At 39.6% G+C, this 288,358-nt stretch overlaps 2 protein-coding genes and 1 long non-coding RNA gene across 9 annotated transcripts; 2 read left to right on the top strand and 1 right to left on the bottom strand.

The window, feature by feature from the left end:
- Positions 1–53,411: 53,411 nt before the first annotated feature.
- CNKSR2 (connector enhancer of kinase suppressor of Ras 2) lies at positions 53,412–266,602 on the top strand. 7 transcript variants are annotated; one of them, XM_086767242.1, is made up of 22 exons: positions 53,412–53,860; positions 90,139–90,302; positions 102,193–102,395; positions 115,803–115,890; positions 131,384–131,425; positions 142,346–142,465; positions 148,470–148,529; positions 153,220–153,288; positions 169,342–169,488; positions 179,597–179,730; positions 183,638–183,849; positions 187,431–187,520; positions 189,141–189,355; positions 210,742–210,790; positions 211,641–211,813; positions 213,258–213,331; positions 216,712–216,783; positions 222,849–222,916; positions 228,069–228,169; positions 229,352–229,889; positions 263,084–263,280; positions 266,380–266,602. In XM_086767242.1, the coding sequence occupies exons 1-22, from the start codon at positions 53,797–53,799 to the stop codon at positions 266,593–266,595; spliced, it is 3,096 nt and encodes a 1,031-aa protein (XP_086623368.1). In that variant the 5' UTR covers positions 53,412–53,796; the 3' UTR covers positions 266,596–266,602. The 7 variants fall into 7 exon arrangements, with proteins under 7 accessions (XP_086623368.1, XP_086623377.1, XP_086623394.1 ...); XM_086767251.1 differs by lacking the exon at positions 153,220–153,288; XM_086767268.1 differs by lacking the exon at positions 169,342–169,488.
- Positions 266,603–268,828: 2,226 nt separating this feature from the next.
- Positions 268,829–272,519, bottom strand: KLHL34 (kelch like family member 34). The gene has a single exon (XM_010116255.2). The coding sequence runs from the start codon at positions 271,881–271,883 to the stop codon at positions 270,096–270,098; it is 1,788 nt and encodes a 595-aa protein (XP_010114557.2). The 5' UTR covers positions 271,884–272,519; the 3' UTR covers positions 268,829–270,095.
- Positions 272,520–272,922: 403 nt separating this feature from the next.
- Positions 272,923–278,793, top strand: LOC147602283 (uncharacterized). The gene is made up of 3 exons (XR_015261146.1): positions 272,923–273,333; positions 276,976–277,114; positions 278,610–278,793. It is a non-coding gene; the product is annotated as an uncharacterized LOC147602283 (long non-coding RNA).
- Positions 278,794–288,358: the final 9,565 nt, after the last annotated feature.

Raw genomic sequence — 288,358 nt, 5'->3', positions numbered from 1 at the left:
CTGCTTCTCAGCCAAGCCAATCATATGACAGAGTTTCATTACAGGTAAGATCTCATCCTGTGACAAAATTTCTCACAGTCTCTTTTTGTACTTGTGGGCTTCAGTGCGTGTGGTGATTGCATCCTGAACACATCGCAAGCTGAAAGGTGTTTGCTCCATCCCAGCCCACCCGTTGCACACCAGTGTCCCCCTGGAGTGAGGTGGCCCAGGAGGGATGGCGTGTTGAGCAGGACACCGGGCACTGAAGCCCAGCAATTTAAACACGACCTACCCCTGTTTCCTTCAGCTGGTAGAGGAAACCTCTTCACAAATCAGAGGCTGCTTTCTTTAGCCGGTTCCCATGGATGGGAGCCAGTCATCAATGCACAGGGTCTGTTTTGGTCTTGGTTTATTGTGTGGGGTGTTTAAATTTAAGCACTGAGAGATTTATCATGAGCTGAAATCTTCATTTTCAGAGCTGCTACAGAATGAGTTGTAAAAGCAGCCCTTGAAGAGAGTTTATAATTGTACTGCATAGTTTTGAGCTCAACTTTTAATTCAGTATGCAAACAAACTTATTAAAGAGGATATCCAAAGAGGAAAAAGCATAACTTTATTTTAATTTTCATTGCCTTGACATTTGCAGCTCAAACACTTTCCATAGTGTGTCATGAAAAATTATAACTGTGTGTATAGACTTCAAAGCAAAATATATGCTTTCATTTAGCCCTGATCCCAATTAGCTGGTCTGTATCGCCAGGTAAATTGTAGGTGTTTGGTGCACATTCGGTCACTCATTCCTTTGGGGCTTTTGAGAAGGTAAGAAAGAATGTCTTTTAAAATCTCTTTCAAAATCTGACATCTTATACTTGTCTTACACTTGTTTCACTACTCATTTACAATGAAATTCAAAAGGAAAATTCAGAAAGTTTCTGTGATGCAGTGGATTATTAACTGGAGAATGCTTTTACCAGGAGGAACAAGAAGGGGAGAAATCAAATGGATTACTACTCACGTGTATGCAAAAGTTAAAAATCAGAAGACTGCAATATAAACCTTGTAACTGGACACTTTATTAAAACTGCCTTAAATAAAAAAAAAAAACAAAACAAAAAAAGGCAACGTTTTCTCTAAGTGCTAAAATCTGATTAACAGGGGAAACACAGTGATGGCAATTTGTGTTAAAAGGGATTCAAGTATTCTTGATAATTATACTGCTGTAATAGCGGGAGGCTGGAGTATTTAGTCTTCCAGTGCTGCTGTAAACATAGATGGAACAGATGACAAGACATAATGGAAGAAGGGAGAGAGAAAAAAGGGAAAAGTGGGGGTTAAATACATAAAAATGGACATATGGCTAAAACTGATTGCATCAATAGTTTCAGCTCACCTCACGCTGAATTCTTTAGTCTTTCATTTCCTGCTTTATGAAAGAAAGGGAAATAATGAGAATGCAATGAATAATGCATATTCATATGTCAGCCTGAGAGTACAGACTAGCACTTTTGCTAATTTGTAATTTAATAATATTCTGTGGAATGAACAATGAAATTCTCTTACTCAGGAGTCTGGCTCTGAGTCACTGTGCGAGATGCAAGCTCACAAGTCAGCTTTATTTTCGATTTTGAGGAAAGTCCTTCTGTTCCCAGACGTTAGATGCTCTAGTACTCAGCAATTAAGAACACTGCTGAGCTTTCACAGAAGTCACTTCCTGGTTATTTCTTGGCTTTTGTTGGCAGATTTGTTCATGCAGAGGAGTTCTTGATGGGAATCTACGATAAACTGTCCGTTTAAGAGAGCTTATAATGAACAAATGGAAAATGTGCAGGTAAATAGCAGCATTAATAAGAGGTAAGCCTGTTATGCAAATAAGTTTTAATTTGAAAGTTTTCATTTCTTTCAAAATTTATTAAAATTTCAGAACCATTTTTAAAATTTAATTTTCTATTTTTTCTCTCAGTGAAATACCTGGAGTGACAGTGGATTTTTTTTTTCTTTTAATTTGGTTTTATTCTCTCTTTCTCCAGTGTGAGACAAAGTAAGAAAAAAAATAGTGTAAGAGAATTTAATCACAATTTAAAATGAAAACATGAAATACTTTTTCAAATTCTAATGCTGAAGATCTTCAATATAAAAGAAAACAACCCACATTCTCCAGCAAAACATGTTGTCAAGATGTAGTTCTTTAACGAATTCTTCATCCTGGCAAAATCAGTGAGCTCTAATCAGTCTCCACAATCCAGAATACAAAGTGTCAGGCTATTCTGATTAAACAGTTGTGTTGGGAAGACTTACAGAAGTGGCAACAATCTATGCAAATACTTATAGTTAAAGAAGAATCAGGTAAGGAGCTGGGGGGATGGGACCTTGGGATGTTTGTAATCCACCTCAGAGCTGTCTTCTAACATGGATTCCTGTGCTTACTTCTTGAGGCCTCGAATACAGAAAAATGTGTGAGGATCATAAAAGTGATCAGCTGGAGAGCATGGCCTGAAGTGCTTTGTGCCTCTCTTTGATCCCATACCCAATATAGATTGGTTAGACTCAAGGTCTGGCGCCTCGATTTTCAGAGAAGAACATCCAGGATAAAATCTTCAGCTAGCGAAAATCATCACATCTCTACTGATTTGTTTTGATTCGTGTCTGCAAAGGATATGGCTCTTAAGTTTTTGGAAAGCAGTTAAAGAACATAGTATCAATAATTTGTATTGACAGGCTTTTAAATGACAATACTCAAAGCAAGAGCACATGTGGTTACCACAAAACAGTTGTCTTCAATATCTTGGTGCTAACAGGAAATTGTGTTATTGCAAATGTACAGGCTTTTTGTAATACATCACACAATTCCTGGGGGAGCTCCATTCCTGAACCTTCCATAATATATCACACAATTCATGGGGGCATCTCAACCTAATATAATTTTCTCAGTCCACAAAGGATTATTTTCTGGATCCCAAGATTTCAGTCTCTAGACAGATGCGCTCTCTTTTTATCTGCAAAAATACTACCTATGATTTGGAAGCTGCTGTTCAGTTTCCAAAAAATCCATACTGATATCTGGCAAGAGCCATGCCAAGCTTTCCTGCCTCTTGGCCTCATGAAAGGATCCTTGGCCCCAAAGCTTCCTTCCATTTTTCCACCAGTATGAGCTACATATTACATAGCTTCCTACAATTGCCACCACTTCGCATGTATTTTCAGGTCCAAGGCGTGCCCTGGAAGGAAAAATTATGCTTTCCCATCCCAAAAAACTCCCTTTCCATTCCTTTATTGAAGGCTTCTGACTGAGCTGGCCGGAGCGGTACCCAAGGAGCCATTCAAACACAGGGACTGAGAGGGCAGGTCATCACCCTGCCTCACGGAGGAACATCCCCAGGCTCTCCTTTGTTCCCTCTGTGCTGAAAATGCTTCCCTGGAAAGAAGAGGGCATTGGGGGTTAATGTTTGAGGAATGCAGGACCGGGATTAATGGTTGCGGCAATTAGTTACTCAGGGGAGCTGCATGTGCACACCAATTTTCCTGAGGCTCGACACAACTGGTACTTAGGCATAATGAGGAATTTTATTTACCTGAAAATTCACCTCTTACCCAAGTAGGACTCCAAACTTCAATAAGCTTAGTCACATGTGTAAGGACTTGAAGCTTCTAACCCTAAAGCAGTAAAATCAACTGCATTTACAAGACCTTACTTTGAAATATAAGCCTGAAATGTAATAGAAATAAACCAAGTAGAGCACAACCTCACTTTGAGCTGGAGAGAAGTCAAAACCCCCTAATCCCTCACTCCCGACCTCATTGCTGTGTAATGGTCGGTCCCTCATGACGTGGGTAATCTGCTACAAATGCTGATCTCGCAACATGTACAAAGAGCGTTTCTGAAACATTAACACATATAAAACTTATAATATCCCTTTTACGCCTCCTTCATGCAAAAGTAAACTGTATTTAAAGGCATTATACATGCTTGCTATGTAATTACATTAATCAGAGAGAGCTGCTTCTCTGCGTTCCCCTGCTGTTGCCATGGCAGCATCCCCATGTTTGCAAAGTGCAGGGCGCCCGTTCTTAATTATACTTATAAAGCAGCTACATTTCAAAGGAATACAATAAATACAAAGTTAAAGTGAGGATGCTGCGCAGAAGTGATATGAACAAACACATTTTCATCACGTCTCCATCTCGTGCACGCTTCACACATGTTATTAGAGCGTCCTGCTTGATTCCCAGCTTCCTTTTGTGCATTTACGGAAAACTCCAGATTTTTGACTGCCAGAAAACGCAATGTATGTTGTGGGCCCATGAGCTACCTCTGCTTCTAACCTGTAAGCTGATCGTTATGAAACCAAAGCAGTTTAGAGAGATCTTTTGATCTGCACTTATCTGGCAACTGGGAATGTCTTCTTATTCTCCACTAACCAACGTAAATGCCACCACTTTCTGTTCCTGCTGGTGCCCAGTGAGCTGCCCCCCTGCTGCAGTCACCTGTCTCAGTGCCACTGTGTCAGTTTTGGTGACAGAGTGAAGGCCTTGCCACAATCAGTCTGAGATGCCAATGTGATGTTGATCAAGCAGAACATATTTCCTACAGCACGCGTGAACTGCCGGCTACGTGCAGCGCACGCCACCAGCACAGCCCTCGCTTGCCTGTGGATGACTAACATGGAAATTGCAGTCAACATGGAAATTTTTACCCCTATAAAGAAATAAGGGATTCCCTCATTCTGAAATTAATGTTCTCCCTGAAGTTGAACAGAGCTTATACAGATGCTGGATTGCAGAAATGAATTATGTATTTTCTGGGGGTGGAATGTCATGCAATTTTAGAGCTATTGAAGCCACAAAGATCCATCGAGAGAGAAGTAATTAGAATATTTCAGAGCCCCAGATTTACATTTCTTAAGCTTGTGAGCAAAATGAAATTGGCTGCCTCCAATTTACATGTCTGTAATCACCCCATGAAAAACCTGTCAGATCTCAGCTTTTGGATCTGAAACCTCTAGGGGAGAACCAGGTGTTCTGGCAAATGATGGTCTTGCTGTGGTGTCACTTGCACACAGCTGATTCTGAAATAAATCTGTGCTGAGGTGTAGGGGGCACTGTGTTACTGCAGGTATATGAGCAGTGGTGGTAAAAACCATTGGATCTAACTTAAAAGGCAGAAGCCCTATTTTCCAGCTTGTTTAGTTTTATTCAAAGTTTCTTTTCTCGTGTGTATTTATTTTTCACCTTGTTCATGGGAAATTGTGCTGCTTTCACCTGGATGTATGCACTCAGCCGTAGAAAAGGGAAGCAATTCTGCCTTCTCAGTGAACCATGCCCTGACTTAATTATCTGGGTAAATTACACAGCCTGGACATGGCTGGCATATAAGGACAGGTGGGCAGTGATACTTCTTTTATTTTAAAAGGGAACATCATTCCACAATTTGGCCTGTGAGCTGTAGCCAGATACTGTATTCTCTATTTGTCCTGTCCATATTGCTGCCATGACTCCCTTAAAATTGCAGTGACTTCTAGACACGCTTTCAGTCTCATCTGCCAAGATGGGTTGCAGAAGTCTTTGGGTTGCCCTGGCTGGAGCTGTGGAAGCCATAAGATCATTGCAAGGCACAAGTTATTGTTTCTTGCACCACATGCTGATTCTCAGCACTGGGCTCTGCAGATGCATTTGCTTCACTTACTCTGCCAAGAGAATAAGAATAAGGGATTTTCTTTTGCTCTACCTTGCACAGGCTCACATTTCCAGAGCTTTTGCTCTGTGATAGTCTGCCCACAGAGCTGGAAGCAGAAACTACATTATTAAGATTGATTTATCTCTATAAATATTTGAGAATATACACACATAAATATATGTGTATATATGAATGTATATGTATGTACATGTGTATGTGAAGCCTGACCCGCTACCACCCTTATGCAGAGCACAGATATTATGTAATTCTTCCAGCCGGGAACAGAGAAGCAGGGATATGACTAAGCAACAGAGCGTGACTTATGAATAACAAATTGTGCATATTCCCAAAGATATGTCTCTAGCTGATCTCCAAGGAAAGAAATCTGCAAAATGAACACATTTGAGAAATCTCCTCTCTCCTGGAGAACTATGAGGAGATACTGGAGGACAATGAGCTAACAGAAAAGTAGACAGAATGTATTCCATATAGTTACATTGTTCCTTGTAGATTAGTCACTTGTCTTTGACAGTGGCTTCACGTGTTGATTCAGATTAGTAATATGTGGGTCAAGAGTTTTCACCCACTGCACAAGAACGAGTGCAGAGCGATTGAACTCCAATCTGCAGCTGAAGGCAGAAAGCAAACCCCACACAGGCACTGGAGGGCAGATTGAGGTAGATTACAAATCAGCAGAGTGGGATCTAGGAAATTCACTCTCCTCCTTCTACTTGACCAGAAACCTGCATACAGACACCTACAGCTTTGTCACCTTATGGTGTTAAAAACTCTCTCGCCTTGCCTCTTTGTGTTGTTAGTACCTCCTGTATGAACTGGCATCTGAAGTGGCCACTGAAGATACCAATATGCACAGCAAGGGCCCTGTAAAGTGGCAGCATCAGCAAGGCAGGCACTTCTAAAATCTTTGAGCCAGATCCTTGTCTAGAAGAAGTCGGCAGAGCTCCAGTGCCGCCAGCAAAGCAGTGCCAACTGACTCCTGCTGGGGCTCTCAGCCTCAGATTTCTGTAAGGAAAAAAAAATCTAATTGATGATAAAATGAGAGAGGAGGAGAAAAAGCTTTTAAATGCCTGAAAGATGATTTGGAGACAGAAAAGGAAGGGCCAGGGGCAAAGAAACAAGGGCGCGTTTGAAATTATTCAATAAGCAAATGGGGGAAAAGATGAAAGAAATATCACAGATAATGAGAGGAGGACGATTATTTTCTATCTCCTCTCTGAATCCACAGTTTCTCAAAGCAATCATGGCTTTCCCATGGAGACAACATGACCGCCTGATCCAAGGAGCTGCGATTTAGATAAGACATCTGCTTGCAATAGCATCCTCTCAGCCCTGGGATCCTTGTTTGGCCTAAAGTGATTATACAACGTCGTTATCTGCTGAATTTCTAAAATGCTCCCCTTGGAGCGGTTGTGCCTACACAAGCACAGCAGGACAAAAGGGAGTGGTGAGCTCCAGCTCTCCTGTGCTGGTCAGACAAAGCTGGGTCCGTACAAAGGGCTCTGCAGTTCACCACCAGCCTGCCTCGGTAAGGGGCAGCACCTGGGGAAGGATGTCATGAAAGGCTGGCTCCAGAGTACAGTGTCTCTTCGGACAGAGCTCTTGAAGTCATGTTCTTCTGAAAAGCACATCGAGGCTGAGCCTTTCTTCTGCCAATCTTTTCAGACCCTCATCAGTAGTGCTGCTCTTTATTTCCACTCAGATCAGCCCCCTCATCCGTACTGACTCACACTGCCACTCCCCTCGGTTGTTCCCCAGGACAATGCCGTGTGATCTCATTTAGGCTTGCTAACAAGGTCTCATTCTTTATCTTTTCCCATTGCCTTTTGCTCTCTCCTTCCCTTTTCTTTTAATCCTAAGGTTTGCTTCAGTCTGCCCATTTTATAGTTCGCTATGATCGTTACTCTTCATGCAGGGGGAGAACCCCTTGGTATGCATGGGCTTTTGCTTCCTGGGGGCAGGAATTTGGATCCCTGAGTCACAGAGAGCTCAGCATAGTTCAAGGCACCGTCCAGCCCAGTCCAATATGTTGCTGATCTGGACAGTGAGGGAAGGGTAACTGCTGCTGCTGATTTTGTGACTGATTGCAATCTGGGCTGGACAGGTTTTCACCAAACTAATTGGCTGGCTGTAACAGATGATAATAGTTTTTAGGATGTGGATAAAACTTTGATCTTCTTGATAAGCCTGAATGTAAAAAAAAAACTCTAATAAACTACCACAAGGAAATAAAATTAACACCTGTCATTTGCCCAGGAATTGTTCAAAGAAATACTAAGGCTAAAGTATTTGAGGTCCACCATCGATGAGGAAGAGATGCATGTTTGGGCAGGCTACTGAAATCTTTAGTTCCAAAAGAGCTACTACCTAATTTGGACGGACTTCAAATACCTGGAAGATGAGCTCTGCGTGTATTTAGGGTCCAATTATCTAAAGAATTCAAATGACTGCACACTATAAATCTTTCCTCAATTATATTTGTGTCAGAACTGATGATATGGCAGCAGCATAGAGATGACAATTTGGACAAGTCTCCTTTTTTTATGCCTCATTTTGTACCTTAGATCAACTCTCCAAGCTTCCCTGCAGCTGTCAGCTCTGGTGAGATTTATTCACTGGCAATAAAGATTCCAGGCATTCCTGGGAAATCGCCTAACATTGAATTGTTCCCGTCTTCCCGTTAACCCCCATCCATGCCCATGCCCTCTCTTCCCAGCTCCATTTCTCTGCAACTTCGCCCTTCCTTAGGCAGGCTAGTGACTCCTCTTTCCTTCTATCAAACATTTCTGAACGTGGCCACTCTGAGAGTCAGCAGAGGTGAGGATGTGCCATAGCAGAGGCAGCAGTGTTTGTTCCTTGGGATCGATTTATTTCTCTCAAGGCATAATTGTACTAGGTAGCAGACAGCACAGATAATAGAGCTAAGACTAAGCATAGCTAATACCAACTGAACAAGCTCCAGAAGTAGCACAACAGCATTAGCCCAGCTCTGCTCACAAGAAATAAACCTTAAGCACTGAGCTGGCTCCTCTGTGCAGCTCTGTATCATATTGATCAACTTCAGGGGCTCCAAATACACCTCTCCTGCATGGTATAGGGAAGCGCTTCCCACCTGGGGAGGGATTTTGAGTAGTTCATCGTATTCTGAACTGAGAAATGGGAGGGAATTTCTATGCAGCCCTACATGGGAGCTCTACTAAAGAAACACAGGCTGCAGCACTCCAGTTTCTTTCCTATGTGGATTTTATTTCCTCTTGCTTCCGTCCAACATCTAAGTGTATATGAAGATAGACTCTCACAATCTAGTGCCTCTTTGGTGACTGTTAATAAAAAAAAAAAAAAAAAAGAGGTCATCATCAAACACTCCAATTAGCTGCTACTGTAGCAAACAGTCCCATTTATTGCAATCTATGTCAATGAGTTTTAGCAAGGACAGTTGGCCTTTTGGCAACTAACAAGAGTTGTAGCTTTGCTTCTATTGAATTTTGCCTTTTTGGTGAAAGAAAAAGAAATACTTTCTAGATCTTGTACATTCCAGTGAATGCACTAAGATTTTGTGACCTTTCTGTGCATAAGCATTCTTGTTTAACCTACGTCTTACAGTTTGAAGAGCCATTTTAATGAAGAACTACACATGTGAATATTTTTCTTCAGTTTCATGAAGAGCAAGCACTATAACACATTGCTAGTTTTAAGGAAGGCTGTACAACTTAAGATGTTTGCTTTCTTAGAGTAAACAAGCACTTCTGGTTCTGCTGTTTAGTTTTGTCCCAAAGTATTAGCAGTCATTCCCAGCATGATATTTGCACAGAACGAATGCAAACTCTCAGCAGCTCAAGTGATTTTTATGGTCCAGTGAGTAACAAGATATTAGTCACTACAAGGTCTTTTGACCTCATTCACTTTTACCTTCTTTTCTGCTAATAAATATATTCTTCTGGTTATGAACTGTCTACTTTTTATGCAAGAAAAGTCATCTTCCTGGGAAAAAAAAATCTGCCAAATGCAAGTCTCTTTCAGATTGTTACCTCGGAAGTTCAGACAAATTAATGGTGTATTAACTTGGACACAAAGTTTTCAAAGCAACAAGCATCAACCCTAAAGTCGTTCTTTTGCCCTTTCAGCAGGTACAAGAATATGGAAGCAAGGGCTTTTTATGCACTGGCTACAGGACGTACTTGAACTCCTGCATCCTTAATCCCCAGATTGGGGATCTCCAGGCTGTTTATAGGAATCACCTCAGATCTTTTCCAGCTGAGCAACAAAGAGGGCCATCTGGCCCAGACAATGCTGGGTATTGGAGGAACCGCACAACAGTTTTGTAATATGAACCAAGCATAAAGAGACACAGGTTGAAAATTCCTCAGAGCTGGCACAAGGGAAGACCTTTTCACTGGCGACACCATGTTAAACAGGCTCCTTGCATAACTTAACTTCTCCCAGGACCTTTGCTGGAGCAAGGGCCCAATCTGGAAGCAGCTTCCTGCCATGTTAGCAGATGAGCAGATGTGAGGGAGCCAAAAGACCAGAGAAAAATGGATGCTTATGGGAAAATCACAGAAAGGGAGTTCAGCACCACTGAAGGATGTAGATGGCTGTTAACAAGTTCATAGACTCTGCTGGAGAGACATAATTATAACATGACTGCACACAAACAGGGAACTCAGATCAAGACCTCGGCAACTGAAAAGCAAGTTTTTATAGTGTGAATTACCAACAGACATCTAATGTTGTTTGTGAAAGCAGGTTCATTGCCCTCTTTGGACAACACCATGTCTTGTCACAAGAAGAGGCTGGGATGAGATACCTTACTGCCTGAGTTGCCGTATTATCCTTGCTGAGACCATATGTGGCTCTGGGCTGCTACTCAGCATGAACTCAGCCAGCAAAATCTTCTTCAGAACCAGCAGAAAAATGCCTGAAAATTCTCAGCAACAAAAGCTCAGCTCTGCAGCCTCTGCAATACAACAGGATATTGTTGAGGGCTTCTAACTCTGCGCTGGAAGAAAAATGTTGGCCAACGGGTAGTGCCCAATCTGCCAATTTCACAGTCAGCTGCTATCTATGGATAGTATAAGCTGCTCTCCTGCTGCAGTAATAGTACATTCTAATAAAATGGTAAGCTTTGCCACTGAAACACACCTTTCTGTATTTATATGTGTTTACTAGGAACTGTGAGATTTAATTAGATATGGTGCAAGCATTTTATCTTACCAGCTTTTCTGACAGAGATCTGTGATGTCTAACTTCATTGGGTGCAGATGCCCTTCCTAGAGGATCTCTGTTCTGTCCTAGCTGTTAACTCTGTCACTTCTCTGGTTTTTGATATGTGCCTGTTTAGTTGCATATGGGGATTTTGCAACAATGACTGTTTGGATAGTTTTTAGTGTAGGCTATATCAGAACCCAATGTATTCTGAAACCTTCTTGTGTACGTATGGCAAAAGAGTCCCTGCCAAAAGCAGCTAATGGAGGAGACAAGAACTTTTATTTGAGTGCAAGTTTAATAGTGTTTCAGGGACTAATGCAGACAGGTTACATGGAATTGCTATCTGCAGTGCTCCTCAAAGAGGAGATAGGGAAGTTTTCAGAATTGTCTGGAGATTAAAGATACTCCATTTTAATGCCTGGAAAGAGCCCAGTTTCTTAAGGGTTGTTCACTTTCGATTTCTGAGAATACAGACTTACAAAGATGTTCAAAATGGGTCCCAACGAGCAGAACAATCCAAGCACCAACTCCTCTTTTGTCAGTTTGAACTATGTATGTTATCCTGCTATTGTATCTTACCCACTTGGAGACTTTTTCTCACTCCTGCTGCTAAATAGACTGCAGCAAGCATTTCTTACTCTTCTTTTATTTAATCGAATCCATCATTTTCCAAAAGAAAGAGATTTAATCTAACCAAGTGCTTAAGTTTGTGCATACTTGTGAACACATAAGTAATTCTGTTGAAGTCAAGGAAGAGTAGCACATACTTAAAGTCAATACAGAGTGAAATATTTTGCTAGATCAAGCCTCACAAGAGCTGCTGATGAGATAGGCTAGGAGATGGCTGGTATTGCTCAGACACATCCTACCACTGCCTGTGCAGTAGGAAGGTGCAGCCAGAGCTGCTGTTGCTGTGGCAGTTGTCTGTGAATGGAGATGAAGCATGCAAAGTTAGGGCAACAAGGCATTTGTGTCAATATGGAGACTGATTTGGAGGATGGAATAACCTTAAAGATGCCTAGCTTTAACACATGGAAAGTCATGCTTATTTGCACCTTAGACTGGCTCCATGGGAGGGATAACACACATCAGGACAGATGCTGTGACACCACCCTTATCCAGAAACCAGGAATCCCTCTGTGGCACCTTTGTTCCCTCCACAGTGCAGGGCAGGGCAAGTGCGTCCAGAGGGCTCACTGCTAAGATGCTGAGGGTCTTGGCACCTAAAATAGGGTTCAGAAGACACTGGAGACACCAGAATTTACAAAATTACATGCTTCAGTGACTACATCCTTTATGGATGGATCCAGCCCTGATGTAACTGGCTTTGGTTTTTTGCTACAAATCCAGTTGTGTGTTTCAGTCCTCACCTGGACTAACTGCTGCCAAAATAAGGCAATAATTCAATCTTTGTGTCAAGTCTCTCACTGCTGAGCCCACCAAGAGAGGGTGGCAGCGGTGATTTTTGTAGTTTGTGCTGTGCTAGTTGGAGTTGCATTTGCCATCTGACAGGTAGAAACTGTTTTTGCCTGTGTTGAACCTGAGTCAGTTTAAAGAGATGACTGATTCATAACAGCTTCTATTGTCCACTACCCTGTCCTCTTAGATACCCAGTCACCTCAGAACTATGTAGTTAATCACTTTTCCTCTCCCCAAACAGCTCAGATATACACACTTTCTAAGCAGTAGTATCACTTACTAAATGACGCAAAACCCCCACCCTTAATGGGCGATAGCCTAGAAAAAAAACACCGTACTGATAGCAGTTTGCTGAAACCGTTCTTTACTTTTTGTTGTGAAAGGTGCTGTCTAGGGAGTCTGGCATGCCTCACTGAAGACCCGGAGGAGGGAGAGCTTCCTTGCCAGGCCTGGGACTGCTGAGGGGCCCTGGGAACGTGCTGCTGATGTGTGGGTGTAGCAGTCCCCAGACTGGTGGTAAAGCATTATGATTTTAGTCGCTGGCAAAGGGGAGGGCAAACAAACAAGAAGAAACTCAAAGAGAAACATCAAACCACTGTAAGCAACCTGAATTATGCAGGAATCATACAGGGAAGACCAAGAGATTTGGAGAGGAAAATTACTGAAAAATGTATAGCAACATCTGTCTTGTGTCTGTATCAGACTTGAGGCAGAGCTGGGAAACCTGTTTGGTGACATGCCAGGAGAAAAAAAAAAAAAAATTCTCTACCCCTCAAAGAAAAAAAAATACATAAAAATGCCACTTGCTCTTCCTCTTGTTTTGCTGCAGTAATGCTTTCAGACTTTGCCTATATATTTTTGCAGGTCTTAAAAATTCAAAGGAGGCAGCCCCACCAGCACTGCTGATTCAGCTGGACCGGGAGCTGAGACAGCCAGCACGTAGTTGCCAAGGAGCAGGCAGCCTGGTACCGAAAAGAGGGAAGCTGCTCTCCTGTCACTGTGAAATATTTCCGACACGGGGCGAGCAGCAAAGCCCCGTGCTGAAACAGTGGTCGGTGAGCATGGGAACAGATGGGACGTACTGTGAGTGCCAGAAACTGCGTGGCTGCAGGGATGCTGCCATCCCAGCTCCGAGGTCGGCAGAGCTCGGGTAGAAAAGGTCCCTGTTCGGTCCAGTCGTTGCAGCTCTGAGCAGAGTAATCGCTCTGGGAGAGCAGAGAGGTAGCGCCTACTCTGCCTCTCCCAATTTTTTCCTGTAAAATTCCTGAAGGAAAGGCTGTAGCACTGCCTCCTCCTCAACTGGTTCTGCTTTTCTTTTTAGCAACAAACCACCCATAAGCTGAAGTGTGACATTTAGCCCCCTGAAGGGAGCTATGTCAGGCCCTCAAAGAAAACGTGTGGGGCATATGGGCATCCCAGGGGCACCTTTGCACTGTGCTCAGTACCTTCTGTAAAGATGCCAGGAAGCAAAACACTGTCCAGGTTACATTATTGGAGACAGATACAAAGTAAAATACATAAGCTAACAGTCTAGTTGTCCAGGACAGTGTCATTACCATCAATCAATTATGCTTTTTAAAAGATACTTTATAAGGGGCAAGATTGAACATCTTTTGAGTATTTTAACAAAAATGTGAGATTTGGTGTCCTTCCTTATTTTTTCAACCTTTTGCTGTTTTTTTAAGTAAATTTTATAAATCTCCTTCCATTTTTCTGCCTGAAGTACATTAGTTTCTATGGAAACATCATAGTCATTTATGTGCATGGTGTTTTCTGACATCCATATGTGGAGCATAAAGACAAGTTATGTCACTGTTGTGAAATGCAGGCATTTATGTGATGCTTAACACGGCTCTATCTGCAAGAGAGAGGATACCTTTAAACTGTTGTATAATAGATGCAAAAGTCCAGATACAGGGAGGCAGCAATAAGCTGAGCTGTGGAAATTAACACACTCAATACAGTGATAGCCACAATGACGAAAAATGAGGGATTCACTTAATATTTTGAATTTGCATATTTAGTGCAAATATGCCTGTCTTCACTGTGTAGAGTGACACTGGAACATCAGTGAATTCATTATCACTGGGAGTCTAATGATGTAACTCATCCTTCCTGTGACAACGTCCAATACTGCTGAAGGAAAGATAAAGAAAACTATCATGCTGTTTCTTCCTTCATGAGAAAGAGAAAATTGTATTGTGACACAATGTGTAAATAATAAAATCAAAGCCATTGGCTCTCTGAAGTATCTCATTCAGGAACATAAACCAAGCTTCCAGCGAGCGACACTTGTTTCTTATGTTTTAATCAGGCTTTTATGAATCTACACTTCATATCTTCTGAAGGGTTTGTGAAATCCTCCCTATTTGAAGTACGTTTTGAAAAGCAGTGCTATGGCAGTCTAGGATACTTAGAGAATAAAATTATTACTGCACCTTGGGCATGCTATAGAGCTGGAGTGCACCCACACAAATTCTTTGCCTGGTATGCGTGAACATTGCAGTTTAGGAGGTAGCACTCTTCTCACAGAAATTACCATAATGTTGCTTCTTACACACCCTTTACTTTTGATTCTTAATATTCAGAACTGTAATTTGACAATTTGTTATCCTTTCTACCATTAATTTCCTCTATCAAGACAGTGAAATCAGCTCCTGTGAACATACCTCTGCAATGCAAATTAAACTGCAGTCGGAATATCAACCTCCGATGTACAAATCGGGTGGTGTTACACATATTACCACAATACTGACAACCAGCAAAAAGCTGTAGTGATACGACAGCCACGATGAATTAAACCCAGCAAGCAACTGAAACCAGGCAGTGTTATTTGCTAAGAAGATATAACAATATCAGTAATGTTATCACTTATTATGGACAACATACACACACAAAAAAATACTTTCTCACACTCCTCCAGTTGACATACGGGATTCTGTGTACTCTTTCTTTTTGAAAAATATGTAGATTTCAAACGTATTTAATGAAACTTGCCTCACAGGAAGAAGTCGTATTTTCTCTAGAACACCTTTAGGAGTGACATAAATTTCTCTGCTACCCACATTCCCCTGTCAGACCACCTTCAAGTGCCCTTCTAGTGGATTTAGTAAGGGTTGCCAACTCCGGCAGGAGCTTGAGATGAGGAGAGACAACTGTCCTGATGGCGCATTTCAGGACAGCTCAGCGGCTCCCGGGGCATTAGCCCCCTCCCCAGCGGAGCAGAGCAGAGGTCCTGTTTAGCCACATTAGAGGATATTGGCAGGGTTGTCCTCACAGATGGTTTGACACCATCAGAACCACTTGAATTGAAAGGAAATTTTGCCATACAGTAACACCTTTTTTGTAGTCTGTGGCTCCGGAGGACTTTTTGCCACGGCTGGATTTGGCATGCTTTAATCCCCGAATTCTCAGCATAAGACCAAGGAAGCCCACTGTACAGGCAGGCCCTTGTTATTTCAGGTCAAATGAATGGAAAAGAAGAATCTACTGGCATGGTGGCAAATGAATTCAAACAGCTGGAAAATATGGGATCATGGCACTAACAGGAAAAAGACTGTTGTTATTTTTCCCCAGCTCTTGACTTCATTAGGAAACCAATGATCTCCAAGATAAGGTAGGCCGAGCTGGTTCTGGTAGGCAAGTATTGAGCTGAAGGAGCATTTTCACCTGATGCAGTCTAGCATTGCCAGCTAGCCTTGGTTCTCATGCACATGAGAGCACCAGCACATGAGCTGTGGCAGCACAGGAGGCCAAGAATAGCCCAGTCTGGCTCGTGATGGAGGCAAGCACACAAGCCACTGGGAAGAACAGTTCTGCAAATCCCTGCAAAAGTGTTGATGAGTTTAGATTGTCCTCTCTTTGCCTTGAATCTGCCCATTAGGCCAGCCCTCAGTGACAAGTCAGACTTAACATCGCTTTTCTGTGAGCTGTGTCTGGTTCCCTGGGGTTTGCCATCAAGTGAAGGCTGCTGGGGCTGTGACTTGCCATAGCTGCAAGGAAGAATGTGGTGAAGAAACCTTTGTTTTGTGTCTATATTGCCTGACAATGCATCTACAATGGGATGATCCCAACTCTGAATTCATTTTAGGTTGAGAAGCTATTTTTGAAGGGAAATGGTAAAATACCTGTCCTGACAGAGGGAAATCTGTCCTTGAAGTATGGGACTGGCAGTACTATGGGATAAAGCTATTGCTGAGTGTAGGATTTATTTTGGCAATGCTTGGTACATTAAGCCCTGTATCACAGCTTCAACTTTTTTTCTTTCTTTCTCTTGTCCTTCTAAGGAGAGCTGTCTGTCATCAGCAGGAATGTCAGATGGGTCAACTGGGAAGCAAACAGTCTGGTAAAAGAGGAGAGAGACATGTGGAGTGAGGGGAAATGCTGAATATTTATCTCGGCGTTGGCTCTGGGAATGATTCCAGACTACACAGCACTGTGTCAGTGATGGAAACAGCAGACCCACCGACCATCACTCTGAGCTGCTCCTCACAGGATTGCCTTCCGTGTTCAGCCCAGCAAACTGATAGCTTAGAAATTTCCTTGGAAAGGGTGGGGGTTTTTCAAAACAATTTCTGAACGATATTTATAAAATGCCACAGCTAACATTATCAGGTGTTCCCCAATATCCTCGTGGGAGGAGGGAGGTGTGAATCTGTGTAGGTAACATAGTGGGTTACCCCTCAAGATGCTGCTGTTAACACTCAGTGCTTATGGCTGTTGAAAATGAACCCTGTCTCTGTCAGGGCTGAGGAAAGTTGATCCTATTTAGCTGATGTTTATTCAACTATCTGTAAATGGGTCCTTTTCACTTTATTGTCCTTTAAAGACAGCTATGAATTTCTCCTCTCTTAGACCTTTCTTCTGTCACTTGTGGCTGTGACATATGAAAGTGCTCAATGCAAAATCAATAGCAACAGCAAATTCCCCAGCGGACTTCAGGGAGTCTCGTGTGTTTTAAAGTCAGATCTCTGCCTGAGAAAGCTACTTTGACTGGTGACTTCACTCTCTTTCATCCTGGGAGGAGTGAAAGGAGCTGAGGACTAAATGGGCCATTTTATTTGTTAGTACCACAATTGGAGCAGAGGCTTTCCCTTGAAGGACAGCTTCCTAGTGTCAGGCTTCGCTCCCAGTGCTGAGGTGTTTCTTCAGGGGCAAATGGTCTTCCACAAGACTGGGACTTTTCCCACACTATCTCTCAGGCCCTCTTATTCCCACTATCCCCCAGGGTCAGAGCTGCTGTCACAAATTTTGGCATAGCTGGGGATTGATACACTCATTAACGGATTTGAAAACTGAAGCCAAGGCATCTTCCTGGTGCTGGATGCCAGCCGAAACTGGAGCCAGGTTGGGGAGCTCCGAGCAGCCATGGCACGAGGAGAGTGGCCAGTCAGGCTCCCAGCTGGAGGCAGCCTGTGGGTCGGTTTTGGCTTCAGCAAGTTACTGTGTGCCAGCACAGAGGAGACAAATGCCATGGCCAAGCCCTTGTCAAGATTAGCAGCAAAGAGGAGATTCAAGAAGGCATTTTTGCCAACTCGTTCAACCTTATCACCCACTCTGAGGGGATCCAGAACCCAGAGCCCTGCACCAGTTGGCCAAGCGAGGATCCAATGCCCTTAGCAGAAACTGGAAAGAAAGCTTTGGTCTTTAAAGACATCTGTTTCTGACCAGCATCACCTGAATCTTGTCTGGGCTCAGCTTCAGCCAATCGCTCTTTTGTCATTTTAATAGGTTTAGCGGCATCAGATGGTATCTCTGTATCTCTATGTCTATTTGTCTCTGTATCTATATAATCACTAGATTATTTTTATATGTATATATAGATACATATATATGATCACCATCATCCCTAAGCACTACAGCATGTTGTCATTTCCTAAGGGGTTCCTGTAGTTTTGATGAGAACACAGGATACTTTGAATATTTTTAGGATGTCAACTCTGAGTATAGCTGTTTTTCACTGGCTTTTCTGCCCAAAAGCATCCGTTCCAGAGGGTACAGCTCAAATGTTTTTCTGAATTTTGCAGGTGTGCTAGAAGCAATCTCAGACAGAGACAGCATAGGACAGGATAAAATTGAAGCAATGATCTTCCTTTCTCACTCCTTTTATATTATGTTAATATTCAACAATAATTTATCGACAAGCTTGCACAGACTGACATTTTCTTAGAAATGTGATTGTTTCACAGTACCCTTTCAGAGTAGGGAATGATCATCATCAGCCAGCAGCTGGGGAGCAGTACTCCAGAGAAGGTGAGTGGCATCCCTGTCACACAGGAAGAAGCTGCAGACAGCAGTAGTGGAAAGTCATGCCCCAACCATCACAAACTCCTTTTTCTTCCAAACACATGAGGTTTACATGGTGATTTTTTGACAGGCGCCCCAGCTAGTGTGAAAGTAGATGGGCATAAATGAGAAACTCCCTTGCCTACCTGTGCTTCTTGCAACAGAGCCTCTCCAAGAAGAGTCCTTACCAGCTTGCGCAGCAAAAAGGGGAAAAGAGGTAAGAACAATCCAGCACCCAGAAATCTCCAGCTGCAAATGACATTTTGTATTGAGTCAGCCAAATAACGTTAACAGGAATTCAACTACGAGATGGGCTACCTTACTAAAATAGAAGGTAGAATTTTGGCAATAGAAATAATATTTATGCAAACAGTTATTTATTGCTTTCAAAAGGTAGCAATTTAATTTTTTTTCTGTGTTGGACAACTCTATTTTGTTTTTTTAAGAGTGTAAAATATTATGAAAGCATCAATTTTGGGGGCTTTGTGGAATATGGGAATTGTCATCAACTTGTCAGCATGAATCTGAACACTTTTCTCGATAAATTTGAAAAATCAAAGAGACTGGACTTCACCACCACATGCTATGGGAACAGGATGACTGATTTCTAGTCTTCAGTTGGCTTTATTGTCAACTATTTTTATTTTCCATCTTGTGAATAAAGGTTTCTCGAGAATAAAGGTTTCAGTCTATGTGACTAGAATTTCCTCTAGTCATAACAGATGTAACATCCCAGCATCTCTATTAGAGAGTCAATAAGCAATACTCAAAGATACCTAACACACACAAGCCACCTAAAGAGAAAACAGCATCTAAGTCAGTATTTTCCTCAAAATAGCCTTGACTTTTCTCCAGTTCTCTTTCACCACACTTCAAATAAAAAATACCAGCTTTTAAGACTACTCTGTATGCCACAATCTCTGCATAGGAGTTGGATCCTAGTTTCTTATAAGTAGCAGGAGGCTCCCCTCACGACCCTCCTCACTTATATACTGAGCATGATGTCAGATGGGATGGAATTAGCCCTTCAGCTAATTTGGTTAAATTAACCCCAGCTGTTAGCTAATTAGTTAATTATCCCAGCCATAGGGGCTACCAGCTTCAGTTCTCCACCCAGCTCAGGTGAATATTAACTCTATCCTAGCCAGAACGAAGACAAGCCTCCAGCATGAGCCTCTTCCAAGTGAGAAGTTATGTTTCCACAGTGTTCTCTAAGTGCCATCCACTTACTCTTTCACATATCAGTGCCTGTTGTAATACTGAATTATCTGAATGTCTGCTTATGGTTTGTTGGTTAGAAATCAGTTTATTACTGTGAACAGATATATTCATACAGCCTGGCCTATGCTTATTATCCTCCTGAAGTCCCTCAGTAGCTGCAACTTCTCCCTTCCCCGCTTCAAGGAAACAAGTCAGGGCACGAGGGCTACACATGTTGCCTTTCCACTAGCCCATGGCAGCCAAGTTATCCACTGGTAACTTCCTCCCTGCCCCACTTTCTCCAGGGCATATCTTCTGGCTCACTGCTGCTTTTTGGTCTCCAGCTTGGAAAAACAACTCCTCACGGAGCTGAGCGCAAGGCATGGATTCTGCACAGCTCTCATCTAAGCTACTAGGTCTGAGCAATTTTAGGGAAGCTCCTTACCAAGATGTTGTGTTCCTTGCTTGCGTGGTGACCTTATGTCCATCCTACTCTGAATTTATGCTAACACCAAAGCAAATATCCATACAACCATACAGTGCTCATTAATATAGTGAAGATTCATTTCAGATTATAAATCATGTGTGCTATGCTAGGAGACAAATTCCAAATATGGAGCATGTACCCAGTTACTAGGCATAGAAATCATGGAAATCATAGAATGCTTTGGGTTGGAAAGGACCTTAAAGATCACCTAGTTCCAAGCCCCTACCTTGGGCAGGGACACCTTCCACTAGACCAGGTCACTCAAAGCCCCCTCCAACCTGGCCTTGAACTCTTCCAGGGATGGGGCATCTGCAGCTTCTCTGGGCAACCTGTTCCAGTGTTCCACCACCCTCATAACCCTATAAACTTGTTTTACCACAGGAAGCACCCTAATAAGACAATAGAGAACGATACAGACAGAAGGGCAACATCATGAAAATGATACATTTATATGGGAAAACAAATGTCGTGCATCACACGATGAAAACCTGGAATAACTCCATTTAACAGAGTACTGTTCAGACAAACACAGTGGTTCAGGTACTCAAGGTATTTAAAACACAAAAATTTTCTCAAGACCCTATTCTAATGCCTGTACACATCAAACTTGAGCAAGACAGTCCAGGCAGGCAGGTGAGAACCAGGACTGAGGGGGATACAGTGCTTTGTTGTGGAAGTGTATGAACATGCAGCTAAAACTTAGCACCTTACTCCATGTAACATTTCTTTTAAAGACCATCTTGTTTGCCAGTGCAGCTGGGCCAGTGTGACGGACAGTAGAATGAGGTGAGCATATTTAACAAATGAGCAAAGTCTTATAAAGATGCATTACTGCAAAGAGACTTTAAATGGAGGAAATCCTTCCTTCAACTACAACAGATCCTTGCACTCCATCTTCGTTCTGATGCAGACCCCCACTGGTACCAGTAGGTGTAGGATCAGGCCCTCCCAATACTTTTTTAGCAGCCACCCGCTCATCTTCACAACATCGCATCAAAGTCAGATAACGTGCGTGATGCAGTGGTCTCCAGCTGTAAAATATGCCTGGGCAGTGTCTTTCTGCAGGTGGAGGGCAGACACAGCCATTGGGCTGTCCTCTGGACCAGCCAGGCTGCAGCAGAATCTGCAAAGTCCTCCAGGACCCCAAATCGAGGAAGAGTGGTGCCGTGGGATGCACACAGGCCCAGGAGCAATTTAGTGCAATTGTTTGTCCGCTGCAATAACGTGCATGAGGAAGCATAAAGTAATATATCCTGCTAGGGAGACTTTGTTAGGTAGAGTAGAAGTAATTATGTGCTCTGAAATTAGTCCAGAAAACTTAGCTTAATTGCATTTGCCATGAATTGCATGTGAAGTGCATGGTATTTCAAATACCTGACTATTTAAAATGTCTTGAGATTCGTGCTGACCAGAACTGGCGAGAAACTTAATTTTACCTTTTTACTGATTCCTGCATTATCGTTGTTGTTCTTAACTGCTTGCAGTTAAAAAACACCTGAAGATTAGCATTTTATTATATAAATGTACATGGTCTATTGCTCCAAGGGCCTGTAGTCACCAAATACAGAGCATCCCTTTGTCTCTGGTGGTAGAAGACTGGGTACTGGGGCAGCCACAAGGCTGCCGATGCCTCGGTGTCTTCTGGCTGCAAAGCACCTTACATTTACCTGTAGGATGGGATCCACCTCATCCAACACTGGCTGGCTGTGTCAGCCGGACACCGAGCCCAAGCCTGTCTCTGCAGACAATGAAGAAAGAGGGATGTTTGGAGGGCAATTTAACTCATCTGTCTCAAAATGCTATTTCCAGATGAAAAGTGACTCTCCAAAGGACAATTTATTTCCCTGATGACCACAAAAGGAGTCTAAGGGGCTACCCATCCACCCTCTGTGCCATCAGAAGGACTAAGAAAACCTGCAGGCCATCAGAGAATGGTCTGCTGGTAAAGAAAATAATTAGATTTCTCACTTAGAATCAAGCCGAGATCTTAAAAACTTGATTCACACATGAAGCCAGAGCCTATATTCAGCCAATAACTTTTGGAGCCTTGATTAAAATGCAGTAAAATTGCAGGACAGGGACTGAAAGATAGTATTTTGTAATGTTAAAGAGACATATTAGAGGCTATGGAAATGTTGGCTTAGTCTGGTAATGTAATTTTCTATATGCGGAGCAATTACATAAATGGATCCTTTTGTACCTTACACCTGCTGAGAGATATAAATGCACCTGTGTGGAACTGGGGTTGTCTGTCATTTTGTTCATGTCCTTTGGTTTCCTGGTATCTTGTAGTCATTACCTTGATAATATGCCCCATTGGACCCATATCATGCTCTGCACTGAACAAAATCATATTCATTGTATTTACATAGAATAATCAGCATATAACATTTCTGTCTGAATAAATAAATAACAGATGCACGCAGAGCGCACAGTTTTGATGAATGGGACCCTAAAGAGTGATGTTTCTGACTCTAAAACTTCAATTGTAGTTTTCTTTGTTTTCCATAGCTGAAACTGTACGTGTTAAGTGTTTCAAAAAGGACACCCTCATAAGAGGATACACCTCCTCCAGAGATTCCCTGAGTAAGCTCTGACACACACATTTGCACAGTACTGCACATGTATGTCTGAAGAATCAGAGATGTTCCCTGTGTCCAGACTAGCAAACAAACTACTGAAAAATGTGTCCTGTTAATCTTTGGCAGATCACCATTAATCTTCCTCCCACTGTTTTTGAATACTCTGTCCTTCTGATTCCTCTGTACCTTGTTGTTAATTATTTGACCAAGCAAAGGTAATTCTGTCTGGTCATCACAGCTACCTCTTCATACTTCAAAGAAAAGCCTACATATTCTTCTGGAAAATTATTTTCCACTATTTCATAGAGTGCTTTATTTTTCTTTAATGAGTGGGTGAACAGAACGTTCTGTACCAGCATGTAAAAGCCATAGACTGCAGAGGTTTGCTTGCTGTTTTAGCAAAGAATAAAAGTGTTTATCAAGCAGTTTGTTTTTCACATTTTCCTGAGTTAAAAATACAGATTGTCAAGCTCTAGTTTCAGGATTGGTAGATTAAAAGCTAGCCTTTACATTTTTTTTCTTTATAAGAGTGTACAGAAATAGTGCAAGGCCACATCTAAAAATTTCTAAAACACAAAACTTCCTTAAAAGTGCTAGTTCTTGTTTCTTGCAAAGATCTGATATTATTTTTACTTCTGAGACAGAATACCTATGGACGTTTAAGAAATGGAAACTGTGTGTGATGTTTGAGAGAATGCATTCCTTCTGCATAGCAGTCAGTGACAGGGAAACAAATTGCAAATATGCCTAGAGCTCCTGAATTACCTCCTGGGTTACACACAGAAAAAATGCTGTGAGATGAAGTACCAGTGTCTTACATTATGAGTAAGTATCAGAACATAAAGCATGTGGTCTATTCTTAAAAACGGTGGCAGCAATCCAGCAGTACAGCTATGCATGTGCTCAAAGTTATATATTCAAATATTTCTCATGATTTACAACAAGTGGATGTTTCAGTGTTTTTCCAGATCGGGGCCATAACCTCTGCTCATTCCCATTGCAAGAGAGTTGCTATCCCTCCCTGTCCTGTGCTTCCATGCAAGAATCTGTGCCAGGTGTTGCACATTCATGTCTTTCAAGTTCTGAAGATGAGAGGTTAACCAAAATTAAATTGTGCAAATTGAGTCAGATAGGAAGGAGAGAAAATTGTTATTTGAAGCTGGCAGACAATGTGACTGCACTTTGGGAATGAAATGCGAGTTTAAATAGGAAGCAGCAAGAGGAGATAAGAGAACACAGGTGTGTTGTGTGTTACCTAGCAATGAGAGCCCTCTGTGATATGAGAATAGAGAATTCATTTGCAAAGGGCAAAAATATCTAGATAGGCACATACTGAACAGTAGCAAAAAAAAAAATTAATAACTTCTCATCACAAATAATCCTGAAGTTCCTTGTACATTTAACTGGTGAAAACTGGACATCTCCAAATTGGAATCTGGCCATGACAGAATAGTTTTATATAAGTCTATGCAAAATAACAGTACATCTTTGGAAAGATAGAAGCTGGGGGTGAAATCCAGATTCTGCTGAAAATGGATCTTTCAGCACTGCCTTTCTCTGGGCCAAAACCTCTCCTTGGGTTTAATGTTACACTTGAAGGACTGTGGCTGTAGCTGAGCAGCAGCCCCTGGAGCTGCGGGAGCACACCGAGCAGCAGGGGAAGCGGAGCAGATCCGCACAGCTGGGGCTACAGCGTCACCATTCGCAAACACATCCTCAGTGTGGGAGAGCCCATCCTGGGTAAGACTACCCTAAATGAGCTTCTTTTGTCTCCTGGGTGGATGCATCCCTGGTACTCCAGATGTGCTGTGCTTGGGGCAGCAGTGTAGAGTTTGTTTTGCTGGTTTCTAATTCCTCTGGTAGTCTCCTCCCAGAAGGATATCAAAGAGAATTACATGTGGAGACTCTGGGGAAGGGACCATATCAGGATAATAAAACAGAAATGCTGTGTTGCATTATTCCCAAATTTATCAACAATAAGTTCCCTTTGGCTTCTTTGGGGCATCTGGGGAGGGACAACAACAGACTGACTTTGGAGATTCCATTACCACAAGTGGAATGGTTCATTAATCATACCATGGAGTCTTTTTTAGCAAATCTGAGACATGTAAAGTGGTACTGAAAAGGTCATGCTGTTTAATGTAGGATAAATAAATGTGATCTTATTTTAGAAAGAGTCGATCATATTTCAGTGTTGTTTAGCCAAAGACTGTGTCAAATGCCAGCATCCTTAGTAAGCAGGTTTGTTTATTGTTTTATATATCTCACAGAGAGTAGAGAAAGACTTTGCTTGGAAGAAAAGTACTGGTAATGTGTCAAAATATTATTAAAGTCTTTCTCAGATTTACCAGGTTTTCTTATTCCAAGTGACTGAGTTCATAAAAACCAAAGCAAAGAAATCAGTAAGAAGGAGCTTGATGTGACGACATTTAAGTCAGAAGAAAAACACCTGAAGTGCAGAAGCAGCAATACAGCTTGGCAATAAGGTACATACATATTTATTTACAGAGATCCATTATGATATATATTATGATATTATACAGTGAGTTGAAATGTGGGTAACAGGTAACCAAAAAGGGAGAATTTATTAATAAATTTATAAATTCATTCCTTATTCTCTTTCAAAAATTTAACTGTATGACTGAATATTTAAGGTGGAATATTCAAGGCGCATATGGTACAAACTTTCTAACAAGGTTTTAAAATACTTTGTTCAGAATGCCCAACCTAATTATCAGACTGGTCAGCTCATTATACCAGCTACAAATTGCTTTTGGTAGTAAGTTGCCAAACTAAACAACTCCAGAAAACCAGAACAGATGCTTTCTGGGATAAACAATCTGGGTCATTTTTGTAATTACATATTTGCATGAGAACCAAATCACTCTGTAGAACACAATATTTTTTGGACAGTGTTCTTTGTTAGTCATTAAGCCAAGAGTCCTGAGTGGCTCTGATGATGGGCTTGTTGGCCTTCCTATTCTACAATATTCACTTAAGTGGACTCCTTAATTATTCAGTTAACCTGTAAAAGATAAAAAGGGCAAACAAAATGTGGTTAGCCTGTATGTAACATGAATAATGGGGATTATTTTTAAGAAGCTAGGAAGCTTAATACTCACCTCAACAGGCTGGAAAATGCTCATCTAAAAATTTTATGAGAACTGGTTTCTCTCAAAATCCACCAAAGGAAAGTAAATAATTCATGTGAAAAATTAAACTGTCCAACAAACAAAAGAACATTAAAGAAAGACTCTACTACTTTGACTATTTTTCCTTCCACAAGCATATGTATAACACAGGTAACCACAAATCTCCCAGATCTGCTATACTTAAATTAGCCTGTAAATTCCACGGTAAGAAACCAGGGCATCTTGTACTAGCCAGCAGTAAATTTACTTTCCCATAAATTATCTCTGATATTCTGCTATCTAATGGATAGGGGCAGGAAGACGGCGGAGAGAGAAGAAAATGAAGATAGGCAAAGAGAAAACATATAGCTGGGGGAGGTAGGATAAACGTCTAAACCTAGTGAGGCTTGATATTCACATGAGTTTCTCCTTGTTGATTGCAATCTAAGAAAATGTTTTCCAAATGTTAAAATTTAGGGTCATTTCTACAGCAATGTATTATATAATTGCTAGAAGGCTGTAATGTTCTTCTGCTTTCTGTCAAAAACGTGTTATGTGCTTTGCCCCCATGAGACATGCTCAGATGTTTATTCTGTATTGAAATGCTTGCTTTCATCTTTAGTCAATACAACATTAAAAAATACACTCAAATGTTGCAGGTGTTTAGTTTGAGCCAGTTTTCAAAAAGGCCAATATTCAGAAAGTGGTAAGCATATGCACTGTTTCATCTGAAAATACTGGGAGAAGTGAATACTCAAAAATTTGGCCATTTCTAGAAAAGTAAGTTTCCTGAAGTGAACACTTATATACAAAAACATTAAACAGTTCATTCTGTAGAAGTTATAACAACTCCGGAGTTCAAAGAAATAAAATATTTTAAATTCTATATATTAGACTTAAGAAAAATTTCAAAATTAAAAGACATTTAGAGTCATTGCTTCATTCTATGAATCCCTCTCTCATTTTTTATTTGTCTCACACTCCTTGCCCTTCCTGTCCCTGGAGTAAGTGAAAAAATCAAAATTAGAAGAGGAAGAGGAGGAGAAGGAGGAAGGCTTTTCCTCACTTCTTATTAGAAAAAAGTTAACTTCCATTTTAGGGTTTTAGCATATGCTTGTTGTTAGTGATAGAAAAAGAAAATATTTAAAGATTTTAAATGTTGGTTTTATGTACGCAAAGAGTTCTGCCTTTCATTCACATTTCAAGCTGGGGAGGGGAGGTGAGGAGAATGAGGGAACAGAAGTATTTGCCATTATTTCAACATCAAAATGTCAAACATTATAAAAATATTTTCCTGTTTTTTTCTAGAAGTGATATTTCCGCACAGAACGCTGATAGCAAAATCTTTTTGAAATATTCTCATTTAAGATGCTGACCTTTCAGATAACACTTTTAACAAGTTTAAAGGTGTTAGCATTCATGTGTAACATTCACTGAATTACTGCGCTTCAGGATTACATTCACCGAAGTTTCGGGGACTTGAAATGAGATTACAATGCAAGTTAAATACTTAAGAGCAGTAGCGTGGTCCTGAAGCTCCCAGACAGCTGCTGCCCAACCACTGCTGGACCTTTTCCCCGGCAGCCTTTCGGCGAGCATTGCTCTGTCCCTGCCTGGGGACCTACACAGGCTTAAACCACTTCAGGTTGGTTTAGCTCGTGGCTCCTGCCTCCAGGGAGATCCACGTCACCCTGTATTTCTGGTAAAAAAAAAAGTCTGAAGTTGGATGTACCCTGGGGGCTTGGGTTTGTAGTGATTTATGGTGGGGATTTAAACAGGGCTTGCACTGAAGGGGAAGTCAGGCTTGCCCTAAGGTGAGCACTGAAGCAGTCACGCCGGAAAGCCCTTCCCTTTCTCCTACCTGAGCTTCATGGGAAGCAAAAATCCCCCACCCCAAACATGTCAGTAGTTAGACTCCACCCCCACCTAACCTAGAGACCTCTGCATGCTCAAGGTGAGCATCTTCAGCAGCGAAAGAAATGGGCTCTGTGCCCCGACGACCCGAAATGCAGGCTATCTCCATGGGAGCCTGTGAGCTCCCGTTGGGCTCTCCCTAGCTGATTCAGCACCTTGCTTCAAAGAAATCCCATGCATCCTTCTGTGCCACAGCACAGTCAGGCTGTGAACCCCATCCAGACGGATGCGTGAGGCTGTCCTGCAGACTGGCTCTTCAGTGAGCGACAGTTGCAGCAGGATGGCCCTGCAGTTAATTTGATCTCTTTTAATAAAGCAGCTCCAGTCATCTTTCCTCTTTCTGTTTATTATTTAATCTGTCAGACTCAGTGGCAGAAGCAGGGTCTGCTAGGAAAGGAGTCTCTGTCGGATTGCTTCTGTCAATTTAGTCCTAAAACAAATTTAAATAAGATTTTTAATGATGTAAAAGTCCTCTCTTAGACATACGCTAAAAAATATGAAGAACTGCCTCCGCCACACACACAGATCAGAGTGGGAAGTATTTTATGAGCTCAGTCAGTTTTAGGTCTGTGTGAAATTATAGCTTTATTCTTGGTGAACTGAGCAGCATAAATAACCAGACTAATTATTCGGGGAGAAGTCTGACGGTGCAAGAGAAAGAAGCCTGAGAAAAGAAAAGCCATGAAAATATGGGGTATGCCTTTTTAACATCTTCTGTACCTACAGTATCTAGAATATAGAAATAAATATAGCTGTGGTGCATCAGGCAAAAAATCTTCGAAGAAGCTTTCTGCATGAAAAAATTGGAAGGTTAGTGAACATATATTTCAGTCTTAATTCCTGCCCTTAAAGAAATGAAGTCCTTCCAACATCTATCCTCAACATCTTTCCATAAGTTTGATATAAACTTCCTCCCTTCATCTAGACTTCAGAGAACATTGCAGAACTTTCTTCTAACTTCTCTAGTGCTAAAAAAATTCATTTCCAAGATGCGCTGGAAATCAATTTCTTCCATAGATTTCCTTTTCACCTGCTGTCTTTGGTATACTGAGATAGCAACGCTCTTCAACAGCAAGATTTGAACTCTGTGCCTGCACATCCCTGCAACACGGCATTGTTGGTACCAGTATCTGGCCATGGGTTTTGTGCTGGGCTTGCCAGACTTCAAGTCTGAAGCCTGTCCAGCTTGCTCGCTCTGACCTGCCTGCAGCTTCACTGTAACTTGCTTTAGCTGTAACTACAGTTTTTCTTCTGACCAGGTGTCTATGGCTAATTTGTTTTACTTTCCTCATCATTGTACAGTACCACTGCAGTTTTGTGACTGCACAGTAGCGATGCAATAGGAGAAATATTGCCTCGGTGGGATAGCAGAGGCTCCGGGAGTTGCAGATGTCGGGTGCGGCATAGGGTAGTCCCGGCACCGGGTGAAGGAGATGAGGCACGGGTTTGGCACTGGAGACCCCACAGCTATAAACAACTCACCAGTGCCAGCAAAAGAAACATAGACTGGGAGCTGGACAAAGAAGAACAAAGAAACGGTATCTAGTGTTTGTAAAAGTCTCTGTACTTAGCAAATTCGGATCTCATGTGGAGCTCAGGCCAATTAAGAAAGAGCAAAGATGTAAAAGCATGTTAGCTAACAAGTAAAAATGAACCCAAATAGATCCTAGAGTGAGGAAGAAGGAACTGTCAATGTGAAAATCGGATCCCTCCTGGTGAAGGACTACAAATGCCAGCAATGCCCCATAACTCCCCCAACTCCAATTCCCGCACAAAAGCAGCAGCCGGGGAAGGGGAGCATGACACCAGGAGAAGGGGTGTGTATTATTATTACTACCACAATTGAAACTTTTTCTGCATAGACATATTCTTTCCTTTTCTGTAATAATTTTATCTGGAGTAATAATGATTCTTGGATTAGACTGCTAAAGTTTCAATTATACTGTCAATAAATTCCTGTCTTTATATACAAGTTGTATCCTCCATGAAACAAGACATTAAGCATAACATCTAGCTTCACTAACTTTAAGTTGAGCTGTAAAAATGCTACTCATTAGCAAGACAGTTAGTTTAATAAGAAAAAAAATGAACACTCTCGCAACTTTTGACCTAAAACTCAAGTTTCATCTGCATTTCACAAAACTGAAAGGAAATAGAAATTTTCAGACCGTGTAAGCTGGGTTTACTTTTTGATTGCATGGAAAAAGTGGAGCCCTGATTTCAGGCTCTGGTTCTGGGACACACAGCTTCCTCGAAAACCTACAGTCTGGAAGGACAATAACACTTACCCTAACGGGAAAATCCTGCTTCCTCTGAAGTCAGTAGGAATTTCGCCACTCACTCATCCAAGGAAATTTCACCCCAAACCAAGCCCTTCACCCAAAAAAAGACCTGAAAGTCTTTCACTGCTGGAAGTGAAAGCATTGACACAGGCCACAAAAGTATTATGGTAACACACTGTCCTGGTTTCAGCGGGGATGGAGTTAATTTTCTTCTCAGTAGCCGGTGTGTTTTGGATTTCATGTGTGAAGAATGTTGATAAAAACACTCTGATGATACAAGTTGTTGTTAATGAGACCAAGGACACTGAGTGGCTTTCCAAGTCTCGTTAATGTGCAGATGCAGGAAGCTGGGTGAAAGACAGACAGAGTAATTGATCCAAACTGGCCAAAGAGAGTATCCCATGCCATAAATGTCATGCTCAGCATATAAGCGGGGGTTGCCCATGGGAGGAGGCATTCTTTTCTGGCATCCATTCCATTCGGGTATCCTTTGGGGCACCCTTGGCACCCTTTTCTCTCTTGCTTGCTGGCATTGCTCCCTCTACCTTGCTAGCTTGCTCTTCCCACTTTGCTTGCTGCTCGGTGTCATTTCCGTGACTGCTGTTCAGGACAGGCTGCGTCGGTCATTTGGACATCGGGTGGTGAGAAATTATATATTGTTCATTTTGTATATTTTGTATATATTAATATCCTTATATTCTGTTAGCTTTGTAGTTTTTAGTATTTTTAGTAAACTGTTTTTATCTCAACCCATGAGTTTTCCTTTCTTCCCAATTTCTTTCCCCCGTCCTGCTGGGTAGGGGGAGAGTGAGCGAGAAACTGTGTGGTGATCTGGGCTAAACCACCACATACACAGTAAGCCGGAGCAGTTGTCTGTGGGATTTTCCAGCTGTGGTATGGAGATGCATATGAGCACATTAGATCAGCTGATGCTATAAAGCGTGTGTCCTCATTTTGGCTGGGATGTAGCTAATTTTTTTTTCCCAGTAACTGTTGTCTTTTGGATTTAGTATTAATTTGGTATGTGAAGAATGTTGGTAATACTCTGGTGTTATTAGTTGTTGCTAAAGAGACCAGGGACTTTTTCCAGCTTCCCAAGTTTTCCTAATGTGCAGGTGCAGGAAGCTGGGAGGGGTATAGCCAGTACAGTTGACCCAAAATGGCCACAGGAAATATTCCATGCCATAGACATCATGCTCAGTATATAAGTAGGGATTGGCTGTTGGGCAGCTCTCTTGCTCTTTCTATCACTGCCCGGGATCGTTCTGGGATCACTTTTGATTTCGTTCCATGATTGCTGCTTGTACAAGGCTGTATTGGTTGTCAGGTTGCTGGGTTGTTTGAAATTGTGCATTGTTCATTTTGTATATTTTATTATTCCTATACTTTGTTATTATTATAATCTTCCTTTGCTATCCTAGTAAATTGTCTTCTCAACTCACAAGTTTTCCTTTTTTTCCCTATCCTCTCCTCCATCTCGCTGGGGACGGGGAGGGTGAGCAGGCAGCTGTGTGGCATTCAGTTGCTGACTGGGTTTAAAGCACAACAGTCCTTTGTGTCATGGTTAAACCATGACAGCACATTATAAACAGAAAAACAAACAAAAAAGCCAAAACAACAAACCAAACAAAAAACCCAACCAAGCAACAAAACAAACAGCGAGAGGAATGTATCACACGCAACTGTGATGAAGGAAAGTTAGTTTTTATGCTCCGAAATAACATTATTCGAGTTATGACTAACTGGAATGCATGGAAGAGAACGTATGGATAGCTGTACCACAGCAGAAAAAAATCTACTAGGTAGGTATGTACACTTACACATCTCTCATTCATTTCCTTTAGATTGTGTGATATGCAGGACTAACTTCTAATTAAGCTTCAGGTTAAAACGTGTATGTATGAGTACACATATATTGTATATATATACACATATTGTGTCCAGCTCTGGAGCCCCAAATATAAGAAGGACATGGACCTGCTGGAGCAAGTCCAGGGGAGGATCCATGAAGAGTGAGTCCATGAAGATGATCAGAGGGCTGGAGCACCTTCCCTATGAGAACAGGCTGAGAGAGTTGGGCCTGTTCAGCCTGGAGAAGAGGAGGCTCCAGAGAGACCTTATAGCGGTCTTCCAGTACCTAAAGGGGGCCTACAGGGAAGACGAAGACAAACTCTTCAGCAGGGTATGTTGCAATAGGACAACGGATAACAATCTCAAAATAGAGGGAGATAGATTCATACTGGATATAAGGAAAAAATTTTTTACAATGAGAGTGGTAGAACACTCTCAGGTAGAACAGGTTGCCCAGAGAGGTGGTGGATGACCCATCCCTGGAAACATTGAAGGCCAGGCTGGATGAGGCTCTGAGCAACCTGATCTGGTTGGAGATGTTCCTGCTTCTTGCAGGGAGGTTGGACTAGATGACCTTTAAACGTCCCTTGCAACCCAAGCCATTCTATGATTCTATGAGGACACTTAATTGTTGACCATAAACACAATCTTTTAGTTCCCATAGAAAATATATGGGGAAGGTTGCTGACTTATTTCAGTCAAGTTACATCATGTAAAGATCTAAGTTTATAAACCAAGAATGAAGGGAATATGGATGATGTCCTCAAACTAGGTACACTGTATCCACCCAGGGAAAGTTCTCAGGTTGTTCTGGGGATAACTGGTGATTTTGATGCCCAAAGTATGCGGCTCCATGCAGTGCTGTCCTCACTTCTGCTCAAGCACACACATGCCCAGCATTACTTTTGTTGCTTTGTCACATTAGCTTTTAGGTTTTTGTGTTTATGCACATAAAGTATGGACTCCATCTACTCAAGCTTAGATTTTCTGAGAAATTAAATATCTGGGTCTGAATTATTCACTTTTGGATCATTTCACAGACTGCTGAAAGGCACAGTTATTTCCAGAGGGCAATTCCTCTTCCTCTGAGATAGATCTTTAAGATAAATCATCCTCTAGAAATGCCTGCTCAACTGGGCTTTGAAGGTGATCAGTTCAGACTGAGAGGTCTAAAAGTTTGCTTACTTGAGGCTAAGCAAGATGCAACCCTCTCAGAGTCTGTAGTGGAGGCCCACAACATTTGTCAGTTCTTGCCTGTATCTAATCAGGGTGCTGTAAAACAATATCATGTGCTGTGTACAACTGTACAGATGGGTGTGATTGGACTGTTGGGCATTCCATATCTATTAAGTTTTGAATTTTATAGACCGATCACTGAAGTCAGATAATGATTTGGGAAACTAAGACTTTTTTTTTTCACAGAAGACTCATGTTCTGAATGATTTTTCATTACAAACTTTCAATTTTCTGTGAAAATTTTCAAATTTTAAAAAGCATTTGTGTGATAATTATAAGAAATTAAATTCTAAACAAGGTATATGATATGTTAGAGCCATTTCACACATAATATTAAAAAACCCCTCTAGCATCTGAGCCTTTCAGTGGAAAACAGATCTCTATGATCAATTAGAATTTTAAATCACTATATTGATTTCCATTGAATTATTTTTAAATTGCCTTTTAGTTTTCAAATGAACATATGAATGCCTTCATAATTTTTAAAAATCTAATTAGTTGTACTATGATAAGCATAGAAGGGACATAAACTTTGCAAATGGTCATTCTAATAACATTTTATTAGCATGTTTTTAACACTCATTCATTTTTGAATTTACTATGGAGTCCGTTGCATCAGCCATGGGATGATGCCCATCACTAAGCTAAATGTATTAAAACCATCTTTAAATGCAACAGTGAGCTTAACACAGTGGCAATACATCAGCATCTCTGATTGGGAAGCTCATTTTAATGGAGCAGTTCAGGACAGGGAAGCAGAGCTCAGAAGTAACCTCAGGCCTGCTGCTTCCCTGCCAGATGGAAAATCTCAGAGGTGACACGTTTGGTCCCCGGAGGGAAGGATGCCGGCCCCTTTGACAGCCCATCCACTTCACACCGACTGCATCCGCCTTGGAGGAGATTACAGCTCTGGCTCTCCCGTCAGAGGAGAGGTTGTTGCAGCAGTAAATGGAGGAAGAGATATCAGGGTCATCTTTGTGCACAATGGGAATGCAACGAGCAGCCTTAGGAGCTGCTGAACGCCAGGTCTGTCCAGCAGCCAGGCAGAGCGGGTGATCCCAGCAGGTACAGGCGTACACGTATATACAACACACACAGCACGCATACATACGAACACGGACAAACAGGCAGCCCAGCCTGGACTGAAATGCTCAGCACTCGCGCAAATGCAAAGAGCACCAATGACCTCATCCTGGTCCCCTCTCTGGCTGACGAAAGCCCCTCAGGGGAAAAGTTCTACACATAGGGATCTTTCTAGTACTCGGATATACACAAACACACAGGCACACAAAGACACACGTATGCACTATGGATCCCTTCAGTAATGGGCCCTAGATATCCAGTGCACCCAGCAGCTGGTCCCCCCATTGGCTCATGCCCAGACACACACACACACATGCAAACTGATCTTTCTGGTAGCTGGTCCAGATTTAGAACTTAGCAGTAGTCAACTCCCAACACCTCACTGTCTCTCCAGTAACCAACTCGGACTCCCTGGCCTCTGCAGTAGCCAACACACAGACCCTCTGGTCTCTCCAGTATCCAACTCAGACCCATGGCTGCTCCTGTACTTGGCTCCCAAGTCTTTGGCTGACCCATCGGCTAGTCCATCTTGATGTTTACTAGCACTCACACAGTGAGACACGCAACCTCACGTCCTCTACTTGCAGTGGCACAGGCACATGGTTCCACATGGTCCTGCTCCAGACGCTAGGTCTCTGATCCCCCATACATACACTTGCACACAGAATAGAGTGCCCATCACCCAGAAAAATGGTCAGAAATTGAGTTTAATAAAGAGAAAGGCCAGACTGCACTAATCACCCTTGTTGACTTCCAACTGGCCCCATTTATTCCTTTTCTCTCTACTTTCCCATGTTTGTTCCTCCTCAAACCACGACCCCTCCCTTTCCCACTTTTGGATCCTCCCATGAACATCCCATAGGTCATGCACAATCCCCAAACGTTCTTCCTCTGCATCCCACAATGAGTGCTATCCCACCACAGGTAGTGCCCCCTCAGCCTGCACAAAGCTCTGGGGAGCCTCTCCCTTGTCCCATGGTGAGGGATGTCCACTGGACCATGGGGTCAGTTATCTCTTGTGACGGCCTGTGGAGGAGTGGGGACTAGGGCCCCTTTCTCTGGTGAGGTTACTGCCCCCACCTCATGCCTGTCTGTGTGCCTCTGTGTTCCTTCGTGCGTGGGGAGACAAGCCTTTAATCACATAAGCCCATAAACACATACCAAATGAATTCCAAATAAATGAAACCACTGGGAGCAACTCTCCAAACAAGCAGAAAGCATTGACACATTGCCATGGTACCTGCTTCACTAAGCTGGGAGACACTGGATTAATAGAGACGCATACACTAGAGTAAGGATGGTGGAGAAGCTCTTTCCCCTCTTTTTCCTCATTTATTTCTTCTTATTATTTCCTCAGTTGTAATTCTGCTTCTGCATTTCCAAAATCTGCATTTTTTTCCTTCCTTGCTATTGCTGGCCTTTCAAACCAATGTACCCAAGGCTAGCTCTTGGACTTCAATTTGACCATATACTGACACTGCAAATTCAAGTGCACCTTGGGATCACAGTTTCTCTTGGTATCCAGTCATGTCTACAAAATGACTTGACAGTAGCGGGAAGCTAGCAATTTAAAAAGGTGCAACGCCTGCTACCAAACCCAAAGTTTACATCTGGAAGTAGACACAAGCATTTGTGGGTTTCTTTACCACAAAGCATCTCTGGTCTGATCCCTGGGCTGCAAATTTACCTGTAGCTGGAGGGCATCAGTCATGCCACTGGACCCTCTCTTCTTGGGTATTTTTATCCAAAAGAAATCCAGGTTTCATGCTCAAAGACTCATCTCCAATAAGAATCAGAGCACTGTAAGCTAGGACAACAAGGAGACCCACTTGAACACTGCACTCTTGCTATGGACATAAATGTGGTTGTAGATGTACCTTTAATCAGAAGAAATTAAAATAGAAGATGGTCTCTAATTTTAAACAGAAAAAAAACCTAGTGAGAGAGCATGGCATTTGGTACACAGGAGCACATTTAATGCATTCCTAATGTTAGAGTTAGTTCAAATAAAATATAAAATATCTGTAGTGTATGTGGCCTACCCCAATTCAAAAGGACTCTCTCTGCAGTGAGCACACCGACACACCGCACTACTGTTGTCCCAAATCTGGGTCCCTCACCTGGTGTGCAAAGATCCAATCAACACACAGGGTGGAGGTATTTTCTTTTATTACATATGTGCTCAGGCATGGGTGTCTGCCCCAAGACAGCACACACCAAGTCTTCAAATTTACCGTTATTTATACACAAAATATTAACATATTCAGCTTTCTAAGGGAAATCACCAAGGGAGGTGATTCTGTCTCTCTGCTCTTGTGAGACCCCACCTGGAGTACTGTGTCCAGTTCTGGAGTCCCCAACATAAGAAGGATGTGAACTTGTTGGAGCGAATCCAAAGGAGGCCATGAGAATGATCAGAGGGCTGGATCATCTCTCCTATGAGCACAGGCTGAGAGAATTGGGGCTGTTCAGCCTGGAGAAGAGAAGGCTCCAGGAAGACCTTATAGTGGACTTCCAGTACCTAATGGAGTCTAAAGGAAAGATGGGGAGAAACTCTTCAACAGGGCCTGTTGTGACAGGAGGAGGGGTAATGGTTTTAAAATAGAGGAAGGTAGATTCAGATTAGACATTCGGAAAAAATGTTTTACAATGAGGGTGGTGGAACACTGGAACAGGCTGCCCAGAGGGGTGGTGGATGCCCCATCCCTGGAAACATTCAAGGCCAGGTTGGACTGGGCTCTGAGCAACCTGATCTGGTTGGAGATGTCCCTGTTCCTTGCAGCAGGGTTGAACTAGATGACCTTTAAAGCTCCCTTCCAACTCAAACTATTCTATGATTCTATGATTCTAATACATATTCATTGTTATTTTCTTAAATGATTGGTCAGAGTCTCTCTACCTAGCATGTAAATTAGTACACATGCTTAGTTCTGTTATTCCACCTACTTCTTTTGAGTTGGTGGTATGATTTGGGTAGAAGGTCTCTGAGTCAGTGGTCGCGGTACCTCCTGCCAGAATTACTTTTCCCCTAGTTTCTTCAGTAGTTTGACAAACCTAAGCAGTTCTTCACGGGTTGCTGATGGAGCTAGCATTTTATCATTTACGCTTTTTGCTTTTAGACAGGTACCTCCTGCATATCAGGAAATGGCACATTGTTTTAAACCTTAGTTCCCAAACTTCCATAGATCTAGTAAGTTTAACTTTAACTTTTAGTATTTCAACACTGCTAACAGACATACCCTGTATAATGCAGAGGCAGCCAAGTCTGGTCCATTCGAGTATGAGACTGGACTAATACAGATGATTAAAGGACAGAACCTCAAAATGACCTGGGGGGTTAGGTTATTTGATAGCATAGATGTACCGGATGAAGTTAGTACATTTTGAGAAAAAAATTACTTATTCACCCACATACAAAATCTCATTTCTGTTGAAGAGCTTGTCCAAGTATAGTCCCTTTTCTTTTTCTTTTTCACTTTAAAATAGAAGTATTTAATCTTGTATATTTATTAAGCAACTGTTACAGCAGTTTTAGTGCAATTATGGTTAGTGATGGATTCCATATTAGTTTATAAACAAGGAATGGTATTTGTAAAAGTAGCATACTTTAGACTACCTGAACTAACTGAAAAATCGTAGACCATGCCTGCTATGAAGGCATGCAGGAAAGTTAATCAAGTAAAGGTGGAATGTAAATATGCCTAAACTGCAGGTTGATAAACGCCATATGGGTGCTCTTATGCAGGAATAAAATGGCTTTCATTTTCTGTAGTTTAATTCTGTTTAAATTGCTGCAAACTCCAGCCTCTTTATTCTGAGTGAAAACACATGTCCAAGGAGTTTAACATGCTTGAACTTAGGCCTGTTAACTTCACCACTTGATTATCCATAACTTTCCCAAGTCTCCCCACCCAAACTTGCCATTAAAACAAGTTATTAGTCCTACTTACAAGCGAAGTGTCTAAGCAAGCGTAACAGAGTACTCCATGCCAGCTGCACATCAGCCATGTGGGGCTCTTCTAATGGGTGCTTTCTCCCATGTTTGCATGTGTTTTAAGAAGTTACACTCCCAAAGACAGAAAGGGATCTAACTGAAAGAGTTCAAAGAAATCTGGCCCCTTTCTGTGCACTTTTTCTGAATTTGTCCCAAGGGCACCGGACCCACTTCTTTCTCTTGCAGGAAAAAGATGCAAGAATGGCAATGTATATCAAAAAAGACTGTGGCAGACTAAAGCTGATGTTGAGCATTAGTAAGAGTGCTGCTTTCTGGCCCTCACCTCTACCGAATTCCTCAAGAAGACAAGCTACAACTTCTTTTGCATTTTACCTACAAAATGACCTTCAACATTCAGAGGATAAATACTTCTTGGTACACTGCTTATGATTTAATTTTAATGTTTAGCATTGTGTCATATTTCTTACTATTTAAAAATATGGCAAGTAATAAAGAGAGGGGGAAAAAAAAAAAGGAACAGCAATAAACACAAACTGACTCATAGCCGAGGTACCAGCCTATTGCCCAAACTGTCTGGCATGCGTTTGATGTACAGGATGATGAGAAAAATCTCGTAACAGCTATTTCATTTGTGTACTCCTAAATAGGGCAAGAATATTCAGGGGATGTGCATCATCGCTAAATAATTCACTCATTGCAGGTCTTGTTCTACGGAGCACAAAGGTAATACTGCCTTGATCTATTTTGGTGCGGACTGACATCAGCCGTGGTTCCCCACTTGCGGCAGGAGTGCCGCTGGCATCGCACAAACCACTTCCAGCCTTGTAGACAGGCAGCCTCCCTCTTCCTATATGGATGCTCAGTTGAATTGTTGAGGAACCTCCTGCTCCAAGGCTGTTACTAGCTGTTTATGCAGGCATCCACCCCATGGCTCAGCTCAGGCAATTACCGCCTGCGTGCCCTGACAGATCCCAGCCGTCACCACTGCTCACCCTACTTGCAGACACTTGTGTTTTGAGAGATCGAGGTGTTGGGAGGGTGGGCGGTAGGGCTGATGCCCCAGTGTGAGCGTACATGGTAGGAGAGGAGGCGGACACCAGGGCCAGAGTCAATATTCGGTGTCACCATCAGTGATGCCTGCCCAATCTGGATGTGAGCAGTCCTACCATACAGCAATGATTTCAGAGTGCCTTTCCATGAATGCTTAGAAAATAATGTACAGGTGAATGATAAAATCTATACCTCTATATGACTCTGCTATACAGCTCGATATTTTCACTGTCTTTAAGAAAGTTTTACATTTGCTGTGTAACCTAGAGGGGAAAAAAAATTCAAATCTGTTTCCTTAGGATGGAAAAGTCTAAACTCCATGGATACTGTTGCTATAATACATCTTCATGACTCAGTAGCTGGACTCTAGGCTCCCTACAGAAACAGATCTTTGATGAGAAAATCTGACTTTTTTGGAAACTCTAGAATTATATTAAGAAAATTATAGAATATTAGAATTACACCAGGAAAAGCACAGAGTGGCTTCACTTTTCCTAAATAATCCCCTAGGTTTCGTTATTAAACATTATATCTCATAGTAAGTTTAGATTATTTAATATGAACACATAAAACATCCTAAACTGTGCCAAGATGTTGTGGGTGACCTCAAATTCAACCTCTAAGGAAATACAAATATGCAGGGAACTTACACAAAATAGGAAGCACCCACTTTCTGAACATTTTATAATCAAAAGGCTGGCAAAGGCAAAAATGTAAAAAAAGAGGAGGGGAGCCGGGACAGAACATGAAGAGTTAAAAAATACTAGTAGTGATACCAAATAGTTGGAAAAAGTAATGACCTGTGAGTGTTGAGAATTGTTGCTTCTCTTACTTCTTCATTTTTAGATTTATTTGCACTTATGAGAATCTGGAAAACTTATAAAAGCTAAGATTATTTGAAAACATACTTGCTGCATACTCTAACTGATATATTGATTGAACGCATACACTTAATTTGTGACAGAATCAAAATTTCTGGGGGGCACTACGTGACCACATCTGCATTTCACCCTGAGTAGATGCAACTGCATGCACCTCCCTCCCGACTCCTGGTTCCCCTTCCGCCAGAGAGACGTTGATGGGGTGTAAGGGGGCTGCTCAGCAGATGCTTGCTCCTGCATCCCTCGTTGCAGGAGGCTTTCTGCCCTGAGCACGCCGGCAGGCAGCAGCCTTGCCCCCTCACTTGCCCTCTCTGTCCACCAGTAAGCCAGGGCATCCTCCTGGGGATATCAGCATTTTGTTAGGGTTCTCACTGTACCAAATCCTGTGAGATAAAAATCTCTGGAGTGTTGTGGGACACTCTTCTGGGAATGTCTCTGAGTTACTTGCATTCTTTCTGAAATGTCCAAAAGGGAAAACAGCCTTGCGGTTATGAGGCTGGGAGCCAGGACTTTGGGGCTGCCAGCTCTGTGTACCCCACAGGTTGCTTAGCCTTTGTGTGCTGTGTTTTCCACCTCTGCAAGAAGAGGATTATAAATATTTCAGAGGAACATAATACATTTTCTTGTATTAATACTTGTACTGCCTGAGACCCCTGAAATGAGAGATGCTATATAAATATGAAGGCAATAACAGGTGTCAAGCACCAGGACAGAGTGGAAAAGCTTTTAAAGGCTAATCCCAAATATGCACAAGTGTGTGCACGCAGGAAAATAAAATCTCAGCTTGTTCAAGACTTCAACATACTCCTTGACAGTTGGTGGGATTTAACAGAGTTACCCATATGAATACCATGAAGCAATAAAGACTCGAAACACTTAATTGAGTCTGCCTGCTCCGTTCTGTGGCAGAAACATAAACTACATGCTCTCTGCATTCAAATGTCATGTTAAAAAATCTGCTGCATAAATTTGGATACTTACTTATGGAAAAATACTTCTGGAGTACAGGAATGTTAATTCACTGGTTGAACCTTCCCCAAGATAGCATTTTAAAAAAATTACCCTTCCTCCAGTACCAACTTCCTATTGAATATGTGATTGACAGATGCTAATTTAATGAATTTTTTAGCTCTTGTAAACTCCTATGAGTGTCTTGAATTGTGTGCAAATGTACACAATCCTTTGTGACAGCTGGACATAATTTTCTCTGACACTTTAAGCTCCTCTAAGTAGACACTTGACTACAAATTGTAACACACTTGACTTTTCATATATAAAGAGTAACTAGCTTGAGATATTTTGAAGTTTTATTGTTGTGGTTTTGTTTAGTGAGGGGGAGCCTAAGGTGGTAGCTTCTGTAGGAAACTGCTAGAAGTTGCTCCCCTTTGTTCAGTGGACTCGGCCGGGCCTAGGGCGGACCCGCTGCTGGCCAAGACTGAGCCGATTGGTAGCAGAATGTTCTGTGATAACGCCTCTGCGATAACATATTTAAGAAGGGGAAAACAGAAAAGAAAAAAAAAAAAAAAGAGAAGAGCAGATGTGAAGAAGCTGAGTGGGGGCAGAGGCGCAGAGGGGGAGGCACGGGCCTCGTGGGCCTTGCAGGTCTCACCCTCTGGCCTCTAGCCAGGCTGCCGGCTGAGCCCGACAGCCCAGCCCGGCTGCAAGAAGTGGAGAGGAGATGAGCTGGATGATGTGAAGAGATTCTGAGAGGCGTCTGCCAGCCTGTTGTGAAGAACTTTTCTTGTGAGAGGAACGGCTGCAGATGCCAAGGTCAGTGAAGAAGCAGGGGGAGGAGTAATGCAGCTCCTGGCAGAGATTCCCCTGCAGCCTGTGGTGATGACCATGGTGGAGCAGGTTGTCCCCCTGCAGCCCATGGAGGTCCATGGAGGAGCAGAGATCCACTTGGAGCCTGTGAAGGACCCCACACCGGGGGAGGTGGATGCCTGAAGGAGGCTGTGGCCGGTGGAGGGCCCGCTGGGACAGCCGTTCTGGAGAGACTGCACTCTGTGGAAGAGATGACCCACGCTGGAGCAGTTTCAGGAAGGACTGTGGCATATGGGTGGGACCCCACAATGGAGCAGGGGAGGAATGTGAGGAGTTCTTCCCCTGACGATGAAGCAGTGGCGTAAAACATCGCGTGAGGAACTGACCGCAACCCCCATTCTCTCTTCCCCCCTGTGCTGCTTGGGGGGGAAGGTAGTTGAGATAATGTTAAGCTCAGGAAGAGGGAGGGGTGAGGGAAGGTTATCTCATCCTCTGTCTCATTATCCTGCTAGTTTTAGTAATAAATGAATAGTTTTCCCCAAGTCGAGTCTGTTTTGCCTGTAACGGCAACTTTAAGGATTTTCTCCCTGTCCTTATCTCAAACCTCGAGCCGTTTTTTCTTATATTATCTCTCCCTATTCTCTCAGAGGATGGGGGGAGTGAAAGAGAGACTGCGTAGTCTGGTCCCGATCGGGGCTGAACTACGACATTTATTCAAAGTGTGAGCAGTGCACATACTGCATCAATATCAGTGGAAAATTAATCTTTGAAAAAAATCAGTGTTTTCTCATCATAAATGCTCTCTTTCCTCGTTTTACTCTCTGAAAAGAAAATAAGATAATAATAAGTAACATTATGGCTATACCACTGTATTTGCACAGTGTTTTGATATATGTTTTTCTGTTGCAGCTATTACTTTAGAAAGAGCTGATGTGACTGACAAGAGTCTTCTGACGCATTATGACGAAACAAATTGGCTTTTAGGAGAGAAAGAGCAGAACAATTTATCCTAGTACTATATATCTTTTTCTGGGCAGAAAGGTCATGATGACAAAGTAACAAAATTGAAAAATGATACAACTTTCAAAAATATGAAAAAAATCCATTGCTCTTCTCTTTGACAAGCTTGTGACAAAGATGAGACTAAAACAAACCTCTAGATACTCGATATTAATAGGCAGTGATGAATGATGAGGTTCCTGCTCTCTCCTCACGTTGCAAGGGTGCTCTGGGGAAAGCAACGTTACCGAAGTCAGTACACTAAATTCCATCTTCCATACACTTCATACTCACTTGCTCAGTGCTTTGAAGATAATGGAGTTATTCTGGAGTTAATTGGGTTTAACTCAGAGGAAATTTGGACCCACTAGAATGAGCACTAATATAAAAGGCTTTGGAAGCAGGTCTGCATTGCTGGTCAGAGAGATTAACAGCATGGAGGAAAAGGACCTCTTAGAAAGAAAGGAGGACAGGAGGGTGATGCAGAGGAAACTTGCCCACTTTTTTGAATTGGCAGCTGTATCACAAGCTGTGATGGGAAGGCACTCAGCACCGCTCTCCACTGGTTCCAATCAAATATCTCCTCGGTTCTTCATCAAAAAAGTGATGTGTATGAGGTAGGATGAACAAAAGAGAACTAAGTGGTTAGCACAGGTCTGAGCAGATGTGGGATAACGGTTACAGAGATCAGAATTAGTCGTATTTGACGCCTTGAATTTGTACATGCAATTGCACTAAAAAAATAGATCCAGAAAATACATTTTATTGCATGTTCTTTAAACATCGCTCTCCAAGTTAAAAGATGACATCAATTCTAGCTTCTCACAGTATCATTGGTTCAGTTGGTTGAAGCAATTTTTATGATCTCAAACCAAGAACGATGCCATGAGCTATACCCTAAATTCCTTCCATGGCTACTGTGTGTATTTGCATAGTAATTACATTTACAGCACAGTATGCAAGCCCATATAAAGTGCCCCAAATAAAATTCATCCCTAAGACTTTTATATCCTTCAAATACATGCATATTAACCAGCAAGGTTTTATCTTTCACATACTGACTCATTTCCTTCTTCAGCAAATGATCGCTGTGTTGATCGCTGTGTTGAAACTCGATTGAGTTTCTCCATGATTATTGGCAGCTATAAGAAAGATTTCTTACACTAACAATAAGACAGGTGCCATGGAAATTGGGATACATTCATGTCACTTTATACATTCGTGAAGAATTTAGCCTATAATTACTGGAGATGGTGATGGTAATTTTCTGTAGAGCATAGAAGGACATGTCAGATGTAAAACCTGCTCAACATTTTCCCCTGTTGAGCTGTTATTTTTTCTCTCCTGGAATGAAAGGGAAAAATGGGTGATTGGTAATTTTTCAAATACATCACATTGAGTTCATCTTAGAGTCATTGCTAGCACTGCCAGCAGGGAGTACATTTCCTCTTGATATGAACTACGGACAAAGACCATACTTCTGATTGTGTAAGGCATAATGCATGCTCTTGGTTTGCAAATACTACTGCTGGCTGCCTAAGTTCTTTCACCAAAACAAAGATGCATCATGTTCACTCAGACCATGATGATGATTCACGTCATCCTAAATTTATCTCTGAAGGCTGGAAAAGCACTTGAACCTCCTTCTCTACAGACTTTGCCTGTGAAGTTATAGAGGCAGCTTTCCTCTTCTGTTTGACACCCAAGTATAACTGCTAGCATGCTACAGCCGCAGGCTGGGTCTAAGTACCTGCAGTGTGAAGGTGGCACATAGTGAGTGGATACAAAACAAGGGGGTTTTAGTGGGCAAGCAAGGATTACAAAGGCTTTTGTCCCTCCTAGTATCACCAGCTGGCACAGTGTGTCACCCATGTCAAATGAACAGATCTGGTCAGATGGCCTTGGAGCTTTTGTAGGTAGACTGCACATGGTCCTGAAATGTTATCTTTAGGCAAGGGTTTCAGGGAGGGTTTTTAGCTATGGAATCATCATGGACTTTTCATTGCTATTGGATTTTCCAGTAGTTAAGATTGGTAGAAAAGTATTTTTCATCTGGGGATGGTAGGAGACCCAGTCCTTGGCTACCATATGCCAACTTGGTTCCAGAATGGACAGATGCAATCCAGTCAACTTAGAAATAACCTCAGCTCTTGAGAGGAAAAGGTAAAATTCAGGGTAGTTCAAGAGACAGCAGCTGATCCGCAAAGAAAGGGAAAGTGTACAAATAAATCATTGTGGTGCCTCCAGACTCTGACCTGACCTTCAGCAGTCCCAACAGACTCATTCCAGACTCTTTTTGCAAGATGACTTATTTCTAAAAAGCCATATGACCACATTTGCACAATAGGAATTCACATCAGTGTCATGCATTATGCAAGCTCTGACACAGATGCATGCACAGATGCAAGGCAGGTCTTAAATCTGATGCCGTTCCAGTTGGGGATGCAACCATGTACCGTGTAGCAGCGCAAACACTAGTATGCACCTATGCCACATACTTGCAACTGAAAAGCTATTTGAACAAATCTGGATGTGCTAGTGCAAAGCTCTCCAGTGCTGTTCAATACCATGAGAGGAAATTTCTCTCTGGGACTCCCTCCTCTGAGAGACTGGAAGAGCCACAGATATTGATGCCCTCTGGCTAAAATGCAGGACTCCTTTCAATCATTGCTTTCCCACTGTAATAACTTTAATAATTAAACTAGATGAATTATGTGCCTTCTCCTCCTGCCCATGTTGAGCAAGAAGAGAACCAAAGATCGATATTAATTAGATTATGTAGTAGACTCATTTAATTCTCTAAAATGCTCAGAATACTACAGAGAAGAGCACAATGGGAATGCCTTGGAAGATTAGATTAGATAGGTGTGAAACCTGGCTGTCACTGGGATTTATAGAGTTTTTAAAACAGAGATGGTTAGATGACTATGAAGGGAGTTTGTGGCTTGCATTTTTGCTGAGCAATTATTCAAACAGCAACTGAGAGCTTTGTCAAAGTTTCTGGTATGTGACTATTTCCTGACTTCCCAGCGCTCATCTTTGCCAACTACAGAAACGAAAGCTTCAGGAGATCACAGGGTTGGGGCAGCACTCGTGATTATGTTTTTCATGTTGAAAAACTACTAAACCATGTTTTTCAGAACATGGTTTAGTAGGCATGGTGGTGTTAGGTTGACAGTTGGACTTGATGATCTTGGAAGTATTTTCCAACTTTAAAGATTCTATGATTCTATGAATAACATTAGACTGTCTAGGTAGGAGGATGGCCAGCTTTCAGGTGGGACTTTGAGGCTGTGAAGTTAGAGTGAGCTAACAAATGGGAGAAAATTTTTTAATCTGTAGTGTGGTATTTACTATTTGGCCTTATTCTCCTACTTTGTCAAGGACTGGTTTTGGGGGGTGCCTTGTGGGAAAGTAAGCTGTTGTGATCCTTCCAGTTGATTATAAACCGTTCCCTTGAGACCATGCTTAGATCACCTCCTCAGGTCACCTCCAGGATGCCCCTGGGCTCTCCTTTGGGATTTATGACACCTCCAGGACACCCTCAAGTGTTGGTTCCCAAAGAACAGGGATTGGGTGACCAGCTGGAGACTGTCAAGGCCCCTGTCCAGCCCTGGCTTCACCTTTGTGGGGAACAGGTGCTCCCTGCTCTGGTCTGACACTGCCACTCAAGTCAGAGCACAGCAGAGCATGAACCTAGATCTGGTTCATGTGTGGTATGAATGTAGGCTCCGTCCTTAGGTCCCCAGCAGTAAATCAATCAAGGCCTTGGAATATTCCCAGGCATGAGAACGCTTGTGCTACCAAACTGCTCAAATGTTCCCCAGCACAGCTTTGGGCTACGCCAGCAAACACCTCCCAGACAAGTCCCAAAGGTTGTTTGGGTGTTAGCACAGCCGGGAACCATTTAAAATAAGCAGCCTACATGTAGCCGCTTAGCTTTGGAGGTGAAGGCTATTTAATGCTACAGACATGAGCCGTTCTGCAGTACCTGAGGCCAGTGCTAGAGAATGAGCCAGGCACGTTTAACTCAGCAGAGTTCAATTTGTTACCTCTAGTCCACCAAGGAACAAGAAAAATAAAAATGAAAAAGCTTTTGTTTAGCACTTGATCTTGCTATGTTTTGTGAGAAACTTTCTTGCTTCTCTGATTAATTAAAGTTATTTTGACTCTTTCCCTGTGGCTGAATTCCTGCTGAGTCATTTTCAGTGTTTGAAACCCACCTTCTTCAATTTACTTGCCTTCTTAAAATCCTTTTCCTCTAAAACCTGTCCATGTTTTGGATCTCTTGGCTTTGATGATAATATACTTACATTTTCTCCTTTCTTCCCCTCTCAATTTCAATACTTTTCCTTATCTTCTCACTTCACTGCTTTCTCCCTCTTTTTAACCCTCCCCACCCTTAATTCCAACTGTACCTCCAGATTGATCCATACATACATTTCCTTTCATTTCCCCTTACTCTCCTTGGTTTTCCCAATGCCTTGTAATATTTTCTTCTGATATTGTATTGCTTCCTGTATTCTCTGTTGTTCCACTTTACTCCTTTTTATGCCACCTTTTCACCTTGATCCATCATTTCTTTCTGTACTGATTCTTTTCCTTCATTATTACTGTTCTTGAACACAAGAGCAGTTCCTTGCAAAAATACTTCTCATGTTTCCCTTTCATAAAACAATATTCCTTTGCCGTGTCCGTGTTTCTTGTGCTTTAACCAGGTCTAGCTGTAAACAGCAAAACAAGAAGAACATTAATGACATGGTGGCATAGAAAAGTCCAAACTATGGCACTGCTGTGATATCTGGACACTTTACGTATTTAATTTAGTCTAACATGTACTCTGGTTAATAATGATCAGCAGGCGTCCTTTGATTTGACCATCAGCCTCCCTAGTCTCCCTGTGATTCCAATGTGACACCATACGGACGGACCTTTAGGTCTACGTACAGTCCCAGTACAGCTCGAGGGAGAATGTGGGCACTGGGAAGGGGGACGCAAAGGAGCAGGATCTTCGGTCACTAATTTCTCAAGCTGTAAACACGATGCTTCATGTAAATGTGTGAAATCTCAAATAACTTCTAGCCACAGTAATATCAGAGTACATCAGGGCATATGTAACTGTAACACAGATAATACTGCTTTATACCAGGAATATTTGAAAATATGTGTCTTTTTTCCTTTTCCCATGAAATATTCTTGAAAGTAGTAAATGCTTCTTAAGGCCGGAAAATTCGTGACCATTTCCATAACAATAGCTTCTCGAGAAAGTTGTCAGACCTGAGAAATAAAGCAAAGCTGCCAGGTTTTCCTGATCATTAGGAGCCAAATTGCTCCTGCCCACTTCATCCACAAAAGTTGGCTGATACGAAGTCTTGTGGCACTGGAAGATTTATACTCTCTTCAATTCATTCGGAATAAATGCCATCTACGCGGGATGGAGCCTGCACAGCGCGAACAAGGAACACGCTACATTTACGAGGCCATGTCTGACTTTGAAGACATATGGTAACGCTTCCTGAAGTCAGAAATAAAATGTAATACTTGTAATATGGCATGTTAATACTTTCTGTACTCCACCAAATTACCAGGGAGACAGATTGTGCTTTTCTGAGTATACTGACTAATGTCCCTTCTCATTATGATTTTGCCCTTTTTATATTACCATATCATTATTTTTTTTCTTTCGTGCACCAGTGTGCAATTTAGATGACTATACTCATCGGCAATTCTAGAATGTTGTTTTATTTTCAGGATTGCTTAGAAAATTATCAGATATTTATTATTCTTTCGCTAATACAAATTCATCAGTAAAAATACATACCTCGAGGGAAGCCACCTATTGCGTTTAGCCAAGCCACCCAACGATTCTGAAAGTAATAAAATAGCATTTATAACCAGGAATAAACTGTGACATTTCTTTCTAATGAGATTTCTGAGCTGACTCTTGTTGGCAGCCATTTTACATTTGTGATGCTAATAATGAGTGGGAATCTGATGTTAATAATTAGTAGCAGTTTTCTTTTATAATTTTTTTCCTAATAATTTTAGCACAGAAGCACACTTCCCTTGGATTTCTTATTGTTTCAAGCGGGGCATTTATGTTGTGGTAGCATAAATGCAGCCTTAGCCTAGCTGAACAAACAAACAGCCTCCTCAAGCTCGTGCCTAAAAAAAGAAAACGTAATACCACCTATGTGTATTTATTTTCACAAAGGAACAGAAAACTGTTCTTTTGAGATGGCAGCTCCTCCCACACCTCCAACCTGGCTAACACTCCTGAAAAGCCTTCTGCATCTGCAGGGACACGTCCACTGCACCTCCACTGCCGCCTCGCACCTTCCCCACAGCAGCATCGCACTGAGCTGAAGCTGCACCCAGAGCCTCGGCCGGGAGCAGCCGTGGGATGCAGGAAGAGAAGAGACCTTTGCATTGCCAGGGATTCCTGTTCTTTTCGGTGATGGAATGAACCAGCCGCTTGACTCCATATGGGAGGAAATGAGAAATGGATACAATTTGGTGCGGAGAAGAGATACGATCAGAGGAAAGATATAACCCCTCACTGTGGGAAAGGCTGAGTGAAATTCTTTGGCGGGCGTCAATGTAGGAAGACACATCAGATGGTCCGGGTGGTCCCTCCTGATCTTAAAAATCTATTAAGCCTTTGCACTTCCCCACAAACCTGGGGAACTGGGAGGTCTCAGCAGGCAATTAGTTGAGTCCACTGTTCAAGAAAGGCAGTGGAACTCAAATTGTGTACGGAGTGGTTTCTTTCTTTATTTTAAATGAAGAAACCTAATTAAAATGTTAGGAATTTCCTGGGGAAATTCTCAGCCTGTTCATTTTTTAAGAGCCTTTGTATTACAAAAGGTGTTTGAAGTCCTTGAATTTTTACCCTTTAGCCACCTTTAATCTAATTTCTAATACCATAATAGCCTTAATTGAGTTCTGAATACTCTAAATTATTAAGCATCTTTGGGGGATTATGATTTGTATTTCTGATTATACAAAAACAATATCAGTAGCACAACCGCCCCCCACCTCTATTTATTTCAAATTAAACCATTGGGAATGCAAAGCATATACATTAAGGGCAAGATATTTAGCTTTGAAATACCATTTTAAAACACTTCTGCTTTCAGGCTGGTTGAGGGAGATGAGCGGTGAGAAATGAGGAAACAGTGAGGTCTCAGTGTAGCTCCCAAATTCATTGGGTGTCATCATCTTTTTGGCCTCTTTGTCGGATGGGTAGAGGCTGCGGGTCACGCAGCCCGGAACGGCACAGGCAGGAGGGACACCTGCTCCTCTCAGCCCAGATGGACCTCCTCCCCACACCAGGGCCTTCACACCTCCCCGCTGCTCCAATGCCAGGGACAAGTGGTCAGGGCAGTGCATCCCTCTGAGTTGGCTTGGGTCTCCAACTCCGTCTAAGGATATTATTAGACATACTTTAACTATTTAGTGGTATTATTTACAATTTGTATTGGTGTAGCAGCTAGGGTGGCCAGTTGAACTCTAGGGAGTTTTGGATTTGAAAAGGTACCAGGATAAAAAGGCAACAGCTTCTCCTGTGAGCTTGCAGGCTGATGTGCTGATCCAGGAGGTGCACATGCCCAAACTTATCTGCTGGGGCTGTCCATCCATGTCCATGGATGTTTGGAGAATGGATATTTAAGTAGGTATATATTCTACACTGCTGGGTTCAGGCTTGTACTTCAGTTGTAATCTCATCCCTGTTCTTTTTATTTTTCTCTCAATAATGAATTTTATTGTGTACTTACTTTACATTTACGACCTAATAAATGGAGACTTACCTAACAAGGACATGTATGTTTAGATACATATTTTTTAAACACAGTATTTTTAATGCACTGTATGGATCAGAGTAATTATAAAAGATGAGTTAGGGCATAATTCTGCAGCTCGGCATCTGTGCAGAAGCCTGTCCCATACGCTTTACATAAAAGGCCTGACTCATGCAGGTGTGACAGCAAGATGAGGGCCACTAAACTGGAAGATGAAAACAGCCAACAGACTTTGGTTAAGGCATTTTGACTGAGACAATTTAGTTTAAGAAGGTCAGCATGAAAAGTCATTCAGCTCTCCTTTTGACTTCTTACCCTAGAAAGAGAGAACAATAATAAAATCAGGCAGCAATAAATTTAGAGCAAATTAAAAAAAAAATACTTCTATGTAGCACATGTCCTGACTATAGAACTCATTTCTGTAATAGGTCACCAAGTTAAATATCATGGCTGGATAATTTTATCATCACTCATAGCAAGCTAAATCCTCCCTGCCATAGCCAAGCCAAAGCTCTTCAGTGAGACTGAAAGGAGAATATATACCGGAGTAAAATAGTGGGATTTACCCCAGTATTTATGAGATGGCTACGCTCTATGAGAAGAACAATAAAGAAAATGGGATCCCATGCTCCACACATCATCTGTTGACTGAAGTGGGGAAGTAAGCTCCCTTTTACCATTCTGTAATTTGCTAAAACCACTATGAAGGGGCTTTAAAAGTAATAGATATCGAGCACTGGGACAGTGCTGGGTCACAGATGCTTTATGGAAAAACTTGTTCTAGCTGCAAATTACCCTGGCGAGCCATAGGGATCCCAGTGCCTTCTGTAATTATGAACTCTAGGACTTCATACAAATATACTGAGAACTTACTTGCCCTCTCCTCACCCGTGAAGAACTTTCCAGCACAATGAGAATTACACAATGGTGTTACAAATTACATGCCAGGTCTCAGTCTGATCTTGGGTATTTACTTCCGAAGCTTTCAAACGACTGGTTTCTAATTAAAATTATGACACGCTCTTTCAACAACAATAACCCAGTATGCAAGGATCCTGCATACCTTTCAAACCTTTCATGAGGAAAAGAAGTCAGCCTTAACTTGCAAGTGAGGTTTATTGTTTCAGTGGCTTCAGGTAACGCAGCCTCTTCAGAGGCAGACTGCTTCGTCAGTGCGCTGGCAGGAATGTGACACAGGAGACACACCTCCAGAGACAAACTTGGGGAAAGTTATGGTGTGAAAGCCCCAGTTTTCAGTAAATAGAAGTTTCTTCTTGAGGATAAGTACAACCTTTAAAGTGAGGGGCAAGGCTAGCTAATGTTGTCAGGGAGACTCTTCTTGGGTCTCCAACAAGAGGTGTCACCAACCCTGGAACTGCCGTACTGGCCCTCATGGCCAGTGCTTCAACTCCATGTACCGAAATGGGAGAGCCTTTGTGCCAGCCCGTGCCGTGCAAAAGGGATTCCTTTGTCATTGCCGCTTCGGGGCTGAGGGAATCCTCTTTTTTTTTTTTTTTTTCCTCACGTACAGGCAGATATTAAATGTCACGGCCAGCAGCTGGTGTTCAGCAGCCGACGCCGTCAGAGGGAACGCATCTCCATGGCCCTCTCTTCAGCCTCAGCTTTGGCGGGAGAAGCGAGGCGAATGCCAGCGCAGGCAGAGTTGTGACCGGCCAGCTCACCAGCGGGAAAACACCCTGTGGCGGTGTTTATTTATCCTCCGGTGTTTATCCTCTGCCTGCAGCTCCAATGGGGGGGCGGGAGGGGGAGGGGAGGAGGGGGGAGAGGGAGGGGGGGCTCGCCACCTCCTCGAAGCAGAGGCTCCTAGGAAGGGCGCCTGAAAAGCACCCACGGCCGTCACGGGAGGAATCGCTCGGCGCGTGGGAGGGACTCCTCCGAAGAGGCACTGTGGCAGAGGGGCTGTGGGAACGGACCCCTTGGGGGACAACACAGCCGGGGAGGGGCGGGGGGGTGTGACACAGAGCCAGGAGAAGACGGAACAGCTCCCGCGGTGATGCTCCCCGGTAGGGACGGGGGATTTTTCCACCCGCAGCCCGGCCCCGGGTGGTGCAACTCAGGGGGCAGCGCGAGCAGGGTCGGTTGCCCAGTGCCCATCCCAATTCTGCCGGTCCGCCGCACTCCGTTTTGCCCCGTTACCGCACCCTCGGGGCGACACTGTCCATCACAGCCATCTTACAGTCGGGCTTTCCTCAAAAAAAAAAAAAACAAAAAAAACCCAAAAAAACCCCCCAAAACCCCAAAAACCTTTCCTGCCCACGCAGCGATGCTTTTTTTTCAAGGAAAAAAAAAAAACCCAGCCCCAAACAGCAGCTCGGTGCCGCTGGCCGCCCTCCCCCGCAGCCCCCCCCAGCCCCCGCCCCCGGCTCGGCGGGAGCAGGTGCTCGGCGCTGCCCCCCCACCCCCCCGGCCCAGCGGCACCTTGCGAGTCATCCCGGCCTCCCCCTCCCCCCCATCCCGTTCCCCCGCCCCGGGCGGCCGTCGGGTGCCGCTTCCCATTTCGCTGGGAGATATTTCGGGTGGCGGGAGGCGCCTCGTCATTTCCGCCGGGAGAAAAAGGCACCGGCGCGGGAGCCGCAGCCGCGGAGAGGAGCGGAGCCGCCGGGCACCGCCGAACTGACCCACCCTCCCCATTCACACCCCTCTCCTCGCTCGCCGCTCCGGGGACCGACCCCTCGCCGGGGCCGGGAGCCGCCGCCGCTGCCCGCGGGTTCGCGGGGGCGGGAGGCGTCGGAGCGTGCGGCCGCCTCCTCCCCCTTCCTCCTCCTCCTCCTCCTCCTCCTCCCCGCCGAGCCGGCAACATGAACTGAAATCTCCAGAGAGGCACAGAGGCGGCGAGCGAGCGGAACGGAGCGGAGGGAAGAGGGGGTTCAGCGGCTCTCTCCTCCTCCTCCTCATCCTCCTCCTGCCGCCCCACACGGCCGAGCCCCGCGCTCGCAGAGGGCGGAGGCCGCCCGAGCCCCGCGCCCCCCAGCCCCCCCATGGCCCTCATCATGGAGCCCGTCAGTAAGTGGTCGCCCAGCCAAGTCGTCGACTGGATGAAAGGTGAGGAGCGGCGCCGGGGCTGCGCGGTGCCCCTCTCCCATCACCCCCTCCCCCGCCGCCAACCCCATCCCCGCAGGTGCGGGGAGCTCCGCGGCTTCCCCCGCGGCGGGGTCCCGCCTCCCCGCACCGCCGGCTCCCCCCACGTTTCGGCTGAGGGGGTGGGAAGGGAGGAGGAAGGCCGTCGGGGCCACGCTGCCGGGGCGAGGGAGCGGCGCGGAGGCTGGGGACCCCGGGGCTACGCTTCCCGCTCCGCCCCCGGGCGCGGAACGGGGGATGGTCGGTGACCCCCGGCCGCTCATAGAGCCGAGTGGGAGGGACAGGGAAGGCTGTGTCCAGGGGATCCCGGGATGCTACCGGGCGATGGGGCTGCCGCACCCCCCCGCCCCAGCAGCAAGGGGATGCGAGGAGCGGGGCCGGCCGCGCCCGGCGGATGCGGTGCGAAACGATTCTTGAAATAAAAAGTTGGATCTAACGGCTGGGGCCGGGGGAGGGGTGGGCAAGACGGGAGGGGTCCACCGGTCGTGGGGTCGGTGGGTCCGTCCGCGCCCTCGGGAGCGTCGGGGCTGCCGCGCCCCCCCCTCCCCCGCCCCGCCCCCGCCGCCGTGAAAGCGCCTGAGCGGGCGCCAGCCCCCTCCTCCGGCCGGGCCGAGGGCACCCACGCGTGGAGGGGTCGCGGTCCCCGTCCCCCGGGGCGACATTTAAAGATCCGTCGTTCACAGTAACCGGGAGGAGTCGGCTGGGCTGACCTGGGTTTGTGCTGCTGCTCTGCCTCTCCCGGTCCCTCACCTGTCCTGCCCCGAAATAAAGCCTGAAGAATAAAATTTGCACTTTCTGGAAACGCTCTTCTGTTATTCGGCGTGCACCGATATGGCTTTAATACTGTCATTTAGAAAGGTCTTTTTGTGGTGTGGGTTTTTTTTTTTTTTTGTTATTACCTTTAACTTAGCCTGCAGCTGTGTTTTGAATAAATTACCATCGAGTGTTATGTATCTTTTTATAAAGATAGAATGACCGGATGGGTACAACTTTTGAACAACTGCTACATTGTGGGAGTTCTTTATAACATGCTGCGTGCTACTAATGTGACAGTTTCATCATCCTTAAAATTTCAGGCATATAGCATATGTTTTCAGTTATTCAATCCTGGCATTTATAGCTGTTGAGTTCTAATTACATTCAGTAACATACGTAGGTTTGGTGTTTCTGAAGCATTCTCAATCCATGGAATAACAAGAATTAAAAAACAATAATGTGATACTTCAGATCTTAAGATATTAGTAAATATGATTAAAAAACTTGAAGGAGCTGCAGATGATCAGTATTAAAAGCAAACCTTTCAACTTCAAAGTGTTTTATTGCAGCTATTTAGCTTCCAACATTTTTACTTCTCAAAAAAAAAAAAATTGTGTAGGAGTTTTTTCAAATCAATGTCTGAGATACCTCCCTCATATTTTGGGAATGCAGAAAAAATAATGAATTTGCAGATACTGCGTTTTAAAAACACTTCAAAAATGTAATACTTTTCATAAATGACAGGTGAAGTACATTGCATACTCTGCTTCTGTGTTGCATCAGTTATTTAAAAATCAGTTATTTAAAAACAGCAGGCTGACTAAATGATAACAGTAAAGATTGTGAGGCTGGATAAAGGTTTGTGGTTAGAAACCAGTGACTAACACACAGAGCTGCAGATCTGTTTTTAAAATTAATTATGTGAACTTTACCAAAAAAAGGCGGTTACTGCAATCGTGCCTACTTTATGGATTGTGAAGCTTGCTTTTTAGTGTTTAACCTGTTTATTTTGGTGTGGCTGCTCAACTGTTTCTCTGGAGTTCTTTCATTTCTACTGAGCAAACACATAGATGTTGCTTGAAGCTTTCATGTCTTCATTTTGTAGTCTGAATTGCAGATGAACCTTCATTTAGAGAGAGGTGCAAAGAGATGAAGCACATGCCTTTGACTGGCACTGTTAGAGGAAAACCACCTGGGTAGCCCCTCTAGTTTCAGAAGTTGAGCCTGGAAATGAGTAAGACCAGCAGCCGTGGGCAGGCCTGGTCCTAGCTGATGGGTCACAGCTTGCAGAGTTTGGAGGAAGGACAGTGGTGGATAAGGGCAAGTAGTCTTGGCTGCCACAGCTTCGTTTTCCTCACCTATCATTTGTCGTGTTGCAAACATCATTATTGAAATCTGGGTGACAATATGTTCTTCTACTGCTTTAAACGCCCTGTCTCCAAGAAATTACATTTCTGAAAGTCTCTATGTTTTAAGAGGTACCCAGGACAGTTCAATGAGTAAAACATGAAAGTGTCTTTGGAGTGACTGCATCAGCGGTCTTTGCATTAGTGGCAGTCAGGTCTGGTTTGCATAAGTTACATTGAAGTTCAAGACGCAAGAATGTTTTGCTGACTTACTGGGGTTATTTTACAGAATTATAGATGCTGAACTGGGTTTTAACCTCTTCCTTTAAGTAAGTGCCCTGCTATGTAATATGCCTGCTTAGAGGAGCTCTGTTCTTCAAAATAGATTTCAATGTTCAAAGCAAAACCTTTCCTCAAAAAGGAAAAAACCACTGTTTAACATTGTTTACAGTTATCTGAAAGTAAGGGGAAATGAAACACTTTAGATTTTATTGCTCTCAGTGTTTTTGTGATGGTCTTGCTGGTATGACCTGAACGTTTGCAATAAAAAGCCCTGTCTGGAATTCTTTATTTAGGCAAAAGAGCCATTGCCTCAGTGGCATTTTGTTCAGGGCAGTGATAAAGCATCGGGCCAAATATTAAAGATCTGAGAAATGAAGACAGGGAAAGTATTCCCACTTGAAAGTGTTGCATAAAAGTGCCGAGCTCCGGGCTGGATGGCTGGATAGGGAGCAGGCTCGAGACTGTGGGTATTGACAGCATAAATACAATCTCTCCAGTGTCCTCTTGTTTTTTAACTCCTTGCTATACACGGTTAATCTATGGATGCTTTGATGGCCTGTGGACTCTAACACTGCTGAGATAGAGAGTTGTACCTGGAATTGGTTGTGCAGACAGGCGACTACTTAAGTTTCGACCTATAAAAATATGTGCATTGAGAAGTTGTGAATCAAAGTACCAGTTAAAACTTTGCAAATAAAAAGGACAAAAGGAGCAGAGCCCGTGTCAGTATATGAGTTTTTGTACGGTTTAAAATGAACCCACCAGCAGAAGATTAACCGTCATAGAGCTGGAAAAAGAGCAGATGGATTAGCTCATCTCTCCCACAGGATGTCATATTGTATGTGGAGGATAAAATGAATATTTAAATTGATTCAAACTCTGTATTATTTTGCTTTTCATCTATTTAGAACTAATTTTAAAGACCCTGCATGGATCAGTGAGCTGAAACTGTGTCAATCACCTCCTCTGCCTTCCCTTTGGAGGATGTGTGTGGATTCCACTGCCGCGTGGCAAGACGTTGACACGTTGCATAGGCGAGTGCCGTTGAGCGTCATGGCTTTCACTGGCTCAGGAAGGGAACATGTCAGATGTGTTTTAGATTTCTGAGGTGCTGAGAAAACTCAAAAGACACGCAATTATTTTCCAAACGTCAGGATGTTTTTAACTGGGTCTTGTAATTTAACTTCTTTTGCCTGAGGTTGTTTATAATGGTTGTAGTTTGATGAGGACTTGCTGCTTTTGACAATATTCTAGTTTTAATTCAGTACCAAGCTCTCAATGGCAGAATCTGTTCAAAAAGGCAATCCACCTGGAAAAATCGATATTACTTTATCTATCAAAGCTTAAATATTTATTTTTTGTTTGCTGAATGACTGCTCATAGAGCTTTTACTAAGCTTGTACAGCTTAAACTGTTGTAATGGTAGTCATGCTCAAGAAACTGACATCTGAGTTGCCCTAAGGCTTCCTGTGCTAAGGAATGGGGGCTTGTTACCTCTCTGAAGTCTGCTCTGCCAGCCTTTAGAAGGATGTGAATATTTAGAAGGACTAGGGGAAAAGAAGGAGAAACAGGAATGGGCTGGCAAAATGAAAGCAGAGTTCCAAAGTTCCACATTTGGATGATTTAATATTACAAGGATTTAAGAACTGAGTTTCTGTCTGCTCTTCACGTACAGAGGTTTATGTCCATTTTCAGTAGTGTGTGTGTTTGCATGGAGCCGTCGTGGGCTGCAGATGACTGTGCTCCCCTTGGTATAAATGGGAATTATGTGTTACTCATCAAGAATATGCAAGAGTTTGGGAATGCTCTGAAATGAAAGACTCTAACAGTTAATAATGATTAAAAAAAAAAAAGTTGCTGTGGGGATCCTTTTACTGCTGTTCCTACACGTGCAAAGCCCCAGAACTTCCAACACCCAGGTCCTACTGTGTTTTCTGAACCATCAGGTAGCAGCAGGGAAGGTCATCGGTGAAGGCGCAAACCCTCTCGCAGCGCTGGGTTCTAGAAAATGGCTTTAGGCTTTACAGACGGTAAGGATGACTCCTATATTCAGGGTCTCTACCAGAACTACATGAAAAGCTCATTTTTTTTGCCTTGGCTTTCTCTGAAGAAGCCTATGTTCTGGACAGGCTTTAGAAGAGTGCTTTTTCTGGAGCGTAGGCTGGACTAGAGTGCCATACAGGCCTGTGGGCCTTTATGGTGGAGAGGGGGTGTGCTTGCACATATGAACCTGCCTCATTTCGATCTTTCAATTTTGTCCATCTTCTAGGTTTTCAATGGTTTATCGAATTAAGGGTGCTTTCTTATGCTACTTCCGTTCATATTACTTTTGGTAGCACCCCTAACAAATGTGAGCATTAGAAATAATATGGAAAAGGATGACTTGTCTTAGGGAGACAAAAGCTGGATTTTTAAGGGTATGAAAAATGCTTGCATTCTGAAACTTTAGTTCCTTGTGAAGCTTGTGCAGATGACTGATGGGCTGCAGAATAGTCATCAACTTGAATAGTCATTGCTAAGTGCCATATGTGGAATAGATCAGGTGTTTTACAATTTGTCAGCATTAAAACTTTTGGGTTTTTCTCCCAAGAAAAGCAAACTGAAACTTTGCAGTATTGGAGGGTACATATAGTACTCCATTAGCTTTGAAGTGATGCTGTTAAATGGAGTTATGACTTTTACTGTAATGCCTAGCAAGAAAAGCTGTAGAAAAACATGAAATAGTGCCATAGTTGGAGCACAATTAGGATGAACTCCTGAACTTTTTGATTTATAGATAGTTACTCCATTTGTGAGAAAGTAATAAGAATCTTAGTAAGACAAGTTGGGGGTCATTTTGGAGAGGGGAGTTTGTACAAAGACTAACAGTCAAGAGTCAAACTGCGCTATTCTAAACTTTAGTTTTAAGGACTCCAGCTTTAAACCTGTCCTAAAAGCAGGGCTGGAAGATCTCTCTCTTCAGCTTGTTTATTTTTCCAGTGGATCTCTCACTTTTTGCTTGTCCTTCTGACATGGGGAGTTTTAGCAGTATCAGTGGCCACCACATCAGTCACAGCGATGTGTTTTAGAGCATCTTGGTTTGTGATTAGAAGACCTCTCCTGCCATTGTTTATCAGCAGAAAATGAAACTGCAATTGCAACTGGGATGTGACAAAGCCTAACAGCCCCAGTGTTGCCATAGCAAAGGCAATGTTACATAAGCAGCCACTCTGCAAATAATTCATGCAGCCAAATTTTAGGCATAACATGAGAATTCATTTCTAAATTAATGATCTTTTCGAGAAGGAGCTTTCCTGGATGAGGTCATCTCACTCGCTACCAAAATTAATGTGCTAGTTGTGAAGCTCTTTTAACACTGCCCGTTTACACCTTTATTTTGTTTGAACATATTGTTCTGTTTCTGAAACATCTGTTAGTTTAAATATGGCCTCACAATATGTTTTCTCAAGTGGTTTTTTTTTTTTTTTGCAACAGTTCAGCAAGCTCTACATTCTGATCTTATTCAGATTTATTTGCACACTGCAGTATTAAACGAAGCAATTTACAAATGCCTTTTCTGGTTAGCGGGTGTCAAGAATTTTGTAAGGCAGCGATATAAACCAGATCACTTTTCAGATGAGAGTTTTGAAATGTGTATACAAACGTATTTTTAGAATCTTTGCAAGTAGTTGTTTTTTAGCGCTCCAACAATAATAAAACAGGCAGTTTTATCTTGTAAAACCCAAATTGGCAAATGGTCTAACCTGTCTGGCTGATCCTGAAAAGTGTAGATAAGCATTTAATCTCAGTAAAGTTGCTGTAGCATTTGATTGTACTGTATTTCTCAGAGTCAAGTAGTAATACTTGTTACCAATTTCGAGAGGAATAGGGAAAAGCCGTTTCCTGAGAAAATTCTTCATGTATAGGCTTCTATTCAGAGGTATGCAACCAGGAGAAAGAGAAAGCAAGGAAGCCCGAGGAACGAGCTATGTAGATGCTGGGTTTTTGTGTTGTGAGTGTTTTTGGTTCTTTTTTTTTTTTTTTTTTTTTTTTTTCCCCAAGAGCTTACCATTGCCTCATTAAATGATGGGATAATTATATCAATGATCACCTGTAGCAAGCACTTACCTTTAGCAGGATAACTTTGCTTTAGATTTCTAGATCCAAATAAAACAAAACTGTTACACTTGCTGCTTAAATAAAGCATTTGCTTAATGAAACCTTTAAACCTTCAGTTTAGAAGCTGAATAATTATCAAGACAAATGCTGTAGGGTAAGGGTTCCCAAATACTTTACTAAAAAAAAAAATCCAGTTCTGGAAGGACTGTGTTTCTTCATTTGTCTCTTCCAGCTTTTCAAACACACCCACTTTTTCTGAAAAGGTGAAGCAGAGAGAGATGAGTTGTATTGTTCAAGAAGAAAAATTTTGGGGGCCCACTATTAGCCCCGTATTATAGTCAAAATGCTGAGGAAAGCAACTGCCACATGAACCTACTTGCAGCCCTGTGCAAGGAGATTAATTTCTTCTTGAGGACAGTTGGGCCTAGCAGGACATTTGCTCTTCAATTTAAAATAGCTGACTGTCCAAGAGCAAGCATCTGCTGCTCCTCATAATGCTCCTTTCCTGCAACTGGAGGTTGTAGGGCTGGAAGAGACAAGTCCATCGGTCTGGTGCACTGAAGATCTGGAATGCTACATGAGCATCCACTCATACGCATGTTTCACTCTCACCGTATACGGGGGTTAGCAGGTGTCTGGTAGGTGGAAACTAATTTTTCCTTGAGGTTTTCAGTGCAGGCAATTCAGCATATCAAGTCATTTTAAAGCACTGGAGGCTCTGTTTATCTGCCAAATAATAATATCTTTGAGAAAATAGCAGTGAGTGTGATCTTGTAGGGTGCTTGGCATTTCCAGTTTATCCTTTAAGTAGAAATTTAGGGCACTTGGTACCTCAGATAAATTGCCTACAACAGTAATTTCGAAGTGTTTGGCCTTACATGATTAACATCTGCTACAGTACCATATGGCGGGAGTTTCCAAGTAAACTGTTAATTAATATATGAGTGTACCAAAGTAAGCCGTAATTAAACTATATTAATCTGAAGTGTATTATTTTAATATAGTGGGATGCAAAGTGCTCTGCTTTTGTATTATACCTTTTCTGTGGTGTGAAGAAGAAGGCAAAAAGTTGATGAGAATTAACTGAGCCTTTAAATTAAGGGTTCAAGTAGCTTTTTTAAATAAACAGTTTAAGACTCGCATCAGCATCAAACATCTATTGATTTAAGTGGAACAGTGTCTCTGTTTGGTAATGCTGAATTTTTGATTGTGAGTGCTGTGGAGACTTCTCTGCTAGGATTTTACTGGTGTCTGCCGTGGGTGGTCAGTGGATGTCCAGCTGAGCTGCGCAAGCACATGAGCCATTTTCACATAACTTCTGATATTGCTGATGGGGGCATGCCTGCGTCTAGTACCACCAGTGGAATGGAATCTTCCCGTGTGAGCTGGCCAAAATGGTCTGGAGGAGTGTTGAGGTGGATGTACATGAGTGGTGGTGATGCTGGGACCTCCTCCTTGACCCTCTTGTATTTCGAGGGATGAGCATTCCCGTGAATACTGCTGAGCAGCTGCTAGGTCGCCAATAAAGGGCTCTTCCCTCACACAGAGGATGATCATTGGCTGTGTGGAAGTTTATAATATTGGTTTTTTTTTGTTAAAGTGCAGAAATTATTTTTAGTTTGGCCTCATCCACCAGTTACCAGTAGCTACAGCTATAAATGACCTATTTTAAAATAGATTCTTCTTCCTTGGCCTCTCTTCCTTTTCTCTTTCCGTTCTCTCCTGATAATCTTCGTGTCAGTAAGAAGGTGAAGAAAACCTTAGTCTGCATAGTGAGGCCAGGTAAATATAGGTGGGACATGCCAGTGCTGTCTGAGTAATTCACTAGATGGCATTCTTCCCTCTGAGTCAACGCTGAAACTGTTCATGGGAATGACAAGAGACCTCAGTGTTTTTGGTGAGACGTGAACCTGTAGTCTTGGCCAGATGTGGTTGTTGAAGGCTCGCTGGCGTTCTTTGTAATAGCGAGAAAGTTAACTCTAGCACCCTGATTAAATTCCATGTTAATAATTAAAATCTTTGTAACTAAACTCCTCTCATTTATATCCCTGACTGAGATGTGCCTTCCTTACTTTCTTTAATTGCTTTATAGTTTTGTTGGTTGCTTTCATACAGTTGATATTTTGAATTACAAGGTGCAGTGCCGTTCCTGTCCTCATTTTGTTTCAGATTTTCAAAAAATAGTCCTTGAGGGACCTGTTAAATGCAAAGGAGGAGCTGCTCTGTGAAAAAATAACTTACTTTGTGTTGTGTAGCATCAACTATTGTGAATTTTCACTTGTCCTGCTTTGTGTACACGCTTTTAAACACCAAACAAATAACCATTTTCTTCTTGTCTTTTTCTGATTAAAGTGTGACTGAAGTATGAAGTGAAATATTCAAAAAGTACCTTGTTGAGTGTCCAGCACTGGTTGACTTCTGGTTGGCTTGTTTATTGCCTTTTTAATGGTCATGAACAAAGCCATGTGCCCTTTGTCTCCATTTCTCTTCAGAGGTCAAGCACAGCTCTTTTTGGTAGACTTTGTTTTATTACTGCTAATAGGAAAAAACTGTGCATCTGTTAGTGTGTTTTTATTTTTGTAGTCTGCTTCTACTTGTTTCTAAAACTTTCTGTAAGGGCACATTGATGAAGTGGTCATAATTGCTTTTCAGAGGGGTGTTTATTGCCCTTTTGAAATATTGCGGTCTTTGAATATTTTCAAATAAAACTAACCATATGCTAGTTTAACCTAGAGTGGGGAGGCTTCTTGTTTCTTAAATTTCTCTGTATGTTTTTTAGTATAGTCTTAAGTGTTGTGCCCCCAAGTCCTCTTGAAAATACCTGTGATCAGTAATTTTGTTGTTGGGTACTGGACTCAAAATCAGATGTAGTTATCATTACTTTAGCTGTTTAAGTTTTAAACCATGTGGATCTTAGCTGTTTAATGTAGTCTGTAGTCAAAAGCCTATTTCTGGAGCCCTGATAATTGAGTCCAAGAGCACAGTGTAGTGTGAATGATTTGTCATGCTCTGCATGTGGATTTGAGAGAGAGGGAGGTTCAGCCTGGAAGTGTTATCATTGCACATAAGGAATTTCTATATAAGTGTCAATCTGAATGTTTGAAGGAAGGAGGATAGTTCATCATTAGAAAAATAAGAAAGTTACGTACACGACAGGACTCCCTGAGAGCAACTAAACTGATTTTTTTTTTTTTTTTTTTTTTTTTTCAGAAGGACTGGATGTTTCATAACCTTCAAAGGATTGTTTTAAATGTCTACTTTAGCAAATTACATTACTGGCATAGCATTTGAATGCCTGCGTGAGTTGTGATGAAGCTGCCCTTAGCAACTACAGAAAGTAAAATGGTGCATATGCAATCATGAAACTTCAGCATTCCTAAGATTAGTGTGTTTCCTTGTGTGGTTTTTTTTTGTTTTGGTTTTTTTTTTTTTCCTTTTGAATAAAGGACTTGATGTTTCTGGTAACCACCTTGGCTTGAATAAGGCAGCTGAAGAGTCATGGCAAAGCTAATGAAGGAGTGCGAGCCATTTCCCTGATGGAAATGTCACTGTTCGAAAATACTTACCGGCTTACCAACCCAAGGTCTTGGGAAAAACAAAACACTTGGGGCAAGACAAAAACAAATCACTTTTCTATGAAAATATACCCCATGTACTATGTAGTATTCACTAGATGAATGAAAGATGAAATTTGTTGTGGAAGGCTAATGTTTTCAAAGTTTATATACTAGGACCTCAGTGGTTCTTTGCTTGTTCTGTCTTGGTCAATAAACCTCTTTTCTGTAACATATTTGGACACCATCTAGTGTCTCTCTTCTATCCTAACCATTGTCCCTCATCTCACTGTAAGCCACACTGGACTATTCAATTATGAACTGGAGATAACTAATGCTAATGAGATATGAATGAGTAAACCTGAACAGACTGGACAATGGTGTTGTCCACCTGTTCCTGCCTCCAACGGTGTTATCAGATCATAGGGTGTTATCCATCTTTCTGAAACCATGGCTTTCCGAAGCAGGGTGCAGTGGTGTAGGTTGCTGGCTGGGCATCCGGATGCCAGAGATTGTGGAACGGGGGCTTAAGTTTGCAGGACACCGTGACCTGAATGATTTCACCTCTGCAGATCTGCACAGACTCCTGTTTAGAGGAGTGAGTGCTGTCTGTGTAACAGAATGAGATGTGATGCGTTCCTTAAAAAAAAAAACACAACCCCAAATTAACCAAAAATTTGTTTTCTACCTGAAAAGAAGATAAAGCTGAATAAAAACTTTGCTGCCTAGTCCCTTGGTAAACAAAAAAAAAAAATATTTAAAAGACCCTTATTTTAGAAAATGTTTGTTTTTCAGTTGATAATACATTGCAGGCTGCAGTAAGAATGTTGACATTTGAGATCCAAAGGAAAAATGAACGTGCTCATAGCACCTCAGTTGCATATATATGAAATTAATTCAACTAGCAGGCAGAATTAAATAGCATCTAGGAATTGTAGTGTTGTCCTGTCATTTCATTAGGTTTTCTCACTTTGTATATGTTCAGTAATGTGATCTACCTCATACAAGGTAATTGACTGCTATTTATCCTAAGAATTAAAACTGTAAATCTTAAACTGTACCATCTTGTTTAGTGCTCTCAAATACTGTAAGGAGTTTCCTGCAGAGTACTGTTTTGATAAATCTTACTAAATGAAAATTCATCTCAAGACCTCTGAATGAAAAGATTGATGTGTATCAGGATTTAGTTTCAATTGATGATAAAACTGTTTCTAAAATTACAGATCTATCTAATTTACTTTTCTTTTGATAGAATCTTTAAAAGCTCTATGGCAGTTTACAAAGTTGTAGCTCAAAGTTTTTGAGTTCAAAGCATCTCAGTAATGTCAAATGTTACGACTTTACTCCCTAGAAAGAAAATGGCTTCCAGATTAGCGTAATTTATAAATAAGCGAATAGATAGATAGCTTCCTAGTGGCATGATTAGGTACTTAAATCTCAAGAGGTCATTTGTTTATGTTTACTGCTTACTATTTTAGATTTTTTGTGTCACTGTGGAACAGCACTAAATGGCAAATTGTAAATAGCTTAATGGTAAAAATCAACCATCAGTGTTGAGAAAAAACAAATCTGTGTAGCTCCTCTAGAAGAACACATCCTTCTTGCATGTAATCAAGCACCATAAGAACAATTGACTTGAGTGAACTTCTGATGAGTTCTTAAATGTGCTCACTTTAAAGTTATTATCGTATGACAGATGGGAGGTAAACTAGCTAGGAGTTCAGAGAGGTCGGATAAGGGCAGCTATAAAGAGTTGTCTGCTTGTGTTTTTTTACCCTTTTTTTCCCCTCTTCCCTTAATGACTTTTTGCTGTGGCATATGTGACTTTATTTAAGTTTGCTCCATGTGCTCTAATCCAATTGCTTTGTTTAGTCAAATTAATGTGGGTTTTTTTTTGTTTTGTTTTGAATTTTAGCTTTTGTTTTTAGCATTAAATGTGCATATTTAATTAGGACATGTTATTAAAGATTAGATTCTCACAATGGGATATGTGCCAGCTCTTGAAATGAAGTCATGCTTGTCAGGAGATAGTAAATAATAAGCTTAGTAAGGTTTAAAAGATGTGTCTTGCAAAACATTAGCCCCTGTAATGAGTGCAAAGTGGCAACAGCACATAAATATCAATTGTTTTTCTCCAGTGGATCTGTTTGAATATGAGTTTTCTTAATTTGAATTAAATTTTCTTTTGGTGGTTTAGTGAAACGAGCAAGAAGGGATGTTTGTCTTTTGAGAAACCACAGTTGCCCATCCCAGAACAATTACTTGTTTTGAACTAAAGAGGAGCAATCCGACATTCATACAATAATCTCTGTTCCCAAAACCATGTTAAAAATAAGAAACTGCTGTCCAACGAATCCTCATTTAGCTGCAAGGGGGAGTCTTGGATTCCCAGCTTTGCGTTCAGGACTTTGTCTATATTTTGGTCTTCGTTTTATCTGGAATCTTTTAAAAATCCTGGGAACAAGGGCTTGGAGCATAAGGTTCCCTGTGCTCTTAAATACCTTGAGCATCCTGGCTGGTGTGTGTGTGCATGTGGCTGGTGTGCCCAGGGTGGCATTGGCAAGAACAAGATTTGGAGACAAGGATGTGTCTGTATTCATCCTAATTTGATCAGACAAAACTGTCTGCAGTCATGTCCTGAAAAATTAAGAGCACCTTTTGATGACTGTGGTCTTAAATTCAGGCATCTAATTTCTGTATTTGAGTGCATGAGTCTCTCCGTGGGTCTGGGCAGAGTAACTCCTCTGCTAATAATCTGTGCTGTGGGTTTTTCATCGATGTTTCTGATGTGTCCCCTGGCCCCTGCAGGAGAAGAGGGAGCTGACATAGCCCTGCTTTGGGGTGTACCTCTTGCCTCCAGAAAGGGGGAAGTGGGAACATAATGTTGGGATAGATGTGTATGATGTGGAAAGCACAGTAATTTAAGTGGAGAAGAGAAAAAAGGGATGCTATGCATACAGACATATTTTCAGTCACTTTTGGTTTACGTTCAATTCCTTTTGCTTATTTGAAGTTGTATCCGTAGCATTTTTGAAACTGTGTGTATAAAATATGTGCTTGACTCAGGAGCCACGTGGTATGAGATGTTACCCTGGGAAAAAGAAATTGCCTTTGCTAACGAGCAGGTATTTCACTTAGACTAGTAAAAGAAAAACAAAACCAAACAAGTAAGGAAGAAAATTCCCCTTAGGTAATACTGGGATGGATACTGAGTAACCAAAACCTGTAGTATCTGGTGCCGAAACTAAATAGCCATTAGGCAAAGTAACAGCATATCGCTGTGGGTACCATGCTGCTGGAAGCACCACTTTTTGCTAAAATGCAAAACTTCTGCATTTGGTACTGGAAGGCTTTAAAAAATCTTAGATTTCATTTTGTAAAAAACTCTTATCCCACGTGTCTGAACAAAATTACAGGGAATGGTTCTTTATGCCGCTGATTTTTCCTACCCTCCCATATTGCTGGACTCTCTGTATTGCTTACATTCCTTGGGAGTTACCAGTATTTCAGCGGCAGGTGAAGAGGCTGCTCATCACCCGCTCTGTCCCAAGTCCTCTGGCTCCTCCTCATTACAGAGGAGGGAGGAGGTTAAATGGCTTGTGTTGTCTTTTACTTGAAGTGCACTGAAGCATTTCTAACTGACTGGCTGCTTTTTTTTTTTTTTTTTTTTTAATGAAAGAAATTTGTCTTGTAACAGCTTTATATGCCCAGCTAATTAAACCCACTCCATTATATTACTCTCCATGTATCCTGTTTGGTAGGCAGAAATTGTTTGCTCTTTGACAGATTCATTTCTTGTTGATGTTGGTTTTGTAGGATGCTCCTGTCTTGGACTTGTATAACTTAGAAATAATAAGGCATTAAGGCATTTTATATACTGGAAAATATAAAGATTTGTTCATCATTAATACAGGAAGCATTTTCAGTCTTGTTTAGCATCATAAGATAGAGTTTGTTCTGTGCGTGTAAATGCCTCAGCTTTATAGCAAGATTGAGTTGAGGGACAATTAGGTTGATACATGGGAATGTGTTTTAAATAAATCATTACAACACACGGTATGCCTTTGCTAGCAACCTTTTTAAGAGCTATCAGGCAGAAAGAATGCCTTTTTTTCTAGGCTCTTGCTGTTGGTTGATGCCCTTCAGATTATATGAAGCTTTCTGTATTTTTTCCAGTGGTCTCCTCATTGCAGTGCCTTGATTTCTTCCATGCAGATCTGAGTGTGCACAGGTGGGACTTGAAGGCTGCCATCCCACCTGTCACTCCTGATTTGAGAGCTGGAGGTCTGAGGAACTTCACCCAGCTGGGAAGCCAGCTTGGCTGTTGAGATGGAGCCACCTTCTAAACAAATCGTGCATACTCTGCTTTTCCTCCTATCTTTTTCTCATGCCAAAAGCTGTGGGGTGGACTGAGGATGAGCAATCCAATTAAGTTTTGTCCCAGCTGTCAAGCAGTCCCTTAACAAATCTTTGGTGTTCATGTTGGGTGCAGATTCTGCAGCACATTACAAAGGGAAAAATTAATTATTATGGGCTTAAAATTTCACAAATGAGGTTTCTATTCAGTATGTTGTTGCAGAGCCTGTTGACTCATCAAGTTGGTTTCTTTTTGCAAATACAAGAGTCTTGAAAATGAAGATCAACCACTCCCACCTTCCCAAAAGGAAGGGATAGAGAGGGGCTGGTGTGGGCACCTTTCTTCATCCCTAAGTGGAGAGTCATGCACCAAGGACATTACAGCCCAAGTGACACGACAGAAAAGGTGAAGTGAACGATTGCATAGGTTATTTGGAGGGATAGATCTGGTAACCAAACAACAATTGTGCTCACTTCTGGCTGAGCAGTAGAAGCCATCACAGTTTGCCATCTGGTTCAGCATTATTGTCACTGAATGTAGGAGGGGAGAGCGTATGTGTAATTCATAACGCAGTATTTTGGGAGAGGCTTGGTGCCAGAAACCAATCAGATGGGTGCCTCTTGTCCTAGCCTCTGAAAAATGTAGGCCCTGTATAACCTAGTTTGTCATATGTGAAAGGAGAGAGGCAATGTATGAATAGAAGGAGAAAGAAGAGTACTGCAAGTTTTTTTTTTTGTTTGTTTCATACAGATTATCTGATTAAATGATTTTGAGCAGGAGGAAGCCCTTCGGTGTAAAATTCCTGCCTGCTATAAACCGTAGATCTGCTTTGATCTTGCACAGTGCTTATCACTGTTACAATGATAAGTGAGACTCTATGCAACAAGCTTGTGCTGATGAGAAATAAACAAAACCACCATCAGAACCTGTTTCTGAGACTCCTTGAAGCTGTATGAGAAATAGCAGAGCTTTGGCAAAATACTGATATAGGGTGTTGCTGTGGATATGTGCTGGAGCTGCATCCTGTTTCTTACAAGGGCGGGAGGGGCTTCACTAGGTATTGCTGAGTAGGTTACCAGTTATGAGTCAGGTCACAATAGGACTTAAAGGATTTTTAAAAGTGCTTTACAGATAAGACTACTAGATCATTTAGTGAGTCTATGTAGTACATTCATGTGTTAAAACAAGCTCAAAATCTCAGTTGAGGTCCTGAAGAGTGAGTACTCATTATTAACGCTGACATTCTCGTAAGCTCTAGCTTTTATTTGCATCAGTATTTGTGATGGCTTTTAAAGGAACATTTTCATGGATATTTATGGACTTTCTCACGGAAAATTTGAAATGAGATCATCTTACAGTTTGAGGCTAAGCCATTTCTGTTTCTGAGTTTGCATAAAAAATTGGTGATATTAAAATATCAAGACTGGTAGGAAAAGAAGCGTAACATAGAAATTATAGAAAACCAAAGTAACTAATTTAATGTGTCTTGAATAAAGTGTGCACTGTTGTTTTTTTTTTCTGTTTTATTTCATAATGGTAAAATATTATGACAAATGCTTATGGCATTTACCATATGCCAAGGCGGATCACAGGGAAGAGCAGGTGGAGATGCTTTTATACTTTTGGTAGAGGAACTGAAAAAAAAAAAAAAAAAGATTTTCCCTAGCTCTCGCTTCGCCTGTTTCTCATGCAGTTACTGGTGTGGGCTCCGAGCTCCTGATGTACCGGCACCAGGGTCACTGCTGGCGGTTCTGCGGCCATGCCGAGGTGGCACTGGTGCGGAGCTGCTGAATGACGGAGCAGGCATCACCTCTTGACGTAGTCCTGCACCTCCCTGCACCATTCGTGGATTATTAATGCGCTCACCGGGAGTGAAACTACCTGGCACGTGAGACAGGCCTGCGTCCAAAGAAAGTGCGCAGTGAACTCTCACGGCTAACAAAGAAACCTCTTTTAGGTTGGTTAATCTGTAGAAGGCAAAAGGGGATTTAATATTTTTAATCAGAGTTTAATCAAAGTTCAACTTTCTGAAGTTGATCGCTGCCCTTGTACAAAAGTGTGGACTGTGTGGAGCAGAGGGAAATCAGCAAAGCCTCCTTAGTAGGTGGGCGTGAGCTGAGACATCTGTGAAGTCCTCTGAGAAAGTCCTATAGAAAGTAACTCTGTGTAACCAGTGCTTAAGCTACCAGGTCTGACATGTTCTGATTCTGACTCAAGCAAAACAAAAAAAGTCAGGTTTATTCATCGCTCGACAGTGTAGCGAGAAGCTTTGCAACAATTGACGTTTTTGTCATGTTTTGGACACTCATTAGCACTTCTGATTAGCTATTAAAGGACATGAAACGTTTAATCACCATGTCTTTTCTTGTTAGCAGTAGTCACTAGTGCAATGCTTTTTAAAAAATAATTGTAAGTAAGTGAAAAAATTGTACTTTAACAATTTTACTTGAGATGCAGCAGTTTCAAGTGTTGAGATTACTGACCTAAGCAAACTACATTTTCTTCTACCTGAAATAATGTTTTTAAACTCTTGAAATCTTGAAATAGTAATAAAATAATTTTAAATGTCATACAGAAGCCTGGAAGATCCTCTTACTGCCTCTAAATATTTGGGCATTTTTAGCGTTTGGTGCAAAGGTGAATACTTTTACTCATGACTGAAACTAATGATTTCTCATTTTCTAAAGGTCTGCTATTTAATGAAATATTATAAGCGTGATATAACATTGATTCTGTCACAGTGACACATGCATCAAATTGCTTTTTTCTTCTCTAATACTAGTTAGCTATTTAAAAAGCTGCTTCGAATAGACTTCTGACTAACTTTAAAAAAGCTCTGTCAATTTTAAAGTAAAGGAAAATTTATAAGCCTCAGAAATCCTCAAATACTGAAATGCAGTCTTTTATTATGTTTTCAGCCTGATATTCATAGGAATAAAACAGTTAATTCCTTCAGGTGTCCATAAGTGTAGGACCTTTTTCTTAAATAAAGATCTATTCCTCTGCACAAAATTGGCATTTAAAAAAATAATTTTCACGTAACTTTGTATTCTAAAAATATAAAATGTGATAAGATTAAAAGCAAACACTCATTTTTGATAGCATATTCCAGGGAACTCTGGAGGGAATGCCATGGAAAATCAGTGACAGTTTGCTAATCAACTCCTGTCCTTCCCTTTGCTATTCTAAATGGCCAAGGCCTGCCCCAAGCTGTGGTGGGAGAAGTCTTCGTGATGAATTCATGCTGTGAGGAATTCTGCCAGCTTTGCTAATCACGAGTGCGCAGGCAGCTCTGTCCCCATGGCAATGCTCTGACGATACGTGGAGAGGTGGCACATGGCATCCTGTCCCGCAGGGAGAGGAGGAGGCATGCTCAAATGTTGAGTGGGAGCAACAAGATGAGGGGCCATGACTTCTCATAGCTTCTTCCCCAGCCTTGTGGGGAGTGGGTCATTGGCTGTCCATCTGTCCGTCTGGGGGAGCTCTGAGCAGAGGTCGGATGGGTCTTGGTATAGGTAGAGGGGTAGCTGGACCTAAGTCTTTCCAAACTGGAATGGATGCAGTGAGGGGCCCACACTGCCAGGAGTGGGTGGGGAGGAATACCGGTGGATTTGTATGTGGGAATTAGGGATGAGAGAGAGATGACTTTTGCGGTTTATGGGTGGCTGTTGTTCCCACTTGCATTGATGAGCTGGGACCGGGCTGAGACACACTTCTTTCTCCTCACTTCAGCCACTCGTGGAGAAAGACAGTGGGCCACAGCAGGTGATGACTGCTGCAGTCAAAGGTCTTGGGAAGAACTGAGATGCAGGAAAATAGACTTGTTTCCTCAAATGGTGAAGGGTAAAGTTTTCTTTCAGAAGTAACTGTGAAAACCTGACCAAGAAAAACAATACCATGTAATGTTTTTCCTGCATGCCAATGGGGTAGATTTTCCTATTGGCATTTAGAGGATGCTGAGTGATGAGGCTTGAGTTTGCAGAAGAAAATCTTCTACCTCTCTCTGGAGCTTAGCTTCTTTCATACAGAGAGGTGAAAAAATAACCTCTCTGCAGGCCTGGCTGAAGTGTAACCTTGATGGTAAACAGTGGGGAAGGTGAAATTGAAGAGTAAGATGCAAACAGAAAAAGGTCTGTTATTGCTAGAACTAAATATATTTTTGTGGGCTTGACAGTACAGAAAGTATTTCTTTAAAAAAGGGAAGAGGATTGTATATACTTCACAGTTTGTTGAATCCTAAAAATATGTTTATCCTTGGCAAAGAGTCTTAAGGTTTCAGAAACCATACGATGTTACAAGCACCTCATAAGGAGATATCTGGGACCTGGCTTCTTGAGATTTCACTGCAGGGTTTGAGCAGAGGGTTGGGTTTTGAGGTTCTGCGCAGAGATCAACTCCTTGAAATTTGATCACTAGCATGTTCAAAACACTTGATGATTTGGTGTGTTTTTTTTTCATAATACATAGCATGGGAAATTGTTGACCAAATTCAGAGAAAATGGGAATCGTGTTACACTACCAATATTGAAGCATTTCTTGATAAAAAACAAAAACTAAGGAAGAAATCAGTAGGCCTTATTGTTGTATAAAACTGTATTAGAATTAATTTTGGAATATGTTCTATACATTACACTGGCTAATACTATGTGTTTCATGGGAAAGCTTTTTCTTTATCTCCAAATACTAAAGTTTTTGAGATCTTCACAATATTCTAAGGTAATTACATTAATTTCTGAGAGAGACTGTAAAGGACATTCTTAGGTCTGACATTTGTACATGAGTAACTCGGCAACTTTCTACTGGAACTAAAGCTTTGTCACCTAACAAGATGTGTAAGCTCACACTTACATAAAGCACCAGTGTGATCTGCTCTAGTTTTGGTACGAGTATTCACATGCTCGAACTTAAAATCACTGATGATCTCAGAAATGAGGCTCATATTTGAGAGCTCCAGTGTAGCTGAGGTACAAATACCTCAGAAACCTTACTCTGGGAATTTTCTGATTTTGACTTTTTTTTTTAGTTCTGCAGCATTAATATTGCATTCGTGCTAGCAGCTAGCATTCAATTTGCATGTAGTTAGTCGTTAGTTACTTTACTGAGAGTGGTATGTTTTTGGGTTGCCAGTAGCTGTGAAAATAATGTAATAGTGAATAGTCCTGCAAAAGTACTTGTGTACTGACACTGTTCCTTTGTTTTATCTGGGATGAAAGGTTTACTTTCTGCAAAGCTAAAAAAAGCAGGTGTTGATTTTTATGTCTGTACCGTCAGAAAATATTGCTAGTTGTTCTCATCCAAGGCATTTTTAAAACATTACTTTCTCATTGCTTTCGTTTAATTGCTTTTAATTGTTTTAAAAGGTTTGGGCATTCACGGGACATTCTTTTCCTCAATATGGGAATAGGGCTTTTTGAGATGATTTAGAAAGTACTGTTACTACCAGCTGTCTTAGATATAAATTTAAACTTGCTAGTTTACTTAGTAAAATTCTTTCAAAACTCAAACATGTTAGGATCTAATCATTTAAGTGGGGCTGATAAAGCCTCTAACCCACTGCGTCCAAATTAGCCTTCCTTATCCTATGTGCAGAAAAGAGGGGAGAGACATTTTGGGATGGAGTTCAATAGCATCAGGCCAAACATTGAAAGATTGTTTGCACAGCTGTGTCTAAGCAGTGACCAAACTGTTAAATAACCTAGCGGGGGGAAAATGAATAGAAACTCCTGTTGGCCAGGGGACTGAGTTTCCTGGACACTGCTCAGGGTGTTATGAAGTCATTGCACATGCTGGGTCAAGGCTTTTACCCGTATTTTCCTCTTGCCCTTGGGAATAGTTCATACTTTGCTTTTTCATAATAATATAATTGGCTTAAAGCGTCTGAACAACATTCTGTATTGACGAATGATGCACTGTGGTGTGCTTACCTATAACTTCAATTAGGGAGCCATTCCCTGCCAGTGAACTGATTCAACTGATGTGAGAGGAGACGGTGCCTGTAGATCTGTCTTGCTTCCTTGCAAATTGTAGATTATGAAACTGGACTACTGAGCAATAATTTAATCAGTGGCATCAGAAGAGCATTAAGCTCCATTAAATGTTGGGTCACCATCAATGTCAGACGAGTATTAAATTATGGCTTGCAACTTAGCAATATTCATCCAAAAGGCAGTGCTTAGGTTCTTGGCAAGCGTATAACGGTTCATTATGGAACAGATGCTTCAGAGCTTAACATATGACTGAAGTGTCAAGTTGTGTCAGAGAAGATGGGCCAAACACTCATGGGGTGCTCAGACTTTGTGAGACACATGTTAGGGAATTGCTCCCTACCTGAATGATGCGGGTTAAAAGTGTTTCGTTAATAGGATCTCCTGTTAAATGCTTGGAAGTCAAAGCACTGCTCTGTCTGACAAAGACTGGCTTGTAATGTGAACAGGTTATAATAAAATTCTCTCTGCGAATGGCGGAGATGCAGTTCTCCTGATAAAGAGGGAGGATCTCTGCAAGCTGCTCAGAGTTTGAATTTTTATGTAGAAGAAACGTAATTTTCTTTCTGGTTCTGGCACACCGTAATATTGCCAGCCTGATATTTGGGGGATGACTTTGATACCTCTGTTGCTGGTCACAGGTTTTCCAAGTACCAGCAGTAAGGTGCAACTAGTAATGCTCTTTCTGGGTGGCTTCACTGATGTTAGCAGCAGCTCTCATGCAGCAGCTGAATCACTGTGGCCCTTGTCAGTCTGCTGTACGGCTCCTGCCACTTAGGAAAGCGGCGTGCTGCAGGGAATGCTGACCTTCGAGTTGTTCGGGGAGAGAGAGGAGGATGAAAAACAGATGCTAGAATAAAATGGTTTTCCCATTCCTGTTTAGGTGCAAAGTGAATAAGGAGGAGATAAAGAAGAGAAGGAGTGGATTGGACTGGTAGAGTAACAGATGTGCTGAGGAAAATTTTTGCTGGTGCTGCTGGGAATTTAATAAATGAGAGTGACATCGGTATAGGTCAAGCTTACCTGGTCTTTATGCAGCCTCTAGTTTGGTGGTAAGATGGGTTCTCCAAGGGGAATCCTAATGGGATTTCCCTGCTAATCTGCTGAAGATGGTGGTTAGCTTTCTCGTAAAAAATCTTGCCCATGATTAAGATTTTCTTATCTGATTGTAACCACAAGTTGGCCACATAGTCTTACAGCCACACTGTCATGGCAGGGTGTTTTAAGCCATGTTACAGGTTTTCATTTATTAAGGATTGGATCACTGGTGCTCAGATGTTGCCAACTAAATTCTTGCTGCTGGGCAGAAACTATAGTACTTCTGTTTCGTGGTAGTGGGCTGCAGATGGGAATGCTGCAGTTTCAGCTGAAGGAGCCTAGGACAGCTGGGCAGAAGACGATGGTCTTCAGGGAGAAGTCCTGTCGTCTGGCTGCAGGATAGGCTGACTGAGGTGATGGGCCAGTGTGTAGCAAAATCACTCCAGTCAAAAGTCTCCAGAAGCTCCTTCTGCCCATAATTTTCACCCCCAAATTTGGTGTTCATTTGCTTGTTAAAAAGTACTGTTCCAGAAATCTCCATGTCCTATATTGTTATTTTGTGTTATTTTTCTTTTAAAAAAATATACCAACAACTTCCTGAAATTTTAATACTAAACTATCAGTGTTAAAGCTTCAGAATTGTTTTCCATTTTCCACTTTTCTCCCTGTTATAATTGTGAAACTGGCCATTATGCAGAGAACCAGCTCCAAACAGGACTCTAGCAGAGCAGAACTTGTGAGAATGACAATTGCGCCTTATCTTTATAGGCATTAGAATTGCCATTTCCTATCTACCAGTGCTTAACTTCATGTCTGCTTTATTGTTAAAAGCCCTGTTATTTCTGAAATAGTTCAAGTTAGCAAAAAGATTCTGAAAGAACTGGAGAGTGTTAAGGTATTACTGTTTCTTAACAGAAGGCTGAAATAATACATAAGCACTGGGATGCATGTGATACAGTGCAAGATCAGAATACAGCTGATAAATACGTGTTTAACAGACTGGTTGGCATTTGCAAATGATAGTGGAAATGATGCTCTTGATACCTTAGAGCAGGTACTTGGAAATAAAGATGTCTTTCTGTCATCTTGGAAGTAAAGATGTTTTTCTGTCTCCATCTTTTAGAAAAACGCACTCTTTAAGTCTCACTCTGTTTCAGAAAGTTTATTTTTAATGAGACCAAAGGAGATTGTGGCAGGTAACAAGGACAGTCTTTTTCTTCAGTCTTTAGCGACAAGGAGGAATGCATGCAAGGTCATCCAGAATTATTATGATCAAAAGAGTAATTATTATTAATTCATTAACAAGTCTTCTTAAACTCTGCAGAATTAAAATTCAGATATTTTCTTGTACTTTTTGGATTTATTTTTTTTCCGGCTTTTGATTAGGTCTGGATGACCTAATAGTAGAAATACTTAATATTTTCTAATGCTAAGCTAACTGAAATACTTAATATTGTTATACTGATACACCATCTCCATCACTTTTCAATATAAAGTAAAAAATGCCTAAATGGGCATGAGACAATGGAGCAAGACCAAGAAGTATATTGCAGTTGACTATATACAGCTAGCACAGAAAGTATTAAACAGCATTTACCTCCTGGTAATGTCTTGTGGAAATAGGTAGGAATATCCATAATTGGGACACTTTATCTCACACTGACTAATAGAAGTATTTAGTTCTACCAGCCAGGGATATTGTGGAATAAAGGATGAAGATCACACAAAGGGCTCAAAACTAGTTCAGTGGTAAAACTTTGTATGTATTTTTTTTTTCCTTTTTTTTTTTCTGATAAGCTATGGCAACAATATACTAGAGCTTGTGGAACTGCAGCCTTGGTTAAATCTCGGCTCTGGTTTAATTTGCCATGCCTTCCACCTGACTTGGGGCAATGCTGTTTGTAAGTGAGCGTCTTCCACCTCCCTACTGACAATTCTCCATGTTGCCTGCAACAGTGGCAACGTGTGGGAATATCAGGTTTTTCTTTGGGCTTCCCAGCATTAGTCCTCCTAATTGGTTAAGTAAACGTGTGTATATGGGTGCATTATAAAACGTTAGTAGCACTATCCTGCAGCATTTTGCACAAACGTGTATAGTGTGTAATACTAATATTTAATGAAATTCCTCATCCTCTCTTTGGAAAAGAGCTTCAGGGACAGGTTTCATACCGTTAATTTAGTGCTATGCAGTTAATAGTTAAAGCAATTTGTTACTAATTTTGTGTGACGCGTGCACACATTACTTTCCATGTGAATGTTCATTTCTCTTTCCTGAGGATATAACATTGACAAGACTTGAAAGAGACTAATATGTCGCTGTAGATTAATTCAGTCTTTGAAGGGTCTAATTCCTAGTTACTGCTTTTTGCTCATATGGATAAATTGTATGAGGAAGTGATTATGCAAAATGAGAAACTAGCTAAAGTGTAACTTAGGTTGTCACTTCAGCAGATTTTAAAATTTTTTTAAATGTATTTACAACTTATGCAAAGCTGACAACATTATTTTAAAAAGTATATTGCCAAAGAAAAGAAAAAAAATAACACATGTATTTTGCCATGATCCAGTTGTGTGGGTTGCACTCCCACTTTACAGGCTTACGGTTCATATTGTAGATTTTACATGATGGAATGTGTTCTTCTTTTTTAACGAGCAAGAGGGAGAGTGGCGAAGAGCAGACATGTGAAGTTGTCCTTGCTCTTATGTAAAGCTCTCTACTTTGAATATAATTTGAAGCAGATTGTCTTAGCCAAGAAGCTTAAAACTGATTTTTTTTTTTTTGACTTCTTAACATACACTGGATCTGTGCATATCAGAATATAATAAAGCTGTATTTGTAGGACTGTTGGTAAAGTTATTTGATCATATTCTGTCCAATTATGGGTGATATCATTAGGATCCTCTCTTAATTATGAAATCCTTCCTGAGAAGAAGCAGGTGTAGCTGGTGAATGCTGGATGATTTTGCTGGTATTAGAAGCAAAATCAAATGTAGAGGAAGGAAGAATAATTTGGAGCATGGATGGAAGTCATTGTAGAAGCATTTCCAACCAAGCCTAGCATCTTGTCCACTGTTGCTCCAGAGAGAGGTTAAATGTAAGCATAGCAAAACTGAGGAATTGCTTGTGTTGCAAAATGAGTTGCATGGCTTTTAACCATGCCGCGGGGCTGCATGAAATCCACAGACCCCGTGTCATGGCATCACTAAATAAATCTTGAAGTCTTATCTGACCCATTAACAGATTTCTCCAGTGCTGGGAGACAGTGTAAAGTACTGAGGTAAAGGAAAGCTTTGACAACTGTTGTATTATTTATTCGGGAACATGATGTTCCAGCTTGCTCTGAAAGGATACCTTCTGACATAATAAATTCTTGGCATCAAAGCTGGTTGGTTTTTTTTGGTGGTGTTTTTTTTTTTGGGTGAAAAACTATAATAAAGACTGTGGCACAGCTTATTTGACTATTTTGCGTAATAGCATAAATTAGCCCATGTGAGGGAGGGAGAAGAGGAGGACCCTTCTTGTGACAGCAACAGTGTGTTTAATGTGGCTGCTGTGGAGCTCGCTGTGAAAATGCAAACATGGGAAGGCATTTGAAAGAACAACCAGTACTTATTTACTTACTTGGTTAATGTCAGGGGTGTGCTTGGCTTACATAAACATCTTCTGACTGTTTTACATATTGTGCTTGGTTTTTCCCTTTAATATATGATTCATTTGTATTTTGCAGAGGGGTGGGATAGGTACTGAGATATCGTATGTGAAGTGATGGAAGTGATGAATATTAGAAGCACAGCTTTCCCTTTCTTCTTCAAGACACTCCTACATATATCAAAGTATTTCACTAGTGATTTTAAGTTACAGATGTTTCTTTGTCATGTGGAGGGGGTTGTACAGCTTTTTCTGCCCACAACTCTAAAACCGTCCCAAATCTCACACTATGCCGAATTGTGTGAACTTATGCTAAAGAGAGCTTCAAGCTTGGGAATTGCATGGGCGTTGAAAGAAGGAAGAATGAACGGGAGGGAGTTCACTCAGAGTTTGAAAAAACTTTCCCTCCTGCCTGCCTGCTGTAGGCTTGGACATTTGATGGCTTTGCACTTCCTGTAGTCACACATGCTAGTGTGAAGCACAGCTGCAAATAATCATGGGAGACAGTGAAACGCTATGGAAAATGAAGACTTTCGTATCTTAAGTCCGGTGGGAGTGTTTCAGCCTTACAGTCCTTTCTAAACTGTCGAAGAAGCCACAATACCACACATATTTAGACAAACCCTCCCACCCTTAGGGTATATGGTGGTTGTGTTTCAATGCTTACAGTCATATTTGGGAATTTGGTAGCTCATCATTGTTGCACGGTGCAAAACTGTTCAGAGGGCAGGTGCTCCACGTGAGTGCAGTTGCAGTCAGTCGGAGATGCGTAGCCTTAGCTCCAGGACTGGGACTGATGGAGGGCTGGTTTGCTTTGGGTGGACTGCGCCCTCGCTATCCCTTTGCAGCTCTGGCACTGTTTTTTTGGTGGTGTGCTTGAACCTGATGGTACTCACTTCAGCCTCTTTGAATATCATTAGTGCTCACTGCTTACTTGAGAGATGTGTTGGAGAAGTAATAAAATCACGTGCTGTTGTTAGATGGACAGTTGTTCTCCCCATGTAAACCAGTGGTATAGCCTTTTTGCTTGCAGATGCCAGAATATTGTATGTTTGATGATCAGCTGAGTTTTAATCTTGTATATTTAGCGATAAACTACCAATTAGTAATAAAGTTACTCCTTATAGTCTGCTGTATAGTGGCAAGTTCTTAGGAAACATGAAATCCCTACAGTGGCAGTGATGCAGACAGATATTGTACAAGGAATCAATCATTTTAGAGGAGAAAAATGGTAGCGTTTGAAATTTTAAAAAATTATCTGATTAAACACAAATCAAATAGATGTTAGTTAATGGTATTTAGAACTCTAATTTTGTAATGTTGATTGAAAAATGCCTGTATGCTAAGGTAGCTGCAATATATTCTAGTTTACATGTGATAATTGGAGCAGAAATGTAGTACTTTGAGGAAGAAGTTAGACACTGATTGGACCCAGGAAAACTTCCCTCTCCTGAGGTACTCTGCAAACTGGAGTACACGTGAAAAATGGGAAGGAGAATGATTGTGAGAGTGTGAAAATGGCAAAGCAAAACAGAGTAGAAATAAAAATAGCTGTTGCGGGTTTTGCCTTTATTAGCTAGCCAGCCTGATTTTCACGGAGAAGAAGTTGATCAAATGTCTTGGATCTGGGCCATGTCTCCTTGTATATTACTTTGTACAGATCCTGGCATCACAGGGCCCTGAATAAGACTAGGCTGGCTGGATTCTTGTGTATCACAAAAATACATTATTTCATGTAAAGTGATAATGACACTTTCTCCTCTTGCTTTTTGCAAAGCTTTGATGGTACATTCCATGTCCTCAAAGCTGCTTCAAAAGTCATGAGGGCATAGATTTAAGTAGGAAAAAAAAATAAGACAATAATGGCATTTCATCTTTGACATTTTAGGGGAGTATTTAATTCAGTATTTATAGTCCTATTATCTTGATAATATGTGGACACCTTATTGGAGAACTTCTGGTTTTGGTAGAATATGATATTTAAACGAACACCGCCCCACCTCCATTAGCCTATCTGGTCTTTGTTCAGAATGCATGTAGGATTCCTTGGGGAGGGGGGTGAAAAAAAGGAAAAAAAAAGTAAAGAAAAATATCATTACAGTTCAGATATTTCTAGTTTATCTCTAGAAGCCTCCCAAATTGTGCTGAACTTCTAACCCTGAGCTTAAAATCTGTCATTTTATACATTGACTTATGAGAGTGAATGCACATTTTCTCATCCCATCCCCATTGCGGCTGCCCTAGGCCCCTGCAGTTGGGTGTAGTAGTGTTTATCAGGAGTAAATGGATGCATTCCTTTGATTAACTTCATTTGAGGGATTCCTGATATTTAATGATGCTGTGGGTTGTTTGGCTCCTCTCCCTTCCACTAGCAAAGAGATTTCCGCTGCTATTATCAGCCACACTAACTTTTCAGCACGCTTCAGCATTTCTCATGTGCAAAGACCACAGCTGTATTTGAACAATGTGGTCATTGTAGTCCAACAATAAGCGTCCTAAATATAACAATAATTATAACCTCTTATGTTCAGAACAATATTGATAATCAGAGATAGTAATCCCTGAATTTTGTAGAAGTAGAGCTTGACACTGGTCGTTGCAGTGTTATCCACTTTTAAAGATTTCAGATGCTTTGCAGAACTTGTATGTGCCTGTGTAAAGATTTGGCTTTGCTATACAGATGGACATAATGGAAACAAAAAGCACTCAGAGAAATATGAATGATTACATTTATCAGCAGCTAACAAGAACACATTGGATATTTTTCTTGTAATTAACGAGTCTAACTTGCCATAATAAGCCCTCATATAAGTAGTCTAACAGCAAGGACTGATTTTATTGAAAATGTGTCCTATTAGACACTGCACCCAGTTTGATCTTGTATATCTTTAAATCATGCTTGTAGCTAGACTATGTGTATCCTTTCTGTCTCTCTGTCTCCTTTTTAAAATTTCATTTTCTTCTTTTCAAGAAAACCCTTTTAAAATTTGGTCAGTGTGAAACTCTTTGTAAAGGAGAGGCGTTGATAAGCCCTGTATAATCCACTTAATCTTGATGTTTCTCCAATTGTACGGGCAACAAAATTGCCGTTTATTGCCAACGTGGTCATACAATTCATATATCTAGGTCTTGTGAGAGTTCACGATCATGAAAAGAGAGTGTATTTGTAGGCACTGAAACAGCAGACATGTCAGAGTTACATTCCTCAAACAGGATTTGATTTTTTTTATTACAGAATTCGTAGTGACTTGAGACAGCACTTCTTTCACCTCAGACATCTGTTTCAACCCACTGCTGTTGCAAGTACGCTCTTCGACCCCTAGGTTCTCACCTGGCATAATGTCATCTCCTCATTCTCTGGTGGCTTTTCCTTTGACCAACCGCAAACCCCTCTCCTGGCAAGGACCTTAAAAAATATGCTTCTATTTCAGTTCCTCATTTTGTGCATCTCTTCAGGAGCCCAGTGTGGCACCTTCCTTATTTACCTCACTGCAGTACCTGGTACCTCTGGTCTAGTAGCCAGGGTCTCAGCATTTATAATACCTTCAGGAGGAGCTGGATTTGGATTATGTTGCCGCTTCTCATGTTCACGTATTTTGTCTTTTGAATATGCTTTTCTGGATGTACTAGTTAGTATATAGCCAGTGGATATCAAGTGGTTTGGCGTCTGTATTGTGTTTCTCTTTCATTGTTTAAAAATGTAGGTTTTAGTTAGTAGTACATCTCAGCTAATGTTTTAACTATGAACAGTTGAAGGTTCCTAGGAAAAAAGTACATCTACCATAAACTGCACATGGAAAACATGTAGTTGTGTACTATATTCTATGAATACAGATGTTACACCACAAGAAAGAATCATTTGGATCATCTCAGTCATTTTTAATGTTCGCTTTTATTGCTTTTGGAATTTTCTTTGATTCAGAAAGGGGGAGAGGGAGTGAGAGAGAGAGAGAGAGAGAATAATTCTATAGAATGAAGGACAAAATGTTACGTAGTTAGAGGGCTTTTGCCTGAAATTGCAGATAATCAGTGTACAAAGGGATTGTCCTGCTCTTTTGCAAATACTGCTGTAATCCATGCATTTGGCAATTCTTTTTTTCATTAATCCTGTACCCATTCATAAGTCCAGGGTCTGCAATTAATTTTTTTTCCACCGGTTTTAAATATATTGTAATGTTTTCCCAATCTGTAATTAAAGCTACTTCTGGTGTTTCTTTTGCCATCCTACCTGCGGTGCTCCTCTGGGATGGGGCCATCCTGTCTACAGTAGGCATTTGCCATCTTCTGCACTTAAAACATTCTGTTCTTTGCACCGTCTTTTGGCACTGATAACTGTGACATCTGTTCATCACATGTGAAGCCCAGGAGGTGCTGAAGACCCCGAAGCAGTGAGCATCCCTTACGTGAGCATTTCTTACGTGGGCAGGGGAGAACTGTCTTTGCCTCTCCGGTGGGGAAGTGGCTGGCTTGGCTTGCTCCCGGTTTCTGTGGTGACATTCAGGCTGAGGGACATGGAGAGTTTCCAAATGCCCATCTCCCACGTACAGATTGTGGGGAAACCTGCCTTTCCTAGTCTCTCCTCTTGCGCTCCAGTTCTCCTAGGGAGGACATGTGAGTGTCTACCTCAAATAGGAGCTGATGTGGCGAGGAGAATTGCTCGCTCTGGGCTGCCCGCAGTGTCTGTAGCCAGGAGCAGCTCTCTGGTTGAGGTTGAAGAGAGGGAGAAGTTTTGTTGGTTGTCTTGCTCTTTGAGATGAACAAAGCTTGGATTTTTGTATAATTAAAGTGAATAGGTTAGTAGCCTACCAGCTCTGGATTAATAAAGCCTGGGTAAAAATGCATCAGTCATAGCACAGTGTTTTAACTGATCAGGAGCTGAGTTGAGCATTTATGTGCAGTTTCAAAGGTGGTCCGTCTGTAAGAACAGTTGGCTTAAATTTAATGCATACTTAGTGGTGAGCAGGGGGAAAAAAAACATATTTTTTTTCTTAGCATTTAATGTTTTAGTAGTCCCTTACTTCATGCTGGTTTAGATAAAAAAATTGCAAATCAGTTTACAATCTGAAAAGGCATTGGATAGTGCTACATAAATGCCCAGCTTATATTAAACTCTAGTTTAGATTTTTTAAAATTACTTGTTAAATTCTGTGTTACAGTCCATTGCTTGAATTTGTATTTGTTAAGGTGTAAAACTGATGGAGTTCAGGTAGGGCATACTCTTTCTGTTCAGATTCTGATATTTAAAGAAAAAGGAAAACCTCAAACCTGTAATTTGTTTTTTGAGAAAGCTATGTGTCTTTTGCTCCCATGCAAAATTATTCCATGTATGGTCTGTATGATATTGCTTTTAAGTAAATGCTGGGTTTACAGAACCAGGACTTGCTGAGGGAGGTTGTCAGTTTGCATCCTCATTCTGATTTACCAGGGGAGCATAAAAATACACTCCCTTGTCAAAGTTTCGGGTATGATAGTTAACCCTGTAGTGTTCATCATCTTTCCCTGAACCCCAAACTGAAAAGAAGACTCATAAGGACACGAGCTCTATTATTTTCACTGTAGTTTTTCAGTCTTAAGGAAATACTATTTTGCCACCAATTTAGGGAAGAACGTTCTACCAAGTTGCCACTATTTTTAGAACTGTATTTTCTCATGTAGCTGAACAGCTTTTTTTTTTTTTTTTTTTTTTTTTACAAATTTTAGTTCAGATCTAGCCATAGAAAAAGTCTGTTTTAATACTTTTTAGTCTCTTTGAGGTGAGAGGAAAGACTGAACTGCTTGCAGAGGAGGAGCAGACGGTGGAATCAGAACCTCAGGATATATTTGATGGAGAGGGGCATACCACAGATGTGCATACACTGTTCTGACACTGAATTACAGGGTGATTTGTCTGTTTGCTTGTTTCAAAAGATAACCTGTTACACACATCAAAATAAGACAGTATCTCCAGAGAGATCATGAAGTGTGCAGTTGTGTTATTAGTTAGGAGATTGCAAGCGTGGAAGATTTCCCTGGAGAGTAGTGCTGCATCTTGCAATCTTATTCCAGAAAATCATACGAGTTAAAAAAATGAAATTAAATATTTCTTGATCAGTTTCTGCTGTACCGTTGTAATAAAAGGAATTAATTGCATAGAAATCTGCCCATTTTTGCATCTGTGAGCCATTAAAAATTTTTGATGATTTGATGAACTCTCACTTGGCCCACACGAGGTAGAACTCAGTGACGGAGTAGGGGAAAAAACCCAGCTCCCACATGTTCTACTTGCAAGAAAAACTTTTCTAGAGAAATATTTTTAAATATTAAAACCACTGACTCTTCTGAGAAGTTTATTTTAGAGGAGCTTTCTTTACTTTTGCTATTGTTTTTATTTGTTTACTCCCACAGATGAGGTAGAGCTTGCTTTAAACTTAATGAAAAGAGTTACTCCTTTTCTCTTTAATGCACAGAACGGTCCATCTGTGTACGTAACACCTCAGGGGTATGCCAGCTGGCAAGGATGTGCAATGTATTAATTTAACATCTTAAGTGCTCTTCTAGGCCCCAATCAAACCACCTAGGTAGTGAGTATATAGTGAGATCTGGACAGTATTGCCGGACTCCATGGTTGATAAGCTCAGTGGGAAAGCGTGTGGGGCAGGAGAGTGCTTCTTGAGTAGTTAGCATCCTTGGAGGTCTGTGTTACTTCTGGAGCACAAGACGAGGAATCTTTCAAGAAAAAAAAAGAAATAAAAAGTTACATTATGTAGTGTTTTCTTCAAAGAGTATGTCTAAAAGGAAGAGGAGTACCATCATACAGTTTTGCTTGGAACTCTTTTATTATTGGAACATCTGTGCCTTTACATATACCCAAAAAATCTTGGAGTTATTTTGAGTGAGGAGCAGAGTTGTTGAGCATGGGACTGTTACTTGTGTATTGACATCACAAAACCTGTTTGATATACTATAGGGCCTTATGCATCCAGAATAGATTAATGAACCTGATTTGTGGACAGAGACCACTGTTCTTCATGTATCTAGGACAGTTAGATGCTTGGCAACCTTAATTGCACCCATGGCCAGGAACAGGGAACAGTATATCAAATTGAGTTATTTACTGGGATTCCTGTGGTAGGTGTGTTGTGTGACATCCTCTGATATGAGGGCATCTGGAGGTAGAAATGGAGCAGACCTTGACAGCTAGAAATATTTCTTACTATATTGAAGTTGAGTGGATGTTGGACTTGCAGCAATATCGTAAAAGACAGTGCTCTTAAGAAAGCTGTGCTCTCCCCCTTAGCTTCCAGGATGTTTCCATGGACCCCAGGCACCTGATGTTTTTTTGGTACATCTTGTCCTGTCCCAAGTTAAATGGCATTATCAGCCAGGAACGCTGGTTCCCTGCAGCTCCCCTCCTGTTTCTCTGAACGCAGCAGTGGCTTGCTGGCTGCTTGCTGGCAAACAGGGCTGTCTGCTGTGGCTCTGGGGACAAAAGGTGTGGGTGAGGAATGCTATGGACCTTTTTGTATTATTATTATTTCCTATCCGTGCACAGTTTTGTTTACAAAAAGAATTGCTACTCTTTAATTAAGAAATATAATGACAGAAATAAATTGCTTTAAAAGTATGTTCTGTTTAGGGAATGAGAGGAAGTAATTGTGGCAAGCTATTCTGAAAATGTCACGCAATCTACGGTTAAATTATTTTGTTCCTTCCTGGCTGTAGTTTTTATGAAATTGGTGAGTCAAGCAATTGTCAGTATTATTTTTGTTGTCCTAAATTTTTTCTTACCCTGTATGAACTACATGCATCCGTCTAGATTACGTCTGAATGACAAAAATACATGGATAGCAGGAGGAGGAAGAGTAATGGCTTTATTTAGAATTAACTGTCAGTAAGTGTTTGTTAAGTGCATCTGTCATGTCTTACTCTGGTTTTATGTTGCTGGTCTCTTAGCTGGGAATTCATTTTTTGATACCTTATGACGCTGAACATGTTAATGTTATTATTCTCATTCAGCAGTCTATGTAAGCAGTATGAGACTTGAGTTCAGGAATAGCAGAAGTACTTAATGCCTTCTTTTTTAGTCCTTTAGCAAAAGGACATCTGTGGCCTATTTTTAATACATTTTTAGACAAAATGTTTTATGTATTGTCAAGAATATTTGATTTCTTTAAAAAATAAGTGCCATTATACATATGCTTGTAAAACAGTTCATGCAATTTATATATCAGATGGAAAACCTGGACTAAGAACGGCTTTGGGAAAAAATATGTACAAATATGGATAAATGAAGACTCACATTAGATAATTCAATATAATGGAACCTTGTGAGTGTGTGAACAGGTAAAGTGGATTCCAGAAGATTTGAGAAAAATTATATCCTTTTGCAACCTAAATTTAAGCGTCTAAATGAGTTCTGATAGCACTGGAACTTGGTAAATGGCCTTACTTTCAGGTGTCAGGCAGAGAAGAAGATCTGATTTTTATTGCTGCTTGTCTGTTTGCTAATAATGATGAGCATTGCCTAGAATGTAAGAGAGAGATGGCAGCATTTGGATGCATTCAGGGCTCCCATTGAAATGTTTTGGGAATGTGCAGGACTTGTGCTCTTTGACATATTCTGAAGCAATGATGTCTAAGAAAGAGAGAAATTAAGATCTTCCCCTTGTACATCACACTGACACATGCATGTATTGTGTTGTTTTCCAGTGAAACATTACTTTTGATTAACAAGCAGTTCTAAGGCCAAAGGCAGAGTATTCATTATTTAAGTACAAAGGGAAAAAATATAAAAAATACAGCAGGGCATCCCACAAAGCAGCAGGCTGTATTGTTTTGACTTTAGTAAGTGTTCCTTTCTCCTTTTCCATATATATGTGTGGCAACCAAGTCATTCTATGGATCAGTCTTGGTGCTTCTGATAATTCAATTTCCTTTGCTGTAGGGGAATGAAACCTAGCAGAACAAAAGCTTTAGTAGATCATTACTCTAACTGAAAGTTTAACCATTTGTGTTTTCTTTGTTGGAGAATTAGGGAACAATTTTTAGCTCCTCACAAGCCAGTCAAGCACATCTGAGAATCAGGCTATGTGGCAAGATGCGATACGTGATCAGCCCAGGACCACCATTTTTGTTCTCTGTTAATATGTTGTAATTAAGTGTATGACTGATTTGAGCAACTCTTTGATTAGAAAGGGAAATAAATGGAAGGCATAGCTCCAAATGCTTGATTAACCAAGACCTTTAAGTGGCTTTGTTTCAGAGGCAGGAAATCAGGCAACAGGCTCTGGAAGGATGTGGTGGAGGCTGCTGGAATTGTGTCTTGGGCCTGAAGTACAGTGTGTTTGTGTGTGGTTTAGTTTTGGTGTGTGAATTCTAGACTTTAAAGCTATGTGAAGATTGCACTGGTGTGTTGTAGTAGAGACAGAGCGTGGGTGATGCTTGCCCAAGCGCTGAGCCAGGAATGGCAGGCTGGCCTGGCACTGGGGCATCCCTGCCTTCAGTACCAACATGTTCCTCCTGTGAGTCTCTGGAGGTGTGGCTACACCCTAAAAGAGGTGAATAAGAACCAAAAATGCAACAAAACCGGTTTCAGAGAAGCTTTATGCTATAAGTGGGGGCTCTTATGAGATAGCTGGGGCTCAACAGTCAGATCAATCTTTTTTCCTCTGTGTATTTTCAGATTTTTCAGACATCTTGATTAGCAAGTAAAAATACTCTCACTTCCTTGTAAACTAACGAGCAGATGTCTTTTCAATAGTAGGGATTGTTTGAAGACAATCAGAAAGGTGGTATCTCTCAAGAAGCAGCTAAATTAATGCATTCGGGTTTTGTCAAATCCTGCTACTTGGTAGCAGTCATGGTGATCCATCAGAAGGTATTCAGACACAAATTTTAGATGGACCACCAAATACCCAAGAGTCTTCCTTATCCCCCTTACAATAGGGATGCACACGCTGCAGAGCTTGCCTGTACTGGTCTGGCCCTCTTAGGCAAAGATTGATAGGGAAGAGATGCATGATGGATTACCTCAAGTTCTGCAGTGCTTTTTGCTTTAGGCAAAAATGTGTCGTCAGCTACATGTCATTAGACTGATAATCAAACTAAATAGCTAGAATAGAGGTGGCTTCCAAAGCTGGACCTGATCCTGTACAACCCTGCACTCATCCATGTCCTGAGCAAATGTGTCGCATGCACTTCTAGGATCTTTTTTAGCCCGGCGGGTCTGTTTCCAGTCCTTGATTACTCTGTTCTGGGGAGCACACCCAGATCTTGATTTTAGTGGGTTTTCATGCTCAGTAAGCATTTATGTGCCATGAGTGACTCCATAGAGCTTCTGAACAGAGGTAGATTGAGCTGGATCTGCTGCTGCAATTGGGGCCCAGTTTACGCATTCATAGTGCTACTGCCTGCCTTGTTCTCTAGAGCTCTTTGCAGCTTGTTTTAGGAGTTGGCATAATCTGTGAAGTGTCAGGGAGCTCAGCAAGTTACAAATGGTGTTGGAGTAGGAGAGGTGCTATGATGTGGCACTGCCGTTTTGTCTGTTGCTTCCTGGGGCACTGTAGTCAAGTGTTGTGTGAAGAGATGGGTTCCTAGCTTAAGGCATCTCCAGCAGCCCCTCCTCGTCATGCAACCTACCATGGCAGAGGTATGCTGTGAGGGAGGTTAAGAGGCACTGGTAGCTAATCGCTCCTGGATGTATGTCATTAAGCATATTCATGCTCCCATTATTCCCTTAGAATTTGTCTCTGGCACAAATGCTTTCCCTTGTTTCAATCTCTTACAGTGCTGTAATAACTAACAGCATCTGTTGGTATGCTGCACTCCGAGCAGGGGTAAGTCTTTCTCCCTTCCCTTGTTCCCTCTCCTCTCTGCTTGCAGATGTAATAGAGGCATTGCTAACATACTTGTTATTAGTGACTGTCAGTTATGCATTCATAGTAGAGTATACTGCAGGAATTCAGAGCTCTGTTTGAGGTTCAGGAATGGCTGGTATTGTCCACAGGTGGAAAAGCCATAGCTGCTATACCTCTCCAAATCTTAAGATTTCTGGGTAGCCTAAAATTATTAGTGATGTTGGAATATTTATCTTAAAGATACAGCAAGTATCCTCCATTGGCTTGATTTTTGCTTCCAGCTGTGCAACAGCACAAAATGTTGCTAACTTTTGTCTTCCCTTCTTCCATCCTGTTTCCGCAGGTCTGGATGACTGCCTGCAGCAATACATAAAGAACTTTGAGAGAGAGAAGATTAGTGGTGACCAGCTACTACGTATTACCCATCAAGAACTGGAAGATCTTGGAGTCACACGAATTGGCCATCAGGAGCTTATCTTGGAAGCAGTAGACTTGCTCTGCGCACTGGTAAACTTCTTGGGGCAAAAAGGAGGGGATTGAACAGTGTTTGCATATTCCCAGTTTGTGTGTGCAAATTTCTAGTCCTAAAGACTACCTGAGTAGTACAAGGAACTCTTGACATGTATGAACAATTTAGTATTTTAAACCAGAGGCCAGATAAACAAGCAATATCTACTGATAGGATGGTGCTTGTTAAATAAATTAGTGTTGGAGATTTAAGGCTTGCATATCTGTCATTGTAGAGAAAAGCTTAACTGATATCACAAAAAGGCTAGACTGAGTTTGGTTTGGCATGTAAAACAGGTGTATATATGTGAATGCAGTAATTGAGTGCCAGTTGCCCTTTATAAACAAAACGTTCTGATGTTAACCCTGTCATTTTTCCTGGATCCTTTCATGCAAATTATGTTTTAGATGATTATTCAAGCTTGCTGAAACATAGCTGCAGTATTTCACAGTAGGAAGGATTAAATACTGAAATAATTATCTTATGTGTAAATAATACATACATCTTTGGAGTATACAGAGGGGTTTTGGTAATGGTCTTTTTGCTCAGGTCTCATCATGCAAAACTGGGATTATCCCCTCGGTGAGGGGTGTGGTGCTGACTTCACCATTTTTACGAACTTTTTGTGTATGCCTGTAAAGATTAGTGATGGATTGGACACACTGTCTGCATTCTCCACTGTGGGAAGGATTCTGAACAGCTCTGCTAAGATATACTTGACTGCCTGAAGTGGTGTTTTGTGGATTTTTAAATGCGTACTACTTTTCCAAGCCTCAAAAGCAGCTTTAAGAAAGCTGAATCCCAGTAGAGACAATCAAAGATGGTAGGCTGAAAGGCTCTTCAAGAAGGGTGTGTGGATTCTCAATACGTAGCAGCTTTTCTGACTATCCTGTTGTTGCATCTTTAGGAGATAGATGTGAGGGACAGTGAAGAGGAGAAAGTGAAGAAGAACAAAAAATGCAAAAGGAAAAGAGGAAGACATTTGGTTTTAAACACGTTTTAGATTCTCCTCTTTAGTGCAGTATTTCTAATAATGCTGCAGAGTGGCTCAGTGCAATAAGTTAACTCATCTATTTGTTTTGTAAATAGTGAAAAGGATGCAATCCTGAAAAAAAAATTGCTACTGATATACAAGGGAACATAAAGAGAGTTATTCACAAAGTACTCTTTTTGTCAGACAGTGCGAAAGGAAACAAGAAAGTAAATAATAAACTGAAACAAAATCTAACTTAGGGTGAACACGAATGACCGTTCTTCCCAGGCACACAGGGAGACAGACTGTAGCTTTTTCAAAAATAACCTATTTTCACTGAAAGAACATTGTTTATTAGCTGATTTTTTTTTTTCCTGGATATGTAATTACAGATGTTATCTTTAGACAAGCAAACACAACTTGTCTTTGTAGCTCCCTTATCTTAGGCACAAGTGTGTGGAACGAAGTTGAATATAAAATAAGGAATTTGTAGCAAAAGCTAACACTGCATCTTTAATTCATGCATCAAATATCTACCTTCCTGGTCCTTGTTTTGCATATATTGTTGTCTGCTTTTCAGAGTTTGTCTGAAAGAAAACTTAATCACTGAAACACAATAGCATGCATTCAGATCACAACTTCTAATTTAAGCTGAGGATTTTCCAGTCTCACAGTTGGCTCCTGGTGGCTCCTCAGGGATGCAAAATGTGATTGTTATATTGATTTTAGTGGAGTTAATTTGAACTTATTGTTCACCAATCAGATAAACCTCTTAGGAAATTTAATTCAGAGGCAATACTTTTGGCTATACTGGTCCTATACTTACAGGCTTTCCTTTTTTTATTGCATCAGTAAGTATCTCTCCTGGTTAGTGCTTGCCCATTCTTCCGAGTAGCCTCTAATGTTGACTGTATTGTTAGGAGAACTTCAAGCCTATGACTCTCCAACACAGGATAACTGCTAGTGCAGATAGTCACTGTGCAAGGTTTTTTAAAATGAAAATTATCTGATTATTTTTTCTGTTTCGTTGGAGTTTGACAGAAGTTTCATGATAGAATTTGACATGAGTTACAAGTGTATGATCCAAATGATTTAAGATCTGTTTGGAGGCTGGAGATGATGGTTAGCATAATGGGGTAGGAATAGTAATGTTAATTTTACCTTGCAAGCGTAATCTCTGATTGATTTTAAACTAATCATAAAAATAAAAGGATTGTAACTTCTGATTCTCCTCCCCATTTTCTCCCAGGTAGTGAGTGACCACCTAAACAGTTTTTGGCATTGAGGACAATTGAGGGGGACAGAACCACCTCCCACTGTTCATTCCTGCTCCCACTCTGTATGGGAGAGTTTCCATGGCAGAGTTGCCACCAATGAGGAAAGCTTCTGCAATGCTGATAGCTGATGTATTTTAGAAGCTGCTTTCTTCCTGTCCTTCTTCCCAATTTTTTTTTTTTTTTGGGTAAACTGCTACTTGCGGTTTCTGCTCTGTCAGCTGTGGATATGGCAAATGGCAAACCAGCTGCTTGTGTTGCATGCCTGTAGGTCAACAATGGGGCAACATTTTCTTCCTGGAGCAGAGTGGAGAGCCTGAACAAGTATGTTTGGCTGGCATGGGAACCTAACCCAGGCAGAGGCTATTGAACATCACTAAACAGACAAACTACTTGCTGCAGTAGTAGTTAGGAACCAGTTATGATTGATAGCACTATTCAAAGGATGCTCTTTATTGACTTTTGACAGAAGGTGGGTGGGTGGCTGTGGTCTCTCACAGTATTCCCCTCCTGTCATAAGCACTTGAAACAAACGGATCCTTCAGCGTTCGTTAGCTAATCAGAGAGCAAATGGTGGCCTGTGCTATCCGTCTTAGTAGAGTCTCTCTTGGCTGCCAGCCTGCCATACTGTGCTCTTGACAGGAAAGCAAGCATCCTGGGGGTGAGATTCACAAGTTTTCTTTTCCTGTGGTGCTTCAAAGAAGGAGGAATAAAGATTTTGCCCAGCTGCTACTGCTGTTATAGGTCATGCTTGCTGATAATGGTGGGGGCGTACATAACGCATACCAGCACTGAAGCTGAACGTGCTCCAGGAGAGAGCGGGCAATGTAACTAATGTGGTTTGTTTCTTCACTCTCTTCTTCAGTCTGTGAAGGTACGAGCACATTCAGTAGATTATCTTGCTTCGGTGTGGTCTTGTGTTTTATAAAATCTGTATGTCAGAAAGGGCAAGATAAATGAAACATTCTCTGTGCTTAAAAGAAAGAAATAGTCTGTGATGCTGTTTCATTGTTGTGTGATTTTTTGATCAGTCCCTGAGAAACCACCATATGGAGATAACAACTGTAGAGTTGTTCTGTTTCCAGCAAGGCACGTCTCTTGTCCTTCCCTTTCTGTTCAAACTGGGACATGAAACAGAGATAAAAATGGTGGCACCAACAGGTAGATTCCTCCTTGAAGTGGATATGCATGTTTATTCATACCGACAGAATCTCAAAAAATAAGTGACATCTCAAAACTGGTTGAAAAATGGTGAACTAAGAAACTGCATGTCCTGCTCTAGAGGTATGGGAGAGACTGTACTGAGTTAAGTACCATGGTACTTTTTCTCCAGGCTACATACACTTGTTCATCAGTTATAAAAATTACCACCCAGATCCAGCCTCAACACTATCCTTTTCCGTACATGTATGGCAGTGAAAGTGTAAGCAATCTCATCAATAAACAAACAATAGTGTAGCAGACATTCATCCACACATAAGATGTGATGAGCCTTGTTTCTCTGATGGTTGCTTTAAGAACTGGATGTGTATGAACAATACCAACCGAAAGTAAATTGAGGAAAGACGGAGGTGATGCTTATGAAAAGACAAAATACATACCGAAAAGCAGATTACTTAAATAATGCACTTCAGGTCTGGAGTGCATCTGGAGATTTTGTAGCTCCTAAAATATCTAACTGTGCTGCAAAAGGCGAAGAAAGGCCCAGAATTCTTTTTCCATCATCTTTTTGTCAGGAGATAGTGTTTCATTTATCAAAACTTGGTATGACCATATTTTGCTGAGTGTCCATGGACTCTAAATTTTATATCTCCTCAGTATCATATTTTTCCCAGAGAATGCTACCCTTTGCCTCGCTGTTGGGAGAATACAAAGACTGCAGACTGCACAGCCAAAGATTTCTTCTTTCATCTTTAAGAAAATGATCTAGTTTGCCTGACATATCATCACAATGCCTTGATGCATGAGGATTTATTTTTTGCTTTACTTCTCCAAAATATCATGTACATTTTGTTCAAATGAAGATTAAATCAGTTTCATTTGATTTTGAATTTGAATTTGATTTTCAAGTATTTTTTAAAAGGAGACCTTGAAGTAGGAAATATTTTGTTCTGGGAAGATAAGAATTTTCAGAAAACTTCACAAATAACTTTTAGATGCTTTAAAGTTTTCCTTAAACAAAGAACTTAGTAAAATCCCTGTGAATTTGTAAACTACTTCTTCAGGGAATCTGTATTTCTGTAGAATAGAATTTGGTTAAAAACCAAAACAAAACAGTTCTTGCTTTGTACAACATACTGGTTTAATGCTAGTAACTTAAATCTGCTGTGCCTGCACAGGAATTTATTATACACTGTATATTTGAATCTGTAAAGCTAGAAGATTGCAGCAGATGAAATAGCATTATTGTTTGGCAGAGAAAACATTGGTGTGCACTAACAGCGTGAAATTACTTATCATTTACCACTAACACAAAACATTTATATGCAAATGAATGTAAAAAATAGATCTACTTTACCCATGAATGATTTGATTCCTCTTAAGAATTATGCCTTTTATCTTCATTTCATCTTCTTGCCATTTCTTACACAGAAATTCCTTCCTTTGCTCTTATCACTAGTCAGATCTTAAAACTATTTTTGTCAGTAATAGAGAATATTAGACTTAATCACTGTAGTGCTAAATGAGGAAGGGTTCATTTCAGAATGGAGATTTGTGTGTACTGAAGTTGGCATTTATTGTTAATATTCTGCATGCTCTTAACAGAAAAATGACTTACCCATTTTACTATTGCCCTTTCCAAGTTAAAGTTCTGCCTATATATATCATCTGCCTTCCTGTCTTCAGCTAATGCAACTCCAGAGAAGGAAATCCTGAAGTCCATCACGAGATCAATAAAGCTGAGGAGATAAAGGGTTTCTGATAGCTCATATAGATCGTGTTGAACATGTTTGTTGCTGTTGTTAGTAGATCTTTTATACAGAACTGCAGTAAACCCTGTGGTATGCCAAAGACAGTAAATGCCTATATGCAATGGGTGAATGTCCTTCCTCCTATCTGCCTCAAGAATCACTTACGGATCCTAGATACTTTTCTTAGTTACTTTTTCTTTAGACTGTTTGGAGTTTAGGATAAGTGCAAAATATATGCCCTGGTTCATACAATCATTGCATGATTTGGTTTGGGAGGGACATGTAAAGATCATCTACTCCAACTCTGCAGTTAAAAGCAGACTGGGTAAAAAGTGGTGTTAACAATGTAAAATGTTTTAAAGAGGTAGGGTATTCATAACAATCTACTTATTGCCTTTTTTTTTTAAAAAAAAAACCTGTTGATTAGCTCGTTAAGAATTTGTGAAATGCATGTAACTGAATTGAGTGGTAGTTTGAAGTCTAGAGAAATAAGAGCACTTGGCTCGCTAGGGACAAAATGACATAAGAAAGCAGAAAAACAAAAAAAAATAATAAGCACTTGGTCTTGCAGAATCTGCTGATTGAATAAGAGTAAGAAGAATAGTTATATAATTGCTCTATTAGTGCTACAAAGCATAACCAGGTCTTGGCTTTTTGATGTGTTGCTTGATTGTGCTGTGGGAAAAGAATAGCATTTTTCAGGAAAGGGGATGATGACGATGATTATGAATCTTTTGTGGGTTCTGTAGGGCTAGAAGTATCATGCACCTGAGTTTTTTCTGACTGCAAACATTTAGGACAGATATTTATTCTGTTTGAAATAATTTGCCTTTTAATCAGTATATGTTTAATAATTGCATTAAATGGTAAGTGTCATTTGACCTATCTGGCTTTTTCTCCTTATCTACTTACTCTGATTCTGTGTTTATGAAACAGATGTGTAAGGATTACGTCTTGCGCACTTCTAAATTACCCCATATGTCAGTGCTATTTGAAGGAGAGATAACCCTTAGTGTTGGCATTTCATGACGCTGGAAGAAGGGTTGTTAGAAATATATATCGTAGGCAGATCTGGTGAGGTATGAAGTTACATAAGGCACCTTCCATATGACAAGCTGTGCTCTCAGTTGCTCGCAAGTTTGGGCTGGTAAGCTATCTGTCTCATACTTTATGGGATGCATTCAGCTAAGTGTATTGAAGAAAGAAGTTTGGATGCATTTTGTTAGTTTTTAAAAACAAGTTTGGCAATAAAGGTTGGAATTTTTCCTGGCGAATTTTTGGCCGCCCCAAATTTTGAGGGATGGTGTTGAAATGGCTGCCATGTGCTGTAGTATCCATGTGTTCTTGTTTTGATTATTCATTTTAAAACTTCCCCAGGCTTCCTGAGAACTGAGGACTCCATGAACTTTATAGTTTTCAAGTTGCTTGTTTAAAAGCAATAAATATTACATGCAGAAATGATGCTCAAGAATTAAATGTGAAATAAGAAAGCACTGAGAAATACAGAGGAGCAGAATTAAGCTTGCCTGAGGTTACCTTAAGTCCATTTCTTAGCAGTCATATGCTATTCTTACCTAAGACTCCTGTGTTCAGTTTGTGAATAAGTGGAAAAAGACTTTTTTAAAAGTTGCCTTTGAGAGAAAACTTATGATTTCATCCTTATTGTCAATCCTTATTATCCATGTTACTGAGATCTATCAGGTGTAACAGAGAAGATACATTTCTTTAGACATAATTTATTATACATTGCACATTATTTATTACACAGTACAGTGATCTAGACTATAATATTTGTCTTTTCAAAATGCTGCCATTTTTTAACTTGTTTAAAAAATAATGTTTGTGTGTGTGGCAACAAATATTTGCCAAAGAAAAATAAACCTTTGCCTTCTGTAATTTATACAGTTATGGTTGCCTTCTGCAGAGGGGCAGCAGAAATTAATCGATGTAAGCACTGCTATCTGCTCTGCCTGCCGGGAAAAACTGGTTTTATTTTCCTTTTGCCCCCAGGCACCAGTGTTACAGTAGTGTCTTTGGTTCCCATCTTGTGTCCCTTCAGTAAGAGTTAGCACTGGTTGCTGCATGCCTTCTGCTCCACATGGTTTCCAGCAGCTTTCTGGGCTGAAAGAGAAGAAATGGTTATTTAGGGAGATAGACAGAGGGGCCATATGCTCATTTATCTATCTTGAGTTATTTCTATGAGTCAAAAGATGTCCTTGAACTTAATGTGGCCTTTGTGCTTGGGGATGTATGGACATTTGTGGTTACATAAAAGTTGTGATCAAGACATCTGTTCTAAGGGATTTCTGGATTTGTTAATGGGACTGTGGCTATGTCTATATTGCATATTGCGGTGTGTTTAGATCTGGACTTCTTTTGGTATCTCAGCTTGGCTTTTTACTTAGCTGAGATGTCTTTGCCCTTGCAACAGACAACATAAAAACACCCTAAACTAAGTGTCTCAGCAGCTTCTAGATGCCCTGTATGAGCCAGCAGAGATAGTTAGGGACACTTCACTTTTTAGCCTGTGCTGGCAGTGTGAGGTTCACTTCCCTGCCAGCAAGGGTTAAGTGAATTTAACACAGGAAAGAGGTGAAATGAGCTCTGATATTTTATTTTATTTTATTTTCAAATGAGGGGTGGGGGTGGGCACAACTAATAAGCACTGATCAAGCTAATTAAAAAAAAAAATTAACTTTACTTCCAAAGTTTGGTTCCTGAACTCTGTTTCTACCCTGTGGTGCTGCTGGCAAGGATGAGCTGGCAGAGGAACTAGCCTGGCTCCTCTCACCAAAAAAAAAAAAAGCCAAAACTCGTCAGCATGATTAGAGCTGCTGCTTGTCAGTGTGTGACGAAAAGAGCTACAATTCATCACTCACACTGTCATGTGAAGCTACAGAAGAGTAATTAGCAGGTAAAATGTCTATTAATAGCTCCCACCACCTTTAGTTCGAACACCTGCTGACAAGCTATTACTCTGTGTAGTTTAGCTTCATCAAGTTCTTGTTTTGTGATTGCCAGAAGAGTCTCCATTAGAGCCTTTTCTGTTGAGGCGGGGTGTCTCTGAAGAGACTCTTGCTCTGTGGCCTCTCGTTGAGAAAGTGGATGTGTAGACTTACTTTGCTTCTCGTAATCTCTACAAGCATGCAGAGGTTTCTTTGTGGTTCTTTCAGTAACTGTAAATTTATTTCGGCTAATGAAAGCATAACTTGTATTAGTGCTGGCTAAATGCAAAGTAGGAGAAGACAAAGAATTGTCTCCTTTGCCTGCAATTATCTTATGTTGCTTGAAAATAAAATCAGTGCATTTCTAAGAAAACCATATTGTTAATAGTATATTATCACAGATAAAGTATGATTAAACTTGGCAGTTATTATATAAGCAAGCTTTTTTCCAATACTAGAACATGCAAATCTTTGTTAATTTTTAATGTGGGCCAAAAATATTAGTGATAAACAAAGTGGGGATTTTGTTAGCTTGGTTGCAGTTTTAGGATCCTGCTACTTGAAGGCTTCAATAAACACAGCTGTCCAAAAATATATTCTGCCTGAAATTTATCTCTATTTTTCATCCGTGGCTTTATCTGTCTCATATTGCAGGTGGAGACACCGAAATTGGTACCTTTCCTCATTTAAGACTGAACTTCTTATGTAGCTTAGGTGTTACATTTTGTCCTTCAGTTTTTTATGTTAAAGAACACATATACATTTGATGAATATGTGTGAAAATAGACTTTGTATCTGTTAACATAGTCTCTTCCTTTCCACATATCTGATGGTGAAAATAGACATCTGAAAAAGAGTGTGGCTGTAGGTGGCCATCCCTTGAAATGTTAACAAGAGGCCACTAAACTTTGATAGGAGTTGATTTTCTAAAGAAGTATATACATAAATGCAATTTTCTTGTCATGGAATCAATTTCTGAGTATTGTTTTGCTTGGCTCACAGTGTTCAATATTGCAAGTTTTCTTTTTGCTGGTGCTCTACTTTCTGGTGGGACTGGAGGCCTGCATGTTGCCTGTCAGGGTTCCCCCTGTGGTGGGCATGGCACACCAGCACCAGCTGGTACCTAACACCCGCCTTACTAGGCTGATGAGGTTCAGACAAGGTGACAAAACAGGGGATGGAGAAAGAGAGGGAGGTGAAATAATTTGGAGTTGTCGAGGAGGAGCACTGGGATCTGGTCTGGGCCTCAGCATGGTCTCCCTCAGCCATGGGCCCTGCATGCGGCCTGGCTGGGGAGGTGAGCAGATGCTCAGGCCCGGCCGGCTACTTCCCTGCACCCACCCCACCATAGCTGACCTCACGTGGTTTGAAGGTGAGCACGGTATTCAGATAATCGCACTCAGATTCTTAGGAACAGCACCTGGAATTAAGAAGTTCAACAGTCCAGTGTGTCAGGAAGAGGGAAACCCTGTGAGGAGCCCTGTGGCCAGCCTGTGGTTTGTGGTCGTTCCCCCTGTGTTTGGGGGAGGTGAGCGCCATGTTGCGTGGGTATCATGGGGCTCTCTTGTGGTGGGGTTTTTGTTTGGCAGATCTGTAACACATTTTGTGTGACATATCTTTCATCCAAAATATCTTTCATTTGTTTCTTCCCCCATTAATTTTTGCCAAAATGAACTAGATGGTCAAGAAGCAGGATGAAATAAGAACAAACCTGGTATTTTTTTCCAACTTACTTTTTACCCAGTCCTCAGTCTCCATCATGCTCTTTCAGCCACAGCAACCACAGAAAACCATAGCAAAACCAGATTTATTTTTATCTGATGTTTATCTCTTTAATAAGTTATTAGTTATGAGCTGTTTAGCTGCATAATAAAGTATGTTTTACTTTTCCATGCCAATTTATTGTTTTCATCTTGTAATTTTTTATTTATAACCTAACTCTATCTATTGTATAATTGCTATTGAATATTTGCATGGTGGAAAAGTCACTGCCCAAACATGTAATTTGTCTAATTGGGAACAGAATGTGGTGGCGGAGGAGCCTGTGCAAAAACTGTGCAGTTGAGAAACATGCTCGCAAAGCCTTCTTTGCCCAAAATATGGATATTCACAGAAGTTACAGTAGCCATTTTTAAAGCACAACGTTAGTGTGTGGTCACTTCCCCCTTAACTCGCGTCCCAAAGTGCATCCTCTGCTGCGGAAGATGGCTGTCATTATAGCTGCTCCCTCATGAAGTGTGTTTGGTTTACAAGCATGAAGAGGGGCTGGCTGGGAGACAGCAGACAAACTGTGTCCTAAAGTCTCTCCTTTCCATGATGATCTCCCATTTGCTTGGGAGTGGATGTTGTGGAAGGGCTGGAGGCTCACTGAGGCTAGCTTCAGAGTAATCTTCCTGCAGTCCCTGTGTAATTAAAGAGGAGATTAAGTTCATTTAGTAGATGGTTTGGATTAGGAGCATGACAACTGCTGTAAATAATCACACACACCCCCACCCCTTACCTCCCCCCATTTCCTATAGAAAAAAAGACTAAGGTAAATAAGCTTCAGCAGTCTTAAATTAGTATTGGCAAATGTAACCTTTCTCCCATCCCTTCTCCTTGTGGACTGGTTAGCATGGGGACCAGAACAGGGGGTCTGGCAAGAGAGCTGGTGAGGACAGGGGGTGTTGTTAGGAGGTAGATTTTTCTGTGTGCAGCTGAGGGGCTTTCTGCATCCTACTTCATAATTTGTGGTAGGAAATGGTCCACCTTCGATAGTAAGTAACTCTTTCCATCCTCAATTGAACAAATTGTGAGCATCCAATGTTATAACCCTGTGATGTGGTTAAGGCAAGGAGCGCCTTCAGAAATCTCATCTTTCTTTTACGGGAATAATAAGCTCAAGTCTATGTGATTGCTTATTCTTTTACAAAAGCAAAATAAGATCTCTTTAGAAATAACTCTAGTATTCTTTGCATTTGTGAGGAAAGCAAATCCATTATAGAAATAACAAATCACTGATGTTACTATACTATATTGTAAATGAACGTTAAATAAGGGCATTCTCTAGTGCTGTTTCAGAAACATTTGTATATTTGAAGGATTTTCAAGTACTATTTGTTAGTATTTTTGCATAATTATTTCTGTCTGTACTGCACAGTTGAGGAATGTAGCTTAAATTTAAAGAATTGACTCTTAAATAGAAGAGAAGTTTACACCTTGACTTTAAAAGGGCAACATAGACATTGAGCCCAGGAGCCCTGTATTCTCTGGTCTGTGATTCTGGTGGTCCTTTACTGCTAACAAGAATGAAAATAAGGTAATGAATGCCCTTCCTTCACTGAAACCAACAAAATCTATTTTGTGTCACACTGTGTCCATACTGTGTAATTCTACGAGCTGGAAGCCCTCTTGTCTAATGTGATCTTAGGAATCAGTGTGAGTACTGACACAAGGGACTGATCCCTAACTATCAGATGTACTGAGAGAACCGTCTGGTCTACTGGAGTGATTCACTGCTTTGAAAATCAATCTTCCAGACTAGTTTTTTCTTAATTTTGTTTTTCTCAGCGCACTTAAAACCAGCTAAAAGATCACTCACAATTTTGCTCTTCTTTTGTTCTATTTTTATGCACTTGAGAAACAGAACATGCCATACATTTAAAAACTAATGAGTGGGTGTATTTCTACCTTAATTATTAGGAATGGTTAAGTTTTGAAGCCGAAGAGCAGTCTTGTTATTCTCCGTACTTCATGTTCAGCTGAAAAGCTAACTTTCTTTTCTTTGTCTTTTCTTTTCACTGCAGAACTATGGTTTGGAAACAGAAAATCTAAAAACCCTTTCTCACAAACTGAATGCATCTGCCAAAAATCTGCAGAACTTCATCACTGGGAGGAGGAGGAGTGGTCACTATGATGGAAGGACCAGCCGCAAATTACCGAATGATTTTCTGACATCGGTAGTGGATCTGATTGGAGCAGCTAAAAGTCTACTGGCTTGGTTGGACAGGTAAAGTCTCCCAAATGTGTAACAGGTAACCAGATCATGCACACACACAAACCCCAGCTTCTTTGCAAAATGTAATGTAGACATTGAAAGGGAAGCAGAATTCATTTACAAATTCTGAGAGGATGTTTGTAGCAATTTTTTCTTGTTAAGACAGCACACAATTCAGATAGCATTGCAGTACAATACTTCTGAATGCACTGCAATACTACACATATCTGGAAATACAATATAGCAATGAGGTTACATCATTAGGTTATATGTATTTTGTTATTAATATAGAATATATTAATAGAATATATATTCTACCTGCATAACTTATATTCTTTGCTCTGATAGTACAAAATTCACAAAACTGTGATAATATTTTTCATTATATAGATGTCAATATATACTTCCTCTCTATGTGTGTCTAAACATGCATGTTGCATTTTGTTTTTTTTAATGGCAGTGAAATACTTCTGAAACTGTAGATGCAATTAGAACTGTCTGATACTTTTACCTCTATTACCTAGGAAGTATGTGGGACCAAGACTTAAGTGCTCTCCTTTACTGTATCTGTAGTGGCATTTTTCTAATGATAACAAGAGTAATACACAGTATTTCAGATGATCATTGAAACTCATGAAGCGCTTAAAAGTCTATCTATATGTCTTTATAAAATGCATCACACTGCATTTTTATCAGCAAAAATAAAATGCTTATCTTGATTTAAGGGTATATCTTATTTTGTATCCAGCAGCTGAAGTTTTGTTCAGAGTATAATCTTTGCGTAATTCTTAAAATCCAATAGAATTATTTGGACCATGAGTTTAGTTGTGTTTAATTTTCCTGTGGAAAACTGGCTTCTGTCCCATAAATTATTTCAATATGAAAGGTTTAGGTGAGGCACAAATCTTTTCCATTTCTTAAGCTGAACTGCAAACTCTTTCTTCTATTCAATAGACTGCAACCACCACTGCTGCTTCTTTTCTCCTTCCTTTCTAGCTTTTCTCCAAGTTTCAGAACTAGAGTACCTAAAGCTGCACTCCTAAGTTTCTATTTAGATGTTTAACATTAGATGCACAGAGAAGCAATACGATCTCATGGAAAGAGTTTAGTATTGAGACTTGAAAGATTGGAAATATATTTTTAGCTCTGCCTCTAGCCTGTTTTGTTACTTGAAAGACCTGTAGGCTTCACTTTTTCTCCCTGCAAATCACTTTTGGCAGAGAACAGTGTATCATTCCAGGCTTTAAAAAAACAGGAACAGTAGAAAACCATGTTCATTTGCATAGACAGATCAGTGTTTGCCACTTCTTTCTATTGCAAAATAACCTTGATTTTTTTCTCATTGAAATTGTGGCGACTGGATAAAGACCCTTAGTTACAATGTTGAGGGTTTTTTTTTTTTCTTTTTCTTTTTCTTTTTTTTTTTTTTTTTTTTTTTTTTTTCTTCATAAAATAGTCTGGTATTAAAAAGTAAATTTTCACATGTATATACATTTAGCACATTGAAAAACAATGTGGTTTTGGCATCTTGATATGAATTTAGTAGTTGAACTTTAGGAAGAAAGCCCTTGTTGATCCTAGGAAATATCTGCATCTCAGCACTAATGTGTCACTGTAGTACTGTGAACTGTGCCCAAATTGTGCACTTTTAGTATTAAAAGACAAATCCAGTCTGTAAAATTTGTTTGTAGCTCAGAAGTGTGATGATAATTACCTCTTAGTAAAATCATGTTTATAAAGGCAGCTATACTGTATTTGTCAGAGATAATTCTGTTAGCAGGCTTTAGTGTGGTGGGGGAAGATCTCTGAACTGATTTCTAAAAAGCTGCGTATCAATTCTACTCCCAGTAAAATGCAAAATTACTTTTGCATTTATCTGAAATTATAGCTGATCAGACCCAGGAGTTCCAAGAAGTTAAAAACGGGCAGCCATGGTGGTAGCTCGCTTTTAGCAATGCTATCTTTAGTGTCCAAATAAGGCTTCCTAGAAGTTGTATTTTAATTTAATTCAGATTTCTGGAAAAGTCCTTTTGAAGATGTGCATAGCTTAAACACCTGGTTCTAGTAAATGTTTTCTGTAACATTTTAAGACTTGTCTGATTTATGAGCATGTGGGTATTTCGGTTAGATTTGCTCTTCCTTTGTGAAGCCCCCAAATTAGGATGAAGGCAGGCCAATGATTGCATTTTTCTCAGAAAGTGGGAACATCTGGAGATCAATAGGATTCTGCTTATTATATTCCTTCGAAGAAGCTATTGGGTCCACTAGGGGGAGATAGAAAGATTTTTAAAATAAAGTATTTGAAGTCAGGAACATGGATTTCATTTTATTCTGCACAGCTGTTAGTGTTAAATCTGGGCCCTAAATCTTTGTTTTTAGATTGATTTCTAACACCAGTCCCATCTCTGTGGTGCGAGAGAGGGGAGAGCAAACAATTAGGAGGAATAAAGTGACTATTAGGGTTATCTACCCCATTGAAAGATCCATACTAGGCTGTCCCTATGCAGTGTTTTTCAGATCACATCTGGAAAAAGCAACTAGCAGCAGCTCCAACTTGCATGGAAATGCAATGATGCGTTTTTTACGTGTAAGGAATGGTGATGACTCCATACAACTTGTGCTTCACTTGCTCCTCTTGCGAACTCCCTTTTTACGATGTTTCTGTAAGACACTTACAATCTATAAGGACCTTGTTAGTCCAGGCACAATTATCAAATGGAGTGCAAGAGTTGTGGTTTTGCTGCATTATTTTCACTGTGGCTCTTGTAGTGCCCCTGTGTAGGGCCAATCCAGGGATGCTTTGTTCCACGTCTCTGCCTGGAGCAGTCCTACTTCCAGATGTATGTCAGAGACTGAGTTTTAATGAAAATTAGGGTAGCATTTATTGCCAAGCTTTAAGAGTCTTCTGGTTTAGTTTCATTTAAGAACTGGAAAACTTAGTAGAGTATTCTAGCTATTTTCAAAAGACCTTGGCTGTTGATTCTGAGGACCATGAAATAGCTCTTCAATAATGTCCTGTAAATCCTGTCATCACACTAATAGATTGTCCTTAAATTTTTAGACTAATTTTAACTTCCTGTTACTTTCTCAGCCCGCAACATGTATCTTCTCTTCCAGAAGGCTTAAAAAAAAGTTTTTAGAATGTTTTATTTTATACTCTTTCCCTAATCTTCACATTTTCCCAAGCCAATTTGCTGATGAGATTGGCGCTTTCTTGAAAAGCGATGAGTCTTTTGTGAAAGTATGATGCATTTCCATCTGATAATTAACTTGGCTATTAGGCTGACAGAAAACCACACTTTAGGCTATCACAACAAACTACTTATCTGATATCCAAAGCAACTTGGCATCAAAATGTCTCCAGTGATACTTCTGAGGAATTAGAGAATAATATATACAGTCATCCAGGTGTTCTAGACTTCCAGTTAGATCATTAGTGTTATTTTCAGTCTTTATTCCTGTAATTCATGAAAATTGTATCCTTTGGAATAGTAATCTAAGCCATCTTTCTGAATCCTCCTTCTCTGATGTGTCAGGTTCCTGGAAATTCTCCTGCCTTTTACAGGGCTGACACACTCCATCCTGGGGAGGAAACCTTGGTGCCTTTTGCGCAATGTCTCTCCTTTGCTAAGATTATGTGTAACGGTTCTGATAAATGTATTTCTCAATGTTTCTTTTCAGTTACAGTGAAAACACACACAACCTTGCCTTCAAATTTTGGGCAAATCATTTTATGCAAATTTACTGTTTGTTAGCAAAGCAGGAGGGAGATAAAATACTGTTAAGCAGCACTCTGGTCAAGCAAGGAAAACTCTCTGCTTTATACTTCTGACCACAAAGTATGCTACAGTCTGGAAGCCAAGTGGCAAATACAATGAGTACAGATCTCCATCTTTTTTTTTTTTTTTTTTTTATACAGTGTTTGAAAATGTAAAATAGATAGTCAAAGATCTAGGACAACTGAAATGCTGACAATCAAAAAATGTAGTTGAAGATAAACTGAATAGTTAAAGAAAACCGTTAGAGTAAATGATGAAAAAACACAATTGAAAAATGTGTGCAGCTGATCTAAAAATAAAAATTGAGATAAATTTTATGTCCCTCAAGCTAAACATAAGGTATAACAGAGAGAATTTTTTTAAATGTAGGATTACTATTATGAGTTCACAACTGTGGATCTGCAACATGAATGCATTGCAATTTTGAGGCATAAAGCTATCTCTAACCTTATAAAAGTATTTTTTTTTTCTGTACAATAGTATGTCCAGTAGTATCTGCACATTTAATTGAAATTGAAAGTAGACATTTATTTCTGTTAATCCTAGGTAAGATTTTGTTCTTACAGCACGCATTAACAGTCCACCTGTGAACCACTTTGTTAAAAGTATTAATTTGTGTCTGGATATGTTGGTGTTCACTGCCTCTGTGTGATTTCTGAATTAAATACACATCATCCATCCATGGCTTTCTTGCTCTAAAAGCACCTTGAACTCACAGAGGATTTTGAAGATGAAACTACACTTTTCATCCTTAGCAAAATTATGTTAGGATTTTACCATGTTACTTGTGTCTTCAGTGACACCAGTGAACACTTCCCAGTTTTTCTCTAGAGGCAAATATGAACTGAAAAGCAATGATATTATAGGCATCTCAGAAAATTCTTCTGAGCTCCAAGTTTAGAGCATTGAGCAGTACATATCACTTTCTCTTTGGTTAAAACACAGCCAGCTCTTGTACTGTACTCACATCTCATTCCTTTTCTACTAATTTGCTACTACCTTTTGGCTGTACTACTGAAATTGTGATGAGTCCTGAGTGAAGGGTGCTCAGATTCATCCAACACCTTTTCTCCCAGAACTTAGCAAACCATCTGACAGACAGACAGAAGGTTGCATTTTTATCAGAAGCTGGCACAACATTGAGTGTTGAGTTTGTCTCCTGAGGAGTCAGAGGCTGCTGCAAAGTGAAGGCAGCCTTGGGAGCAAAAGCATCTTTTAAGCACACCATTTCCCCCCCTTCAAGTCCCACTGTACATCATACGTTTTTCTTTCATGAGACAGCTATATTTAACCAGTAGAGCTCATTACTATAGTCTTAACTGGAAAGAACTGTAATGTTCTGTGTGGAAGCGGAAGGATCCTGAGGGAACCTGAGCTGGGGTGACATTTACTAAATGCAGCAGGCAGCTGCATGAGTTCTGTCTGTTCCCATCTTGTCTCCTTGCTCTGCCAGCACACAGCTTGTTTGCATCCCTTGCTTCTGTGGTGCCATCTTCCATGTTGGTCTTGGTTTGTTTGATACGTTGTCTTCATTCACCTCCACCATACTTCTATCTTCCTTGCCAACCAAGCAGTCTGGAAATCTGTATTTCCTGCTGACTGCACTAAGCAAGAAAAATTTCTTAGCTATGCTGCTGGGCTTCCTGCTCCTTCCTACTCTATGTAGTGCTTGAGCCACATTATCTGATGTAATGACTTCTCATACCACATAACTTGTGCAGCATCAAGAAGAATGTTTTGGATCTGTATAAAATATAAACGTGGACTTAGAGACTAGTGGTGACAAAGGGATGGTTTTTCTTCGGGCTTTAATTGATTATCCATTAAAGACACAACAAAGATAATGCAGTAGTTTATTTTTCAGTTGAGAATTTAAGAAAATATAATCACTTTCCCATGAGTTAACTACTACAACATTTTGCGTCAGTTGTGTCACAGATTTTAATGGTCCTGAATTCAGATTTGTCAGGGAATGCTGGATTTTTTTAGTGTACTGTTTGACTCATCCATCTGTGTGGGCAGTGATTCAAGATGTCTTTCACAGCAGCTCTCCTGTATCCCTTGTTTTTCACCCTAGCACTATCCCCCTTTTGGAAATAAAAAACTTAAACTACTACTGTAGATTACATTGACGTCTAAGTAGTAGGAACAAAGAGGTCTTGTGGAGATAGATTTTTGTATTCCAGACTTTCAGTCTTGTGCCCAGAGAAAAGGTAGCAGGCTGACAAATGTGCACCAGTCTGACTAATTTACCACTGCTGTCTGGATACATGATACATGAACAAAATGGAACAAGGAGATGAACAAAAAGCCCAACTGTAAATAGAATTTGTTGGTCATATAAAAGATAAGGGTCAAATTGCTGACAATAGTAACAAAATGTGAAATTTCAGAATAAAAGGTCTAGGTCTGCTTTTAGCACCATTCACTCAGTGATGGGGTGTAATCCTTTGACTTCTAATCCCAGGTGGGCAGCTCATTTTGGCATGGGCTTAAATGTGCTAATATTCTGCCATATATATATTTATCTATACACACACACTTACATGTCGTAGTTCAGCCCTGATCGGGACCAGACTACGCAGTCTCTCTCTCACTCCCCCCACCCTCCGAGAGAATATGGGGAGATGATATAAGAAAAACGGCTCGAGGCTTGAGATAAGGACAGGGAGAAATCCTTAAAGTTACCGTTACAGACAAAACAGACTCGACTTGGGGAAAACTATTCATTTATTACTAAAACTAGCAGGATAATGAGACAGAGGATGAGATAACCTTCCCTCACCCCTCCCTCTTCCTGAGCTTAACATTATCTCTACTACCTTCCCCCCCGAGCGGCACAGGGGGGAAGAGGGAATGGGGGTTGCGGTCAGTTCCTCACGCGATGTTTTACGCCGCTGCTTCATCATCAGGAGAAGAACTCCTCACATTCCTCCCCTGCTCCTTTGTGGGGTCCCACCGATATGCCACAGTCCTTCCTGAAACTGCTCCAGCGTGGGTCATCTCTTCCACAGAGTGCAGTCTCTCCAGAATGGCTGTCCCAGCGGGCCCTCCACAGGCCACAGCCTCCTTCAGGCATCCACCTCCCCCGGTGTGGGATCCTTCACAGGCTCCAAGTGGATCTCTGCTCCTCCATGGACCTCCATGGGCTGCAGGGGGACAACCTGCTCCACCATGGTCGTCACCACAGGCTGCAGGGGAATCTTGGCCAGGAGCCGCATTACTCCTCCCCCTCCTTCTGAACTGACCTTGGCGTCTGCAGCCGTTCCTCTCACAAGAAAAGTTCTTCATGACAGGCTGGCAGACGCCTCTCAGAATCTCTTCACATCATCCAGTGCATCTCCTCTCCACTTCTTGCAGCCGTGCCGGGCTGAGTCAGGCCCAGTCGGCAGCCTGGTGAGAGGCCAGAGGGTGAGGCCGGCAAGGCCCATGAGGCCTGCACCTCCCCCTCTGCCCCCACTCAGCTTCTTCACATCTTCTCTTCTCTCTTTTTTTTTTTTTTTTTTTTTCCTGTTTTCCCCTTCTTAAATATGTTATCGCAGAGGCGTTATCACGGGACATTCTGCTACCAATCGGCTCTGCCTTGGCCAGCAGCGGGTCTGCCCTAGGCCCGGCCGAGTCCACTGAACAAAGGGGAGCAACTTCTAGCAGTTTCCTACAGAAGCTGCCACCTTAGGCTCCCCCTCACTAAACAAAACCACAACAATAGATCTTATTAAGTAAGGCTAAAATATGTGCCTACAGTTAAGGACATGGAAGTCTGGACAGCAGAACAGTACCTCCAAGCCTCACTGTGGGCTGTGTAAACTTTTTTGGGTGATTTTCCATTGCCTACAGAGAATTGCAGCCTGCAGTGATGTAAACACTCTTGTTTGTATATGAGCAATTCTAGGTGTTCAGCTTCAGGGCACCCTTTAAGCCTGCTTTGTATGAAAGCACTGTGGTAGCAGAACACATTACCCACTCAAAAATGAATCTCCCTCTTTTCACCATGGTGACATACACAATGCATGCATTTTCTTCCAGTGTAGGTAAAAGGTGTTCAGCTGGATTTCTTTATGTCATTGTTTTCAGTGCATGAGCCTTGGTGATGTTTATGGTGTGACTGTTTTGTAGTTTTAAGTAAAGAGGAGCATTCATTGGGAAAATTATCCTTGAATGTTTGCAAGCCAATAACTTCTTAGTTACAAAAAAAAATGTTACTGGTTTAGCGTCTCCTTTATAAGAGACTTCATACAGTCCTATTAGCTGTGCTTGGTTATTGCTTGTCCTGACAGGGTAGATCTGGTTTGCACACAAGATGGTGGAGGGAAACAAATGAAAACTCAAACAAAAAGAAACTGCGATTCTTTACTCCCCACACAAATAATGCACTTTCTGTTAATTGGCTTTCAGTCTTAAATCTGTGAATCTTATGTTTCCTTTATGCATTTCCCTTTATGCTTGTTTGAATGGTATGCCATACTTGTCAGGAAGTGCTGCCTGAGAATGCCATGGTACTTAACTATATTGTGCTACTGGAACAGCTGTAAATGTTTAACAGAGCACTCATGTAAAAAATTCCTTTATCCCCTGTGAATTTTACTGCATTCCTCCCTGATTCTACATAAAGCAGTTCCATTAGAAATACAAATAAAATGTTTGTTTCATGAAACCCTAGAACTATGAATCTTAGACGGATTTGGCACAAATACATATGCAACAATATTGTACATTCAGATTTTTATTTGAGCTTAATGTGTTACCTTTTAAGACTGAGTTATATTACTGATTTGGTTACCTCTCTCTTTAAAAGATTTTGGACTAGTATGTTAAATCAAACTGCTGAGGATGTTTTCCCTTGTTGGGATGCTAAAATAAGTATCATATTGGTTTTAAACCCCTTACAATGTCTATTGTTATAAAATAGCTCAGTACTATAACTAATGTTGAAACTTTTATTTTGAGGCCATGCTTTTACTAACAACAGTCTGATTTGTCCAAATAGCAACTTTTAAAAGTGAAATAGTTGTTTCTATATATGATTTTCCCCTAACCAAATGTTATATGAAGAAGACAAATGAGGCTAAAGCATCATATAAGGCTGAAAATGTTGATAATGCAGAAATACCAAGTGTATGCATCTCCTTCTCCATATACATTTTTTTTTTTAATTGTTTAGGAAGGATTTTCCTTCATATGCAATCAGTAATTGTTAGTATCAACAGCTGTTGAATCTTATTATTTCTTAATTCTGTGAGGGAATTAGCTGTGCTATATTGATGTAGCTGGCCTTTTACCAGTCCTTCAGGGTGGCTTAATTAATTAGTGGTAGATAATATAATTTTATTTCATTCTGAAAGATGCTGATAGTGCTAAAGATTTTATTTAGGTCTCAGTTTGTGAAAGTATATACATATGTGCATGTGTGTTACAGCCTGCATTCATGTTTCAGAGTTGTTTTATTACTTCTCTCAAGCACTGATTTGAAAATCATTAAAAGAACCAGTAGCTCTGTCATGCCTGGTGTTAGGGGAACTTTATTTCCTATAGATTAGGGTCTTGAAGTTGATTGACTTTAATGTAAAAAAAAAAGTAAGCACCAACTGTAAGTTACCCCCCCCCCCCCCCCCCCCGTAAATGAGGTATTTAGAAGCTCTTCTCTCTGGAATCTATGGTGTCTAATAAGGTGCAGGCTCACAATGTGGGTCTGTACAGTGGAAAAATTAAGAGGCTCCCACTTTTCCAGCTGCATGTATCATCATAAAACATGTATGAACTTAAATTATCCTTGAAACATGTTACCTGAGGAGTCTCAAACCTTTGTGAAAGTGGTTTGAAAATGGCTAATGGCTTCGGATGTTGGAAAGAAGAAGGCGTGAGAAAAGGCAAGAACAGCGACAAAAACACCCTGCACAAAATAGGGTGTGCAGAAGCATTGGTGTGATTGCATAAATGTCCTTTCTTTGAGATATCGAGTGTAGAAGGGGTAGACAAAGAATGGAAAGGAGAAACCAGCAGAGATCTGGAAGTTTAAATTAATGGAAAGGGCATGTAGTCAGGTAGGTGCTCTGTGGAGCTCCAAAGGTGTTTTATGCAGGTGTTGCAAAGGAAGAGAATCACAAAGAGGTTTTGAAGGGAGAACAAATGAATTACAAGAGAAAATGAGTAAAAAAGGTTCCACGAATAAGGGAAAATTTGTGGAAAAAGGTCTTGGAAATTACTGAGAGAGGAGTAAGACAATGGGACATTTTGGTCAGTGTCACAGCAGGGAGTGGGGCAACATAAGGCCCACGTTAGTTGTTTGACGTAAAGAGCACTGAATTCAACAGGACACATGTTGAAAACGACAGTTCTCAGGGATTTTGCTTTACTGGAACCGTAGGAGGTACCCGAGACTTTAAGGTCCAAGGGTCTGTGAAAAATATGACTTTGAAAGAAAAAGTAGAAATTAGAAGTTGATAGAAATGGCTCAGCCAAGCCAAGGAAATAATTTTTATAAAGTAGAAAGAAGTGATCTAATTAAACAAGGAAATCTTTTTACTTGGTGTGTTTCTGATGCCTTGAGAAGGAAAATGTTTTAGCAGCCAGTTGAAAAGTTATAGTCTATGTAGATTTATTTGCATTTATACATATTGTTTCACATGTTGCAAGTCAATACTATTATTCTGCATTAAAATTACAATCAGTGGATATATTATCATGGGAGAGGTATTTTTTTTTTGTCAGATTGGTGTTTCACACTTTGTCTTTTCTGAAATCCAATCAGTGATCCTACAATGAAGTTTCTGTTTATATTTTGATTGAAACTACTGGCATGTTGTTATACTAAGTCTTGCTGAACTTCGACTATTGAAACTGAGGCTTGGGATGTAATACTAAAATACATTTTCTTTGATAGTAAATATTTAAAGAGGCTTTTGTCCTTACCACTTTCCCAGCTGCTTGTACAGTGTAGTTGTGTGTGCAGATTGCCTCCAGGGAAGTGCTCTGAATGGGAGATGGGGGAAACGGAATTTCAATTTTACTGGTCCAATTTGCAGCAGTACTGCAGAGAGGCATTGGCAGAAACTGATTAGAGGGAGTTGGTTTGTAAGCTACAGACAGCTATAGAGGAGGCAGCTTGAGGACCTCTTACATTTTCTGCAAGAGCGAAGTCCATATAACATTGACCTGTCTCCTTATCCTTCCAAGTCATGAAGCACTTTTCAAAACATTACGTATTAGTTACTGATTTTAGCAGTCTTTTCCCTCTTACTGGCACCCTTGCCACTTGCTTCACATGCTGTTTTCCGTAAATCTTCACTGTGTAAACTTTAGTGTAAAAAAAATGAGTAAAGTCTCAGTCTCTTTGCCTGTTCTTTAATGCCAACAAAGTTTATTTGGGGCCTTTCTAACGGTCTTCACTAAGAGCAATGATGGTAAAAATGTCATTATTTTCCTCATCAACCATGAAACCAAACTACATTGTAAAAGTATGAGGGAAGATGATGCAGTATTAGAAGCCAAAGCCTACCATGCAATTTTGTTTAGAGAAATGCTGGAGGCTTTGAAATGTCAAATAGATTACAGTTGTGTAATTTTAGGATCAAATTGTATTAACATCCATACTTAAAGTAAAATAATACCATTTGTTGGCTTGATTCCATTCATCTTAAATAAAAGTGAGTTCATAAATGAACATGAGCTTTTAAAATCAAGGTTTCAGGTAGATTTAAGAACCTCAACAGTTACAGTTTTGAAAGGAAAAATATCAGCGTTTTTGTACATTTTGGCTAATGTACTTTTTAAAACACCATTATTGTGTTCAGTTTCATTTTATCCTTTAATACGCTCACATGTCACCTCAACTTCAGTAAAGATCTGTTTGTGTGTCTGTGGGCAAGCCTGCTGTAATGTGTACCTACTGTACAGCTGCCCTATACTGCATAAAACTTGGACTTTGAGTTGTGATTGTACATCTGTGGCAAATAGCTTTTGTAAGGCACCTTTTGGAACTTAACCACATGCTGTCTACTAAGTCCTCACTCTCTTGTTGCTTTTATGTTTCTTCAACTCTGCCTAGCTTCCAATTTCTGTAATTTTGTTTTAAAAAGAATGTACTGGTTTTCTCCCTAGAAAATACGAGCAGAAAGTATACGTTGCTGTATGATGTATTACATCAAGTTAAAGCTGCTAGAATTGAGTATGCACCTCCAAAGGTCATTCTGTCTTATGAACCATCAGGGCTGGATTGGGAGCCCTGGAAAAGAAAGAGGCCATTAGAAGAAGCAGGCAGAGATAGGGGAGTTCACATGAGTTTATTAGTGGACAGTTCCAAATCTGCCTACACTAGAAGGTCAGTAATTCTGCATATGGAAAAGAAATTCAGACACCTATTAAGAACCAGTGGAACTATGTAGTTATCATCTGGGCATGCTTGTAGTGGAAACTTGACTTAAATGAGGAAGACGTAACATCAGCCAGCTCTGTAAAACTCTTAAAGCTATACAAGGAATATATATGCTCTAAGAAGTGATAAAAGAAGGCAGTTGGGGAAGGGACTACTCACCCAGCTTAATTTAAAGGCAACCACACTTAAAGTATTGTTTGGAGATCTTGGCACATTGCATAATCTATTGTTAATTTATTCAGACATTACAGTCCTTATGGTTCTTTGGCACCTTTTTTTTTGTTTTAAATGTTTGAAGCATTATATTAGGGAGAAATGCCATCTTTAAAATACTAATAATGCTCATGAAAACCATATTTGCAAAACTGATTAAGTCAAAATCTTGAATCCTCTTGGAGAAAAAAAAAAATACTAGTCCTGTCTAGTGTTTGGCTGTTCCTTGAATATAGAAAATAGATCAAGTTGAGTTTATAGTTTAACACAAACTTGTACGGAGATCAGATGACTGCCAGCCTCACTGACGAAATACATTTTAGCAGTGCTGCTAGAAAGCAAGCAGGCTTTTAGGTGGGCAAATATTGTAAACATTCTAACATTAAGTTTTAAAGTATAGGATACATGTAGGTGACATCTCAAAATGCTGGATTACACTTTTCATTTCACTATGCACTTCTGATTGTAGTACAGTGTGGGAGGATGTTAGGTTGTGCCTTGAGTTTAGCCTTTGCAGCTGCTTCTGAGCATTGATGCATGTCTGGCTCTAAATTATATCCTTCCCTTTCGATAAAGATTTTACTTCTTCTGAGTCCCTCCAGTACTTTTACCAGATAGTAGATTGGATCCTAAGTATCCCAGGGAATCAGCCAAATATTTTCTAATCTGATGCACATCTGGACACCATTCATATTACAGGTGGAAGTGATGCCTCAAGTTGTCTTTACGAGAGTGTTCCCAAACAAATACGGAAGGCAAGGTGGGCTTTTTCTAGGGGAGTAAAGGCAGTCCAGAAGTAAACTGGAAGCCTGTAAGAAATAATACTTTTATAAATGGAATTTCTTAAAGAGGAACTTAAAAAATGGAAAACCAAGGAGAGATGAACATTTTCAATGGATAGATATCCTGTATTTTACAGTTTTAGTAGTACATTTTGGGTATTCTGTGTGATTTTAGTATCTGTAGAAACAATGTGTATTAAGCACTTCGTGCACCAGTGAAACAAGTGGATATATGCTAGTGCAATTCAACATTTTTTCTCTTATTTTTTTTTAGATCACCTTTTGCTGCTGTCACAGATTACTCAGTAACAAGAAATAATGTCATACAGCTCTGTCTGGAACTAACAACAATAGTACAACAGGTATGAGACCTTATGCTTAGCAATTTATTTTTTTTCTAAATTGTAAATAGCCATTACCTCCTTCACACAGTTTTGTGTTACTCTGTCTATATCATTGTCTAACAAAAATAATGGAATACTAGTACTTAGTAAATACTTTATAAAAATTCTTGTTTTATAGTACTAGTTTGGGTTGTCCTGTGTATTTGCCTCTGCATATCTCGGTAGCAAGATACATCTTGGGTTCTCTAGTCTAATATCATCACTATAGATTTACAAAATCTACTTGATAATTTGCATATTTATTTTCTTCTATTTTGTCTTTAATTTTTAATTAACTATCTGGTTCAAAAGATCTTTTTGTATTGGACTTTAGTCATCTACTCTTTCGTACAATTTATATCATCTAGATACCTGTTAAAATGACACATGTCCCCATGAGGCTAGAATATTTTGAATACATTTTTGTACATCCTGCCTTCAGGAAATCCAGAAGTAGGTACTGAGAAGCACTTGCTTAACGGGCTTCATTTGGGAGTGCAATCTAGACAACCTTCCCCACCCTTCTGTGGTTTTTCTGTGTGTGGTTTAGGTCTTTCCCTATCTTTGCCTGTTGTTTTGCTGAAACCGAGAAGTCTCTTTTGCTGCGAGTTCAAATTAATTTTGATACTAAATTATTTTAAAATAGCCTAGGAAGTTAAAGTAGTTCTACTCACCTGAGCATCATTTACCCTGATGCATGAATTTCTGAAACCAGTCTGCTGCTGCTGACTGTGAAGGGCCTGGTACCATCTTATACCATCAGTTGACCGTGCAGTGTGGCAGTGCCCGTCATGCACAGGGAAAAGGGTCCAGTTCAGCAACAGCAGAAAGAAGGGACTACTGCTGCCAAGCAGAAGTTCAAGGGAGTTTTTGCACTAGAGAAGGTGAAGTGGAGAAACGGGGAGAGAGTGGGCTAGGTAGGAGCACTGAGGAGACTTCTTCTGGTTTTCAGAAGCATCACTCCAGACTGAGCAAAGCTAAACTTCTCCTATGGCCTTTTGGCCTGACTTTATATGATAATATTCTCCCTTTTATCAAAGAAATGTGTTTTTCTCTGACACTTTCATAAATGTGTGCAACACTGGTGATTAGTTGAGTTTCCCTTGACCTGAGTTGGAGAAGAGTGGTATTGTTAGTCTCGTGTGCTGTAGCTTGGGAAATGAATTTCTCACTGTTCTATGTTATTATTTTTATAATATAATAATAGTTTTCCCTCAATTATGTGTGGCGTTTTTGATCTGGAAATGGAGCATGGGCTGCTTGCCCCCCACAAGGGCCCCCCCCCTTGGAGGGCCAAGGGATGCCCTGCCAATCCCATCCTTCAGCCACCCCATGCTCCCCACCAGGCTTCCCAATGTCACCCTGCCGCAAACTGGGACAGGGATGCCAGTGATGGTGGCTGTGGAAGAAAAGTCCAGGCCTTTGTTTTCTCGGCTGCCTTTGGCATTACAAGTGTGTTTTATCTGTTGTCTTGTGGCTTGTTGTGCCCTTATTGAGTTGTGAGAGGAGGCCAGTATTCTGAGAAAAGGAGGCACAGAGGAAATACCTTCCCCTTGGCTAAACTGCTCGTTTTCCACAGAAGTAGCTGTGCATCACTGTCTAGTTTTTTAATTGAGGGGAAGAGCCACCTGGTCCGTTTTCATGTGTCCCCTGTTAGTGAGAAAGTGGGTAGAATATAAACCACTGCAGTATTTCCCAGGAATTAGCTCAGTGTCAGTTAATTTTCTTATAAATTCATCCCTATCCGTGATACTGCTGATTCACTATGGTGTAGGTAAATATTTCCCTATGTAAATTTTTCAGTGGGAATGAAAGCAAATGTTACTATTTAATACCTTTGAAGAGCAGTGATTTTTATCTTCTCCAAAACTGACATGATCCCCTAATCAGGAAGCAGTTCAATACATGAATCCATACTTTGAAGTCAAAAGGAGCATTTGTGTGCCTAAATTTAAGCATGCTCTGAAATGGAATTGGAGTGTAGTCAGAAGAATGATAATGAAAAATTCCATTACTAGTCCCAAACACATGTGGTTTGATCTCTACTTAAAACAAATGCATTCCAACCTAGCATTTTGAAATGTCTTCGCTGAGCTTTTCATTTATATGATCACTGAACACATGGAGAATCCTCATTGTGCTTTCTTAAGGCTGTAAATTTAATGTTTCAATATCACCTTATCAGATGTTTTTTCTGTCTCAGAATCCATTTTCTTTTGTATGCGAAGTACTTTACAGTACTTCACTAACTTGCAATAATTAATAATTTAATTAAAAATATTTTTTTTTGTTTGTGAAAAACCTACAGAAGGCAATGTTAGCGTTGTTCTTGTAACAGTAGCTAACAACAGATTTTTATAAAGCTTAATTGTTTATTAAAAAATGCAGTCTGTATATTTTCTTTACACCTTTGATTTTTTTTAAGACATTCATACAATTTAAAATTAGAACTCCAGTATTCACCTCACTAACTAAGTGCCAGCAGAACTGAAAACTGTATTTTTGTTGTTGTTTAAGGTACAGCCAGCATTCAGATTAATTAACCAAAAATTATTCTTTTGTCAAGGTGGAGGAAAAAAGCTAAAATTAAGCTGGCTTGCCTGAATTATTTTGCACTTTTTGAGGCTAATTGTTATATCTATGTTTCTTCATAGAGCTAAGTGTTGTTGGGTTTCCCCACACTCCTCTTAGCAGTGCTAAATGGATAATGAAGAAAAAAAAAGGCAGAATTAAGACTCTCTCTTATAAGTATGAAGTCTAGAAAATCTATTGAGATTAACCTTTAAATAATTAGAAAAGTTAACGTTGCAATACCTACTTAGAGACAGACTTTATAATAAAATGCAGAATGGCACATGCTTGTTTTAACCATTTCATTTTCTACGTATGCAGCATATTGCCCAGGACCTGATTAACAGGCCAGTGTGCAGTGGATATTTGCCAGTGGAAGCAGGTCCCTCAGAGCACTGCAAGTTATTGTTGGAACCTGCTTTGCATTGCCACTAATCATGTGCTTCTATGCAGCTGTTTTATTTTGGCTTAGGGATTTTTTTTCTCCCCCTTAGGACTTCAGGGTATTGTTTCCTAGGCACTTCCTGCAGATTTTCACTCTTAATACCGCCCGCCTTGCTCATGGCTTATTTAATTGAGGGCTTGCATTCTTCTTTCATTTTTATAATCAACTCTTCCCTTGCAGCAGAACACTGCAGGAAAAAAAAGGATTTAAATAACAAACAAATTCATGAGACTATCATGATTTTTGCTACCTTTCCCTTGCACTCTCTGCCTTTCTCACCTACACCTATCTGCCGCCCCGTAGGAATTAGAGGCTGAGTGTTATCTGTACTCTCTGTTTACACTGCAGCAAGTAAAAAAGGCCTATTCTTTCTCGATGGTATAAAATAGGTGTTAAAGTGATTTGGGTGTACACGTTGAGGGAGATGTTTTGGGCTGTGCTTTTTTCCCTTTTGAATCATTCATGAATTTAGATTTGTGTTGGCAGAATTGTTCCAGTTACAAATGCGTATAAGGACGAACATGAGTGACTCCTTGTCTTTATGATGTTCATGAAAGTCTTGCTATTGACTTAGTTAGGGTGTTCAGCTTCAGAGAGTGCCAGGAACTGGTCCTTTTAAGTGTGCTTGTTTTGTTTTAGAAAGGTAGCAGTAGCTACAATGATAACTGTAAAGAATAGAAGATTTATTGCTTTCTTAGGCAATTTGTAGGCAGCTTTTATTATCACTCTCAATGCTGCTATTCCTCAGGAACCCATTAAGGTTTTGCTAAAGAAGATTTCTTCTTTAGAGTTAAAATCCTGGAAATCTTGGAAATATCTGAAAAGTTTAATTTTATATTGACTTTGTAAGTTATCAGATATCTAAAGAAAAGTTTACTGCTGAACATCCTAGTTCTTACTGTTACTGTTCAGTACTGATCATTAGTAGCACTCGTCACGTGTTTTTTACTTTTCTTAATTAGCTTTCACAATGATTTGCTGTGTCTATTTAATTTTAAAACCACTGATGTTTATCTCGCAACTTTAACGTCTTATGGGATTTGCTTGGCAGGATCCTTCAGTAGAGGCATAGCTGTAGGCCTGTAAATATTCCTTTATAAAAGCTTCACTGCAGTTACTTCTCTACGTAAACACCTTTTTGAAGAGAGACTGTGGTAGAAGCGATTCTGTGTAACAGGGATGGAAATGGAGAACAGTCACTTGGCTGACATGGACCTAGCTTGTGCTGTTGTCAGAGAACATACTTCTGAGATTACCTGTCTCATAGCAACATTTGGAGGTATACTCAGATTTTGGATGACATGGAGTGAGAGCCTGAGTGATGCAATTTGCGAGGTGGCAGCCAGGATGGAAGATAGCTAGGAAAGATCAAGACAACCATCCATAAATGCTCCATCGCAGGCACCTGGGATTTTGAGCTAAATGCCCTAATACAGAACACATACAGAAGTGCCCTGTGCGCTGCTTCAGCTGAGTCAGTTGGAGCTTATTCCCCATTTGAAGGTGTCTGAGACTTGACAAAGTGAGTGTCCGTGCCCTGACAAACTCACTTCCCATGCTAGAGGGGTAGTCTTTCTTGGGCTTCTAGCCATTGCTGTCTTTCAGATAAAAGATACTGAAAAGGATCATTAATGCACCATTTTTGTATGCATTTTTTTAATACTCAAATGGCTGTAACTTACATGACTAATATTTCAAATATTAAGACACACTGAGAAACTAAATGCAGGCTTGTTTTACACTTTAAACGATAAGAAAGGAATTTACTTTCCTAGCCCCCTGCCCCTACTCAGAATCCAAATATTATTATATAAAAGTTCTATTAGCTTTGTTAGAACAATATCAAATAGGTGAATAGAGAAGAATAATTAATATCCTTAGTACTATTGTTACAAAGTTTCTCTCATATAATCTTTTCTATCACAATTCTTCATTTTTGTTTTTGAGTCCTTGTTATTAAGGACTTTAAGGACTTGTTAAATATAGCTTAAAAATTTTGAATTTTAGGTCATACCAGGTAACTAATTATGTCAGGTATCTTTAGCTAATAAACTAGCTTTAATAATTTAGTGGTGTGACTGTTTGATTGATTCCTTATTAAAGCTGCTTTGTGCTTCCAGATTGTTGGGATTTTCAAAGCAACGTGTTTGATGCAAACACTTACGTATTAAATTTAAATACAAAACTTCAAAATTTTCATGGTTATTCCTTCCACCTCAACGTTGTTATCAAATGCTTGCAGGAAAGTCTTTCTTAGCCTACTCTGGCAATAATCCCCTCCCTCCTCCCTTTTTTAGTAAAAATATTTCATGATGAGGAGACCACATTCTTGGGATTTAAAAAGTAATATAATAATAATAATATATATGCATAGTACACTGTTTATGCAGAATGCCTAATTTCTAGTAAGTGTACAATTAGAAGGGTAAGTGTACAAGTGGGTAGCTAAATAGATGTGGTGAAAAGTTAAAAACAGAACAAAAAAGCCCCCCTTGAAAACAATACCCAGGCAGTATCTGCCTGTAGTACATGGAATCCAAATAGTATTCATATGAGAGTGTTAGAACTCATTGCAAGTAATGCTGGCAGAAATTTAGACTCACCTTGTATCCTTCAAGTGCTGCTCTTATGCAAGATTTTCTATTGCATAAGGTTCAAAGCAGTGCTCAGATGTGGTGGTGTTTCAGGATACGTATTATCCTGTGCAGTTGTTTTCTTCACATTTAGAAGTCAATGTATAATGTATAAGGTAAAATAGAATTTAAAAGATTGTCGGAAAAATGAAACTGTTTTTTGTTTACAAGAAGCTATATCAAAGTAATTTCAATTTATGCTCTTTAGCAATGTTTTTTTCCTGGTAGAGTAGCTTATTTCTCTATAGCACTTATATGGAAAATTTCAGATGTAATTTAATGTAATGTTAAAAATACCTAAAGTGCTTAACATTCATGCCTTTTTCTGATTATGGTAGTTTATTTCTACTATTCTATTATACTTTTTTTTTTTTCCCCCCACCTTGAAATGGCTTACTTGTAGATATATTGTTGTCTTTTGATTTAAGTTTTGAAATCTTTTTTGAAGTGGAATTAGGCACGGAGTAACTTAAGGGTTAAAACATCACTAATAGTCTATAGGGATATGAACCACTACTAGAAATAATTTGGTGCTTCATTAATTGTCATTGAGATATATGCTCTAAAGAGGGTTTTTTCCTAAAGCTGTGTAGTCTACGATGTGGCATTTTCAAAGTACCTTATGAAGCCACTGCATGCTTTAATAAAAACCTACTCTGTAAAGTCCTGTGAACTTGCTAGCTGTGTTTTCTTTTCTATTCTTAGGTAGAGTAGTTTCTTTTCCTCATGGATGGAAGAAGAAAACCAAATCAAACCAAACCAAACAAAAGCAAACAAACAAAACCAAAACCCTCCAAAAGAGGGTTGATGTTGGCTTGTTTGTGGGGTTTTTTTTTTTTGTTTTTTTTTTTTTTTTTTTTTGTTCGTTGCTTTTCTTCCACATTAATGACTGACAGTCTCTGAACATGGGGAAAAATGAAACACAAAACAGAATAATTTGTGGAAAAAAGAGTCGTCTTTTTGATTGGGTGTATGCTGGTAAACTAATGCAGCCGTTAAATTTTTCCAAGAAAATGAGCCTGAATAGGTCGAGGAGATGGTGAAAGAGTCAGGGACTGTTGAGTTAATTCATGCAGTCGTGGAAGCACTTGCACAAAGTAGCAGAAAGTTGGTAGAAACTGAGAGAAAGTGTAGACAGAAGGGAAAAAATGTGTTTTAGTGTCTCATATGTTTCCTTTAAATAAAAGCTTTTTTCTTAGTCTGATTGTTGTGGGCACTGTGTCAGTGCATGTTGAGTGTATCACAGTTTCTATTTGAATAGAGGCAGACAGAGGATATGCCATGCTTCCTGTGTGATTCTTTATAAATGCTAAATTTAATCATTAATAATGATAGATAAAGATTATGTTGGCTATATCAGTAGAAGTGAAGACTGAGACTGCATTATTTTTTACTTTGGAAACTGATTTCCCTTTCCAGGGACAGTATAGTCTCTGTAACAAGGTGCAGTGAAGCAAGATTTCACTTCAGTATAGTGAATTACAGAAACTATGTGTTGCCAGGTAGCTAGTAGAAGCCTTGGTTGTGAAAAAGTGTAGGGTCAATTTTTATTTCAGGAATATAATATGAAGTACGTGTGTGTCTGCTTAAATCCATTAAAAATACATCAAGAATTTCAGATGATCCAATATGAAACAATCAAGTTACAGCTGAGCCTGAAATGCAATCTACCTAAATATCATTACTTTTTCTCAAGTTTGATTAATTTTATTTCCTCTGTTGGCAGAATAACCACCTAGGCACTATATGAAACATAAAACATTTTACTGCAATTGTGTTTTATAAACCAGAATGCTTTTTCATTACTGTACTAGAATAGAAGCAGAACTGAAAAATTAAGAAGTTATTGACCTCTAAATGGTCTTGGAAGTGGCATTGAAAGCTTAAGAACTACACAACGCATCATGCTATGAACTCTATTTTGCATGTCAGTAATAAAAGATTTAGTTTTGAATGCATGACACTTATTCCTCTGAATTAGAGGTGTGGAAAAAAGGGTGTTTTGACTTTGCTTTTTCTTCTTTGGATGGAACATTTTTGCCTCATTTCCAACCTCTCATCCATTGATAGTTTCATTGGATTTTATTTTTACCTACTGAGAATGTCGCTGCATAGAGAAATCACCCGAAGAGCTGAAATTCAATTTAGACCACGTAAGCACTTGCATTCTGGCAGGATATATGAGCAAATATCAATGTGATTTTAGTTGGTGCTAAAATTCTTGCTATGGTTTCTGACCTAATGGTATACCAGCTCATTTTAGAAACGACATAGAAGGAAGAAGTGTTACTCTCTATATGCAAATTAAGAACTCGTATGTGACCATATCCCAAAAGAAAAAAAAGACGATGCCTTTTGCAGAAAGGAGGATAGAAATAATTGGAAATGGAAAATTACTTTAGAAAGATAGAAGAAAAGAGCTTCATGTACACATTGCAGCTCTCTTAATCCAGCGAGCAATTTTTCCCAGTAGTTGCTTGATTTGTGGGCGATTTATAGAAGTTGTGTTAAATTTTTACACAAAGTATTCTGTTTCCATGGTGATAGGTGCCACTCCATGCAGATTGTTTAAATAAAATTAAGGCAATTCTTTGTACTCAGTAAGCTGGGTAATTGCTGTTAGTTTGTACACAAGGGTTATGAACTTAGAGAACTGCAGGTTCATTAAATATTCAGGGAAAGGCCCTAGACTTTTAGAAGCGTTTGTGTAGGTTGCATAGGAAGTGTCCTTTTGTGTAGCATTTATTTAATAGCTCGCTTGATATTCTTCACAATGGAGATTTTTATCTTCTTCCTGTAGTATCTCAAATGGTGTATGCTCACCATTCTGTTTTCTCCCATCTCTGTCAGTTCTTATGCATGTTTCCAATGGGGGAGGACAGAATGGGTTGCTGCAGATACAGATGGGTTCTGGCTTCAGTGTTGAGGGACAGGGAATAATAAAAGAGTGAGGATGCTGTGGACCCAGTGGCAAGAAACTGCAGGGACTGAATAATTGTAGCATAGGTGGGAAAGAAAGCAAGTATTTCTGAACAGCAGTGAGAAGAAAATAGACAGGACTTGTGTGGGATGCGAAGAGGAGTTGAAAATGGCACCCAGGTTGTGAGCTTGTGGGACATAAGGTGGTGGAGTTGTTGACAGAGATAGGGAAAGAAGAGGGAAGCTGGGAGGGTTTGGGAAGAAACGTGATTTCAGCTTTTCAGCATACTGTGTTAAGGCTGGTGGCAAATACCCAGAAGGAGATTCTGAACTGTGAATGTGAACAGAAGGGACGAGAGATCTGTGACTCATACACACAGAGATGATAATTAAAGCAGCATGATTTTAGGAGGCTGCTGAGCAATAGGGAAGAGAATGAAGAAAAGGGGAAAGTTGAGGATAGAGCTCCCTGGGACTGTAACAGTTGGAAGGAGGAGGAACAGCCATGATAGGAGACTCTTTTGGAGCAGCTCTGTGGGAAGAATGTCAGGGAAAGCAAGTATTTTAGGATGTCCATTTAGAAATACTTTATAGGTTTTTACAATGGCTGTGTAATTTTAAACGTTAATTTTGTATGGCAGCAGCCAAGGATTACCTATGCAAGCACTGGGTTGTTGCATAGCTTAAGAGGAGCTTGTATTAAGAGAAGCATTTTAGGTAGTGAGGCAGGAAAAAGGTATTTCTTCTTCCCCTCTCTCTGTTCATTTGTAATTGTCAGTGTCCTCAAGGCCCACAGCTTTTGTATAAAAAGTCCTGCTAGACCTGTTAAAATCTAAGATGTGGTAAAGAACCTCAGGAAACCTCTGCCTGTGTCACGATCTTAATTTTTTGCCCATTGCCAGAGGAGAACATTACCTGCTTGCCAGCTTCTGTAGCTTTGAGGGTATTTAAGAGGTTTTTTTGTTTCTTGTTTTTGTGAAGGAGGGCTGGACAGAGCTGTATATCTGCCAATTTGTATTTTATTGTTCCTGTAATTACCCAGACATACCTGTAAATCCCAGTCTAAGGAGAGTTCCCTAATATCCTTCAGTTTTCTAATCATCATGTTCTATAGAACACAGCATTTTGCTGTAGCCTATATTATATCGATCAGGTTTATAGTTTCAAAGCTATCATTGTTTAATCCTGCCGTCAGCTGCATTAGATATATTTTCCATGCATTTTCTAAGTAGTGAAAGGCTAAATTAACTCAACTTGTCTTACCCTTGTAACTGTTTGGAAATTATGTACCACTGCCTTGGTCCAAGAAAAGCAATGAAGGGTATTATGAAAGCTACAGAACTTCTGCCTTTTTCATATGTTGGTAAAGCTTTTGACTTTGTCATCATTGTTGGTGAGAACTTTTGTGAGAATCTTCAGTGACGACACCAACAATCCTCAGTCTTTTGGCTCTTTTGCCATAGTTGAAGTGGGCAGAATTCAAAGCAAATGAGCCTTTCTAGAGCCAGTGGCATAAATTCCCTTGAGCTAGTGACACTTGAACAGGCTCAGAGTGGGCTCCTTGAAGCCAGAACAGCTTATTTTTTTTTATGATGTGGTGCAGAGGGTGAAGGAACTGTGAGTTATGATCTGAGCATTCTCAAGTTAATTAGTTTTTATTGTTGCTAAGTAGCAAGACTGACAGACCATCCATTTGACATATACTGGTATTAAAGGATTCAGTTGTAGTTTTAATCAATTTGAGAAGCAAAGGGATTTAAAGGATGACTTGGCTTAACTCCAACCAATGGCTGTGTTGCTCAAGAGAGATTTTATGCCAAAGGTTTGGCAGTGCATGAGAATCTGAACCCTCTTTTAGCAATCATGTAATTCATTATTTTTGTTACAAATAGAGAACTGGAATTACATAGTTTAGAACATTTTGCATGTCTTCAAAATAATGGTGACAGCACTTCTATCAGACATCTGTTTTTAAGCAGTACTTAAAATTTAGCTGTTGCCATCTTAAAAGTAGACATGGAAGAAATTTGGGATTGCTCATGGAAGATACCTTTCCCAGGCGATTTCACTAGCACTTTTAAAATTACGTTCCTGACCTTGCCTACATTTTATCAGTGAAATACTGGTAAAAACAGTGCAATATACACAAACACACACATGTAAATTGCCTTCTTCTAAATTCAGTTGGAATGCACATTTAAACAAATGAAAAAAAAAAAACAGTGAAGAAGCTCACCAGAAGCAGCTTGACAGCTACCTGGAGACACTGTAGCTGTCTCATGGCAAGCTTTTCTTGTTCTTCATGAGTTACTCCAGTTGACTCCACCTCTGTAGCACCACACAACTACTTTTGAGCAATGCTGCTATCATATGAATTCACAAAGGACATTTTTGGGCTAACATGTTATCTTAGAATCAGGAGATTTGGGGTTTGGTTTTGGCAGTCGTGTAATCTGCTTCTGTATCAGTTCCGCCCAGGAAATTTCCTTGCCTTGGAGGAAAAAACAAATTAGGATGACTAAATATACATGAGCAAGAAAATACAGTGAAAGAAGTCCATGCCTTCTCTTGAGCACTCTGACCTAAGGATTACTAGAAATGCTGAAATGTTGCTGATTTGTTACCGAAAGAACTAATAAACGTATTTCTACAATTCTCCCTTTTCTGTAGGGAGTATCTACTATATATATAGTATATACATGCTATTTGTACATACATACCATATACTATACATAGTATATACATACTATTTTTGTATATATTTTATTTTCTGAAATTAAGTCATGGAGTTGACAGGAACTTAAGAGTGCCAAGAAAAGTGCAGTGCAGCAGCTGCTGCTGTGGCAAACCCACAAATAATAATAGTAGTAATAATAATAGTAGTAGTAGTAGTAATAGTTTCAAGATTATTACCTGCAAGAACCCGGAGAGGAGAAGTGTTTGACAGGTAATTGCAATAAGTAATTTGACTGGTTGTCGACTCGGACTTGGAAACCAGATCATATGTATGCCAGAAAAAAAAAGTGTTTCCTGCTAAATATTATCCCATAGTTATAGTACTGGAGAACTGTGTGAAAATGCTGTCCCTGTGAGATATATGAGCAGTAGGATGAGTTCGCAGGTCTTCTAGATCTCAGTACTTCACATTTTGAGGTGGGATTTAATCAACTTGGGTGCAAAGAAACAGACTAAAGAGTAAGAAAAGTGCTGATGTAATTAGGTGACCCCATTCCTCACTGCTGTGACATAATAAGACAAATGCTTAGAAAGAGGGCAATATTAGTGAGGGAGAAGAAAATAAAATGGAAGAATAAAGCATCAGAAACATTGCTTTTGAAAAATAAAATCCACAAATATTTCTATTTTGTTTTTTACCTCATGTGTGATTTTTTTCTAGCGATGTCTGGGGCAGAGTGGAGTGAGATGTGTACATTTGGCGGCGCTATCGCCAGTCAGTGCTGTCTAATTCAGCGGGTTTAGTTTAAGTGTCTTTAGCAATTATTACTTATGACATTATGATTGGATCGTTCTGCATAAAGCTTGTCGTTTTTGTAGAAATAATGTGGAATTATGGTTATGAAGGTCAGGAGTTCTGGAAGAAGTATAAATGATGCCTCTCAGTTGCAGTGTAGCATAGGTCTTGCTAGTTGTAAAAACAGATTTTAAAACTATACTAGAATTGAAAGTGCAGAATAACCCTCTACCTGATTGTTGTGGTTTGTTCTTGCTCTTCTTGTCTTCCTCCCCTACTACATTTTTTTTCTTTTCCTTCCAGTGTTGTATCTCATATTTCCCTTTTTCTAGGATCTTAGCCTAGTTCATCTGCCTCCATAAAGATCACTTTTGCCATTGTTGATGCATAAGGCAGAGCTGGAAAGACTGGCCATGAAAATCTGGTATTAGTAATTAAGTTGTTCCATCATATTCCCCTTTTATTTCTCTTTCTTTGCAGATAGTACTGTCCCATTTTCCTCTTCAAAACTGCTAATGCCTAATATTTGACTACATTTACAGGAAGTGTAAATTAACACTGAACTGTTTTTGTTGCTTTATTAGCAACCTGCATAATTAATTTTTAAGAAAATAATGCACATTTAGAAGATAACCTTATGCTGTTTCAGCTGAAGTTCTGTTTGATTGGTTAGATGAAGATCATATAGCCTAGCTTTAGTTATAATTTGTCAGTGAATGTCTATGTGAAGTTCAGAGGATAAACAGGTAAAAGTAAAATATCTGGTCCTTGCTGTATCTGTGTCTTTCAGTTCAGGGGTAATCACAAGATTGTTTCACTGAGTGAACAGCAAGTTGTTAGCTTGGTAGGAGTAAAGCTTGGTTGCAAATTTTTTGTGTGTTCTTGCTTTTCTAAAGTAGAAAAAAAAGTTGATGTTAAACTTGTATATGATCTATTTCTTGCTTTAATTGCAATGTTTTGATACTGTGGTTAAACAGATATTTAAGCTCTTTCAGGAGTAAGATATGGTCTTACAGAATAGGTATGGAAGAAAGAGATGTTCTCCAGCTGTGGGTGGTATGCTATTAAGAATGCAAATTAATTTCTAATTGCATAGTTAGCAACTCTTTATAGTTCTAAAGTGCTTGAAGCCCTTTTAGCTGAAATGAAATGGGTATGAAAAAGCAATGATTGTAAATGGTACAGGCTCCCAGTAATAAGCATTTAGCTTGTCATTCTACCTAAGGGATGTTTGAAGAGGCTAGGCACAGTTATCCTTAGCTTTTGCTTAAAGACAAAGCACAAAGCAGTGGAGTGACTTAAAAATTCTAAGGGGAAGTAAACTGTTCACTATAAAAGAAAGTGACGTGTAGGTTTTGCTCTTGGGAACATTCAGAAGCCATTTCAGCCTTCATCTCTGGGGATGGCTGCAGGAAGTTAAAATGAGCTTGCTACGATGCAGGGATCAGCTTGGTGACCTTTTCTACGTTTCTTTGAATCCTAGACTTCAGGGCTGCTCTGGGCTATGCCGGCATGGATCTTTGCATTCCTGCACATTTCTCTGAGTTCATGCTTGAATTATGTTTAGCTGGATGTCATTCATGTATGGATAAAGTATATTTTGGATTTGTCTTTTTTTTTTTTTTTTTTACTTAAGCATTGCATTTGCTCTCCTCTAGTTTTTCTGTATTTTATGGTTTACTGAACTGTTAGTTTTTCTCTTCCCTGAATATGAAGACATAGCATCAACAATCAGCTGTCCACTGTGTGATGAACTCATTTAGCAATTTCTTTTCCCAGACCCAGGATTTGTATGGAATTGTGTGTTGAGGACAGAATTTAAGGGTGAGGCCACCTGCCCCTAGACATTCACTGCATGCATGAGAAGTTTTCCACTTGCTTTACGGTCTTTTGTATATTGAGTGATATGTTTTTTATATGTATATACACACTCTTGGATGGTCAGAAATAAGCATATTTCTTTAACTTCCTTCATTATAGTGTAGAAGAGTTTCACTTCAAGGATGTAGCAGTGTTTCTCTGTTATTCACTGGTTTCTTGGTTGTAGTAAACCCCTACAGCATTCAGGAACCCAGAGTCCTTCTTGCCTTTGAGACTTCTCAAACAGTATCCTCTTTAAGTTGAATGTTTAAACATGTAGTAAACTCTTCCTATTACCAATGAAATAATTATGTCTGCTTAAAAGCACTTGCTTTTTTTTTTTTTCCTTCAATATAAAAGTTGCAATCCCTTCCTGCTATTTTTGCAAAATGATTCATGAGAAACCATGCAGAACATAGATGTATCCAGATTTAAAATGTTACATGCCCTCCCACACCTAACAATGAAATGTGTGTTTTGCTACTAAGATTGCAAATACTTCATTGATGTCTGCATATAATTAAACGTGTTAGATTTTCTTTCCGGCCGTACTTACTGCCAAATGTTTCCTGAATGCCAACAGCTGTTATTAGGAAATTACTCCCTGGTCAACCTGCTGCTTCTGCATAAGTTGCTTTGTATAAAGCTTAAGAACACACTGGCTTTTCTTACCTGAGTAACCCTAGAAGCATTTCATGGATTAAAAGTTCATTTTTTAAAAAAACAGTTGCATGTAACAAAATTGTTTTTTCTAACTGTATAAACTGATTTTAAAATGAGACTTAAAACCTGAAAACTTAGTCACAAATTTCATGTGGGTTATCAGGTAGAATATAAAGCTTCTGTTCGAAACAGAGCTTGAACCATTAAGCTACAGCATCTGATGAACTTGCTCTTTCACCAATGGTTGTTGCATTCCATGTGCTCCCTGCCTTACTAATTCCATTTCTCTATATCCAACTGAGATTTTGGCCTGTCAGAAAAACTTTCACAGCCCCCAGCCTCCCATCTGTTAGTCTTACTTAGGGAAACTGCCTCACATACTGCATAAGGTGTAGTGTGCACGCAGTCCCCAGCAGGCTGTATGTAATATGGTCCGACTCAAGTTTCCTGTGCATTTTGTATTCCATGTTTGTCTTCCTTCCCGTTGCATGGAGTGTTATAAACAACCAGTGGTTCCCTTTCTTTCCTCTTCCTTCTCCCAGGGTGTTTCTTCTCTTCTTTGGCAAGGTGTGCAAACATGTCAGTTTAGCTCAGCTCAGCAGGGATTGTTCAGCTTAGGTTTTTTTTCTTAGTTATTTAAGACTAATGCTGGTACCTCTGTTTTTCAGTGTTAGCGCTAGAAGTCATTTTTGTCCATGGTCAGGGACTGCTAGTGAACAGATATAAACGTTTACCAGTATTTCCTTTCTGTGGTGGCTTCACACTTTGGTTACATTCTGTTTGAGACTTTGAGATATTTTGTTTCGTCCTAAAGACTTTTCCATTTGGTTTAATTATTTTTAAGGATAAATCTAGGAAGGGTGAATGACTGGATCAATTTAACCTGCCTTTTCCGCTTTACTTTTTCAGGATTGCACAGTATATGAAACAGAAAATAAAATTCTTCATGTGGTGAGTAGTGTTTGGCTTTCTATTAGTAAATATATTTGTATAGATTACATAGAATTATAGATCTGTGTGTTTTGTGCTTTTTCTATGCAGTGCCAGTGTGATAACGAACGAATCTGGATATGACTAAGTGAATGTAGGGAACTACTTGTGAATAGGGAATGATGTTATGGAAGCTGATCTTGGCATATGAGAAGCCAGCAACTTTTCAAGGGCTTGTGTTTGTCTGGCTCAGGCCCATCTACTGTTTATAAACCATGGTCAGAGGAATGATTTTGAAAAATGGCTTTTTTTTTTTTTTTTTCCCCAGGAGAGCTGGTTGCTAGGCTTCTATGAAATTATGTATATTTATCTTAGTGATATAGCTTCGTTTATACAGTTTTATTCCTCACAGGAGCATGGAACTAGCCTAGTGATAGGAAAATTAATGCAATTCTTTCCTTTTGAATTCTCACCATAAATATGATGGTCTGTTCCCAGAATCTGTAGTAGTACTAATAACAAATAAAGCAGATGAAAGTCATCAGGGCATCAGAACACAGGATGAGTTTGAAAGGCTGGTACTTTGGTGGATGGAGAGTCGAAAGCTTGAGGAAACTTTGTCTGAAAACTGTCCCTAAGTTTTAGATATTAAATTGTGTATCATGTTGTTACTGTAATTTAGTGAGTATTAAGTTAACTCAGAGCTTGTTTCTAAACGTTAGATATGAAAATATTCTTCCTAAGGGTGAGTAGAGAGTTGCTTTAATTTATTCTCTATATTTCACATTTAGGTAGGTTTTGATATCTTACTTTTCTTATTACTACAGCTTAAGCAAGAAAATACTGTGTTTCTTTATTTTAAAAGGTGAGCTTCCCAGTAAATTTTGCTATACTTCCCCCCCCCCCCCCCCAGTGCTCCCATATCAAATGCTTGGCAAGCTGAATTCTATGAGCTTTTGATGCTTTGATTTCACAGTGATATGGAATAAAAAGTTTCACTGACATTTTTCCCCTGTGAAACACAAAGAATTAGCAATTTTAGTGAGGCTGACATCGTAATCTTTGCTAGGCTGATCTCTGCAAGTATTTAAGTAACAAGGTTTTTAATTGCATAATCTTGGCAGAAGTTGAAGTGCTGTAAGTTTGAAACCATTATACGTAGCCTGATTTTTCGATACATGCTTGTCTTCTGCTGTAAGAGCCAAGAGTTCTGACATCTGCTATATATAGTATATATCTTTTACAAATTAGCAAAAAGGATTATAAAGGGAGCTGGCAGTGTTTAGAGCTCATGAAGCATCAGTTAATGTAGTCTTCAAGAGACAATTTGGAGGAAACTGAGAGGGATTCATTTAACATATGTGAGTGCACAAATTTGAGACAGGTTTTAAAAGTTATATTATCTTACATCATTCAGACTCACACAAGCTTATTTTTTTAATCCACAGTAACTTCAATGTGGTGGCAGGTGGACATATGTATTACTATGGAGAGCTTAATTAGCTTCTACGATTAGTGCCCAAGCTTGCAAGGAAACATGAACAGAGAGTTGAATGTTTTCCTGAAGCTTAGGATTAAAAATGACTGCATGTATTACATGTAACATGACCATGTTGCATTTTACCTGATGGATGAGATTTCATGGGACGAAAGCTGACCAAAAGCAATCAAGGAAGGAGATAAATCTGTATTGAATAAGTAAAACATGGAATTTAAAATACTATTTTGAATTTGAAAGGGAGTATTTTACAAGTTCAGCTGAAAAGGTTGATGATAGAATTGGAATTGAAAGCAGTCATAGTTCCCTGTAACCCCTCTCCTTGGAAGACAGTGAAAGGTGTTGTGGCTTTAGCCCACTAGACAATCTGAGGAGGGGCAGTCTAACAGATAGATTAAAAAAAAAAGAGAGGAAAAGCCTACTGATGTCAAGATCTTGAGAGAGTGCATGGTATTTTTATGCCAGTGTCAAAGAAGAGAGGATATTAGATATCTTATGAGATAACAACATTTGACTGCACGAGTACAAACTAGATTAAATATGTTCTAGAGAGGGATTAAGAATTTCAGTCTCCTGTTATAGACTGTGCATCCAATAAATTTAGAGGTGGAAGTTAAAAAGAAGGTTCTCTGATTTTGGCAAAGGCATAGAGAGTCTTGAATGAGAAATACTGGGAGAACTGGGAATGACTTGGAGGAGAGAACATGTACACACATACGGTATAGACAGAAAGTAGATGCTCTCTTCTTAAATTCAAAGACCAAGCCATTGCAAGTTCATTTTCTGAGTACATTTCCCATACGCAAACTGTGCAAACTCTGGAGGGAACAGAAGTGATGTCTGGCCAGCATCACATCCCGCTACCTTTGAATGATCAGATAACAACATATAGCTGTGTTCACTGGGATGACTTAGAGAGGAAACTGAATTCAAAACTGTGGACTCATCCCGTGTGATTTCACATGCCATGTTCTCTTCATGACACAAGGAAAGAGGATTCCTCACAAAAGTGAGAAACAATGACTTACAGCTAATTAGCAATTAATGCAATTAGCCTAAGGAAATCTTTGTTGCAAGATATTTTTCCCACTGAGAACTGAAGTAAAATTTTAAGAGATCCTTCTTACCTAAGTAAAAAAGAACTACAGCTACAGAAATGCAAATAAATTAAGTGGCAGTTATGTACTCTTATTCTTTAGGACACCAATAAACTTACCACCTTAGGAGCAGATCATTGGATCGGAGTAGTTGATTTTTGTCCATGTTACTTATTGGTGGTCCAGTGCTTTACTTCAGGTCAAACCTATATTCTGGATTGAACATCTCCATTGTTCACATGACTCAAAATGTTGTTTTGGACTCATGTACTGTGGTTCAGGGGCTGGAGCTCTGTAAGCACACATCTCCTGTGGGTTTGCTGCCCCATTCCCCCTGGACGGAGCCTACTTTGTACCAAATCAGGGCAAGAGGATGTGTGGGCACAGGCAGGGAATGTGAGACCACTCTGCTGCTGTTGAAGTGCATGCATGGGTACCTCCAAAGTTAACCCATCACTGAGTCTTCATGTTTTCCTCTAAAGCATGGTAGAGTAGGCAACATCCTTCACCAAAGGCAAGATCCTCAATTAAATAACCGATTGATTTGCTTTAATTAGGTAGGGCCAAGAAATAGTGAATGTGCTCATATTCTAATGGTACTAATTTATTTTGAAAAGCAAATTAATGCCCTCTTTCTTTCAGGGATGGCAGTGTGGCTGTTCATGTGGAGAGACTGCTGAATCGCCTTGTCCGTAGATAACACATTTTAATGCCAGTAAACTTATTCTGATGTTAGCTTTTAAAATATCACTAACAAATGTAATAAATTATATTCTATGGGGACAGAACAGTATAGATTCGGTTTATGTTCGAGAAAGAAATATTTTTGTTTACTCCAAGCAATTTGAGTTTCAAATATATAAAAGCATTTTGATTGTCACTCACAATATTAGGTTAAGTAGTAAACTAATCTTTGTTATTCAGCTAAAAACATAAAATGTATCTAAGGGAAAAAGGTCTTGTGGAAAACTGATGAAGTTTTAAGAAGAAATTACCTGCTTCAACTTTTTTATTTCTTCTAAACGGAGTTGCAAAGTGGGAAGCTGGGAAGCATTGTCTCTTCTATAATTTTGTGCCCTAGAATTGCACATGTGTTGAAACAATAATTTTAAAGATTACTATATTTCTTAAAGTTGTTTTGCTATGAATTTGTTCACAGAAAACACAGAAAACACTTGGTTTCTGTGGAATAAGCAGCATAAAACCACACAGGAATAATGTGTTGGGTTTTGCTCATTAAAATGTTGATACTTCTAAAATAATAATGAATGCAGAGAAATGCTTCATATTTCAGCCACTTCATTTCTCGTTGTGTTTTCTCCAGGTTACCTTTTGCTCAGTGAGCGTTGCAATAAATAAATAATTAAATGATAATAATTTTAATAATTTATTAACATAAACAGAAAGTAAATATAACCAGAAAATAATACCAACAGAAGTAGATGGCAATAGAAAATATTAACTTGAGAAGAACAGTTTTAAAATACAGTGGGCCTAAATATGAAAGGATAAGCCATAGGTGTGGTGTTTGCTTCAAAATTGGAAATTAGTATGCCCTTGCTAGTTTATGTTTAGAATCTTCATATTGATTTAACTTGAGATGATAAAATGTATGGAAAACTGCTCAGCTTAAAAGGCTATCAGTTCTGCTTATTTAGGGTGTTATATGTTAATAATTGCAAAAGTTTGAATGGAGGTTTAAAATCTTTGAAGAATAATTCATTGATTCCATCCAGCTGTTCAAGGCTGCATAAGATGGAAATATCTAGTTCAGATTAATCCATGTGATGCAGTGGAGTATTAAATAGTGAGAGCAAAGCAAGAAGGACTAATTATAGAAAGTAGAAGCCAGGCTCCAGTCAGATTAATAATAAGTTTTAAATGAATTTTCTTTTTAGTTTAATTCTATAAAAAATCAGAATGTTTTTCTAAGGAATTTCACTTTCTTAAAATTATGTTGCTTTTCCTCCAAAAACAAATAATGTTTTATTGAGTTGAAAAACTGTAGAAAGTAGAACCGCAGAGTGAAATTAATATTCAGAAGTTTTTGAAAAACAAATGAACTGTTTAAATTAAAAAAGAGCTACTAATCTGAAAAAGAAAAGAACAAGTAATGGAATTGTTCAGAATGTTCTCTTTTCACTAAGAGCCTTGCAGAAACCACAGTGACGATAATTCTCTCCTGCCCATTGTATCTGAATATTTGTTATAGAACTATAGTTGACTAAAAATGCATTGTCAAAGATATAATTTTTGTAGTCTTATTAAAGAAAAAAAAAAAACAAACAAAAAGTAAATACCAGCTTCCTTTCAAAAGTCTATACCTTGCAAATTGGGCTCAGCAAACTTCACTCAAATAGAAGCCTGTCTTTTTGGTTGTAAGATTTAGTTCACTGTTTAAACTTCATGAATATACAAATACAAGTCCGGGCCCAGTTGGTTCTAAGATTGCTGGAGTTTCCTGATGTATTCCCTACAGTACAACAAATGTTTTGGACTGAACTTAATTGTTAATAATTATTTGATTTGGCTTAAGCTAACTAGTTAGACTTCGTCATGTAGCAAGTTGCTTTGTGAGTTCCAACTAACTGAGCTTTTTTTTTTTTTCCCAAACATATTAAACTTAACATTACCAATACATTTTTTCTTACTTTTAGCCCTGAATGTCTGTATGTCTTATTGGCATCCTATCCTTCATTCAAATGACATAGGTGAGAGAGGTGAGAGAGTTGATGGGGGAGGTTGTTACTTTTCTTGCCCTCGGCCCTGGGAATGTGTTTAAGCCAGGATGCTTCAGTATTGCAAATACTTGACAAGATAGATTTAAGCTTGGCCACTAGCCTAGGTAAAATGAAGGACAGGAACCAACACAAGTTGATTTGCTTGAGCAGAAATGCTTTGTGACCCTAGAGCTGTCTGAATTGAACTGATAACAGAAGAACCCTTTGAGGAAAGGCCATGGCATGTGGAGGCCTCTGAAGCTAGCCGTGTCTCTAAGTACTTCCACTCTGCTGTGGGAGACACACTTTCCCAGCACAAATTGAAGCAGCCATAGGGAATGAGAACAGATGCAAATCTAATTTAGTCATCTTTACGTCCTCATCCCCCTGGCTAAAAGAAGGAGCAATTGTGGAAAATATTTTAGAAATTGATACACTACAGTCCAAAAATACAGGTAGAAACTAAGTATTATCTTTCATTCTTCATGCTCTGAGGCATAAACTAGTTGCCTACTGAGTGAAAGAAAAAGTTTCCCCTTGAATTTCTATCCAACAAGTAGATGCTGTGTAGTGATCACATTTCATCCAGCTTTAAATCATTTAGCTTTGTACATAGAGGCTGTGATGTAGCTGTGGAGTTACTGCAACAGAGAACTGAAGTCATCGCTGTAAGGCTTATAGTGAGAACAGAGACTGCATGACGAAAGGAGAAAATGTAATCATCTGTTGATTTCTCTCAGTTAATCTTTTGTAACTTGCTTCTTTTTTTTTTGGCCTGGCCCGGTCCTTTTCCTTTATTCAGATGCCTTGCACACTGGAAGCTGAGTGCAGCTTGAGAAAGGCTGGGTGTTTTTAATGACTGCTTTTCTCAGGAGCAATTGGATGCTCATCTTCCTGTGTGTCTTACTGTGGCTAGTGCTGCATTGCAGCAGGGAATCAGCAGTTACAAAAGATGAAGGATCCTGATCCCATTAACAATGTTTTAATAAACAGAAATGTAGTTTTACAAAATAACAAAAGGTAACTACCATTTGAGAGAAAAGATGAGTTGTACTGTCATCCAATTTTAGTGAAACTAACATACACATCTATGATACAGCTTGTGCTGAATAGTTATGCTGAAAAACAAAGCATTCATAAATTGTTTGGAACAGAATGAGTAGCAAAAATGCACTGTGTGCTTTTCTTCCGCTCTAATTGAGTAGCCTATATGCAAAATATACTGTCAGTCCATTACTTTCCATCAAATAAAATAATAATTTTTAAACTTCTTATAACTAAATAATAATAATATAATAATAAACCCCCCTGTATTCATTGCACTGACATAATTTATCAAAGTGGCTTTGCATCTGCCAAGGTGAAAGCTCCAGTGAAGCCTGAGGAGCTTAGGAAAAATTTAGTCAAGCTAGAAGTAAAGTAGCTTCAAACGTAACTTTAGATTTAGGTCAGGAGGTTGCTTGAATGAATATGCAATGAACTGGTGAGCCACAGTGTGAACCGTTTAGGAAGAGGAGCATAGACAAGTCAAAGGCGGTTTACTTGGGAACTTTCTAAATAGAATAGCATGTTGCCTCCATTAAATTAACATTGTTCCTGTGCCATGTGACAGCATCTTTGCCATGGAAAGTCCTGATCCACTGAATAGGTCCAAGGTCTTTTTCCATGAAGAGGCTTAAATGGGGAGGAAGGATGCTCCTGGTGAAAAGGATGTTGTGTCTGTATGCTGGTTTATGCTGATCGGTATATTAAAATGCCTTGGCCAGTGAAGTCAACAGCAGTAATCTGGGCAGGACCTGGACAGTAACTATGTTCAGAGGCACTGGTTAAACTGTTGTAAACTGACATGGCTATACCGTATGAATTTGTCCTAGAGCCATCCAAGCACCAATATGTTCCTGGGGCTGTCAGCCTCTGAATGTGTTTCCAGTGACAGTCCATCTACTCTGCCTTTGCAATGGAGAGAGGACATCTGGTGTGTAAGAGTGGGGCCCTTTGCTGTCCTGGCTCTGGGCAAGGATCCTACTTACAGAACAACTCTTTAACCAAGGAGTGTTTAAGTAAAATTATTTAAATATATAATAGTTGAGGGAGACTTGTATGATTCTGTAATTATTCTAACACAAACAGGGTTCTTATACTTCTAGAAGAAAACTAAAGGAGTTGTTAAATGTTTTCTTGTAGCAGCTGAAAATTTTGAATGGTTGGGTAGAACCCAGACCCATCTTTTAAAAACATTGCATTTTGTTCCCAAGGTCTTGAAATTATACTGGAATAAGAAAACAGAAATAAAATGCACAGTATTCTGAAATTAGATGAGCAGTTTAATTAAAAACAAATCAGCTAGTCATTCCTTAGACGTCTGGGCAACGTGAATATGCCAGTTTGGTATGCAATAGTGGTGAGCCTTAAATTCAGAATCCTCCTACAACAAACATCCTTCTCCCTCCAAAGGAAAGGACAATTCTCACAAGCAAAGCAAAACCTATTTTAATGGAATTAGTTTGCTGGACAGAACTATTCCAAAATTACTGAACAGACACTGTTGTGATTATGTCTCATTATCTGGAGTGACTGTTTCTTGAGAAACTCTCTTTATGGGTGCAGTTAGTTCATGGCTGCTTGTCTTACGGAATCACTCAGGTCCACTAGTGCTCTATTAGAATAAAAGAGCTAATTCTGTTGGCCGTAGACTGAGAAAAGTAATTCCAGAACCTTTGTTTTTACTTTTCTGTACCTTCTGTTTTCTTTTGCTGTTTCCAGTCACCTCTCCTACTAATATATGGTAATAAACCTGATAACATTTAATGGAGCTTTAAAAGTTCTCTGTCTTCAACTTTTCTCTTCAAAAACTTGGTGAGATCTGGGTACTCATGAAGTAGTAAAGAATTTATAATAACGCAGCAGAGTTTTGCCCCTAAGTATCATTTTTCTAGGAAGACAGTTATGTATGCATCCCCACCTGTTGAACGAGTGTTTACATTTTGGAAAGGTCATAGAATTTGAAGTGTTAATCTGAAAGAGCATCCTCTAATTGTGGGATCTTCTCTAGCGTCTTTGCTGTGGCTTATGAATGAGAATGGGCACGGTATCATGCTCTTGGACAGTGGTATGAATATCTAAGTTGGAAAGAATGCCACAAGACTCGAAAGACAATAATCTGCTAGAAATGCATAGAAGTATATGGCAGATTTCTTTATCGTAGTAACTTGGTGATTTTGGCATCCAGTATTCCCAGAGCTCATCTTGGAGAATATTCATACCACCTTGTTTTAGGATTGCAACCAATATAACCATATTGGGATGCTGATCTCAGTAGGCTTACTGTATCGACTGTTTGTACCCCTGTCACGGAGAGGCAGAGGGAGAGCAGCTGCTCCAGGGAGCTATTTAATGCATCTCAGCTTAGGCTTCTGTTCCGTACCACATCCTGGACTTGCCTCACTCCCCTCCTTTCCCCATCATCTGTCAAGGCAGCCGAGGACTTTATTTGAATGAGGGGCCACATCTGTGAAATTGTAACGGCATGGATTGTGTTAGGTGGTAGGAGCACTCCTTTTCTGCGCATTTTGGCATCTCTCTGCAATGCAGCAGTTGGGAATAAGAGAAAAAAAAAATCATACATTAATTCATTGTAAATAGAAGTTTCTCTGAAACTGCTAAGGACCCAATAAATTTTGTGGTTTTAGAAGAGATTAGTAGGAAGAATGGGTGGATGAACATGAGTCTAAAGCTGTATGAAAAATTCAGTTTTCACCTCCAAAGAATGATTTATAATGTAGTTCTATTCACTTTGCATTTGGAGAGCTGAGTGTTCTGTAGTTTTCTAAAAGTAATTTTTCAATAATTGCCAATGTGATTACAAGAGAATTGAAGATACAAATAATATGCCTGCATTGTATTAAAAAAAAACCCAAACAAATAAACAGGAAATCTAAGCTTTCATTTTTATAATGGAATTTTATGTCATTTTTGCCTTTTTAAAATGTCAGCTTAAAGCAATTTTCATGTATCCAAAAAGCCATAAAAAACCCAATTTTGCAATAAAGTTCACTTTTTCACTTCTTCCTAATTCAGGTAAAATACAAAGCATTCTTAACTCCATTTTATGTATTTCTTGACTTCCTTTTTCCAGTAATGATTCTGCATTGTGAAATACAAACAAAGCAGAAGGGGAAGTGGGGTGTAGGTGTGTCTATGCTTGAGGGTAGTATTATCTCTGGAAGAAAGTAATGTTGGTAATACAAATTTTGATACATTTTTCATTTGATTCCGATTTGTTTATTCATTCTGAAACATTGTTGTTTGATAAAGTAAGCCATTATGTATAAACCTAAACTTCCGACTGTTTGTAAATAATCTAAAGAGAAGAAGATCCCAATGTAATGGTCTGTAAGAGGATTAAGATTTCACTGTTCCTGGATTTTTATGTTTGGTTTTTTTTTTTTGCTTTTATCCTTAACTTTTTTACTTTTCTCGTTACCTAAGATATTTGTTGTTTGGCATTTGGAATTATAATGGTTATTTGGCAGGGAGGTTATATCTAGTTTTGTATTATTTTACCATAGCACTGCTGTAAATATTTTTTACTTTAAGAAGTATGCTTTGCAATCCTGGAAGAGTGGTTGGTGCAGCAGTCATGTGCAGTTGTGTTTAAATCATTTGAGGAGGCTGGTTAGCTTTCATCTTTTGAATTTGAGAGCTATTAAGCTGGGTCTTAATTGATTTCGGAGGTACCCACAGTTTTGGGACCAGAAAAATGTCCTAATCCCTGAATTTGCTGACAAAGCTTGCATTTGGAAACTTGAACTGAGAAATTGGTTTTAGTTGCTGAAAGGTGACTTCATGGAAATTACTGAAACTCTCAAAATCACTTGCTTACAGAAACATGAGAGAATGATAGGAAAAAATCACAGCTTCTCTGCTTCTGACAAGAGGGTGTTCAGGGAGTGAGTACACATTTGACAGTCTCAGCCTTTTTACAAACTTTTTAATTTCTGTCTTGCTGTGAAGATGCTGCCAAGGATCACGGGTTTAAGAATTACCCCGTCATGAGGTGGTTATTTACTGTAGTCTTCACGCCTGCAATAGTAAATCATGCTTGGCAGCAGTAGAACATGAGCAACTCGGTCCAAAGTCAATTAGCATGTTTTATTAGTATAGAATAAACTTCAGAGTTAATGGGAGTTACCTATCATCGTTAAGAGCCTGATTTTCATCTGTGCTGAACATCTGCATGTTCAACCGAATTTAGTGAAGTTTGGGGGCAATTAATGTCTTTGCAAAAGATGTGGGCAGAGAAGGGGCTTGGAGCTCACCATGTGCTCCCTGCATGCCTGAGCACAGCTCAGAGGCAGGGCACTTGACCCTAAGAGCGCATGGGAGCAGCTCACGCAGGCCCTTTTTCTCTGACACCGTGTCAGTTCGGGGTCATCACAGAAGACAAATTTTGTACTGTACTACTGACTGAGGCTTTTGCCCCTCCTCCTTCATTCCCTCTGCCTTGTAGATTCAGCAATGTGATTTAGTATGTACTTTAAAAATGCAATACTTTCAATTGTAGGTTGGTATGCAAATAGTTAGCAATGGTATGCTTATTGTAACTTTTTTTTTTTTTTTCTTCTAGTGTAAAACTCTCTCTGGCGTCTGTGATCACATTATCTCACTCTCTTCTGATCCACTGGTTTCCCAGTCTGCTCACCTTGAAGTGATCCAGCTTACAAACATCAAGCCAAGTGAAGGGCTGGTAAGAAGTACGCAGTTAATCAAACCCATCATCCAGGATGAGAAAGTGAATTTAAAAAAAATAAGTTGTATATATGGAAAGGAATAGCCTTTTTTATTTTAAAGTCTAGTCTCACGGTAGTTTGGTTTCTCATGCAGCTGGGCCAAAAAGGAAGTATTTTGTAAGGCTGATCAATGTACGCAAAGAGCTTAGTGAACAGGAAGAAATGAGTGAGAAGTTCTTGCCATTTATACCAGCTTCTGAAAAATGGTTCAGATTGTTCTAGGATCTTGAAGTCTGAAGGGATTTAAATTACTAAGATCAACTCAACCAAGAAGTTTGCGTGGGCTTATGCACAAAACCTGTCAAATTCTGCAATATGCTTCATAGTATCTGTGGGATATAAAGCTATTTTATAAGTTATTCAAGGACTTTACAGCACTGCTGAGAAGTACCTTATTTAATTTTATTGCAAGAGCTCTGCATGCTTAATCAGGTGCTTGCAAAAGCTCAATGCAGCCATTCTATGTTTTCTGATCAAGAGCTGATCATTGATCTTTTGTTTACTCAAGTATCCAACACCTGCTATATGGAAAAAAACCCAACACTGATAACAATTACAGCTCTACAACTTTACACCACTGATAGTATCTCTTCCCACAATCCTTGGAGGTAATAGAAGATGATCAGAACACAATTAACCATTTTTTGCCTAATTAAATAGCTTTTGCAATTTCTGATAAAGTTTATTCTCATTTCATTTTCTTGAATAAGAAGGACTATTGCTGTGCTCTTTGCAGCAGATTTTTGAAGTTGTTTGGATGGTGTAGTTTTGGAGAATATTTTGGTTTGTAAAGTTTGTCTGTTTGTTGGGTTTTGGAGTTTGGTTTGGTTTGCTTTTTGACAAGTTTGGTATGCCAAGGTATTTAGAGCAATTACACACTGAATTAATTTTCCACTCTTTTGGCAAATCACAATTAAAATATGAGAAAAAACACAAATATTTGGATAAGTATTGCCCCTCCTTTGTTTTAGTCTGCTATTTGTTTTGCTTTCCTCCACTAGCTTTCTTTTTTATCTCTGAATCCATTTCAGACTAGTCCTCCAGGATTTCAGCTTTTCATGGATTCTCTCCTCCCTCTCTTTCTCCTGTAATTTTATCTCTTCCACCAGCTCACTGCAGTCAACCTTTCAAAATACTGTCTTCTGCTGTAATGAGGAAATGTTTTTCCTCTTTCCCTCAATCACCTTCTTTGGCGTTCTGTCCGTTTTTATCTGAGCTTTTATTTTCCTTTCTGTCTTGTGACTGTTATTTTGTTTGGTGTTTGTTTTTTTTTTTCCTCATTAAAGTTTTTCTCTAGGGTGGTATTAACCCCCAGTGACTGGAAAATGTTGAGCGGTATTTTGTAAATAAGAATGTGTCTTGTGAGTCTGTTCCTGCTGGGTAGCTGATCAGATAGAGTCTCTTCCTGCTCTGTGCCTCTGTTTTATACCCTCTGTCTGTCTTGTCTGTTTAAACTGGAAGCTCTTAAGGCATGTTTTTTCTTTTAATATGTATTTGTGAACCAGCTGAGTAGGATCTTCATGCTGACTGAGGACTACCATGCCATTGTCATAAAAAATATTATATCTGTTTTTTAAGAATGGAAAATACCAACTCTGCAGTATACAATCCTTTGAAGGATACAATACTATTTTGATATGGTGATCTTTTTTTCCCCTTCATCTTTGCCTGTATGTCACTATTCTGTTGCCTCTGTATTGCGCTGTGTCTAGATTGTGAGCTCTCTAGAGCAGGAACTAAGGATGATGTATTTGCGCCAGGAGGGTAAATGTCATACCTTTCAGTTTGTTACAGTGCCAGTCTTACTAACACGTCATCCTTGTCAGGTTACTCTTGGTGCTCTGTATGAAAGCTTTACTTTTGGATTGTTGGGCTGTTTGTTTGGGTTTTTTTTGTTTTCTAAACTAAATCTTTCAATTAACATACAGCAAATGCATATCAGTACTGCCCTGTTGAGTGCTAAGTATGTCAGTTTAAGAACTGATGGTGGAACTTGGAATTGTGAATGTCCTCTGTACATCAGAAGCGTTTGGATGAATGTGAAGCTTGATAACTTCTGGACCTTCTTCCAGGATTTGTGCAACAGTGGAGGTGGAAAAATGGATTATTGTCAACTTTCTTCTAGATTTTTGACCCACATGATAATTCTGGTACTGACTCTGCTGATCACTAAATAAAATCTTCTATGAAGATGGAAAGACTTCAAGTAGAAGCAAAAGGACAAGGATGGCTGCTAACTGGGAAGATTTTCTTTTGTCACCTAGCATAAACAGAATATCTAACATGTTTTGAATTTAATATCTGAGAAGCTAAAGTAGATCGGGGAGAGAAAAAAGAAAGGAGAAGAGAAGGAAATAAGTAGTTTGGAAAATAATGCTCTTTCCCTAGACTCACATGGTAAATACAAGATGGAATTGAGAAAATGGTTGGAGTTTTTACAACTTAAAACACATTGGAGCACTATCAGGATGTTTTAATCAGCACAAATACTTCCTTCACTGTGTTTGACCTTTTTTATATGGAAACGTAAGTATCAGTTTGAGGTAAATGTAAATTGTCAGACAAATACCTTAATGCAGAAGGAAAAGGTAATTGTGTTTACAATGTCTTACAGATTTTAAAACTCGTTAACAGCTGTCAGACAAGCTGAATAAATAACCTGTCAAGCAGAAAATGTTGTTAGGGTATGAGGTGGGGAAACGCTTGTGTACTGGGTAAAGCAACATTATAGGTGGGTGGGTTTTGTTGTGGTTGTGTGACTGGCTGCATACACGTGTTCTCCAGTGAGTGTTGCTGCAGGAAGAGATACAGCCCGCAGTGGTTGTGAAAAAAGGGTGAAAAGGGAGTTGTCAGAGCAGAAAATTCTGAAAAAATCTGAAATGGATTAATGTGGTCAGCTTTGCGATCACCAGCGTGCTCCCATGAGTAATCTCTTCTTTTTTTTTTTTTTTTTTTTCCTTTTTTTTTTTTTTTGAGGTCTTGGAAGTTGTTTTATCTGTATCAATAAGCAGAATTTAATTTTGTGTGTTTTTACACTGTTCATGTTCTAGAAAGAGAGAAAACCGACTAGCTTAGGTAGTATCTTCTGCCAGGAAGCAGACTTAAAAATATTACTGTTTGACTGAAAACAATGAGTGTATTTTAGTAAAGAAGCACAATACTGTATGCCTTTTGTTAGACAAAAGCAGGTAACCAAGTTATAGCTGCCACTTTTCCTTAAGAGGTTTTTCTTCAACAGTCCCTTTCCACTTTTTTTTTTTTTTTTAATATAGAACAGAATATCAGAGAACTGTGGCAAGCCTTAGTCCTGAATTACAATTTCTTCTGTTCATATTATCATTTTAAGCCTAGTCAGTTCAGGGGCTATGATACGCTTCCAAGTAACAGCTGTTCACCCAGCTTGCTAGATTCAGAAATGCAAAGGTGAATCCACCAGAACATGAGACTGACTGTTCTGTGTTCCTCTTTGCCTGCTGAAACAAACACAAAATGAGCCTGTTGTGTGAAAAAGCACTCAGAAAATGAAAGTTGTAGTTACAGCGGAGTGTGGCAGGTGGTTAAAGGTGCACTGCTGGCTGCCCACCTAGAAAGTATTTTCCAGGAATCTAGTGTGAATCTAGTGTGCTACTGTTCCTAATATTTCTTCAGAGTTATTTGGCTTTAAATATTGGAGGAGTTGGGAAAAAATATCAACAGAGTTCTGGGTTCTGGTAGCTGTTTGGGGTTAAAGAGGCACGTGCACCTTTGGAGGACTCCATAAAGATGATGTCACAGTGAAAGAGTAAAAATTCAGTTATATGTGTGATAAAAAGGAACTAATATCTTCTTTTCTTTTCCATCCAGCATTGTGTAAAATATGTTAAAACTATATCAGACTCTGTTTTCATTCTTTTAAAAAAATAGAAAGAAAAGAAAGGGGGGAAAAAGGTACAATCTGCACGTGTGAAATAAAAAGAATCTTCTTTTTTTCTTTTTTTCTTTTACTACTTCCCTTTTCTCTCTCTTTTCCAATAAATGCAAAATCTTGATCTTGGCCTTTAAAGAAAATTCTGCAAAAATTCTTCCTTCTCTTTTTCTTCTTCAAAGTCTTTTGAATTTCTAGAAAAGACTTTATTAGATATGAATTGCAGTTTGCCACGGTAGCATACTTGGATGACCTTACTATCCTCCAGAATAATGCTTTGCACAAAACTAAACACTGTGTAACCGTTAAGTGTGAGACTTTATCCTTTGCTTTCACCCTGATGTTTTAAGTTAAAAGCAGTAACTCACTGTCAATGAAAACAAAGATGTGACTTTCTTCAGAAATTACTCTGTATGGAGACCTGATTCACTTCCTCTCACTGTGAAGTCACCACGATTTCAGCTCTTGTCATGTCACAGGGTGTATGGTCAGATCACTTAGATCCAGATCCTGAGAGAGATTTAAGCCCTGCTTTTTGTTGGTTTGGGAAAGATATGAGTACCAAATAACAGATACCAATGTATCTTAACTTCTTGCGTGGCTCATTATCCTATCTGTAACATGTGTGTATATTAGTGTTTCCCTACCTCACAGGGGTGTTGTGAGGATAGATGTGTAAGAAATTGCCATTCTGTCTTTGAGATAACTGAGTTAAGTGGGAAACTATGTGCGTGGAGCCAATCAATGGAAAAATTGGTGAAGGTGCGTAGAGGAGCTGGAAGTTGAAGGATTATGCTGTGGGCTTACTATCTGTGTAGTAACAAGCGGATTCTTGCTTGCTCTGTTCTCTCCTAGCTATGGCAGCCCAACATGAGAACTGGATTTGATGCTAATATTGCTGTATATTGTGCAGAGCAAAACAGGAGTTTAGTGTTGAGCCCTCTCTTCTGAGAAACTCATAAAGTCTCTTTGTTTTTTTGTTTTTTTTTTACTGGGGATATAATCCATTTTAAGTGGGGGGTACTTCTCTGTCCTCACTACCAAAATGTGCGTGAGTTCTGGTCCCAAGTTAGGTTAATCCAACCTGATACATCTTCTTTGCCTCCTTACCATACTTAATCACCAGCGAGTGCACCCTGTTACTCAGCTAGGAACAGACTTATTTGTGGCACTAGGATTAAAAGGAGAAAAAGTAGGTTATGGAGGTAATGTTTACTGAAGCGCTCAATATTTACCTGCTTTCTGTGAACAGTTTGTGGGAAAGGAGATTTCTCAAAAGTTGTTGAATGCTCAGTGTATGCCAGTTATCTCTCCTTTTTCTTTCTCTCAATGTCTCAGTGGATGTGGTTAAAATGTTTGAATTCTGACTTGATGAAAAAACAGATATGAGACACTGTCTCAGTCTACCTGTGCAGGAACTTCTGTCTGTTCATAAGCTATCCCTCCTTTTACGTATTTTTCCAAGAAATGAGACAACTAACAAAGTTGACATTTCATTTTTCATCATCGAGTTTTATAGCTGACCTGTTCACTGAGATGAGTGAGGCTATCAGAAGGTCTTAGAGCAGGAACACGTCAGAGCATTGGTTATCAATTTGAAAGTTAAGTTTGCAGCTCTGCCTACCAGAGACTCCAGATCTTTTGAAGCTTTCTGTAGCTTCCAAGGCAAAATGGAAGTATTGATCATCCTAAGGCAATTTTTAATTCTGGAGGGGTTTTTTTTTGTAATCAAGTGTTGCTATATTTGTAGTTGAAGGAGTGTGTTAAAAAAAAAAAAAAGGGAAGTATTTATGAAGATGACTGTGGTAAAAGTTATAGTTTGTTATTGCTAATTAGGGCCAGAATCATTTGGACTGTTGTGTAGTGTATTTGGACTGTCTTGAAGTGTATCAAAAAGCACTTTCCTATCAAGAGTCAAATTCCTCATGGCATGTATTGAAAGTCCACAAATCTTAAAAAAAAAAATACTTTTCTTTTAGAGATATGCAAGTTATGTTTGGATGGTGATGGTTTGTGACACACTTTAAAAATTCTTTCCCATGATGTCTTTTTCTTAGGGTATGTACATTAAATCAACATATGATGGTCTCCATGTAATTACTGGAACAACAGAAAATGTAAGTATTGTTAACACTGTATGTTCAGGCCTGGAAGCCTTTTTGACCTTACCTGTGGTTTATGCTTTCCCTTTGCTGTAGACTACATTTTGCTTGCAAAAATGTGCTAGTTGGCTGTTGAGGACCAATAGCATGTTGGAGAGCAGAAACACTTGTGCTTGTTTACCTCGGAATTGAAAGAGTTGTTCCCAGTTGAGGACCAGGGGAATCAGTTTTCATTTGTTCTTGCAAGACACCTAAAATGCTGCAGTTGATCAAGATAGGAAGTAGCTGTCTTGAGGTTACCTTGCTCTGTGAATAAAAGATAAATGCCTTTATTATGTATAGGCTGATATGCTGGAGTTTGCTGCAGTATTAGACAAACAGCTTTTCTATTTTCCATCTATCAAGCTTTATTTTGTAATAAATAAATGCATGAAAATGAGGACATCCCTTCACATTGACAAATAACCATGTATTTCTGCATGAACTTCTGAGTAATGCTTATAGAAAGGAACACTTATTACTAGTGTACCAGTTCTTACTGAAGATATTAAACAGCAAGTAAAACATAATAGACTTCTTTTCAAGTGCCTTTGAAATACAACCTCCTTTCCTTGTGCACCGTATTTAGAGAACTGGCTGTCTGTTAGGGAGTAAGCAAAGTGATCATTTTAGGGGGAAAGGATTTTATCCATAATCTTCAGTGAACATGGAACAAGCCACTAAACGACACTGAACTGTTCTGTAATGGTTTAGGCAATTCCTTTGAAAGATTTTGATGGTATTTTCTTAAAATAAAGGTGTCGGAAATATTTGTTTTATCCTGCTACTGTGTCATCCTGTGGAAAGTGCAAACTACCTACGTGGTATTTACAGCTGCTGCATCTGATCTGCAGTGAGGTCCTGTTAACATCTCAGTAAAACAGGAGTATTGTTTTCATCCCTTCGTAGGAACTGCAATCTGATAGCCTTTGTTCTTTCTTTTTTCTTCTGCTGTGGGCAGGATATCCATGGGTTATACCCAGTACATAATATCTACTGTAGAACTTCTGTGAATGCCACCTGTCTCAGAATAAGGAAAGTGTGAGGAAATTCAACCTTGAAATCAAAATTATAGGAAGTCAGACCTACAGCTACAGATGTCATCAGTGAAATTAGCAAAACTAAACAAAAACAACAGAATCATAGTTGAGCTTAATCCAGAAAACATATGAAAGAAAGGGGATGGTTTTTACAGTTGAATTTCTCTCAGATTAAAAAGGAACCATTTCTCTGCATGACTTACTAATATTGGTTTTAATTTCCCAGGGGCAAAGATAAAAATCAAATCTTAATGCATTCCCTCAAAACTCCTATCTTTTGTGGTTCATGAATATAATTTAAAGCCATATCTGAAAGATTCAGTCATGATGATTTTTCTGCTTTCGTTACTGACTCTTTCACTGACTGTAACGCCTTGGAGGTGCTCACAGCAGACCAAGAAACTGTAGTCTGCTACCTAGGGAAAAACCTCTTGTGTGTTAAAGCAGTTGTGAAAATGAGTAACACCTTAGAGAAAGTAAGGTATCTCCTGCTTTTAAACACACACTTACTATCTGCTTCCTGTAAGCAAAAAAAAAGGTATGATTCTGATAGATGGGAGGAGAAACATCTAAGCAGCATGGCCAGAGCAAGACCATGATAGTGGAGATGTGATCTGACCTGTTGATGTTGACGTGTTTACTATTTGTAATACAATTTAACTTCTAGGAATCAGTAAGAATCCAAATTCTTTTCCCTTTGAACAAAATTTTGTGACCTTTTCCTCCTTTTTCTTCCCAATTCTGCTCTTCCAAGTGACACATTGGCACAACTATTTGTCTGACACTTCCCTGAAAGATCACAGAGAAGCACTTGTCTTTTTAATAAGCACAGTAGCATGGCAGTGCTAGCAGCATTAATGTAACGTAGCAGTTTTTGTAACCACTGTTCTGCTTTTTCCATTTTCCATTTGAGGTGTTTAATGTCCAGCTACAAATCCCATTAGAGTTTGGATCTTGCTGTTCAGCATTGGGAGTCATCTCTCCCAACACATCAGGCCTGCAGTTCAAAGCAGCTGAGCTCTGAAGCTTGAACAGTGAGAGAGCAGGGTTCCCTCACAAGTCGCTGCCCTGTAAGAGCTTCTCTATGGTGGTCCTGTAGCATTAGAACAAGCTGAGCTTTCTGATTCACATCTTCTGTCTTTTGTTTGGAAGTAACAGTTCTAAAGGGTGTATTGGTCCAGAAAGAGATTACAGCTTTCTTGTTGAGTAGCCCTTTTAGACCATGTTGGAGAGATTCTTTTAATTCACAAAACAAATGTATTCTTATAATAAGGCCATTTTGTGATTTGGTTTTCCAGTAGAAAAGAGTATGTTCTAAAGTAATAGCATGCAGTGCATCTCCAACAGGATTGTAACTTTGAAGGGCATGCTCCCAGTGTCCCACTTGCTGTGCACTGGTTGAGTTTGCGGAGTGCCTTTAGATCTTAGGGAAGAGAGGCCTTTCAGAAGAAATAACATCAAAATCTCCACTCTGGATATGCAACAAATGTGCTCCAAGCAGTCTAAACTAGTCTTTCAGAGAGTGTGGGTATATTGGAGGAATGGAACAAAGACAACGTTTAACCTAAAGGACAAAACTAAACCTATTCTGAAGAATAAATTCCAAGCAAATTCTGAAGACTTTTATGGTGTCAATGGGTGAGCCTCAGCGACAGGTACTTCCATCCGTTGTTCAACTCCCTGTTGAACAGAATTACCAGCTAATGAAGATACAGCTGTGATGTGACACACTTTGTTCCTCCTAGTAGGACTTCATGAATGAATCTTTTGCTTAATGATCAGCATATACATCTAAAAAAAGGCAAGAGCTTATCAGTTCTCCTCTGTTTTCCTTAAATAGTGATGATAAAAGATACTATTTCTTTACAGCAAGGTCTGTATTCTTTACTTGGGAGGAAAAAGCAATAAGGAACAAGAGTTGCAACTTCTTCATAAGACCACAGCCTTGAGACTCCTTTATAAATTAATTTTATCTCACCTTGCAATGTGTCTGAGATATAATTGCAGTGAGTTTTTTTTAAAGTAGCCTTTTTCAATTTGAAGATTCTTAGACCATATTTTACTGGCTTGGCAAACTGCTACACAAAATACCTGTTTCGTCAAGATTTAAGCTGCAAGTGCCGAAATCAATACAGGGGAAAGTTTGTATCATAATAATGTCCTGTAGAGTTCAGGGGTAATGACACTTGCATTGACATTTCAAAAGTCTTAGGTGTAACTGAGCTAAAATAGCAGTATTACACAGGAGGATTGTAAAGATCAGTAGAGGTATGAACGAGTAAGTGTGAGTAGTGAAATGGCAGGCAGAAGATAGATCTTTAGAACATAATCACCAGTGTTAAAATATTTCCCCAAGTCACTCAGCCAACATCAGTGCTGAAACGGTGCCAAAAAGTCAAGGCTGCTGTTCTTTAGATAAGTAAAATTACACTTTTACCAGCCCAGCTTGATCTAGGATGTTCTGAGCAATGTCTCCTAGCACTGAGTCATGAATGACCCTTCTTTCAGCCTTATGCTTCTCTTGGATATCTTCCATTCAAACACTGTCCTTAACTTAGGCCATGAATTATGTGCAGTTGTACTAGAGAGTCATGGCCTAGCTATGGTACATATATTTTGAATGAGGATGTAGTACATACATTATTACAGACAGTAATAACTGTCTGTAATAATAATGATAATTTAAAGCATTTTGCAAACTGTCAGTCTCATCTTCTACCTTTAAGTTGGTTAAGTGCCTTCATAGGCTGGCTGCCACAGTATTGAGAGAAAAATCAAAGTGTTGTCACTCTATGAAAAGCTGAAGGAACTTATTTTCCTCTAAACATAAGACTGTTTTCCTCAGAAACGGTTGGTCTAATGTAAATATAGAAGACAGAAGATAAAGTTTTGGGGGGGGTGTCACTTTAGGAGGAGGGTTGGGTTTTTTTTGTTGTGGGTTTTTTTTGTTTGGATTTTTTTCATGTTGTTGAGTTGGGTTTTTTGAGGCAAAAGCAAAGAACAAAACTACTTTCCTTTTTGAAAGTGTGATATTTGTAGGATTTTGGTGCTGGTTGCGTTTCTTTCACCCTAATGATGACCCAGAAATTAAGTTACCATGTACCTGATAAGATCTTCCTAGCTGGTACCTAACCTAAACCGCTCTCTCCCTGTGTGCTCTTTGAAGAACAGTAATTTACTGAAGTTCTCTGCAAGATATTGAAACACTGTAGAAGAAAAAGGCAACATTGTGAAATTTGCTTATGAGGAATTGACAATTAGTCTTAATAGGTTCAAAATTCAGACAGAGATTGGCTTTCAAGGCCTAAGAGATGTCAAGAAGGGAAATTAAAGCATTCTTTTGGCAGAAGGAAGTTAAAAAGAAATCCTAAGAACTTGATTACCCTTTAATAAAAAAGTATTCATACCTTTCTTAACATTTGATTGTATTGTGTGCAATAGTGCAGATTATTTTTCTCCAACAACAATGAATTGATTTATTAAATATTTCTTTAATTCTTTATTTCACAGTAGAATGTAATTATCAATCTAACCTGATTTACGTAGCTTAGTAATCATACTGCTGAAAGAGAGATGATGACCAGTAAGAACTGTATTCTTTATCATCTCTTTTATTTTAAATTCAGTCACCTGCAGATCGGTGCAAGAAAATCCATGCTGGGGATGAAGTGATTCAAGTTAACCACCAAACTGTGGTATGTATAACTATATTCTGTGTCAATTGGAGATAGAGGTGTCATGGCACATCAGCATGTGTAGAGAAGAAATGTGTAGAAAAATGTGTTTTTAGAAATAGTTATTTATTCTAACATCTAAATTTTCCTTTTCCCTTCTGAAACCACACAGTTCTTTAGTTCATAAGTTAAGCCCTGATCCTCTGAGTATCACTGCAGGTATCGAGTTAGGCTAAATAGCTGTGGCTTGGCACATGTGTTAGGGTGTTTTCTGCCTTAGTTTTAGTGTAATAGAAAGTTTGGATCGAAGGGATGTGGGGAGTTGGAACTGTTGTGCCCTTGTGGGTTTAAGAACAAGATTACTTTCTGGAAGCTGGAAAACTTAATACTTTCCAAACTTACTGAAATGTGTAGAACATGGTTTTTGAGAACAAAGTACATAAAATTCCCATAGTGTGCCTACGGTGTTTAGCTTAATTTAAATACAGATTTTTAAATGTGGCAATTTAAATGAAACAGGTCTTTCAGATATGATAAGGAAGAAAACTTATACTATGCAAATTGCTCTTTGTGTGAACAGATGCATGTTAGCTCCTGATGATTTTATTTAGGACTGGTGAACTGTTAAAATAAAATTACCTTTTCTAAGGTAAGGCTTGGTAACAGAAAGGAGCGGACTGTCAGTATAGAAAGCAACTATTCTTCTTCCAAAGTATAAGGTTTCTTAAGAGTACTGAAAGTCAATATATGGTATTAATTACATGTGTCCTTGCAAGCAATTTAACTGACAAACAGATACCCTAGATTGCCATTATTAATACAGCAGTCATTTGTTAAAAGTATGTTTCATCATTCCCCGTGGGATTCCACGTCTAGCTTTAGGCCATTGTACATCATGTCAGCTCCTCTGCACAAATTAGTGTAATATTTCTGTATACCCTTCAGCTAGGTTTGATATCAAATACACTGTACATATATGGAGCTTAACTGATGAGAAGCTATCTTTTGACCTATGCAGTGTAATCCGATAAATCTGAGCACATCAGAGTGAATTTTAATACTTCTTTTTGACCATATAGATCTTTCACAAGTATTATATCCCGTGATTACTTACATTTACAGTTGATGACTAATTTTGTTATTTTTCTACACTAAGAAAGCTTATTACATCAATTTAATATGAAAAACATTTTAGAACATCATTATTTTGGCTATCAAAATGTATATACATCTGAAGAAACACATCAACAAGCATTCAGTCCTTATGCTAAGTAGTTTTTCCAACAAATTCTGATGGTGTTATATAGCGAAGCTGCCTTGTCAGCTTGAAAATTTCCAATCAACTAGATATTTACTCTTGTTTTCTTGGCATGCCTACACTGCATTTATTTGATGGAAAGATTAGATTCTTACTCCTAACACTAATTAAAATAACATTTTGACAAGCCTTAAAATGAGCTTTCTTACCTAGTTGGATGGAATTTTGAATGTGGGATTTGGGTGTTTTGGCTTTTGCATCAGTGAAAGTAGGTATTTTGAGATGTACAAGAAAAAGAATTGATTGTACTTCTAGGGAAAAGGACCATAGGGAGCTGAGACAAAATTTAATTTTTCAGCGGTAGTATTTGGTGTGGAGGATATGTATAGTGATAGACTAAATCACATATTTACATATGCTCTTGCTTTGTTGTATCAACAATATAATTAAAATAATTGACATCTTTGATATTGTATACAAGTAACTTCCTTGTATTGTAGTTTCACTTTTCCACAGTGGAAGTCATCTAGCATTCTCTTAAGAATGTGATTTCACCTCCCATGTTAACTTTGCAAGGATGCATTTAATTCACTTTCCGATTTATAGAGCCCAAATATTTGATCTTGTTTGTAGGTATTGCAACATTTTTCTTTTTTTTTTTTTGGCAAGAGTTGAAGTCAACCCTTTTGCCCTCTGGCCCCTGTCATAAGGAATTTACTGTCCAGTTCTAGGAATCTGGTTTTTTTCTGGGGAGAAGAGGTGTTCTTACTTGCAGTGATTCTTACTTAGGAGATAAAGGATTCTGAAGACATTAATTTTGCCTTTTCTTTTTATTGAATTTTTTCACACTTCATATACTGCTCAGCAGTTGAAAACACAGGATCTGTTTTTCAACTTGCTCCTTGTAACATCCTACGTTATTGCTCATATTTACTACAGAAATAACTACAACTAAATTTTTTAAAGATCTAAGTCTAAAACTATAGGGAAATATTGTTCACATGTAACTGTTACTTGAGTGATGTCTCGTAACTGGAGAATCAAAATCTAGAAAAATTTAAATTTAAATTTATTTTAGAGTTAAAACTTTTTTTTCCCCCTGTATTTTGTTCATTTATATCAGTGGATTCTGTTCATCAAAGCCATAATACCTGGCTTTCAGTACTATATATTTCAAAGAATGAATATAAATATGGGAAAGATAAGTTCCACACAATTATTTTAAAAATCCAACTTGTTAGCTAACACTTTTTACAAAAAGAAAATTGAATAATTATGAAAAGGCTGTTCTTTCAGAAAGCCCACTGGCTTTCAGTTAAGCAGCATGACAAAGTAGGAGAATAGTCAAGTGACTTATATTGATTTTTATTGTATATATCCTAATACTGGGTGTCAAATAGTTTTAAGTTCTCTATTGACATCCTCTCTTTGCTTGTAGTGGTGCTCTAATCTTCATACTATTTTGTTTGGCAGTGAAATCAAAGTATTTCAAGTTATTGCCCTGATCTTTTGTTATGTTAATAGAAAACATGCAGAACAGGATATTTTCCACTTGTTGCTGGCACAATGTCTGGAATGTAAATGTCTTCTGAGTTTTTGAAATACAAAAGTAATAAGATTAAGTCTAAAGTCAGTGAAAAGTTAATGTTTGGAAAATTGTCCTTTAAATTGTGGTTTATTGAGGTTAGATAGCTATGTGAATCTTCTGTGTCAGTTATGTCTTACAGAATAGATTTTTTTTTTTTAAATAGCTGTATAACTAAGAGGCATGACACCCTCATTAAAATTCAAAGTATTTAGGCACTGTCTTCCCTTAAACTTCCCTGTAAATTCCATCCTTAATCTCCCCTAAAAAGCCTGTCTATCTAAAATATTTCCAGTGTAAACAAGAAAAAAAGTCATTCAGACAATTCAGAGTTTGCACTGTACCTCAGTACTCATGTTTCTGCCCATATATAGTTCAAGAGTGTATTTTGCCCTAAAATAGTCTTCCTTTTAACCAATTGAAAGTGCAGGAAACAATATTATTGCTTACATGAATTATTACTCTTTAGAGGACTCTTTCTGGTTGCATCAGTGATAAAGCTGTAGAGAAAATACTCCAAGCAGAAAACAGGCAGGTATGGACTCAGGAGGGTGTAGGATTCTTGAATAGCAGGCCGTTCTTGTGTAATCTCCTGAGCGTAAGTTTCTTTATTTTGGAGGCAATTTTTTTGCATGTTGCATATACTTCTAATACAAGTATGATATGACTTATGGATTTAATACATGATGTGAGATGTGATAGACATGTGGATTCCCAAAGTTTGTGTTTGTTAGCTAACCCTCATCAGAACATAGGTAAATATAGATGATGGAATAGAGATGATATTTAATTTGGCAAAATAGCCAAATATGATCAGTTATCAATCTGTTTCGTGTAAAAGCTGGTATGTTCAATGTCTTTAACACCTATAGGTTATTGTTGAAATGGGATTTTCTGGAATTATGTAGTACGTAGATAACATGTTGCTTTTATATGCCATGTTCCTTACTGTGGAAACTCCTGCGAGCTCTTGTGAGCCAAGCCCACAATTTTGAAGTCCACAGAAGTGAGTAACTGGAATTCTTTTTGTATTTACAGTACAAAAACTTTGAGGAGATTTTGCTATAATTCCTCTGAAACATGATGGATACATTTGCAGGATCATACCTTGCTTTTCTGCAAGAGTAAGCACTTAAGAAGGGTATGATACCTTTCTAGATCCTTACCATAACTTAATCTTTGCTTAGAAAAAGTAAGGAACAGGTTTTCAAGATTCACCATAAAACTAGTGAGAAGAGTTCAACTTCCACAGAACCTCTCAGGCTTTGTGGGAAGCTGGCAAATTCCAGCTGGCAGGAAATGCTGGACTTGGGGTGGGTATGAATGTCTGGAGTGTATAGATGCAAAATGGAGTTTGCAGTAGATGTCTTCTTATTTGGGGAAAAACAAAACAAAGTGCCTATTAACAGAAAAATGATGTTGCAAATATTTGTTCCATTTTTCTGCATTGTTTAGCAGGATCTGTTTCAGATCCAAGCTATGTTTGTTTGAACACAGGTATTTCATTTAAAGCCTTATTAACTTGACTTTGAAAGAAACAGTATTTCTAGAGAGACTCCTTGGGGAAGTGGACTGGAAGAGTGTAAGGGAGGGGGCAGCAGTGTCAGTCCAAGATTTTGACATTAGATGTTTGACACCTTATACAACTTCTATTAACAACATCTTTCATTTAAAATTATATTTTTATTCTCTTATGATGCTTGATATGAACAACAAAACAGTGCAGCAAGATCATAAAAGTTCAAAAGAAATATGCCTTGTGCTCAGCTTCCTTCTGTTGCTGTCATGTGTGTGCTTTTATGGAAGAGGAGGTAGAGTGATGGAACACATTATTCATTAGCTTGGAGCCAACTCTATCAATAGTAGCTCCCAAATAATGATATTCATTCTTTCCAGATCCTTGGACTTACTGCGTTTATAATGGTTTGGTAAAAGTTGACACAAGTATTTAATTTTAAAAATAGATAGGATTTACATCTGAAAGCTTTTTAGGTCTATTCAGAAATGTTAGTGGAAGTCTTTATGGAAGTAACCAAGTTCTCTACAGGGCTCTGTCCTGAACTCTCTACCATTTGTCAGGTTATGAGGACTGTACTTTGATTTTGGCAAATGTGTTCTGTCCTTCAAATCCCCTCTCAAGATTTCGGTTTAATTCTTTATTCTTTCCGTACAGTCTCCATAAGTATTGTGTAATACTGATAAAGGAGATAAATTGTTATGATCCTCTCAAAAGGAAAAATCTTTGTATGAATTTGCAATTCCCTTTAATGTGGAATTTGTGTTGAGAATATATGTTGTTATCTATGATCTCTTTTCTACATAGATGTGCAAATATATACAGAAGTGTATTACTTTATATCCTGTATGTCAGGGAAGTGTGATATTGCAGAAATGAAATGTGTGAGGGAAGATGATCTTTTGTTTCCCCATGGTGAGTATAAATGTTTTTACATGAGTTTCAGTGAAAAAGAGAAACAACTTGACAAATGCAGATGAAATATGTTGTGCTTTCCAAGAAATATTCTCCAGGGAGAAAGGATTCTCAGGTACTGAAGAGGAAGTAGGAGTTAGTCTTTTAAGGAGTTAGGAAAGTGCGCATGTGTGTGTATGTAGATAGATTTCATTTAGTTTTCCAGAAATGTTTTTCAAATGAAGTAAATATTTGGGAAAATAAAATTAATGGAGGTCATTGGCAGCAGCTCCACGGATAAAATATCTCTGCTTTGAGAACTGCCCCACGCTTGTTTTCGGATTGATGGAGTTTGAATAGGCGAGGACTTTCCTGCCAGTTCTGCAGTACAAATACTGGATGCTCTTGTCCAGTGAACCTGTTTTCCATTGATCCTTGGTGCTTGTTCAGAGTTGGTGTGTGAGACACGCACCACTTTGATGAGCACAGGCTCATTTTAATGTAAATAGTGTGTTGTGTCAGTGTGGGCATCCACTCGCACTTCTAACTCTGGCAGGACAAATCAGCTACCAAGCAAGTCATTGTTGCATCTGTGTTAGAGCAGCATAAGCTTGGCCAGCCCATCCTGCTTCATGTTTCTGCCAAACTTTAAATTATTTCACTTTGTTCATTCCACATGAAATTTCTGCACTTAACTACACACCTGTGTCACCAGCCAGTGGAATTATTTTGGTTGCAACAGAAAGCCATGCTGTGCTGCCTTTTAGCAGCTACCTGGCTCCTCGATGATAACAGAGCCTAATTGTGTGAGCACTTCTACCTTACTTTAAAGTCAACCTGCTTAGCTGAAAGCATTAAACTTGGTTGACTGTGCTCCAAAATTGAAATAGAACACCGGCAGGGTCACTCATAAGTCACAAGTAATTGTGGAAACTGCTTCTTACTGCCTCAAGCCTTGTGAGTGGCAGATTTGGTCCTGTGGCCTGGGCACCATCTCATATTCAGTGTGCTCTTTGATCTGTGCTCCACAGGGCCTGATCCTGACCCTCTGCTGCAATTATGGTGCACTACAGTACTTAAGAATATATGCTGGGCATATTAAGCCTCATCTATGGAACTGGTATGCTGTTAATGGAGCTGTGCAACAATCAAGCACTGAGAGGTTCAGGTTACTATAGGAGTCCTTTCAGGAAGTAATAGAAGAAACTGATGCAACAGGAGATGCCCATCTTCTCATATGACTGGGACGTGGATTCAGTGGCCATACACTGTATTTCTAGAAGTATTCCTTGCCAGCTGCTTGTGGTCTTGGTCACCTACCGCCATTTGCTCAAAACCGTAGATTTTTTTCTGTCCTGGCTGTACCCCAGAATGGACAACTCTGTTATCATTGAACCCTGGTAGTTTACTCGTTATTAGGTGAACATATATGAATAACCATTCAGCAGACTATGGAGTTCTTCCATTATTTTGCTTCGGGGAAAAAAAAAAAAAAAGGTCTCTCTTGTAATTAATGACATTGACTACTCTGTATGGCACTGACTACAGTTTGGGAATAGGCACCTGGACTGACTTTTGAAGTACTGATGTCTCTTTTAGAAGCAGTGTAATTGTAGTAAGAATTCTGCTGCAGTACCAGTTGACTTTTTCTGTGGATGTCATCCTTCGTAGTTTCACCGCTGGGGATAGCCAAGTTACTAAGTCCGTAGCCATTGTATTTTTATACAAACTATACTTATCATCATACTCCTGAAGGTGTCTGCTCAAAACTGCTACAGTATTTTGTGGAGTATTCTTGTGACCTAGTTGTTAATTTCATCTTTCTGCACAGAACATACTAGGAGATGATGCATCTCAATTTATTTATTTTGTACAGTTGTTTTATGTTTCGCTTTTTTACTCCATATGGTAGTGTTTCTATAGAAATCAAATAGTCCTCTAAGAGGTGCTGTAAATGATATTAATATTTCCAACAGAAATATTGAAAGACAGTGTTCTGCCAAAAACTTTTTACATCAATTCCTGATGAAAATAATTTTCATACTGTCATAGTAGTTGCTACAGACTACTAATTTTGGTACAACTTGTATTTGTAGGCAAATTAAATTACAGTGTTTATGGTATGTTCTTGATATGAATGCTGTAAATTCTGCAGTGAAAATAATTCTTTTAAAATTTCTTAGTCTGATGTGTGAAATAGAAGATTAGAGCGTATGTTTTATGCCTAGGTAGCAGATAATAAGTAGAATTGGAGTTTTCTATTGTTAACTATGTCATGCCCTTAGAACAGAATACAGATTATATTACTCTTTTTGTCTCTTAAGAACAGGTTAAAAGGCTTACTGTTAGTGTAAGTTCAGGTGTGTGCGTTTGGAAAGGAAGGCAGGTATTATTCTACTGCTAATAATGTTGCTTTTAACTGAGATTGCTGAAAATTGCATTACACTGTAGGGAAGGAGATGAAAGGTCAGGAGAGATGTCTTCAAAGTTGTGCAAATTAATTGGCTGATACTACAGTTGTTAGCAGCCTGGACCACATACAAGTTAGGATTCAATAGTTTTGAATACCTCTGTGCTTTGTGCAGGTAGTAGCTGTGTAAATTACATAGCTGATCTCCAGGTTCTAGCTGGCCTGATCTTCTGTTGCATAATTAATTATCTTATACTGACGAAGTCAGGAGGTAATTGTGAGGAAGTATAAGATGGTGATAGTTGTTGTAAAAGTAGATCAAAACAGTAAGAAAAGCAAGTTAATGCTGTGTCATGGGGGCGCAAAAATTAGAGAAGGAAAGTTCTATGCCCGATTTGGATAGATGTACTCTGAATATGTAAATTTTTATTTAAAAAAAATCTCAGTACTGGCTTAGAACACCTGATTGGCTTGCACACTATAGTCTATGGCTGATAATAGCAGTGAAATGGAACGAAAAAGAAAAGAATTCTTATGGCTAAATAATTACTGATCTATTATGACAGTTTCTTTTAACTTCCTATCCCTGTCTTTCCTTTAGCTAAGTGATGCTACATAAGTTTTCAGCTCAATTCAAGGCTTTTGCGTTTGGTTTTTTTTTTTTTGTTTGCTTGGTTATTAGTTACCTTTAAGGACTTTTTTTACAATTTCTTTGTACACATGTTAATTTATTTTCAATATATGAATTCAGTCTCAAGAAACATCTGTTTTAAGGATAGCAGCACTATTTAGCAGCAGGGCAGCTGGGGATCTCATGTAGTTTAGTTATACATGCAAAAGAGTGGGAAATCAAAGACTTGGAATTACTGACTTACTTGAATAATTCTAAAGTATTAAGTTGTGAGAGTGTAAATTTAATCTGAAACAAAATTATTTATATATGTGTGTGTATGCATGTATGTTTATATATATTTATTATTTTGATTCCAAGACAACCATTTTGGGAATTTGAATATGAGATTATGCAATGCACACAAACACACGCCTCAAATTCCCATTGTGGGATGTAAGCACAGAGCAGCACAAACGAGTTCTTGTAAGGCAAACGTGGCTGTGGTGGGTTAATACTGCAGGGTCACTCCCGAGGAGCATGTTCCTTATGCTGTATGAAATATGTAGAACTTGGCTGTTCCCTTCCCCCCAGGAACAATGATGATCCACACTGCGGCTTAATCTGTGAGAAACTGGGGTGCAATCTGGTCTGCTTAAATCCTGCCTGAGCCTTCAGCTCGTACCACCAACTCCCTGTGCCTGCTTAGACATTTATCAGCACTTCCCTACTCAGCCTTAAAGTTTCTTTAACGCTCACCTGTGGCCACCCAGGGATGCTGAAATGTCTCTTCTCAGGTAGTGGAGGTCTGTCCCATGCCAAGAGCCCTGCTGAAATGGAGGTAGGCATCTGGGCTCTCCCAGATGAGGACTCTGGTGCAGCACCTTTATTCATAATAGTTAAATGTCTGTGCCCTTGCTGAAGAATGTGTAGGGCCTGCTTGTCACAATGTGGCTTTCAGATGCTCTTCCCTGCAGTATATGTGTAGTTTGTATTGCAGTTACGTTACACAAAAAAAAAGTGGTCTCTGGGAATTGGGACCAGAACCCTTGTTTTCTTGTTCCCAATGCAGGGACCTGATGGTTTCTTGCCTGTTGTATGACTGGGCTTCATACTCAGCTATTCCCATAAGCACAGGGCTTTGCCTTCATGGATGGTCTTTAACCTGAAATTAGGCACATTTTGGTGCTTGAGACACCCCTCTAGGGTTTGAAAGACTGAGTTTAGTCCCTCTGAGGCTAAATAATGCTGAGATCCACATTCCACAAGTGGACGGAAAGCTAAGACTGGATGAAAACCTTCCAAATTGCCAGTGTCTGTCTCTTCTGGTTATCTGTACTCTGTTGAGGAGAGAGATGCCTTAGAGTTATCACACTGGAGGCAACCAGTCACTGTGGAGAAGAGTAGGTACCTAAGCGAGGGAAGATGCTTCAGATTTCAGAGGTACACCAAAACTGAGCGAACTGAAATCAACCCCATTTTTTAGAGCCATACCCTGAAATAGAGAAATGAGACCCTTTTTTCTCAAAAATGGTACCTAGTCACTGACCTTACTTCTGTAAAATAGGATATTATCAAACCTATAAAGTCAGAATCTCTGCTGTTCCCAGAAAATACACTGATTTACTTCTTCTGGGGTGTTGCTAGCAACAACTCAAAAGCAAAACAGTGAGGTAGCTCTGAACTGGAGGTTGATTGTGTCAGTGAAGAGTGAAAGGTAAGCATTGCTGTTAAAGTGTCCAAGCTTCAATGCAGAACTGATTCAGTGTCTTTGGATAATTCAATTTTCAGTTCCTGCATGGGTAAAACAGATGCTTGTCACCACTACTGTGGTGCTCTATAGTCATGTTACCAACATTCATGAAATTTGTTGAATTATGGTGGAACTGAACTATGCAAATACCTAAAAAGGGCAAGGTAATAAAATCAATCAGAAGTGACGCTCCAGATCAGATAGCATTTTTGACGAGGAAATGTGATTAGAGCAGCTTAATGAGAGGCAGTGTATTCTGTATTCATCTCTCAATTTGGGTCCTAACTTAGTTTATTCTCTTAATTGTGAGCTTTAGTTTATGTAGCCAAAAATTAACATAAAAATTACTTCTTTCATAGTCTAGTGGTAGGAAGCAACATTTTGGTGAAACATCAGGTTTTGCTCAAGTAACAGATGTGATTTTCTTCAATGTACTTTGTATATAAACTGTGGTGTTGTAACTTTGGACAATGATACAGTGCGATGTGATCAGTGACATTCTAAGGATGCACAGAACTGACTTCTTTAACATTGGATTAAAATTGCATTTATTTAAATAATATAGCCAAGATACCCTTTAATTGGGATTGCAGCGTATGCAATCGCAATACTATTAACCTCTCCTCTTTGGGAGAAAACTGTTACGTAAGCGTGGACGTTCATTATCGTGCTAGCCTAAGAAGCTGGATAAATCCCTTGAAGGCATCTGCTGCTCTCCTAACACTGCTTCTCCTACTGCGTGCAGATACAGCTTTCATCTCTGCGGTAGTGCATGTTGTAAACATCTGTCTGTGGTTTCCTCACCCAATAATATTTTCTGGAGGCGGAAGACCTATGGCCTTCCATTATTTTTTAGCCTTTTCAGGCATTTTCAGCTGGGGCAAGGGAAGGAGATGTGTGGTACTAACATATTTGTTTCACAGGGCTGCCAGCTGACCATCCTTATTTCTGGCCAGTGTTCATGGAAATCAATCTGTTAATTTAACACCATGATGCCAGATTCTGATTCCTGTCAGATTCTGATGTACTTAACAGCATGCTAGGTTTGATAGACAGTGCTTTAAAGTGCAGTGTTGTTCTGGGTTGTTTTTTTTTTCTTATGCACTAGTTGTTATTTATAAAATGCAAGATGACTGATAGATATGCAAGTTCTTAAAAAAGCACCCATTTCTTAAGGTGAATACACTTTCCTCCTAGAAATTCTGGTTTTTAAGCTTAAAAATAAGTAAAAGATTGAAGCTTGAAATGTTTGATAAGTCAAAGAGCTCTGGCTGCATTTCGCTTATAACAGGCAACATTGAAAGAATAAGAATTTTTATTATCTCTCCATTCCAGTAACTCTTAAAAATTAAACACCGGAGTGGATTTTGCATATATGCTTAGCAAAAAAATAGCATATGGCTCAGCAGTTTATATTTAGCAGGAATATTACTTTTCCTTCAGAAGTGTAAAGATATTACTAGTTTTCCCTTTTACAAATCTGCAAGTCAGGAATGAATTACTGTAACTGTGGGGGAAAAAAAATTCTCTTCGTGGAAGCAGAAAGCTCTCATTAACTTTCGTGGGACTCTGGTGACCCTTTGAACAGGAATACACCTGTGAAAATATGTACTCTGTCCTATTTATCATTTGACTATGATTCCACCCTCTAGATGATGTAGTTTCAGGGAGTATTAGATTTTCACACTGCTTTTAAATGATGCAGCTGTTCCATGGTTTCATTGGGATACATGTTCTGGATTTTTCAGACTAGATTTGTAGCATCCTAAAAATACTTGATTTAGGTCCATCCAATTGTATTTGAACTTTCTGCATTTTAATATTTTACAGAGCTCTTTTCTGGCTTATAGTATATGGCAGTACTCACAGAAATAATGAATGAGCACAGGAGTTTGGGAGTACTGTCATGGGTGCGGCTGTGTAAAAAAGATTCAGTGAATGCTCATGCTTACTTTCAGCAAAAGGGAAGATTGCTACCAATTTGCCAATCTTGTCACAAAGGAGGCAATATGTTCATCTGGGAAAAAAAGGTCATTAGTTTAAGAACAACTTTTTAATAGTTAAAAATGTTGAAGTTCTTGGCAACTTAGAATAAGAATTCAAAATAAAAGTTCCATTTCAGACCATTTTAATGTTGCCAACCAGATGTGCTTGCTGCAAGCCAAAGAAAATCAGGGTCTTTAAAAATGTCTAATTTGCTCATCTTCTTTTCCCAGATGGTGGCTGGGGGAGCAGACATCTGTAACCACACCCTGCTGTTTGTGATAATGGGTGCTAGGATATTCCAGGTTGTAGAGAAGCTGGTGGAAAGCAAGGGGGAGCAGCAGAGGAGATGAGTAGGATATGTCCAGAGCTGGATGCAGTTCACAAGGCTTCCATGTGCCCGTCCTACCCCACTGAAGCAACCTGGGTGGCCCTAAGTGTCTCTGGAACACACGGGTGAAGCTTCCTAGCCTGGCCACAACCTCTGGGCATATACTGGCAGGATGAGATGAGAAATATGGAGGTGGCCTGAAGTGATGTTGCAGGCACCCTGCCCGCAGGTTTGCTTCTCCTGATGCAGAATGTTACCTTCCTCTTCTCCCTCCTTCCCCCAGCACCACTGTTCATCTGGCTTTGGGGTATTGCTCCTCAGGTGGCATGGGCATGGGCATGGGCTACCATTTCTATCCCTCCTTTACCTTGGCAGTAGACTCCTCTAGCAAAGGTGCTGTAATCTGCTAGGTGCTCCCTCACTCTCCTCTCCTTCTTCCCCTATTTCCCCTGTCTTTGTATATCATGCTTACATTCCCTTGCTGCTCCTTGAGCCCATGTTCCTCTTCATCCTTTCCCAAAAATCCCTGTGGCATGTCCTGCCCCATACTCCACCTTTCCACAAGGTGAACACCCTTGGGTTCCCTTGGCCACCCAAACCTGCACCCATGCATTGGGCATGCTTCTACCCACTTCGGGGCTCCCAGTATTACCCAGGGACCAGCTGCATTGTTCCTGTGCACAGTACCCGACCCACAGGCTGCCCTTGTCTGCCCTTGGCTCTCCCAGCACTTGGCCATGATTCAGGCACTGCACTGCAAACCCCAATGCTGGCCTTAGGCTGCCCCTAAGGAAACCTCTCCTGACTACCCCTTGTTGATGGCACTTGGTTTAACATGTAAATTTATTTTAAAGCAAGCAACAGTAACCTGCTTGGTTCTTAAAAATAGGTACCTGGTCAGGTTAGTGCACTGATTTAAAAATCAATTACTCAGGTTGTTTTAATGCAAGTAAACTTGTCTGCTAAAATAGTCCTTTTATTTATCTATTGAATTTTCAAACCAGTAATGAAACTTTCTTATTACTGTCCGGTTTTGCATTACGTGGGCAGGATAAATGATATGGTAGGGACTTTGAAAGCTCTGCCCAAAAACTTCATTAGAAATTGAGAATTGATAACCGTGGTGGTAATGAGAAAGGGGAAGATCCTGAGGAGAGATTAGAGAGTAAATTCAAGTTACACTTAAAAGAAAGTATAGATTGCATGTCACTAAAGTGGATTTCTGGGAAGCAGTTTTCAGTTCCAGATATATTCACTGCCTTTTTCTATTTCCAACCTTACCTCCTCAAGTAAGATTGCTTCGGTTTAGTCTGTGTCAATGTGAATTTTGATGGGATCTACACTATGTGGGAACTGAAAAGCATGCCTCCTACCTGGACATCAATTTCCTTCAATTTATTGTTGGCAGTCTCTTGTGTGACTTGTTCCTTTCAGGCCAATTTAGTTGTTTTTCTTCAAAAGATGAGAAGCAACCAAGGACTGTCTGAACCAACCAGAAAACTCCTGTTAGGGAGCTAAGTAAAAGCAGTGGAAGAACTTAATTTGAAATTTATAGTAAACTCAGAATTTTCCTCTGAAAAACTAACTTAAATTGTTTATATTCATGAGTTTCTAAATTAAATGCATCAGATTTAGTGCTTTGAAGTGACTTTCTTCTTTAATCCCCCTAACTCTCATAAAACGACTAGATAATCTTCCATTTATTGCAATGTAAGGCGTAGTTGAAACACGTGATACAGTTTATCTCTACAAAGTATAGAAGTGCATTTTAAATAATTTTCAAACTGCTAGCGTAACGAAAAAGCCCCAATTTTATTTATATTCCTCTAGCTATTTCAGTGAGAAACAAATGGCTTTAAAGCACAGCTTTTGCATACAGTGTCCTACCAACTTACATGGCAAGAATTTTACATCCTGACTCCATAACTGAGGCCACATCATGTTCTCCGCAAGGCCCCTTGTGCTGCTTTGTTCAGCAGAAGAATTTCTATCCAGATAACTGTGTTCACTTGTTACACTGGGGAATTAAAGTGTACAGTAGCTTAAGTACAGAGGTACTTCACATGAGCTGTAAATTAAATGCTGAAGTAAAAGACCTTTAATTCCTTCTTTTTGGGTAGCAAATGAAACCTTGCCTATGCCCAAGGTGACATTATGGAACTAGGGGGAATATATTGTTTCTAAGCAGTGGTGGAAGTTTCTCCAAGTAGGAAAACAGCATTGTAAATAGCAAAGTATTTTTTTATAAAATTGTAATATTAAGACACAAAGCTTTGACTTACGGAGACTTGGTTTAGATACTGTTGAAAAAGAATGGAGACTTCACCAGGATGTGGGAATTGAGCTTGAAGTTGATTACATTCATGTTTCATTTTATTCAAAATATAGTAGCCATATGCCTAGTATATTGGACTGAAAATAAGAATCCCAGCATGCTTGGAAGTCTTTTGTGGAAGATGGAAAATATTCCATGAAGGTGCATGTTGTCAACACCCTATTTTTTTGTTTACAATAGTATTACTGTAGAAGTGCATCCTGGATATAATGAACTTTGCTGTGGTGAAAAAAAAGGACAGGTATGTTCACAGTAGTGGAGGAAGAGTGGTGAGGTTTGAACCACGTCTGTGATTCAGGATTGTTGGCAAGCATTAGTGTTGGCTTAAGTGGCATGCTTATATGGGAGTGTCAGCTCTTAAAATAACAGATATTAAGCAAACATGAGTTTTGGTAACAGGGAATAAGGTAAAAAATAAGTAACAACAACCTATGTGTGAATACCTTGCTTAAACATGGGTGACAAATATATATTTGTGTCATATTGCATTATACCAATTATAAGGAACATCTGCATTCTCTTTTTTCACATTGCCTATTTATTTTTGTCAGCTATATTGATGTGATATAAAGTAACCTTTTTATGATGACGTTACTTTATCATTTCAGAGTTCTAGGTGTTTTTCAGTAAGAATTTAACTTCTCAGTTGGATAATTTTCTTCTTAATGTTGTTCTTGTACAAGTTGTGAAAGCAGGAGACAGTATTTGTAACTGTGATCCTTTAAACATCAGGAAAGTTTGCTTGTGTGTTTAAGGGTGGAGAGAGAAAAAGGCAGAAAAGCTGTTTTACTTTGGGCGACTACTCAAGTAGGGGCTAGACTACATTTCTGTCATTAATTTACTGTATTTGTTTCTGAAATCATCATGAAAGAAGTACTATTTTTAAAAAACAGGGCCGTGACACCTTGTGATTCTGATTTTATTTTTATAGCAGTGTGAAGAGTAGAAGATTTTCCTGAACTGGTTTGTGCTTGGAGTAGAAGTAGTATGGCTATATGTGATTAGTGGACTTCAAATAGTAACCATGGAGTATAAAATGCTCAGTTTTGAATTGAACTGTTGGTGCAGGAGCCAGAGCTTTTTAACTTTCTAGTCTCTAAAGTCTATGTACCACAGCTATGAGATTTAATTGTGCATTTACAGTGGAGTAACAGTAGTTTATTAATTTTAAAGCCAGAAATTATGTATATCCATCTTAATGCATTATAATAATTATTTTAGTTGACATGATTTTTATGCAGTAATTTGTTTTGACATTTCTAGAGTTAATCTCCTTTAAAATATATATATATATATATACACTCCTATTATGTTATTTTACTAATCTTATTTAAAAAGGGAACATTACATATTGAATACTGTACCTCAATTTTATTGTAATGATTTTACTGGTTACCAGGTGGGGTGGCAGTTGAAAAATTTGGTGAATGCACTACGAGAGGATCCGAGTGGTGTTATCTTAACTTTGAAAAAGCGACCTCAGAGCATGCTTACCTCAGCACCAGCTTTACTGAAAAATATGAGATGGAAGCCCCTTGCTCTGCAGGTAATGAAGCTTAATCATAAGTCATACACCATCATTTTAACTGTAGAATATCTCAATGATGCTTTATTGTGCTTCATCTCAGCAGCATATGGATTTACTCTTGTATACTGTGAAAAATTGTTTCTGAAATTATTTCTCTACAGTTTGTTCTCATAGGCTCAATTGAAATTACACCTGTTATTAGAACTTAAGAAGTAATCATCCCAGTGTTTTACAATGCAGAAAAGTAGCCCTAGATAACTTTTCTAGCCAAGAGGAAGCAAGCATACTTCAGAAACTGATAAATTTTACTTTGAGCCCTTGTTAAGTTCTCAGTACAGTGTAACCTCAAAGAAAGAGGGGAGGAAAAGATCTTGAATTCTCAGTTTGATCAGTCATGGAGTTACCGTAAAATTTATAAGGTGATTCAATAAACCACTTGACCATCAAAATTTCCTCATGTAAATAAAAGACATGTTCATGTCAAAGTTGTCCTTGAAATTGAACCCTCGCATATAAGCAGGTGTAGCACAGGATGTCTGGCTTGGCCTTTAATTTTCGTAAGCCTGCAATGTGCTGAAAACCATGGAATGGTTTCATTAAAGCTTTTGTGTTTCACTGTAGGATAAAATGTCACTGCGATGGATTACTCTAGGAAATAAAAGTTATGTCTGGACTGATGAAAGCATGTAACCAACAGATGGAACTGACAAATAATCCCTTTTTTCATTCAGTTCAGATAGAGCAATGTTTAGAAATTTATTTTCATTGCAAAAGGAATACATTCTTTGGGACATTTTTATTATCACAATAAAAGGTCTAATTTAAAATTAAGTACTTTTGAGGGAGAAAAGACTTCTTCAAAGTTCGGGCAAAAAGAAAATGAGATGCAGAAATGCCACTGCCAGTAGCTGTGGTCTTTTCCATTTAATATAATAAGAGATTCATAAAACGTACTAATGCCATGAAGAAGTTCTTTCACATATGTATACATATGTATAAATTATTTTGTAATGGTTAAATGCATCATTGTCTTTGAAGCTGAGTAAGGTTTTAAATGATTGAGATGCATTGATCTTTCAGATATAAAGAACTGACTAGACATGTAACAAAAAGTTTCAACCAAAAATATCTTATTAGTGTCTGAACATAAAATTGCAAATCTGTATGCATGATAAAAGTGCATGAATGTCTATACTTGAAGGCTGCACTTTTATCATGGCGTTAGTGAGAATATAAATACAAATGAAAAATGCACGTCATTGCTTTGATTGGGGTCAAATGCTTTCAGTCTAAATCCTCTTTGGGTGGCATTTCTTTGAGTGAATTGAGTCATTCTCCTAAATATTCCTTTTTGCTTCACTTTATCACTTGGCACTAGAATAATTACGCTGAATACCCCACAACAGAAGTTTCTGACATGGGCCATTGATGCAAACAATAGCAAATAAGCAATTAATTCAAGACAGGGTACTCCAAAAGGGTGAGAAGAAATTTGATAAAAACCAATTTCCACCATTTAAACTAAGTCCAGTAGGAAAGTGAAGATTCCTGTTGTCCTTTTACAGTGAATGAAGTCATGAGCTAAAATTGTGAGCGTGCTTGTAACTCCCCACCCACTTCCAGAAGCAAAAAACCAGTCATCTTTTAGTGTGTTTTATTTGTTTCTGATTTACATCTCAGCATCCTTAGTTCAATACAGAAACTAAGGTGTTATTCAACTGTTCTAACTTTAGCTGTCAACTAGGTATATATCTATATACCATTCAGGTTTCTCATTTTCACTCCCTTTGGCCAGCAGACATACATAACAGTTACTGGTTCATTCATCTTCACCTAATTTAGACTGATCTGCCTTAGGATGAGGTGAATTGGACCCTGCACGTGCATCTTTCTCTCTATTTGATGATAAAGTGAGTCTGTACAGCTAGCTTGAATGTAAAGTATCTGTATTAGATAGTATGAGATTGACCCTAGATAGAGGTTTTCTGTAATCTTACAGGTTTGGGGATGGGGGCATAAAGGGAGTGTTGGTTTTGGTGCAGGTTTTTTTTTTTTTTTTTGTTGATAGCATGGAAAATATGAGTATTTTGAAGGCTAATATGAGTACAAAGAAAGATACTGTTAAACATTAGAGATATAATTCTGGTACCACAATGATACTGTTCTGATCTTATCAAGCATGACACCAGGAAAAGGCCAGAACCTCATTCAGCACTTATGTGTGAAGTGTGCATATGTGTGTCCGTTGTAATTTGTGATTTTGTTCTAAGAAACAACAGTTTTCTTAAGTAGACTGAGTATCGAAAAAGCTCCAGGGTGAAGTGAAGACAAACTTCAGAAGCTGCATAATGTGGAGATTTCTGTTGTTAATTTATGCAGATCAGAGGTGAGCAGATGTTAAAGTCCGCTGATGTTAGAGATTAAATGTAGCCTAAGTGTGAAATCGGTACTGTATGTTTGATTAATAACAAGCAGCAAAAGCAGTCAAGAATGCAGTGTAATTTTATAGCTATTAAAAATATCGAAAAATTATATTTATTTAAAATAATTTAATTAAAAAATTTCTGAGCAAATCTTCAGAAAAACTAAGTTTTTTAACTGCAGTTTGCCCTTTGGCTCTTCTGAAATTTCTTATGTCTCTGATGAGAGGAGAGGAGGAAAGTGATAGGAAATAGCATCATCTTTGGAAACAGGGGAAATTATGATAACTTGTTTTCCCATATCAGGATGTCATGAAATAATTGACAATATTGCAACTGTGCTGTTATTCCAGAACTAAGTTAATTGAACCATATGCATTATTCAACAGACAGAAGCTATAAGGAAATTATGACTCAGTAATAACTCTGTTAAAGTACAAAATATAAGCAAAACATTCAAAAGACTCTAGAAGAAGATAGGGGGATGAAGTACTGATAAAATGAGAATTAGGATCTGCAAACTGGCTGCTGTGGTTTTTTTTGGTTCTGCAAATGGAGTGAACAGAGGGAAAATGTGGTGTCACATCCAAATCAAATTGCAATGAGTGAGGTGAGAAGGTGAAAGTTTGCCCTAACGTAAGGAGGCTGACACAAAAGCAGAGACTTGAGTTTTTGTATACACCCCATCAATGAATATGTTTAACAGCTGTTACAGCAAATGTGGAAGGTAAATATTTCAGTGAATTAAATTAAGTGACTCATTTACATTGAGATTTACATTGGGATGTTTTAATTGAGAGCCTTCAAAACTTAATTTTAGCTGAAAGTGAGTAATGCTGAGGCATTATTGGTAAATTGCATTCTGCTTGTTTAGTCAGTAGTTCTGTGTAAGAACAAGTTTGCCATTTGCCGCTGCATTAAAAAAAAATAGATTTAGTGGAAAGATACTAAGTATGCCTGTAAGCTGGGAAAGTGCTAGATGAGTCTTCCAGTTCAGGCACTGTGCAGGTACTACCAGTGTATCAAGCAGCTTGGTGTGTGAGTGTCAGGGCATCCTGGTAATTAAATGACACATTCTGATAACAAATTTTTTAAGAGCTTGCTGTCCACTGTTAGTGATCTAGATTAGCCAAGTGCCAGCCAAATGTTCACGGTCTCTGAGTGGGGAAAATGCTTTTAGATCATTCAGATATTAACTGGTTACTGATTGGCATAAATATTTCTTAGAACGTTCAGTGGTTTGCTTTGAACACCTCTGCTTTCACATCGCAGTCTTGCCATGAATTATGGTTTAAATCCAGTCTACATATTTGTTGATTAATTCTTTTGGGTTTTTTTCCTTTTAGCAAATATGTGGAATATTCATTCTTTTAGCAAATAGTCTTATCCTTAGAATAAATACGAAAGGTAGAAGGAAGGTACGAAAGAAAGAAGAAGAATTATGTATCCTGTGTAGCAGTCCTGAAACTGATACTGAATGGCTTGATGAACTGTAAAATAATACAATCAGCCTATGACTCTACTATGCACCATTACATAATGAGTTTGTGTTTACAAGTGCATTAATTCCAGCTCTAAGGTCAATTAGTACTAGAAAGAAAAACATCCTTTTTTTTTCTTCCCCTTGTGTCTTAATTAAAGGAAGTGCTGGTTGTTGGTTTTTTTTTTTAGTTTTCAGTCACTTGATGATTGTCTGTTTTAATATCGATCAGTATCCAACTTCTCACAGATAATCAAAAGTTCTCCCTTCATTCATTCTGGAATCACATCCAAATTTGTGAAGTCAAGGGATTTTTCAACCTGTGTTTTTTGTTATAGCTTTTATAACATTTGAATTAGGCAGCTGTGGCTTGGGGAATTTTGTGTTTGCCTTTGCAATTGAAGGTATTCGTTGACATGATATTGTACCATAAATATTAAGATGTTATGCCAGCAAGAAAAATCTTACTAAATTTGCCTCTCAGTTACTTTTTCTGGTACTCTGATCTGTTGTGTGCAAGCCCAGAATGATGTTTCAGATTGCAATGTTTGTGTTTCTGACTAATACTGAATGTGGTGAACAAACCAAGTGAGTTTAACCTTTAATTTTTAAATTTTTCTTACTTGACATAAAGGTGACTTAATCATCTTTAAACTCTCCAAATTTTTGTCTGGTTCAAAACCTAACTTAAATAAACATCCTCTACTCTAGATTGTCTGTTTTATTTCTCCTTTCTAATTTGTGTTATTTTGGGGAGGTTTCAAAGGGAAGGGCCTCAAAGTGCTGTTTGAAAAAGGCAGAAGGTTCAATAGATAAGATTCTCAGAGCATATGAAATCTTATGTAAGTTGCTATCATCACACGAGCAAGAAGCTAGCTGCAAAGTCCTCCTTTGCCTTCTGGAAAATGCGTTGTTCATTAGTCAAAAGAAACTAGACTGACTACAGTGTGGAAAACCCTTCATCCTCTTTATACTACAGAAAAGGAATGATAGAGCAACATGTTGCCATGCTTCAACTAATTTGGACTACACCCTGCCAATGTCAGTGAAAAGGCTCTTACTCATGTTAGTGAGGTTGAGGGCAGGTCCAGCTGCCAGTCATATCTTGTGTGATGACTTGGAAAAAAAGCCTTCTCACCCCTTTTAAACACTCTGTCACACTCCTCATCAAGCTTATTTAAATGCCACCTTTTGTATATTTAAAGTAGTTCACTGTACTGTTTTGTATGTGATTAAATTGTACCGTTATAAAATCACCACAGCTCAGTATCTGTAGTTTTTTAAACAGATTTTATTTTGGATTAGATATGCATTGTATCTCCACTATGATATGCATCCTATGTCTACTATGATCTATTCAGCTTTTCAGCCTCCTAAAAAGCAACAGCAATGGTAACAGCAGTCCTTGGTCTGAGAGAAAATTATTTTTATTTAGTTTTTTTCTTACTTGATTATATTACCTCCTTCATTCATCTAGAGACAATGTCATATTTTGTTTTCATCATTAATGATTAACATTAGTGACATTACACTTTTTAATCATTAAATTTGAATAAAATACTAACTTGTTGGCTCTTCAATTGCTTAGTTGTCTTTTAACTACATGGGAACTGGACATTCTTTGCAGCAATGTTAAATGAGTTCTGGCTGGGTTTTCCTACAGAGTATGAATTAGTTCTAGTATTTCATTACTTCATGTCATGGTTGGTCTTATAAAAAGTTTGTTTTATTGGAAACATTCTGTTCAATAACTTGTCGTAACCTTGATCCAATATGAAAAATATTTTAGCAGTAAAATCCGTTTACTGATGCAAATATTGTATAAAGACATTACCACTTAACATTTTGTATTGGTTTTGCTTATGCTTTTAAAAATTGTATGTCTTTTTCTGGAGCAATGTTTCTCAAACTATATAGTGCAGCTTCCAAGGGAGTTAATGAAAGGTTCAAAGAGTTTTAAAAAACATTTAAAAGAATTTTAGATAGTATTTATTAAATATTAATTACATTAATTATTTGGAGGAAAAAAAAGGCAAAAATAATATGCTGAGTTACTGAGGGCACCCTCTCAGTTCCTTCAGGATTGGGGTTGGGAAAAGAAGCGATAGGTCCTGGTAGCAAGAGGGAAGTAGGGACCGCAGGGCTTAGCTAACCAGGGCCAGAGCAGCTCTGGGAGGAGAGGAGAGTAAGTGTCTATGTGCTATCAGTCACTACTTAGAGGGACTTGTTATTTCTCTGTGCTGGGGAAACGGAGCTGCTGCAAGTAAAGACAGTGGGTTTTCTGTTCCTTGGCCAACCTGTGGGAAAGGGTCCATAAAGACTAATGATCCTGAAGGAGGATGGTGCATCCAAAATGTTTGAGAAATAGTACTCCAAAATGTATTGAAATATGTATTTTGTGTGTGTCATTGTGAGTTAACATTGATGCGGAGTTTTTGGGGGGTGTTTTTGAGGCTATTCCAGTTTAAATATGTAACTGCTAAACTTTCTCTGTCAAACTACTCTCATGGGTTGAGTATTTAACTCTTTGGACCTGAAAATGTTTGTTTTATTGCTGATTCAACAATCCCACTTGCCCTGGCCAGCCTACCAAAAGGGACTGCAGCAGGAAAAAGCTCTAGTTCTTGGAAGAGAATTAACTCGGCAATAACACAGACCTCCAAGGCATTCAATTCAGAAATACCTGACTGGACTTCCATGTGTTTTTCGGTTCAATGTGCCAGCATATGATCCGCTGAATGGCTGCCATTGAACTAGAGAGCTTACGTGAGCTGATTTACTTGCAGGTGCACAGATAAACTCAAACTGAATGGTTGAGATCTCTCTAAATTGCGATGCAAAATGCTGTGTAGATGCACCATACCTGCAGGCAAATGTTCTGAAGGGCTCTCTTTTTAACCAGGAGGGCCTGAAGACTTTTAATTATTTATAAAATAAAAGCTGAACTCCTGCAGCACAAGGTGGTAGTTACAGCAGTGCTCTCAGTGTGTTGAGCAACTACCAGGAGAACCCATTTGAATGTGTTTACCATGTAGCATTTATTACTGAAAAACTGGTTTACTGGTGCAGTGTTGATAAATATATATTTTTTAAAAAGTGGTGACCTACCTATTTTTAAATTTGGATTTCTCCCTTTTTTTCCTGGTTACATAGCTTTTCTGGTTTTATGGAAATAAACTGGAGAGTTGACTTTGGCAATATGACTCAAATGTGAAAAAGATATGAGACATCTTAGTATGTTTTGAGACAATCCTACAGGATTGTGCTTCTACTTGTACTCGATTGTATTACAGTTTCCATCCTCTTGGGAGCTCTGAGTGCCCTGGGAAGGTGTACCCACATTGCCATCCTGTGAGATACCATAGTCATTCAGACTCACCAATTACATTGTAATTTCACCTATGAAAGTGTCTGACACAGGAACAGTTTGAGGGAAGCCTTTTACCTTCAGGCAGCTGCATAACTTCTGTTTTTCTATGGTAGACCGAATATTGTTTCTTCCTATTGCACTTACTGTTTTAACCACCTTGCTGAGCCAGAAGATGAACCAAAATATGCATTTCTCAAAGATGTACAAACCCCAACTGATTTTCACCATCTTCCAGCAAACTGTCCTGGAGTACAAACCGACCTGAATGTCTGAGCTGTGTGTTAGCAGGGCCCAGTGAAGTGTGAAGTTACCCAATAGAATCCTCAGACTTCAGCAAAATCTGGTTTCTTTTCAGAAATTAAGCCCATATAAATTTAAATAGTTAAAGGCAGATGTTCCAAGCAGCAACACAAGGGAAATTCTCTGCCTGTGTCCTTTAGCCCTCCAGCAGCCAGTCATGACTACCAGAGGCTCATCAACCCATTGTAAGTCCAGATCACTGTTATGCTTGAGCATGGTTTTCCCTGTGTGACATAAACAATAAACTCCTATTGACTGCCACCAGTCTAGTCTCTAGGGCCCTCTTTCCTCTTATCTACCTATTCATACAAGTGAAAGACTGTCTTCTTCCTCAAAGTGGAGAAGAGCAAATCCAACTACCCAGCTTGTCTTCCTCTCAGTACTCCTGCCAGTATGAGTCATGAACAACAACAGCCTGGGTTTAACAAGTGTAAACAGGGTCTTGGTCACAAAATTCTTTGGCTTACAATGAAAATTAATTCTACAAGCTACTCAGCAAGCCACAAAGTGTACTTGTCCTGGGAGTACAAGGTATCAGAAAGGCAATAACAGTAAGTGATTCAAGTCATCTATGCCTACAGTGTCACAGATTAAAATCTAAAGGATAAGATTTTCATTTATCTGAAATAGAGTTTAGTGGGCTTTTTTAGTTTTTTGATTTTTTTACCCAGTTTTGCTGCCAACTTTATTGTTATTTCTGTAGGCTTCTGTCTTCTTGTTTTCAGTGGTTGTAAAGTCTTTTACCTGTCTGGTTTGTGTGTGTGTCTTTCTCCCTCTCTTCCTGTAAATACTGGCAGTCTTTCATTGACCTAGCTACAGAATATTCTCATTAACTCTAATAAGCAAGGAAAGAATTTAGTAGTATCATTGTTTACAGGAGATGGTTTTCTAACATTCAAAAAGAGAAAACTTGTGTCAGTTTATAGCTGTTGCTCTAAAGGTGGACTTGCAAATTTTTAACAAGAAAATTTTAGGCATACATTTTATTATGTTTGAGACAAATAACATCTAACACAGCTCTGTTCCTAAAACAAGGCAGTAATTGGCTAAAGGGTGAGATTTCCTAGGTGGTGTGCATTATTCTTGCATGCAGATTCAAAAAAAAGTAACACAATGTTGGGGGCTTTGCTTGATAAGCACAAATTGAAATAGGTCATCGCTAGCTTATGAAAGGCCAACATTTTGAAAAAGTTCCTGGGGTTGAACTCTTGGAGTTTTCTGCAGTGTAGGCACAATGCTATGGTGTCAAGATTAATATCCGGGAAATGAGAACTGATTATTCTTCACAGGAATGCCCCGTTGGCCTGTCATAAAGTATTCTTTATGGCAGAAGGATCTTTCTACACGCCCATTCAGTCGGTATTTAGAGCTTCTCTGCCATCAATACAATGTGCAATGTTTGTGTCCTTCAGTAGTTATTTGAGTCAGAAATTGTAGTTTGAGGAACTCTCCTTATCCCGACACATCTCTTTTCAAGGAGTTCACTTCCAAAAAGATGAAGGGGAAAGATCTCTTTCAAAGTAAAACTCAGCATTTGTTTAATATTTGATTAGTTTTAGGGTTTATGAAGATACTGTTGTACTTGCTGTTTTGCCATTTTTCTTTTTCTTCTGCTTGAGTTTAGCTATTACACAAGCCAAGCAACATAAGGCTTTTGTTATTAGGCAGATGTGTTATTAAGTAGAGGAAAGCAATCAAAGTTTTCTTCCCATTTCATTTTTCTGCATCTGTATAGAGACTGTTAGAAGATCTTGCTACAATTTCCAGCCCTCCAGTGATTTAATAAAGTCTTCAAATGGTTGGTCATTATTTAGCTAGCCAAGATAGTAGGCTCAGGAGAAAAAAAGGGATGCCTAATTCACATGAGAGAGAGAGAGAGATGTGATTAAGAGGAAGGATCCTATTTGGACTGGAATGATAGCTAGAATGCATGATTATTCTGCAAGGAGTGTACAATTTATTTACCTGTGAGTAAATGTTACTTTGTGAGGAGTCTGCCCAGGGGAGTGAAGAATAATAATAATCTAGTTTATTCTGTCTCATAGTGCTATGCTCTGAGGATACAGTACCTGATTTTACAGCATCTGCAGACGTAAACTGAAGCTTTTACAGTTAATTCTTAAGCTGCAGAGCAGATGGGGGGAGATGACATTCAATTTAATGCCTACTTATGCACCTTTTACTATAAACACTAGACTTTTTCTTTACAATATTAGTTTAATTAAGGAATTCACTGGATTCTGTATGTTATTTGCTCATTAAGATTTCACCAGTGACTACTGATTACTATTTTAATGGGCATTGGCAGTAATCTTGCTGTGCAAAAGGTAAAAAGATGTAATCAGAGCAGTCAATTTTATAAGCACAATACATGTCCATTCGTAGATCTGTCTCCTTAGTATAACTGTCTTTTTCAGTAAGTTAAAAAGCACACAGAAGATTAGAACTGTTAAATATTTCTTTAACTTTCTGAACCGTGGAATGTTTATAGCTTTTTAAAATAAAATGTATAATATATAAGGATAATCTTGATTATTTCTCTCTGTTTTGAATCAGCCTCTTATTCCTAGAAGTCCTACAAGCAGTGTTGCTACGCCATCCAGCACTATCAGCACACCTACAAAAAGAGACAGCTCCGCCCTTCAGGATCTCTACATACCTCCTCCTCCAACAGAACCTTATGTTCCAAGGTAAAAAAGATCATTTCAGGTGTAATTCAATGAAAAAATATTTGTAAAGTAGCTGACCATTTTGTTCCTACCTGTTTATCAGGCTACCCTCTGGGACTAGGCTGATAATATTTTATTTTGCACGTTATTGAGGGTAGATACACTAAATCAGACTCACAATGATCATAGAATGATAGAATGGTTTAGGTTGGAAGAACCTTAAAGATCATCTAGTTCCAGCCCCTCTGCGATGGGCAGGGACACCTTCCACTAGACCAAGTCACTCAAAGCCCCATCCAGCCTGGCCTTGAGCTCTTCCAGGGATAGGGCAACCTGTTTCAGTGCCTCTGCCCCATCACGGTAAAAAATTTCTTCCCTATATCTAGTCCAAATTGAACGTCTTTCAGTTTAAAGGCATTACCCCTTGCCCTATCACTAGAAACCCTGAATCTGTAACTAGGAAAAGAGTTTTGTATCTGTCGCCTTGCCTGAAAATCATGATGCAACAAGGGAGGCTGAGCTAAAAGCAAGAAACTTTCAACTTCAACAAGAGCACTGTTTTGTTCTGCCGTACTGTTTTATTTTTGAGATATATTTGATTTGATAGTGTTAGAGCAAATTTCAGGATCGCATTTTAGCGTGGCCACTCTGCTAGATTCTGCAGTGACCATGCTATTCCCTGTAAATATATCTGCTACTCTGATCTGCCACCTGAAACAGGCATTTTAATCTCTCCCAGATCTCTGGGTTTGCTGCGCCAGAAAAGCGGCAGATCCTTCTTGCAGATTCATCACCCTACCCTCATATGACCTCAAATGATTCAGTATAATTCCATAACGTACACAGATGTTGCTTTTCTGAAATTCTGAGAGAATTATGGCCCATAGATAATACAGAAGTAGTAGCTACTCAGAGGTCTAGGAATGTATTTAAGAGGAATGAGTATTTTTAAAAGCTTCCATATTCATAGGCACAGCCTATCATATATCCAGTTAATGTATTTTTAAATTGCTTCTTGCTTTTCTTTTAGTTAACTTCCTTGGAAAAGTTGTAAGGGCAGTATGTCCTTCCTTGTAGCTGAGTTTTTCCTAGACTTTCTTATCAGTAACTCTTCTAGCCAATTAATAAGATGTATGACCCGATACTGACAAGACTTTCCTGAGGGTTGTCCAAGAGTAAGGTATATGGCAAATTAAATTGCCTAGTGGGAAGGATAAGTTGTGATTCTATGATAAATTCTCACTCTTCAGAGATATGAAAAACCTTCCAGGGCAAAAGAGTGACTTTCCACTTCATGATTTAGATGATGTCACAAGCCTTTTGTGAAGCCATAAGCTGAGTCCCATGTTCCTTCCTCATCCCTGCCTCATCTGTTACTCGGCTTGTTTTTTATTTCTTGGAAAAAAAATACTGCCATTTTATTTCAAATGTGACACGTATAACAGAGTTGAACTTGCTAACACAATTGCTCTAGTATCTGTCTTAAAGTGACAAAGAAACAAACAGAATACATTGTCTAGTTCACTTTTTTTTTTCTTCTAATTGCATAAAACCACTGTCAGTCATGACACTTGAATTGTTCATAGGGATTGAATATGTCTTTTGTCTCTCTGATAACAGTATTTTGTTATGTCTATGTAAATATTTTAGAGGCATGGTTTTCAGAAAATCCGCAGATATAAATCAAGTATTTAATTCTAACCCATGAACCTAAAAAAACTGCAAAAAGAAACCCCAACCAAAACAGTCTTAGGTTTCCCTTTGAATGCAGTAGTTAGATGGTAAAGACCTGTTGCTCCTGAAACTGAAACTGTACTACCTTGAAAGAAGTAGTGCCTGTGTACTGCAACTGATCATGTTTACCACCACGAAAATAAGTATTATTTGATAAGAAATGCATCCATCCTCCTTTTTTGAAGTATTTTTAGTGAACCTTTGCTGCTCAGCCTTTTTTGAGTTCTACTCGAGGAAAAAATACATTTTGATTACTTATTAATAACATTTCTTAAATCATGATGATAATGCAGTAGTTTGGACCAATTCTGATTAAATCTTGTATTAGTACAAGCTGTAATCTTACAGAGGGATTAAGCTATGTACATTTGAATTTTTTTTATCAGCTTAATCCTAATGGACTACACTTGATTTCACATTGTTGCTGAATAATCTGTTTTGGCATTTCATCAGAATTTTTCTGTCCATGTTTAACTACATTTAAGCATATCTTTATTTCGGGTATTGTCAAACTGTTCAGCATCTGTTTCTGTTTGTTGTTGCCATTCCAAGGAAAAAAACAACCAAACAAACCCTCCTTTTCTTATTGGAAAAAGACAGTAAACGACTTGGTATTTTTATGTAAGTTGTAAAACCCTGAAGCCATGCCACTTTGGTAAGGATACCCACAGACAGTACAGCTGCTGACATAACTGCACATGGATGGGATGAGAAAGAGAGACCAACACTTTCCATGTGCCGGTTACTTAAAAGTGCTGATCATAAGTTAGTACCTGCTCAAATTTGTCAAATATCTTTGAGAGTAAGAACTGAAGCCCTCATCTCCAGAGGGCTATGGCAAAGGGTGTTTGCCTAGTGGCTCTGCACTTCTCTCCGTGATTGCAGTAAAGATCCCTCCAGGTCAGGCTACCCTCCTTATTGTGGAGTCTTCCTCATGCCAACTCCCCATGGTAGCTGCAGCACCGATTAGCATCTGGCTGTTTTCTGTCAGTCTTCATCCTGTTACCTGCAGAGTCTTCCAGCACTGTCACTGGAAATGAGCTCGCGGCCCTGGTGGGGCTGCACCAGCCCCCCTCGCTAAGCCAGCACCATCCCTGCTCTGAGAAAGCAACCTGGCAAAGCGAGAGTAGTGCTCAGTGGGGGTTTGTGGTGCTGCACTGTTGCAGCCAAGGCAGGATGGCCCTTTCTCATCCTCTGTGGCTGCCTGGATCCCACGAGGCTTTGCTTCGTCCTCAGATGGAGTCTCAGGGCGCCAAGGAAAGTATGGGTCAGCATGTTGGCCAGCTTCAAACTCATATGGCATTCCAGAGGGGCAGAAGTGCTCCTACAAGAGCATGAGGCCCCAGCTTCTCTCTTGGCTGCCTCCCGTGCATTTTGCTGCCCAGAAGTTACTCTCTGATTAGGTCTTTTGCAGCCATCTCTAGGAGCAGTCCTACCAGCAGGTTTACTGAGCCCTGCAAGGAGAAGGCTCTGACCCCAGGCACAGCTTGCTGTCTTGTTGCATACCTTTGAGTAGTTTGCATTTTCAGAGAGTGGGGCAGGGGTGTGGGGAGGGAAAAAGCAATAATTTTTGGGGATCTGTACACAAACTGCAAAGTGCATGCCTTGCAATGCATTGCTGTCCTGGGATAAAAGCTCATGATCAGGTGCTAAACACCCTAATTGGTACTGCATGGATGTACCTATAGAACTTCTAGGCCTGGATTGATTGTGCAAGACTGTGTCAAATGTCTGTACATCATCAGTCCCTTGTTCTTGTTGCTCTGGGGTTAGTTTTTAAGGAAACAGATTGAATTTGTCCACGCTTGCCATATAGCCATGTCTTAAAATGATCTGATGTATTTAAAAATGCAAGTATAACAAAGTCAGGTCAATATTATTTCTCTGGCCTGAATCACAAAATGCTAGGTAAAGAAAAAAAGAGTGTCTGCATGTCAGCTTTATTTTCTTTTCAAGAGAAACCGGTAAAATGGATACAGACTGTAAAAGAATTGAATAAGCAGAGATGTGTGAGGTAACTGGCACATACATGCATACACATGCAGGTATGATGTGCGATCCTGATATTGGTCGATGGCATCTGTTTCCTACTTGTTTGAAATATCGACATAGTCCCATGTTTATTGAAATGTTCACAGTAAAAAAAATCAATATCTTACCCCAATATATTAAAAACCTCTCTTGTTTACTAAAGGGATGAAAAGGGAAATCTCCCATGCGATGATGTTGGCAGACATATAGTAGGCAAGCCGGTTCATACAGGATCCGAATCTCCAAACTCATTTCTTGACCAGGAATATCGGAAACGCTTTAATGTCGTTGAAGAAGATGCAGTTTTATATTGCTATGAATATGAGAAAGGAAGAACAAGTGGTCCTGGAAGGAGAGAGAGCACACCAACATATGGTATGGCATTGATCTAATAAGGATAATCATCATTTGTTGATTTTAGGATTTTCGTGCATCTGCTTTTGTTTTTAAGCATGAAAATATTTTCAGTTGCCATTTATTTTGGTAAGAATTCTGTAGTACTTTTGTCAAATTTCAACCTAAGAGCTTATGCTGTGCAAGAAAAAAATGAATTATTTACTACGATGGGGACGGCAAGTCCAGTTTTATATTGATTTTTCAGAATATAAGTTCTATAATTTTTGTTATCAGCTTAATTTTCCAGATAATCTCATTTTATAAAACTGTTTAATTTTTCTTTAGTCCCAGAAATTAAGTATGACTGATGATAGTATGCTTTTTTGTAATACTGTATTAACCTCCTGTAACTTCCTGTACATAGCAGTTTCTCTTTATTTGAGCTTACATGCTGTCTAAGAAATAATTTTATATGTAAACATGCATGTGTATTCATGCTACTTCCACATCTTGGCTTTTGACTTATTTGGGGTGAAAACTCAGAAACAATTTCTCACGAGAGTTTTGCCTCTCAAACTTTTATGCTCCAGGTTATTTTCTGTTTGAATCTGTTGGAACTCTTCCTTTAGCTAGTATTGTAACTTGTTCCAGCTTTGAACTGGGAGAATTGGTTTTCTGTTGCCAAGTATAAAATTGTGCAGTCATAGAGTTGTTAGGATGTAGAAGAAAATGAAGAGGAAATCTCTTGTTTAGAAAAGATATTTTGATGACTATGGTATTAGCTGAGCACACACTTGAATATTTTTTCACTCTACTTGCTATGTTATTTCAATTTTTAGACAGAGCACAAACTGTATATTGGAGTTGTTATAGTCATGGTGACATCATATGCCTTTGTGAGAAGAAGATAGACTTGATTTATGAGGAAGCATAGGTTTAGTACATCATGCGTCCAAGCTCCAAAATCACCTTGGAACCTTGATATAAATTGAGCTTGAGCTGTGTAAAGTATCCTCAGGACCTGGAGCAATGTGCTTGCACAACAGTAAAGGGTGCGTTTTCATAAAATGCACCCTTTCTATACAACTACACAATCCTGCTGCAAAATCCTCAGTATCCTTTTGATTTCAAAGTGTTTTCAGGTGTTTTCTAACCATGCCCATTGTGTACAAAATAACTGCTAAGTTTTCAAAGTGGATATATCCATTTTATTACTCCAGTATTTCAACTGTTACAGTTGGTGGATGCAGTCAGTTCCATTAACAGAGATGTACTCTCTGTTCCAGATGTTAAATTTTAATGCTGGTGGTCTAGAGTGAAGAAGAACACATTTCTTCAAGGACTGTTGAATCCATTATTTTGTTACAGGATAGCTTTTTTAGCCTTTTTCTATTAGCAGAAAGGGTTATAAATACATGGATCAAAGACTGCACTGAGAAGCAGTCATTATTTAACACATTTGTTATACAGCCTTTCACTTTTGATCTCACTTATTTTTTAATGAATTCACACCATCGAGTCCGTTTTCATTTAAGTGTATTTTCTAAAAGTATTACCATTTCAGTATTAAATTCTAAAGTTTCCCACATGGCATTTGTTAGCATAAGATTTGTGGCTAGGCGTGACCTTAGGGTTTCACCGAAATCTGGAAAATGACAATAACAGTCTTCTCGCTTATAGTGACCCATTAAAGAAGGTCAAAGAGAGTTCCAAGGCCTAGAGAAATAATCATTTTCAACATGTACTCATCATTAATTATGTGGTGGTGAGAGGTTAATAGGGCCCTCCATAAATTCTTTATTGGAATCTTTTGACATTTTTTGACAATGTTAACAAAGAGATTTCTCTTTCATGCTCTTACTGGCTTCCAGTTGTATAATAGTTGCTAATTGGGCTCAGAAAGCTTCTGTTCACATCCCAAGGAAGAAATTTTCCTGAGTGTAGTCACCAGGGAAAGGAAATTTAGGGAATCCGTGGGGGTTAACAAGGAGACTAGCAAAGGTAGCAGGCAAATGAAACTTGAGTTTAATGAAAGAAACAAATTTGGTCATTGTAGTTTTACTGCCAGAAACAAAAAAAAAACCCATGCACTTTGAACAGCTGGAGATTTTGTAGAAAAATTGTTATGGCTATAATTTTTGATCACACTCAGATTTCACATGATTTTGTAGCTTTTGTATCTTTTTAAGTATTCAGCCTCACAGAGAACAGAAAGTTATATTTCTAGAGAAAGTTACTTCTAGTCAAACAAACATGAGCCAAATACACCCATCCCCACTCAGGAAATGACTTCTTAACTGTGTGCTTTAAATCTCACTGGCTTCAATTAAGCTTAAATATGTGCCACAAACAGTAAAACAAATTATAAATAAAAGCTAAGTATGTATGTTGTATTTCCTGAGCAATGATGTATGTGTGACCTGATCCTGTAGTCTGTACAGAACGTACACCTTTTTTTGACAATTTTTAAAAAAGACAATACAACCTTTTACCATTTTGCTGCCTCCATGGTATTGGTGTATTTCCCATGGACACCATACTTCAATAGGTAGATAGACATGTTTGAATAATTGTTTTCATTATAAAAGTGTCTTTTTTTTTCAGTGTATCATGAATTTAACCTAAAAAAATGTGGAATAAGACCAATAACCTTTGTGTAGATGTTTTTTACTAAAATAATTAACAAAACTTATGAAGTTTTTACTTTAATCTCTGCTACTTTTAAAAACAAATCATTTTCCCACTTTTTGGTTTTGTGACCAGTAGATTGATTAAAAAAAGAGCAAAGACTGACCTTATTGTGAAAACATTTTGGTTTCAGTCTGTCAGATATTGTGCCATATGCTATCTTGCTCTATGTTTTGTTTCAATATACCATTTAACTTGCTAAAAACTTCAGACCACTTTAAGTAACCCCACTAAGTTGCATAGCACATTTTCACTGAATTGCCAACTATATTTGTGGAATCCTTAAACAGAAATAATAGTTCATAATATTTTTTAAAATAAATTCAGCAGCTTCCAAAATGAAATTTAAAATCTATAATAGTCTTCAGCTTTCTCTCTCTTGCTGTCTGAAATAAAAGTGAATTTATCAGTCATAACGGACTTTGCTTTCTGTGGATGAAATGCTACAAAAGAAATTATATGTATAGGTTTTCTGCTTCCTTTCTTACTCAGTCACTGATGGATCTTTTAAGCCCACTAGCAAAGATGCTATTTGTGAAGGTACTTTAGTGATGTGGTCACGTTTCTATTACCAACAATTCACATAAGCTTTAAAACAGTTCTCCCCATCTGTGCGCCAGGGGCTTCCAGAATAATAAATAGATACTGTTCAGTGAAAACTAAAGTAATTTGAATGCGTCAAATGCCATTTTGTAGGGCACTGGATTTATTTTCTAAACTTAAAAAAATCCGTTAAATACTTAGCTACTTCTTGTCTGTTAAAGAAAACAGAGCTCCTATCTTAACCTCTTGTTCAGAGGCTATGGTGGATCCTCTTTCGTAAGCAATGCTGTAGAATAGCAGCTTAGCACATGATTTGTTCTTTCTTCTAAAGAATGTTAGTTTAATGCTGCCTTATGCTGCATGATCTCAATTTTTTCCTCTGTTTCCAGGGAAACTAAGGCCTATTTCTATGCCAGTAGAATATAACTGGGTGGGGGATTATGAAGACCCTAATAAAATAAAAAGAGATAGTAGGAGAGGTAAGTGGTCTGAACACACATCTTGCACAAGGCGTTATGGGTTTTATTATGCTTTAAGCTATGTATTTCAGCTTCATTTTGCTGCTTGCTCAGATATGTTTTGTGAACCTGTTTTAGGTTCTTTCATTATATACACTTGATTTTTTTGCAGAGTCTCTATTAGGATTGAGGAAGTTGCTCAGCCAGGCAAAAGAAAACCATGACTGCAAAGCTCTGCAGTTTGGCTTAACTTTATATTGGCATTTCATTGATTCAGCTGTATTATCCAGTCTATTTTGAAACTGGACTTAATTTTACAATACTACAGGATAAATGTATCATTATTATTGATAAATATTGTTATGCTTAGATGAGAATTATATGTCACATTTCTCTGTTTTTATGAGGGCTTTTGTTTTGGATGGAAAACATTCTAGAGCAGCATGAGGTTTATCTCAAAATCATCGAGAATACATTCTTCAAAATTCTGGTTTGTGAGGTTCAGATACGTAATTTCACATACAAAATTATAACCTCTGAGATACCTATTATTGTACAGGAGCAAAATGTTACAGTGATGATAGATATTTCCTTAAAAATATTAATTAAATGTTCAGAAGGGATCCAAAAAGGAAACACTGCTAGGAATTATTAGGAAAAGAATACAAGACAAATTAAGAAGTATTCTTATACTGCTGTGTGAGTTCTTGCTCATGTTGGGTATTTGTGGAGTTCTGGTCTCTTCATCTCTTAAGAAAAATACAGTAGAAGTTAGGAGACAACAAAAATGATCGAATGTATGGAGTAGCTTCCAAACCAGGGTCAATTCAGTAGGCTGGTCATCATCAGTTTGGGAGAATTAGGCAGGACATAATAAAGGTTTATAAAATCTTGTGTGGAATGAAGTAAGGAAATAGGTTTGTCACTGTTTTTTTTTTTTTCCAAAACAAGACCTGAGAGACATCAAATGTCTCCACTGAGTGCTGGTTAAAAATAAAAAGAGCTGGCTTCTCATGCAGTCTGAGTTCAAGCTAAGGAACCTCTTGCCACTGGAGGCTGTGGATACTAAAAGTTCACATTAATACAAGGAAAGCCCAGACAAGTTCGTGAAAGACAAATCTGCTGAGATTTCCTAAATTCACAAACATTGCTTCTGGCTAAAGATGTCCCTCAACTACAGGCTAGTATATGCTGGAAGAGTGTTTGAGGAAATATGGATGATACGGTGAATGATCTCTAATGAAGGTTCAAAGCAAATTACTTTTAATGTATGGCACCAGTCATTTGTATTCATCAGGATCTTGTTTAAAAAATATTACAGATATGATCATAAGTGTAACATTACTCGTTTTTTTAAAAAAACTCCAAGACAAAATTTGTTGATGTGGGGCTTCTTTTATATTCTGTTCCTTTTATTGTCAAAGATACCAGAAAACTGCAAGAATTATGAATTTTCTGTACCAAAAGATTGCTTTCTTATTATATCTAGACCAAAGAAGCAAATGAGTTTTGTTAATGAAATAGTCTTGAAGAGTTTAAATTGACCATAGATCTTAGCAAGAATATTATGTATTTTGGAAGCTGGATTAACATACATAGAACAATTCACAATTATGTTTTGCATTACTTTTCTTTCAACAGAAAATTCCTTGCTTCGCTATATGAGCAATGAGAAAATAGGTCAAGAAGACTACATGTTTCAAAGGAATAGCAAAAAGGATACTGGAAAAAAGTCCAAAAAGAAGGGAGACAAGTGTAGTAGTCCAAGTCATTACTCACTGTTGCCTAGTTTACAAATGGACTCATTGAGACAAGAAGTCATGGGCACACCTGGACCAGAAACTGCTTTGTACCACGTGAGTAAAAATAACATTAACAAGAGTTGTTGCTCTGCGCTTGTGATGAGAGACTGTCTTTACAGGGATGTTGAAACCTTTTTTGAATTGCTGCTGTTGCACTGATTCCTGTTCTTCAGACAATAACCAGATCTCAAAGAAATATTTTAGAATTCTTTATTTTGCTATTACAAATGTGGGATGGACACCAATGTTTTATCTCCTTTAACTAGAAGATGTCATGTTTGAAATGGAGTGTGGTGTCTCTGCCTTGACTTACTTACTACTGATGGAAAGGGAAGAAGCAGCTGTTTCCAGAGTGACTAGAAACCTTCTTTCCGACATGTATGTCACTGCAATATGCTAAGTCTTATCAGACAATCACTTCATTGCAGGTATTTGAAAGGCCTGATAATGGCAGGAAAACTTGTGGGAGGCATTTGTTTTTCCTTTGAGGTAAGGGGAGCCCTAATGAATGTAACTGTTTTTAACATACAGCTCTCAATAATTCAAGTAAATGTGAAGGAAGGGATTCTACTGAATAGGATGTAAAAGGAAAATTGCAGTAACTTGCTCGTTTTTAAATGTGTCAAGAAAATGGCATTAGAAGATCATATTAGAACATATTTTAGGTATTATATCACGATCACCCCATGAAAGTATTTACATTTTACATCCTAGTAAAAGACGTCATTGTAGAGGAATATACAGAGAGTAACTGTACAGCAAAACAATAGATATAATTGAAATTATCTTCATATACTAACAAAGAGTATGTAATTTAGATTGACAGTGTCTAAAGGAGATGGCACTGTGGGCTTGTCAGGAAGTCTACTGTGAAAATCTGATGGGTGGAGCTTCACTGAACCTGTAAGAGATAAGTAACTTGTATTTATGTTGCAAAACATCACTACGGATTATTGTATTGTAATTGGTGTAGATTAATTGAAACTAAGGGAGCCTTAGCGTCCTTTTACACCATCTGAGTGGTTAGTCCACTGGCTTCTAGAACTCCTTAATGTGCTGCAGTGTATAGGTGAATCTGATAAACTTCAGAGTTGTCATTATCATTAAAAGTGCTTGTGGTGCACTTTAATTAAATCAGGTTTCCAGATGCAAGAACCGCTATTCCCTTTCTTTTTCATTTGTAGTAATTTAGGTATGATGATAAACATTTTTTTCTTAAATTATTATTTCAAACTTCAGTCTTACACTCTTTTGTAAGTTGGAAATCTGATAGTTGGGAGATTTCAGTTTGCAAAGGCAGACTGATATACAGTGTTTCCCTAATACATGAAGTAAATGAGATTGCAAGTGTCCCCAAACTGTCCTCTTCATAATGTCTGCAATCTTTCCTAGAAGGAATTTAATCAGTGCAAGAGCCCTTGAAATCAAATATTTACAGAAAAAAAAAAAAAATGAAAGTTATTTGTATAACAGAGGACTTTCTGTTCTGTACAGAACAGTATAATAAATTTGCAACACTTTCCATGTATTGAGAAAAAACTCCTGTCTCAATAACATTTCTTTGTTAGTATACTTTAAATTCCTGACACTATGCAGTAAAAAAGCTTTTGTTTTTAAGGTGCCACCTTTATTTTTCCTTGGTTTCTTCTACTGCTCATTTTGTCTAGTTTCCAAATTGTGTTCAAAAATAAATGATGTACACAGGAAGATTTTTCAAAATTCTGATGCAGAAGTTAATGAACAATAGCAAACTTAGAATTGACAATCATCATTTTTCATGTCCTTTGGATACTTGTCCACAAAACACCTGAACTGTTAACACTACAAATTCTACCAGTGTCTGCTAATCCTTTTTGTGCATCATTACCATTAAAGGATGTCTCTCTCTATAATCTTCAGCATCTTTTTGAAAGTTTAGTGGGGCCTTATTTATTGATAAACATAAATAAAGGTTATTCATTCTTCAAAGTATGAATCAGTATTGATCTACTAACTAGCTGTGAAGCAAAATGCATGAAATAAACAGAAAGAGGAAGCTTAGGCCATTGATTTGTCCCCAGGGAAATGAGAAGGAGCCCTTCACAAAGCATTCACAGCCCTCTGCAGCTGATTATTGCTGGTCCTGTCACTGGAAGCCACCCGGCTCCCACCATGCAGTACAATACAGTTCCCTTTTTGTTGTGATGGCACCCAGGCATACTGGCTTATGAAACCCTAGTGTTGTTTGCAGATGGGGCTATATGCCTTTGCCACATAACAGAGCCAGAGGTTTTGTGATAAATTGGACAGAACTTTTCTTAAAATCTTAGATAAACAGTGCAGTGAGCAGATAAAGCACAGGGGAATACAGATAAAACACAAGGAACTCTTATCTGAATGCGGTACAATGTTATTAAACAATAGATAACAAATAGGAAAATGAAAATATACTTGATGCTTAATTTCAAATTGCATCTTAAAGATCACTAAAAAGTGGCTGTCCTATTAGAAAATATTTTTTACAAGCATCAGCCACTTAGTTTTCACAAAGACTTTGGATTATCTGTAAATGGGAGCCTCTGAATGAGCATGAGTTCAGTGCAGAGGAATGGTGATAACTCCAAAAACTGTACTAATGTAGTGAAAGAGACTAGAGGTTTTTGTTTGGCTTAGTTGGTTTTTTTTAAGAAGTCAATGCTCACCATACTAGAATACCAGATGAAGAGAGAATACTGTGACTCTCTGCGCTGCATACCACAAGCCAATGGATTTTCCTGAAGTGCGGCTCCTAGCAGGTGGCTGTAGCTGAACTTGTATCTGTAGTGCCTCAATCATTTGTATTAGGTCCCAGTACTAAAGAATACTCTGCCAGGCTTGTTAAGTAGTTCCAATCCCTGGTTGCTCTTGTTGTTAAAGTTTTCTCTTGTTAGCCTGTGTTTATCTGGTTTCTGTGTCCATCCTTAGTTATAAATGTACCTTTATCCCCTAGTTTTAGAGGTCTTTTGTTAGCAAATTTTATCTCCCAATATAGGAATGTACAGGTTATAATCAAATAACTTTTTAGCCTTCTGTTGCTGAAAAGAAATAGAGTGAGCATCTCAGGTTCGTTATCAGAGTGTGTTTTCATATTCTTTCATCATTCTCATAATTCTTTCAACTCCTCCTGTTTCATCCTAAAGAATCTTAAGTATCCTAAACATCCTTCTTGAAGTACATATGCCAGAACAGAACATAAATTTCCAGGAGCTGGATAGAAAGGTAATCTAAACTTTCTATTCCTATTCACTACCTCTCTGTTTAAATATTTAAAGGACTATTTACCCATTTTAACCATAGACTTGGAGTGTGAGTATGTTTGTTACTCAGTTTTGATTTTAGTTTTTCTGTAATGTCAATTTTCCAAATCACTGATTTGCAAGACTGGTGTTCTCAATCTAATAATTTACATCTTGCATTCTTTGTTTTTAAATATATAACATTGTTTATAATTGGCCATGTTGAAACACGCTACCTCTTGGGTATGCTTGCTGAATAATCTATGACTCTGAAGCAACCCTGAGTAGGAAGTACTACAGAATAAGGGCTCTGGGCCCTCAAATTAGGCCTCTCTGATTCCCAAGTTCATAACATGGAGTATAGAGGCTCCAGGAATCTGAGGTCTGCTGTGAAATGGAACTTAAGGAAACCCTTGTTTTGAAATTATCTTTTTAATATGCATATTCTGTGAAATTTTTTTAAAAAACCCAACAACTGTACATTTAATTTCTTTATTTTTTCCTCTATTTTCTTTTCCCTTTTTTCTGGACTCTCTTGAATAGAAACCATGTTGCTCACTCAGCATTCAGGTCTCATCTATGTCATTCACTGGTCCTTGATTCTGTATTACCTTTATTCAATGATGTTTTCATTCTTTTTTGAGTCCATTGATATAAATGTTAAATAATTTTCTACTAAGAATGCATCCCAGTGGTTAATGATGAATTCCCTTACAATTCTAGGCCTCTTTCTTTTCGAATTTTGCAGCCATTGATATGTGTAGGTTGATTACCTTTTTACTGTGGAGGCTTTCTGCAGAAAAGCAACTTTTACAATTATGGTGCCTTCAACTCCTTGCTTCTAATGCTTTCATACATGTCTCCATAGAAATAAAAAAGTCTTTGATCAAAAAGCTACACTGATAAATTAAATTACCACCACAGAAATGGTATAGTTTTGTCCTATAAACAAAGTGGACGGCATTAAAAAATTACCATGGTAATTCAGAAGTGCGTGGTTGTTGTTTTGCTAAAAAGTTGTTGGTTTTGCTAAAAATTGTTTTGAAAAATGCCATTAGATTCAAATTGTTATATTCTGAAGTGATCACAAGAATCTGGCAGTCTAGCATTTTCATGACTGTCAGCATAGTAAATTTGCATAAAATCACTGTTTTTAAGGATTTTTTTTTTGTGTCATTGACCTGCCATTACAATCAAAAACTGTGTGGTCAAAGGAGCATTTCAGTTATGGCCTTGAAAAGTAAACAGTGTTTACTTGTTTCCACTGAACATAACTGATGTGATAGCTAATATAATAGCAAAAGAAAAAAAAACTAATTTGTCTTATGTCTGTGAAGTAATTGTCTCTTGTATCCACTTAGGGTATTTTTTTATGCCCACATACAATGTCTCTTCACCACTTTGCTTTGTTTTGTTTCCCATTCCAGAAAGTGTTTCCAGCGTACATTGATTTCTAGCCAAGTTGTTTTTTTGCGTTCTATTTTTCTTCCTCAGTATTGCAAAAGAAATACCAACACAGAGTGTTAATGTTTTTATTAAGCCAAGGCAAACTGTTTGAGCTGTTGCTAATCTAGTGTGCAGTCAATGTGATCTATTACTGTAGATATAAAATGGTGCAGTTAAAATTGTCTTGGACCTTTGGGGGACAAGAAACAAAAGTTCTGACACATGATTATGGTTTTTTAAGTTCATTACGGTATTCTGTATAGGAATTTCTTTGGTACGTTGTGCTTTGTTTTCCTTGCAGGAAAGTAATGTGGTTATTTAGGAGGGACATAGTGTCATGAGTCAAATGAAGTTCCGCATCAGGTTAATAATAATCTGCTCCTATCTGGATCAATACAACTTTCCCTTAGTCTAGAAACAGCATTGCTGTAGGAAGAAAAGGTTGCAGCCTATTGTAGATGCTAGGGAATTACATAAGAAAAAGCAACCTTGCTTACAAACTGTTTCCAAACCTACACCTATAAACTTATATTATTGACCTTGTTCCTTTTCCCTTCCTGCCTCCTACGCCTTTGCCTTTTCCGGTGTATGCTCACTTGTTCATATGTGTTTAGCAATACCTAATGACTTGCTTGTCATAGGAAAAGTGGCAAAAAAGTAACAGCTTCTTGCTTTGCTGATAGCTAGCCTGTTCAAAATTGTTTAATTAATTACAGTCATTTTCTTGGTCATTTTAATTGTATTTGCAAATAAAGTAAGTTTAGCAGCAAGATGTACCTTTTAAAATTCATGCATTTGTAACAGATGGCTCAGGCGTGGATGCAGGAAAGAAACTAAGGACTTGTTCTGTAGGGGTTTTGCTGAAGCTACATGTGTAAATGTGTACATATGCACTATTTTTAATGTCCCAGTTTTACTTTAAATAAAGGAGGATTTAAATAAAAGCTATCAGCTGGGGTTTTTTTTTTCTGCAAATTGAATTAAGTTAGTGCACCTTTAGCAAAGTTAATTTTTTCCTCTTTTAGCAATGTGTAACTATCCATGTGGTTGGAGTGCAGCTCAGTGACTCTTAACTCACATAATTAATTTCAGTGCTTGCTGCAATGAGCACCTACAGAGAGCAAAGCACTCTCCTTTCTACTCTGCCAGTGAGGACACTGACACAATGATGAAGAGGGATTTGGCCAAGGTTATAATTTCAGTTGTCTCTCTCCACAAGTCTTTGTGAGGTTGCTGTACCAGTTCAGCTCAGTGGGTTTGCTCAGCAGAGCTGGTGCGTCCTCACCAGTCTGGGCGTGCAAAGTTCAATTGGTTGTTAACAGAGATCTTGTTGAACATACTGTAGGTGAAGAAGATTTGCTTATGGCCCTATTGCAACAATAAATTTTTAGCTGATAAGATAACTTTTCTTCTTAAATTATGCATATTTCCAGATGTTTCTTGCCTTCCATCCCTCCAGAGAAAAATACAGGGAAATGCTTTTTAAAAGTTCAATTCATAATGTATGTGTTTTGGTGTTCTCAATACAGAGAATTTACCAAAAGCTCATGATTTTGAAAACTTTAAAGTCTAACTCTACTTAAGTGGTTTATTTTCTCTTACTCCTCCTATTCCTCTCTGCTGAAAGGAAGGAAAAAGCGAAAGTTATTGAACATAAAGTACCTACATTTTAAATGAAAATTCTTGAATTGAATAGGCATGTATTTATGAAACCTTTTAGTTGTAGTACTCAGTAGCTAGCACTTAAGAAAGTGCAGAACATGTGCGTATTAGTTTCCTAATAAGCTTGTGCACAAGCTACCCATCAATTTGTTGCAAAAATCTTTGCATAAAAATGGCATCTAATAAGCACTATATAGTGGAAAATTATTTACCAAAAAAAACCTCCAAACCACCCCCACAGGAAAACTAACAGTTTATTATAATTGTAAGTATCACAGTATTTCAAGAATGTTCGTTTGGTGAAATTTTGTTATGGATATTTGTAATTAAACAAAAATAAGTTTGTAGAGAAAAAAATTGAAAATCAGTTGCACAGATTTTAAGTAGGTGTCTGAAATCTAGAATGTCATTATATCATTACAACAGATGAATTTGGTACATTTTCTTCATCAAATTGTTTGAAGTCCAACTCTGGCAGTAGTTAAATATCAGTATTCTCTTTTGCTTTTTCTCCTCCCTGTTTTCAAAATTGTCTATAGTTAGTCTTGTAATTACTATAGAATAAAAGTCTAGCAGGGGATATCAAAGTCCGGTTTCATCTAAGTGCATAATGAAAAATATTTTCCATAAGTATTTCCATTATTTTTGTTAATATTTGAATTAGTATTGCATCTTCTCTATAGTCTTTCATCTGCATTTAAATATTTGTATTAAAATAATACTGAAGATTGCAAAATAATTACAGGATTACAGGCTTCAATCATCAGCAAAGAAATTTTTAAACTCCTTCTTGGATATGTGCTTGTAAGAATTCATAGAATGGTTTGGGTTAGAAGGGAGCTTCACAGGTCATCTAGTTCAACCTCCCTGCAAGGAGCAGGGACATCTTCAACTAGATAATGCTTAAGTACTTGATTTAGAAAATTATACTTGTGTTAAAGTTAAAAAGCATTGGTATTTTTATATTCTCAGCTGAGAAACTGCACTGGATTTCAAATAACTGTCCAGAAATTAAATGAACATTATGAATAGTTTTTGAAATATTTCATAATTGTGAAAAATTTCCGTCTATCTATTACCACAGTAAGAAAGGATTAAAAAGCTCCTTTCTCTGCTGCTTTGTTGCAAATTAGCCCTTTATAGTCTAGATATAATTGTGCACGCTATAGCTTCCACTATAAAGACAGGAAAACACAAACCTCAACTGAAAGTAGAGCATATGCTGTTGAAATTTCACAAGTGAAAAATTTGTCATTCTTCACGATGTCTAGCCTTTTCAAAAATAGCTGTCTCAGATTGGACTCCAAGTATGTTCCCGGGCGCCTCAGGAGAACAGGTCCAATAGTCTGAACTGCTGTGATGCCCTAGTTTCTTCACAAGTACTTGTGTGTTTATGAAGGTCCAGCATAGCTTGGCTGTGGTAAAAACAATCACTGGAGTGTCCCTCTCTGGAGGTGACTGCAGCATTTATGACATTTACATTCCTTTATTCTGTAGATTACAGTGGTCATATGTCACCTTAGGTTTTTTTAGCCTTATGGGGATATAGGAGAGCACTTTGGCCTGTTCTATAACTTCAATTCCTTGTTCATTTTTCTATCAATTAGCATGTAGCAAGGAAATAAGGCTGTGACGATATCTAGGTCCATGTGTGTGGAATTGGAAGGATCTCACCATTCTGCAGTAGAAACAGCTTAACAGGCTTATGAAGTTATAGAATAATCTAATTTGGAGTTCTTTTAAAAGGCTCAAAGTCTATTCAGAGGCAAAAGTGCTGGTGAAATGTTTCATCTAATGCAATGCAGAGGAGAATACCCAATTTTGCTATGAAGGTATCATGAGTACCTATCTTGTATTCATTTCTCTTGTCAGCTTTCTAGTACAGTTCAGTTATAGAAGGTATTTTGCTCTGAGAGACAACTGGAAAGAATAACCATTTAAAAATTCAGTAAAGGGAAGATGGGTAAGAGGAGGAAACATAATGGAAAATTCTTATCTAGTGCCTTTGTGAGTCTGAAACACTGTCATGTCCCACAACCACAATCATCTCATTGGCCACAGGCAGCTTTAAATGCCTACACATTGGCACATGTTGGGTTTCTTTCAGTTGGAGACTCATGGTTTTATGTATATAATTCAGACAGAAGAGCAGCATCTCTCACGTTCAAGCTGGAATAGTGGTTCCAGCCCTTGGCCAACTTCTTCGCTCCAAAAAGAAACCATCTAAATGATACTATATGTATTCCTTCCTTCCCATGCGGCACTTTACAAATTTAACAAGCACAAAACAAGTAATAAAAATTTATTATATTTAAAGTTATATTGTTAAAATCAGTGTAGGAACTTCATCTAGGCCGTAAGTGAGCAGAGTAGCATATAAAACAAACAAAATTGTGAAATAGTTAACTGGTAAGCAAAGTACACCTTGCTCCATAAGGTACTTGTGGCAATTGGGAGTAACTGGGATAGCTGTAAGATTGTTGTGCTAAAAGGTAAATCTGGGTAGTCCATCTGGTTTGGTAAAAATCTAGTCTGAAATAAATCTTCTGCATTTCTAAGAGAAAAGGCAAGAGAGAAACAGCATGGAAATTCCTTGCTAATGGAAGATGGCATTGTATTATTTTTAGACTAGTGCAATCAACATAGATGAATAGAGAGGCCTCCTGGGTCTAGTCCTCTGCTATTGCAGTTAATCACCTTCATTTAATCCTATTCAGATATGTATTAAATTCCACATTCAAACATGGTATGAATTGCTGTTGCTAATGATGCGACCAGTAAAAGGAGGTAAACTGGGTGAATAGATGGCCAGTTGTGATTCCAAGAAAAATGTTAGACAGACGGGAGGAAAGAGAACAAAATTGTGATTAGACTGTCAGCAAGAGAAAGGCATCACTTGTAATGAATTTGCTACAGAAAAAATCCAAATGCCTCAGAAACAGCATAAAGTGCACGGGATAATAGGATAATTCAGACTGGGAGGGACCCCGGGAGGTCTCTACTCTGGTCTTTGGCTCAGAGCAAGGCCAGCTCTAAGGTCAGACAAGGCTTCTCAGGGCTTTGCACAGTCCGGTGTTGGAAACCTCCTGAGATGGAAGCTGCACAAACTCATGGCCAACCTGCTGCAGTGCTTGGCTGTCCTCATGGCAAAATGTTGAAGGTGAACGATAAAACAGAGGTTTCAGCAGTAACTGAGAGGATAGCAACTTGCCTGTTGCCTGTTTCTGTTATATCACTGCTGTTTAGCTAAAATCATCTTGTGAAAGTGCCTCAGTAATCTCACATTTGTTCTGCCAGTTCTAGACTCTCGATCCTTTGAACTCAAGACTGCAGAGAGTGGATGTGCACATGCAGATTTATACTTGTGTTCTGGTTAAGCGTACATTCTGCACAATAGTAATATTTTGTTTTCTCAGGAAGGAGTGCTAGGTTTTTTTAACTATATGGAATAATACCTGCATTGTTCATAGGGAATATTATTCCTATCACAAATAAGAGAATATTTTCACATCTACATCACTTCCCTTTGAAAGAAGCAGTTAATACCATGAATTTTCTCTTATTGGGGAAGCAGTAGCCGAAATGAAATTTGAAGTTATTGAATGTGGAAGATTTTGCATCTATTTCTATATACTCTGTCATTTTTATTAAAATCCAGAGTTAAGTATTGCAGCAAAGCAAAATGCTCTAGAGATGAGACGAAATTGTTTTATAGGCCATCATGAAGCACAGTTGGGAGTTTTTTGTGGAAAAATTTTGTTTTAAACTTTCTCTATTACCTTCTTTCACATCTGACCATGAGGGAAAAAATGGCCTGCTATAATTTCTTTCCATGACGAAGCTGGGGAATTCCTTAAAAATGAGAGAGTTACTGTAAAGGTCATCTAGTCCCGTCCTGCCAGTGTAGATTTATTCCCTACTGCATATGATATAATGCTCACAAAGTGTAATTTTACATTGTCAAGAGATGTAGATCTATAGACTAATAAATCTCCCAGCTCAGAACATTTCCTAATTTCCTTTCACATTCCCATTCTCTATTTTTTCTGTTATCTGTTTCAGTTAATCATTCCTGATTGTATGCTGCTTTTATTACCTGAGAGAGGACTTTTGCTTTTGTAGATACTAACATTGTTTGTGCACCAGTAAGCTACATTACCTGTACCTCGTACAACCACAATAGCATAGCCGAGAGATTTTTTTTTTTTTTTTTAAATAGAATAATTTATTTAGTGCCTCAGTTAATCCCCTTTGATAAAGAAGATATTAAGCACAGCATATTGTGGCAGAGAAGTGTGTGTCAGGCATTGCACAGAGGGGACTTAGCGTGAGTTGTCATTGCAATATGGTGGGGAGTGTCACATCTATGAGATCTTAGATCTAGCTCCTGACTTCTCAACTGGCTCCTCTCCGTACTCCTTTCTGCACAAGGAAAAGGAAGGTATCAGGACTATGAAAGCAGTGAACCATGGCCACTGGCTGGCATGCATCATGAATTTTGGCATTCTCAAAAACTTGTACTGAGTGGTGAAAATGTTTGAATTAAAAGGGTGCAGATGCCCATTTCAGAGTACTGTTTTATTAAAAGGCTTTGACAAACAACACAACTGTTTCTGAACAAGTTATATTTTTAAAGTAATGGTTTGGACTCCGCAGGAGTCTCTGCCCCATTCCTCTGCCTTGCTTACATGGCAGTGGCCCCTTGAGCCTGTTGCTGACACGTCATGTGGGAGATTGTATGGTTGCACCTGGAAGGAAAATGGCTCTTTGCAGCAGTGCAGCTGCTGAACAGAAGGTGTTTTATTAGGTGTTTCTATTTTACTGGAAAAAAAAAAAAGTGCTTGTTGCTTAGCGCCTGATCTCTGAGTCAGCCAATCCATCTCTGCTACTGTACTGTGGAGGAAAAAAACTTCACATTTTTCTTATAGTGATAACTGCTTTTTGTCCGTTTCTCAAATATATCCATTTGCTTTCAGATTAACCCAAGCAGATAATATTTCTAACACTACAGAATTCTGACTTTAGAAGGAAGTGTAAAACTAATTTTGTAAGCTGGTTTGTACCCATATGGTCACCGTAGCCAGCTCAAAATTAAAAAGACCTAATGTTATCTTTCCTCACCTTCTGAGAAGTGCTGTTTCATCTTATGCTTAGAGAAACTTTCACTGAATACCAGCAAGTAATGTGGCTTTTATCCTGGAATGAACTGTCCTTTTTCTACCTTAAGTCATAGGTGTGATGGACGTGTTTGTTATGAATTCTAACAGAATGTATAATGGTGGAGGTACAAACACTCTTTCCCTTATTTCCACATGGAAACGTTCCCTCTCTTAGAGATCCTGTTATTTCCTATAGTCAAGAGCCACCCGAATTCAGCCCTGATGTGTAACTATTACTGCAGCTATTGCTGCAAGCTTTTCCTGGTAGCATGGTGCTATGATAAAGAGGCACAGAGCACTACGTTCTGGAAATGTCATTTTAGTCCTGATGGGTACAAATGCCAAGAAATCTCCAAGGCTTTGAAATTATTGTAAGGACATTTCCCTAACAGTAATGTAACCAGTTGATGAGGTTTTCTCCTGATGAACAGTACTGCTTAAAAGGAAAAAATTGGGGTTTTTATGTTTTATCTTCCAGAGATGAGCAAGGAAAACATTTGGGTGGCTGTAATTTGTCTTGTGCCTCTCCTTTGCTAAGACTCCTTCTTTCACATACAACTGTGCACTAATTTCCTATTTCGCCAAAGCCTTTGTCAACTCCCTAGCTCCGGAAAAGTACAATTTTCTGTTTTATTGATTTTTTTCACCAAAAAAGTAATATTTTTCAAAGCCAGAATGAGTTTTCTGTTTCTTTCACTGAAGGAATATTATGTCCAAGTGCTAACAGAGAATAGCTTGCAAGGGTATATCTTCCTTAAAGCAAAAATCTCTTTTTTCTCAGTTCTGCCTCATCCATTCGAGAGCACCTACATTCCCTGCACTTTGCTCTGTCACACAGTCAGACTGAGCAATATGAAAGACATCGTGCCAAGGGACACAATCAGAACTGTTGCGCACCGCTCCTACAGAAAGAGCTGTGTATGTACTCCTTGCATCACAAGCCAAGCACCTAGGTGTTGTAGGGGAGCATGGGACCTTTATTTTAAAATAGTGATTTTTCATCTAGAAGACCATGGGCCTGATGAAAGATTTTGTTATTGCCCTGAGGTCAACTTCTGTGGCATTTTACAGTAGTTTAAGTTTCCGCCCCAGAGGGTTCAAGATCCATTCCATGCCATGCCACAGACCACGTCTCTAACTAACTAGATCACTTGCAGAATAAGTTTCTTAGATCTGCTTGGATAGTTTTGTTGTTTAAATGTTTGGATAAACATAAAGAGGAAAATCTACTTTTCCCATGAATAAGACAGAAATTTTCTAAGCAAAACCAGATTTTTTCCTGGAGCAAATGGCATCGTTTGAAAGAAATTTGTTTGACTGACTGATGTCTGCTGGAGGGGAGACCCAGCAGGGCACAAGCAATCCACGAGGCTTCTGGAGTGCGTACAGGGTGACTTGTGTCAGTGATACTTTGTGAAAGGAGAAAAGGCAATGGACATAAATTGAAATATAGGAAATTCCATGTAAACATAAGAAAAAAAATACTTCTCCTGTGAAGACGCTTTAACTGGAGCAGGTTGTCCATGGAGTTTGAGGAGTCTCCATCTTTGGAGATATTAAAAACCCAACTGGACACGATCCTGAACAACCTGCTCTAGTTGACCCTGCTTTGAGCAATAGGGTTGGATAAGATGATCTCCAGAGATGCCTTCCTGTCTCAGCCATTCTGTGGTTCTCTGACTGGTCCATTCTCCAGTAAGTGATGAAACTGGGAATTGCTCTGGGATAGAAATAAAAATAAAGGGTTAAATACTATTTTGTAATGGGTAATAATAAAGTTTCTTTTTCTTTCTTAGAGATGCAGTTGAAATATACACAGTGATGGAACAACTGATGCATCTTGGAGTTTTGCCATTAAAAATACATATAGTTTTCGAACCTTCCCGTTCTCTCTTAGATTACTTACTGTCAATAAAAGCAGTGTGGGAGGTACTAAAATTACATGTTTCAGAGTAGACGGAGAGCAGAAGAATGATCTCAGAATAAATTATTCTAATAAACAGCACTTGTCTAGTTTAACTTTTTATCCTCATTCTCTTTAGGCAGCTATGACAGTGCTGCAGTCCTTGTTCTGTCAGTCGAAAAGACAGTGCAGGAATATGAGAACTCTCATTTAAATTTGATATTGTCCAGAAGTTTTATTGCTTCAATATTTCAATTAAAGAGTCTTGTGGCTTAATAGCTAAGAAGGTAAGTCTTTCACTGGTGGTGGAAAGCAGGACCACTGTATATCATTTTCTCAACATGGCCTGAAGATTTAAAAAATGTTTTAATTTTTCTAAGTTTTGCATGCATTACGCTAACAAACTTGCATAAACAATTTGCACTGGCTTGTGCAACTGCAAATTTCCATCCAGCTAATGCAACATTTGCCACAGAGCCACCCCAAAATTACATTAAATAGTTTAGGGATGGGAGATTGAATAAAAGTCTCTGAACAAACAAGCTGTGCTTGCTATCAGATTTCAGGCAACCACAGTTCTGTCCTTAGCTAGGACAGATAGGGCAGCCCTAGGACAGCCACTTCTTGGATAAGTGGCTATAGGAACAGTCATATGAAAAGATTAGACATCTTTGATATTGTCAGCCTTTGTAGACTACATAATAAGGAGATCATCCTGCACAGGTGATGTAGCCATTGCCTACAACAGAGGCAGCTAGAAATTTAGCAACTTCAAGGTCTCAGGCTACATTTTTTTACAGTAAAAAACTCTTAGCATATTCCTCTTAAGACACATACTGTTTCTTTATCCTTGTGGTTACTAACAAAATGCCCGCATTGTGAATTCATGGTCAGAGCTCCAGAAATACAGGAACCCAGTTAGAGTTGTGACCATGCGTGATAGATGGCATAGCCATGTACTGTAGATCTGGTAGTTCCTAGAAGCCTTTCATAAAGCGACTATGGGGGAAGAAGTGAATGAGTAGGAACAGGAACAGGGCCATCGGTTGACAGGTAAATGAAGAAAATTATCTTGTCTGAAATGGACTTTTTGGCTGCTGCCAAGAAAACTATTGCTTTGCCAACTTTTGCAAATGCACATTTGTTTGGCCTTAGTATTGAAACACCTTTTTGCAGTCCTGAAAAAGCAAAACTAAGAAAGGAGGAGGAATATAGTGTATAAGATGACATACCAGCCATGAATTCTGGGATCTGTTCTTCCAGTGACTGTTAATATGTCTGTGCTTCTCACAACCCATTAGATAGAACCAGTGATTCATGCTTGTCTCTGTCTGAGGTACCTGCCATTTAAAAGAGAAATAGCCACAGGATATCTAGTATAATGATTCTGTCTTATTTGTTGACATTATTTTGTTTGTACTATGAAAGCTCACTTTTAGAAGTCTTTTCATATATAATGTGCATACTGTGTTTTTGTATTAAACATCTTAGCTAGAACCTTAGTGAATGCTGTCCTTTTAAACCCAGCTATGGTATTTTTATTACAAAGTCTGCTCAAGCGCAGAGAGAGCTGTGCAGGGAGAGGTGAATTACCTGCTATCAAAATACCAGAGGATCAAGATTTGATTCAATAAATTTTTCTTTCGGGAGGCAAAACTGAGGGTTTCAGGGCATTGTTAAAATCAACTGTGACGTCCTTTGTCTGTAAATCATTTTTCATTGCAACTCACCATGGATTTATGTATTACTCACATATGGTGACTGTTTTGTCATCAGCCTGTGACTTTAGTGTTGGAAATATTTCTGGATCTGCTTTCATAAATTCACTGCTGTGCTTTTGTAAGAGATTTTCTCGTACATGGGTGATCTCATTTACTGTATTTGCATTTTATCTATCCAGAGTGAAGCCCCACTTTTAAAAGGGTTGTGTAAAGAAGAGCTGTTGCAGCATATTAAAAATATTTTATTCACAACGTAGTGCCATTTGGTACCATTTTGGGGCAACTAAATAGTTGTAGTCACAGATAAATCAAAGAATATTGAATGTATGAGAAGTTCAAAAACCAGAAGTAAATAAAGAAATGAACAATTATTCAGCAAAATATAAAAAGAAAAGGTAATAGATTTGGAATATTCTTAGAGTTCGTGATTACAGGAACAAGAGGCTTTCCTAAAACACCCTACGTGACCTGATAAATCAGATATGCCAAGCATGAGATTTTTTCAGATACTCATTCTGTTAGCAGTGTCTGAACCCCAGTCAACACACAAACCTATTCAAACAAGTCAGTGAAGTCTTTGCCTTCCTAGATAGGATCATAACTTAAAGCATAGTCTTTCCTTATCCCACTTTTTAGAAGGTTCCCTTTTGAGTGTAATTTCACCCATAGATGCTTCATTTGACCCTTAGCCCTGGTAACTGATTCCTTCAGAGCATCAAGTCATGCCTTATCTCTTCTCTCCTATGGTAATAAAGTCCTGTGTGGCCCTGCTTCAGCTCTTGTTCCAAAAACTGCCTTGCAGATGCCCTGTTTGGACTCAGCTAGCTTTAATACCTAGCTGACTATAAACAGATTTTTTTTTGCGTATTTTGAGGGCTAAACATACATAATAGCAGGTCAATACCTGCTCCTGCTGTAAAAAAAAAAAAAACAGTTATCTGTTGTGAATGAATTCTGGTGTTGACTGGCAGGGGCCCATTTTTCAAAGTTTCTGAGCTGCCAAAGGTCTTATCACATCATACCTTTGTAACATAGTACTTGAAAACTATATTTTACACTAATACCTGTGAAAATAATTCATATTATTATTAGCTCTTAATGGAGACTAAACAAGATGGTAAACAAAAAAGATTTTGGCAAAATGCTCTTCTAGGAGTACCCTTAAGCATGAGTTGTTAATAGTGACAGTGTGACGTTGTTATATAAATAGCTTTGATTTTTCCCTCCTTTTCACTCTTCTTTTAGCTCTGAAAGTTTGGATCTCAACACACCAAATGCAGAGAAACGTGTATACGTGGTATATATTCTAAAAATTCTGAGTGCAAGTGATCAATTAAATAATTGGCAGCACCAGCTTTCAATTTTTTCTGATATTGGCTTTTCCATCTGCAACAGAAAGTTCCAGTAATCGGAAATGTTACAGGCTACTCTGCTGAAAGTAAAGAATGTTATCTTACAGTGACAGAGGGGAACTGTCTGACTGTAAATAGTTCCTTAGTGTCTAAACTTGCAGCTTGAGAAAAATGGGATTTGACTTGAACTCTCAAAAAAACTATAAAGATATGTGCTATTTTCCTTCTCAATCAGACTGAGCTCAAATTCAGGTAAAAGAATTTGAGATTATTATTTCCATAACCTGGTTCTCTCTTCCAGCTTTCCAAAAATGAGCGAGTCAAAAATCTCCGACGAAAACTGAAGAAAAAAAATAAGCACTTGAAAGAAGATTTTAGGACCTGTCAAATTTAGTACTAATTGTTATGGCTAATCCAGTTCTTCATAAGAGCTCCAGTTATGATCTTTTTTTTTTTTTTTTTTCTGGTAGACCTACAAGTTCTGTAACCATGAGGGGTTCATGTAGCTATTTGAATATATCTGGTCTTTGGACATGGATGTCATGTTCTGTTGGTCACACATGGAATTTATAATAGATCTTAGAGAAGCTCTTATATAGTAATAGTTTGACCCCAAATCTTTAGACATCCTCGTCAGGGTCTTGAAGTTTGGCAAAGTAACCAGTCCTCCCAAATCAATAGTTTTGATAACCAGTCTACTTTTCTTCTACTTTTATTTGAGGTGTCAACTGGAGTAAAATTTTCTAACTTTCATCATAACATGAGTTTTATCAAATATTCATTTTTCTTGACAGCAGTTTCACTCCAGTTTAATATTGGTATTGGAAGATCAGTTTATTAAGTTTCCTATTTGGCATGAAACAAGTAAATTAATTGAAACTTAAATTATTTAACACCTTCATTTAACTACATTTTTTCCAAATAGAGAGCTATCGAATTACTGCTAAGTAGTTCATAATAGATACTCACATTTTCAGACTTCTGAATGTTAATGACTAACTTTCAATCTCACTTCTCATCTGAGAAAATACACAGAAGAGGTGGTACTAACCAAGAATGACTACTTTATCTCAAGAGCTGAAAGCAGACAGAAACCTGGATAACTCTGAGGATGACAGAAAAACCTGATAGTTTCATTTCTTGAAAATTTTGTGTTGTACATACGAAGATGCTGATGATTGTGTGCATGCAGATATTGTTGATCATACCATCTATATGTGATTATTTTCTTGCTAAAAGAGCAAATGCAGTTGTAGGTTGTTGGTGACCTCTTTTGTTAGTGTGAACCTCCACCTGGAAATTTTTACTGTGTAACTGTATTACTGTGCTATAATCCTAAAAGCATGGAAAGGCATAGCCTAGGGCAGATTGCTATTTACAGCTGTGCAGTCTTCTGATGGGCTTTCAGAGCTGTCAATCATTTTGAAGAGTGTGAAAGTAAATATAACCCACATAGCAAGTAATGAACAGTTGCAGGAAGAGAGGAACTGTAATGACTCTTCTGTGCACAATGAAATCTCCATTGGCTGATGGGATGTGCAGAAAGGCAGGACTGGAGGCAGGCTAGCACTTGTTTAAAAAAAAAAAAAAGAAAAAAAAGAAACATAGTAAAAATCTCTATAATAAATGATATTCTGTCCCTCTACAAATACATGTGCTTTGAAGGTTGCTGGTAGCAACGGCAGACGTATATATACCTAAAATGTTTCTTTGATATTCTACATAGATGTGCATTTGTCAGAGGCTTTAGTCTAGGTATATTACTAAATACGACAAGCTTGAATACCACATATTACAGGAGAAAATGACTGCATTCAAATAACTGAGGCTCAAAGTATTCAAGGGATTTTTTTTAATATATGTTAAACATCAAGTGATGCCTTGAATCTGGATAATGGAAAGAGTTGCTAATTGTGTTTTGGGCAACTGGAAAGCATATCGTTCAGAATACAATTAAACAGTTGCAAATTTTATTCAGGAGTGACAATTTCCATTTGGGTTAAGATATTCATGTATTTAATCTTTTCAGTGGCAGTTTTGTTTCCATTTTATTTATTATTTTGAGTTACTAAACAACTTTGTGATAGAATGCTGTTTTCACTTAATTTCATGCTTGCTCTAAGATTAGTAGGAGAGATAATTTCCTGGAAACTGGGGCAAGATGTATGTGAAAGCAGTTGCTTACAGCTCAAGATGTATCAGAATAAAAATGCACTGAACATATGTTGAAATCCAGCTTCGTGGGTGGGTGATTAGACACTATCTTGCAGCAAACTTGCTTTAGTACAACTGAATTTCTGGCTTAGTTGTGAATCCATATTTTTAGGGTTCGTGACATTAAAAAGAAGTCTTTGTGTTATTTCCATATTTGCCACATCACAGAATTAAGCTATAAAAGGGCAAACATTATGGTGGCCAACATTAGGACAGGTTGCTTAAAGAGGTTGTGGAATCTTCTTCCTTGGAGACAGTTGGATCTAGGCTGGAGATGACTCTGAAGAATGTGATCCAGCAGTGGCTTGAAAGCAAGCCGTGCTCTAAGCAGGAGGTAGGACATGACCTGCTTCATCATTCTGTGATTCTAAACAGCATTGAGAACATGGCATCAAGTGTTATCTAACACCTGAGAAGAGGCTGCAGATTGCATTTTATGGTTTCCTAAAAAAAGCAACTGAAGAAGTGTTTTTAGATTTCATTGTCACTTGGGGTTTTTTTGATATTGCATATCATGTGGGTTTGAAACTGAATGGCATTGACTAATGCATACTGCTTATATATCCTCTGAGTAAAAACTAAGTAGCTGGTGCTGGTTTTGCACAGGATAAGCCAACTTGAAGCCTGAAGTCTATGTAAAATAATCTAAAGCATTAGCTAAAATCATGGCAGACAGTTGAACAGTGCCCAGAAACTTCACTCAGTTGTAGATTGTGTCCTTAATTATAACTTAATTTAATAAGCTAATTTAGAATAATTACTGAATTTTATAAAACCATTCTATTATGCAATATGACATAATGTATAGAGAAATGGCTAGATGTCTAAATTACATGCTGTCTTCCTATTTAAAAATGATACCCCTTCATTAACATTTCTTCCCCAAAACTGACTCAGAAGTTGAGAGGTGCAAGCTCACTTTTGCAAGTTCAATGTACAGATGAAACATTTAAAGATAAAGCTTTTCATATTCTCATATGCTTTCAGAATCACTTACAAGAAAAGCAAGCAAAGGTTTTCATTTTCTATTTTGGCACTGTGAAAATATTAGTGCAGAAAAGTCAAGCAGCAGATTGAAATGGTCTCGTTTTTTAACTGAGAAGTGATAAAGTTTTTGGTTTGTGTGTGTGTTTTTTCAACGACTTTGAATTCAGTAAGATTTTCAAAGCATCCAAGAGGAAGCTATTTACACACTTCTGCCCAGTGACTCTGTTATTCCTGAGCCATAAAGATCTGTCTTAGCCCTGCACAGGTAGAAATATTTCACATGATGTAAGTTGGACGGCATTGCAGTCTCAATTCGCTGAGAGCTGGTGCTGAGTGAATTGATACCAGTGGAATAAGAAAAGGACAAGAGCCAGGGAATCAAAACAAATTGGCCCCTGTTTTCTTCCCGCCTCCCTATTTTGGCCATCTAAGGTGGCAATACATTAGAGTAGCTTTCTTCAGATGCAGCCTACAAGGGATCAACATGTCTACCGAGTCAGTTAATTTGTGATACTACGTCTAATTATTGTTGTATTGCTGGTCATTTATCCACATGAACATATTAATATTTGCTGCTTGAGAATGTCCTTGGAAGTTGAGAATGTTCCTTGGAAGTGGAGCCTCAGCCTCCTGGCCCTGAGCTCAGGTGTGCAAGAAGCGGGGAGGAGAAAATGAAAAGCAGCTCTTTGAGTTGAAAAAGGAGTCTTGTAAGGTGGGGTGAGGGTTTGTCTTAGCAGCTAGGAACAAGATTTGGGCTCATAGGGCTGTCAGCGCTTTTGCTTAGATTTATTTTCTCAAGGAGCACAAAACCTTTGATTTTTGTATTGATTCATGGTAAGCTGAAATCAGAGGTTTTAATACTCTCACTCTAATGTCACCTTTTCCTAGTTTCAGCATTTATCTGTCTTTACAGAAAACTAAAATTCAAAACAACTAAAATCATGCCTTTGAAAGTCTGAAGTGATTAAAAATTACATTTTTTTTTTTTTTAATTCTTTGGTGTGATGGTGATTATCTCAGTTAAAGTTTTTTAACAGAAAACGACTGTAAAATGTGTTAATATGTATTTTTAATAAGCTGGGTTCTTAAGTAAAGGAATAATTTCCATCCTGTCTCATTGTCAAGGCAATGGGTTGGTTCATGGGACTGGACCAACTGGAGGGAAATACTTCCAGTCAAAACTTGGTAAAAAATAAAGTGTTTTCTGTTTCAGAATATTTATTTGGGAGACTTTTACCCAGTTGCGATTTAACAGAATTTTATTGTTGTTTTTAAAAATATTAGGCCTATTTCTGAGGAAATTGTCTGGTGTTCTAAAGGCCTTCATACCTGCATTAGGCAGTGTGATAATTTGCATATTTGCATATTTATGTCAGGAAGACCTTAATTAGACCATCTATTAGAAATGCAAGAGTTATGTGGCTTCACTATCATACTAACCAAAGGGAGACATCCCTTCCTTATTAACAGAACAAGAGAAGAGCAACTATTCTATAAAGAAACTTCAGTTGTTTTGGCAGACTAATTTGTGGTCTATTTTAAGATGTTTCACTGTGCTTCTGCTTTACAACATTATGAACATATGAACTAAAATTACCTTTTTTCCTAGGCCTAGCAGTCTGTTGGCTGAAGGTGTTACCTGGTAGATGACTTCAGTGTTTGCAATGTTACACTTCTTTTATAAGTATTTGGTTGAATATAAACACTGTATTTTCACTTCTTCTGTTTTTATTTTCTTGTAGACATTTCAGCAGTCTTCTCTACAGCAGAAAAGTAAAAAGAAGAACAAAGGTAAAAATTAAATTTATTTTCATATATCGGTAGGAAGGGAATTGCCAACATTAATGTTTATGGTATTGCAGTGTCTGAGGAAGTAGAACTTGTTAGCTCTAATCCAATGTTTAGTTCAGTTGATGAGGCTAAGAAGGTGTTAGTCCATTACTGATGTCTCATAGTTTCCTTAATGCTCCTCTACCTGCATGTATCTCCTATTGTCTTTTTTTTTCTAGTACTTAGATTCTAGCCTCTTTGGGGCCAGGGCTGCCTTACTGCAGCCCTTGCTCATTACCTAAGCTGTCAGGTAATTTATTTTGCAGTAAATTGTCCTCCTTTGATTTAGAAGTACAAAGGCCTTAGGAACTGTTTAGTTGCAAAAGGAGCTGCAGAGAGAGGTTTCTGAATACCTGTGAAGTACTTACATTGTTGTATTTCACAAAAATATTAAACAATTGGCAGCCAGTATGAAAGTAGAATAATGTATATGCTGTGTGCTTTAATCTGATGTGAAATACTAATTTGTTGAAAATCATAAGTAAATATTTTTCATATTTTAAAAATATCTTGCCTTTCTTTTCTCTAGAATGTCTTCTCTTTCTGTGTTGCTTTTTTTTTTTTTTTGCTTTATCCATAGGCTGTGAGCTCTGTGAGGTGCTGAACATTATTTGTTTTGGCTTTTAATTTATGGTGACTTACACAGACTTTGTGGTTGAAATACAGGTTTGTAGTAATGTATTAATGGCAAATTGAGGTTGAAATTTTTAATTAATTTTCTTAAACAAATATATAGTGCTTTCTGGCTAGCTGTCTTGTTGATTTAGGGGACAAGTCAAAAGCTTTCACATCAACTTGTTTTTATTTTCAGCTCCTATTCCTGGTAAAAGCAAAAGACGGATCTCATGTAAAGATCTTGGTCGAGGGGACTGTGAAGGCTGGCTTTGGAAAAAGAAAGATGCCAAGAGTTACTTCTCCCAGAAATGGAAAAAGTATTGGTTTGTCCTGAAGGATACATCTCTGTATTGGTATATCAATGAAGAGGTAAGCATCTGTGCTTACTGTCTTATCAAATACCCTGTGTAGTGCTATTGTCATAATTTAGTGGAAAGCCAGTGCTTTGAGTGCTTATATATCCAAATAACGTTATTCACCCAAATAATCCTACTGAAATTAACCGCCTGACTAAGTTACCTTTAAGGTCTGGAGATATTTGGCCCTTCAATTTCACCTTTTACTGGAAGGAGAAATAGCACGCTTTCCTCTGTCCTGCTCTTACCAGTTTAGAATAAATCTGTCCTCAAACCCTTGAAAGGGAAAAGGTAGTTATTGAATCCTGTCATTCAAGCTTAGCCATGGGAGTGTAAACTTTAGTGATGTGCTGCCTAGTGTTTCTTGTTTATCTGTGCCAGTGAAATCAACAAAACCTCTGGCAATTAAGGAAGATGCTTGTGTTTTCTCAGTTGCATTCTCCTGTTGTTCCTTCTTTGTAGCTTTTGATGCACTTTCAGTGCTCATATATGCTGAGCTTAAGAGCACCAGAGCAGCCCAACTGAATTATTTACAGCTTTGACTGTGCAAAACGTTTTCCATTAGTACACATTTATTTATATCAACTTCAGAAAAAAAAAGCTTTTTACCAGTGAGTTAGGAAACCTTAATTTTAAACGCTGTTAGTCTCATTAGTAAATATCCTGAGATAAAATCATTGTAGTTGCACTCAGTCCTGGACTTGTTGTTTTAATCACTGCAGGCATTTCTACAAAACGTTTTTAAAATACTGTGATTCACAACTTTTCCCCGAGTAGGCAGAAGCTTCTGCAGCTTCACTTGCATGGTCCCATATTAATTTCTCATGCAAAGGTATGAGCAGTTAAATAAGATTGTCTGTGTTATTGATTTATTAGTGGCTTAAAGTAAGTAATGCTTTCAAATTGTGAAAAGTAAAGGGAGATTGAATATCTGGTAAAATAAACTGTGCAAGTCTTTAGAGGAGAGAGGAGGAAGGTCAGATGCCTTCCCTGTGAGTGTTGGAGAAAGACAAAAGTAGCTAAATGGATATGCCTCTTAGCTGTGATATCCTATAAAAATGGTAAAAAGCACGCATTTAAATTGCTTTTTTCCCCTATTTCTTTACAGCAGATTTCATTTCTTCTTACCAATTAGTCCATCTTCCACCAAAACTAACTAATTACAATAACTAATCGCCTGAATACATCTGGTCATTTTGTGTATTTTCGAATGATGGTTCAGCTGTAAAATTGTTTGAGAAAAATGAGTGTTTAAAGTTTTATTTTACACCAAGGGATCTGTCTTACTACTTTGGCAAAAGTCCCAGTGACTTTTGTGGGATGTTTGCCAGAGCAGAATATACATTAGTATTCCTTATGTAAGAAGCAGGCAAGTGAAAATATCTTTAAGTTTTCCATGTGGTGGGGTTTTATTTCTGACACCTTAACAATAGTAATATCTAGAACTATTTTTGCAGGATGAAAAAGCGGAAGGATTCATCAGTCTACCTGAATTTAAAATTGACAGAGCCAGTGAATGTCGGAAGAAATAGTAAGTACACTCAAAAATAATGCAATACGCAAGAAAAAGTGGAACAAAGGACGAGATTTTTTCCCTTAAAAAATTACATAATGGACTTTGTTACAGTGATCATTTGGTTGTATCACAGAATAAGCTCATACAGAACAGGCAAATTCAGTGTGGTTTCTGTTACTCTCTTTCCTGAAGAAGGTTTTCTTACTTTGTCTTGAGTCACAGTACTTGACTAGGGCAACATTAATTAAGAGCAAGAAGACTGCTTGACTGCTTCTGTCCCTTTATTTTGCTGGTTTTCCTTTCTCCTTTTCATTCCTTTTTGGTTTTTGAGGGAGTTTGGTTGATTGTTGAGGATTAGAGTATGTGTGTGATACTTTTAAGCTCAATAAAGAGTTTTAAGCATAGTAAAGAGACCATCCAAATAAAAAAGTCTGCAAGTTCATGGCCAGACATTGATCTTTAATGTAATTCTAAATTTTACCAGGGCCTGTTGTGATAGGATGCAGTGTAATGGTTTTAAATTAAAAAAGGGTAGATATAGATTAGACAAAAGAAAGAATTTTTTTTTTTTTTTTTTTTTTTTTTTTTTTTTTTTTTACTGTGAGGGTGGTGGAACACTGGAACAGGTTGCCCAGAGAGGTGGTGGATGCCCCATCCCTGGAAACATTCAAGGCCAGGTTGGACGGGGCTCTGAGCAACCTGATCTGGTTGGAGATGTCCCTGCTCCCTGCAGGGGGGTTGGACTAGATGACCTGTGAAGGTCCCTTCCAACCCAAACTATTCTATGATTCTGTAAATTATTTAGCATAATCTCAAAGTTTGCTGACACAGTGTATCAGTCCTGAGGCAGAGTCAAAAAAGAGAATGACAGTGATTTGCTGTACTTTTGAGGTATGACCTAAAGGTCTCAAATAACTTTTCTTCTCACCTAGCTGTGTGTGCTGCTGTCCAGATTTGTGCCATTGCACAGATCAGTTTCTTATTTAGATGCAAATTCAAGCATATGTAGCAATGTGACAGATGCATACTCCCACAGGGGTATTTTTAGAGTCATTATTGTTGAAAACTTTTTGCCTTTTCTTCTAATGGTGTTTACCGTTTCTTTAAGCTTATCAAGACTTTGGAATCACTGAAAATTGTACAGGAAAGCAATTGCAAAAGTAAAATGGTATGATTTGTAGTACATACAGTTCTAAAGGAGACACTGACCTTGTATCAGTTGGTCTACATATCTCTTAAGGATGAACTCTGCTCTTCATTATGATCTCAAAGGGCAAAAAATGAAAACTTCATTTAACAAAAAAAAAAAAAAGATACATCAGTTTGGGCTTATTGTCTTGTGTCCTTGGGCTACATTTTTTCTTTTCTGTTGGGGCAGCAACATGATGTCAACTCATTTCTCAGAATTGCACTCTACTAAAATTATTTTTTTTACTTTATTTGGTATCTGCTGGATAGTAGAATGTAAAATGTGGCTATTAAAATGCCTTCCTTGGGTGGCAGATAAACAAAAAAAAACCCTCAAAGAGTCCAGACGACAGATGGTGTAACAATTTTAAGAAGTCAAGTTTTGGGTCTCAGTAACTCGATCATGTCTTTCTAAACTGAGCAGATGTCACTATACATCTTGTTTCACTTGCATAACATTGTGTCATGCTCTAATGCATTAGAGGAATTCTTTTTTTGTCTCAATTTTATGTTACCTTCAGTAGCAGTAACTTTCCTGGATATCAATTTCATATTCCTGGTTTCTTGAAACCTATTTTAATGTATTTACATATATTTACACACACACAGATGTATTGAAAACTGCAAGCACGGTACACACGAAGGACATAATTACCATTTTTCTGAGACACAATGGATTAGAGAGAGTAAGAATTATCATATTTATATATATCTTTTTATATATATATATATATAATCCATTGTTTCTGTGCTGGTTTTGGCTGCGATAGAGTTCATTTTCTTCATAGTAGCTAGTATGAGGTTATGTTTTGGATTTGTTCTGGAAACAGTGTTGATAATACAGAGGTGTTTTAGTTACTGCTGAGCAGTGCTTACATGGAGTCAAGGCCTTTTCTGCTTCTCACACCACTACACCACCAAGTAGATTGGTGGTGCACAAGAATTTGGGAAGCGACACAACTGGTACAGGTGGCTCCAACTGACCAAAGGAATATTCCATACCATATGACCTCATGCTCAGCATATAAAGCTGGGGGAAGAAGAAGGAAGGGGAGGACGTTCAGAGTGATGGCATTTGTCTCCCTAAGTAACCGTTACGCATGATGGAGCCCTGCTTTCCTAGAGATGGCTGAAGACTTGCCTGCCAATGGGGAGTAGTGAAAGAATTCCTTGTTTTGCTTTCCTTGCATGCACAGCTTTTGCTTTACTTATTAAACGGTCTTTATCTCAACCCACGAGTTTTCTCACTTTTACTCTTCCGATTCTCTCCTGCATCCCACCAGGGGGGAGTGAGCAAGTAGCTGTATGGTGCCTAGTTGCCAGCTGGGGTTAAACCGTGACAGTGTCTCAGAACAATGGTGATGATGTTCTTCATGTATCATGTTTGCAGTTTTTATTTTCTTTGGGACTGTTGTGCATTTTTTGTTCTTATTTTAAGAGAGACCTTCAGGCTATTCTCAAAAATGCTTCTTCTATACTGTAAATTATTAATTACTTTCAGATGCGTTTTCTGGATCTTCAAGTACTTCACCATAATCTTTATCCAACATAGATAAAAAATTCTTTCTAGTAATTTATTTCATATTATGTATGAAACGCAGTAATTCTCTTCGTCCAGTCATGTTGATTACTTTGGTGGAAAGAAGATGAGATGTAATTGCCCATTGCTTAGAATGACCTCAAGAACACAGTGTTGATTTATAACAGCTTTTTAGAAGTCAATCAGCGCATCACATTTTTCTGTTTGAAATGCAGTCATTAGAGCTAAAGGTAATGTCAAGGTCACTGGGATGTGAGAAATCACCAGGACTGAGAGTTTTCCGTTGTATTGAATAAATTGTCCAGTCAATTTTCTGTTCAGAAAAAAGTGACACCTATAGGTATATCAGCAAAATTACCTGATACATACAATTATATCCTTAACTGGTTAACTTCATCCAAATATAATACACTGCAGGTGATTGTTGAACAATATTTATGCACATATGAATCAAGCATTATTTAGAAAGGGGTAGCTGAAGATCACTTTACTTGGTGAAATCTGGCACAATCCTAAAAGCTGTCTGTTTATATACTGTCTGGGGGCATCCAACAACTCAGAAAATCTGAACTCATCCCATTCCTTGGTGACCATGCTATCTTACATTTAAAAAAAAAAAAAAAGAGTGGTGTCATTACATTTTTGTAATTATGTTTTTCCTCTACAGTGCATTCAAAGCCTGCCATCCTAAGATCAAAAGTTTTTATTTTGCTGCTGAACATCTAGATGATATGAACAGGTAAGAAAATCTAGCATAGTTCAAGGGACCATTCCTTAAATGTGACACTTCTTGAAGCTAGTAATAGCACAGTAATAACAAATTACGTGTTAATCTAAAACATTTAGTTTAATAGCTAAGAAAATAAGTGCAGAATAGCATTGTTTCTGAGTGGCTGCATATGCTAAATTTTCAATTCATGCAAAAATTACTTTTTTTTAAATGAAAGTTTGAAGATTTTTAGAAACAAGATTACCTCTTTCTAAAAAGAAATAAATATAATATGTGAAACAACATCCAAACAGAATTTTAGAATTCCAGGTTTCTGTAAAGCTGCTTTTGGCTGTGTAGCACCTGCAAAGGTGCATTATCTCCAACTCTGCTTCATAACATACTCCCAAAGTCATGTGATGCTTACTCTGGGGATGCTTCTATTTCTGGCCCTTGAGGGAAGGGGAGAAAAGTTGGAGAAAGATTTAAAGCAGTCACTGATTTTTTTCTTCTGCGAGTCTTAAAAAAGGACGTAGGGATTACAAGGAATGAATCTTGCAGATTCTCTCTACTGCCATGGATTTAACTTACATGTTGAAGTGCAATTTTTTTTTTTGTATGAAATTTAGTGGGGAAAATCTCAGCAACTCAAAAAGAACAAGGACTTAAGTCTTAGTTCTTTGGATGTTGAGCTTTACTGTACCTATTTTAGGCCACTTGTGTGATTTTTTTCAGAAAAATGATTGAGACTTCAGCACAAAATAAATACATTTCCTCTTAATTCATTTGAATGGTAAAATAAAAACATGGCTCTCATGTCTATTCAAGTGTTTGTGGTTTTATTTAATTTATTTTCACAACATAAACTGAAATTAATTAAGATCAAAATAATACACCAATTTCATCATATGACAGAGGACACAAACAAAAATCTATTATTGCAACCTGAGAATTGTTCTGTCTTAGGTAATGTCTGTGGACATCCTCGCTGAGCAAAATTGCTTTTAAAACAGAGGAAAAAGGAGATAAAACTCAATCCATAAAACTGTTAGTAAGTGCTATAATCATGGTTTAATCTCTCCTGTGTGTACTAGATTCAGCTACCTGGCAGAGCACCTCCAGGGTACTGCCAGTTTTTTACTGATAATATTTGACTGGAGAAGTATGCCAATACTTTAGCTGTCTGTTAACATTTTTTCAAAAGTTCATGCATGACTAAGGCTCCTGTCAAAAGTATCTCATCAGTTAGAAAACTTAAAACCTTTGTATTTGTTTGTAAAATTTTAGGCTTGCCTTTCCTTGATAATTCCGTCAAGCCAGTCACTCAAAATGCAGTTTGCTGCAGAGCAAACAGAATAATGGCATGGTCTATTCGGCATATCCTGAACTACAGCAGTAGATAAATCATTTCTGTCAGCAGGTCCTCAGTCAATATGACAAGGCACCTTGTTTCTAAGGATAAAAATTTATATAACTGTTCAGTAATCAGAATGCAGCAGCCAAAATGCATCAATTCTTAAAAAATATATTGCACAATTTTAAAACCCAAGAACTAAAAAGTTTTTAACTTCCCAGTGCAAATAGTCTTTTTATCATATTTTGAAGTAAGTGCTTATTAATTCATTTAGGATGAGCTTGACCAAATTTTGATCTGAGTTCTATACATATAAATTTAAAGCAACTCTTATCAAGGTCTATGGAATTACTTGAAATCCTTATATCTGAGTTGCCATCAGAATCTCATCAAATAATTTTATTTTTGACTCTTTGTTTAATGTATAAGAAAAAGTAGTTCACTTTCACAAACATCAAATTAACTCAATATATTGGAAAAAAAAGTGGGTTACTGAAAAATAATCTTTCAAATGGAGAGATAATAAAATTCTTCCTCTCTAAAAGCATTTTGTAGCCTAGCCGAAGCCAAACACAGAATCAAGGTATTAAGTTAAATTAAGACTGTTTTGATCAATTTATGTTATTTTTGGTCATATTTCTGACATAGATTTTAATTATGTATCATGCAGTCATTTCAGTTCTGTTTATACTTCGAAGCAGAAGAAACAAAAGTAGAGAACTGCTAATACATAGTCTAAATGAAAGTTTGAAATGGTTCAATTCCTTCATCCCTTATATAAATTGATCTTGTTTTTTATAATAGTGTATGCAGGAGATGAAGTTTTTGTTTGTGTGTACCTACTCACATAAAATGGGTATTTTAGTCTCGGGTAACTCTGTTGCTATTCAAATTTTCCTACTCCTTTTATGACTGTGCCACACCATTGTGCTGGTAAGGAGGCTGTAGAACTATGACCACTGAAATTTATTGTTGTGCTGTCTGAAGTTCCTTTCATCTGCATGGTTGCACCAGCAGAAGTGCTCTTTCTACCCATATAACATGCTTAGTCTGAGTGAGAAGAGGGACAGAATATACTTTACTGATGCAAAGTACTGTTTTGCTAACTTAACTGTATAGTCACAGAAACAACTTGCTCGGAAATTCATTGTTATTCCCATTCCAAGAAAATATTCTGATGGCAGTCCATATATTTCTACTTGATGATGCATTGCATAACTTTATTTTGATTTTCCGTGGTAACTGCGCCTACTGCTTTAGGGACTAATTATTTGTTCTTTAATCAAAAATCCTGATCATCAGCTCAAAAGCAAATACAGCCTTTTCAGAGTTGGCTGGTTTAAATACTTACAATACTCTTATTCTTCCTTTTTATTCCAAACTGTCCATCTTTTAAGTGATGACATATATGGCTGCCAAAATTGTATCTTCTAAGCAGGGAAATACAGTCAGTAACTTTGTGTGGCATATTTGTCTGAGAACTTCCCTGACCTGCTGTAACTGAGCTGTCCTCTTTCTCTTTTTGTGACATGGATTATTGACATTTGTTAGAGTTTTCTTCCTCAGTGTAGCTCTATGATCAAAAGCAAAGATGACAAGTTAGCTTGTAGTATTAGCATATCAGAATGTCTCTGGAAGATTTCAATGAAGATGGCCTCTACAGGCTTGTTCATTCTGGTTAAACTGCAGTTGGGTCCTTATAGACACTGTAAGGCATCCATATTACTATATAGCAAGTTTGTCCTCAAGCTTTATGATTAAGGACAATTTGACACCCTGCTTTGACTAAAAGCATTGCATCTACCTGGAGCGTGAGATAAGACAGAAAAATGTCTCCTACTGTTCTGCGGGGGTGCCATTACTGTGCATTGTTCTTTACAGAAATTACAGGTCTACAAATATTATTTTTTAAAAATCCTGTTCTGTGTGTCATAAAATAGTTTTATTTAAATAGTGACAAGAAAAAAGAAAAAAAAAAAAGAAAACTTAGATGGCTGCTGCAACTACCAGTACTACCATATTTATTGTCATAGCTAACAAATAGATCTTATAATTGCACAGGAAAACAAAGCTGCATTTGCAGTAAGGAAGGAATATTTTCTTGGCCACTTGCCTTCTAAAAGTTACAGTGGTTACCAGGACACAGCACACCGCAGAGAAGAAAGATTCAAATCTTCCATGTCCTAAAGCTTTGTATCTTTTAATGTTCATAGTAAGGAATTTTTGTATAACTGTATGCTTGGAACTTTTGTCCCTAGTGGGCATATTTTACTCCTCTTCCATTCTGCAGGAGATCTTTACATTTCCCTGTGATACAAGCCCAGTGCGTTGGATTTCTCATACAATTCTAACTTCATAACTCTTAGCTGTGCTTTATTAAAATAATATTAATTCTCTAACCATACCCATTTTAACCCTATCTAAAGACACTTTAGGAGCATAAACGTATCAGAAAATATACAGAAGTCGTCAATACCATTCTTTCAATTTCTAAACTAGCAAACTGCCCAAAAGCCATGGGTAACAGTTTACAACCACATCACTACCTTCTCATTCACCCCGCAAGCATTGCAGGCGATATTCCAAACAATGACACAGATCATGACCTGCCCAAGTCATTAAAGTGAAGTCAGTCTGCTGTCTGTCTCTCAGACTGGTATACATTTCGTATGTTATCATTAGATTATCCTTTTCAGGAAATAACATTTTTTTTCTGGGAAAAATCATCTACCAAAGCTGTAAGCAGTATCAATTGACTGTCAATTAAGTGTTTGTTAATTTAATTGGTTACCTCACTCTCATGCACACTTAACACAAAATACTATGTCATTGGTAAGTCAGAATGAAGTTTTCCAACCGGAGAACCTTTACAGATATATCATCTAATGTTTTGTGGTCAGCAGCCCTGTCCAAAGAGGGTCAGTAGGTGGCTGTTCCCTGCTGACTGCGCTGGAGGGCGGTAAGCCATGAGCTGAATTGGGAATGTGAAATCCAAAATAGGTGAGAGGCAAGCAAAGGGCCACCTCCGCTGTATGCTATGCCATTTGACAGTGCAGGTACTTGTGCTGCTTTACCACAAGTCTGTGGCCTCTGGTGGTCCCTTGGCAGCATGGGGCTGGAATGCTTTGGACAGGGTTCCTGCCTCAGTGCCTCTGATTTGGGCTGGCAGAGCTGAGCTTTATTCCCCAAAGAAAGCCTTCACATATCAGGAACGTGAGCCTAAAATATAGCTTTGCAGTGGGTCACCTTTCTGCTGTGAAGATGTGAAATCATTATCTGAGACACGATTTTTGGATTTCTTTTCCTGTGTGTCAGTTGTTTTTATAAGTGTATGGCACTTCCTAAGAATTACAGCTGAATTTTTAAGTATCTTCTTCAGCTTCCCTGTTCTTCTGGCAGAAATTTTGATTGTATGCTCATATGAAGTATTCTGTAATCACTTCAGAAGTAAATCTCTAGCTTTCTTCCCAAGGTACAATATTTATGGACCATTAACATGATTTACAGATCATACATGTGGTCACCATTTGCAGAAGGACAGTGACAGGAGTTAATTTTTGTTTTTTATGATCTGCTGCCTGCTTACCCTGCACTGAAATGTCTTGAAGGCTGGCTTGCAGGAGTGATGACAAAGGTGCCTCCCTTGCTGAGACAATGCTACATCCTGTTTTCGTACCTACACTATGCAAATGAAACCCATCAGGCATAGTTTTCTGAACCAGGAGTTTCACATTCCTGAAGAAAACGCAAACCTGACTGCAGTTGTCCTTCTGTATACCCTAGCAGTAACATTACAAGCCAGTGGCTTGGCAAACCAGGCCTATCAAATCCTGACTATGGGGTGACTGAAGCAAGTAATTCCAGGTTTGCCATGGAATGGACAACCATGGGAGATTGCCATGGTGGTTTAAAGCCTTGTTGGTGGAGGAGCTTATTTAGTGTAAGCATTTGGATAATGAGTACACTGAGAGCCCCACAGGGGAAGAGGGTAGGCTTAAGCAGTGCATTACTACAGGCAGTTGAGCGTATGCTTGGTAATGACAGCCCCACTAGAAAAGAATAGCAATAGTTTGTTTTTTTCAATTTGAGCAGCTTATGGAAACATTTTTTCAAGTTGAGGTTAAAGCCTTAGATGTGAATTGCATTGAGGCAACTGTCTTTTCTCCCCCTGCTTCTCTGACATGAACACAAAAGTGAATTCTGATGTGCCTCCTTCTCTTTGTACTTGGCACTGTAGGTAAGCTCTAAAACACATAATGCCATAATTAAACCTCACTGTCTGTTTGGGAGTGAACTTGTTCTTTTGACTGCTGGTTTCTGTTCTTTTCCTCTGCTAAGTTGCCAATTCAGACCTTAAATGTTGCTCAAATCTCTGAAAAGTGGTGTTTATTCTTAAGAAATCAAAACAGCAGGAGTATTGGTTTGATGGCATATCTGTGAGCAGCAGACTTAGTAGCTCTTTGATTATCTCCAAATCCTTTATTTTAGAGATATTTAGCATCATACATGGCTTTCCATTTGAAATGAAATCTTTGCTGTGAAAACAATTTGTTCAACAGCAAAATCACAGATCTTTGGAGATACTCTGAGTAAGAATATCAAAGAAAACAACTATCAAATATGAAAAATAACATTGTCCTGAATCTCCTTCAGATGCTTCTAACTTTGTTTTTTTTGTAGAAATGCACCCAAAAATTAAGATATTTGATTGGTATCACTGCTTTTTTTAATATAATTTCAGATGGCTAAACAGAATTAACATGCTTGCTGCTGGCTATGCAGAAAGAGAGAGGATCAAACAAGAGCAAGGTAATGTGATGTTACTTTGGTTTCTTCTGTCAGCTCTTATCATAAGTTCATCTGTTCTTTTTTCCATGCTGTGCATCAGGCCTCGTTCTTGTCATCTGAGAGAAATTCACATATGGCTGTCACTGTTGTTGCTTTAGAGAATTCCTTCTCTCCCAGGGATTTTGATTAGCACCTTCAGATTCTGGTCCACAGACACTGGATTGTTTCTGAGAAGGCTGCAGAAGGTAGCTAAAAGCAGCAAACATACTGCCAGTAAGCTCTGGTACATGGTACCAAGCAGTCTGTGTCCTCTATCAGAAGAAGCTTAAGAGTCTGCAAACAAAAAAAAAAATTTAAACATTGCATTTAGTGTTTGAATTCACAGGGAGCAGGAATGCATGAAATTGGTCTTGGGAACAAAACCATTCTTCTAAAGTCTGTTGGCATAATTGGATTTCCCCTAAAGACTTTAATTTTAAGGCCATTTAAGTTTTTGTGATTTCTACTGGTTTTGCAATATTGAGATGTGTGCTAAAGCCCTGTTGGCATTTCATTTGGAGCTGCATTTTGTTTACTGCACTTTACATCTGTTTAGTTTTAATGTCTGATATTTCATGCATTTTAAAAAGCAGCATATATAAAATAATGAGTTGCTTTGTTGTATTGGGGAAGTTGTTTCCTAGAGTTGCCATTGACATGGATCCACAGAAGTGTTCCTGTCCAACTATCTTTTTTGGCAAGCATCTGGCTTTTGAATGCATGCTCTTTTTAACAGATGTACCTGGCAGCAGGCACAAGAAAATTGCAGTGGTCATGATGATCCAGAGCTTATCCAGATGCCTGTCTGCCTGCTGCCTACTAAGTCAAAATCTCACTTTTTAATTCTGTGGCTCTGCCGCCTTCACCAATAAGCTTCTGTCTTGTGGCCTGAAAAGCTTCCAGCTCTGAGCTGCAGCAGCAATATATTTCATCTAGTCTTTTCTTTACAAAGCCTATATTTCTAACCAGTTTTCAGGGACAGTTGTGTTCAAAAGGCTATCACTAGGTTTGAAAATTTGCTACATGGTGTCCTCCTTGCCTCCCAAAGTCATAGTTCTGTACCAGCCTATGTGACAGCAGCCTTAGCCCTGGCCTTGTGGTCTGAATCTGTGAGGAGGAAGATATGCATGGTCTGTCTCTTTGCAATGAGTTGCTGCGGTGCCATTTTCCTGGGAAACACTGTGCAAAAAAACTCCTTTCCCCGGTGAGAAGCAAGGGTGACTTTCACAGCCAGGTAGAAACATCAAGAGAGTAGGATATTTTGTAATGGTAGAAGATTAAAAGACAACATCAGAAAATTGTGTCTGCCTTGATTCGTATCCTGACTGCCTCACCACAGAGCATCCTAGAGGGATCAGCCTGCAGTTGAGGAGAAATGGCTTACAGCATATTGCTGTAATTTGGTGGTAGCAACATGCGTGGGAAGTTTTTGGGCGTTCTGTTGTTCTCACACATAACTGAATTGTAACTGCCATTGCCTCGTTTCTAATCATGTCTTCCAGTAAGTGCAGCTGCTTATCCTGGGAGTGTGCCCACACCCTGTTTTAATCTGGTATGGTCCTTGGCACATCATGTCGTTTGTAATACCAGGCCCTCCCCATTCACACAGCCTAGGGTAGCAGCACGATGCTCACCGTTCCTCCAGTCATGTTCTCAGTGCCTTACCAGACTTCAGAATCAGTTTGGGAATCTGTACTCCCCAGGCAACACTACAGCAACCATTTTGGAGGAACCTGTATACCATCTGTCATTGCTTGAAGAGGCTGTGAACAAACTATGAATCTTGGAGTCTTCTAGGGAATCCTCTGTGTTAGCATTCAAAGCCAAATTCAAACTTTTATTGACAGCAGATTGGCACTAGAATTACAATAACATGTGGGGCAGTAAGGGAAAAGGTGTATGAATGGTTATGCTAACACTGTCCAAGTGCACAATTGCAGATGTGATACACCTTTCAAAATCCAGATGCATGTGGAGAAATATTTTTGCTACCAAGCAGTTACTGAGTAATAAAATAGCAGATGATCCAGCTTCTAGACATGAGATCATGTGCATTCAGGCCTCATGTTACCTATTATGAAAATATCTCCCTATTGAAGATAATCAGCAAGACCCCACTTATTATGGAAATTATATCCCAGGCACTGACGGAGCTCTTTATTACTGCTCTAATGCCATTCACTCAAATTGATTTATCACATACAGATAGGTAAAACTATATCCTCTTTGTGTTGCTTAGTGCGTTCAGTGTGGGAATCAGTATCACGTTCACCCCTCACTGCCGTACAGTGTTTTTATGCCTCTAGTAATTATCCTTGGCTTCCAGCACAAGGGCTATTAAACAGCTCAGTAGTGTCCCTAATTAGCAGAGGCATCAAGTTAGCAAAGTAAAACATCTCTATCACTTGAAGCATTTTTGCAATTAGAAAAAACTGAGATGCTAGAATTTTCTATATTCAGTGACTATACCAATTGCCATCTACAGATTTGATTTTACAAAAGGTCTTTTATTTCTGTTAAGTTCAGCCCTTTGCAGCAAAGCTTTGTAATACCTCTGAAACAATTCAACAGTAGTTGTCAAACCTGTTTCAATTAAGAATTGAATGGTTCTGAATCTAAAGTGCATAAATGCATTTCAAGTGCTTCAGAGATGCACGAATCACCGAATTGTGGGTGTACTGCTGAATAAAATGTCACATTCTGTACAGAACGGTTTTGCAAAAATGCCATCAACTTTCCATATTAATACCATGAATGTTAGCAATATGGCAAGGGACCTCCTTGGATGGAGAAGTTACATACTTTCCAGTCATATGAAATCAGAGAAAAAAAAAATTGCTCATATAAATAGAAAATATTTAATCAGCAAATGGCAGGTCAGTGTTAGTTTATATATAGTATATGCAGTCTACTGCTTGTTCAGAAGGCTTTCAAGATATGCCTGGTGGATTGAGCTTGTCCATCTTAATTTGACAAAAATCTGCAGAGAGAAACATGGCAACTGTTCAATAGCATTATACACATTTTAGAATCTAATGAGTCTGTTGACAAAAGCAGAACATCTTAAAATACTGATGGGATGCTATTTTCATACATTTCATCTGGAAGTTGACCCCTATGACTACAGAATTTTTCTAGATAAGCCACAGGTTGCCAACAGAATTCCCTGTCTGAGGCAAGGTGTGCGAAAGAATGATCATACAGTGTTTAATTGTTTGTGGATTTGACAGCAAGAACATCTTTGTATTTTTAGCCAAAATTGGAACCTGCACCGAGGCTGCTAAATATTACTTTCAGAATAAACAATTGAGCTACAAGTCTGCAGAAATCTCACCGAGTGATGCAATTCTGACAGGCTTCTCACCACACGTTGCGCCATTAGGCTTTGCTGTAATAGGAACAAACATGCTTATATGCCAATATTTTCAGGTGTTCTGAGTTGCTGGAAACAAATTTTATTAAAAATAGGAGTGACTTTAAAAAGAATTTTCTCTGATTTAGTCTTTCATTCACCAAAGATTCATTATTTGCAGATTTCTAGAGACAATTTTTTTAAAAAAAATTTATTTTATTGTAATGAAAACTTTATTAATACTATTTATTATACCATTTGAAGATAATTTCTCATCTATGAGCTTGTAGGAAGCAAATCAAGAGACCCAGAGTTAAAACAGAGTTGTTACTGCTTGGAAAAAATAAATCTATAAATAAGACTGGCCCCACCATTACCACAATCTAAAAATAATCAGCATTTTAGGGACAAATGTGTCAAGATGATGTCATTTTAAGGTAAGCATTTGTTTTAAATCTTGAATAAGATTAGGTATGGGAGATCATTCATCATACAATACAGTAATCATCGTGATAACAAGAAATCATTAAAGCCAAAATTACATGTTGTACCAACTTGGATTTTTGGTTTAAATCATTTATGAAGCAACAATCAATCTTATTCTCCTCATCTATTAAAGAGAAAGTAAGTCATGCGGTTCATTGAACGCTTACTAGGCAAAGTGAAAATTGCCTGTGATTAGTCAGTGAATAGTCTGAGCTAAAGTGCAATGATTTGTCCAAATAATAGAAGGTAATACAGTCAGAAACAAAGTGACAACAGAAATGTTTGCATAATTCTTACAATTTGTAGAAAGAAACATTAAAGTTATGCATCTTGAGCTGAGTAGGCAGTTAAGTAGTTTTCTTTTGTAAGGAATATTAAGGTCTGGTGTCCATTTAGTTAGATGGTGTTCTACTTCAAAAATATTTCCAACAGAATAATCGTTAATTCCCATATGGTGCATTCTTCCATGTCTTTTCCCTTTTGACCAAGTCACCAAACATATGAAATGTGCTTGGCCAAGACTTGATTTACTGAAAAAATGAAACCTCATATCCCATTAAATTTAGCTCACAAGCTCTGTGCCCTTATTTTCTCATCCATCTTTTGGAACTCCTTGCTTAAATATCATTGTCATGTTTTTCCTTACCATATCACCCTTATGTTCTTGCATGGGTAACAGGGCAGCAGCTGTTTTATGAAGCAGATATACGATATGAAGTTTTTCTGCCTTACTTAAATGCAGCTGTTTGTTACTAGAAATTGAATTGAAAAGCTTGGGTATCTGGTAGTATACAATGGAGAAAATGGGTAGAGAAGTAACGTTGTTTAGTCGTGTGCAATAACCACTACTTGTTTGATTTGCCAGTTGGTGTTAATTACATTTGTTAATGTTATTTGCAGTCAACAAGACTTTTGCAAGTTATATTTTTGTCTTTTCTATTAAAAAAATACTTTCAGTATTTTCCAGTCAATGTATGCCCAATTATAATTATTTTAATGGTGTGTAAATATTTGAAAATCTCATACTTGCATTAGGAGTATTCTGTATACATGTTGTATTTATAAGGTGTGTACAAGAGTTAAATTTGTGACTCTTTTGCAGGTTGTTTTGAATTTTCACTCTTTAGATTAAAGCAAGTCTAAATTACAACAGCTAACATCTACAGAGTCAGCACTGACTCATATTTAATACTCAGTAATACTAAGGATGGAGTTTCCTGTTGCTTTTGTGAAAGTGAGTCTTTGAGTATCAAAATATGTTGGTAGTTTTTCATCTGATCTGTATGTAACTTGTAGATTACTGGAGTGAGAGTGATAAAGAGGAAGCCGACACTCCATCGACCCCCAAACAAGACAGCCCTCCACCCCCATACGACACATACCCACGACCTCCTTCGGTAAGTCACCTGCAACTGTCTACAGGAATGACTGCATAAAGGGTCACTTTTACCTACAGTCCTGCTTGAAAGCATGTGCATGCGCACATTAGGGCACTCTCCAGTATATTTTTTGAGTCAGTACTTGAGTTAAGGCATTTGTAAGTAACGTGCATCACTAACTTCAACAGCCATCGTTGCTGTTTCCACTGGTGCATAGAGAACGTGAATTTATAATCCCAATTGCTGTACGAAATGGATTAAGTTACAAAATTCTTTCTTCCTATTCTTCATTCATGATGGACCCCTACTCATCCATACAGTTTCTCACCACCCCCTTACTATCTTCTCTGACAAAGTGCTGTTACATCAGTAACAACACAGACTCTTCTCCTAGGCACAACAGTTGTGGTGTGAAGCTTTACAGTAACAAATTACACTTGAATTTCCACAGAAATGCTAACGTTAAAATGTTCTCTCTTCTATCCCAAACAGTGATACCAGTTGTTCTGCTGTTGTGAAAAAGTAGATTTCTCTATAAATTAGGACAATAAGGGATTTGTTGTTTATTTTCTTCTTGAAACAGCTGTTGGTGTAAAACCACAGCATGGACTTCTAACTTATTCTGCACTGGCAATTTTAATTTTCATGTCCATGTACTCAGACAATGTTAACTAATATATGCAAAAATTTTGATTGATTGGGAAAGTCTGGGGAAAAAGAGTGTTCGTGATGATTAATTTGAATGCAATACTTTATCTTCCAAAATCATAGATCTTTGAACTGCACTGAAGCACTGCAAAGATGATGCCAGATAATTTTTTAGCAAGATAGGATAGGAAGCAACAGACACTTGTATGATAGTCTTAAGATTTTTAATGGACCAGGCACACCTCTTCTGTGTCTTCCATAGTGCTATATTCTGCAAAGTTTTCTGCAAATAATTGTGTTGGCTTATTTTATAGACTAAGGGGCATAATAAGGATAGTTATTATGACTAAGTTTCAGTATTTGGCCCACAGATGTGACATGTGTAGATGTGTGCATGCCTTAAAGTTTGAATAAGGGCAGATTAATCAGGTAAGTTTATGCCCTTCTTACTAAACCGGGTGCCATCAGTGACAATGAAAAGTGCATGATTATTACTAGCAGTAGGTCTCAGTCTACATTGATCTGAAGATCGCTTCATTGCTGACATTGTAGATGAGCTGCACAAGCCCTTATGTGGAGCCAAAACACAGCCGACTCTCGTCCACGGAGACCTCCCAGTCGCAATCATCGCACGAGGAGTTTCGCCCGGAGGCAGCGGGGAGCGCCACCGACTCGCCAGTGCGCAAGACGGCGAGCCAGCGCCGCTCCTGGCAGGACCTCATAGAGACGCCACTGACCAGCTCAGGACTCCACTACCTGCAGACACTGCCGCTGGAGGACTCTGTGTTCTCCGAGGCAGCTGTGGTCTCCCCCGAGCACCGGCGGCAGTCAACCTTGCCCACCCAGAAGTGCCACCTGCAAGACCACTACGGCCCCTTCCCCCTTGTGGAGGGTGAGCGGATGCAAGTGCTGAATGGGAATGGGGGAAAGCCCCGAAGTTTCACTCTGCCTCGGGATAGCGGCTTCAACCACTGCTGCCAGAGCCTTTCAGTCGGTGCCGCCGATCACCATGAAGAAGCACAGCAGAAGGAGGTGGAAGAGGAGGAGGAAGAGGAGGGCAAAGCAGCAGAAGAAAACCAGGAAGATAAAAGTAAGTATGGGATATTTCTGTGGCTTTTCAAGAGTCCTGTTTGTGTAACATAGAAATTGTTTTTCCTTTTTCCTATCAAAAAACCCCAACAGTCTTTCAACATCCCCCATGTTTTACCAGGTCCCCCTTGTCGCACATCTCTTTGATCTGCCTTGTGTACAGGGCTTAATAATCAGACAGTGTGCTGCATGACCTCTCACGATCACCAGACACTTCCCCATAGCCTGGTCACCAGTCACCTCCTACTAGTATTTCTCAGTTATAAATGGATTTTACTTCCATGCGTTCTTCACAATTCTACTTGCACAGTATCCTCCCTCACTGACATACGTATGACTCAGGACATACCTGGTAATATTTCTAGCCAACCCAATTTAGGTTGTAAAAAACACTCAGTAAAGCCTGGGGTGCAAGGTCAGGCTGTGATTGTGTAGTACCCATACGGGCAGGTCACAAGAGAGCCCAGATAATGTAAGAAGTTGAAAAAGAGAATATATTTTCCCCAGTTCCTCACCTTGTGATTAGTAGAGAGAGAAGTTAAAGAAACATTTCAAACAAGTGAAAAACTTAACAGAGAACAACTATGGACCTTAAAAAAAAAAAATCATAACACTGAGTAATTGTCTCTTACATGGCACATTAACTCCATAGATGTTAGTACTATTTGTCAAAAACAATCCAAATAAACAGGGATTATAGAAGGTCCCAGCTCCTCCTGAACATATAAACACATTTCTGTGTCTGTTTCATGCTCTGTCCTTCACTGTCATTTATGGAGCTTCTCAGCATGTGTTGCTAGCAAAGTTGAGTTCACACTGGAGTTGTAGGGTCTGCTGCGATTAAGTTACCTGTAGTGGCAAGGAAGGCAGGATGACCCCTGAAGTTCTCAAAAAGTCTGTGCTGTCTGATTTCTTCAAATTCAGTTTTTTCACTGCAGTAAGGAAGTATAAAAATGGTAGAGAGATAGGAAAGGGTAATGGAAGCTTTGGATAATTAACTACCTACCTAAGTTAATTACTTAAGGTTAGCATCTTTGTTGACCATTAAAATTCATATGGACATTATTTAGTCTGCCTGGGAGAGATCAACAGTTTTCCATTGACCTTATGCTTTTGTCAATAGGTTTAAAACATCTGAAATTATTGCCTCTGAGAAAACAGTGATTTCTTTTGCAGATATTTAATTTGGTGCCATTAAAAGTTTCAAAAGGCACAATTTCAATTGCGTTCATGCATGACACTTTCCAAAAAAAACCATACATATATTAAGGTAATATTAGACTCTTACTGACTGTGAAATGAAGCTGTCTAATTAACAGGGTTAAATTTCATCCACCAAGCAGAATGTTTTATCCTATTTTTAGCCTTCAATTTTGGTTTTCAAATGTGTTTTTACTGATAACAATTAAAAAAAAAATCCTCACAGTCAACAAAAAGGGTCGAGGAGATTCCCACTGGAGTTCCTGTGCTGTTTGGGCATTACTCAGAGATGCTGTTGCAGGGCCTAAGTTGTTAAGGTGTTTTAAATCTCAGTTTTAAGACTTTTGGGTTCCTGGTTGTGACATTTTATACCGTACAACACGAATGAAGGGCTAGTGCTTGATTTAATGGGGCAGAACTTGGGCTCTTGTCCATCTTTCTATACCAATTTCCAAAAAGGGAGGAAAAAAATTAATTCTTGAAGTGATCTCCCTGTATACACATACTTTTATCTTAGTTTGGGTGAGGAGGTTTTCTTGGTTGTAGCTTTAACAAGAGATTGGTTTTGAGACATTAATGACCAGCTAGACAAGTAAAGTGCTCATGCTGAATTATTCACCATGAAATTACAAAACCAGAAAGAAAATACTGTTTAGTCTGTTGAAGAGTTTAAGTGTTGAATGGCTTGTTGCTATGGCTGCAATGTTCTGTTTGCAATGCTGGCTTTTTCCAGGGCCCTTACCAGTAAAAGGCAGGAGGGATTTCATGCAAGTGGTGTTCTTAAGTGCAAAATCCCAGGTTCCGAGCTGAGAGATTTGCTTATAACTGCTAAGTTCGCTAACAAGATGGGTGCCTTTGTGCGTGCTACATCGTTGTCCCCCTCACCTCCATTGCTCTGGGAAAGTGAAACATTGCAACTGGCTGGAGAAAGGGAATCCTCTCCCTTTTAGAAATGTTTTAGTGTCACCTTCAACCTTCCCTGACGTGGTATCAGATGAACCTTTTAAATGTATTTATTTGCCTTACACATTTGTGATCCTGGCATAGTTCTGAGCTCTTGGATGATTATATGTGTTCTTGTGTGTACATGTATGTGTTTTAAAGCTTAATCATTCCTATTGCTTTTTGTGCGGGACAAGGAATGCAGCTCCTTTGCAGCTGTTGCTGGTAGAAGTCAAATGTCATTGCCAAAAGTTTGTTTTCTCAGCTTTTTGGTTTTACATTCCCACTTTTAAAACCTCCTGAGTTTAAATCAAATATTAAAATGCAGTCCTGTTTCTTCCAACTTCTTTTGCAGAGTTGTTTTCAAATAACCACACCACAAATTAGGAGCTCCAGGCTTTTTTCAGATGCTGTCCTCAGCTGCTACAATTTAACGTAGTTCTGTTGACTGTCTACTAAAACTACACTGATTTGCAACAACTAAGAATCTTCTCTCTGTTAATCATTGCTTTATGCCTTAAATAGATATTGCAAGATTTGACTGACACTGCAAATAGTTTTGTGTTATCAGCTCTGCTGTAATGCCTAGATATGTCATGGTAAACTGAAAATATGGGTTTTCCTTTCCTGTGTTTATCCATTAGGATCTAACTTTGTTGTGTGTTCAGTTGCTTCTTTTTGTCTTGTTATATCACATGAACATGGCACTGCTGATCTTTAATGGATTGTTTTATTTCCCTAATTAAAATAACTTTTGTGTAAATCATTTAGATGTTCCATATTGACACTGTCCTGTGATGGTCCCTTGCTTTGCAATTGAGGAGGATTCTCTTGTGGGATATTTGTGTTTGTCATTGTGTTTGCTTCTGAGGCTGTGAAAACGGCAAACAACATTCAGACCTGTGGCACCAAGCATCCCTCTTGCTGTGTTGTTCAGAGGCAGCCTGCACACAGAAAGCAGGTCAATGGCTGTGCCACAGTGCGTTGCGTTTCTGTGATTCAGTAGTGAAGGACAAGTTGGACCTTTTCAGGTTTGTCTTCCGCTAGTGGGAGGTAATAGAAGGAGACAGCTGTGCAGCATGGCACTGTCATCCTCTTCCACGCCGGCTCCACCACTATCTGCGCTCTCTGTGTTTGGACGAATTTCATCACTTAATGCCAAAGAACACTTCTAGGATTTTCTTGGGAGACTAATTCTGGGTTTTGTCCCAGGAAAGCTTGCTTCATTTTTTGGTTTATTTTTTGAAAGTATTTTTGATGGTGGTTCCTTCATTTTCAAATATTACTTTGGTTTGTGAGAAAGTAACAGAAATGAGTAAGGGTTCACATTTAAGAGAAGCAGATACTAGATCTCTACAGAATGTAACTGGCTATAGATCTCGCCCCCTTAGCCACAGAAAAACCTGCACCTTTTTTCCATACTCCCTGAAAAAGTCTTTGGAGAGCAGTAGCATCCATTAGAGTCTCTGGTGCTGTCACTTGCCCAGACAGTGCTGAGACAGGAGCTCTGCTGCTGGCTCCACATGCTGCGGGCCTGGCCAGAGCGGTGTTGGCACGCCTTCCAGCGAACTCACACCGGGGACCTGCAACAGCGTGCAAGGGAGCTTTCCACTGTGCAGGCTCTGTAAGATTTCTTCACGAATATGGACAGAAAAGCAATGATGTCTATGTCTGAGTTTGAAAAGGTGTTTAGAGGAGGAAGGAATCCCTTAGACTTCTCGCTGTTCAGCCCCATTTCCTTCTGCATCATCCCTCACCTCTTTGTTCACTTGCTTCTGCAAGTTTTCTGTCCTTTTCCTGCACTCTTAAGTACTGTAATTCCTGCTCACATACGTTTCAGGATTTTTTTGTTGCTACCCCATCATCGTAATTTTGGAGTATCTTCTATATAGGGTGAACAACTATAACAAAGTCTTAAATAGATTTCAGTAAATCAATGGCTGTCCTTTTGGGGCAATTGAAGGGTGGGGGCCATTTGTTTGCTGCATTGATTGTCCCCCCAGAAGTGTTTATGAGATGCAGCAATCTTCCGTGTGTGACTTGTGTCACCTTGAAAAGATTTTGTAACGTTTCTTAAGCCTGGGTACACTCACACGTATTCCCTGGCACTTTGCTCCATCACCATAAGCCCATATTCAGGTTTGCAACATCTCCCAGCATCCCATGCTTAGTCCCACACAGTCTAGTGAGCACTGTCCCAGAGGAATGCAATAGCCTCATGCTCCAGCCTCTGAAACTTGGCTTTTTCCCTTAAACCACTGAAGACACTTGCCAAAGCCAGAGCAGGAGCTGGTGCTGGCATTTTTGCACCTCAGAGAGACATCCAGACCCTGTAAAGGATTTCATGAAAGCTCCCTTTGATGTCAGTGTGAGCTAGTCACTGAAAGAGATGTCAAATGACTGCTTGTGCTGAGCTACCAAGCCTGAGACTTTTTTCTTTTTTGCCTAGTAAAAAAATTAGGAACCAGCAAGAAGATAGTAAGAGGGATGGAGAGCATCTTCTCCCACCCTGCCTACCAGGTCACAGAAATTAAACTTTACAGTGCCTTTACAAAATAGGACAGATGGGTTTAAGGAGTCCCACGACTAGCAACAAGTAGAGTTTCACGCACTGTGCCCAAGAAGGTATATCTATGAGACATCCTAGGCACCATTTGACCTCAAGAAGGAGTTTGCACTAGTGAAAAAAATACTCTGAATAAGGTCAGATATTTCAAATTTTGAAATACAAGTCCAGGAAGACTTGCCTCTTTTTAATGAGAGGACTGTACTGTGCAGTGCAAATGGTATCTCTCAGAAAGATCCATGTTTGCTAATTAAACACTACATTATGAAGTGGTACACTCTGTACCACTTCTAGGATTTGCTTCTTTTCCTTTTGGATAGGGTAGCTTTTCACTTTGGCAGGGTTTAGCTGAAATGTGGGAGTCAGGATGAATAACGCGTAAAGCCTGGATTGCACACACTGGAGTTGATGGGGATGTGTGTCTGAAATTAATAAGGCGGGTTTGCTTTTCTGACAGCCGCTTTCCATTTTAGAGAAGATAACATTAGTGGTGTTCTGTCATCTGACCACATAGTTAGTTTTATCTGCACCAAGAGGCAAGGGAGAGGCCATTAAGATACCATATCTTCCCCTCTGGAATTACTCAGGTTAGTGAAGGTGTGTATGCCTGGTAGTGTCTTAAATAAGCGGAGCTATGAGAAATGACAGGTAATGTTTCACATTAGAAATATTCCTTATGAGGCTGGTGAATAGTACGAAGTGCAGCACCCGCTAGGACACTAGGGAGGATGTTGTTCTAACTTACTACATCCATTATCAGTCCTGTACAAATCAGAACATTTGCCAGGATTGGGTTTTTTAGCTTGACATCCTTCTGGGCAGTACAGCCCGAGCATGCTCGGACACTGAAATCGGCTAATGAAATGGCTCCTTTTTCTGAGCTTTGTTTTCATGATCTGATTTTGCAGTTTGATTTCCCATTTAAGCCTTCCAGTAGCACCTGTCTGGGCATTTGCAATCCTGTGGGCGGAGGACCGTCAGCGTTCCATGCTGGAACCGTCTGCTGGGAGGAGGCCTCCCTCCCTCTCACTGCCTCCAAGGTGCTGACTTTGCTGCTAACTCAGAATGAGCTTGCCTAAAACTACTGCCGAGCTATGTTCAAAAATATGATGTCAAGCCTGTTGATTTATAGGGTAAATGGCTAGCCTAGACTGCTTTGCTATGGATATTTAATATATTTACAAAGAAATTTTCATCAGTGGCTCACAGTTTAAGGGAGGAAGGAACCGTGGAAAAGCAGGACAAGACAGTGGCTGCCGTTATCACCTGGTCTGCTTTTCAAAGCAAATGCTGTACAAAATGTCTGGTGGAATGGCATACTCTTTTCTTTTTTAACTAAACCATTTAGTGCTTCATTTGTCAGAAGATCTAGTGAGATCCTATGAGAGCTGTTACATTTGAAAATGAATGGATGGGGGGCAGCATTATTGGTAATCTAGGTTTTATGTCAGGCTAAACTTTATCTTTGTTAAATTTTAAGATACATGTTTATCTGAATAGGAATTTCTATAAGCTTCCAGAAGCAACTGCATATCTGGGAAAATTGTCATCCGAAATAAGAGTTGCTTAGTTATCTTCTAGATGCCATATATATGTGTATGTTCAGCTGCATATATAAAAACCTGGTTTAGATTATTTATTATATTAAAAAAAAAATTTGACATGAAGACTAACTTGGACACACAAGTACTGGGAGTAGGTATCTTTCTTTCTGAGCGTGTTCTTTAATGCAAAATTTAAACTTTATAAAATAAAGCTTTTCCAATTCTCATATGCCAAAGAAACTCCATTACAGAAGTGTGTTTGTATTCTAAATAAAAATTATGCGATATAAAAACCCCATATTCTGACTTTAAATTTCAGTTCAAGGGGAAAAAAATTGCCTGCAGTGTTTGAAAGCCAAATATTGAATTATTTACTGAGTAGCAATTCAGAAAGCAATATGGGCTGTCAACAAAAATAAAAGTAGTTTAATTTCATGCCTGTTACTGGTTTTACATATGAATACATTTTACCAACAAATATGCTGTTGTCACATTTAAAATTTTAATTGATTTCCATTGCCCGTGCTGCTAAAAATGCAAGAGAGGGGTGAATTCTTACTCTTATTTTGGTTGTAATAGCTTTGGGTGTCATTGCCAGCAATGCAATGACACCATTTGCCTGAAATAAATGGATTAAATTATCTTTTTAGAAGCAAAAGAAATGCTCAAGAGAATTTCTTACATGGCCATTCTTATAAATTACTTTTCTTGCAAAGTATCCTCAATTCTATTACTAGGTTGGTGGCTGTCAATGGAACTGTGCTACCAGAGACACCTTCAGGTTAGATGGTGGAGCAAGGAATCTACAGATATGAGAATATATTTCTGGTTTTTGTAGAATCACAGAATCATAGAATAGTTTGAGTTGGAAGGGACCTTTAAAGGTCATCTAGTCCAACCCCCCTGCAAGGAGCAGGAACATCTCTAACCAGATCAGGTTGTTTAGAGCCCCATCCAACCTGGCCTTGAATGTTTCCAGGGATGGGGCATCCACCACCTCTCTGGGCAACGTGTTTGTGTTCCACCACCCTCCTTGTAAAAACTTTCTTCCTAATATCTAATCTGGATCTAAATCCCTCTATTTTAAAACTACTACTCCTCATCCTATGAAAACAGACCCTGCTAAAGAGTTTCTCTGCATCTTTCTTATAAGCCTCATTATAAGGTACTGGAAGGCCGCTATAAGGTCTCCCTGGAGCCATCTCTTCTCCAGGCTGAACAGCCCCAACTCTCTCAGCCTGTCCTCATAGGAGAGGTGCTCCAGCCCTCTGATCATCTCTGTGGCCTCCTCTGGACTTACTCCAACCTATGTTCTGCATTAATTCTCTTACTAAGTGTTATGTAAACAATCTGATTTGCCTTTAATTTTTCCATTTCTTGTGTAGGCACCTCTGTCCCAGCTGCTGCCTACCAAATCTGTCATTAAGCAACCCCAGCGGTGAGCGTTCCTCATTCCCTCTGTACAGTGCTTTTCCTCTTTCCTGTATTGGAAAGGAATTTTTTTTTTTCTTCCTAATGGATATTGAATCGCCCCCTCTGCAATTTAAGCCTAGCATTTCCTTTCTGTTGTGGCATAGAAAACAAAACTACTCCATTACAGCAGCTCTTTTTTTTCAGGCTGGAAGGTTGTTCTGAAGGTTGATTTAATTTTTCTCACACATAGTGTTTTCTAGGCTTCTGACTCCTCTTGCTGAGCTTCCCTGGGTTTTCCAGCTGCCTCCCACCTCTTCTGGGATGGCAGCGCCCAAGCCGGGTGCAGCACCAGGAAGGGTTCTTTGCTCTGGGTGTTTTATGCACTGTACTGTGATAAATATTTTTTTTACAGCCATACTGTACTGCCCATTTCAATTCATGCTGTACAGTATCCCAGATGCTTTTCTACTTAATTGTTATTTTTCTAATCGTAGTTGAGCTGATTATTCCTGTGCCTCTCACACATCCATGTTAAGTAGCTCATGTTAGTAAAAACCTCAGGTGATTTTAAATGTCTAATTAACTGGGCTAAAGCCAACCAACCAAGAAACAAATAGGACATTTTGTAAAACCAACAGCCTGACTAGACAAAAAAAAAGCACCTTGCAGACTAAGCTGGTGTTTGCCAAGCTCTGTGTCTGTTAGCAGAGCACTTACCATATTGTTATATGAAACCTGGCAAGGGATTTCATCCCTCCAAATCATTCCAACTTCTGAGACTGTCCTCTAGCAGTCTGGGAGATGTTTCCTCCCACTTTCGTGCTTGTGAATTTTAATAGGTTTATCCTCTTCCACCATCCAGGTCATTAGTGCAGCCTAAGACTGTATTTGGATGCAGGGGAGCCTCAGGAGAACCTCACATAGTGCAGCCTCCCCTGTTACCAGCGAGCCTCTGGTGTCTCCTCCATCTGGGCTTGGCTTTTCTTAGCAGAGGACACCTTGGATATCAGAGGTGGCTAATGTTGCTCTCTTCTGGGAGCTGAACTTCTAGGAGGAAAAGATTGTGCTGTGTCTCACATCCATTCTGCATCTAAAGAGCCAAGGGAGATGTTACCTGGAGACGGCTGGGGACCTGAAGGCCTATCCTTTTTTCACATGGGATTTCATCAGTCCCTCAAAAGAGCTTAATGCTCAGTGTTTATGCTGCCCATGTGGGTATTATTTCTAAGCTCTTTTGTTGTTTTTCAATATCAAGCATTGACAGTTCTTATGAAACAATATGATGATATGGTACTTTATTAAAAAAAAAAAAAAGAAAAAAGAAAAAGCCCTGTAATTAGGCAATTTTTTAAGGATCTCATTAATAATAAAATATAGGTTTCTAGCTTTGTTTTTGTGGTTCAAAAGCTAGAAGATACATACTGTTTGTCTCCTTTTGTGGCCCACATTTGCGAGGTTTGGATCTTGATGATGATAGTTCACACTCCCACAACGTTGTACCTAATGTGGTGCTATTAAATAGTATGATTTCATGGACAAAGGGTGAAACAAGTTCTCTGTGGGATCTTATTGTATTTACATGAAGAAAATGTCTGCATTTTAAGTAGGATGGTCACTTTCTGGCTCCACATTTTGAGTACTGCTGGCATGAAATAATAGCAGCTAATTATTTCTTCTCTTCTGGATACCAAAAGGATGAGCTTTGGCCTTTAGAAATATAAAATATCACCACTGATTTGTTTAAAAGCATTTGAGTTGTTACCACAATTAGAGAGTCAGGAGAGAGGCTGCCAAAAACCTTCGATTTAAAACCACTTTTCAGCCACTTTTTGAAATGTTGATTTAATCACATGAAGATTTACAGGCATCAAGCAGGAGGTGAAATTAAGGAAACCTCACTTGGGAGATTTCTCCTGGCTGTAAATTCAGGGGTGGACGGAGATCAGGCAGCAGCCCTGCAAGGCCTAGCCACAGGGTACGAACGGGGAGGAAGTTTACCCTGACCACTTTACCCAGCAAGACTAATGAGAATAAGTAATAAAACTTAATAAAGCTATGAGGACGGGCTGAGAGAGTTGGGGCTGTTCAGCCTGGAGAAGAGGAGGCTTGAGGGAGACCTTATAGTGGTCTTCCAGTACCTCAAGAGGGCCTGCAGGAAAGACAGGGAGAAACTCTTCAGTAGAGCCTGTTGTGATAGGACAAGGGGTAATGGTTTCAAAATAGAGGGAGGTAGATTTAGATTAGATATTAGGAAAAAAAATTTTACTGTGAGGGTGGTGGAACACTGGAACAGGTTGCCCAGAGAGGTGGTAGATGCCCCATCCCTGGAAACGTTCAAGGCCAGGTTGGACAAGACTCTGAGCCAACCTGATCTGGTTGGAGATGTCCCTGCTCCTTGCAGGGGGGTTGGACCAGATGACCTTTAAAGGTCCCTTCCAACCCAAACCATTCTATGGTTCTATGATAACTAAACTGGGGATCATTGCACATTTAGTTGCGGATTGAATGAAACTCAGATGTCGAGCACAGTGGGATGGCTGGTGCAGCTCCTGGGACAGCACCTGAGTGGGCTTAGTGATACCAGAGACGTGTGTCAGTGGGCTTCTTGCAGCTAATATGGCGTTTCCTATACATGCAAAGCAGTCATTGTAAAGCACTGGTGAATATAAGCCCTAGAGAATTAGAGAGTATCTTCCTGTAGTAAAAATAGCAAAATCTGTTTCAGAATTCACACAACAGTATTTTAATAGCCTCTACACTTGGGCTTAAAGTGATATTTTTACTGTACTAATGTGAACACTTGAAATCCAACACAAAAATCATACTTAATCTATAAGCTTGATGCTGATTATTCTGAGAATTCTGCTCTTTCTTTCCTCCCTACTAGAATATACCCTGCCATTTGTTTTCAACTTTTAAATAAGAAAATAAATTTTATTTTCAATATTTTTTTTATAATTCAAGCTAAGTACATGCAGAGACTTTTACAGTACAAAATTTCTAATTTTTTAACTTTAATATAACAGTTTTAGGGAAAACTGGAGTAGCTGATTTCTTCTTTTCAGAAGATGGAAGAGAGTACTCCTCTTTATTTCTGGTTGTATAAAGAGCCCAGGAAAAATTCCATTTAAATTTTACACTCCCATTAAAGCTTTCCAAGACTAAATATTTTTTTGACTTTTTTTTTTTGCCACAGTGTCACTGTATGATCTTGATATTTAATGTCTTATTTCCTAATGTAGCTTCAAAAGTTTTATGTGATTCTTAAAGGGGTTAGGAATACTTATTAATGAACTAGGATAATTTAACCATACCATAAATTTTTTATACCAACACATTGAAAATTTAAATCTCAGAATTTTCACAATGGTTTATGACATGGTAAGACTGAGGAATAAAAATAAAATAAAAAATAGAAAACGCACATTTGACATTAATACACTATGCATGAATAAATCGATAGTTTCTAAGATCTCTGCTTAATTTCCATTTTAACCTTCTGCAGTCCAGTTCACAATTTCTGCCTGCAGATATGGCCACCTTATAATGGCCTTCATGAATCTTACAGCATACACAGGCTATCCTTGCATCTCTGCAAACTCTAAGAAGTTGAGAAATTTGATTCTATGAACGTCTTGCACAGTCTGTAAATATGTCTAAAATGTCTCCATAGTAAGAGAAGAGGAAAAGAGGATGTGTGTTAGTTTTCCTGGGAGTAATTGTTTAAGGTATGGCTGACATTTTTGGTTCAGTTCATTTTGAACTATTGGTAGAAGGTGGAAGGAAGTTTCAGGGTTTTCATAAAGTGAAAAAATTATTGCCTTGGAGACTTGTAGTTTGGAAATGGCTTTTACAGTTAATGAAACTAAAAGATGTCAGCCACCTTCTTCTTGCTGTCCTCCATCCCAAAAGCTTTTACATGTTGTCACTAAACAAGATTATGGGATTTATAGCCAGAGTACAAAAGTCACTTGAAGTAAAAATTAGGCTCTTCAGTCAGTTTTGAAGACAGCACTTGGTCCTTGATGGATTTCATTATTCATGAACTTTAGGGGAGGCTGAATGTGGGAGGCCGAGGGCACGGTCAGATGGCCTCAACCAGCCACCACTGTCCCTTGGAGCTCCGTGACACCCGTCATCTTTGGGTTTCTACTCAGAGGAAAACAGGAGTGGAGGGGTGAGATTTTATATTCCACCTGGATTTGGCTCTTCTGCCACAACTGTCAGCAGATTGTGTGCATTACCGAGCATCGCTGCTCCCCAGGATGTTGGGAAGTAGGAGGTTGCTAAGAGTAACCCAATGAACAAAGAGAGGAAAGCAGACCTCACTAAGGTGGTGGAGGCTTAATTTACCTGCGTAAAAAGAAAGAAAACACTTTCTACAAGCCATTTATCAGGCTTGTAGGGAACAGAAAATACCCAGGTGGCTGGGGAAGAGATGGCAAAATCTAATGGGGTGAAATAGAAGCAAAAGGTGGAAGACTAGAAATAGGACATACATCTATAATGGTGATGATAAGCTATGGAACAAGTTTCCTTGAGTTGTAACTGGTTTTTTGAAAATCCCATCGACCTTAATGCTCTGTGCAACAATTGAGGATGATGTTATAAATCTTTCCCCCAGTCAGAAAAAAAAAATGTTTAAAAAGTATTTTTTTTCTTGATAGTCACACATTTCTCTTACAGGATAACCTACTGTAAGTGCACCCATGCTGCCTTTGCCTGTGTTTCACAGAATTAAGCAATTTAGCATGCTGCATAGGTGAGCCAAGTGGACATATTTTATGCTGGGGCCATGTTATGGCAGACTGTGTCAGTGCACAGAAACGTTTCCTCAGCCCAAGTTGTCCTTCAAGAAGGAGAATCTGGCATAACCTCATGATTATGTTGGAAACCCTGTAGTATCTCTGTCCATAATTAGCTGAGGTGACAGTTATTTCTGACAAATAAAACCTTTTCATAGCATCTTCTTAGCTCATGTCTGCCAAAAGTATTAGCAGAGGCCTCTGGTGAGACTTTTTCTTTGGATGACTTACTCATTTGTACCATATTGAAATGGAGTAGATATTTAAAAGACTAAGTCATGAACCTGTTTCTTTGTTTGGTCCTTGTATGTTTTGCGTTTCTTCAGCCTGGTGTTGCTCGTCTTCAGCAGTTGCCATAGCTGGCACTGTTATTAATGACCAGAAGTATATAGGTAGATCTTCATTCTCTTCCTCCTGGGTTTTATTAATGTCTGTCTCCTCTTTCCAAGGCAAATATAATGGTTGTAGTAGTTCCAGGCTGAGCAGGGGAGATTGTTTTCTGCACTGAAGCGTGTAACTGTGCATTTCCAGTTGTGAAATCCCCCCAAGGTTTCTACACACAGCTGCTAAGGGGTTGTTTTAAAAACCTTCAGCTTAAGCTGACCATGCACTTGCTGTATTTCATACTTCACAGAGAAGTGTGTAAATCATGGTCACCAACATGTTTTTCATCACCAGTAGTTGTGCTGATACAGTGCCTATGGCACCATAATGTAACCAGAACAGATGAATTCTTGTCCATCCTATCTTCTCGTATACTTTCTCACAGAAAACTTAAATAGAGAAAGTTCTTATTTTTCACAGAGTTGTTGAATAAATGTATTTATCATATAATATACACTGAACTTTGTGGTTACTTTGTAACCCCAGTAAAATCTTTACTATATCAAATAAAAGCAAAGACACTATAAAAGGCAGTATGATCTCTGTGTGTTTCAAAATTATTTTCCTTGGGTCTCTTTTCCAGAAGCAATCTTGTTTTCTATGCTTCTTTTACTCTAGTTATGAAAGATGTGACATAAATCAAAGATAAATTTATAGCCTAATTCCGTATCATTGCACCAGGATAATTTCTCTTTGGCCTCTCCACCTGTATTTCTGGAATAAAAAACATTGAGGAAGATGAACATAAATCCAAGTCACTGCAAATTACGAAAGCATCAGTGACAAGTCTAAGGTCGTAAAGCCTCTTTGGAATATCCAGTTGTACTGGTAGCAAGTCCTGATGTCATACAAGAAAATTAGTGAGCTTATTGCCATCAGATACGCAGCTTCTTTAAGAGGGATGTTTACTTTATTCTGAAAAAAAAAAACAGATCCTTGCAAAATTAAAAAGTCACTAAGCTTGTTGTTTTTACTCTTCCATCCTGCAGTCTAACATTTCCATTCTGCACAGCAGATGTGGGCTTAGTAAAAATTGTCCAAAACATTGATTTGTGTAGTTCTATATCAGATCTCAGACTCTAAGCTATTTGTGTTTAAAAAAAAAAAAAAAAAACCACAAAAAAAAAAAACCCCAAAACCAAACAACAACAACAAAAAAAACCCACAAACCTGCAAGGGCAAGTAATTGCACTGAAGAACACTGAAGAGCATTGAGCCGCACATTCCAGCTAACCCAGTTAGCTTGCCCTGAACAGTGCCTAAAAATGTATTTCTAGGGAAGAGTGAAAGGTGTCTTACTTGTACCCCTTGATGGATCATTCTTCCATAAAATAGTTTTACCGATTTTAAACTCAGGTGTACTTTTAGGTGTATAAAGTGGCAACAAGGACTTGCACATTTTAACTCCAGGCTGGAGAGAAAAGGATCTCTTTTGGTTAGTTTTGGAGCTGCCACCCAAACTTGCAGATGTTCATGTTACTGCAAGAGGCAATGATAAACCTTTTCTCTCTTTATTTAGTGCATCTGTGTGCTTATAATTATATAGAACTTTTTTACATCCTCCTTGATTTTCACAGCAGCCACCAGTTGTGATGACAATAAGGGACATCCTCTTCAAGCCTCTTGATACCCTTTCTGCTGCCCTTGGCAGGATCTGGAGGCTCAGGGCACTGGCACCACTTGCACGCCTGGAGGCTGCTGCGAGGGCAGGCTGGGCCCTCATACCAATACCCAGATCAAAAGGGTCTTTTAATATTAGTTCTGTCTGAAATGCATCCCCCACTTCCTGGGAGATTGCTACAGCAACGCTGAGGTAAAGTGGCATTGGTGGAGCTGCTCTGCCTGCTGGATTCAGCTCCCTCCCACCTGGCACCAGCCTTCTTCCTGCTCCATTTCCTTGCAAAAAATAACGGGCTCAGTCTGCCCAGCTGCCATCTCATACCAGCAGTACTAGTGCTACCTGGCTGCTCCCAGAGCTGAGGCCGTCCTTTGGGGAAGGGCTCCCCTAGCTTTTGATAGTCTTCTCTTTTCCTTGATATGGTTGATTTTGAGGAAACTAAAGAGATTTTTTTCCATTTGCGATCTAAAACCCCAGATGGGATAGCAACAGCTAGCAAGTACAGTCATGCTTTCTCATTTCCCGTTGAAAGTCACTGAGATCCTATTTTCATTCTCCTTAAAAAAAAAAAAGGAACATTTTTGAAATCTCAAAAGGTTTTGAGAAGTGTCTGTCTCCAACACAACTCTGATGGTGCGTGCTTGAAAACCACTGAGCGTACCACATCCTCTCTTGCCAAGCGGGCCTTTGATGGGTGCCTGGATTTCAGAGGAAGGCTGGGCAGCAGGGCTGAGGGCTCCCCCACAGCAGGGCATCACATGGCTGTGAAACCCTGGCATGTCATCCTTAGGCTTTGTCTGGGCTTCCTGACCAGTCTGACAAATGCGTTTTACCATTCCTTTCCTTGTGGTTTTCTGAATTTAACCAGGAGCTTGAATACATGACTCCTTTTATTAGTTTGCTGGGTTTTTCCCCTCCTAAATTGTGTATAGAAGTACTTGTTTAGCAGGCTTGAAGAGATACTATCCAATTAAAGAGCTCATATTCACTCTGACATGCTCAGGGATTTGAAATAATTTAAAATTTGTTGTTTTGTTGCTATCTTTGAAGTTGAAATACACCGGGGAACTTCTGACATTTTCAGCATTTCACTCCTGTAAGAGGAGCCTTTAGCTAAATGAAGTCCCTATGCAACTTTGATTTTCTGTTATTACATTGGTGAGAGCATTGTTTGGCATATTATAGGCTTAGGATATACTTTTAATGAAAAATTCTGAAAACAGCTCTTGCATGTTAAAAATGTACAAGCACAATTATAAGCAAAAAAATGTAGCAGTGTTTGGCTTGCCAGAAGGATACCTTACACAAAACTTTTCTGTGCAAGCTTTTTAAGTAGAGATAATTGTTATTATAAAAAATAAAAGTTAAATTCACCAGATTAAAATATATGCTTTCAGTATCTACCAGGTTTGAAACATTTTATCATTAATTCTCCATTTTATATTCCTAAGTAGGCAATGAATTCACTGCAGCAAAACAAGGAGCTCATTGCTATATTGGTTTGATGGGCTTTCAGAACACTGTAGACACCTAAGAAAGCACCTGAATCATTGTTTTAAAACAGGAAAGATGATGTCTGTCTTTTTTTTCTGGAAACCAAATTAATTAGAAGCAAGGTTTCTAAAAGTAGTTTCTTTAAATGCTAATTTTGTGCAATGTATTTTAGTTTGATGATCTGATGGAGGGGTTTCAGGTCTGGTAGCATTTTTATTCCTAGATGTGGTCCTCCTCAAGCCTGGAAGAGACCTGACTAAATCAAAAATAAAGTGAGCAGAACCATACGACTTGCCTGGGAACAGTCAAGGCAAGCTGGATTAACAGATCAAACACGTGCTAGTACATGAGAAGAGAGGAGGAGATACCTTTGTTATATGTAGCACAGCCAGCCAGGGGAGTTGTCAACATTTCACTTAATGGAGTAATAATGCAATTAGATTAAAATATCTCAATGTAAGCATAATAATAATAATAATTTTGTACCAGTAACGTAGATTTTTTTCAGATTTTATCCAGTCTCTCTGTTTATGGCCAAAATTAGAGGACCTCCTGTGTCTGGGAGCAACTCTTTATATTAGTTTACAATGGTTACGAAACAAACTACTCTAGAAAAATAACTGTGGATTTCTGATAGAGCCACAACTCAAAACTGCTCCGTCTTGGTGCAGTGGACCATCACTCCAGTAAGACCCATGAGTTGTATCTAATATGGAGGGGCATATTATGGGTAGAACTAGTAAGAATATGAAATAGATAGTAAGAACTAGTAATTTCATTATTTAACATGCTACATTTAAAAAAAAGCAAAACCACAGACACCAGAGAGGAGCCAAAAGTGGGGTCCTTACAGATGTCACTCCTTCATTACGTATTTAGGTACTGATACTGGTATCCTCCATATTTGTCAAGTAAGCTGGAAGCAAATACATATTCTTTATGTAAACTTTTTCCTTGACATTCCTGTGTGAGATATTACTTTAGCAGAAGATAGTGCAGAAAGATGGGTTAGAAATGTTTCAGAGGTCTGTCTCCACAAGCTTCCAAGTCCATGGTTGTTTTCTTCTGAGGTGGCTTTCAGGGAGCAGTAAGAGTGCTTTGAATGACCGTCATTGCAGCACGCACCGCCAGTGTGATGTCTGCATTTGCGCCTAGGAACAAAGCGGTGTCAGGCACCATGGCAGCAAGGTTAAGCAAAAGTCTGGGGAAAAAAATAATGCGTTTATAGGGCTTACAGTTCTTCCCTGTGACCTCACCCTGAGGTGAGCTAGATATGATTCAGCGTACATGTACACAGCTTAAGACAGCATCATACAGAGAATAATATTATTCTGTGTGCTGATAAATATGCTAGTGGTGTGGTGCTGGACTGTGTAAGACAACTTGAACTATGAATTTTGAGTTGTCCAGGTGCTTTTTATTGTGACTCTAGTCGGGGGTTTGCTTACTTGGTTGTTTGGGGTTTTTAGTACTGACTACAGCAATGACTGTACTATATGAAGCACATAATGGGAGAGCTGGGGTACATTTGCAGGTTTAGAAATACCGTGGTAAGTGCAAGGAAAAATCCCAGTGGATCAGAGCCCCGTAATTTCCCCATGCCTTGTTCTTCTCATGGGGCTAAGTGCAGCACTTGTGCAGGAGCAGATGCTGGAGGTTATACCTGGTCTGCCACAACCACCTGTCCTCCTCATTCACCTTCCTCATTGTGGTGCCTTCTCATATAACATTTTGTGCTCTCGGTGTTCCTTTGTTGTCACTTTTAGCTCAGTGAGGGCATGAGGGACACTAAAGCACATACTGTAGTGTTGAGAAAACTGGAATGTGCTATTTATAGATAGCAGATTCCTGCATTATCATTGTTTGGTGTAGTGCCCTTCACTGCAATCACTCAGTCTCCAGAGGAGTACTGAGTGACTCCTGCTACTGCTTCCATGTCTAACTGGCTTCTTACAGGGTAACTGGCAGAGATGCTGCTTTTTGATGTACAGTGTCAGGGGGCTGCACTGGATGTGTCATCAAAGCCCTCTTTCCTCAGACACTCTCATTGCCAGGCTCTATACCAGCTCCTTTTCATCTCTGCGTGGCATCTATCTGAGACCTGAGCAGTCCTGAAGATGGTGGAGCTTCCCACCATTGAGCAATGGACAGTTTATAGATCTGCCAGCATTCCTCCCGAGGACTCCATGTCAAACAGCATTGAGGCATTTCCCTAGTAAGGAGGGAGATTTTTCTGGACTTGTAAGAGAAACAGCCAGGTAGCAGTTTGTGGTACACGGGGAAGGATTTCTTTTCCCCTGTGTTTGCATTTGTTCTTGTTCAAAGCCTGATTACTCGTGTGTAGTATTTTCCTTTAGGGGAATATACATAACTAGAGATGTTTCATTATCGGACTACATAATAGGTAAGAGCTTCTAGTCAAAGTTCTTCAGAATCTCTCATGGATATATAGACAGATGTAGAAATGTGTCCTCAAAACAGGATACAAATGAAGGAAAGGACAGAGATTCAAAAGGTGGATACAGTTTTACTGATTGCCACTATAGAAGGGAAGTCTGAAACTTCCTTTTCTAAAACTTAAGTACTTATTTCAAAAGTAAGTTTCTTAACTTGCTGTTATTCAACCTACCCCTTCTCTGAAAAGCAAATTTACCGTAAACATGCCATTTCATGATCAGGCATCTTGTAGTCTGTTTAGGCAAAATGTATAATGTGAAAATCCATAAGAAAGTGTACTCTCAAGTGGCAGCAATAAAATGTTATGCATTTTATTAAAAAAACAAAACACATCAAAGTGAAAATTAAATTACCTCTCTTTAGTGACTGCTGGTGTGCATTCATTATTTATAAATAGATCTCAAAGAGAAAAAGAAATAGTTGATTCACCTTCCATGGCCCTTCCCTTACATAGGACTTCTTGTATAAGAGCCATTTTGAGACCTTATTGATTGTGACTCTCAAACACTTCTCTCAGGTGAGAACTTTCTCCTCCCCTTTGCTTACATTTTTATAGTTTTTTGGGACAAGTTGGCATGCCCAGAAAAGGTCTGCAGAGCATTCCTGTGCTCTTGCTTGGCGAATTGGTCTCAGCCCTGATGCATTCTGTCACCGCTACTTTTTAATGGGTAGAGTACCTCCCACTCCTACAAGTGTGCTCAGACATAAAATTCCTTACATCTTACATGACCGCATTAGCTGAAGAAATAGGCAGAGATTTATAGCAGGCAGTTTTGTTTTTGTAACCTCTCTGGGGAAGTCATTTGCCGTAAAGCTCTTCTCATAATGCAAAGATAGTTTGGTTGATAAGTGCAGTACGTTCATTTCATTATTTTCATAGGGTCACATTCATTTTTGTATAAGAATGGCAATTGGTTTATTTTTCAAAATGTTTGCAAGTCTCATGAGTTTCATAAATTGTAGTGTCGATAAGTATCTGTCCAAAAGCACGTTACTTGTTCTTTGTTATTTGTATTTGTTCTCCTTTAAAACAAAGTTAGAAAACCTTAACTAGAAAGGGAACTATATGCTGGAGATTTTTTACATAGGTAATTTTGCTAATTCTAGTGATACAGAAATAAAAACGTGGTTTTTTGTAATGATAAGGAAAAATAGTTTTGCTACCAAAAAGCAGAATTTCTAAACTCTTAATGTGCATCTACACTAATAGGAAATACTGTACAGTTGATTACTATCAGTAAGAATGATACAGCAAAATAAAAAGAAAATCTATTTGGAAAAGCCCGACAAGTGCCTGTTAATTATATTCGCCTTCAGACAAATAGGACAGTATATGCTACCACTTGTCTTAAGAGGTCCTAATGAAAGGCTTTTCATGCGCGTTGTGACTAATCCAAACTGGGACAGTGAAGAATTACCAGTGGTTGATGACAGGCCTGTAATGGCCTTAGCCATATTACTGAATAGCCTTTTCAAAAGTGTGTCTTATTATCAGGGTTTTTTCAGAAATAATCATCTTCTAATGCAAAATTTAGTTGGATTTTAGGTACATAAAAAAGCCCTGTCCTACCATCTGTCAAAGGTAGCACAATTCTTCTGTAGACACTGAGGACGTGTTGCAGCCAGCCTCAGCAGGGTGTGTGGAAGAGACGGCTAGGTAATGCCCTTGCCCCAACTTCGATAACCCTCCTTTACTTCATAGCCACCTTCTTTCACGAAAAGGGAAGTTTCTTTCACCAAAGCCTGACCTTTGATACCAAACTTCCTGAATTTTTAGTGATAAAGTTATATGAACAGCATCCATGAGACAACAAGACCTCCTTGAAGCCACAGAAGTGATACAATATGAGGCAGCAGTATCCTCTTTCACTTAGTACCTTTTTCCAAACAAATCCAAGACTCTTATTTTAAATGCTCTGACTGTTGTAGTATAAAACGGGATGAAATGTGAAAAACATTCCCTTTTGCAGTCTACTGAAGTCTCCCTTCCCTCAACCCCAGGAGTCCTGAAATGTACTGGTTTGGCCTTTTGTTTGTCAGGGGCTTGAGTTTTGGTTTTGGGGGTTGGTTTTGTTTTTTCCATTTTGGTTGTAGAATCAAATGTTCCTTATTTTAAACAAAAGTTATATAAAAATTTCTCTTGATTGCTATACTTAGGATTTAGTTATATAAACTGTTTTCCTCTCCCTTCTTCTTCCTTCTCTCCCTGTTAACACACAGAGTCCCCAGGATATCTCAGCAGTGGAGGAGAGGCTGAACTCTGTTTGAGTTCCATATAGCATTGCTCACCCTCTGCCTCTCTAGAAACTCATTTTCCAATTGCTGCTGTGGGTGGTGTAAATGGCACCGATGTTTCCATCTGGGATTCCTTCCACCTTGTGCCTTCTGTCACTGAGACAACATTTCTTTTCTTTTCTTCATTTCTTTTTCTGGCAATGCTTGATATTTTCCTTCCTTTTTCATCCTGTCTTTTGAAAAATTAAAAAAAAAAATCTCTTTTAACAAGGGATAAACAAGTCTCACCAGTTAAATTGGCTTGAATTTGTACATCTTTATACTCTGCATGGTTGAACTCTTTCCCAAAGTCTTTTTTTGAACAACAAAACATCTCCCAGCTTTCCATATCTGGCATCTAAAACCACAATGGATTTCAAGATCCATGGAAAGTTTCATTTTTTATTACAAGTAAGTGTAGCAGACAATAGAATAGGGTATATACGGAGAGTAGCCATGCTTTTGAAACTGCTCTGTGTGCAGAGACTGCGTATCCATGCAGAAACTCTAAGTTTCTCTAAACAACTCTAAACAACTTAGCTGTATGTTGCTTATTCCACCTTTCTCTTTCTCTTTTCTTTGCTAACACAGGTCCACAAAGATTCTCGAGTTCTCAAGCCCTAGCTTTTGGATGTATGTAATGTCAGTGTGATTTCAAAATCACATGATTTCCTAGCTCCATACTTTCTCCTTCACTCAACGTTGCACAATGCTAGATTGTCAGCTAGGATAAAGAAAGGAGCCAGATTGTGTTGTTCCACCTCTTTTTCTAGTTCATGCAAAAATTGCCAACAGGATATTTTTCTGTGTTTGTATCACGTTTGGTGGATTTGGGACACATTGTTTGCTTCTTTCCTCCTCGTTCATGTGACCCTTTTCCAGTGCTTCCCAATGAGCTAATGCCTTTTAAACACAGAGGAGACCAACGCAAGTTGGTTAGGATGTGTATTGTTCTCTTGTTTTATTGTGGTTTTTTTAATTGGTCTTTGTTCTGTTCTTTTCTTTTTTAAAGCATATCCACAAAGAGAGAATATATAACTTTCTGCCCTAAATACCTCTTTTGCATCAGAGTTGGATATTTTAATGGAGCGAGGTGTAATAGCAGAACAGTGCCATGTCTCTGTCCTCATGAGCATAGCTGCATGCAGATGAGAAAAGCTCTGTAGTGCTGCTACTGTGCGCCAGATTTGCTATTTGCTCTTGTTTGCATGACAGTATTTCTAATATACTAAAATGATATGGAAATAATGGCACATCACAGTTCTTTCAACGTATTGTATCACTGCTTTATCGTATTAGGCTAATACACTGCGAGAGTTGATAGCACCTCTCCATGTCAAATGGGATCCACTTCTCTTGGCACTGAACCGATTGGACTCAAAGGTTGATAAACTTATCATTAGAGAATTGGCACGACGGAGACTCAACTTCAGCCTCTTGCAAGCAACCTAATGGCCTCCATTCAGAAAGTCAGTTCTTCTTGAATAACTTTGACGTTTATAACAGAGAACAGACCTGTTAAAGCCTAGACAACCACATGCCTGGATATGAGGCCTCCAGGAAGGTGTCAAAGGGCATGGCCAGTCTTTTGAAGAATACACCCTTTCCACAGTGGGACTAGGCACAAAGTCAGATCCAGTCTACACGGAGCACATTTGCAGAAAATACTGCCCCCCGCACAGGAGAACGGAAGGGGAAGAGGGTCTTGGCAGGGGAAGGGCTTTGATGTCACTCAGTTTTGTTCTGCAGACCTCGAGGAATTAAAGAGGGATTCAGCCATGGTAACTGTAAAATCCTGTTGCTTGTACTGAACTCCAGTGAACCTGTTCAGGCCAACCAGACAGAGTCGTGTCATTTAAGCGTACGTCACATTAGTGAAGGAAGTCACCTTACTGTGTCATGCTAATCTAAGTGTATTCTGTCAAGTGGAGGTATGTACAGACCTTTCGGAGACTTCCATTTATCTAATGGTTTGTCATGAATTACCAGAGGGTACACTGACACTGGTTTGGATGATGATGGAGAAGATACCTCACGCTGAGATTTATTAGACTCTGCAGATAAACTCTTCAGTTCCTCTTTATCTTCTGGGACTTAAACATGTGAGTGATGCTGCCTGGCCAAGCAGGCACAAAGTATTCTCCGTTTAACACCCAGAATCCAGAGGGCTGTTTTGGGGCCAGTATTTGTCTGGATGTCACTCGAAGTAGATTCAGATATTGTATTTATCATTATGTTCTGAGTCCCCTATGGGTTGATGTTTGCCTCTATCTCTGTGGTTAGAATGTGGATTTTCCTTAATATATTTGGCTAAGGGTGTATTGTAATAATGTTAATGCTAATTACTTGATATTTCATACTATCTTACGGGGAGATACTTTTAAAAAAAATGTATTTTGAAATGTTTTCTTTCTGTTTGCTCAATGTATGGTATTGCAATATGTTAATACCAATAAAATTATATATATATAGTTATATATATTTCCCTTTTATAAAGAAGTAAATTATGCTTTTTTGCCTCACAAACAGGAAACGTGCAGTGAATAAAATTACATCATTCTGCCTTACAGCAGGTGACAAAGCTTATAATAGTTTTAATAGTCTTTTTTGAAAAATAAAAAGTGTAGTATGACATAAACTAGTTGGAAATTCATCAAAATGCATGTTTTGTGTTTCTGCTCAATGGGACTGTCACAAATCAGCCTAAATATTTAGCAATGTTGTTTTGGCATCTTTAATTTTTTCCAATCAAAAACATACACTGTATTGCTATTACTGATTACAAAACTGTATTGTCATAAATTTTTGCCTGTTGACCAAATAGACAAACCCACTGAGTTTTTATGACTCTCTTGTCTGTAGGAATTGATTTTTAAATTTAATTTAGTGCTCTTTCCAACGCTTGGCAAAGGCAGAATTTATTTTTTATATAAGGTTGCCTTTGAAGTACCTGCCTCTGCCAGGGCTGATAAATCACTGCTAAGCACATAAAGATTCTGCAACCTGAAAGATATGTCATTAAAGCCTTGTTGGAATGGCCTGCAACCCCAGCCGGTCCTTTACATTCTGTCATTAAATTCCATAATCAGTTAGAGGTGGAATGTTTTGGAAATGAATTAGAGAAGCAGAAGCAAAGATGTGACTCTAAACTGTCCTTTGACTGCCATTTGGGGTTACACTGATGGCTTGTTTGCTGCTCGTAGCCAAAGGCCAGCATATATCTGCGCTAATATTGCTAAGATCGTCTTCAGCCTCCTCTCTTTCTTTTCCCCACCCTTTCGAACATGTTGTATTGAGTATCTTTGTTTTGCAGAGGCATTCAGAAGGGCTGTAATTAGCAGTCCTCAGCATTTAATTGCATACACATTTGTTAAATATTTTTCTGTATGCCTTAAAATAAAGTATAGAAAATGGCAGTAAATGTTTCTTTAATGAAAGCATTTGATTTATTCATGAAGCCAGGATTTTTTGAAGGTGTTATTTTGGGCTTAATAAAGGAAATAAGCCAGCAAATTTTCAGTTTTGCCTTTGCGTAACCATCGTCTGTCAGGGCTGACGTTCATTTCTTTTCTCTCGTTTCTTTGGTGTGTAAACGCGTTCTGCCCAGTGGGTGGGGAATGGGCCTTTCTTCTGCGACAGCTCTCGTGCCAGTTTTGAGAGAGAGCTTTATGTTAAGGTGCATATGTGTTCACAAGTTCATTATGACATCTGATGACATGAGTAATGTAAAGAAAAGCCACATGGTATTGCATTTCTCTCATCACAGTAATAGCTTTTGTTCTCAGTGGTACTTTGAACCCTGTGCGGTGCTGACCATGGTGGTGTGATGGGCATTCAGCAGCTGACAAGGGGGTGCTTAATATTTGGCAGTGTCGTGCCCTACATAAATAACATGTAAATCAGGGTGCTGATTAATTAGTCTGGAATCTAATCAGTGCAGCTATCACAACATGTGCAATTATAAATCCAATAATAAATCTGAATATCTGAATAAATATGACATCTTCTGGGATAACGTTTTCAGAAGTATTTCAGGCCCCTTTCATAAATGCCTCGGGAGGTGCTTCCCCAACAGACCGCAGTGCATTACAGAGGTAACTGAGACAGCTATTAAATTAATCTGGCCCCCGCCCACACTAATTTGCCACGTTTCTTTCATGTTGAAAGTAGGATTGCAATTCCTGAGTGATGCAACTGCTTTCAAAAAATTCACTCTTGGTGTTTCATTTTCATACAAACAAGCAAACTTGGGATGTAGCCTGAAGCAGAGTTCATTGTCTCAGTGGGTGTTGCTCACCAGGGATCCATAACCCTTCTGTTCAGGCTTGCTTTCAGGTGTCAAGTCCTTAAACCTTGACAGGCATTGCTGTTCCGCAGGCATGGCTGTGGCTTGGTTCTGAGTGGTGAGTAATACCGCTGGGTCCAGATCATTTGTCACTTAACCTTTGACAGCTTCATGTGCTGTAGCAGCTTAGGTTTGTGAAAGAAATATTTTCCTGAAGGAGTAATTGCTTCCATATATTGCTGCAAGATGTATCTGTAGGGGACCTCCTTGTCCTATTTAAAAGCCACAACATCCCCAGACATATAGCAGTTTACCCAGTTTGCTTCAGCTCCCGGCTTACCTCATAAATACGAGTTGTTTTTCATTGTTTCTGAACTACAGGGACTGAGGGGAAACATACCATCAAAATGTAATTGCTCTGTTTATTTCCCTTCAACATTGGTAGTTTGTGGTAAAATTAAACAGCACATACCAATGCGCGGCACAGAAAAAGTGTCAGGATATCCTATTTCAGCATGTTAAAATTCTCCCAAAGAGTCACTCAAACCTGCAGAGCAGACGAAGGTTAAACTGATGCCTTCATAGGCAACTTAATGAGTAGAGTACCGTGTCCGGATACCAAAAGATGCAATTATAACACCGCTGCCAAAAAGTTCTGCCACTGATCAGAGTTCCCTTTTACTTTGGGAAGCTTTGGAGTTATTTCATCTTCATTGTTATGCCCTCTCTGAAATCACAGCCCACCAATACAACCTCCTGAAACGACAGGGCTGGGAGCAAACGAGGAGCTGCTTCTGATGCTCATTTGGAGTGTGTGAGAGCTGTCAAGAGGCAGCACAAACCGAGCGAGCTAATTCTTCCCCCTGCCTGTGGTTTCCCTCCTCTCTAACACATTAACCCATTTGCTGGCACCTGCACTTCATTGCTAAGTGGATGCTGAAAAAATGCCTAAATGTTACTGTCAGCACAACAATGCAGGCCTGCAGGGAGAAACCTTGAGGATCAGGGTTTTTTTTTAATGCTGAGTATGGTGTCAGCTTTTTTTGTTATAAGGAATTCCAGTTGTGTGAAAAGCTGAAGAAAGGTGACTGACATAGGCATGAGACTTCTAGTAAGACCAGCTTGAAGTGTCCCGTGGAGGCTGAACGTGCTTCGGCCTGCCAGCTCATAAACGGCAGTCTGCAGGGCAGTGGTGGCTAAGAAGACCGTGACAAGGTGTAGGCAGTTTGTCATTCAAATACCACCAGAAAGGTGACCTCAGAGGAAAAGAGATTCGTGGGGATCTACTGATCCAAAAAGAAAACCACTAGTGCCATAAATGGTTCGCAAAAACAATTAGACCTTTGGTGCCACAGCAAGGGTTTAGCATCTCTCAGACCTTACAAAGGCATGGGGGTCAGATCTTTTTGAAGTGGTTATGGTACCTAACTGCTTCTAGTTGGACTTGGTTGTAGTGGAAGAATCCCTGAAATACCTTTGGAAATCTGTCCTGTGGGAGATGAGTTTTCCACTTGCCTGCAGAGTCCACTTTATTTCAAGAAACCAATTTATACTCATGCGTGTGAGAGGAGAAGCAGCCTCATACCATCCAGTGGAAAACGCCAGCATCTTGCAGAGCTCTGTTGCGTTGGTGCTTTCAGCGAACACCCTCTCTAAAGAATATATTTTTTTGCCTGCAGGTTTACATTATAGGAGAGAATAGAAACTGTGTACAACTATCCTGGTAACCCAAAAATACTTCTTTAGAGGAACGAGTGGTATAAAATGCAAATTTAATACTCATTCTCTGATCCTCCAGCCACTAATGCTTCACTAAACTCATGTACTAAAGCTTGTTTTTAAACACCGCTCCTCCCTTCTTTGACGTGGGGGAAATCCTGCGCTTTCAGGTATGCGAGGCCAGAAGGGATGGAGGATTACAGGAATCAGAAAAAGGCAGGCAAAGGGAAGGAATAACAGAGAGAAGGGTTGCAAAGGGCAGGTGCTGCACGAGAATCCCTCAGCTTTTCTGAGGCTTTTTTTAAGCTTGCTTAAACTTTTCTTCACTCATGGAGAGCATTCATTAATATCTGTATATGTATATGCAGATGCACAGGCATACTCGCATGCCCAGTCAAGCTTTGATTTTGCCATAATGTGTAGCAGGAGGTGACACAGATTTCTGATTGTGCTTTAACAAGGAAATCTGCTCTTTATTACGCAGAGCTTCCACGTAGACCTGACTGCATCTCCTGCCTGCTGTACCATGCCAGGCTTAAAAACTTTGTTGCTTCTTCGTTTTCTCAGTGATCAGAGATGTGACATGTAGCATTCTCCTGCTGGGAGATCTTCCATGTCACCATGGCTCACCTCATACCTGCGCAGGGATGACCTCATATGCAGCACGCAGCTGTGCAGACACTGTCTCCCTGTAAAACTTTATCTTTCTGTGGTTTCACCATTTCGTCCCTTTTAGCTTATAGTCTGGAGAGAAAGGAAATACCTAACTTAGTCTGCCTGCCCTCCACCCAAGTAGTGTAAAAAATGACTGCAACTCCTCTTTCTTTGCATCATAAGCATTTGGATATGCCTCCCTCTTGTGCAGTTTGGACTCTAATGATTAACCTGAACAGCAGCAAAGATGGATTTAAGCTTTGCACTGAGCAACCAACAACTACTTATTTGGAAGATTTCTCTCTCCACCCCTCCAACACAGCTAAAACCCACGTCCATTCTCCCTCCATCCTTTTGCTTTCTCACCTTAAATACAGGGAGATCCCTTCTGTCTTCCTCCTGTTCCCTGGGGTTTACAAGCCCAGCCAGGCTGTGGAACCCTCTGGCCACATTACGTCCCCTGCCCATGCCTGCCGATCAGCACGCTTGGGCCAGCAGATAGCCTGAGCTGGGGTTCCAGAGCTTCCCGGGGGAGACCTCCCCTCCTCGAGCGATCAGCAGGCACCTGTCTGCTGCACTGCCTAGCAGTGAAACCATTGCAGGACCGGGCAGGTTTTGGAAGACCTGTTAGTTGGACTGTGGCATAGGAAGATTGCAAACCGCTTTGCTGGTCCTGGGTTTATATCACTTGTTGGTTAGCTTGGGCAGACATGCTTCTCTGTTCCCAGTGCATCAGGATCAAGAAGGCAAAGAAAACCCAGAGATTTGTGCATCAGGGCCCATTTTATCTAGCTTGAGACCGTTTCTCAGAGCTTTTTTTTACTGACGCTCGCTGAAAGTCTCTGGGAGGCTTCAGGTAGATGCCTCCCCTGTGCAAAAGGTGAAGTAGAAAGGTGTAACTCCTAAATTGGAATAAAATCTTTGGGATTTGTAGAGGGGAAATAACATACGGCAGTTGTTTAATAATGTAATTAGTGATCTATTCTAACACAATCGCCTCCTTAAGATCCTGAGAAGGCTGAGCTGGTTCCTCTGCCAGAAAGAGTGAGCTCACCAGAAGGAATGAAAACGGGAGTTTAAATTTCAGTGGAGCCGGGGGATTTCAGCCTAACTGTGCCTTGTTCACTCTCCGTCACAGACTTCGCAGCAGCTTGGCTTTCTCAGGATTTGCAGAGTGTGGCAGTTCTGTTCAAATGCAGGGCTAAAGGCAAACAGAGGAGTGGGCGTGCATGAGAGGAGTTGCACAGCGGAGGGACGCGCGTCACTAAGCTGTAAAGGTAGCAAACAGCAAAGAGGATCGCGGGAAAACAGAGAATGCCATCAGGGTGGCAGTGGTGTCCATCAGTTGGGACAAGAAGTTTAAAGACAACATGATGAGCCTGGGTGTTTGTAGGAGGTACTGGCAAAGCACAAAGGAGCCTCAAAGGAGAGCTTCAACATTTGAAAAATCTGACCCTTGTCAGCACAGGGGGTGACAAAATTTATGATTAATGGTGTTGTACTATCCTTGCATGGGCAGTTATGTGTACTCCTAGCCCCGGGTGCAATCACTGATTCCTCTGGTACCTCGCTGAAAGAGGAAAACCATGCAAACTTCTGGTGGCTTGAGCTTTTACAGGGAGAGTGAGTCACAGAAGTGCAGGAACCTCCACCAAAAATTACTAGAGGTTATTCCATATGTTTAGAGCAGATTTATGAGAAATCTGTGCCTAGAGATTCTCTGTGTCCAGAGCAGGATGTGTTAGCCAGCTGGGTTGCAACGGTGACCTTCTGCAAGGCCCTAATTCAGTGCTGTCTTCCTGAATCATCCATTTACACCAACCAATCATCTCTTGATCCATGAAAATACCAACGTTAACTGTTTCTCTCTAGTCACTTTTCACTCAAGTGCCTGATATTCTTATTTATTGCTCTTAGGGTCTTGGTTTATAAGATGGAAATAAGGGAAAGATGAATAGCCCAGCGGAGCCAGGAGGTGGTTACACTTGGTACGCTGTGGAGCTCAGGGTATGCTCTTTTCAACAACAAATGACAGCACAGTGTAAGAAGTCCCACCAGTTTTTCCTGAATGCCAACAACCCAAACCATTTCTGACCTCTTAGAGTTTCACCTACCCGGCCACAATCTCCATCCCTGTCTCCTGAGAAAATGTAAAAGTAGAAACAAATATTTACTGCATTTTAAGAAGTGAGGGCAAAGTACAAAAAGCTGAGAAACTCTTGTGGAAAGCAGAATAATGAAAATTGATAACACGTTATTTACTAGACTGATGGATTCTTTATCTCATTAATTCAATGCAAATGGCTTTGTGTTCACTTGAAGACACAGCAGAAGCGTCATTGTTACGAAATATAGTACCTGTATATTCTTATATTTGGAAGATACAGTTCTCAATTTAGATCCTGTGTGCTGCGGAGCTTTATTTCTGTTCCAGAGAAAACAGAGCAGCACTGTTCAGGCTTGGGTGGGGCAGGGGACAAAATCATTGCTTCAGAGAAGAGACCCTCCTTTTTAGCAGTGTGTGGAAACAGCTACCCAACACTGTATTCAGAGAAACAGGGGAGATGCAACCCGTGACTCAGCAGCCAAGTGAGGGTGAAAACCAACCTGCTGCACTGGCTACTGTGCTGAGGTCATCTGCAAATCCCATTAGGCCACGTTTTCTACTTAAATAAGGCATTACCTGAGGCCTTATTCTTCCTTAAGGGGACAGCCCTGCTGTAATAGCATGACTCGCGTACAAATCCACCAGTTTAAAAAAAGAAATGATGTTTTAAGCTCAACTGTATATCTAATCAAGTATCTCAGATGCTTTATGGTGCCAAGGGCTTCACCAACACCTACAGGAAATCAATCAAAGCCTTGAGCAGAAGGGTGAGGGAGGGGAGATCTGTGTGTAATCTCATTCCTGCCTACTGAGAGCAGCGTTACCACCCCCTTCAGTGGAAAATATTAAAGGCTTGGGATGTGTCAGCACGACGCTTGCTGCCCTCTCCCCCACCGTGGGTGGAACAAGGTGGTGTCTTGCCCTGTTTGAGTTTCACCCGCCTCAGCAGCAGCAAGACATTTAAGGGAAGGGACCTGCTGGTTTTCTTCCTTGGTCTTTCCTTTATAGCAAATCCCATCCCCTTTTTTAAACACCACTCATAGCTACTGTCACCAAGGCAGTGACGGAGGCTGGGGCAGGCAGCCCCAGCCGGGTGGAGGTGATGTGCCGATGCGTTTCGAAGCCTGCCGCTGCCTAACACTGCCTGCATCGTCCCCCTGTAGCCCTGCGCCTCTTCGTATGCAGCCTCAGAGCTAGTCTTGTTTGGGACGAGGGTAGAAGTCCCCTGCCCCAAGTCCCTCTGAGGTCCACGCTGAGCAGCGACTGCCCGAAAAGGTGAGCCCTGAGGAGCGCCAGCTGTGCAGGCCACCAGGCTGGTGTTTGAACCCCCACAGGCCGTGCTGCCATCCAGGTTAATTAAAGGCACTTGTGCTTCAGGGTTGAACCCAAACATTGTCCTTCGCCATGGAGAGGACCTTTGATGTTTCAGGAAGCCATGAGTTTTCAATGGCCAGCCTGGACGTGGTAGCTGGTTGCTGGTCGAGGCTCTAGATCACCCTAGCAAAGTAAACTCAAGATGATGTGGAGTCAAAGCACCAGCTCTCTTCTTCAGCAGGTGTTCCCCCCACTCATCCCCTGAGGGTACAACATGGCAGTGCCGGAGGAAAGTTCTTTTTTTGCCTTGCATAACAAGGGATAAGAGAAAGAGAGAAACAGATGTAAAATACTCCCCTGTCAGAGCGAGGTGTTTTTTTTCCCTTTGCCCTTTAGCAAATCACTCCCGTTCCCCAGCTGTCAGACTGGTGGATTTCAGTGTTCAGCGATGGGAACTGATAGAGAGATCCCAGACATCTGATCTCATTGCTGCGTGGACTTTTTAAGGAAGCATAAAAATCAAGACCACAGGAGATTTTAACCAATCTTTAAGTACTCAGCTGCTGAATGTTTTGTCCTTTAACACTTTAGATGTTTCAGTAAGAAAGAAATCGACAGGAAAGATAAATGCATCTCATTTCTGTTTTTCTTTAAGTCCTGACTGCCCCTTACAATATGAACTCAGCTCTGCAGGCAGGGTAGCACACGATGGGCGGATTTAGGGAGCTCTATACACACCCATACCACCCCCATCAATAAAAAGCCTCTAACCCTTCTTCACTTCCACATCTCAAAAAAAAAAATGAGAGCTTTAAAAACAGCTGCCCTCTAAAAAGGGCAAAGGAGTAAACTCATGGGAGATATAGGTAGATTTGTTGCTGACTGCAAAATTCTTTGATTGTGTAAAGATGTATACAAATGCAAACACTTTTTGTGATGAGGTGTGGAGACAGGTCTCCGCAGTTCTTGCTTGAGCCTGAGGTGAGTAGCTGCCATACTGCACGGTATGGGCTTGAATGGGATGTTGCCTCTGGTAGCTCCCGGTGAGCTTCTAAACACTAGCTGTCCTCCCAGCTGGTGCAATAAAAACTGTCTAAATACGTGAGGAAACAGAGATTCAGTACTTATGGGTACTTCAGCATGCAGCTTTCAGCCAGTGGAGGTGGCTATGTCTCAGTGCAGGGTCAGTCACAGGATGTAAGTAATGCTTGAAACCAAACAGCTGTAGCCTTCCTGTAACAGCTTTCATGAAAGCATCCTGCGGACACGGGCACGCTGGGCCAGGAAAACATCCACCACTGTGAAAGCCAGGACTGGGTGGGAGGGTCCCAAGGGCTCTGAAGACAACTGGGAGACTTTGTGCAGTCGGTGACCAGCTGTGGCCTGTACAGGTGTGTACGGTGTGCGAGGGGCAGCGGGAATGGAGCTTCTCCCCCAGGGCTGCCCTGGCTTCTCCTGGTCACCGCTCAGCTAATCCTGGCACTTCACTCGCACTTCCCAAGTTTGCACAGAGTCATCAGACGGTTTCTTCTGGGGGAAACAGTGTGTGAGAAGTTGAAATGTTTTGATGGTTTCTAAATGAAGCATTTCAAATGCTCGTTATCAGAGTAACATTTCATCCCCAGCCTTTGCTTGATTTTGTTTTTAGAGAAGCAAAATCTTTCTTTTTTATTTATTTCCTTTAAAATGTTCCCAGTACTAGTTAAAATATGTATTTTAAAACCCAGAATAAATAACTAAATAAACTTATAATGCAAACAACTCTGGTTTAGTTTGCCATGCTGCTGAGTAGGCTGTCATGAGTGTGCTCTTACCTCCAGTCTGTCATCTGCTGCTGAACCTTCAGGATATAGCAGAGTACACAAAGGGGACAGTATTACTGATTGTTGAACAATGCTCTTGAGTGTCAAAAATAGGAGACAAAATGATGTGGAATTTTCTAAGAAGGAAAACAGCATGTCATTCCAAGGCCATCATCATAAACGTAATCTTGAGTGCCATGTTGGTGCTCTCGGGCCAAGATCCGATCCCTGATCACCTTCCTCAGCAGGATGCTGCCAGGGCTTCCTTTCCTTGTAATGAGGAAGTCACCAGCGTATTTAACTGCCATACTAGAGATGTGATTTCTGACAGTATGTCACTGTAATATTACTACACCTCGCACTATTTCTTTTTTTTTTTTTATTCTTTCTGTGCGGGTTAAGACTTTATATTCTTGAAAGGAATGTAAAGGAGCAGTTACAATTGCAGCACTTTTTTTTCTGGAACTTAGCAGGTGTGAAATGTTCTCCTTATGGTCTAGTTAAACCTGTTAAACATTTTGCAAAGGTTTTTGATAGATCTTCCTATAATCACATTAATGATACATTGCTCCTTTCTCTATTTTTTCCTCTTTTCTTTTCCTTTTTTCTCATTACAGTTGAAACTATAGAGGAAAAAACAGCAGACTCCTTGCAAGATTTGTACAGAGCCTTGGAGCAGGCCAACCTGTCTCCTTTAGGAGAATACCGGATTTCCACTAAGCTGGAGTATAAGAAAACTTTTATAAAGAGATGTAGCGATCCAGTAGTCAATGAAAAACTGCACCAGCTGCGAATTCTGAAAAGCACTTTAAAGGTGAGATAAAAGAGGGAGGAAAAATCCTGCCCCAGGGTTGGATCAGACTGTATCATATTTGGAGATTAATTGTGCGCAGCTGGAGTCCAGGCGGAACCCAGTGTGCGAAACAAGGAAGGGAGACATGGGGAAACGCTGTTCGCAAAGCAGAGAAAAATGCCTTGGGAGAGCAGTCGAAGTGAGGGGATCAGTTTTTATTTCTGCGCAGATAAAATCTCAGTCAGCTGCTCCTCCTCTCGCTAGTTTAACAGAATTTGACACCAAATTATCAGAGGAGACCTTAATCCCCTTTTTGTCCCTGAGCATTTTCATTTACCAAAACGCACTCACTCTGTAATTGCCGAAGTCTGAAGTTAAGCAAAGCCAACCTTTTGGAAGGGAGCAGTACCTTTGGCAACACTTGATTATTTTCTGATTGCTGAGCTTCTCCAGGAGGAAACTGTGTGCTTGCTTTTCGCGTAAGCTGATAGGATCATTGTATTTTGTCAGTAGGATTGATTAAATAAATAGATAGTGGTAATGTAGATTTGAAGATTTTTATGGTTATTCTAAATGTGCCACAGCTAATTTAGCCTCCCTGTCAGCTTCTTTCTTTGTTACAGCTGTTTCAATTCTGTCCTGATAGAGATTTCAGCAAACAATATGCTGGATTTCCCCAGGGACCCTGTTAACTGTATTAAATTACCACATTTTAAGTCACTGGATAATTGTACAGTGGATTTTGTAACAGCTTTCATCAAACGGGGCTTTATCAACATTAATTAATTTAGTTTTTCATCACCTAGAGAAGCATTTAAGCAATATTGTTTTCATGCTGCGGGGCTCCCATCCTGAAAAAGTCTTACGCATGCTTAACTTTCTGCACCATATCACCTCATTGACGGCAACTACCACTTGTAGTATTATCTGGGTATGTGACTCTTTACAGGATTGGAGGCTGGCAGACAAAGTCAAGATACATGGGTTTACCACATGACTTCTACAAGCGTGAGAAACTGAAACAAGATCAGAGCACTCTCAGACATGTCAGGGTGGCAGGAGGTTCACACTGCATCTGTGCTTTTGCAGCACAGCAGGATCACTCATACCAAACCTGTGGTTGAGTGTCGGCAGCTTGTTGCCGTGCTTAAGTGTCTTTCTTCTTAGCTTTTCTTGATGCCTGAGCTACATTATGCCAACAGCTTCCTGCAAATGGAATTGCTTTCCCCCAGGGAACTACAAAACCAGAACATCCCCCTTGACCCAGTGGATGCCCATTTCAATGCTTCTCTGGGACTTCTTTCTTTTGGACCAAGCAACACAATCTGTTTATTTTCTGTGCATGGGTCATATTTTCTATCACTATTCTTGTTTGGGCCTTCATTAGTATAAATCATTTTTAAAGTACATGACACTAATAATTGAAAATGCAATGGCAGCAAGTACCAAAGACAGATAATTGCTGTTTCTTGTGTACAGGAACAGTGTAGAGTGACACATGTCTGTTTTTCAATGACATCATGGTAACTCATTAGGAGTTTCTAGCTCCATTATAGCCCAGAGCTCCACCTCTGCCATACTGCTGCTAGTTGTATCTACCGGTAGCTACTGCTGTTACCTAATCAGTTATTCTTGCTTTTTGCCAGTGCCTTTGATTTTTCCTTCCTGAATGCAGCCAAATTCCACTGGCATTTTGGAGTTGGTGTTTTGAACTCTCCTTGAATTTATCCAAATTATCAGTAGCCTGAGACAGCCTTCCAAATTGCTTTTAGCTCTTCTAGACTCTCTGTTCCGTCATCTAAGTCCTTAATGAAAGACCCCTCTGCTCTTTCCCGTGACACAACATGAAACCATTCTCCTACCAGTGAGTATGAGCTACCCGGCTGGTAGTGCAGAAGAGTGGGTGCCAGCCAACCACGATCTGCGAGAAACTGCCGGTTATGGTAGTTCGAGCAGAGATATGGTGATCAGGAGTTCCTGTGGTTTCATTTCCACTAGTCATTCTCAGCTTGCACCTCTGTTTCCGAAAATGAATATTCTAGCACGCAGCATTAATTAGCTACTGTTTGCAAAGCATGAAAAATACCTTTCAACCTACTGCTTACGGATGACGTCTCTGACCCTTTTGAGCTCCACTCCCACTAACACGGGCTGACACAGCTTAATATTTCCCTTTATGGACATGGAAAGTGTGAGTTAGCAACGAGGAGTACGAAACCCATCTGGCAGGGAGGGGAGGTTGCTGGTGACCATACGATACCTACGCAGAGGAGTGGTGCTGGAAACCTGCGTGTTAGCGGTATTTCCAAGGCTGAAGTCTGTTGCATCCAGCTTCCGCCGCTTGTAACAACCACGAGTGGGTATGAGTTTATCAGAGGCTTTCTCTGACCCATACTGGCTGCCTGTCATCTCTTGATAAAATAATCAGTGGCTAGCAATGATGATACAGCCACATCCCCTGCCTCGATGATGAGTAGTGAGGTACCAGCAGCTATGCTAGATTTTTCCCATTTCTGCCTTCTCCTTGCCACTGCAGTGGTAGGAGGAGATTGCAGCCAGCCAGCCCATGGCGTACACTGGACCTTTAATGAAGATGAGTTGTCATTAACATGGGGGTCCTTGCACAAGCCGTTGCTGTGTAGCAGTCGGATGTCCCCATGACAAGCCTGGTAAAAAAGGCTTAGCTCTGCTGGCGGGCGGGAGGCCATCTGTCTGCACCCCACACACCCACGCAGTATTTCTTGTGCTGATCAAGAAGAGCAAACAGATGGCACCTCGTTGTGTGAAACCCATCTTGAGAAATGCAAGCAGCTGATAGTAAACAGCACAGGGCTTGCTTTTTCTTGAGCTGGAACAAGGGCTGAGTGGGGGGAATAGGGACTATTTCTGAGGATGCTGGACAAGGCGAGGAAAGCCCTAGCCCTGCAGGGCGATGTGTCATGCCCTGTAGGAAGGATTCCTGCTTGCAAGCAATCACATAGCAGTCAGGTAGTCCCCCTGCTTTTAAGGACTCCATGAGTTGCATTTGCTCCCCGCATTCTCTCCTTCCACCCACGTGACTGATTTTGCCAGTGACTCATCCCTCACATTGACTCTTTGTATGTTCCTTTTCTCTCGCAGGCCAGGGAAGGAGAAGTAGCCATTATAGATAAAGTTCTGGATAATCCAGCTTTGACGTCTAGAGACTTTCAAGAATGGAAACAAATGTACCTTGATCTCTTCATGGACATCTGTCAAAGCGGCACCCCGAGGGACTCCGTTAATGGCTCGTCTGAGGTCGATGCACTTATAGCCTCCTTAGCGCGCACACACTCTTACATTGAAACGCATGTATAAAGGTCTCTCTTTGTCCATTTGCTACACTCCAGCCCTCTCCTTAAGTGCACAAAGTAGTTTTTATATCAACATGTGGGAGCTCTAGTAAAATTATATTTTAATGTTACTCAGCTGTGTGAAGTAAACCTTCAATGGTCAACGATATCATGTCTTTAATGAGAATTTGTATATTTTATACGCTACCAACGCTCCGCTTGTGTTTACCTTCTGTGAAATAACAAACATGAGCTTTAGCTGGTAAAGAAAAGTATTTAAAAGCATTTTTTGGAAGACTGTGGCCTTCACAAAGGAAGTTCCACAAGCTAAAGGTTTTGTTATCGAAGGTCTCTTTTACAATGATATTTTATATTATATAATTCCAGTATTGCATTGCATTTTTGGAGTGCAGGTACCATTTTGGTGGTGGGAGAAAACTAATTTTTATATTTAATAAGAAACTCTAGGAGTTTTCTTAAACAACAGGGAAAAAGAGTAATGCAGTGATTGTGTTTCAGTTTTGTCAAACACACAAAAGGGTGAAAATCAGCAAACAGAAATGACATATGTGAATTTAAGTATCAAAAGGTTAGATCTTATTTCCTTTTGCTTTTCTAAAGCCTGTTGCTAAGGTTTACCATCAGTGCAGAGGGATGCTGGTTTGTATTCTAATTAAGACCAAATTATGTGTTATTTGTCTCTTAATCACATTTGGTTGATTTTTAAAAAAATGAATTATGGTACTGTCATTTATGCTGCTTTTGTACTGAAAGCATCAGTATAATGTGCAGATTTTGCAAAAGAGAAAGTGTAGACCTTGAACATCCTTGATAGTGGCATTTCTCTTGCCCAGAAAAGCAGCAGTGGAAAAGATTCCCAACAAAATGCTCCGAATCTGAGAGGCTTTGAAAATTCCCACAATAGAAAAGGAATGAATAGGATTTTTCAAGTAGTCTCCTACGTGTTTTGTGAGCTGTGAAATCTGGCCGTATTGTATGCAGGGAAAATGTGTGATGGGAGCAGAGCTGAGCACAGAACCTGACAAATAACCGGGAAGTTAAAAAGCCTCTGGTTTGCTTTTGAAGGGGAAGGGATGGGTCTGGGTTCTGCTGAGCTCACAAGCCAATTTAAATGTTTTAAACTTCCATGAGATTTGAGATGTACTGGAGGCAACCCAGTGAATATGAGTAGAAATAGCTCCTTAGAGTTAGGCACGTCCTGGCATAAGAAAGTGGGAGGGAAATCTTAAATCACATATTTACTTGTTATGGGCTTGTTTTTGAAAAGTGATCAGGGCATGACAAAGTATTTCTGCTGCTTTTCAGTATTTTGCTGCATAAGTTAGGACTCATGACATGATTTAATAATGCTCATGTGAAAGGGAAAAGCCTCCTTTATACTTTTTCCAGTGAGCTGTACTCTTAACCAACTTTAGACTATTGCCTGTACAGCTCAGTGAATGTACTTCAAACTTTACGAGCTCTGATGTTTTGGCAGTTCTATCCATGAAGGGATAGAGGAAAGAATGGACAGATTTATTTTCTCTCTCCTTTGTTTTTTTCTCTTTATTCCTGTCCCTTTCTCTCCCTCTCTTTCTTTTTTTCTCCCCTTTCTGTCTTTCTTTTTCCCTTTCTCCGCCTCTTTCTTTCTTGTTGTTTTATTGCATTTGGATTGCAAATGTTTTGCAGATTTTGCACAACTGTACAGAAGAGTGGCCTTTCTGTAGCCCATTTTCAGTAATCCTATATTCAAGTCGATACGGATGACAAATCATGTATTAGCGTTTGTATAGAATTCTGGACCCAGTGTAATATTTGTACCGTTAGAAGAATATTGTTTGTATAAACTGGACATTTATTTACTGCATGGGTACTGACATGTATATTAAATTTGTGAGGTTTTTGTAAATTTCTCTTTAAAAATGCTTGACTTGAAATGGGTTGTGCTATCGTTCCAAGCATTTAGATTCTCTTGCTATTGTTTTACTGGACCAAAAGTAAATATATTCATATAAAAAACTCTTTATATCTGATGGATGTATATGCACATTGTGTAGTTGATTCCTTGTCAAAGCCAAGGCAGTTCAGAAGATTTAGATCTGTTGCTATGCAACAGCTATTCTGCCTGCACTTTACATTAGTAAAGTCAGCTTGATTGCTTTAAAGGTGAAAATTAAACATTACAGTTTTTTAAGCTGGTCTGGTGACAAAGAACATGTGTCCTATCCATTGTGCTGCCTTCTTTTAAGACTATTAAATGTTCTTCTATATATATTTTTATTGTATTAACTCTCAGCTTAGAAAGGGAACACTGTAAAATGAAGTACAATAAATTTAGCTTTTAAATGAACCTTTGTGTCTCAAGAGTCAATTTACTCCATACCAAAGTGATTCTGTGGCATCTGACCATTTTGCCTGCATCTCACAGGTCCACATACCTTAAAATACCCCCATAATCTGTGCCTTTGAACTCTGCCAACACGGCCAAAAAGAAGTAAGACTTTTGCTGTTTCCCATGTAGGCAGTCACTAAATAAAGACTTCTGAAAATCTCCAGTTACCTCCCTCCCCTTTGTACATTCTGAGGAAAGTAAACCTTTTTTGACTGCAGGATTCTCTCATGTCCTAGTTCAACAGCTATGAACAATTTTACCATTATGACCCGGTACAATAAAGCAGTGTGTGCTATCGAGGTAAGTATCAAGGCATTAGTTACAACAACTCCTGTAACAAGTTTCTTAGAGCCTGATAATAAATACACCCATTCAGTTCTGGCCATCTAAACTTAACACAAGGTTGGATACACAGATACACGTACCGGTGGTGTGCGTCTTTAAAATAACGCAAAATAAGCACCTGAAAGGCATGCCGCAACAAAGGCTGCTCAGGGAGAAGCGGCTTCTATGAAACAGTCACTGTTTAAACTTATGGCCATAAGTGAGTCTACATATCAAAAAATCCATGCTTTCTGTCCAGTAATTTCATGCTGGTTAGCTAAGACATTATTGCCTAGTATGTAGTGTATCAAATAATACCTTTTCCTTGGCAATACTTATTATTAGTTCTCGTAGGCATCAATTTTCTGGTCTTTATACGTCTCACTTTCATTTTGCTTAGCCATAGCATAAAAATTCAATAGCACTTACCAGCTGGGAAAATTACCTCTGATTAAGAAAACAGAAAAGATGGATTATATTTTTTTTTACATTTGAAAAATCTGATTAGCAACACCTATTGAGTGCTATCTAGGTATTATTCTTCAAAAGTCAAGGATTACAATTCTTGCTTATCACCTCTAAACGTGCTACTTGCTACATCCTTCCTCAGTGAGATCGACTTCCAGCTTTATAAATCCCAGCACCTTTTCCCATGATGGAGCTTGACTTTCTTGCCCGTTTTCACCAAGTGTTTGGCCTATCAAAGCAAAACCTCCACCCTGTCACATTCAATGCCATGGCAATTTTCTTCTTCTCCAGGACCCTCCTACTGGCTCGTCTCCTGGGACGATTATTCTTCACATGTGAGCTCAGCAGTTCGGCGGCCTCTTCTGCTGGCTGTCACTGTCCTGCTCATCTACCAGTTCAGAGAGTTGCAGCACCGCACACTGCAGCCCGCACCAAGGCAAGGGGGCTTTGCAGATCTCTTCCCAGCCATCATTGTCAATATCATAGCCAACCACGTCTTGCGTGGGGACTTCCTGTGAGTTTTGCCATTTCTTTCCCCCGATAAGAAGAGCCGTTTCCTCTACCACTGCCAGGCCATAGCAAAATCGATCATAAATCAGTGGTCTTAACCGAGTCCATTGGTTTTGATCAGGGTCGTATCTTTCAATTTCAGAGAATGGTTCATATAGTCCTAAAAAGGTGAATATGGCTTCTCTGATGGTTGCCATCTGATGCCCAAACCGAGCAATGCTCATAGAGGCTTGTTTCACCCACTGCCCTTCAAGCGAGCTCAGAGAATATACGTCCTTGCTTGTGTTGGCTGGGTCTGAGTACTTGCCACCAGAGATGTATATAGTATTCTTGCAAATGGCACTGGCATGGCCATACATCTTGCATGGCAATTCCCTGGCCTTCGTCCACCTGTCTCTGCTGATGTTGTAGACTTCTGCAGACGAATGCAATGACCCATCCTCCCCCCTTCCACCAATGGCAATGATATCCTTGCCCAGGACACAACAAGAAAACTGGCATCTTTTTTCCAGCATGCTCGTGATTTGGGTCCACATGTTAAATCTGGGATCGTAACGATGGACTTTGTTTGTAACCGATAAGATCTTTTCAGTTTTAGCATCACCCAGGGCACTACTTTCTATTTCCCCACCCAAGACGTACAGGAAGTTCCCCACCACACACACGCTGTGGTTCTGCACCCTGTCCCGCAGCTGCGTGAGAGCTCGCCATTTGTGATTGTAAACGTCGAAGGCCACCACATCAGTGACGAGCCCCTCGCTTGCTGTCACTCCCCCCAGCAGAATGACCCGAGTTTTCTGGTTCCTCAGCGTGGTGGACTTATCCTGCAGGACAGGCTGCTTGAAAACAGATGCATGGTAATTTATTGCTTTAATGATCAAGCACTTAATACCTGCGGAGAGGGGCACTTCTGACTGTGTGTAGGTTTTTCTCAGCTCTTCCACTGGGATGAGACCGTATCTTATGTGCTCTAAAAGGCCGCTAGCATGAGCCAGCCTGGATTTATCCTGCTTCAGCCACAGCAGCACAAGATTCAACAGGCACGTTTCTTTCACCATGGGGAGATCTGGTGATTCAACCACTGCTAGCAAAGACCTGAAGTTCAGCTCGAGCAGTCCTGACAAATCCAAGTCCAGCAGTTTCCAAAGATTATTGATAATGTATTTTTCTGTTGCTGCTAAGGCATCCGGCAGGTAGAACCTCCTGGCCACGTTGGCAGAGAAGCAGCAGTTTTCCAAGGCGAGATTGTTAACTAAGTACTGATTGCACAAGCCAATAGCATCAGTCACTTGCAAGTAGCTTGCAGCTTCCAAGGTATCCTCCAGGCTTTCAAAGGAAAGAGGCAACAAGGAAGTGTAAATGAAATCCAGGACGTGCTGGAGACCAGTGGGTGAGACAACTTGCAGGTGAATTACATTGGCTTTAGATTCTTGGGTATAACTTTTGAACATGGCTCGGAAATAGTCGCTGGAGCATGCCAACAAGGACTTGTGTGCAGGAAACTCATTTTCCTTCACTTTCAGCAAAATATCACACAGAAAGCCCTCTGATCTTAGGGTCTGGTACTGGGCGAGCACGGCGGTGCAGTGCGCTTTGCAGTAGGACAGGAAGTAGCTCATGGTAGGCAATGCAACGCTTCCCCTTGAGTTATTAAAGCAAAAATGCAATTAGATATTGAAACAGCTGCCCTACTCAACAGCCATTGCTTGAATGCCCAGCAGATTTCCAGCTGTTAGAGAAAAGCCCAACCAAAAAAAAAAAAAAAAATCAGTCTCTTGCCTCGCATATGGGGACAGTTAGTAGATTTGTAGTGAATTCAATGCATTCCTTTATAGAAAAAACAGCTGAATGTCGTAGCAGCTGTAGGATGCTTACTTTTCTCTCCTCCGTCGCTTGTGCAGGGATGAATGGTCCACGGTTGTGCTGAGCACTTGCTTGGCTGGCCATCAGGTGACAGATGAGGGAGCTAGATGACAATGCCAACAAATAGCACTTTGTGTCTGCTCAGCCGTCGCCCTCGACCCTTCTTGCTCCGCAGGCAGATCAAATAGATCCTCTCTGGCTGCCAGCTCATGGCTCTGAGCAGACACAGATGAGAAGGGAGTGCTAGCTTTTCTCCTCTCTTGTTTATATTTCAAACTCAGACAAGTTTAGACCTTGCCGTTCCTGGGACAGTGGCCCTCTTTCCGTCCTTTTTTCGCACTCTCTTAGGAAGCCTCTGCTGAAGAGCAAATCAGCGCCCAGGGATTGTTACGTCAAGATTTTCTAAGCCCGTAAATCTTTGCCCGGTAGGCACTAAGACAACAAAAATATCATGATTAGTCACTGGTTCGATTTGACATGCATTTCTGGTCCATTTGCTTCACATGACACTGCCATAACTCACAGCTACCAGAATAGCCACGGGCACATCCCCTCGTCCCGCCTGCTCAGGAGCTGATCCCAGGCAGGCAAGCAGAGGGGCCAGGGACCGGGCGGACGGAGGAGCTTCCACCAACAGCCACGGCCAAAGCAGCTGACTTGGAATGACTTGACTGGCAATCACAAGGGTAACACATTCACACAAAGCGGGGACAAAAATAGATTCCCCCAGTTCGGCCGTAATAATCCGAAATCTGTTTAGAGAGGAGGCTTTGCATAATTGTGCTCTCGGTTACCAGCTGGGAACAAACCCGGAGCCCCCTGGGATGGGCAGGAGCTGACTCGCTCAGCTTTCTCACTTTCAGTTTGTCCCAATTAGAAGCACGTATAAGGGGATTATCTCCGATTTTCACCCAAGCCTTTCAGGGTCTAATTTCTACCAGGAATAGTAGCTCTGGGCAGGCTACACATTCTGACTTCTTAGAGCTTGCTTTTTTTTCTCCTTTTTTTTTCCCTGCATAACTCTGGGTGGAGGTGTTCAGAAATCTCCTCCTGACACCTTTCTTTCCAGGACAAACATGCTGAGGACTTGCAAAGTGACGAAGCAGACAAATGCCAGACCATTTTGCTGCATCATGAGCCAGCAGACTTGGGGACAGAGGAAGATCCCACAGGACTGAAAAACGTAATCTTTTACTCAAGCCAAAGGTAAAGTCTTTTTACTGTATTTGTTTATATTTATTTATGTGATGTCATGAAATTTTGGCTCATCCCTGTGATTGAGCGGTGTTTGGGCGACTGGATCCTGATGTGGGTCATACATGCCGTGCTACTGTTCCAGTGAGCTTCAGCTCTCTTGCTCAGCAGATACCTACATATGCTCTGCTCTGTGGAGAACTCCTCCAAAAACATTTTTCTTCCTCACTGTATAGCTCTGAAAATGGATTTCCAGCTTGAATCCACTTTCCATCATGTCATTATAGATGAAAAATCAGGATCTTGCTAAAAAATCTTCTCCCTTGCTAGTAAAATGGCATGCACAGGCAGTGGGGATGAAGGAGGAAAGGGATGCCTTGTTTCTCTTTCCCAGTGGCTTTGCCTATGTCCACACTGGGACAACTCTAAAGTATCTCAGATGTTGCTTACAAAGTTGGGCAGTTGAGTCCAAGCTGCTGGTCTGATGCTTTTCCTGTTTTGCACAGACCAGTGACAGGGCAGCTCTGTCACCCCTCAGCAGTTATGCATGCTGGTGATGAGGGACCAGGCCTTAAATACTGCCGCTCCCTCAGATGCTGTTTTCCCCAGTTTAACCCCATAAGGTACCAGATTTCAGTAACAGGAGGTGCAGATACACCCTCACTGTTTCGAAGCAGCAAGCTGGGCCGTTGCACTTTCCCCAGGAGACCAAGCAATGAGCACAGGGGAGCATGGGCCTGCACCTTCAGCACAGGCTTGAATTTGAGGAGCTTTTCTGCAGCAGTCCTGGCGTAAGCAAGTCCTGGCACCACCTCCACTGGCACTTCACCAACAGTCCTTGTCCTCCATCAGCCCTTTGCCTGTGCTGCTGTGGTTGCTCTGAGGCAGGGGGCTGGGAACTGATGCTTGTAGAGAAGCAAGGGGAAACCCAGAAATATGACAGCAGAGAGGTCTCTGTAGCCTGGGTCAGGACCTCAGGCTCCCTTGCTCTGTGACCTCCCAAGCAGATGTGGTGCCCAACCCAGAGCACAGCAGAAGTCAGGAGTGAGTAACTGGCTGGGCAAGCAGCTGGGGACCTGCCACTGGGCGAGACCCTTGGCACAGGACCCTCGCCCGACACACAGGAATGAGACTGATCTTCTGTTGTTGAGCCATGGCCAACAGCCTCCCCAGCACTGGTAAAGTGCTTCATACACGATGGTAAGCCAGAGAAGCTGGTGCTGAGGACACATAATTAATTAAATCCTACTTCCCCTGGATCCAGACATACCCAGAAGGGGTCAGAGATGTGGCTTGGGCAGCTGTGGATATTGCCAGCAGCAGCCAAATCATGCTTCCGCCATCAAGCGATGCACTCCCCAGGCAAAGGCAAGGTGCCTTTTCATCTCCCTCAGCAAGGCGCAGGTGCTGCCAAGCTTGCACCAGGCACGTATAAAGTACCAGCACGGCACCGACTGCAAGCACTGTAACGTCAGAGAGGCCAAATGAAGCGCAGGTTGAAGGCCCATGCCTGTGCCCAGAGTGATGCCATGCCAACCAAACTGGTTACGCATCACTTGCTCTCCAAATGAATCCTGTGCCCGGGCTACGGTTTATGCAGGTCAGTTGCCAGCTGATTACAGTGCGTTGCCACAGGAGCCGGTGCTCATTTAACTGAACTGGTTCAACACCAGCGCCAGATAAGCAGGTCCTATAAATGTATGCAGATTTGCTTTGCGATTCCCTCTCAGACCTACTTCATCTTCATGACAAGCTGGCTAATACAAATGGTAAGAATCATCATCCTTATAAAGCTGTTTATTTGCCAGGAGATTTTTTTCTTTCACTTATAATTGAAATGAAGCCAATCCCTTTCCAGTCTCTTGCTCTGGAGACACACACAAAAAAAAAGATCGTCATTATCAAAATGAGGTTTCTCCCTGCTCCACTTTTAGGCAGTTAGCTTTGTTTATCTATGGAGCCTACTTAGCCAGTACCATCCTTTGTCAACAGACAAATTATTTCTAGACGGCAACTTGGGTTTTCGGCACCTTTGCAGGAATATTGAAGTTCTATTAGCAAGAGAACAGACAGTGACTAAACAGCCAATTTATTAGTTTCAGGAAGAGACCTAGCTCTAGGTCGGATGCAGTCAAGCCATGATCTTACTTTTCTCATCTGTAATTTGGAAGATCAGATCTAATGTTTGAGTCACTAGATGGTGCTTAAAATTAGGGAAATAGTAGTGTTTCAACGATATGTGATTTGCTGGGAATAGATAGCATATTTTCAATCATGCACATCATTTAGACTTTAAATTAGATTTAGATTTCAGGCTTTTAGTACATTTTCTGTTGAAATCATTGCTATACTACAGTATACAGTCTGCAATAAAACAGAATATTCAGCGATGTTCTGGGAAAAATATTGGCTTCTGTGCTTGCAGTTATTTTTTTCCTATACAAAGCTGAAACATGGCCCAAATTGCAATGCCATGTTCAGTTTAAGCTTGCAAGTAGGCTATCAGTTAATAAAAACTTCAATTACCACTGTAAATTTTCCCAATTATTTTTAAGACTAAAGGTTATAAAAAGAGTTGTACAACTGAAATTAGGCTCATTAATAACAAGCGACTTACTGAAAAATATTCATTACAAAAATCCACAGCGGAGGATTTCTAAGCTACATTTTGTTCCAGAAGAAATCTGTGCAGTCCAGAGAACAACAGAGCAAATGCTTCAGATGCTTGATAATGTACCGCATGAACAAATACAGCAGAAGTGAGCCAAATGATGAATGTAATAGGGACGATGTAGCAAATAGGCTTTCTAGAAACTACTAATCAGAATGATCATATTGACTTAAGTTCTCTTGTAAAAATCATTGAACTGGAGTCTGTTCTTCATCCTTGAATAATCATTCACAATAGTATTTGGGTCACCCCGTCTATTTAAAGCAAAGGATGTTTAGCCCAGGAAAGCAGTCTTTAGGAACAAAACAGCAAGAAGGAGAAATTGTCTTGCAGCTAAAAGCAATGTATGGTGAGATCATGTCTGTGTATAAAAGCACAGGAGAACGTTACCAGCTTGGATGAGGTAGGCCAAGGCTGTGAGGTTTCCATTTTGGCAGGGGGAGGCTGGGGACACATGTGACTTTAAGCACTATCTGTGTGAAGGAGACGGAGGTGCCCACGGGACCCTCTGCCCCTCTGAGCTGAGGGAGCAGGAAGTCAGTGCAGGGCAGTGCATCCCCAGCCGTCAGAGGAGTCTCCAAACCCTTGGCACACCATATCCATTCACGTGCCACCTAGAAGGGGTCTGTGTGCAGGGACGATACTGAGAAGAAACTTTTTGGCTGAGTGCAAGCCTCCATCTGGCACCAGGGAGAAGAGTTTTAGTGTGATCAGCAGTCACAGCGGGGATCCCAGTCAAAAACTGCTGCAAGGCCGTGTCTGCTAAGCGATGGCTACATGGCAGTTTTCTGTGGTGTTGTGGAAAAAAGAGGAGGAAAGGAGGGAATATCTTTGGCATACTTGGGTTGAGGATATATCAAAATTGGGTTATGCTAGCGCTAACTACTCTGATGTGAGAAAGCATTGTGTGTCAAACTGTGAAATACAAAATGAAACTCTTTCAATCAGTCTGTGCCTCATTTGTTTCCTCTCCCTTTTTTCAGGTTCGATTTCATTTGCCTCCCATGAAGATGGATGTCGTTATGGCTTCTATTGCTCTCCCAGTGGATTAAATGTGAGCTTCTGGAACAGGTTGCCCAGAGAGGTGGTGGATGCCCCATCCCTGGAAACATTCAAGGCCAGGTTGGATGGGGCTCTGAGCAACCTGATCTGGTTGGAGATGTCCCTGCTTCTTGCAGAGGGATTGGACTAGATGGCCTTTAAAGGTCCCTTCCAACCCAAACCATTCTGTGATTCTATGATTCCCCAGTGAATAAAAAACAAGTTAAGAAAATTTTTAACTTGGGTTCCCATTTCAGAGCAACTGCAGTGGGATGAGTCAGGCAATGCAGCTAATGAGGGTGAATATGTATCTTAATGAGCCCATTTCAGAGCAGATGTACTAATGGCCTTCACAGCGCTTCACAGGGGAGGGCAGTTTTCACTGGCTGCTTGGGGTCCATCTGCTCCCATGATGGTCTAGTGGCACCAAGGCACTCTGCACGGAGCCCTTGCTTTTCCCTCTCGGGCAGCCAGCGCTGCCTGTGCTGCAGCTGAGGCAGAGAGGGACCAGGGAGGCCTTCACTCTGCATCCAGCTCAGGGCTGCTCAGAGACCGTGGTGGCTGCAGAGTTTGCATGGTGAGGACATGCCTAGCTCTAGCCCAAGCTGCTCTGCTCACAGGTCACTTCTGCATATGTGGAGGCCCCCTTGCTAAACAAGGAACATTTCTGACCCCTGTGAAACAATCCTACCTCCCAAAGATCTCATGGCTGATCAAACTGGGTTCACAAACTTTATTTACTTGGGAACATCCAGTATCAAAAGCTGTGGTTTCGGGCTGTGTGACCACTAAGGTCAGGACAGCTGGGTCTTGCCCTTCTGTCTGTGGCTGGATACAGCCAGCAGCTCCCAGCTCTGCCCCCACTGCAGAGTCCACCGTGATGTGGTTTCTGTGTGCCTAATGACACATGTACCCAGTACAAAACCAGTATAACAGGGATCCACACTTCAGGTTTAAAAAAATGATAGGGGAATGGAGACTGGCTCCCCGTATCACAATGGTCTGCTAATGCATTTACTTGTAATTAGAATTGTGATTTTTTTTTTTTAATAGAGATAGAAATGTAATGAAAAAACAATGTTCTGGAACCACAGAGGAGAAAACACAAATGACATTTTCCTCTATTAGGACACCATATAGATGAAGTAACACCAAGAGCCTTCATGGAGTTTGATGCAGACTGCAGAGGTCTCTGAAGTCAAGGGGCTTTTCACACAAGCTGGTTGGGATTCAGCTTTTCCATCCTCTTCCATTCCCTAATTCACATTCAAGCAAATGCTCTCTAAGACACAGACTGTTGCTTAGCAAAGTAAAGGTTACAGTGTAATCGGCTGCTGTTAGTGCTGTTACTCTATGAGATAATGAGAGCCTGACGGCCACACTCAATTGATCACTAAATGTGTTCCTACAACCTGCACACTATTTCATCATTGTCATCACCATTGTTAGCAGCAGCAGCATGTTACCTGCTGAATCTGGACTTGGTCCCTCCATCATCTGCAACTCTCAGGCTTACCCTCGGGACAGGAAGGGTTGCACCTGCACTTGCTAATCCTACTTCATCCTATTTTCTCAGATTTGAGAGTGGAAGGGACAGCTAAGAGAGAGCACCCAAGCCCTCGCACTGGGTGGAGTGCAGCTGGAATGAACTGCACATGCTGAAGAATGGATGATGAACAGAACACCACAAAGTTTGTAGAGGGCTTTTTGTCTTAATGACTTCTGACTGAATAAAGCCATGCTGGAGTGTGGCAAAGGCATTGATGGGATGTGTTTTATTCACCCTCCTAATCTTCATGAGTGACTAGCAAGCCTCACTGGTTACATGTCAGGCTGAGCTCAGAGCCAGTCCACAGTGGTACAAGGTACTGGTGGCCCTACTCACCAGAGAGACATCTCCCTCCACAGTTTCTGAATTCCACTCCTGGAATAAATTTCTAAAAAGACAGTTATAGAAACTGGATTACATATGTCAAGTTTTCTTCTCCAGGACAGAGTCCTGGCACACCATGGCTTCAGTCATCTCCCCTCTTCCCCCGTATGAGCTGGATGGATACTGGGCATGCATATAAGCTGTGGATAGCAGTCAGCCAAACCCCCCATCCCAAAGGCACTCTCCAAGAACTAATGTACTATGAGCTTATTTTTATTAATTTTTACTTTAGAGTTCTTGTGCTAGAAGCAATATTGACTCCTCATGGAAGTGCAAGGGTTTGTCTGCCCAGGAAAAAAAAAACACATAGTCTACTGGAACCAGCTTGAAAGGCTGTAGAGATACTGACTGTTTTTCCAGCAAGTTTATTTCAGTCTCATCTGCCTAGATCAAAGATTGACACAAGTGACACTCAAAAGGAGTGAACACAGATAGCCCATGCTCTGAGTTCCGGCAGCGTGTGCTTGGCATGATAGTGCAGCATCATTTTCTTGGTACAATGGCAGAGTTTTCAGGAGACCTTTGGATTTTACCTGAAGTGGAAAAGTCATTGTTGTATGTTAGCTCTTTTGTCGCACCAAAGAAATGAAATTGTAGACAGGTAAAGAGAAAAGCATAAGGCAGATGGACTTGAAACCCTTTAGAGGGAAACATAAAGTTTGAAACACCTAAGAGTAAACCACCTTCCTAATACTGCAAAGACCTATTTGTCCATTGGTCTCCCAGGTGGCCCATCTCTCAAGGGCACTAGGTGTCTCTCAGCAGAACCATGAAATTTGTTTGACATTAGAAGTCAGCAGCCCTTGGATGCGCCACTCCAGCCTTGCTGACGTACCAACCAATGCAGCTGGCGTAAGCACATAATCTCCTGAGGGACAGGGGTCAGCCAGAGATGCCCTCTCAGGTAGACTGGCAAAACTCCTCCTGCAGTAAAGAGGCAGTGCTTTTTTGGGGTGGGGGGGGGGGGAACATGCTTCAGCAGGATGCCACGCTCCTTCCAGAAAATCCAGAGTCCTCACACACACAAAACCAGTCCAGCTGTATCTTCCTCCCCCATTCGAGGAGGCAGCACTGATGTCTAGGAGCCTCCTCTGATCCTGACAGCTGTCATGGCAAAGGGGAGGATGCAAACAAGAGCTGTAGTCACATGAGCAATGTGGTTAAATGCAGCTACCATACAATGGTGTAAATTTGATATTCTACCATTGAAAGGGAGAGGAGATTAAAAATAAATGCACATACTTCAAGTTCTTTCAAATTGCAAGTAATAACATTACTAGTACTTTCTGGAGGTCATGCAATGACAGCAATACAGTAGTTTGGGTCAACATTGACCATCTTGACAGGGTACAACCATGGCTTACCTACCTTTTGGCCTCTTCTGGTCTTCCTCTTTGCTGAACTGTGGTCCAACAAGCAAGTTACCGCAAAGAAAATTTCCTTAATTTGCATTATGGAAATGACAAATTCTGTCAGAGAAAACCTGGTTTAAAAAGGTAAGTAGGATAAACATATATATGCAGAGGAGTAGACAATCTCTGTGTCTACAACTTCATTTAGCTCACAGTAAGGTATGAGTGTGCCTATGGCACTGGTTAAAAAAAAAAAAAGTCAAAACCAATCTATTAGCTTCACAAACTAGGCCTGAGGCAGACTTCCACCCACCACTATGCAAGGAGCTACTGTGCGCTCCTAGTAGAGCATCTCCATTACACTAGCTAAGCTAAGGCTTTTAAAAAGACAGATTGGATTAAGTATATTCTCCAGTACTTCCCACCAATAGCACCCTAACATAATTTTCAGGGCTGGATAATTACACTCCCTTGAAAACACTCAAATTCAGAAGATGCCTTGAAATAGCCATATCCATTCATTTCTGGCACCCACCAGCTGTACGTGTAAAATAACAAGCAATCTATGTAAACAAGCTGCACACCCTGATATTTCTACTACTCCCAACTATGGTTAAGAGACTGTAAGCAGAAATAATAAAAAGAAAATGAAAGCAATCATCATCATACAAATCACCTGGCAATTGTTCCCCAAGTGGGTTTGTTTGCCTCTGACAAAACAAAACAGCTGTTAAAAGTCTAACAGATCTTCTACAGGGAGTTTGCAATTTTCTTCAAATGAGCTTTGTGATCTAATAAGTATTGTCCAGTTCAAAGTTTACAGAGTTGTATGGAAATAGAGGCTGGATTTGATTCCTTTTAAGCCAACAGGAATTTTGCCATCAACTCTGGTACAAGCAGAAGTGCAATGTTCTTAGCATAGAGAAGTTTGGAGGGGCAAAATACCTGTTTTAGCTTAATTTTTCAGCTTTATATACCAGCTTTCTCACCTGATACACAGGGTATATTCGGCTCCCAATGATCGTGTTTGACTCAAGGTTGTGTTAAAGATCAGACCTTTTACAATTGAGCCCCTTATCTGCTATAGAACAGGGCCTGATTAATTTCTATGTATAGCATGTTATTTTTAATGTGTTAACTCTTGATGTGTAGACATTGCATCAGTGGTCTGTATGGGGTGAGCAGGCCCTAGTGAGCAAGGCAGGGGAAGAGCAGCAATTATCTTTGCTCAGGCACTCCCATGCTGCGGCCTTCACCAACGCTTCGGAGAGCAGAGTCTTCAGCCACCAGCATTGCATGGCTGCCCTGGCTGTCGCTACCTGATTTCACTTGGATTACTTCAGAAGCAGATAGGCTTGCAGGACTGTAAGATTGTTTCCTACTGTCTTCTGGAAATTTCATTATGTCATTAAAAAGTTGATTTTTTTTAATTTTTCTTTTTTTTTTTTTTTTCACCGTTAGGCAGGTAGGGTCTTCTCCTGATCTTCCTCATATTTTCAGAAAAGAGTTACTGGAGAAAATACCACATTTCCCTCCAGAACTACAACACATTACCACAACCTCCAGAAAAGAAGTCCTGCAGAGAACTTACGTTCCTATAGGTCATTTGTGGTTTCTCACACTTTGAAATTCTCAGCTACAAACAGAGAGAATAAATAGGCATCGCTAACACATCAGGAACAAAAGCATTCAGGGCATTTTCAAAGGCAGAAAGAGCAGTTAGAAGGCAGAGTCCCTTCAGACAGCTAAACAATTCTAATGGCCACTGCCCCTCACGGCAATGTCCTTCCTGCCTACTAAAATGAAGTGATTCTGTTATCAAGGTGACACCAAACTGTCCAATTTTGTTTAGGACAGTGTTGTGTGCAATGGGCACTTTAGAAACACTCAGAAATTGCTGGCAACTGCTCTCCCGTGAAGCCACTGCCATAAGTCACTGCTGTCAATAAATCTTGTTGCTCTTAATTGTTTGGGTTTCTCTTAGAAACAAATATTTACCAGCTTCTGCTTTGCACGATCTTCTAAAGGTCACAGATGCGATCTCCAAGGGGAGCCAAACTATTCAACCTGAAACTATTTAATGTTGGCTTCCTGTGTAAGCCTGCGCTGCCATAAATGCAGGCATCGCTATGGGACTTATGTGTAAGTTCTTCTCCTCTTGGCCCATTTCAGCACGTTATTTTTAAAAGTTTATGCAAAATGAGTGCCTTCATTCTGCTTATGCTTTTGGATAGGCTTGATGTGTTGGATGCTAATAGTCTGCTGGGAAGTTAGAATTACTTTCTCATATAATAGATCTGGATGGAGGGGAGAGAAAAATTATTTTTCTTGGGATTGTTATTAGTGGTGAAATTTTGTATTAAGAAAGAAAAAAGGTCCAGGTTTACCAAAACTCTTATAGCCCTTCTACGTCCGCTACACAACTATATGTAGTAACCTGTAGCTCTAGAAAAGCTTCAGCTCATCTTAGCTACTGGCCTCATCTCAACTTCCTAAGATTATTCAGACAAGAAATGCTCTCTGGCAATTATTTCTTATACCTAACTTTTACTTCGTTGTGACCAAAAATCCAAACCAGGAGAATTGCTGGGGAAGCTATTATCAGATTTTGTGCCCCGAATTCCACAATCCCTAATAACACCAATCACCTGCATACTCATCTGAGCTACTTGCATGTGAAGGCAACAAACTGTGTGCCAAGCTACACCCTCTGCCCAGTGCAGTGGTTTGGGGGTTGACTTTCAAACTTTCAGTGATTTCTCCTCTTCCTTTTCTGCCTTTTTTTTTGGTTTTGGTCTGTATAGGCGTTGGAGAAGGTGAAGCTTCACCTGACTGGCAGCTACTAGTTCTTCTTCATTTAGCTTTTGCTTGGGTTCAGCAAGAACCAGCTCACCTTCTTTTAAGACTCATAATTCTCGTCATAGAAGAGATCAAGGCCTCCATTTAAGAGCTCCTTGCGTGCAGGTTAATCATGCCTTGGGAAATAAACGGTTCATTTTCTCGCCCCTAGGATGCAAATTCATAGGATTGGCATAATTTTCAAATTTGACGGCTCTACTCAGTGTTGTTTGTTTCCTGCACAGGCATCACATGTAGTATCACACATATATGTTACGTTTATGCAGGCCAATAATATCAGCTTTTAATTAGGGAGCATATTCTAAGAGTAATGATAACAAAATGCTGGGATAGATTGCCTAGGGAGATGTAGGGTTGCCATCATGGATGGATCTTTAAAGATGCAGTAGAGACTATATCCCCTAGAAATCTGACTGGAATTACACAAGTATTGGTGCTTGGGCTTGGAGGCAAGGAGGTGGATTAGATGGTCTTGTGATTCCCTCTGAGGGCTGTACTCTATGATCTTTTGCTCTTGATAAGCCTTCAATAACAAAGTTGTCTGAACCATGAGGCATGTGTCGTATCAGGCCCTGGTGATTCACACAAGTGATTTTCTAAATAGAGATGCTTTGCTGAAAAACAAAAGTCTTAAATAGGAAAGAGCTTGGGATGCATGCTGGTGTGTGGTGCTTTGGAGACATCATGATTGCTCTGTTTGGAAAATTTACCAAGCATGTCAGTAAGCTGAAAATGTACAGGACAAAGGGCAAGCAAAGTGTCTGCCTGAAAGCACTGCCTCTCTTCACGGGAAGAGCCATTGGAAGGTCATTGCCCAACATCAGTGCTGTTTAAAAAGCTGCTCCGCGGAGATGTCACAACTTGAGCACTTCTGCTGAGATCAGTCCGTAAAGAACGCATTTTTTACAACTGACTGGAGTAGTACGGAAATGAACTCCACCACCACTGACATTAGAGTTTTGGGGTTTTTTTTAGTTTTTTTCCCCTGCCTCACATAATGATAAATAAAGCGGGTACTTTTCTATCTTATTTGAAATTTGAAGCGTAGAAATAGTTCTTCTTCTGGATATTTGGAAACTGCGTTTCTGGATGTGCCTTTCCTTTGGTTGTTTTTTCTTTGAAGAGAAGGACCAAGGCATGTAAAATATGAATAAGGCAAAAAAATCAATAAGCAAGAATTTAACAACGACCATGTTCTTATATTGGATTCATTCTGTCCTGTACCAAGTTGATACAGGTGCAGAAGAGAGACTCCCTTGCAGAGTTGGGAGCTGCTCTTGGTAAAGATTTGCTGGTAATGCAACACCAGTGGGAATGCTGGGGCACAACAAGCCAAATTTTGGAGAAATAATGGCTCCACATTGACATACACGTCTATTTCCTGCAATAACCGCACCATCCTGCAATGAAAAATCACTTCCCCAGTGTGCTGGATCACTTGTTGCTCAAGCAGGCCAGAATGACTTTGCAGTGGAAAACACAGCAAAACTAAAGAAGCTTTTGGAGGGCTGCAATAGTCCCTGCTTTGTGGGGAAGGACCAGAAATCCTGTGCACCTGCGCTGCTTCCCCACAGGTGTGAGGACCACAGAGGACATCAGGGCACAAAGCCCTGACCAAGTGAGCTGGATGGGGGAGACCAGGCTGGCAGAGCCCGGCTCCCACTGTGAGGAAGTGGAGGGAAGGGGAGGGAAGAGGAGGCCCCTTGGTCCTCCCCTCCTGCCACCACCCTAGCAGGATGGGCTTCGGGACGCTGCTGTCCCATCTGATGCCTTTCTGAATCATGCTTTTCCCCAGGCTCCTCCAGAGCCCAGGATCTGCTGACACCCTTCTCCAGGTGAATGCTGGTGAGCCATGGGCTTTTTACATGAAATACCAACCCAGAAAATGAAGCTTACCCTCCCACACAGTGAAGGATATTGTTTGTGGTTTTCCTCTCTTGCAGCCTATGCTCTTCCAAGTGTCTCTCTCTCCGTCTGATTCTCTGAGGCTGCAGGCAAGAGTGACCGCGCTTCAGTGCCGCAGATGGCGAGGCACCACGCTGCACCAGTGGATGACCTGGACCTTGGTTTTAGGTCAGCAACATGACTGTAGCACATGCAGCTTTTGCTTGCCTTGCCGAACACGCAGCATAGGCAGAAAGCATTCCTCTCTTGTCAAGGGCTAGGGAAAAGCCCAGATGTCCCATTTATGTCACAACAACTACATGAATTTGATGCTGACTGAATTTTCTCAACTGTGTGGTGCTGTCCAGTGTAATTTTCCCCTTCTTCTCAAAGCTCTCCACCCTCGCACTGCCCCTCTTGATAGCTCTCAGTGCAAGGATGGTCAGCGGCATTTTATTGGAGAAACAGTCAAAGCCGGGAATTAAGTCATGACCTCATTCAGAGGCATTAGTGCCTGAGTCATTGGGATGTCATTCAGGCCAGTCTGTGAAGGCTTTCAGATCACATGCATGCGTGACATTTAGAAGAGGTTGGTGACCTCACGGGAGATTATCTGAGAGCGCTAAACTGGCCATAGAAAGTGGCATTGGAGGCTTTCATTTATCCTTACTAACCTTCAGCAATAAAAAAGGAGGATGAGCGCACGGATGTGCACGCAGGAAGTATGCGAGAAGTGCCAAGAACACTGTGAAAGCCAGCAGGCTGGTAAACCATACCCCGGCTCCGGTGACACATGGCTGTCATGGCAAGAGAGCCATGACACTGTGGAGGACACTGTGTTTCACAGGGCAGAGTGCTTATTTGATTTTTCGTGTGTGTGTTCATTTGCTACTCGATTGTACAATAAGACAGTTAAGAATTTGTGCTCCTTTCCTAGTTTCTGTAGGAAACCACACATTTGGATATTCTCCTGATCCTCCTAATTCTAGATACAGCCACCAGGCCAGGGTCAGCCTTGGCAGCAACTGTGACAGCAACCAGCAACACTCAGAAATAGAGCCCTGATTATTCAACCCCGTCCTCAGCTTCTTCCATTGTTCACCCTGCATCTCCCAGTCAGCACCTCAGCACACATCAGGACCGTTGGCAGGGAGCAAGAAGCAAGGTGGTTTTCCTGAGTTCAGTAACAGTAAGGATCCAAAGGGCCTTGAGATGTCTCCGGAAGTCTTTGGCCTTCCTCTGAGCATTCATCTGTCAGCCCAGCACATACATTTCTCCAACCTGCTGGACCTGCTTCACTGTTCCTGCTGCCCTACCTGCTAGAAACTTTGAGCAGGAGGAAAGAAGTGGTATGGCAGCAGGGATCTTGGTAGTCCCGAAATCACTCTTGCTCCCTGACTTGTTTCTCAAAGCATAAACCTACACTTATGCCCTCTTCTGCCTCTCAGCCCTGCCTGCCTTCCCCACTTCAGGGTCTATGTGTCCACGCCACTTGCACTCTTCCCCTGCATCTGATGGGTCCATCTGCTCATATGGATCCTCCTTGTGTCCAGGTAGGTGTGTTAATCCTGCCCCTTGTGTCCAAACTTGCTTCACATGGTCAGTACCTCTGTTCTAAGAAGGACAGAAAATACTGCATGGTGTGTCACTACAATGTCCAGTTCAGCCACGTGTTGATGACTTAATTTCTGTTCAGGTCAGGATTTATTTTATCAGTCTCCTTATAGAAGGGAGATCTGTTAAGACCCATTCTGACCCTGCAGATGATCAGCTAGGAAAGTTGTAAGTATTAAGTGAAGAACCACTGTATTAGATGGAGAATGGTCTCAATAGGAACTATTGGACTACCTGTAAAAAAACATTTACTAACTATGCAGCATCTGTAAGAAAGACAAATCAAATTCCAGTTTCACCACAAATACAGTAAAGGGTTAGGTCACTTTTCACAGTATGACATCCAGACAAAATCAAATTTAATTAATTACCAGACAAGATTTACCAACCACCAGTACATACGAAACCCACAGCTGGTAACAGGGCCAGAACACTGTGACTTTGCTATTGCACTTGCAGTTCGCCCCCAGTAGGACATCTTTGAAAAAATCCATTTCATAGTTACTGCAAAGTAATGTAGTGGGAAGTGAGTATAACACATGAATAGATGTGTTTATTTTATAAATGGCTTTAGACTGCTTCCAAAGACACTGGAAAACTGTTTTTTACTAAGTTTGACTGATCTCATATCGACCTCTTCGTTTTTGTCTCTAGAGAACTGCTTTGTCTTGAGGAATAAAGCAAGGAGCAAAGCTGCAGTACTTTTTGAGAGCTGAAAAACGGGCTTTATGGGGAGTTCCCTTTGTAATTATTCATGCATCAGTAGTACTAGGCAGTTCATACACCAAAACTAGGATTTTTTTTGCCAAGTGCATTACTTAATCTTCTTCACTTATAAAGCAAAAACTTATTCAAATTAAATATGTACACACTAGAGAAATCAGGACTTAGTCACAGGGGCAAAAGAAAATTGTTTCAACATTTTGGCCCTAAAGCTATTACCAAGAAAAATACAACTACTTTCCTTGGCCAGCCTTTTCCGATTCTCTTCTCTCAACATCAATTTTTCATAATACAAAATGGCCAAAGTGCTGGATTTTTATTACATCTACCCATAAATAATTTACAGACAGCATGGAACAAGAGATAAATAAGAGGGCAATCTTTATGACCCTGGTGATTGCACTGAGCACAGTCCTGGTAAGATGCCACTGAACTCAATGAACTGCATCTCAAGACTTTGATTTTGGGAATTCATGTCCATAAACACAGTTGCATGTGATTACAGATGTTTTGCTGGTAAAGTAAGTAAAGTAGTACAGTGGGGCCTTTCTTTTACTACTAAAAATAACAGCTTGCACCATCAGAGAAAATGCAAAGCTGCCAATTTAGTTCGATAATAGGAGTTATGCATAAAGCCAAGCCTCCAGAGTTGTAAGGCAAGTAACACCACTTGTCTTAGAAATGCAGAAGCATTATTATCTTTTAATTGACAGTGATTAAACCAGTGTCACCAGTTGAAATACATTCAAAGTCACCAAAATTTTCCAGGTAACAGTAATTTTTATTTTATCTCTACCTTTTCCTTTACCTCTAAGTTAAATGTGCTTGGATTTTTCTGTGCAGATGATCAGAGAAATCATTAGAGCATGTTTTTGTTCAGTGGCCAACAATTAAATGTCTCTCCCCAAATGTGCTGGGGTCTTGGTGTCTCATTAGACTAAACCCTTTGCTGCAGGCACA

This window comes from Chlamydotis macqueenii, chromosome 1, assembly GCF_036417535.1.
Source record: "Chlamydotis macqueenii isolate bChlMac1 chromosome 1, bChlMac1.mat, whole genome shotgun sequence".
Classification (NCBI taxonomy): domain Eukaryota; kingdom Metazoa; phylum Chordata; class Aves; order Otidiformes; family Otididae; genus Chlamydotis; species Chlamydotis macqueenii.
This window is presented reverse-complemented; position numbering and strand designations above follow the sequence as displayed.

Excerpts from the sequence above, each read along its gene's own strand:
- CNKSR2 (XM_086767242.1), top strand. The coding sequence starts at position 53,797 with ATGGCCCTCATCATGGAGCCCGTCAGTAAGTGGTCGCCCAGCCAAGTC. Across the intron at positions 131,426-142,345 it reads AAAATAAAATTCTTCATGTG|TGTAAAACTCTCTCTGGCGT; the intron begins GTGAGTAGTGTT and ends TTTTTCTTCTAG. Across the intron at positions 183,850-187,430 it reads AGAGAGCACACCAACATATG|GGAAACTAAGGCCTATTTCT; the intron begins GTATGGCATTGA and ends CTCTGTTTCCAG.
- KLHL34 (XM_010116255.2), bottom strand. The coding sequence starts at position 271,883 with ATGAGCTACTTCCTGTCCTACTGCAAAGCGCACTGCACCGCCGTGCTC.